The sequence below is a fragment of the Amblyomma americanum genome, chromosome 7 (genome assembly GCF_052857255.1).
Source record: "Amblyomma americanum isolate KBUSLIRL-KWMA chromosome 7, ASM5285725v1, whole genome shotgun sequence".
Classification (NCBI taxonomy): domain Eukaryota; kingdom Metazoa; phylum Arthropoda; class Arachnida; order Ixodida; family Ixodidae; genus Amblyomma; species Amblyomma americanum.
Genome location: NC_135503.1, coordinates 134,455,864 through 134,722,611, shown reverse-complemented (window position 1 = coordinate 134,722,611; position 266,748 = coordinate 134,455,864). Strand labels below are relative to the sequence as shown.

Below are 266,748 nucleotides of genomic sequence, written 5' to 3'. Positions count from 1 at the left end.
AGATAGAGTCGCTACTAGCGCAGCACCCTCTTGTGATGGAGGCAGCTGTAGTGGGCATTGAGCATCCAGACTTCGGAGAAGCGCCCACTGCTTTCGTGGTGACAGCACCCTCCGTCCAAGGATGCGTCACAGAGGAGGAACTCAAGCGTCTCGTGGCGGGTAAGAGGCAACGCCTAATTTGGAGCGTCGTAAGGCATAGCCCACTGGCTTTTCGCTTCTCTATGGGGAGTCACAGGCGATGTGAAATATTTTAGCGATCCACTGGCTTAAAACTTTACCCGGGATTGCCGCGAATCCTTGTTTAAAGAACCAGAGTACCCGCCGTGGTGGCTCAGTGGTTAGGGCGCTCGGCTACTGATCCGGAGTTTCCGGGTTCGAACCCGACCGCGGCTGCTGCGTTTTTATGGAGGAAAACCGCTAAGGCGCCCGTGGGCTGTGCGATGTCAGCGCACGTTAAAGATCTCCAGGTGGTCGAAATTATTCCGGAGCCCTCTATTACGGCACCTCTTTCTTCCATTCTTCTTTCACTCCTTCCCTTATCCCTTCCCTTTCGGCGCGGTTCAAGTGTCCAACGATATATAAGACAGATACTGCACCATTTCCTTTCCCCAAAAAACCAATTATTATTATTAAGAACCAGTGTCTCTTCAAACTCAATGACGCAGAACTTGTATTGTTATAAGCAGATGCCATTTATTTGTAAAAATGGTGCTCGTTGAGATTGCTTCGAGCTGCACGAGGAAGACATTTTTGACTCACAATGTGCTGCAGCATGCCTTCTTTGGTTACCTTGAACCAAACGCTGCTGTCTCTGGTGCGTGAGAAATAAGCTTGGTCCCTTCTGTTAACATTGTAGTCCCAACACCACGTTGGGGCTGCATGCTGTTGCTTGCGGAAGGGGCCCATTTATACCTCTAGGCAGAAAATAACTCTTTTTTAAATATTTCATATTTTAACCTTATCAGGCGCCCCGCTTTCCGAATAAATAGCAGATATTTTTAGAGTAATGGTTCTTACATTATTATTGTGGAGATATGCGCTGTAACCATATAGGTCTACATAAGCGGGTGGACCAGGTGATAGGTGGCTCTAAGCTAGGGAAGTGGAATAAATTTATATCACATAGAAAGGCAGAAACACATTAGGAGGAAAGAAAAATTTCCTAGGAAAATAGGACCTCTTCTCTCAGTGAACTTGATCAGTTTAAGACGCTGCGTTTTTATGCCGGAGAATAAATCTGGTACTCTGATGCAAAGTCTCGGAGACTGCACAGTGTTTTATCCAGATAATGGTTCTATGGAACTTTACTAGTATATTCTGTCATGTTGCACATGTATCTTACTGCATCAATTCTATGTTGCATGGGCAATATGTTGTTATTTGACTCATCCTATTCAGTGTGCCCAGAATATATTATCATGCAAGGATTCATCGTTTCAAGGCAATCAGTTTTGCTTAGGGCTTTTGGACTTCGAAAAAGATTACAAAGTACCTTGCAGATGCTAGTTTGACAAGAAAAATTACTCATGAGTGAGAACGTTCCCTACGCCGGAGCAAAGATTATATATGGACATTTAATCGCTGTCCTTCACAGACCAAAGAGAGAAAACGTGTCCATGACATAAATACTTTTTGTCATTTCTTTTTTCACAGAACAAGCCGCCAGCCACAAGCACCTACATGGAGGAGTCGTCTTCGTTGACCATATTCCAAAGACGGACACGGGAAAATATATGCGCAGAATGCTGCGAGTGCAGTACCGAAATAAGTTGGGCTAGGCTCAGAAAGCGGCCTTTAACTTTCCGCACTTCAGCGCCTTTCTCAATGGGAGCTGTGGCGAGTATCAAAACATGCAAAGCGAAGATGTTCCATCCTGTGCGCTGGTCTCGAGTAAATACTTGAAACACGCTGGGTATTTTTGGCGTCCTGACTATTCAGATAACGAAATAAGAAAAGGTGAGTAATTGTGAAGACAGATTACAGACTGAGCACAAATTTCATCTCGAAAACAGCAAAGGTACTAGCATTTAAGCTGCATAGAAAAGTAAGCGTCGCCAAAGATTTGATCTGTGCGCTCTGAATGGGGAGCCTAGCCCAGTGCAATAAGCGCTTTCTTCGAGCACTTTCCCTGGAAGATGGGAAACAAATTGGTAACAACACTTCTATACTTGTGTGCGTAAAAAATGATATTAGCATTTATATACTTTTTCGGGAAGCTCAAAAGTATGAGAAAAGTAATATGTTGATGCAGTCCGAGATGCTCGTTATTATTACTTAAAGTCACTCTAAAACGGATGTCGCTTTGATGTATTGACACATTCAAACCAAAAAATGCTAATAAATGCAATAAAAATACCGCAATCTTTGCATTCTGCCTCCAAGTGTTCTGAGAGCAGTTGATGTCATCAATCTGAATCCGCTGTTGATGCTTTAGGAATCATCATGTAAGAGGCAAGGAGTACATTTTATGGATCTATTTGGAGTACTTTGGAGGACCAACATGAAGGATTGAATTCCTAAGGAATGCAGCACAAAACTTTGTTTCTGATTAGACAGCGATGAAGGGTGTACCACTTGCAGCTGAGGACAACCTGGCCATGGCAGTGTATTAGCTTTCTGACTTTTATTTCGCTATGCGACTTATTTGTGACAATCGTTTCTCGTTAGTTTCACGCGTTGTCTTTGTATGACGCGAAGATCTTCGTTGGCTTTTCGTCCTGTGCTCCCCATGATTACTGCTGTTACTCATTTTCGGCCACTGGTCCTTTTCTAGAAGGTGTATGGTGTTTGGGTGGTCATTGTTACTGTCAGAAGTACCACTTTTGAGGCAAAAGAGAGCACAAAAAATGCTTCTTTAAACACGAACTATAAGAAAGGGACGGAGGGGCCTGCCTTATTTGGCTCAGTTAAGCTTCGAAAAAAACTACTGGGATAGCAAAAACAGGAACTACAACCAAGATTGCAGAAATAGTTGTTTTTGAAAGGAAAAGCGGTAATCCTCGGCGAAGATCATGTATGTCCTTTTTGCAAGAAAGTCGGATTGGAACGCAAGAAAAGGTGAGTTGGAGGAGGAGGTGAGACCGGAACGCGGAATGGTTGCGAACGCGGCATAACTCTTCTTCGAAAACAATTTTTTATGCATAAATGGCTGTGTTCATCAGCGGATCCAGTCCCTCCTTCCTCTTTTTGTTCATGTTCGTGCTTTATGCAACAGTTCTCACAATTCTGAAACATCAGGTGTCATTTATCCTGCTGATTCCCAACAGGCAGGTCGGCACAATGCTTGCCTGTAGAGCCGAATGAGTTTCAATATTCTTTCGCGCACAAACAAGACAAGGGGCAAATTTTAAATATTAAAATTTGACAAAGTGGAGCCCAACAAATGAGTCTCCTCAACAAAGCATTTCATGCATGTTTTTTCGAAAAGGCAGTCTTCAAGGGTGCAGGGAGAGGAAGCAATTTTTTGTCCAGATATTTCCTCCGCATTCTTCCCGGTAGGATTCCCAAAAGAAGAAAGCCGACGCATCGTTCAACGCTTCCCGGAAGTCAACAATTCGAGCCGGTTTTTATTCCTCTCGGCTTCCTGACAAGGATGGTTAATATTAAGATTGCAAAGCGGACGCAATTAAACACATACAGGCATCAAAATTTTCTTTAAACTCCATTTTTTTTTAAATTTCAGAGGCGTGGAATCGCTTCCTTGCAGTTTGCGAGACAGGACATTAAGCGTTTCAAAGAAATTGGAGAATATTGTCCGGACAAGAATAAAAGGCACAAGAGCGAATCAGTTTCGTATAAAAGATTGCCCTAGTATATAAAAATGTTATTATACCCAACCAAGTCTTTGTCAACGATCTCGCTGCAGTGCTACAGCGGCTTTGGTGTTCGGCTGCCGAAAACGAGGTAACGCGATGATATCCCGGCTGTGGTGAATTGCAAATGCACCTTTGTGAAGCACAATTCTACGGTACGTTTAAGAGCTGAATGTAGCGTAATTTAATTCAGACCCCAACACTAAGAAAACTCTCGTAGCCTAGGCGCACCTTCTGAATATTAAATTCCAACAAAGATTTCACTCCTTCATTTAATGAACTACTCTCGTGACACATTTCCAGGTGTGTTTTCTTGTTCTGGGCGGCAGTGAGTTCAAATGGTGACTTCGATTGCTACAAAGGGAACGTGAGGATGTACAGAGAAAAATTAAAAAGTGGATATGCATCTGCACTTCTATAAGAGCAATCAAAGCATTACCGCTTTATGTAGCGGTCTTAACAAATACTTAAGAAAATCTGAAGCGGCTAGTTCAAGGCTGGAAAAAAGATTAAGAAAGTTTTGGACAGTAGATTAATATTCAATCAAGCAGCGCTATTGCTCTGCCCTTTCTCATACCGGTGAACGGGATTTCAGTGCTAACTATGTAAGAAACTCTGCACTCGCGGCAAGGCGCTTCCCAAGCAATCTCTTATCGCTGTTCTGTGTTTTCACATGTTTTTATTCTGCTTAATTTGCCCAGGAAAAGAGCAACGTTATTTAAGCCAAGCAATGTGTTCTTACCGCCAAGGTGGGGCTCAGAAAAGAAAGCAGGATTCAAACCTTAGAAGAGAAAAACAGTCGAAGGAACGTGAGAAACATAGAACACGTGAAACGCGATACGGCTTTATTTGCGCAATCAGGATTTTTCTTTTTTTTTCTGCGAGGCAATTACGTGCACAGGAAAAGAAAGGCAATGTGTCTAGCGCAATTGTGGCTCGAGCAAGGCTACTTCATGTTTTTTTCCGTATACACATATTCAATTGGCGGGACAGTAATTTTGCAGACCAGCGACTTTCCCTCGTTTCGCATGCACCGGTTGAAAGGCAGGCAGTGGCCACCTGAATATAGTGTCGAACCAATAGTGTTAGCTAACGTGCTTTCAGTGGAAGTATTTAAGGTTCTTCGGGTTTCATGAGCGCATCCTCATTTCCTCTTTTCTTTGCAGTATTCAACGATTGGAATGAATAAAACAGTGATATTTCTCATTTATCGATTTCCTTAATCATTTTAGCAGCGTATAGCTCAATATAATTATTTGCGTAAGTAGGTCTTCATTTTTTCATTCACTTTGGCTCAATAGCGATGGAAAGCAAAAAAAAATCTATGTGCAGTTACATTCTTGGCTCCCTGCCAAAAAATTAACTTCATGTAGCAATAGAACGGCCATACCCAGGCGGTACATTACGAACGTTGCCTCTGTCGAGAAACATTTTTCGTTCGATGAATATATGCTTCTTAATGGCAGGCTCTCAGTGTTTCCCACAGTTGAAAGTAACAAACAGAAACGCACTAATGCCATCACGTCTGGTTTTTCGAAAGCTACACCACGCCTTTCTAGACAATGTCCTCCCAAAGCGAGCATAATGTGCCTTTCGTGTATGAAGTGGGCACCGTTGCAGTTATGCATGAGGATGCTCATATCCTCCACCGCTTTAAATTGCATCGTAGGAACTCAAGCAAGACGCGATCAAGTCTGGTCTCTGCGGTCATTATTCATTTACTATCTGGAATAGATGACTTCAGCATGAAGCGGATAATAATGCAATAAAGGTGCCGAAAAAAAACATATTGTGTTGGCCTAGTTTGTAGGGATTCAGACCAGAAAAACGGCGGCAAAAACACCATCGAATAAGAAAGTCGTGTTTTTTGTTGGACTGCTGTGCCACTATGAGTGGTTAAAAATTAGCATATCGTGTAAAAATTTCGCTTCAATGGTGGAATACGTCGGAAAAGACTGAGCTCGTTACGAAAATGTTATTCAGTTAACTGTATTTACCTCAGGTATGTCATTCAAAGATATGTCGCCTGCCCAGAGACACTAATGATCACCGTCTAGTAGGAACTATGAGTCATCTACAACAAAGTCATGGCGTCTGAAACGCGTTGCATATAAAGCATCTCGAAAAAGACACTTCGCTCGAGAACTTCATCGCAAAGTTTCTGTGCGAACCACATGGCGATAAAACTACAACACATGGGCAACCGGGTGATGGGCTACCGGCCAGAGAACTGGATGGTGATGAGAGCTCGACTGTCGTCGTCGCGAATGGAGGAAGGTCGCTTGAGTGACTTGCGGCCCATGAGAACGTCCTTGAGCATCTTCTTGAGCATGTCGTATCCGGATGTGGAACTTCCCGACGATAGGCTGGGATAGGGTGATGCAACCGCGCCGTTGATAGCCTCTTGAGCCGCACCGTCCCGGTGACCCAGAACGTTCGCCGAGGAGCCTCGAGAAGTGCCCGCCGCTGGCAGGACCGAAAGGGCTGCGCTGTTGCCTTGGACCCGAAGCCGGGGCTGGCCCCTGGACGCGTACATCTCTATTAGTTCGCCCGGCCGGAGCCGGCAGCGGGTGTATGTCTCGCTGCAGGTGCGGGTGCTGCGTGACGCGTGGCCGATGAAAGCCGCATACTGGAAGGGGAAGCTGGCGAGCCTGGACTGCGATACTTTGGGAAGTGTCGGCCGGTCCCTGCAGGGGGGAAATTCCCGGCGATGATTAGTAGAGGAAAGATGGCAAGCTGGGCGAGTTTTACACCATTCATCACAATGAGAAGCGAGAACCAGACGACCACAAATAGTGAAAAGGACGGTGACACAAGGGTAATTTGATAACTAAAATATTTTACTGAAAAACGCGCACGTTTATACCATCCCACGAAACAACAAAAAAAGGGCAACGCAAGACGAGCAAAAAAAATAACAGCTAAATCAATTTGTAACGTAACTAGTGGTTTCCAGCCTGAATACTTTATTTATTTATTTATTTATTTATTCAAATACCTCACGGGCTCCGACTGGAGTATTATGTGAGGGGGGTTACATAACTGGGGTGGGAAAAAGAAGCAAGTAGAACATGGTTATTTTAACATCGTTATACAAAGAACAAGCAACCAACCAGAAAATAGAACTAAATTGAAAAACTAAATTGAAAAACGCACTACAGAACACACTTCAGAAGAAAATGCTACTTATTTTTTCTTTGAAAATAACATGATCTGTTGTCGGCTTTTTAGCGGTTGTTGCTTTGCTATTTATCTGGTAATTCTTGGCATAGCATGAATGGCATTTGTTTCAAAAAAATAATGCAATTATGCAATAGCGCTTGCGTCCTCGTCGTCTTTGATTTTTGTAGTCGTCGCGTGGTCACTTTCTTTTTGAGATAATTAGGAGTCCTAGTCTTCTAAAGATATGTAGTTGACAAAAACTGAACCAGTGTTTGGCAACGAGTGTTAAAAATAAAGGATGCCTTCCGTGGAATACACAGCGCAACAAACGTGGACGTGAGAAGCAAGACATGAAGACGGCCCATGAACAGAAAACACGCAAAAGAACTGATTAGCCCAACAACATGATTTAATGCATAAATGTATCTCGGCTACAAGGGAGACAATTCTAGCAGCCCGACGTCATGAGATCTCTCGCTGCCTCGCAGTCATGTGCCGTCGATAGCGAATGTGTCTTAAACACCACCCTAAACAAAATCCAAACTTTAACACTCTCTTTCGACAATCAGCTCACCCCGACACATCTTGGATTAAATTGCTATCTTGATGAATGAGAAGTTGTGGTTTTTTCGGGCGTCCAGCACGATGTAAAGTAACGTAACAGCTTGGTTATAATAGCTTTACATCTTCGGGAACCTAATAGGCTTATTTTAAGAACGGTGCTCAGAGCGGCTCACTCCTTGTCATATTGCTCTTGCGTACCTTCTCCCCGTAACACACTTTATCCTTCACAGACCCGCTTAAGGAAGACTGCATTGCGTATTAAAAAGAAAATTATAATCACCCCTATAAGCATAACGAGGTGGCATACGGATATTCTTTATTCATTGATAAATTCTTTTCGAAGCTTATAGTGCCGATAGGTGCGCGGTAAACTGGCTGATACAGTGTCAGTAGCTGCTCAGACGCATATTATTTTCTGCCAGAGGGGGCAGCACGAAGCAGCCGCCTTTGTTCAGCCAACAGACTACGAAATAACCATACGGGAGGTTTCTGAAGAACTTTCGACCACGTGGTGGTCTTCAACCTCGACTGTCATTGCACAGCACAGCGGTATTTTCGCATTTCGCTGCATGAAATAGAACACCGTGGCCGGGATGTGGTCCCACGACATCAGGATGAGCACACGGTCGCAGGAGCTCCTGTGGCACTCTGGCTTTAAGTCGGTGTAACAGTATGTACCGGCGCGCTTGGTCACTAAGCTAGGAATTTCGCGTGACATTTGCGAGGAAATCGAGGGGCTAACAAGCAGTACACAAGTGCACTATAAAATTATCGGCGTGTTGGTTATATGCTGCAGCTTTAAAAATTGCTGTTAAAGCTTTACATTGTTCGCGACTTGAGAATGCTACTTAGAGGATTGCCATTAATGAATGTTTTCGCACTCTTTTCCCAACAAAAATGCAACAAATTTATTAGGCTGCAAGGTGAAAGTTGGCAACTGCTTCCAAGTCACGCAGTGGTTCTTAGCGTATGCGAAAAAATAATGCAGGCGGCTTTAATATATCTTTTGAGACCACTGATCACCTCGTGGATATCCCAGCGTGGAATAAGTGAAGGCGCATTCATAACTGCACTTGGACAGAGCATAGGTATTCAGCTACATAATAGAAAGTTGGATGGAGAAGTCTGACAGCAATATACACTCGAAAGCACGACCACGAAAGCACGGCGCATCGTTGTGGCTTACCCGAAGAGTCCCACAAAAAACTGCTCGAGGTCGCTAAGGTCCCGCTGGTGCTTTGCCGCCTCCAGCTGGCAGATGGCGCGCTTGAAGCAGTCGCTCGGGTCGTTCGCCTCGAGGACTTCGAAGAGCTGCTCGATGTGCGCGTCTGCCTGGTCATGTCGCAGTGTCACCGTCCGGGCCTTGGCGGCCGGGGTCGAGAGGTCGCGCTTTCTTCGGAACAGGCTCGTCAGGAACGCCAGCTGCGTGATGATCAGAAACAAGCCCCTCTGGTAACACACTAAGCCATGCCCATGCTCCACGCGCCATGCTCAGCAGTCTCACGTTTGCTACGGTCATGAAACTTCTATTCCTGGTTAAATACTCCTCTAATAGAAAAGTGAGAGCACCTTCCTGGAAACATTGTCTACAATAACACCATCACTGACCTTACAGCGCACAGATTACATTCTTACCAAAATTAAGATGCAGTTACGACTTATGTTCTCAAAGACACGCGTATCTTTTTCACATCGCATCAGTTTTGGTTAGACTGTTTGGCCTTCTTTGCCGATTTTGTTTCTTCGGTGATGCTTGCATGGTTTCATTTCTGATACGGTACAGCTTCCCATAAAAACGACGATTATTAATGTGTTATTTAGAAAAAAATCTTCTTGGGTATAAATAACAGCGCATGTTTACTCTGAATGGATAAATGTATTTGGTTTATGCTGCATTGCCACCACAACTTGTAACCGCTTCATACTATTTTAATTCCTCATATTCGTGTTGAGTGCTGTTCTTAACGTCGCAGACACACACATTCTCAATACCTTAATATTACATGGGGGCATTTAACCAATTATAAACCGGCATATATGTTAAAAAACACCTGAAGGAACTTTTGCATGGCGCACAGGTCTTGGTATTGTACTTCCAGAAGCAGTGTGTCTAAATTTTTAGCGAAGCCCAGCTGTCCGAAAACGTCGACATTAGATTGTGTGCTTATTACGTCATGCAGCGATACTATAAGTAGTACCTTAAAATTCTCTCAGTACCGTTCTCTGAAGTGCTCTGACTTTAGCAGATTACCGTTTTCTGGTCCATTAGCATCTAAACGTAGTGCTGAATAAAGTGAGTTTTTTTAAGTACCTCCATACAGGGCCGGATTAACAAAAAGGGGGCCCTGAGCTAACGCGCATGCAGGCCCCATTTCCCTATACTGACCCCCCCCCCCCCCCCCCCCCAACCTGTTGCCTGCTACGCTACTGGAAATATGCCTTCTTTCATTTTAATCCCACCAAATTAAAAGGAACGAAGTACGTTTAACGGGATTATTATTATTATTATTAGATGGGAAACAATAAAACTTTTGAAACGCATGCTGTTGTAAACATCAACACATATGTTAACTTTGTGATTAATCTGCGTTCTGTTTTCAGCAAAAGCTAGGCTTTAAGGAAAAGTTTAATGGACTCAAGACGAACAAGAACGTAGAAAAGACAACACAACTCAGATGTCGATCCTTCCCAAGCTACGATTTGTTTGCATCACTAAGTTCAGTCCCGTGAGGAGACGCATGGTTGTATCCACAACATTCTTTATTAAAACTGAAGCATCAAACTGCAGTAATCGTTATACACGTTACTCTGTTAATATGCCACAGATATATACAATCAAAGTTGTTGCTGGGCGAGTTGGTGACACATACTTGAAAAAAGATGTAGGCCAAAAGAGACGAGCACGAGAGGGAGACACGACAAGGACTAACGCTACTAACAACTGGCTTTATTTTCCGTAACAGATGGCAATATATACGTGTACACATCGCATGCGCACATGACACTAGGGCGGCTCTGGGCTTCTTAACAGAAAAAAAGGAAAACAAAAAATAAAAAGGGGGAAAATTGATTACATATCTACAATCGAAGAAAGAAGGAGTACCAAAATGTATCATCTGCGAAAAAAGGGAAGGGAGAAGGGGGAGGGGGGCAAACAGGCAATGAAGATGAACCTACAGAAAAGAAACGAAAGAGAAAAACAGGCACGCTCGATAGAGGCAGTGTGATTCTTACAGAAACCTTTCCAGAAAAGCGCGCTCGGAGAAGAACAAACTTATTGACGCGTCGCTGATGCAATCACTCGATTTTTTGTTAATGTAGAAAGCCTCCAGAAAACCTCTGGCTTTTGTGCTTGCGCTTCTGCCCAGAATCTTTGCTTCTTTAAAGCGGGGCTCACAGCTGCACGTCAGAACATGAGAAACTAAATTCACGAGCTTATATTGTAGGATTAAGTTTGGAGCATGCTCTATTAAACGGTCATTGAGACAGCGCACCGTCTGCCTTATATAGCATTTTCCACAGGACAGGGGAATGATGTAGACCACTCCCAAGGCCCATTTGACGAAGGCTTCTTGATGTTACTTCTTGCAACCGCGCTCAACTTCCGCGCAGATACGGGGGCATAGTTTGGCCAGCTTATTTGGCGCCGAGAAAATAAGAGGCACATTGTGCCTACTGGCCACTTTCTTGAGGTTATGAGAAACCTTATGAATGTAAGGCATCACCTCGGGATTGGCCCTCGCGCGTTTAGTTCCAGCGATCGTTCATCGGGGCCCGAGCTTCTTTAGGAGGATTTCAGTGACTGCCGTTAGGACCGAACAAGGGAAGCCTGCAGCCAATAGCCTGCGAATCCGATTATGGAAGCTACCGTGCATTTCGTGCGAACACGACTTACGAAGCGCAGATTCTAAGCAGTGCGAAGCAATTGCTCTTTTATAGTCTTAGAATGGGGAGAATCGTAGTGCCGGAGTGCTTTCTTGGCACGTGGAAATACGTCCAGCAGGTGTATCCCTTCGTTAACCTAAGCTTCATGTCTAAAAAGCGTATCTCGCCATTCTCCGGGAGTTCATGGGTAAAAGACAGTCCTTTGCCATAGTCATTTAACAACAGTAAGATTTGCCGAAATGAAGATTCGCAAGCAGAGTCAATAAAACCTTTTAAAAGAATTAAAAATCATCAACGTATCTAAAAACCTTTAAAACCGGGCCTTCACTAAAAGATTGGTACAAAAGGCGATCAATATAAGCTAGAAATATCACATAAAATAGGCGCCACACAGGACCTTATACAAACGCCGTTGCGTAGCAGAAAAGGCTGCTTGTCAAATTGGATAAAAGTGACACTCAAATAAAATTCTAAAAGCTTTAAAAAATTGTCGAGGGAAACGCCTGCTGAGGACTGAAAGGAGAGCTCCACCCGATTTTTCAATGGCCTCCTTACAACAAGTAAATTCACAAACAAGATTCCTCCCATTCTTAGACTATAAAAAGAGCAATTGCTTCGCACTGCCTAGAATCTGCGCTTCGTAAGTCGTGTTCGCACGAAATGCACGGTAGCTTCCATAATCGGATTCGCAGGCTATTGGCTGCAGGCTTCCCTTGTTCGGTCCTAACGGCAGTCACTGAAATCCTCCTAAAGAAGCTCGGGCCCCGATGAACGATCGCTGGAACTAAACGCGCGAGGGCCAATCCCGAGGTGATGCCTTACATTCATAAGGTTTCTCATAACCTCAAGAAAGTGGCCAGTAGGCACAATGTGCCTCTTATTTTCTCGGCGCCAAATAAGCTGGCCAAACTATGCCCCCGTATCTGCGCGGAAGTTGAGCGCGGTTGCAAGAAGTAACATCAAGAAGCCTTCGTCAAATGGGCCTTGGGAGTGGTCTACATCATTCCCCTGTCCTGTGGAAAATGCTATATAAGGCAGACGGTGCGCTGTCTCAATGACCGTTTAATAGAGCATGCTCCAAACTTAATCCTACAATATAAGCTCGTGAATTTAGTTTCTCATGTTCTGACGTGCAGCTGTGAGCCCCGCTTTAAAGAAGCAAAGATTCTGGGCAGAAGCGCAAGCACAAAAGCCAGAGGTTTTCTGGAGGCTTTCTACATTAACAAAAAATCGAGTGATTGCATCAGCGACGCGTCAATAAGTTTGTTCTCCTCAGAGTGCGCTTTTCTGGAAAGGTTTCTGTAAGAATCACACCGCCTCTTTCGAGCGTGCCTGTTTTTCTCTTTCGTTTCCTTTCTGTAGGTTCATCTTCATTGCCTGTTTCCCGCCCTCCCCCTTCTCCCTTTCCTTTTTTCGCAGATGACACATTTTGGTACTCCTTCTTTCTTCGATTGTAGATATGTAATCAATTTTCCCCCTTTTTATTTTTTGTTTTCCTTTTTTTCTGTTAAGAAGCCCAGAGCCGCCCTAGTCTCAGGTGCGCATGCAATGTGTAGACGTATATATTGACTTCTGTTACGAAAAATAAAGCCAGCTGTTAGTAGCGTTCGTCCTTGTCGTGTCTCACTCCCGTGCTCGTCTCTTTTGCGCTACATCTTTTTTCAAATATATACAATACTTAAGGCAATACAAACACCATAAAAATGCACTAGAATGCAGATGAAACTTACCAACTCTAATTACAATACATTATTTGAAAATATTCTCGTTAATGGTAAGACAAGCAAGAACGACACCAAATAAACGTACCACTATCGAAAAGAACAAAAATACAGTTCTTTATAAGCACGCTAAATTTAACAAGAAGAGCAAACAAGAGACGAACAGCAAATATTTGCATATCTTGAATTGCACTGCTCAGCGTTTCATTGGCATTGTGGAGGCTGGGAGGCGACAAAACGAACTCATTGGAACTGTTCATGTATAGCGCATACAGTCCTTTTTTAAAATGGCATCTTTCGCACCTTCGCTTTGGCGAAATCAGATATAGTCTGTTCAAAGGATAATTCGCGGAGGTCACTTTCAATGGACATGATAGCAAGCGAGTTCACCTTGTCTCTCAAGGAGACTCGAACGAAGGCGATTTTTTATCAGCGACAACTTGGAAAACGATCGTTCGGTCTCGCAGTTTGCCACGGGTGTCCTTAACTACATTTGCAATGCAACAGAAAGGTTCAGAAAAGCATCAATAAACTTTCATCCGTGCAGCAACTTCATTCTTCTTAGGGGACTCGTGTCCTGGCACACACACTTGTGCAGGAAGTTCGCAAGCGTAACGATTCCAGCGGAAAATGCTGGCTCCAAATCTTTTTTGTAAGTTTTCACCAACTTCTCAGCCTGCTGTGCCAGAGAGGCCTCGCTCCCAACTTCTGTCAGCAATTTTAAGAATGCGAACCTTTCGCAGAGTTCAGTGTAGGCAGCATTAAGAACTCGCAAAGCAGAGCCTGGACTGTCAAGTACAACACTGCAGATCTTACGATAAACTTTTTTCTACCCTGTAGCGCACTATCGCTTTTTCCGTCCGGGTGCTTACTCAAAAAAAGATGCGTTTGCCCTCATCCTGATAACATTGATTGGACTTTGCGTGCGTGCTCTCTTTTCGAAGGTATCAGATAGAGGTCGCAAAGAATTAACAAAACTTTCTAGAGAGCTCAGCAGGTCTACAGCACTTGAAATGCCTAGGCATGGTTTCTGAAGTGCTACACTCGTTTTGTGAAAGCGCTCCAAGATTTCACTCCAGAAAATCGCCCTGAATGCAGTCTCTAGGTTTGTCATTTTCTTGAACAAAAGGCGCGCTTCGTTCCTAGTGTCACCGTTTTCTTGTTTGAATAGCTTCAAGGCAACACAAGACTGCATTGAAATTTTTCAGTACGGCCTTACATGATTCAGCGTGTCTTGTCCACCTGGCCTCAGAGAGGCTTTTCAAAACAAGCTGCTGGCCGTTCCGCCCATGCTGTCCAAAGGATACCTCCCTCGCTTAGGTGAGGCAGCAAAAACAAACACAGTCTCTGAATTACAGTGAAAAATTTGACTGCCTCAAGGCAACTGTCAACGCTACACGCGCCAAATAAATTCCTTGAATGACCAGCACACTGGACGTAGACTGCCAATTCGTTCAGGCGTTTGATTTGAGCTTGCAGTCATTTGTATTTTCCTGACATATTACTCGAATTATCATAAGCTTGGCCCCAACAATCTTCTATTGAGATGCCATTGGTCGTCAAGAGGGACATCCCGGTATCGAAAAGATACAAGCCGGTATGCGATTCGATTGGAAAAATTCAAGAAAGCGTTCGTACACGTTCTCATTTTTTATAGTATCGTAAAACAACTGACAGCTGATCAACGTGATTAAGGTCTGGAGTCGAATCAACAATTAAAGAGAAGTATATTGCGCGTTTCACGTCGTCTACGAGACGTTCCTTGACAGCCATTGGCTTATGCTCGATAAATTCATCACAAATGGTCTTCAACAAAAACGATGAGTGACCTTTTCCTTTGTTCCCGTAGCGTTTGCTGTGCACCTCTAGAAAGGGATCAAACTTGGCAATGACATCAAGCACTCCTATATAATTGCCATTTCTCGGTGAACTAAAAATCTCCTCACTGCCCCTAAACGCTAGGTTGCGTCAGCTAGAAGCTTAACTACAACGACTATGCGCTTCAACTCCTCTGTCCAGTAAGCGGTCCCAGTGACAAAATGCTTAACCTGCTCCTTCTCAACTGTGCTGCTCTAGTTAGTGCGGGCGAACCATGTTGCCACGCAGTTCCGGTGCTCGACGCTATTTTCATGTGCGCAAACCTTTTCTTCTGCTCTTTTCTAATAAGAAAAGCCGTGTGTGGTGAAAGGACTGGGATTGCTTGAAATCGAAAATAGTTTGCACATGAAACAGTAAACGGAACCTTTGGACTTTAATACATCAACCAGTTTCGCTCGTACGCTTATCCATTTACAGCCTTTCGCACGAAAAGATGAGGTAACATATAGCGTTTCTGAGTTTTTTATTGCCTTTAGGAAGACAGAAAATTTTCTGCTTGATTTTGAAAATACAATGGCCCTTTCTCAAGGCATACACTCCGAAAACTGTCACATAATAACGTCCGGCTACTTAGCAGGGTCACTTCGGAGAGTCTCGCAACGTACATCTTGCAGCGGGGGCGCCTATACTTCTGTGTTGCCCCAACGAGAAGCCGTCTCATTCGTCCTCTTGAGGCACACTTTAAGTGTGGGAATATGGTTATTTGAAGCCAAACTAACAGGAAACAAGTGAGTCGGTTCTTGGAGTGTTCTTTCCTGGCGCGCCTCAATAGAAGGAGCCTTATCGTTGAGGTTTGGCACCTGTTGACCAGCAGTAGTAGAAATCGGGCGTGGCGGACCGGACACCTGAAGCTCTGTGGCAGGGGCCCGACCAAGTAGCATAGACGTTCATGACTCAGGAACAGGACAGGGCTCGGTTGGCGTCGGTTGCTCAGAAATATGGACGACCGAGGTTGGCACCGTTTTAACAGGATCCAGACAACCAAAATGCGTCAAACCTTGCTTCTTGTCACGAAACCGTGATGATGGAGTTGGCAAATCCTCCACAGAAGCACAATCGGTACTATTGGGATTTGGACATGGACTCTGGGTAGAGCTATCCTACTGTTTCGCGGAAGTGCATTCAGTAGGTACTTTTGCATCTTTGGTAGCTTCTTTTCACGCTCTTCTCTTCCTAACTTCGCCTTTCGTTTAGACGCACCACTTTGATACTTCTGACCGAGCATCTTCGCATGAATAGATGCTAATTGTTCACCGCACCGGGCACTTCGTCAGTCCGACGCGACCGCAGGTGTGCAACGGTGGCCGTCCCGATGACTGGCGCAAGCTGCCTGGATCGTCCGTGCCTGGCCGAGATTGGTGCGTCCCCCGGGAGCTCCTCAGCGGGCGGGCTTATGCAAGCTTAACCGGCGGCTCGGAGCTGAATCGCAGCCCGCGGTCAACTTCCTGTCATAGACACGCGCCGCATCTGTCTGTTACTAGCGCCAAAGCAGGCGTTCACATACGCATAGAGTTCCTTGTAGAAATTCCCTCCTTCTCCGTACAAACTCACTCCTTCTCCCGTTCCGGTCTCGTCTTCCTATTGGCTAGGAGCAATCGTCTGTTCTGGGAGGTTCTCGATTTTTTGTTCGCCCCGTCGACGCCGAGCGCGAGAACGAAGGGGAGAGGGCGATTCCTAGCGCGGGCGAAGTTACGCGCCATCCGTTGCCTCTGAATCATCTTCTCTACTTTGTTCTTGAAAGTTCGGCGGCCAGTCTGACCTACTTTTTCCGTCGAGCGCGCGCGAGGGTACGCAGCCACTAGGCAGGAATGGGCCCTAGAGACAGACAGGCCTTTGTGTCCAGCTCTCCAACTTCCCCCTTCCCTATTCCACAACCCTAGCCCGAACAGTGAACATTCCATGCCCACGGCACGCGGACAAAAGCACTTGTGTCGTCTTCTTTCCTTTCCTCACTAGACTCTGCCATCAGACTCATCATCATCTGCTATCGGGCTCATCCTCCCCCGCCCAAATTACCATCGCGCTAAAGAAAAGTCGAATGGGAGGCACTGTTGGGCACTGAAGCACATCCTTTCTATGAGAAGGACAATGGCGGAACTATTTGAGAGGTGGAGGGTATAAGGTGGTGACGAGGGGCAAGGGAGATTAGGTCCTCATCCCACATTAGATGTTTTAGGTGTTTTCCCTTGCCCCTCCTCCCCAGACAGCACTGGACACACGGACTGACAGGAAACCATGAAAACTCTTCCAAGCAAACGCACCTCGCTTCGTAAGATAAAGGGCCCCGTCGGGGTGGCGGGGATTTCTGTTTTTTGCAGCTCGACAAGCTCTCCCCAAGTGATCAGGCTAAATGCATGCCGTTACATTAGTCGGGGGGCCCCGTCTGCTCGTTCTGGTTTTCTCGCATCATACAGGTCCCTCGAAGTTCCTTTGCCCATGGTTCTATATAATAATCTGGTTAGAATAAATGGGCCCCCTTCTCCTACTGTTCGAGGTGAGGCCATGGCCTGCACCCCCCTGAGCCCCCTCTCCCCCCCCCCCCCTAATCCAGCGCTACGCGCCTCGACTACAGCGAAATTTTTGCTACACACTAGAAGCAGCCAATAAGTTTCGATAAGAAGTCGATTCCTTACAGGGCAATGGTGTCTAATTATTGCGTAATATAGGATGCAGTTTTTAGTTGGCACAAAATTTAGCAACCGCTATACGACATTTGTGCATCCCACATTTGTGCAATTTTCTCAATATACATCGTCGCTTAGTCACAAAGCATCTCGAAATCGCCACTAAGGTGTCAACAAAAAGCTACATTGCTCGTCTGGGACGCGAAGTTCTTGTTCAGCTCATTTTAATGATTTTTTTCAGCCTGTTCTTATTTAGGTAGTTTTCGCAATCAAGCGGATTGCAGTGTATGTGATGGAGTGAGAGGAATGACTGACTTGACACAATTCACCATGTTTATTGCGGCCTGTGAATAACGCTATGTACAATCTTTGCCCAATTTGGTGCGAAGGCCTTTTCAAACAATATGCTGGGATGTCTTCTGATAAAAGCCAGAGCATTTGGCATCAATCATGTGTCGCGGAGGCTAAAAGACGCAAAGTTCTAATTCTCTCAAAGTATGGCGCCACGTTCTCTGTCACAAATCAGTCACAAATTGAATGACGTTACAGAGAAGGACAGGCTTATCCTTCTGAATTTGCTTTTCACTGATAAGTGTGAGATCATGTTTGCACGACAATGCTCTTCACTTGCCTTGGCGTACTTGACAGCCTTGAACGTGAAGAGTGCGGTGAGTGGAATTCCCAGGCGGAAAGGCTTGATGATCTTGGGCACGATGATCTTGATGGTGATAGGAAGGATAACGGCGTCCACGGCCAGCAGGCACACCAGAAGCAATAGCGCCAGTCGCATGGCTCACTCCCTTCGACGGCCGCTTGAGGGCCACCTCCTCGAGTTCGCGTCTGCTGAGCGACCCTGTAAGGAATATGATTAACACAGGAGGATAAGGTCTCCTTTGCTTTTAGTCGCAAGTCAGACAAAATAATGATGCCATAATATGGAATACAGTGGAGAGATGCAAAATCACTACGGTAGGGTGACAAATGATAGGGTGGCAAATGCGCGCCCTCTTGAGCGAGGTGCAAGAAAAACCAAACAGATGGTTGCATGTAATGTTCAGGCGCAGAAGCCAGGAAAAGAACACACTAACAAAGGACTGGTGCCACAAGGGCTTGAGCTCTTCGGCGCTTTATTGTGCTTTTAATCCATTTAATTTCCTTGAATGTGCCAGCTACACCAAAGCAAAATGAATTAATGAGATGTACAGACAATGCTAATGCCATAAAACAAGAATGGTAAATAAGGCAAGAAGTCGGCCCGCTACCGTGCCCTCATATTTTGACTAGACTGAAGTTTATTCAGGCTGCCATGTACAGAAAGAACATTACACCGGCAGGGGACACTTGGAAAAAAGTTGAATTAGTCAGCTTGACTCGCCCTCAGTCCCCTACGCTGTAAGAATGAATGACAAGATTAGGCAGTGCAGTAGCACGTATCCTGGAAAAAAATAAGAGCGAGGAATATAACAGTAGTAAAGAGTACTCATGATGGGCGAGAGACATGCAATAGAAATACAAAAGTACTAGTGTATTGCGAGGTGCGACTGTTGGAGTCAGGTATTAGTTTTCAAGTTCTCAAAATTGTAAGTGCTTGAGTAGCAGACGTGGAGGAGTAGACAAGGGAGCAATGTGCGCAATTTGTAACTTGTTTAGCAACGTTACTAGCGTGTGACTACCGACTGGGCAGTACCCCCTGGGCTCCGAAAATGGTGGGTTCGATACACCTTGTTCCAGTCAAGGCTTTCGTATGTCGCACATTTTTCAGTACCGACGTTTCGTGCTCGGCCGCCTTCAACAGTTCTTCTAATATGCTCGAAAAGAAATGCCTACAAGTCCGCGCTATGAATCTTCTAAATAATTCTGCCTTTCAACCAGACTACGCTCAAATCTGGTACTCTTACGATGCCTACTGAATAGCAGTCGTTGGCAAGTGATGTGCCAAGAACCTGTTTCTCAGAGATCAGCAAATATTCCAGAAATTTTGAACCTCGGTTAAAAAAGAAACGAGGAATGAAAGAAGTTTTTTTTTTCGGAAATACTGGGAACATTGCAAAATTCAAGTAACATGAATGTCCCAAAGACTGCCAGTTACAAGCTCGTACGAACGTTTGGAGGAACGTTTCTCTACACTGACACAATTTTGAAGTAAGGAACGCGCATGCGTGGATACACTTCAAGGTGCGAGAAGAGCCGACCGGGCTTAACGTCAGCTGCTGAGTCTGCACAAATTCGACGAGTTGGTCGTGTTACAGTTGCTCTAGGAGCTGATTGAATGAAGTTCTGACGCATGGTCGTCTGCTATCGACTGCTAGTAGCGCCAAGAACAGTTAAGAGGATCCTGGAATGCCGATCAGTATGCTTATATATAAAAGTATATTGAATGAATTTCACCAGTGTACCAGGATGTGTTATTTGAGGTGCTGCCACAAAAGAAATACAGCAGTGGAGCAGCATTGCTGACTGAAGCTGATATAAGCTGGAACCATTCAAGCTTCCAAGACCAGCATTCATGCTCAAAATCAAAGGCAGTATCTAGCCGGGTGACCTCTGCAGGTTTGATATGACCGCGTGTAGAGACAAACAGAAATAAAGCGTTCGCTTTAATTATGTTTTGCTTACTGATCCCCTGAGAATACGATGAGGTTAATCTTCACAGCAAATTGGTGCTTTGTGCCAGTTGGTAGTCCATGATTTGCAGGTAAGCTTAGTGCGAGACAAACGAGGACTTGAGAGGGACTCAGGACGAGCGCTAACTTGCTGCTGAAAGAAACGGAAGCAGAATTACGAGCTCGGGGAACTGAATGCGCACACCCAGCTATTCACTGATTAAGACGAGGGATAAAGACAATCTGAACCAAGATAATGTGGGGCTAAACGAAGAGATAAAATGGCACGGAAAGGGGAAAGATACCGGAAGCGCCTCTTTCACCTTCAAGCAGCAAAACCCAAAAAATTACGCGGAAGTGGGTGACGTTTGCAGCTGAAACAATGCTAATAACCTCATGACCATAACAATCTAATAACCTGAATTGTTCGAGCTGCAAATGTCACCCACTTTTTGGAAAAACAAAAGTTCTTGGTCGTACTAAAAGACAACTAGCCCGGGAACTTCTTGGGGCGTCATTCATTCATAGGATAGGAAGCGATAAGTGCGTCAGGGACGTGTCTATTGTTCTGTTCCGAAAGGAATCTATGTTTATAAATGCTGCGAATTTGGTTGAATTTTGCTGCTTGAAGGTGGAAGTTTCTCCAGTTTCTTTCCGTGCCATTTTTTCTCGTCGTGTAGCACCGGATTAACTTGGCTCAGATAGCCTTTATCCAGCCCCCTCATCTTAATACGTGATAGTTCGGAATGCGCATTCAGTTCCTCGAGCTCTTAATTCTGCTTTCGTTTCTTTCAATTGCAAGTTAGCGCTCGTCCTGAGTCCCTCTCTTGTCCTCGTTTGCCTCGCACTACGCCTACCTGCAAATCTTAATCATCACAACACTGATAACTGATGATCGCAGGCAAAAGAGGGTTGCGCACATCTTTAAAGATTTTACAGGTTATTGGAAGGTTTGGCAGTGAGAACAAGTTCGCTACGTAGGTTACAGACAATGTGAACAATTAGAAAACTGCATATGGGCGACCATACGACAGCATTATCCCACACGTAAAAATGTGTTAGCTGCACCCACGCACCGAATTTACTTCCGTCCAAAGTAATTCAGCTAATGACGTTGCAAGAAATTAAGAAGTTGAAATATGTGATATGGTACATAAAGAACTCTAACTTAATGTAAGTTCAATTGACAGTGCAGGGAACAGTAGAGTCACGGAATTGCTTTTTTTTTCTCTACCTCACTGCTCTTGAAATTGGCGGCTATGGATTCTTCGAGGGCAGCAGCTCAGTACTTACAAAGGCATTCGTTCAAGGCTTTTTTATCTTTTTATCAACTGACAAGTAAGCACCAAGTTATGGGTAAACTGTGAATTTGGCAACCGAAGCATAAGGCTAAATATTGCGCACATTGACATTTTTTCACAGAGCTCCTTAGCAATCACCGGAAGTCGGCCGGAATATTCGCTTAATATGTTTTTTCGGGCCACTGGACTGTGCACTGTTTTTTCAAGCTTGCATGTATTGGAAAGAAACAAAAAAAAATTTTTCTTTGTGTCAAATCTTGTTCTTCGCAACCCTCACTTTACTGCTTCAGCTTATCCTGATAATAATTTCTTTAATTCCATGTAGCCCGTCGCGTTGAGTGCGAACCCGTGACCTTGGGATTCTCAGCCAAACGACACAGCGACCGAGACATCACTTCGGGTGGAAAAATAAAAACACTAGCTTTCTAACGAAGATGTTCTTCCAATACACTATAATACGCTGGCGCTTTGGGATTCCTCAAAGCTATGATCATGTGTACAAGCTAAAGCATACAGATTTCAGCGACCAGGTTTGTGTCCGGTGTTGTAAATTGCGAAGTAGAACACATTTAATAAACAAGAACTTGAGGAAACAATAGCACGCAGACGATTCTACGTAAACTTACAATCTTTTATTGAATTTACTCTTATTAGCCCGGAATTAACAAGATTTGTACATTCTTCTCCTAATTTAATCCTTAGAAAGAGGTAAGCATCAATTCAAAGTTTGTGACGTACGTTGTCTATGATATTTTCTACAATTCAGGCGCCGCGGTGGCTCAGTGTTTGTGTATGGTACTCGGCTGCTGACCTAAAAGACGCGGGTCGATCCCGGCCGCGGCGGTAGCCTTTCGATGGAAGCGAAATCCTAGTGGGCCGTAAGTTGTGCGATGAGAGTGCATGTTAAAGAATTGTAAGTGGCTGAATTATCCAGGTTCCATAACAACGACGTCTCTCTCTCATAGCCTGAAACGCTTTGGTGTTAAATACAAGAACAACCATCACCTGGAATTAATTTTTCCCGCACACTTCCGCTCGCTAGAAAACAGTTTCGAAGAGCATTCTCCACTGGAAAAGGTGTTCTGATTTGCAGTCCTTATTCTCAAATTGTTCGCAGGAGCGCATCATCCAGCCTTTCACTACGACGCCTGTGCCTGGGTTGATGCGGCAATGCCGCTGCGATAATGCTGCGCTGTTTTTGTTTTTTTAGTGCGAAAGTAAAACTACATGATTACTAGCCGGCTTAATCCGTTTATGTAAACCTCGACCTTGAGGGTGACCTTGGTTCATGCAGAAATAAAATAAATATTGCCGTGACTGTGTGCCGAACCCACGGCGGCCCGAACAAATCAGTTTCGAGCGCTGGCCACTGCACGAGAGCAGTATGCTATTGTGCAGTTTTTTTTGTTTACTTCATGGAAATAGTGCCGAAAAGAAAAGTCTAAGCATGCTTACACGACAAAACACCGGGCCATCATACCCCTACATGACCCCTCCTTCCAAAACATCAAAAGTCTGGCAGGCACACACATGCATCCAGATAGGAGAGCCAGCAATGCAGGTGATGCAGAGAATATTTGCTACATTCGTATGGCGTTCCCTATGCTATCGCCGCAGCCGATCACGCCACGTGTTATGCTGCTACAGACTTTCGCGCTCTGGATTGTACATCGTCGTCTTCGTCAACTTCCATCTGCCATGGGAACAGAGCAGATCAGCTTAACCTCGACCACAGCTTATCCTCAATCTAATATCGTCGCCAGACGTGTCACAGTCCGGCAAAGCAAAACCATCAGCTAACCACGTCCACTCTGTTTAGCTCCGTTAAAACCCCGCCACTTTTTTCCCCGTTTCTTTGCACTGCTGTAGATTTTGTGATGCCTGCTCATTTGGTACATATGTTTTCCTGAAATATCGCCCCAAGCATCGGGTGTTGCAGCTACCGGTATAAATTCAATAATAAATATTGCCAGGATTGCAATGCAAATGGTACCATAGCTCAAACTGAAAAAGCCCTTGGCTTAATGGAGAACACGTGTAGGAGGTGCAATAAAAGGAGGCGCCTGCCTCACTTTATCCAATATGGCGGCGCTACAAACGCCTACACCTGTGCACAGCCTATGCAGGGTGGCCAGAACTTAGCCTAGGCGGAATGCCACTTGTTTAAAGCTACACAATAAACTGGGGCTTTTTTTGCCGATGGTGGCGACCTGGTATGAATCGGTCTTTCACTGCACGGTATAAAAGTAGTAAATGAGGTGCAAAAAATAAATCGCGGTCTGCTGTCCGAAAACGGCTAGTGTAGTGTGCACGCGGAACGTTGGGCGGTGGGCGCGCATTTTGCAAAGATTTTCAAATAATAACCCTGACCACGGAAATGTTATTGACCACTTGCTACTGAAAAGAAGAATATATATATTTCATATCGCCAACAGGAATAAAGCGAGGACAATATAAGATAACCATCCTCGCACACTATTTTCTGGCATCAACAGCGCCTGCCGCTGGTGGTTTGTACGGAAGCAAACGATGGCAGACACGTAAAGAATATAACACCAAGTATGATACAAACTTTTCGTCTGATTCTATTCGGTTCTTACCACCCCCGCCCGTCTGAGAGCATATTTCCAGTCACAGGGAAGGCAAGGTGCTATAACGATATTCAAAAGGAATTGTAACGATGTAGTGTTCGCCTTAATCATTACATCTACCTTTCCGCCCCCCGCCCCTTCCTCTCCTGGGATAACAAATGACCACTCAACAACGTCGTAATAAGACGTTATATAACAGGCTGATTTATGCACAAAACCCCTTGCGATTGCTTTCAGTTGTGTGCGCTCAGCAATGATTGCTAATAATAGCGCCTCGCATTTGCGTAGGTCCACGTAAAAATCTCTTCAAGATATAGAGGCTTGGTGCATGATTGGAACTAAGTTGCCATAGTCCATGGCCATGGCCATAGTCCATACTTGTGCAACTATAATTGGCAAGCCCCATGAGGCTTTCACTCCCTTGTTCGCTTTGTGAATAAAACTGTACCAGGCAGAGTTACACGTAACGTGTTAAAACTAACTTATTATTTGTCTAAATTAGATTTGCTGGTGCTCCTTTAGCTGGTTTATGATGTTCAGTACACGGGGTTAACCGTCCCAAAGCGTCAGAGGCTATGAGGGACGCCGTAGCTGAGGGTTCCATCTCGCCTCCATAGAACTGGGACTTGCGCAGCCGAAATAGAACCCGCCTCTTTCACGTCAGTAGCAGGGCACCATAACCACTCTGCCATCGCGGCGGCTGGGAATTTTTAACTAATCGATTACTTTTTTTAAAACAGCAACGCTCCGGATGACGCAATCACTTTTTTTTCCGCAATCGATTACTGGTAGTAAGTTATTATTTTCATAAAACATGCAACGAACGGCCCATATTCGAGAACATGAGCTTGACTACAAAGAGTGTTACACTCTAAACAGAAAGGAATAAAAAAAGTTGTCATTTAGCGGACTTCATTTTATAAAAGAGAGTGTGCTAGATGACAGACTACTTCCTTTTTTCTCCCATATAAGCGTGTTCATGTTAAGAGTGTGCCAGCGAGGAGGTGTCCTTGAAAGACTACAACCGACCGGATGCGGAGAAGCGTCGCGCGCTACAGTGTCCTGAATACAATCGGGTTGTCAGGGCCATCTAAGGCTGTTGTCGGCCTCAGAAATGTCACCTTACCGCAATGTATGCACGCCCCATCCTATTACGCCCAATTTGGTGAATTCCACACAGAACGGAGGTTTGGGCATAGCTCAAGAGTGTTTTGTAGCATAAGAAGTGAAGAATGTGGATGACGTCGGTTACCATCGCAAAATAACAATGACGTAAAGACGAGAAATAAAATACGCACAAGACACAGATGCACCTGTCTCTTTGATCTTTCTTGTAGTTTTTTTCAATGCGATAGCATTAAGTGTCTTAGAAAATCCGCTGCCGTTGTCTGCTTATTTCGCATTGAGTGAAGAATGTATTTAAAAATCCCCAGAGAACAAAACCTAGGAGGCAGGTGGGCCACTTTGGTCACGTGAAGTTGTGGCGTCATCACAACCTGCCCGCCGGATTTCGAGCAAACTGCCCACTGTATCATGTAGCAGTTAAATTGATAAATGATCGCCAGAGGTTGTTGGAGAAGAAAAGCCTGGGTCTCACAGGCCCCATCGGTGGCAGCAGCTGCCATCTCATGGCAGCGGCGCAACGCTTAACCGCTGCACCACGGCACCAAAATTGTTATGAAGACTCCCAGGGTTCTGTGAAAGTTTAGTAGAGATTTACCAATTCCACATAATTGGGCAACGCGATCGCATCATACCCTTAAGGTGGAACGTAAGTATGACCTTCAATCTTTTTTCCAGAACGTGCAACTAACTAGATCCCAGTTCTACTCTGAAAACCTTTAAGGTTATATTTTAGAAGCGCCTAGCAATGAAGCCAAGAAATTAGGAGCACGGGAAGCGCATTCCGCCAAACAAACATGTCAACCGACAAAGTGAACTTTCCCTGGGCTATCAAGAGGCAAGGAACAAAAATTTAATCTGCTTCCGCGGCGCACCTACTTTTCTTCTCGATAGTTTCCATAGATGTGAAGAAAGAAGGTCAAATCTTGTAATTCCAGAATCGCACTTAAAACCAGTGGAGACTTAATGTCGTGCCTGCTATCCATCGAGTGAGGTAATATACATTTTGCCGCTGAGTGTGGGTTAGCCTTACATCCTTTTCCCAAGCATTTCACCGCAGAAGGGCCGAGCACTGTGCCGGGGAAACTTTGAAACGATTAGAAAGAAAGTAGGTACATGGCGGCACAGAAGATCGAACCCTACACGTACCGAATGCGAGGCGGATGCTCTGACCACTAGGCGACCGCATCGGTACTCTTCAAACTGTGCAAGTCGTGGCCCGGCCTTGTTCTCGGCTTACCTGGGTGCACGGCATGGGACAGGAGCCTGGGCCTTCAAATCCCACCACTTTGTGCGATTCTCACGAGAGCCTCGTTGCTCATGGATGGTTTTGTTTTTGGCTGTTCGTTCAATAAAATATCCTATTAAGCCGCTGGTTGAGCACGATAGGCCAAAGAAACTCATGTAAAAAAATGTTCGGATTAGCGTAAGGGTGTTAGCTTTGTAGAACATACTTCAACAGCGGTAATGGCGGCTATTTTAAGAGTATAGTAATCTCCTTCGCAAGTGCGAAACACCTTGGCCGCTGCCCACGGCTTTAAAACACGTGCCACGTCCGCAACCTACAACACTCAACAAAAACCAGTTAAACGCAGGTGAAAACGGACGTTGAGAAGGCAGCAGCAGCATAACATCGCCGTGGGGTATACCATGCGGCGTCAGTGGCAGTTAAGAGAAGTAAAAAATTAAAAAATGTTAATCCCGCAGCCTAGCCCAGCAATTCATGAGCAGGCCGCTCTCTTGTTGTGATACGACATCCCGGGCATGCAAAGCGCCAGGCGCAGGCATGCGTGCGCAACTAGGAGCTGGTGAGCAAGGTGCTCATACGTTAAAATACCGGCCATCCCTCCAGCGCATGTATTGAGAGAAGGTTCTTTACAGCTGCTGACCTGACTACGAGGAAAAGTGGGAAAATTAGCGACGACGACTTCGAAAGGCAACTCGTCTTGAAAATGCTTAACATTGAAAAAAATATCGAGCAAGCGGCGGTAGTTCATTGCAGTCTGAGTAAATGTGTGTTATGCAAATAAAATTTTGAAGAAAACTAACGCTATAGTAATCGGTTATTCTGGTGTGATTGTTTACTTACTTTGCGGGGTTGTAATTGACCACTGTAATCAATTACATTTCATGCCGAGTAATTTTAATCGGTTGGTTTTCTTCCTGTAACGTGTGCAGACTGATATTTTCGCTCCCTAAATGAACTAATAGTATTCCAAAATGGCCAATTGAGCGCGATATTGCGAATTTATAATCATGATCAGACTCACCACGCCTGCTCGACATCTCTCCAATAGGATTCCGACTCGCCCGATCCTGAGCCAGATGCGGCTAACCTTATCCCCGCAAGCTTCCAAATCTCATCCGCCCACCTAACTTTCTGCCGTCCCCAGCTACGCTTCCCTTCGCTTGGAATCCAGTCGTTTACGCTTAACGACTATCGGCTATCTTGCCTTCGCATTACATGTCCTGCCCAAGCCCATTTCTTTCTCTTGATTTCGACTAGGATGACATTAACTCGCGTTTCTTCGCTGAACCACTCTGCTCTATTCCTTTCTCTTAATGCGGAACCTACCATTTTCTTTTCCTTAGCTCACAGCTTTTTCCGCAGCAAGATTTACCCTTTTCTTTGGCCTCCACGTTTTTTCCCCATATGTGAGTACCAATACAATACAGCTTTTATATACTTTTATATTGAGCGGCATTGTTAAACTGTCATTCTTAACCTGAGACTGCCTGTAAAATCAACTGTATCCGATTATTATTCTTCTAGTTATTTCACTCTCATGGTTCCGAGCTGCGGTCACTACCCATCTCATTACCACTTCCGGCTCCTCGCAACGTACTGTAAATTGGCGTTCCTTTCAGGGACTGTTGAACAATACTTCTAGTTATCTGTATATTGTTTTATAGACCAACCGCTCTGCTTTGCCTCGCTAGGTCATTAATATTTCATGCTTTCCAACTCGTCCCATGAGTTTCTTAGCACGGCAGCGTATCCAGCGAATCGCTGATTACTAATTATGAGGCATTCTTCATTAACTCGTATTCCCAGCTGTTCTCAATCCACGTCTCTGAGTACTACCGCAAAGAAGCGGTGAATAGCCCTGGATAGATCGTGTATCCTTGCGTGACACACGTTCCTTATTAGGATTTATTGCTTCCTTGTATTGTCGCTGTAATAGATATCTTCCAATATTTTTACATGGGACTCTTCTACACCCTAGTTCTCAAAGTCTGCACCACTGCTGAGGTTCAGACTCCGTGAAGTGGTTTTTCATAATCTATGAGGAGTACATATAGGGTTTGGTTTTACTTTGCATGATCCTTTATCACCTGACTGATAATGTGAATATAGTCTCTTCTCGAGCAGCCTTTACAAAAGTGTAGTTAGTTATTCTATTGGCGACGGTGATTTCCTTAGTGAACACTTAGCAGGCAACGGACAGCAAGCCGACCGGCCTGTAATATTCGAAACGTTCAACGTCTTATTTCTTGAGGTTTAGTGAATTTTAGCGTTATTTCAAGATTATGGCACCCATGCGTTTAAAAGACATTGCGTACACAGGGTGGGCAGTTTTTCTAGCATAATCTCGCCCCCGTCCCCCAACAGATCTGCCGTTACTATATCCCCACCAGTTCGTTTCCCCTTTGCATCGCTTCTAAAAATTTCTTTATCGCTTTCGTAATCCGCGGAATGTTAATTTTTTTTCTGCACTGTACTGCTTTTGTCATTATCTTCGTGATTACTTCCGTTTTTGCATAGATCTGTGTGGAAGTCAAAAGGCTGCAATTAATATCTTATCGATATAAGTAATAACTTCGCCCGGCTTGTCGCTTAGCGCTTAGATCTGAGGTTTTCCTATGCCTAGTTTCCCTTTGACTGCTTTAAGGCTACGTCCATTTATAAGAGCATACTCGATTCTCCCCATATTGCACTTCCTTTTGTCCGTTATCTTGCGCTTATTGTCCAACTTTATAGCTCTGCGAATTCCATTGTATTTGTTGTAATAAAGACTGATGCTTTCTAGTTTCTTATAAGATTTTTCGTCTTCCGAGAATGTTCCGCGGTATCCTGTATAACTAACCTACCGCCTTGTGCTATTGCGCAATTTGTAAGGATATCTCTGAGATTATCGCTCATTGCTTGAAGACTATGATCGTCGCATTTAGTTAGAGCCAAATATCTGTTCTGCAGTAATAACCTCTTAGCGCTAACATGTTGATAGGCTCGTTTATTTGTTCTTCCGTTAAGTATTTTAGTCAAGGCTTTTTCTAGATGTCTCCAAACTATTATAACTTTACCGTACCTTTGCTGAGTACCTCCACATCCTGTGCGATACTAGGTTGAGCGCATACTGTAAGTCATATTTGATTTTACTGTCCCCCTTCGGGCTCTTGCACGTCCAGTCTCGATACTTCTTTTGTGGGAGACGCTATTCAAGACCTATAAATTATCACGTTCTACGAAATCTGTTTATTATTCGCCCTTTCTATTCCTTGAAGATATGCAAGCCGCCATGGTGGCTCAGTGGTTATGACAGTAGGCAGCTGACCCGAAAGACCGGGGTTCGATGGCAGCGAAATACTAGAAGCCCGTGTACTGTGCGATGTCAGTGTACGTTGAAGAACCCCACGTGGTCGAAATTTCTGGAGCCCTCGACTACCGTGTCCCTCATAGCATGAGGGCGTTGGGGCGTTAATCCACCATAAACTCAAACCCTAGAACACATGCCACAGTCCCCCACTGCCTGGTCTCCAGCCTAATTCCAGGCAACCTTGGCACTGAAATCGCCAATCAGTGCAGCATACTCTGTTTTTACTTAGCTCATTGCCGATTCCACATCTTCGTAAAATCTTTTGACTTTCTGGTCCTCATGGCTGGATGTCGCCGCGTAGGTCGTCACAACCTTCAATTTGTACCTCTCATGAAACCTAATTACGATTACTGCCACTCTCTTGTTAACGCAAGAGAATTCCAGTCTATGTTGCCAGCTATATCGTTATTAACCAGGAAACCGACACCTACTTATCGTTTGTCCACTAAACCGCAATAGTATAGTACGTGCCAGAGCTTTAGCGCTGTATATGTTTCATGTGTCCTCCCAGCAGCAGTAATAACTATGGTACCCCTTTTAGTACCCGCTATTTCTTCGAAGAAATCTGTTGGAGGCACTGAAACCTTTTGTAAAGAAGACAAAAATTGCGAAAGGCGCGATTTGCCGCGTGCCGCCAGCAGCCGTCGCCACTAATCTCGAAGGTAGTATACCAATACGAAGCTCTTCTTTGGGCAACGCACTAGCCGCGAAACAGACATATCTGTGCAGGAAAGCTGTTTGCCAGACTTTTTTCACGTCGCACAGCAGCTCTTGGATTCATAGTTTATGGTTTGTTCAATAACATTTGTCTAGTGATTTATATAATATATAGAAAGCCTGAAACCCCTAGAACACATGAATAATGACAACGCTAGCACTATTTCATCTCATTTATGCTCGTTATTAAAAATTTTCTGCATGTTGAACACAGCCCCCAGCATGCCTTCTCAGTAAAACACATTTATGCGCCCTGAAAAAAAAAAGAACTCTTTATTCCGATCCCAACGGCGTAAACCTGAACTCAGTGTGTGGAGTACGCAGCATAGTGCTCTGAAGCAGTTTAGATGAGATAGGGTTCTTTAACACCCACTGAAATCGCTGTACTAGAGTGTTTCTGAAGAAAATGCACATCGCTCTGTTCATTTCAGAACGTTGATTGTAGCGGTTCGTAGTAGGTAGAAATTTTTCAGCTGTGCGAAATCTTCTAATGTAACAGTAACAACAAATATTCAACAGATCATGTAATTTTTTTTATTGCGTTTACCACTCCACAGTTACTGAGGCTATGAGGGCCACTGTTCTGCGCAGCGGCTGCAGTAAATTTCGATGACACGGGGTTTTTTAACGTCTACTGACATCGCACAGTTAATGGGCCTTTAGAACTTCGCGGTCATTGAAATGTTACCGCCATGGCTTTGATCGAATGGGATCAAACCCGCGCCTTTCGGGTCAGCAACCAGGCACCATAACCGCTCCGCCACCGCGGCGGATAAAAGATGCAATATTAATACATTGTAAGAAGCAAAGAGGACTGCAGATTGTACTACAAATAGCGAATAAGGAAAGCTGCAAATATGCAATTAAATGTTGTACATACAGACGGAGTAGGTGTATCTGAGCAAAGAGAAAATATATGACTCAGCACCCGAGCGATAATTCTGATTATGCCTTAATTTAGAGGAACGCCTATGCATGCAGACCATGCAGGGTAGGGTTCAGTATGAGTAACCGTGAAGAGACTACTCTTTATTGGGAAGACATTTCTGAAGCCGCCAACGAAGTACTTCACTTCGCAGTAAATAGAAGCAAGCGCACGCAGCGGGCGACGAAGCGCAAGCCTGGAAACATTTGTTCGCACTTTCGTTGCAGCAACGAGTCACACTGAAGGTGCGAAGTGACCAGGACTCAGTACTTAGCGCTAGTGGTTCCAGTGAGTCTATTTGCAATCGACTTTCAGAGGTGGCAAATGTGATCAAACTGTCATTTCGTCAATATTTTTTTAGTCCCGGCTGACATTCGAGCAGTCCTTTGCGTGATCCCGTCACCGTTTTCATTTTGTCTGCGCCCCTAAATATTAATATAGAATTAGTAATACCTGCGCAGTTGATGATTACATTAGTCTGGTTCACTAAAATGGATCAATCATCTTATAGTCTAGGCGTTTTGTCACTCCATGAATTTCATTTTTAAAGCTGACATATTTTCGGTCCTTTCAAAGAAAGGTAAAATTATAGACGTTTTAAGACACGCAGCAAGGCTCCATTTCCCGCGGTCGCCTCATATCCATACTACTGTTCTTTTGCAAGATAGTAGTAAACTTTCTAGAACCATGCCTAACAAACTTCATATCTTTGTTATGACCTCATTAATTTTAATTACGATTAAGGTTTCCTCTTAATATTTACTCTGCTGTTTAATTGACAAAACTGCGAGCGCTACTGATAATGAATGTTTTTCTGGTACGCTATTTTTTGACTGAGCACAGATATATGACCGAGTTATTTATTTCTTTTTATTAGGTAAACTTGAAGGAATGTGCCGCGTAGGTCCGGCACTAAGTATTATTAAAAGCTACTTATCGGACAAACAACAAGCTGTTCTTATGTTAAGCGTGGTTTTAAGGCATCCGCCAGGGGGTCTACAGGGTGTTTCACTTATGACTTTACGCGATTTTTGAAAGTAGACTTTTTGAGCTAGAAGCGCCGTTTTCTCGGCATAGCATTGCATCAGTGTATTACATAAGGATACTGAAAGAAGCGCTAACTAGCACGTTTTCTAACTAATATTGAATAGTTAGCTTTTTATTATTACCGTTTGGCTCCTTTTTTATTATTGACAAGCGTGCAGCCGAGCGCGAGCAGTATCCATATCAGTGTTTAGAGTTTCGAAAATGCGCTTTCGGCGGGTTGCGTGCACCGGAGAGATTGCTGTGCCTGCAAGCTTCTCGAAAACGCATGTATTTTAGAGCGAATTGGCCAAAACTTGTTGGGCCACAGCGCCGAGGTTAACCATGTTTTCGGAGTGATATAAACTGATTTGGATTATTGATTATGGTGGGCTACACGCCTGTTAATAATTAGGAGCGTAGCAGTTATAGTTGAAACGTCAACTGTTCAACATAAGTTAACCAGCCTGCTAGTTGGCACGTCCTGGCTGTGTTTTCATGCACTACACCACTCACAATGCGCTGCCGAAACATGTGCGCTACTAACTCAAAAAACCTAATTTTAAAAATTGTGCACGCTCTTAGTTGAAACACCCTGTATACTTAGACCACTTTCTTTCCTAGCTTATAGTAACAACTTGCCAGACTGCCTCACTTACTCAAAAGGCGTTCCACAATACCACATTGCTAACCACTTATAGGTAGCTGAATTTTCCATCCACGAAACAGCACCGATACTAATAACGTTCTTCTCTGACGCTGGCGTACATTCACACAAATAAATACCTCCAAAATATTCGCACATTGCCTTCTCTTCAAGTAATAGGACTCTGCTATACATTAGCGTAATTAGAAATTCAAGTTCTTCTCACCCTTTCCAATTAGTTAGCAATGTACATTTCTTGTGTTGCCCTCATTTATAATCTGACGTACGCAATACATACAGCGCGCTTAGAACGAAAATTAGCTGATGGGATCCGTAAGTACTCAAAGCGCGAAATTATTTCCCTCTAGAACAGTACTTTTCCTCTACTTGCTTTCATTCGTAGCCTTACAACGTCCTACATTCCTTTAAATAGGAACAATAATGTAACTTATTTAGCTTCATTACAGAAGATACTCCTATCATAAATTACAATTCACACCGTAGCAATGCATTTCTAGTTCTTGATCCTCGCATACTGCCAATTCGCTCCTTAGTTAAATGCAAACTTTTGCTTGCTCATTTAAAGCCTTTGAGAACCTTTCGGAAATGAATTTGCGGGATACTTGGAGTTCATTATAATAATGCATAATAATTTCACGCTAATAAAAATTATTTGCTCTCTACAACACGTACTGAATATGGCAAAAGGACCATCTATTTTCTGCATTGTCAATTTCATATCAAGTTCCTATTCACAGTACCCGTCGTCATATATGAGTATTTTAACTTGAGTTATTATCATGTTTTATGGTCTCAATATTGCTTTAATATTGATTCTATACAACGCATATTGTTTAGGTGTTGCTTTCTTTAACTATGTTCACATATTTTTCTCTGTCCTTCCAATCTGATCTATTATTGTGTTTATTTGCACTTAACATTATAACTAGATTTATGAGGTTCCGATGCTATCGTCGCGCTTCGGAACTCCTTCCATACGTACATCGATGGACAAAATTTATGATAGAATAAATATTTTTCTTCAAATGACCGACTGTCTAATTTTCATTTCTTCACATCGCGTTCCGCTCATCCGTCGGCCGTAATAACTCATGCGTGTTTGTGAAATAGGTCTTTTATTTTTGGGAACTCGTCACCTGAGACACCAGTCACAGTATCAAACCCCTTTGTTTAATTGAAGTCGCTGTATCACGCAATTAAAATTTTATTCATATATGTCTGTGCTATGAAAGGTTCTCGAGAGAACCATGCATAACAAACATGGTTATTGCCTTCTCCTATGCTTATCTTTGTTATCCTTCCTCCTTACGGCATTTGACAAAATATCATCCGCACCATATTAGCACCATCGATCCTTATTGCTGTGCACCTGTCCTTTTTCAACCGTACGACGAAAGACTCGAATGATCTTTCTAGAGGAGCAATTGTTCACTGCAGCCTGCAACATCAGAAGAGAATAATCGGAAAAAAGATAATCATTTGGTGCATTATCGCAATCCGTCTAGAAATATCAGTTATCTATCCTCTCAAAATAAATAAAATAATAAAAATTTGCCTCACCGAACAAACTGCTTTAATTTCACTCCTTGTTGCAGAAATTCTTAAACCGCAGTTTTCAAAAAAATTAATTTCCTCGTCTATTTTCATGTTAATTTGTTTTCACGTCGAGCAGCAGCCGCCAAAGACGCCGAAGTGAAAAGCCAACAAGCAAAACAGTGTGCTCTTTGTTATGACGTCATTCCACACGCCGGTGCCCACAACACTGACGTTTTGCTCAGCTCTTTTATTTTTGGACACCGTATAAATTCACGCAACCTTCTGCCCACACGCAATACCGCCATCAGAAGCAACCGTGGCACATCTCATTCGTCTGTGCTACGGACGGGAAGGCACCAGACAGCGGCTTCACGGGATAGTGGCCATATTTCCAGCAGAAAAATATCTCGCCGTGGGCCCGATTCCTAGACGCAGAGGTGCAAGTGCAGAGGCCTGGGCATGAATAGGATGAGCACAACATGCTGCGAACGGGCGACTCACCTAAATCCGGAACACTTGTTCAGGTCAGCGATCGCATTTGCTGAGTCTGGCGCAGTCCGGCATACTCCACGAGACGCGGTTGCCGCCGGCCCTGGACGAAATGGAAAGGAAGCTTCAGTTCCGCTTGGAGGCGTTTCAGCCTAACAAAGGTGTTTGGTCGGCGTGCTGAGCGAATGCGGGATTTCAGACTGCGACGCGGTAAATGTGTAAAACCTTAGAGTCCAAAAATTTAAAGGAATACATTCTTGCATTAAAGATCGCTTTTGTACTATATGTGCCTTACCAAGTGAAGTGAGCTAAACGATACCGGCATTTGCACTAGCGCTGTGACAGTAATCTACCACCAACATTGCGATTAGATACAAATTATATGTATTATTTGAAATGTACTGCTCAAACCAACAGGCCAAGTCGAACCTAGAAATTCTTTTGCAAACTAATGAACTAACGCAACGCTAACTCACGCATCTAGACCACATTTAGCTATTTCAATCCATCAAAATCTCTCTTTATGCGGCTTTGAGCATTTCTCACGTTATCTGGTGTTTTGTACGACTGCTTTATATTCGGTGCCCTTCGAATCACTGAGAAGCGTCGTGCGTTCGCAAGGTTGACAGTGTATGCTCTATTTCGACCCGAATATCTGACTTCAACGACCGTGTATATTCGCGTAGGTGATTATTATTTCAGAGCACCGTTAGGCCTACGCGAACCTTCCTGAGCAAAACAGAATGGTGTACTCCACACCGCTGTTCAACGGAGCATACTTAAAACCTCCAGTATCTTCCACTCTTTATATTGTCGCGAATCTTTGTAGTGTTTGGTCATTATTCAAAGCTGCCTGCACGCCGCTTCAGCGCTCTGTTTGCGATGCAAGACGCGACCAGATTTATCTCCATTGATCGCATCCAGGCGGAGCCTTTTCTAGCTGTAGAGAAAGCTGTATAGCTTTCCTTTGTAGCCGTATGGCTGCGCTCGGGTGGATGCCACTGAGCAATTAATTACTCCCTTATTACGTCACGATATTGTTGCTGTTGGGCACTGTACACACAAAATTGACAATAACCGCAAATAACAGTCAGCAACAGCAGCAGTGGTCCGAAAGAGGATCGAGACATGAGAAAATAGGCCTTACTGTTATCTGTTTAACCTTTCATCGCAAGTCCGGCGCTTAACCTTTGCACCTGGCTTCCGATGACGCGGACAGCTTGCGCATTGTCAAATGGAGAATGAAAGTGCCAGCACATATTTCACTGTAATATGCTTTTATCCAAAACTTTCATCATATACTCTGGTCTATAATTTGTTCCTGACTTATCTTAAAGAGGCAGCTAGGCCTGTGTGCTACAGTGGCCACATTGTTCAACGAGACGAGGAGACTAGGGTTCGCCTCTGTGGTGTGCCGCTAATTCTATCAGAAACGCAGATCCCGCCGCCGGATGGTGCGTGGCACGTAGACAGAATTGAGCGAAGTTCATCTCTCTTGGTAACCGAAGCAAACAACACATTCTTAGAAAAAAGAATATTATTGAACGCAGCAGCCACACTTCGGCAAAAATTAGAGCAGCTGCTCGCTAAATGCGCCTAATTTTTCTGTCGAGCCCAGATTGAGCTAACAGTGAGTGGAGAAGTTTATGAGTAATTCACTGGCTGCCCCTCGCGTTGCATACGGATTTATCGCCAGATGTAGTGGGTCACTGGCTTCGGCGTTCGGCTCCTGATCCCAATGCGGCTGGTTAAATCCCGGCCGCGGTGGTCGCATTTCGGTGGATGTGAATTACAAATATACGCTAGTGCAGTACATTTTCAACGCACGCTTAAAAGCACTAGGGGGCCTAAAGTAATTGGGAGGCATCCACTGCGACATCCCTCATAGGGCATGTGTCTCTTCGGCGTGTTAAACTCCAAAAATTATGATTTAAGTCCAGGGAGCCATCAACAAATACTTGATGTGCGGATGTGTGTCGGGAGCTGCTGTGAGCGCCATGGCAACAGACCAACACTTTTTCAATAAAACTGTGCGCTTGAGAAAAATAAAGCCCGCGATGCACAGGAGTGGTAGGTAAACCAATGTACTTGCGGCAGCACTCGCATTCAAAACGGCACAAACGCGTGCACTTTTCAGAAGTGCGTGTTTGTTTTGCAGCCACATGATTACATTTGGCCAAGAAAGGAGCCAGCAGCACTTGGGAAGAAAATAAAAACCTCGGGCTCCCGTAGGCAGGCTATAAAGTAAAGAAAAAGAAACGCAGGTCATCGCTCTTATGTTAACTCTTGAAGAGGGCATCCATGCAGCCTGAGGCGATTTGAAAGAAGCCAGTTTATGCTTATCCTACTCCGATTAAACTGCTCTAACGTAATTTGCTTCCCCATCAGCGCTAAACTATATACACGGGAACAGCTGGCCGCTTGGTTACGCTATTGTGCTTCGTTACTTATGTTCCTGACGAAGCATCAGTCACAATTCGTCGGTCGTGTTCTGTCGAAGCAAGCGCACTACACACCTCTGCGCCGCTTGTTTATTCACCATCGAATGACCATCGAATAAAATCCGCCAGTATTCAGTACAATGTTGTTCATAAACGTCTTCCTTCTGCAGTGCTCATTTTCGCTTGAATTGTGGCAGTCGACTGGTTCGGATGCTGCTTCCCGCAATATGATGTTTTTTTTTCTTTTGTCCCTACAGATACGATGGCAAGCGCAATTTGCTAGCTTTTGAGTTTAAAGGAATGCCGTCACCAAGCGAGACTTAAAACCGAAACGCACAGCTAAGAGATTGCAAGAGCCATTACCGATAAGGAAGTCTGCACTTAAAAGGAAAGCGAAGCGCGTTTCCAAAATAAGAACTTACGCGTGCCGTAAACTGCCGGGCCTACAACGTCATGCGCCTGATAATCCGCCATCGTAGAAAGGCGAAGTAAAGAAGGAATCCAGAATACGGTTGCGACTGGGCTGAAGGCACAGTCTTGGAAACATAAATGAACGGTGCGGCATAAATCCAGGCGCCACGCTAGGCTTATCTTGCTGTTTTGGCGGCGCACTCATTAAAGTACACCGAGAGGCGCGGTCGAAACCGACGAGGGGGATGCCCTGGCTGACAGCACCCAGGGGCGAACCACCCTCCGCGTCCCGAGGAGATGTTACGAAGCGTCCCTCCCGCCCCACCTGAGTGGTTTTTGAGGGGGAGGGGGGGGGGGGGGGGGCGGGGGGCGACGGAAGCGCTGCCATTCAAGGTCGCGAGTCGCGCCATCGAAAGTGGCTGGCCTATATCCTCGGGGGCGTTCTCTCCTCCCATGGAGTATGCCGTTTCAACGTCTGCGGCTGCCGCTGATGTCTCCTTCATTCGGTGTTTAGTCCTCAGTCGAGGGCATCGCCCGTGGGACGCGTGGATGGCGAAGCGTGTCGACCTGTCCGCCCGAAGAAGAAGCGCGCTGATGTATTTTATGAAGCTTTATTTTTCCTTCGAGGTGCTTGGCTTTCGCTCCTTTTCTTTCTTTTTCGCAATCCGCTCCCTATGACTTATGAGGTTATGCAGTGTTTGAGAGCGCTGACAGGCGTCGAGACAGAATATAGCTGTGCCACTTTCGACCATTTTCCCCAGTATTTGCAGCTAAACTCGTCTTGTTGGTACGGCATATCCATGTTACCATTTCATTTAAAGGGCATGGGGATTAGTTTCTCTTCGTTCGAACTCAATAAATTCCTCAAAACGGTTTAATAGAAAACCAAAGAAAACCTATGGTCCAACGCAAAACCTTTATTGAAGCTCACGGTGCTGGTTCGCTCAGCGTATACCGGAGTTTAGATCACAAAAATGACAAAAAATGTTGAAACCTAATACAATTTCTTAAAATGAATATACGGAACAATTGTCTTAGGGAGAGCAGAATAAAGATACCGCCAGTCATGGGCCCTGTGCAGACTAAGGTAAATAATAAACCATCGGTACTTTCACTTCCTGTATCTTTCACAAGTTCGTCTTGAACCGGAATTTCTCTGAAATTTTGTGATTTCCGCTCCCGCACTTCGACTTGATCATACAATGACGCGCTAGTGGCTTCATAGTATTCATAGCGAACAGCATGCAACTGATCGGCTGGGCAAGCCCAGTTTAAAAGCCTGAAGAAATTTAAATTACCACCCCACTGGCACACAGAAATTCGTAAGAAATAATAAATAGTAAAGAAAAAAGAAATATGTCGCATCAACTTGTGTATGTTACTTCTCGATAACCTGAGGAATTTTTTTTTCTAATTCCTCATTGCTTCTATCAGTCGGTTTATTCAGCTGTACTGTTATTTTGTTTACTTAGAGCAGTTGACTTACTTCACTAATGCACTTTTTTGTTTTTTTCCGTCATAATTAGGGTGTTATTTTGTGATTTCTGCTAGTAGCACGTAATATTATGTATGTGTATTGCACCTTTGTGCTTACCTTCTGTACCGATGCTCCCCTATGTTTTGACTAGAGGGCCTAAAGGGCTATGTTGAATAAACAAATAAATCATTAAATAAACTACGTCAACACTGCGTATAGAAAAAAATTGCGTGATTAAAATTTTCACTATACAAGAAACAGCACAAGAGAATGAATAAAAATTGCCTTCGTTGAAATGCTTTTTTTTCTGTGCCAATTTGAGAGACGTTGTCGTGTTTGTCATTATTTTTTTTACTCCTGGTGCACAGAGGATATCGGGACTGATCACGCCGTACCGCCAATAAACAACTAATACCAAGCGGCTAACAAACTAGTCTCAATTTCCCGGTTTTAACGCAGCTAACCAGGTCACGACGCCCATCCACCGAACCATCGAGCGGTGAGCCTTGTCTCCCAACAAAAAGCGCGTTCACATGCGGAGGGGACTGGAACAGAAGCCCAACATAGAAGTGAAGACAAACACGCTGCCCAACCTCCCGCTAGGCTCGTCTTTAAGCGCAGATGAGAAGAACTCGAGCATCTGTCAATCTCCACACAACACAATGGAAGGCGCGATGTTTAAACAAGAGCGAAAGAGCGATGCGCTTTCCTACGTGCGGCTAGCACGCTTGAACGATCGCATCTGACTGTTTATGTGCCTAAACACTGTGAATGTCTGAATGTGCACCACTGCTGAAGCCCGTTCCACCGTTTCTAGCATTTTAAAGCACCCAACGAAAAGAGGTTTAGCAGAACAACAAGCTTTCTGGTTATCCTATTGAAACCAGACGACGGATCACTGCATGATCCGCAACGTTAGAGACACTAGTTCTCCTTACTTTACGAAGTAAACTTCTCTCACTAATTAGCAGGAGCGCCCACGGCTTTAGCATTCCGATTCGCTTCGAGCACTAAATAAAGCGGACACAGCGCGCTCTCTATAAGCGTGGAAATACTGAGTATGAGTGCATGGTCGCGTCACTGAGCGCGATAATTTATTTTAGATCAACTGAACATATACAAACCGATTATTGTCATACCTTATTTATATCGTTTACGATTTGTGAAAGATATTCGTGAAAACCTATTACAGATATATTCGATAAAATATAATGCCCTAAAAAATTAAAGCGCTTTTGCCGAACATTTTTAGAAAGGGATTCAACTAACGAAGTTTACTTCACTCTCGACTGTCATTAGAGGTGACGAACCGCAAAATGTTTTACAATTCTCTAAGAATTCAACATATGTCATGAGACATGCATGTCTTTGACAATCGTCTAATAACATTACGATTGATCACGTTAGCGACTTTAAGAAAAAGCAAACTAAAAAGGCACTTTTGCGTGCGATGACAGTAAAATTAGAAAAGCATGAGCATTACCAAAGTGATCCGCATTTTAAAAATTTGTAAGCTCTTTCCAAATTAATGAAAAATGTTCTCTTCAGTAGGACTATTGAACGGCGAAAGTGGATGAATATTAGGCTGAACGTGCTGCATCAGTGTTGAATACGCGAAGACACTTGTGTCCTTTGCATGACACAAGAAGACGCGTTTTCGTCTCATCCAGCCGACACGTCCGCGGGAACGTTATGTAAAGTTCTGATCTATGGCCAAGAAGCCCAAATTCTTTTACGTATTCCTCTGCCAAATAGCAGCGTACGGCAGCCAGATGGCTCGAACACGCTGATACGAGACAAATATATGTTTTGTATGGAGACCACATGGATATGAGCCTAGAAGTTTCCACCAACGTTTCCAACCCCACCAACGGGATTTGTAATCAGTTAGGAAGCTAAAAGAAATCAGTAAATTGCAAACGAGTTACAATTACAATTGGAAACAAGCTACAATTACAATTAGAAACAGTGGGGACTAATCATTCCCATTGAGCACTTGCATACTCCGAATAGCTACGAGAATAGGTTCGTGCTCAACGCTGGCCTACCACTTCCGTGCTCCACTCCATGGCGCGTGACCACGAGTCTGAATGCTCGACAGATGCTTTGCTCGGTTCAGTCACGGCTACATGAAGAGCAAACGGCGGCTACTCCTCGATGTTTGTTCGAGGTAGACTGCACCTGCATGCTTGAAATTTGATGCGATAGTAGTGTGCAAGACTGACCTCCACGTGGTGGTAGTAAAAGTAGTTTCACTTTTGTTTCACAGTGGCATATGTATGATCTCAAGGCAAATCTTCATGCTTGCAGGGAACAGCAGGTATGCTCTCAAATTCCCCAACAATGTTTGAGCCCAAACGCAGAAAAAAAAACACTTTGCAAGACTGGAGGACCGATATTGCATTTTAGTCTGTTCCCTTTGCTTACTGCAACGGTACGGAGCAGCTTCACGTCGCATCTGCGGAGGTGTATCACTGCGGCGTTCTGAAGGAAGTGTTTCCGTCCACGCGGTTTCATTTTCGCAAAATGAGCGTGTTATGGGTGAGCTGAGGCCTATGCCCTCGAATCTTGATTATGGCTTGGCCATGCGTATGTACAGGTGTGGACAAAAGTAAACGAAGCATGCTGTTGCCTTCCAACATTTTTCGCGCGCTGCGTAATTTAAACTGGCAGATGTGATATGCGCAGGCTGTTAGTGCACACTAGTGCGCTCTCTCATGAAAAAATAACGGTTCTTCTTTGCCAGTTGGGGAGGCGTGGTGACACTTAAAGCGGAATAGCGTGCTCCGTTTACTTATGCCCGCACTTGTACGTAAATGCATGGTTCTCAGCACAAATATTTCCAATATCTTGCAATCCGGTTAAGTGCCATGGAAAGTTTAAAGCTATCGAGCGTACGAGAACGTACGGACTGCACGAATTGCCGGTGCGAATTTTTTGTACCTCGTTAGGCTATTTGCAGCGTATGTAGCTTGAGGGTTCGTTAGAAGCCACTCTCAACACGCTGAGTTTTTATAAAGAAGTTTTTAACGCCAAAATTCTTGCCTTACTCCCCACCTTGTAAACGCCACATATTAAATCGCATGAATTAACAGGCTCACTTAATTAGGTATGTTTTTTTCTTCTTAGACTGAAGGCACCTACTCGGTTTTTGAGAAGTAACGACGGCGAAACACTTTAATATTTTTCGAGAAATCAGCGAGAATTCTAAATGAAGAGATTTTTTTTTAGTTTCGGAGACGTCCAACATGCTCACCTGAGAATGGATAAGTTGCTAGAAGAGTAGCCGGGTACTCCCAAGAATCCTTGTCTCTCCGCGCTTGCCGCCTGTCGAGCGGTTTCTGTGCGCGCGCGCCAATGGCCCCCACTTTGCGGCACCTTCGGCGGTGAGGGTTCCTCTTTTTGAGGCACACCGCGAGGTGGCGGTCGCGAGGCTGGCCCGTTTTTTCGTGGCCGCCGAACACGCCCATCGGCCCACTCGCGGACTCTCCCCAAGCGTGTCCTCCGCGCGGGCCCGGCGCTCCCGCTCCGAGCGCTCTCCGCTCTGGAGCGGCGTCCCGCGGCTGACGGACAGCGGGGCCGTCGGAACCGCTCTTGCGCCGTCTCCGCTCCGTTGGAGCGGGCGGAAGGGATGCGCTTCGCTGCGCGGACCAGATGACATCAGTCGGCCGAGCGGGCGCACCACGGTTCCCCGCCTAAACGCGGCTGCTTGAATGCTAATTTCTCCTCACGGACAACTCTCTCTGCTACGTGCGCGCGCTTGCCCTCGCTCGGGGTTGACGTCCGCCGAGGCCGAAAGCGCTCGGCCGCAGTCCGCGAGTGGTCCCATGGAAGATGGATTGTAGCATTTGTGCGTTAAAGGTTATGGTTATGCTTTATGATTGCCGTTAACAAGAAACCACTAAGCACAGCGGTCACGCGGCGGGTTTTGAGCTAATAGCAGCGGTAGTGCAGTCTGCAGTTCAGCTTTTGTCACTAGGACGCTGTGCAATTATAGGACGTGGCATCCAGGTTTGGCTGGTTGTCATCGTGGACAACAGGAACCGCCACAAATGCAAATCATCATCGACTCCGCAATATGCGGCTGCGAATAAAATATAGCTACGAGGACATCATTTCTGTCTTATACGAATCATTTTGGCGAAACCCGACCCCCCGCTAGCTGTTTGGTGGCTCCGTGCAGAGCAGTGTAGTGCATTGCACGTACTGATGGCTCCATGGGAGAACTGTGTTCTGCGTGGAATGGCCACATTTTATGTTCTGATAAAAGTATCAGCACGAGGATTTACGTACACATCATGTCATCGTTTCAGTAAGTGTCCTAAGATGTGACGCACGGACCGGATTTTCAGTTATAACGACAACCTGCTGGCGGTTAGGAGTGTGTGGGAAGTGTCTGTCCGCGGAAAGCGACTGCGCCCCGCGCTTTCTGAGCAGATCAGGCCAGTATATTGAACAGGTTTTGGTTGCGTGGACGTAGCTATATCCACTTCAAGTGTTGCTGTCAGATCTATAACACAGTTTAATTTTACTCATTAACATAATGTATTATTACAGTGGTGCGGGCGAGGTTCTTCTATATCCTCAACTTACTATCTGTAACATTATACTGTTCAGACAGTGTAAGTGTTCAATAAATTTTCTTAACTTGCGCACCATTTTAATTAGCGGTTCATGTATGGCCAAATTATTTGAAAATGGTATACTTATTCAGCATTATACTATTCGTTTGTTAATAAAGATAGCAAATAAAGATATGTGAATATACGGGACAACAGCGCATTTCTTTCAGTTTTAAATGTTGGCAGATTATCCCATCGGTTAAAACACGTGGCAAAAAAATGTGATGTCACTGTAGCTCCTTCCGCCCCCCTAAGAATAAGAGTATTATGCACCATTGTACAAAGAAAGACAGAAGAAGTTGCTCGCTAGTCCCGGCCCTCCAAGATTAAACACTGTGTGAAGTTCGTGTGATGTGAATCTGCTGTCGTGTACAAGTTTCTCTTCCTGTGCGGAGTTGTGCAGAAAGGCCAGACCAGGCGTTGTCTGAACAACCTCCTTCGAAAACATAAAAACGGTATCTCATATGTAGTGGCTGAGCGAGACCGTGAATGCAGGAGTTGTGGCCCTATCTTTGAGGAAACCCAAGTCCTGTTTCGCCACCCGCAACAACATACCAGATCGGTGATGGAAGCATTTCACATCACCTCGCGTTGTTATTGCATCAGCGCGCCATCACTCTCGCGGTCAAAAAAAAAAGCGATAGAAAATCTCCAGAGATATTGATTTTGTTTTTCTTTTTGAAATTGAATTGACTACCGATACTTTTTTGTTTGTGAGGCGTCGTTGTTTGTATTTAAGCAACGGCGTCATTTCCAACAAAGCAGTTCTCAGAACGGCGCGTTTCCTGTGTTCTCGTTTTTTCTGGGTTTGAACAGTTTACGCCTACACATTTCATCATGAAAAGCCTCCAGAGAGCCCACATATCCATCCTGTTGTACCCACAGTGAATTCAAAATCTCTGTATCAACTTCCGAAGTAGCAGTACGCCAAAAAAACTTTCTTGATTTTTCTGTGGAAGATTACGCGTTCACAGGGAGCAGTCTTCCAACATTTCTCCGCGCTCTATGGCATGCAGCCTGCTTTTCTTTCAGGAAAATGTTGGGCTGTACGCTGTGTGCATTACAGTCATTATTTGCGGCTCATTTTCTGGCTCTGAAGAATGCTACTGACATTTGAGGAGTCCATGTTGTATGCGACACCAAGTGCTTTATTTATTTATTACAGATACCTCAAGGGCCCTCGGGCGAAGGCTTTACATGGGTCAACTGGCAGGTTTATAATAAAGAATATTTGTGCTCAAACCGCGCCTCCTTTTTTGCTGCGGCTGCACCGTTGAAATGTGGGATGTCATGCACAAAATTTCACAGACGATCATTCTTGTGAGGTCGCAGTTTACATTGATAGCTTCATCTCAGTTCGCGAGTGCATAGCTTGAGGTGCTTACACGTTTGCCTCAAACACACAAACAGTGACAAGCTCCACTATGTTACATGCGCTAACGGCGGCCAGATAGCGCGATCTTCACACACGTTTGCCAATGACAACTGACGCTGCAAATCAGCAGTGCTGTTGTAAATCAGCAGTGTTGCTGTTGTTGTTGTGTCTCAAAGCCCTTCTTCACTTTATCGTTTTTGTGAAGGTAACGTGTGATGCCATACAGTGGACGTGGCACATGCAGCGCTCGTTTCTCTTTGCTTTGCATGACCAGCGGGAGCACTGCTGATCACACACAAATAAAGCAGAAATGAAAGTATTTTGGCTGCAAAATATCTTGCGCAAGCACCTTTATTAATCATCAATAAGGTAACGACAGGTGAGTTTTTTTCTAAAAATTACAGATTTTGCTGTCACGTGACAAAGAATTTATTTGTCTTTAAGAAAATATACTACACTCGGGTATTTACGATTACAGCAATAATTTTCAGACCCTTTTTCATCTGACGTCGACCGGAACAGTGGGTGTTTTTGGAGTCTTTTTGCGTGTTTTTCTTAAAACAACTATTTTGGAAGTTTGCGTATCTTTTTCTCGGAAACTACACGACATAAGCAATGAAAATTTTTCACATATTTTAACCAATGCCATATATATGACTGGTATAACGAATAGCCTAAGTTTATTTTTATTTTTCTGAGTAAAAACCAACATCCGCGGTTGGCAACTTCATTGTATTGGCTGAGAAAAAAAACAACATTCAATTGAGGTTTTCTTCGAAGCGCATAATTTTGGTAGCAGTTCTGTAAAGCATTGGTTGATACTCTGGTCTGAAATATCAGCAATCTGCATAGCGGAGATTTTAAGAAAAAAATTGCAGTGGTTTAGTTCTGGTTAAACCTGGAGGCACGCGATAGCTACAGCTGGCCGAGTGGAACTTGGTCACGTGACGAACCACGTGACGAACCACGCCGTCGGCAGCTGCTCCGCACCACGTGACGAACCACGTGAGAGCGTGGCGCGCAACCACAGGGTAGCGCGTCGCCACTCTGAAGGCTCGAAATGCTACTGTAATGTAGCTATCGCTACAAAAGGTACATAAGTGGAAAGCGATAAAAACAAAAATAAAAATGCTTGGCGGAATTTAAATCTACTTTTGAGCTCTAATGCAACTGGTTTTGGAAAATGGTTTTGAAAACCATATTCAAAGTCTCACCCGAACCTTTAAACACTGCCGCGTTTACATGGCGTTTACAAAGTGAGATTTCAGAGCGCTGTGAAGACCGAGAGAGTGAAGAACAGTGTTGATTCTACCGCATCACTCAGCTCCCGAAGATTATTTCCTGGGCTTTGGACATCGGGGCAAACTGAATATGCTGCCGGTAGGGGGAAAGACTACCGCTCCAAAAAGAGGATGTCCCAGGAGAAAGGGGCGGGGGGGGGGGGGGGGGGGAGATTGATAGGTGCGGTTGACGAAACGCAACGCTCAAGGGTAAGCTGTAATTCGGACCTGCGACTCGAGTACATCTAACAGCGCCTATCAGTGAACTAACCTATAACGCGATAGCGTATACAGCTGGCTCGGTCGAAAAGCCGTTGGCGGAGTAATAGTCGAGACCGCGTGTCGGAAATAATCGAGGGCTGCGTAAAAAGGCATCGTGTCACGGTAATTTGTGGTTCTAGTGATTGATTATTGATTGGTGAGGGATAGGGAATTACGAGTTACTTAAATCATTGTAATTATCAGCTTAATTAAAGAAATGAAAAAAAATCAAAAAGTGGGTTCAAAGGTGTCAAAATCCTAAAAATGAAAAGCCAATGTTTAATGACGCAACTACGAAAATTTGGAATGTGTAAATGATCAATTGATTAATTGAAACAGTTGAAAATAAATGAAGAATGAATTCAAAGGTGTCAAACTGCTCAGAATGAAAGGCATAACCCACTACGCTATCGTGTCATACCCTTAATGTGGCGCTTAAGTGTCCTCTCCAATTTTGTGTGTTGCGCAGGCACGCAGCCTCGTTGAATGGAGAGGGTCAAATAGCGCCGAAATATTCTTCGGCCACGCTGGGGCTGCAGAGGTTACAAATACTGGTGTACGATATGTTGGACGACAAAATGCAAGAGTGACAGTCCTACATTTGGGCTGGTGGGCTCTTAATTTAAGCACTTCAGAACAAGAAGGTTACCAAGCATAAGATTAAGGCATCTTGAAATTACAGCCCTGGTGTCACTTCTATGCCAAGCGCCCACGGCTAAACATTAGAACCTTTGTAGCCGGAAAGCACGTAGCAGGGGCTGTTTTTCGGACCCAAGCGTACCACCAGAACAGGGAAGGCTATTTCCGGCCGATTAACTGCTCTCTCGTGCGCGAAGTTCACCGAGTCGCTTGAAAATAGGACCTCTCTCTCATGTTACTGGAAGGTGTAAACCCATTGAATGATTTTAAGCCTTTTCGTTCCAAGGTGTTGACTATTTATTGTTCCTTATGCCCCGGTCCACTCTGCACTGCGCTTTTGTCGACTGAAACACCCTGCTATCCACATCATCATATTCCTATTTATGTTCCATGTTCTTCGCTTTAGAGCAAGAGTAGACGGGGTGCTATTATTTATGGATAACCTAGTGGAGTTAAGCAGCGCCCGCTATGTCATTTATATCAAATTTATTCTTCCTACCTGCTTCTGCCTGTGTTTTAGAGACCGAACCTAGCACCGAAGAGAATGCGAGGTCATATTGACCTTACGAGAGATGCTCTTCTTCAAGTATTCATATTCCGACTCTTCTACAGGCTGGCTCAAGATTTGGAGTTGCTTAAAACGACAAATGAACGAATTCACTTCTGCCTTCAGGTGCCTTACATAAATTCAGCTGATATTTTTCGCCATAAACACCACTCGGTTCTTGAAACCAGAAGCGTAACAAGATGACATAAATGTTGTATTTATACCAGGTGTTTTTAAAATATACCAGGAAAATTTTCAAAAAAAAAAAGGATTTTGGGGGTAAAGGTATGGCTTTTGCGGCATAGTATTACCAGTGTTGGCGGACATGGGAAAGCCGGTGAAATGTATTAAGTAGTAAGCTGGTTAACTTGTTTCTCATAATTAACTTTTTAACTAGTAGAGTTAGGTGCGTAAATGCAATTAGAGATTTGTAGCCGGTCGTTAGTAACAGCCGTATATATATTTTTTTATTTATAAAACGCGAATGCCCTCGCTGCTGTGGCTCAACAAAATTTGGCTGCACCGTGATAAAATACACGCGCTTTCGAAAGCGTGCAGGAAAAGCAACGCCTCCAGTGCATGTAACTAGTCGAAAAAGCCAAATTTTTTCGAGCCACAGCGCCGAGGAAGATTGCGTTATCGAAATTCTAAAAACTGATATGGCTATTACTAGAGACCGGCTACAAACCTCTATTTGTAACTAGGCGCCTAACTCTACCAGTTAAAAAGTTAATTATTAAAAATTAGTTGACCAACTTAAAACTTAAGCTGATTCCCCGGTTTCTGGTGTCCGCCCACACTTATAATACTATGCCGCAAAAGCCATATTTTACCCCAGAAACCTTATTATTGAAAATATTTTAAAGTGCTGGCTCAAACACTCGGTATACTTGTACCACATCATCAAAATTGGCGCCTTGATTGAACAAAACACATTATATTCAGTTAAACTAGTATCTTTATAGCGCACGAAGCTATTAATGCCTCCCATGAAGTTTAAAGTGGAAAATAAATTCGGCGTGACAGACAATTTGTGACGATTCGACACTTTTCATGTTAGCCGGAAGTTGGAGCCAAATCGCCGTATAATTTCCAGCCACTGTTAAACAGCTAAATTCTAATTGTACTCTTGTGATCTTGTACGATGTGACGTCAGATAGCTTGAACACATTTAGACCCAGGAGCATGCTTCTCCTGGAGGAGCGCCGGTACTAAAGAAAGCGATTAACTTTACTAATTTACTAGCGCTTTTAGGCGTAACAGGTGGTGCGGGAGTATGCCACAGTATAGATATTTCCTTTTTTTTTTACAAGTAACCGGACGTTCGTCTCTTCTGAAGAACATAATCAGGTATGAGAGATCAGAGTTCTGTTCTTTGGGATTTAATATGCAGCATAAAAAAATGTCTCTAGTAACAATTTGCAAAGTAAATACAATACAAAAATTTGCCCGAAAACGATGAATGTACCATGCAGCGCATATAAAACGCTTCCTGAGTATAGATTTAGGAAAAAGCTCTGCGATATTTCAACTTGTATCATAAATAAGAAATAATAGTGAACCACATAATAATTATCGAACACAGGGAAGTAAGTAAATGCTTCACCGATAATGCTTGCTAGACTTAAACGAAAAAGTTATATGAATCCACAGTTGTCATCCATGAAATAAAGTTTCAGCTAACTAGAGAAAAATAAACATTGCTGCCAATTAATACATTGCGGACAGGAAGAATTAAAGCCTGAAAGTATGTTCCAATTTCATGAAACAAATAAAAAATAACGTTGGCAGAGCGCGCCCAGCCACTCTCTGGGCCGGGAGCTTAATTCTCTTTTAAAGCCTGCATTTATTGCCGGTAAACTGGCTATCAGCCTGAGTTCATTCTTGACCAGAAAATGAACAGCATCGTGAGAAGAGGCCGCACTCGGAGTGTTCGGCTTAACGGCTTCGGAAGTAAAAAGAATGTTGTCTCCATGGGCCTGTTTCATTGTCTTGCAGCAATACTTCAAAAACATTGTTTCAATTTTTGCAAAAAAAAAAACATATCCGAAATTTTTGTAGGGAGGTCGTCTGCTCAGAGACGGTGAAGTGCCGTCGGTCGCAATAGCTCATATATCGTGTCCCGCAAGAATTGTTAACCTATCCGCTTTGTTACAGTGCGTACGGTGCAAAATTCGAAGGCATTTTTGTGCTTGGTTCTCTAGAATTACCGTATTTCTGTGCTATTTTCTTTTATAACCATCTTTGGTAGTGAAGGAAAATCATGGCTTTGATCGCAATGGCGATAAAAAATTTAAGATGTTAACGAGGTAGAGCTTGGCGGCTTTTGCACGGTCGTGTACTTCCTTTCGCAGTTTGGAAAATTTGTTGTGCTGTGTAACATCAGCTACTGATTATTTGGCATGGAACGATAGCTCGCGAATCTTTTTGAGTGCGTAGTACTCACATTCGAAACCTCAAAGCGCAGTCGTCTACATGGAAAAGTACGCTAATGGTAACGTAAAGAATAGTCTAAACAGCGCCAGTCGTGTGCCTCTTGCTCTTCCCTCTTCCCATAACTAACATCGATGATATCGTAAAACTTGGCATCAGGATATAGAAAAGCCAATCCATTCTATTCTTGAAATAGCATTTCAAATTGTTTGTAAAACATTTGAAATGGTTTCAATAAATTAGGCTTCCTATTCAACACTGTGTGAACACGAACTACTCCAATTCTGATGCAGCAGGTGCTTAGCCTAGAAAATTGTTTCGCAGTTTTAATTACCTTCCCGACACCGTGCCTAGTGAAACAGCTACAGATTTCTAACAGTAAGACTTTTCTTTATGCTGTGATTTTGCGCGAATATACTGCTTTTGTTATTCTGCAGCTTTTGTGCGGGTAATATATGCGTCGGTTCGCAGTACTAAATAGCAACTCTCATATGGTGTAGCTGTGACACCTGTTTTCAAATACTCTTCTTCCCCATAATAGATCTACGTAGCTCCATTTGAGGTACTTTGGAGTGCGCTCTGTTTGGCAGAGAGAGCATTTCTGTGGCAAATCAGTTCACGACCAGTAACTTTAGAAAGATCAAAGCATTAGCATTTGCAGCTACTGTGTGTGATGTCATGGTTGACAGGCATGGTAACAATGCTCTTCGTTGGCTCTAGTAATAAAGACACTTGTCTTCTCAGCAATAGCGCAAGGAGACGTCCCTTGTCTTGTCGCTCTATTGTTCAGAAGTATGAAACAACAAGCCCAAATTTCAACAATAATAAAGGTATGTTGTTACGCAGGGAAGACTAAACGGATCAACTGAAAGATGACCCCTACATAAGTAATGTCCATGGGTCGGCAGTCGTTAGCAAAAATTTGACATTCCCTAGCAATTGCCTAGGATTCGTATTGAACTGGTAACAGGTTTTTTTCTCAAAATACATTTTTACTGAATTGCATGTAATATAATTGAAATCATATCTAGTAAAAAATAAAAATTATGAATTGCGAAATTAACTACAATATCACAATAGCTTTCAGTATTTGAACCCCCTCTGTGTTTTCTGAGAGTAACATAAAATATCCAGGATGCCTATGACACTGCTCTAGCATTTGACTTCGGTGACTTTCACTGCAAGTGTGAAATTTTCAGTAACGTTTCTTCCGAGTAATAATGTAGCTGGCACCAATTCAATACCAGCCAATCGAAAAGAAAAAAAAACGCAACTTACCTGTTTCAGAAATGCATGTGAGGAACTGCTGATAACTGCATCATGTTTTTTTTTTCCGTTGTACCTATTGCAATAGAATAAATTGCTGGGCTAGTCGGTTCATAATGCGCAATGGTGGAACCAGCGAAACAGACGCAGGAAAAATACAAGGCGGCACACAAACAACACCGCTGTACTTACAAATAATTAATTGCGAGGAATTCAGCCACATTTATACATACTTCCTGCACAAGCGCACACTTTGGACAATGCGAGGAAAACTATACGATGAGAAGAATTGAAACAGAATTCAATCTGAAAAGGAGTTTCAATTCTTATCATCGTAAAGTTTTCCTCGCATTGTCAAAATTTTGCGCTTGTGCAGGAAGTATGCATAAATGTTGCAGAATTCCTAGCAATAAATTAGTTGTAAGCCCAGCGGTGTTGTGTGTGTGTGTGCCTACTTGTTCTGGTCCTGCGTCTGTTTCGCTGCTTCCACCATTGCTACTCTTCCGCTACGTGCAGTTGGTGTTGTAATGCCATACCATGCGAACCTGTATATAACTATCTAATTAAATTTTTGATTACGATATAAAGTGAAATAATCACGTGCCCAATAAAGGAAAACAAAACTTTTCATGCTGCGATGTACAACATGAGAGGAAAAGCTACGAAGTGCATAGATTATCGCAGAGAAGGCATTTGTGGAATTTATTTTCATAATCCTTATAGATTAAATAAAAGCTCTTTTGGGTTGAAAATCAATGCCATAAATTGGTATTTAAAGAAGAGGACACCTTGTCGCTTGCAGTACTGTGCTGCAGGATGTTAACAAAAAGGAGAACTACCGTAAGCTATGTATACTATAAAAACGCGAAATCACCTGTTATCATCCACTCACATGTTACTACTTGGGAAAGACTTTGAAGACCCTGTCGTTAAAATGTTACCCTAGAGAATAGATAAAGGAACGTGAATGCGTCGCATTTCGGCACATTATGACAAAAAGGGGCGGTGATGTTATGGAGCACGTATGCTTAATGGGCTGAGTGCCGAGCTTAGCAAGCAAGACTTTAGTTTGAGCTAGTTGGTGAATAGACATCGTAAATGGAATACAACCGCGCAAGAAAATGAGGACAGGAACACTCAGAAGACAGGATAGGCATCAACTACCAACTGATTTTATTGTCTCTAAAGAACCGCTTATAACCGCAAGAGAGGCAGAAAAATATACAAAACACAAAAGGAGTGGGAAAGTTTAGCGACCACGAAATGAGGTAAAACGGCAAAAGCGCACACAACATTGTAGATATCTTAGCAGGTACATCACCGATTGCTTATTGCTTGTTCAGTCATGAGAAATTTATCTTTACTGTTCTTGGATGAGGTCTTTGCTGACGTTGGTACCTTAAGCATTTTTTTTTGGGGGGGGGGGGGTTATTTCGAGACGTAACTCTGCCTTTAAATTCTATGCATTCAAATTTTACTTTTGAGTGCTACGTACGTCCTGCCTTCGCCTACCTACCTTATCTATTGAAATTTTTGGGTTTAAAAATGATTTCATTTCCTCCGTAACGGTCAACTACATCCGAAATCTGTTCCTTTCGTGTATTGTTTTTGCGTGTCTGTGGAGTCTACTATGTGAAATGTTTTGTTGTTTATTCCTTCACAGATGTTTATTTCTTACAATTAGTTTTCAAAAGTCGTTCATTTTTGAATGGCCCTCTAGTGTGTGCATTGTAAGGATCCGAGTATGTACTATAACACTGAGTTTTTAAATGGACTGTTGCCTTGGTACCCCAGACCCTACACCCGACAGAGAGCTTTGGGTTTTGTGTTTTTTGCTTGCTCTTTTTATAGGTCCATGGTGCTTTATGCTGTGGTTTTATTTTGAGAATGCCTTTTGACGTTTTTTCTTTGTCACCGTAGTAACGTCGGGCCATATTATAACTCAAAAGAAGCTGTGCTTTATTGCTCAAGCGTGTGGCGTAGCAGCAATATGTGAATGCCTGACAAATGCGCGTTTGCACGTTTCATGCCAAAAACTGGATAAATTATGTTCACCACTATTTTCAGCGCGAAAGCACGAAGGACTGAGTGTTGTCCTTGGGTGGCATTTGTGTTTTCTTCCATCCCGATAATTCCGCTAATTTGCTCGTGTGCACTGATATCAGCCGTAACGCACTGTACTGCACAATAAACGCCGCAGATAAGGGCAGCGTAGAGATTATCAGCAGTGGTTCATGCACGAAGTAAGGTGCCAGTGGGTTTTAACACTTGTGCCTTTACCCTCATTTGATCCACTAGCGTACCCAGTGGGGTATGCTTCGGGATTTATTATGCACTCTTCAAATCTCATATTAATTACTGTAGCTTGCTTGATATGGGCAACAACTACGAAAACAAATATCGCGAAGATTCTGCGCCTTCAAAAGAAAACCCTTCGTCACATCGCAAACGTACACTACTTATCCCAAACAAACGTTTTGTTTCCATTGTATAACATTATCAGCAGTGATCACACGTATGATTTCCCGATGCTACGTTTGTTTCCATTTTATAATAGTTCTTGCGAGTCCTTTGTAACTGAAACAGCGTCCCAAAAATTAAACAAACTTCTGCTAATACCCGCAGCACGGATGCTTGGTTTATTCCTCATTTTAGAACTAATTTTAAACTCCAAACATTGCAACACAATCTTCCGCATGTACTCAACAAATATAAACTTACCACAAATTTCAGATTCAAAAAATGGCGACGGCATTTTGTCGAGTTCTGAGGTATTTTTAGATTCATTACTTCTGATTCTCTAGGTTCACTGTGATGTGCAGCGGCAATTTTGTGCGTTTCTCTAAAATTTTGATTTCTTCATACAGCTTGATGTGTATATTCTGCCTTTCATGTACGTACATATGTTCAAAATGTGTATTAGTGAACATTAAGTACATGTTTGTGATGCTATTACATGTGTATTTCTTAATTACGTATTATTTTGCCGTAGATGCGCCTAGAAGTTATAGTTTTAACCAGACGATTGTATGTATTAAGTGTATTCATTGTTTGTATTTGATAGCGTGCATATTTGCTCTCCTTTGTTGTATCTTTCCTATGTTCATTTCCATCGCATGATATTTACGAGTCACTGCTTTCCGAAGGTTTTCCGGGCCCACTCAAGCTGCGAAAGCAGTGTTTAGTCTGGAAATCCTTCCGGTTGTTCTGGAGAAAATAAATTCAGTTCACTTCAGTTCCCTTAAACCTGGCTCAGTTTGAACCACGTTGCCAGCGATGATCGCATGCGGAACACTCCCGGCCGAAACGGCGGCGCCAATCACCGAATATCTGAAGCGACAGCTCTCCTGTTTATTGGCCAGGTAAAGAGGAAGTCTTTGGATTGCAGCCGGGCAGTGGATGCTGTCCAGAATGTGCTTTGCTAGAACATTTGCTACTGGGACGCTCAAAAGAAACGGGGACTGAGGAGCTTAAAAGTAAAGCGGTGACAAGCGGTAAGCTATTGTATTATTTACGCACATGAAACAAAATTGTACTCATTGTCCGTATAGCCGAGAGAATGCACGGAAAGTTGTTCCTCTTTCATTGGCAAACTGGCGAGTTTGTCAACCATAAAGTTAGCAAAGAAAATAACAAAAACGAAAGGGAAGCTCGTTCCAACTGCTCAACTATGAGAATTAGCTTTCAAAAATTGCCTTCAGACAACGAATAAGTTTGAATGTATATTTAAAAAGTCGAAAAAAGGGAGTCCGCACAAACCATCAAACATGATTTTATAGACGAAGATATCCTACGCTGCCTATTGGGCAAGGGACGGAGACCCAGTTGTGCTTTTGGTCTGTTTTCTGTTCTCTTCCTTTAGCTTAGTTTCAAGTCGCGATGTTTTGCAACTCGCCAGCATTGAAAAAGGCAAAGAATGACCCTTTGCCGTACCAGCGTTGTTCTGCTGATATTGCGTAAATGGTCACGAATATATCAGTTTCAGTGACCGTAGTGAGCGTTCTTCTCCTTGTTTTCGGGTGTTTTGCATCTGTGTGTGTGTGTGTGTGTGTGTGTGTGTGTGTGTGTGTGTGTGTGTGTGTGTGTGTGTGTGTGTGTGTGTGTGTGTGTGTGTGTGTGTGTGTGTGTGTGTGTGTGTGTGTGTGTGTGTGTGTGTGTGTGTGTGTGTGTGTGTGTGTGTGTGTGTGTGTTGTGTGTGTGTGTGTGTGTGTGTGTGTGTGTGTGTGTGTGTGTGTGTGTGTGTGTGTGTGTGTGTGTGTGTGTGTGTGTGTGTGTGTGTGTGTGTGTGTGTGTGTGTGTGTGTGTGTGTGTGTGTGTGTGTGTGTGTGTGTGTTTGTGTGTGTGTGTGTGTGTGTGTGTGTGTGTGTGTGTGTGTGTGTGTGTGTGTGTGTGTGTGTGTGTGTGTGTGTGTGTGTGTGTGTGTGTGTGTGTGTGTGTGTGTGTGTGTGTGTGTGTGTGTGTGTGTGTGTGTGTGTGTGTGTGTGTGTGTGTGTGTGTGTGTGTGTGTGTGTGTGTGTGTGTGTGTGCACAAGCTTATATTTCCACCTGAATCTCAAGGAGAAGTGTGCCGCAAAGTGCGCCACTAAAAGCGGTTTCGTCTGTCTGCTACCCAAACGCTGTGGAAGAGCACCAACGTGCGTACGAAGCTTCTTTGAGAAGCGTACTTGAGAGCATACGTTGCCTAGCAGCTGTACCGCCTCTCCGCAGCCGGCTCAAAATTCTGAATACTGCTAGTTGCTCTCCCCGTTCTGACGTGCGCAGGGCGCTACGTCCAGAGTAGGGTTTCTGAATTTATTGGTTGCAACCATGGAGGAAGACTATAAGGAGTGGAAACTCCGCCGTCTGCGGCGACCAGAAAAGGTCACAAGCCCGCGGCGCCACTATACTGCTGGCGGCGCCTGGCGGCCTGGAAAGAAACTACTGAAATACAACGTCGCTGCGTGCCCGCGGAAGCAAACACCACTTTCGTCTGCTTGTCGTCTGCTTTGAGCGCTCGCCGCCGGAGAGCGCGCCGGAGCCGCCTACCTGGGCGCTGCTTATTTTTTTTCCTGCTGCTTCTACGAGGCGCCCCCGTCGGCGCATACGTATAATTCTGACTATCTGGTCGCCTGCGCTCGCTCGCGCAGACGAGAGTTTCACCTCCTGTATAGTCTTGCTCCGTGGTTGCAACTATCTGAAAATATTTCGCACCTCTCTCTTTCACCTGTTGCTCAGTGAGAAAGTTTTAGGGCGTCCAGGGGAATGGGCTCCGTCCATTACTTGTTCTTCGCAGTTATGTGGTCAAATGTGCCCTTTCTCCAACAAGAGCTTACCGCAGTTACCGTGTGCAAATAATGATGAATCCAGGTACTTCATAATGAGAGGTCTTGCACAAAAATTTAGTGCAAACAAACGAAGACCACGAGAACGACGACACACACACGCACGAGCGCTTTTGTCTGTCTGTAGTCTTTTTCGTGGTCTGTGTCTGTGCGCGCTTATGCTTTTACAAGGTCAATATGCACCAACACGCCTAAAAAGAAGTTTTATTCAAGTTAAGAAGAACAGACTGGTGGGCGAGATGGTTTATGATTATTTGAAAAGAGCGCACAAGACGGACACAGGACGATGAAAGGAACGTACACGGGTGCGGCGCTACTGCAGCTGAGGTTTTATTCTATGATCTTGACCAGTATACTCAATGTTCAAAGAACAAGGCGTAATTGAGCCGAAAAAAAAACATTCATGGCCTGGTAATAATATGTTGTTATTTCCATAGTGCGCGCTCGTTCAGGCTTGCAATTTATTTTTCTTAATGATGCCCAGGGGTTACTAACGTAAATTTCTCCCAATCTTTTTATTGCAAAATCTTCACGTATTTCCCTGGTCACTCTACTCCTGACTTACGCCTTGTTCTTCTTCTGTACCTCACAGGTTTAATTGGATAGACATAGGGGAACCCTTGCCCTGCAGTAGGCGTGGTCAGGCTGATGATCTCTATAATAAATGGCGATGATGATGATGACGATGATGATGATGATGAAGATGTTAGTCTAGATCACGCTAGAAAACCTCAGTCACAGTATTGCTGTGTTCGTGTAGTACGTTTCATTCTTCGTCTTGTGTCCGTCTTGCTTTCAACAGGCCTCCAGCTAGGCTGAGGAGTAGGCGTGTTCAAGGACTGTCCCATGTGGCTGTTTGATCCATGTGTACGTTGCTGATGAGAACCCTGGTATGGTGTAAAAACAAACGCTTTGACCTGTTCGTCAATGAGTACTTTATTCAAGTGGGCGAAGATGAAGCGGTACTGAAAATGCATCATCCGTAGTGTGCGATACTTGTGGCTATGAGGGAGTGGTCTCAGGTGGAGGCTTGGTGCTGATGTGTTTACTTGTTCACAGTGCTCAGTGGAAGAATGTATCAGCAATATTTATCTCGAAAAATTTCTTGCCAATGTTCCCAGTTCTTTCCGCGAATAAAGTTGGTAAAAACATGCGACACGCACACAATATCATGCAGGTGTTTCGGAATTTTGCAAGTTTTTTTTAATGCAGAAACAGTGGCACACGTGGTAACTGAGAACTTATTTTGCTACTCCTACAGATTGGTATCACAGACATTGAGATGCTAGAGTGTAAGCGTTGTAAAATGTTTTAGACGTTACCTTTTGCTCACGGATATAAAAATAACAGCATTCTAATAAGTTTTCTTTCTGCAATCGCATACTCTGCATCTCCGCACCTCATTTTATTTGATATTGTTTGCCGGCACAGAAGGAGCTAGCTGAATCCGGTTTCTTACAGCTTCAATTTTTTTGTCAAAAATGCGCTCCCTGGATCGCAGGTATAGTGAAGTCGACAGCACCGGTAACGCACAGTCTCTGCGTGCGCCTTGTGTAGAAGCATTCATGCCTTTGTCACTCGTAGCTAACAAGAATATCGAAAAATACCTGGTGATTTTGGTATTCTGTTCCCCTTCAGTAACGTATTCAGATGAATTCAAAAAATGTCGCTCGCTGCTTGTTGCGCACTGAGCCGGCAATGCGCTGGCGACTTTCACTGTAGTTGGGCTGTGGCCACGACGGGCCAAAAGCAGCCAGCTTTTCCTCGGGAATGGCTCTCAGATCTTGGTCGAGATAGCCCAGTTATTTCGCGTTCGTTAGTACAACGTCTCTCGGCCGGTCGCCAGATCTGTCACGGTGCAATGCGTGCGACCACGTGCCTCGGTTTTTGCACAAATGCGCGGGAAAAGCGCGCCGGGTTCCGCAAATATATGCGAGGGGCCCAGCGCGAAGCACCATTGAACGACCAGCTTTCCCCTGCAGCCGCTGATAATCTCGCTCGCTGTGTTTTCCTCGAGGCCAATTTTTTCTGGTCCCTTTCTCTTCGAGATCACTTTTAGGTGAGTTTACTTTTTCGTCCCGTAACAGTCTGACAGCGATTTGATGGAGAGCAGCGATGGCATAGATGTAGAGCGTCCTTCACGCGTGCAAAAGGACCGAGGTTCGAGTCCCGGCACAGCGCAATTCTTCACCGGGTTTAACAAAAAAAAAAAAACTTCCCGTGCCGATGGAATTCCATAAGCTGGCCTGGGGTGCGGCCTGATCTCGGTGACCAGAACCAACAACGCACGCCCTCACCAGAACAGGATTTGGTCACCCTGGTGTACTACTTGGCCGTCCTTCTATGAACAAGCTACCTAACCCTCGTCCCACAGTCCCCAGCCGCTACGGAGCAACTGACCAAGGCGGCGGTCAGACCTGTGGCGCAGTGCAGGGTGCTAAGAATTTCTGGCTCCGGACAGGCCGCTATTGGAAACTGAACCTGGCAAAGTTTACGCTAGAATACATCACGTGAGGCTAGCCTATCGGTGCTGTTCGAGGAACTAGCGGGAATTAAATGGGACTTCATAGGGCTTGGGACGGACACATACTGTGCTATCGCGGATTAGGGATAGACGAGAACTAGGTGTGGGATTCCTCATTAATCAGGATATAGCTGGCAACGTAGAGGATTTCTATAGTATTAACGAAAGGGAGACAGCTATCCTAATTAGGCTTTATAAGAGGTGCAAGCTTAACGCGCTGCACGCCTACGCGCCCACATCCTGTCATAATGACCAGACTGTTGAAAGCTGCAATGAAGACCTGGAATAGGCACTGAGCAAAGTAAAAACAGTACACTATACTGATGGGCGATTCAATGCGAGAGTGGGCAAGAAGTAGGCTGGCGACCAGGCGGTAGGCTACTATGGGATAGGTTATCGGAATAGCAGGGGAGAGCTATTAGTTGAGTTCGCAGAAAGAAAATAATTTACGGATAATGAACACCTTCTTCTGCAAACGAGAGAACATGAAGTGGACCTCGAAGAGCCCCAATGGTCAGAGTAAAAATGAAATCGACTTCATACTATGCGCTCAACCAGGCATCGTTCAGGATGTGGACGTCTCAGAAAGGTGCGTTGTAGCGACTACAGCATGGTAAGATCTCGAATTCGCTTATACTTAAAGAGGGAACGGAAGAAGCTAGTGAAGAGGAAGAGCTTTAATGGGCTAGTGGTAAGAGGGAAAATAGGAGAATTCCGGATATCGCTGCAGAACAGATATTCAGCTCTAACTGAGAAAAGCGATCTTAATGTTCATACAATGAACGATAATCTGACCGCTATGATTACGGAGTGCGCAGTAGAAGTAGTAGTAGGTGGTAGGACGGTTCGACAGGATACCGGCAAGCTATCTCACGAGACGAAAGATCTGTTTAAGAAACGTCAAAGCATGAGGGCGTCTAACCCTACTGACAGAATAGAACTGACAGGGCTATCGAAGTTAATAAATAAGCGCAAGGGGAGTAGCCGACATAGGGAAGATTAATATGGATAGAATCGAGCACACTCTTAAGAAAACAGGAAGCCTAGAAGCGGTGAAGAGGAAACTAGGCAAAGGTTAAAACCAGATGTATGCGCTTAGAGACAAGGAGGGCAATGTCATTAGCAATATGGATGAGATAGTTAAACTAGCCGAAGACGTCTGCACAAATCTATACAGTAACGAGTGTTATCAGAACATTAATGATAGAGCCAGTAGAGCACAGCAATGCGTCATCCCGCCAGTAACGAAAGAGAAAGTAAAGAAATCATTAGGAGCAATGCAAAGGGGAAAATCAGCTGGTGAGGATTAGGCAACAGCAGATCTGTTGAACGACGGAAGGGAGATTGTGCTAGAAAATCTATCCGCCCTGTATGTGCAATGCCTTAAAACCTTAACCGTACCAGAAGCTTACAAGAACGCAAACATAGTCTTAATTCATAAGAAAGGAGACGCCAAGGACTTCAAACATTACTGACCGACCAGCTTACAGTCCGTTGCCTACAAGATATTTACTATGGTAATCGGTAATAGAGTCAGGGCAACCCAAGACTTTCATCAACCAAATTACCAGGTAGGCTTTCGTAAAGAATATTCCAGAATAGATCATATTCCATCTATCAATCGGGTGGTCGAAAAATGCGCAAAATATAACCAACCCCTATACATAGTCTTCATTGATTACGAGAAAGCATTCGACTCAGTGGAAACCTTAGCAGCAATACAGGCATTGCGTAACCATGGGGTAGAAGAGCCTTATGTCAAAATACTGGAAGATATACATAGCAACTGCACACTTACCGTAGTCTTTCATAAAGTCAGCAATAAAATTCCAATAGAAAAGGGCGTCAGGCAAGGAGAAACGATCTCTCCAATGCTATTCCCCGCCTGTGTACAAGAGGTATTCCGAGGCTTGAATTGGGAACAGTTGGGGATAAGGGCTAACGAGGAATACCTAAATAATCTGCGATTCGCTGATGATATTGCCTTGCTGAGTCACTCCGGAGATGAACTACAAAACATGATAAATGAGTTAGACGGACATATCAGTACGGTGGGACTTAAAATTAGCATGCAGAAATCCAAAGTAATGTGCAACTGTCTAGCAAGAGAGCAGCAGTTCGAAATTGGCAGCGCGGTGCTGGAAGTGGTAAAGGAATACGCCTACTTACGGCAGGTAGTGACAGCTGATCCGGATCACGAGAGAGAAATAACTAGAAGGATAAGAATGGGGTGGAGCGCATATGGCATGTTCTCTCAGATCATGAATAGCAGGTTACCAGTATCCCTCAAGAGGAAAGGTACAACAGCTGTATCTTACCGATACCAACCTAGGGGGAGAAATGTGCAGGCTAACGAAAAGGGTTCAGCTGAAGCTATGGACAACGTAGCAAGGTATGGAAATGAAAATGATAGGTGTAACGTTAAGGAACCGGAAGCGGGCAGAGCGGGTGAGGGAACAAACGCGCGTTGACATCCTAGTCAAAATAGAGAGGAAGAAATGGGCTTGGGCAGGGCATGTAATGCGAAGGCAAGATAACCGCTGGTCCTTAAGGGTAACAGAGTGGATTCCAAGAGAAGGCAAGCGTGGCAGGGGGCGGAAGAATGTTAGGTGAGAGGGTGAGATTAGGAAGTTTGCAGGCATAGTGTGGGCACAATTGGCAAAGGAGAGGGTTAACTGGAGATACATGGGTGAGGCCTGTGCTTTGCAGTGGGTGTAGTCAGTCTAATGATGATGATGAACAGCTTGACGGCTGGCTATGAAGCGTTGCTTCTTGAGAACTTTTGAAGCTGCGCCTTAGGCCAGACACTTAATTTCCAGACGAGATACAGGAAAATGAAGCTCATAATTGTCACAGAATCTATCCTGGCAGTTCAGACTAAATATTACAACTGTTTTTGCGGTGCAAGCAGGCTTAAAGTATCTGTAAAGATATAAATTACGATACAAAGAGCTCAAAAACGAACTTACATTGCATTCCGTTCTGCTTGCGAGTTTTCCTGACCACATCGGCATTGTTAGCGGCAAAAGGTTGGTGGGCCATGTCCAAAGAATATGGAAAGTTGTCAGGATTTGCATTTTCTCGTGGAATATTCTGTTGCCTCCGTTTCGCAGTGACTGCAGAACGCGAGATGTATCTAGGTGCTTGAGGCAAATATATAGCGTTGCGTAACCAAGAGTGCGATTCTTAAAGGGGCCTATTTTCTTACTGCCTTCGTACAGCATGCATATATAAGGCTGCTTGCATGCCCAGCAATTGAGCAGGCAGAGGATCTGTACCTCTAAAGGTGTGTCCGCATGTATAGCGGGTGGTTTTTATTAACGTTTACAGACTAACTCTTTTTAATATCTCTCGGAGATGTGTCGGTGCCATCTGCGCAGACTATTTGTTCATAAATACGGACGTTATATACGTGATAAAGGTGAGCACTCATTCGTGCAATTAGCTAATATAAGTACAAAACTTGTTGTTTTTTATTTTTAGAGGCAGGATTATGTCGCCAGATGGAAGTTTGTCCACCTCGACGATAATCCCAGTTTTTAACTTTTCTTTATCGGCAACGTAGTTCGCAATATTGAACGTAAAAAATAAGCATTTTAAAACTCGTTGAGTTGGCTTCCCAGCATTTCCCATTTATAAAACGATGTAGCTCGCAGTTAAAAACCATTGAATACAAACGCAATCTATGACGTAGTAGCAGTTAACGTGATTTCGTCTCTATGATACGACTAGCAGCGACATTTTTAATTAAGCAACGCGGGGAAGCCAACTCAACCAGTTCTGAAATACGCATTGGGACGTTCCATATTCTGGACCACATTGCTGATAAGGAAGATTTAAAAACTGGGCACATCGTCTATGTCGGCGGCCATCACCTTTGCCTCATATTTTTCCCCTCTGAAATAAAAAAAAATGTTGAATAATTATTTTAGTTAATTATTTGGGTAGTTGTTAAGCTTGCTGTGCAATCCCTCTGCGGAGACCGCACCTAAGTATGTCCCGCAATTTATAAAATAAACACCCTAAAAGCGTTACAACAATCACCCTGTAGACAAAATGCGGTCTTCTGTGCATGCAGACACAGTATGACACGGCACTAAAGCCACGAGCTTAAGGAAAGCCGGGAATTTCCGGGAACCACATTGAAAGCGCATTTGGGGCGGTTGCGTCTCACCATCAGCTGATTTAATTTAGCTTTGTAATAAGGTTTTCAATTATATGCGCTTACATAAAATGCCAAGCGTAACAATTTACGAGAGGTGTAACAAGGCGGTACAACATCGTTCCGCTTTGTGGCCTTGCTTGTCCTTCGTTCTGAAGCCAGCTGATCCCGACAATTTCGAAACGGCATCCATGTCTTTGAATTTTATTTTCGTGCTGCATGGCCAGCTGTTGAGGAGTTAGAAAGAAGCCGAAAATTTCGGCTATATTGTTGTTCATACGAAAAGAAGCCTCATGTTGCACGTATCCTGGAACGATTTCTTCATGGGAAGAATTTATTTCCGATGCCTGGTGTGAAGCGTGATGCTCAGCAGCGAAGAAAAAAATTACTGCGGCTATCTGCTGCACTCTGGCGGCGACTACGGCGTCACCAGCTCTAGCCTCCCTTTACAGCGGTCCGGCTCGAAGCAATTCATTTTTTGAGCATTGTTCTTAGCCGACAATATTCGCAGTAAAGCATGAATTAAGAATTTCCCATTGAGGGCCTCTTCTGCTGCCGTCCACGATTTCAGGGGCGAACGTAATACGAATCTCGCCTAATTAGTCACATCTGAAGAGAGTACCTAATTATATTTGCATCAGTGGATGTACTCATTAGAAAAACCTGGAGTATACGCGATAAGTTTGTACTTCAGCCGCACTTAGTACTGTTGTTTATTTGTACGAACGGAAATGTGTCTTTGCTGTCCAGAACCAGCAAAGTCCGCCTCAGCGATTTGAGCGTACGTGTAATTAAGTGCAATGCGTAGCACTCACACTTTTATGCGAGAGAATCCACAAGTCTCGATGGCTGCTACAATTCGAATTTCAGAGATTTCGTGTCATTCGCGACATACATTGTTAATATTGCGCGGATAGTTCACATTCGCTGTAACTGCCGGATCTGTTGATAAATTTAATAACATCGAAACGGGAAGAGGGACCGACAACAACATTTATCTGCTCATTATATGTACCAGTCCAGCCTGCCTCACATCTGCGCCCCATCGATCAGACCTCTGGTTTTTCGGCTGTTTTCGACCCGAAAATCATGCCCTGAATTGAGAAAATAAAATCCCGATAGAAAGTCCTGCAAGCACGCCATTGTGAGTTTACAAGCAAGATTTGTGTTAAAAGTTAGATTCCATCGCGACACTCAACTAGCAGAGCTTTTCGCTATTTTGAAAACTGAGCACGCACAAGCCCGACGCCTGTACGAGAGCGCCATATAAAAAGCCAAAATGCGTAGGTGCAGCAAAGGTGCAGCTCTGCGATTAGCCTTGCTCCTACTTCTTTTTCTCTAACCAAAGGGCTTCACAGAAATCGCCCTGATTTTCATGTTCAAGAATCGAAGCTGAACAGTCGTGCTAAACAATCGTTACCTCCGAGTGCAGCCGCCAGAAATATTGACGCTGAAGTCTGACGTTTATTGACTTTCTCAATACATGATTGTTTATCGGGTCAAGCAAAAAAGACTGAACCAAGTCGAAATTCTGCACGGTGCGGACATGCAAAGAGTAAACTAGTCTCCCGACACCAGCAACTATGGCTGTTTTTAATGAAATGGACAAGGAAAAATGATTACGTTAACGGCTTCCTTCATGCCATTTCTGTCGCCGTCTGGGACCAGCGATTTCCATCGACGTCTGCCTGAACGCGACCGCAGCAATCACTGAAGCGGGAATTCCTGACTGCTCCGCTTAGTGAGATGGCGGACACGGTCAGGTCACCACTGGCGTTTTCTTTCCCTTTCCCTTGTTTCCGTATCCCAGCTCTCTCTTCGATGTCACAAGGACGCGCACCATTGAACTAACGGCGGCACGCAATTCGCTTTCTGGTTCCTTTCGCTTGTTTCCTTTCCTCGTGCGAAACAGCAGCTTTTTTTTCCTTCGGCCGCCATGCGCGTCTTGGGTAATGCGCGCCAGCGGAGACGCCAGTTACGCGACCATGTTTGTTTATTCTCAGTCCGTTCTGCTTCGTTCGGCGCCTTCCCTGCTTTGTATACTTGCGGCTCAGTTGATTTTTCCTCTCTCTCTTCAGTTGGGCAGTGCCGCGTCGCTGGCATTATGAGCGTGTTTTTTTTTTCTCTAGTTGGCGTTGCGACAAACGTAACAATAACCTAAAATACCCTCCAACACTAAGTAAAATATTTTTACTCGAATGCTTGTCGTTTATCTGCAGCACACTTTTATTTTGAAGACTTTTCATTGCCCCGCGTGTGAATTTTTGTCACATGCACAGTCAGATGTGTGCATGAATTTAATAAGGCTCCTTTGGCTATTGGAAGAATAAAAATATTAAGAAATTATTCGAGAAAGAAAAAAGTGACCATGAAACAAAGAGAGAACAAACCTAAATATGCACATAATCTTACAGAGTCTCGGTTAAGCAAATCCGTGGGGACCGATGAACACAACAACAGTCTTTCTCTGAAGCCAGCCTCGCTCACAAACCACCAGGAGAATTAAGCAGCGGCTTTGCCCTACCGTCAGGAGTAAAGGTGCCGGGCTTGACGTTGGAAAGATTTTAAAAGGAGCCAGAACTCAAACTAAATGAAGCTTAGCGCCCAATTTGTGTGCGAATAGAAGAGAACAGATATTACGAATGCAGTCTTTATTCATGAGCAATAAAGTGGTAACTTGCCTAATCAACGCAAGAAACGGAATATATAGAGCAACAATTTGGCCCTTTTGCTTATTTTTGAAGCAACAGGTACGTTGCAAACAAATAAATAAAAGTTCAATGCGTGTGCACAAAGCTTATCTCCGATAGATAGTGGTCTTGGTACAATGTTCAGGGGAATTCGCTAAGGTGGAGTAGATTTGGAATAGGTTAGTAATTAATCATTACCGTCCACATAAGCGCTTTCAAAGGAGTTAGAAACGAAGAGATTTCAAAAGAATTTCCTAAGTGAAGAAAAATTCGTTCTGGTCCACGGTTCGAACCCGGACACCGGTTGTCCGGGCCAGTCGCTCTGCCGACAGCGCTAGCCAAGATGGCTACACAGCTAATTGATCGTCAGCTTGAAGGGACAACGGTGGTGGTCCAGTGTTTATGAGAATCACCCAATGTGGAGTAAATTTGCAATAAGGGGGTAATTACTCATTAGCGTCTACCTAAGAACAGCTAGCGGCTATATTAGAATCCACTCAATTTCCTTCTTTCGTCATTCCTCTCGGAGCGTCCGCTTTGCACTTGCGTTCCTTCCCTTAGCAGGCGGCGGCCTCTGCTCACTGAAGGCATAAAACAGAAGCTTGGTCACGTTGGGCCACTGAAGTGTTTTCTCGCCAGTATTATGTCCCTCGCGTTATAGCGCTACACAGCGTTATATCGTCCGCATGGCTGCATCCAAGGCTGCTCTTGCGCGCATCGCTTCAGATGCCTCGAAGAGCACCATTCCCTCTCCCCTTCTCCCGCGCGCATCGGCCACCACGACAGAAAACCTCGGAAATAATGGGACGTCTTTATTCTTGCTTTCTACTGTATATACAATTACTTAAAAATGGCCCATTTACTGGCTCAGGTAGACGGTAAACCTGGTATGTCTTTTCTCTCCGTCTCCTGTGTCGAATCATAACCAATGCTGCTGAATACGCATTTACTTTTCGCGGCTTAAGCATGCCGCTTGGCCAGCATATTGTTAAGGCAGAGCCTATGCGCAATGCTTGAAAACTTGGCATTAAGTACAAATGACAAATATGCTTCACGTGCCGTAGCCACGTACGGCTCATGCTCAGCGTTAGAACAAAACTCATCCGAACTATCCTACAAACTTCAAGATTCCGCGAAGGTTATGATTTATGTTAGCGTAAGAGTGCAGTGCAACCACAGAAGTTCAATGTTATGCATGACAGAGTAGCATGCATTCCTAAGAAATTTCATAAATAATGTACGCAAATTATTATTCTGCACGAAAGAGCAAATTTTTGAACCCTTAATATATCATTATCCACCAAGGAAAGGGGCACGCAGGCCAAAGTAACTCAATCCTTGTTTTCATACGAAATAATACATTACTTTTCTCCTTTCAATAGGTGCCATCTCATCGGTCACGTTGGTTAGTTGATGCTTGAGTCCTTCATCGTGACTCGCGTATTTCTGCTAGCAGCTATCGTGAGAAAACACACCTGCAAATATTTGCTCGGTTTTTTTCACATTTCTTCGCTTTCCATGAAAACGTCACAAAATTTCGACGAATAAATGTACAGGCTTCTCGAAAAGTAGCACAACATTAGGGCGATTAATGGCTTATATTGATGGCGAAAAGGGATGTTATTTCAACCTGAATGTTGTTCATGAAACTAATGTCTTTCAATAAGTCTTACTAGTGTGCCCAATGGTAGAACATACTGAAATATTCTACATATGGCTCAACTACTTTCAATGCTGGCGGAAAAATTCGATGCCACACAGTTCTGTCTGTACCGTTTATTTACATGTGCATGATATAATAATAAGCCATAAGAGAAAGATATAAGCAAGAACAGAGGGCGCTCTTCCATGTGTACTTAAGCATTCGCTATAAACACTTTGCCGCATTCACCTTTTCTTTGCTATTTAACAATGGGACAATTTTTATTAATTTATTTTCTTTCACAACTTTTGCCTGTGGGGATTCCCCAAGGCTGGCATCGCCGTGACATGCTCCAGCGCCTCCGCTTCGGTACAAGCCTTAGCCGTGCCCGCCGACGCTGCCCGCCCCGCCTTCTCCGCTGATTGAGGGCACCCCTGCCGAAGGGCTGCGACGCGTGACAGGTGGGCTTACTAACTGCACGTGTGGCCGGTTTGGCTCACACCGCCTGCAGTCTGTTGCACCACTTGCGGCAAGACAAACCGTCGAGATCTCAACTTATAATCGCTGGAATGGAATCCGGTGCAATAAAGTGAAACTTAACGTTGTTCGTGGGTGAGTAAGTACATAGCCAGTCCTCATGCCCAACACCAACCGTATTGATTTAATTCAGACATGGAACCATACCGCCCATAGGCAAACGACCAGGCAATGTGGGCTGACTAAGAAACATACATTTGCAACAACGCAATGAAACAGATCAAGAAATACTGTGCAAAATAAAAACCACAGCGAAACAGAAAATCTAGAACACCACAGGACCAAGGGGCTAAAAATGAAATACGGCCTAGCCAATAAAATAGAAACGAGCACAGAAGTAAGGTGCACTACCAAAGTGCAACGATTAATATAACAGGGAAAACGTACAGGATGAATCCTTGCAAAGGAAAATCGAAAATGACAGTTATTTAGGAAGAAAAAAGCCTGATAAACTGAATGCAATAAGAATACAATATTCACGCTAAAATTGCTTGAACAATTCCAGGACACGAATAAGGATTAGAATAAGCAATTATTTTATTATTCATTAATTTAGTTTTCTTTCCCTGCAAACAATCATACAAAGGTGATGGACATAACACAACTGATAGACCGAAAACAATGATGCATTCTCAGAGGAGAACGACGTTAAGAACATGCAATAATAACAGAAGCCCTAACGGCGACAAATAAAAACGCGCTCAATATACACGATGTAATTAGCGACGTGACAGGCGGTGGACGAAGACGTGTAAATTGCTTAGTCACCTTTGCTTTAATGCAACCGGGGCCAAGAATAATATTACTGGGTGCCTCTGGAGGATGATTCTAGTTCGTACATATTTTGAAAAAGTATGAGTGAATAAAAAAAATTGAAGGACTCTTAAGCTTTGCCTTTAAGAGTGGAACACGACAACATGTTGCAGTACTGCCAGAGAGTGCACGGAACGCCATCGCCCGTTCGGAGCGACGCCTTGCCAATTTCGAGCACAATCAGAAGAGAGAGGGGGGGGAGAGGGATATAGCCTGTAGTGCCTTAGAGGCCTTTGCACATATACCGGTTATCAGAGAGCAAGACAAGATGAGTAGAGAGACGAATTCTTAAGTATCTAAAACGTGAAATCTGTGAAACTATCTTCCTCTCTGTGCTGATGAAAATCAGAGTTATGTAGTGTGCGATAAAAAATCACCACTTTGAATTTCCTAGGATCTCGTTACATTTGCCAGACATTGCAATATTTCGAAAGTGCATCAAAGCGACTGCATAATGGGATGAGCGGTACTAGTATTTGTTGTGCGGTAAAAAATGCAATCACCTGCAAAGTCATATGAATGACAACATGGCCATGATGTTTTGCATAAATAAATTTCTTGCACACAGTCATCACGACAAGCGAACAGTCATTACAGTCAAGCACGCCCCGCTTGACTCTGTTTGAAATTGCACTGAACGAGAAAGAACAATTTGCATGCGTTCTACTACACGTAAGTTTTAGAAATGGCTGAAAGCATCTCTGTGTTAGGAAGCCCGGCTATGGTGAACTTGGCAGAATGGCTTACGCTGTGTAAGCAACGAACAATTATTGCTCAGGTTACGAGCTCCCTCTGCATTGCCTCCTTGCCGCTGCTTTTCGTAATAAAACCGGCTGAATACATGTAGTAGACACGGGGTGTATACCAGCGAAGAGAATGTTTCGCGTTGCCCGACAAGATTCAGTTTGTTTTTTTTCTGTCGATGACCTTGATACCTGAGCTGTACCGCACCCCTCCTTTTTGAATTGATGATGGGTATGAATTTTTACTGCGCCGCGGCAGTTTTGGCTAAAGATCGCAAATGCGAGGCGCGTTTATCGTCTAGTGAAGTTGGGGTCAGTGCCTCATTTCTCAAGCTTTAACAGCCGAAAGTCCGAGCACCAGGCATGGGGAATGCTTGAAGCCATCCGGCTGCACTGGGGATCGAACCCCGCACCTGCCGCATGCGAGGCTGATGCTCAATTTAGCAGGCCACAAGTGGGGCACCACCTGAAAGTTTGAATAACTTCAAATACACCTCTTCCATGCCCCATAACGCAACGTATTCATCGCTGCTCGCGAAATGCCTTCCAGGTTATCGGGAAATTCTATACAAGATGAATATTCGAAAAGCGCCAGTAACGTTTTTAATTGTTTCTTAACTGAAGGCTTTTTTCGTTATAGCACTGTCATCTGCGCCAAACGTGAGGGAACTACTAAGGTATAATTAACACGCTTGTTTTCTACTTAATTACATTCGACTTTTGAACTGATGCAGGGCAGCGCCCTCCTTGTCAAAAGGTTGATCAGTTTTTAGATTTTCGAAAATTTGATTCCCGCCGGCATTTCAGTGCAACAACCTTCATCTGGGGACACTCACGGACCGAAACCAAGGACCGAGGAGCGTATTGAAAACTGCCAGTCATCTAGCGGGGTGAGAGCCACGTGGTCTCCGCACTCTGCTCCAACCCGGCCACCGGCGCTAGAACAGAGAGCGTAAATGAATAAATTATGTAACATAGTTAGCACACACAGACAAAAAAATTGCACGCGAACACGTCGCTATACCATGCGTCAACTGAAGGCTGCAAGCATTGAAGCCTGGGTTCAATATAGAAACTTTATCGTGACAACCACGACAGATTATTCACTCTCATCGACCTTTTTGAGTTCGGACTGGGTCAGCTAAAGCAAAAATTTCTTGGTTATGATTTTCATGCGCGGCAGAGACAAGCTGGTACGTTCTTAATTTATGGTCGAGACCCCAGCAGTCATGAAGGCATGGCGTAATCAGGGTGTAGAAGAGAGTTGCGTAAGAATAATGGAAGATGTCTGTAACGGACGCACAGGTACCATACTCCTGCATAAACTCGGCAATAAAATCTCAATAGAAAAGGGGTGTCAGGCAGTTAGACACAAACGCGCTAATTCTATTCACCGCCTGTTTACAGGAGGTGTTAAGAGACCTGGAATGAGAGCGACTGGGGATAAGAGATAATGGAGAATGCATTAGTAATCTGCGATTCGCTGATGACACTGCCTTGTTGAGCAGAGCATGATCAATCAGACAGGCATAGCAGAACGGTGGGTCTAAAAATTAACATGCAGAAAGCCAAAGTAATGTTCGACAGGCTCGCAAAGGAATAGCAGGCTATAATTGGTAGCGAAATGCCGGAAGTCGTAAGGGAATATGTATACTCCGTGCAGGTAGTGATCGCCGGTACGTAACACGAGAGCGAAATAACTAGAACAATAAAAAGGGGCTGGAGCGCATATGGCAGGTTCCCTCAGATCATGAATAGCAGGTTACCAATATCGCTCAAGAGAAAAGTGTACAACACATGTATCTGACCGGTACTTACCGACGGAGCAGAAACGTTGCGGCTAACGAAAAGGGTACAGCTTCAGTTAAGGACAACGCAGTGAGCCACGGAAAGAAAAAATGATGGGTGTAACTTTAAGGAACCCGAAGCGGACAAAGTGGGCGAGGGAACAAATGCCGGTTAATGACATCCTAGTCGAAATCAAAAGGAAGAAATGGGCTTGGGCAGGGCATGTAATGCGAAGGAAAGATAACCGCTGGTCCTTGAGGGCAACATAGTGGTTTCCTTAAGAAGGCAAGCGTAGCAGGGGGCGGCAGAAGGTTAGGCGGGCGGATGAGATGACGAAGTTGGCAGGCTTAGGCTGGACGGAACTGGCAAAGGACAGGGTTAATTGTAGAGACATGGGAAAGGCCTTTGGCCTGTAGCGGGTTTAGTCTTACTCATGATCATGATGACTATAGAACACGAACTCTTACATTATGGTCCTCTCACACTTCATTACTTCAGAGATAAGGGATGCGGGGATAGGGTGACCGCAGCTGGCGGAGGACAAGCTTAATTGGAAAAATAGGGCAGACCTTTGCCCTGCAGTAGGCGTAGTCAGGGTGATGATGATGAACACCGCGATTTATTTTCCAAGCGACTTTTTATCCTTTATTCATGTTTTGGGAAAAACCAGAGCCATTAGGTCCTTCGTGCATTTGTTTGCACTTATTAAAAGGGTCGTGCTCCTCGTTCCCTGACCTCCAAACCACGCTCGTGAACACATACCTGATGTAGGAGGTTTATAGTATATACTCATTTGTTCCATTATAATCCAACAGTTCCCGCAGCCAATTAAGCCAGTTGGGTAAAGTTATACTCCACTTACCCTCAATGGTTTTGGGAAATGTTAGCTTCTATCTAATGAACTTCCCATTTGCCGTCTTCCTGGGTGGTTATATTCCTGGAAGTGATGCACACACTGCATATTGCGCTGAACGCGGAAGTCAAATGACGTAATGGTTAATGATATTGTGTTCTGTGGAAAACTTGAAAACCACGTATTTTATTTTGAGCTCTGTTATAGCACTTTTGTTGTGCACCGAGATGTCCTCGGGTAAAATGTACAGAAAGATAGTTACACAAGCAGTTTTTTTCATCTAACTCTGCTTGCAAGAAAGATGTTTTGAGAACGAATGAAAATTTAGAGCAATTTTACTGGCAAAAGCAATGAAGTGCTGACCCAGGCCGCTTGTTGCATCACGCGAAGATAGAAACTAGAGTTAGTGTATAATGGGGCGTTCTCAATTCGGCATTAGGAGGCGAGACCGAGCGGAATCTGTTCTGCTCCGCCGAGTGAAAAGACGAGTGATTACCGTTGCGCCAACATGGGAAGCCGAAACAAGAAGCCTTTATTCATGCCCGCAGGCAGAATATATACACACTGAGAGGCACCGCTACCCACGCTCCTAGCGCGATCGCGTGACAACACAAACAAGCACAAGGCGGCGACCATTACATCTTCCCTCCTGAGATTATTACAAGTTCAACCTGCGCGGTGGCCTCACTGCACGACCGTATAGCGTTCGAACCTTTTCTTGAGGTTGAGGCGACCTCTCTTCCACAGGCGACCCCTGGATCTCAGGCGAAGCTGGTACGCGCAAAGGTCCCACCTGCAACGAGCAGAAACAACTTTGTTGCGACCTTTCAGGTTTTGATGGCGAGGCTGCTGCCGGTTCTGGGATGTCCTGGCCAGTTGAGAAACGCACCAGGAGACGATTTCTCTGCAGAATGCTGCTAGGAGTCTCACCCACGTACGACCGATGTTGCTGAGCAGGACTGTGGACCTGACCGCTGCAACCAATGTCCTTGACCCATACGTCGTCCCCTGGTGTCAGAGGACTCAAAGGGCTTGCACTGTTCTGTCGATTGTAGTTCTTTCCCTGGTGCACCTTGGTTGCAGAATCCTGTGCCCTGAACGTCTCGTGACTTGGCAATGATCGCAGAAGCCGTTCGGACAGTCGCGGAAGCCGTGTTTGCAGTTTTCTATCATCAGTAATTGTGCTGGAGATACCGCCGAAACACCAGGTGTGTCTCGGTTAGTGAGAAGGGCGAGGTACGGATCGGAGCTTTCCTCAAGCAGGTACTTTACTACCCGCACCATACGCTCGGCCTTTCCGTTACTCTGGTGGTATCGAGGGCTGCTTGTCTCATGACGGAATCCGCAAGATCGGGCGAACTCGGCGAAATCGTTGGATGCGAACTGAGGTGCGTTGTCGGTCCGCACGACGTCGGGAATCCCGAAGCGAGCAAAGCAACTCTTCACAGCAGCAATAACCGCAGTAGCAGTTGTGGTACCCAGTGTCACCACTTCAGGAAATCTAGAGCAGTAATCGACAATTAGAACATAGTCACGTTCTTTAAACTGGAACAGGTCGATACCGAGGAGTTGCCATGGCCTCTCCGGTGTGGGAGTTGGCATCAGTGGCTCTGAACGCATGACTCTAGTCTCGACACACTTGGGATAGTGGGCCACAAGGTGTTCAATATGCAGGTTGCGATTTGGCCACCAAACGCACTCTCGGGCGCATTCTTGACAGCAGCATACCCCTTGATGCTCTTCGTGCAGCAGTGCGAGAATTCCCTGGCGTTGAGCAGACGGAATGACGATACGGGGATCCAACAGAAGCAGACACTCGTACCCACCCAGTCTATCTCTCCCCTTCCAGTGCGGTGCTATGTGGGTTAGTACTCCGTTCTTGGAAGGCCAGCCTTTCTCACAGTAAGTAATGACTGAGGAACACTCCCCATCCTCAGCTTGTTGTCGGCGAACATCATCTAGCCGACTTGCCACCCGAGGAGTTAGCTCCTTCAGGAACTCACCGATGAAGATTTCCAGGCTGTTAACGGCTTTCGAGGCTGGCGAGTCACAGGGTGCTCATGATAGAGTGTCGGCCGTAGCTGTGAGTTTCCCCGGTACATACTTGACAGTGTACTAATACCGCATCAGCTTGATCCACATTCGCTGTACTCGAGGTGGCAAGATTTCAAGATCCTTGCTCGCAGTGAGGTATACGAGAGGAAGATGATCCGTCTCGACCTCAAAGCTTAGACCGCGAAGATCCTGGGCAAACCTAGCCACGGCCCACGTGACTGCCAGAGACTCCTTTTCCGTCTGACGTAAGAGTGAGGGATCTAGAAGCGTAGACCACAGAACGTCGAAGTCCTGAAGGCTGATCTTGGAACAAGACGGCGCCCAGACCGTGAGAGCTTGCATCAGCTGATACTACAGTCTGATAAAGCGGGTGGTACTTTGCCATACACGTTTCCGAGCTGAGCAACGACTTGATGCGACTCCAAATCCAGATGCTGTTTTTGTTCAAGAGAGAATGAATGGGTGTCGGGACATCAGACAGGTTTGGAATGAAACAGGCAACATAGTTGACCATTCCAAACAACCGGCAAACTCCACTGACATCGACTGGCGCCCGGAGATCCTTGATAGCGTTGACCTTATCTGGGTCCGGCGAAATTCCTTGCGCATCTACGACGACTCCAAGGAACTTGACAGAAGACACACGGAACTGACACTTCTTTTCATTGAGGGTTTCCGCAGCTTAATTTAGGCGAGCCAAAACGTCCGCTAGGCGTCGGTCGTGCTCACGCTGGTCCCTACCGAAGACTAATATCTCGTCGATCATATTGACGACTCCGGAAGTGCATTCTAACAGTCTTGACATGAAGCACTGGAAGTATTAAGGCGCTGTCGCGAGGCCGAGGGGAAGACTACTGTAACAGTAGCGGCCAAATGGAGTGATAAACGTTTTCAGTTCTTCACTCTCACGACTTGATTTGATTTGGTGGAAGCTTGACCTTTGCATCGAGCTTGGAAAAGACTTGTGCCCTACCAAGTTGGCCTAAGATGTCTTCCACTGTTTGAGTACGTAGCGCTCCCGCTGGATGACCTTGTTAAGCTTCGCCAGGTTGACAAGGAGCCTGTACCCCCAGGCGGCTTGGGCACAATGACAAGGCCCGAACACCGTGCGGTTGGCTTGTCCACTTTCCGGATGACCCCTTGGGTTTTCATGTTGTCTAGTTCCTTCTTAACGCTCTCGAGCAGAGGGAGGGTTATTCGCCTTGGGACGCTCAGTGAACAGGGACGAGCATAAGGACTGAGGCGGATGTGGTATTCCTCTTGCACGTCCCCCTGTCCACGAAAGATATTGACCTGGGTTGACGGAACGCTCTCGATTGAGTCCAAAAACATAACTATGCCCAAGTCTTCGATTTCTGGTAATCCAAGAAGGTGGGTAGTCTAATTCCTGATGACGTACAATGTCTGGACAGTCACTCTGTTGCGCCACTCCAGGGTAGAAGGGAAAGTTTCAAGCACGCGAAACCCATGATTTCCGGGACCAGATAGCTCGGCTTCTGCTTCATCCAACACGCGAGGCAATCGCGGGAGAGAAATCGAAACTACCGTTACCTCTGCTCCCGAGTCTATTTTGGCCATTCACGCGCAGGCCGGTGTACCTTGCCCGATGCGTACTGAGGACGTGAAGTTCGATAGAACCCAACAGCTCTTTTCGGTGTTTTGCCTCGCAAACGTCTGCAAAGTGTCCCTGCTTTTTGCAGAAATGGCACGTAGCCTTGCGTGCGGGGCATTCGTTTCGCGGGTGGATACTACAGCCGCAATAACCGCAAGCTGACCCATTTAGCAGCGCTGGCTTGCCACTGCGTGACGATGCGCATACCATCGTTATCTTTTTCAGCGTCCTCATGCAGCCGTGCTTGACACAATGCTTCTTCCACCGTGGGTTCCGTGCAGCGGCACAACTGGTCGGATAGCTTTTCATCCCGCCATCCCACGACAAACTTGTCCCGAACAAGGCGGTCTTCCACTTCGGGGTTTTTGTATCTGCAACCTTTCACGAGATTGCGAAACGCCGCGAAGAAGTCGTCGACTGACTCACCCTGCTGTTGTGTTCGGCGATGGAACCGGCGGCTTTCGTAAATCTCGTTGACGGGGTGCACAAAATGTGAGGCTAGCTTATCCTTGACAACCGAAAACGAGAGGGTTTCCGGAGTCGAAGCTGCCAAAGACAAGACGCTGCGGGCTTGAGGCAATACAATACAGAAAGAAGCGTGCGCACCTGCACCTCGTCGGTGGCTGTATTCAGGCCGGTGGCGAAGGCGTAGTCTTCGTACGTCGCTACCCAAGTTGGCCACTCTCTTTGGCTTGTGAAGGTGAACCGTGCATGGGGTTGAAGTCCGAGCGTACCGAAACGCACGACGTTGACGTTGGAGTGCTCGGCGTCCGTACCGACTGCCGCGTCCATAACCGCCGAGTTAGTCGTATCCCATTTCTGACACATACCAAACATAAGAAATCATCCTAACACATAAAACACGTCAAATGTTGAGATGCAAAGCAAGAAACAAGCACAATTTTTTTGTCTCTTGTTTTTATGTTTGCACAGACGATAATCATAAGTCTTCGTCACAGGCTCCACGTTATATGTGAGAAAACAGGGCTCCGGGGGATAGAACATGGGGACGCTAGCAACAGCACGTAGAAACTTTTCTGCAGAACATGAGTTTTGTGTATATTGTTTTGTGTCGTAGAGGCCGAATTTGAATGGCAATCATTAAATCTTGATCGAAACATGTAGGTCATTATACGGTTTACAAATTTTAAAAACCTGGTTACCAAGAGTTCTAAATACGTTGCATAAGAAAAACATACAATCCAAGAATATCACTTTAAATAAACTTCGTCATATTTTACGAACTGAAAAAAAAATCGAAACAACAAAATAGTCTCAGAGCATTCTATCTCAAACCATCACTTTCATTTGCTATGTTGTCTTTACATGTCTCTGGTGACGAGATTTGTTGGAATCGTGTGCCCTGTTGTTACAGTAATGTTTTTGTGAAAATTTCTTTTCCAATGCAAGAACTTTTGTTTGCCGATTGTTAGTTTCACACTTTGTCTTATATATTTATTTGTGATTGCTGAGTGCTGCGTGTAGTTGCCACTGTGGGGGACTGCGGCCTTGTGAAGGTGCCTTAATGACAGCCTTTTCTAAAGGCCTCTGGAATCATGCGCCTGTCATGCAAAAAAAGTTATTATTAAAACGAATAGGTATATGTTCACTAGAGGTGCCGCGAACACCAGTCGACCAATTTGTTACGACAATGCCAGGACTAGTGAATGTGAGATCGAGAACAGATTGAGTCTATGCGCGAAATGGCCGATCGTGAATTTGAAACATAACGCTTTGATCTGAAACCCAGTCCCAAAGGCGCTTGCCGCATATATTTTTCGTAAGGCCTCACAACACAAGGTGGGAATTGAAATCGCCAGCCATGAGAACTGGATTTTTATAGTTAGCGAGTAAGAGGTCCAGAGGCTAGTATCCTGTATTTCATAGGAGAAATAAACATTTACTAAGGAAAATGAAAAGCAGACCGGAAGAACCAAGTTTAATGCCAGTGTCAATCAATAAATCAGTCAATCAATGAAACAAACGATCAATCAATCAATCAAACCAATCAATCAATATGTTATTATCTTCATGAGCAAAAACAATTTACAAAACAGCGCTTGGACCCATAGCCACAAGCTAGTTCTGGGTCCAAAGATAAAAGTGCATAGGATTAGGCAGTCTTCACAATTTTAAATATATGTGGCAGCGAATTTAAACAATATCATTTAGGTGAAAACAAATAAGAAAAATTTCAAACATGGAACCAGGTAGCGACACACAATTTCCGAAGGGCGGGATGTTATACATGCTATACATGAAACAAGATAACGCTGCGGCAGGAAAGTGCAAAATACGAGTTGGATGTTTTCGACAGAATAATACTCAGTGCATTGGCGTAACAGAAATTTCCGCGTTTTGCATAAGATATTAAGTTTTCAACTTTTTGTGAAACCCTGTTCCAACCTTAAATCAATTGGTATTTTGTTCTAAACACTTGCTGCAACGTGCTGAATGAGCCGCTCACCAAATACATTTTTTTTGTACGGGGAATATTGAAATTGCCATACGTGAGGTTTCTTGTGGGTCGTAGAGGGCTGTAGAGTAAGGACACGAGAAAAGGATAGTTGTATCGAGTTATGCTGTGTACACAGCGGGCTGTTTGTACTTCACGCAAATGATCAAATGGCAGCAACTTCATTTGACAAAGAAGTGGTTTTCTAGGCTCGTTATATTTCGCGAAGTACATTATTCTGATTGGTCGCTTTTGTAAGCGTCTAGTGGAATCGATATATGAGGAGAAAGTGCAGCCACAGGATTCAATACAGTATGACAAAAAGTATGGTGGGGCAGCCAGAAAAAGAATGTAAACCAATATGCCCCTGCCTGTGCCACTAATACAGTATGACAGGTGACTATTAATAAATGCAAAGTATAGGATTCGCAACGTGCTTGTGTCAAAGCAATCACGATCTTGTAGAAGAATATAGCAACCGCAAGCTAGCTTTGAACACACTGCATTAATATGATTTTCCAGTTTAGATTCTTGTCAAATACAACATCTAAGTATTTAAAAGAGCTTGTTTGCGTGAGTTAATTATAATTAATAGCCGGTTTAATTACAGAGCTGCTTAGACATTTCGTTAGTGCATGAAATAGTATGTATTTAGTTTTTTCAGTATTAATAGATAATTTGTTTGCCGAAAACCAGCCTGAAATCCCTGCTAATTCTATGTTCAATTTATCTTCAAGTTCAACCTCATTATCAGCAGTGATTATGATTGTCGCGTCGTAAGCATGGATGAGCATTTCAGAATGCAATAGCAAAGCCTGTGGAAAAATTTTGAAGAAACTAAAGTTAGCACTCTCCCTCTTCTTGACTGGCGATCTAGACGAAATGAGCGAAAATTTTTTTAAATAAACATTTTTGTTGGTTAAAAGTCATATCTTTTTGTAGATATAAAAAATTCGCATTACTCGGGGAAGAAATATATATATATATATATATATATATATATATATATATATATATATATATATATATATATATATATATTGTATAGAAAGATAAACGTATTTGGTTGCTAGAGGCAAAAATTCAAAGTTGAAAACGCTTCATTCAGCCATAGATTTATTTTGAGTCGACGTTTCGGACAGAGCCTGTCCTTTCTCAAGACTGAAGTTACAGGGGTCTTCTTCCTCTTCTTAAGGAGTTGGCACTGGCACACATGTACGACACATGAACAAAAGAAACAAACGGTGGCAAAGAATACTAGAAAAGATACAGATAGAAAGGGAAAAAAGGGGGAACAAATAAAAAATAAAAAAGAAAAACGTGTTGTACCCCGCCGCCCACCCCGAAGCCGCGGGGAGCCGACCCCGGACGAGGGAAACAAAAAAAAGGAAAACACGGAGCGGGAGAGGATAATGGCTACCCATCAAGGCAACAGAGCGGCGGCGTGTAAGGTGGACAGGAGCAGACCGTGGCGGGATCGCCCTACACACAAAAGTTAAAGACGCGTGCACTCGCGTGCCCCGTACACAAAGAGTAAACAAATAAACAGAATAAAATGCAGACAGGGTCGGAGCTTCCGTCATCTTGAACCACTTCGGCAGCCAGAGCCAAGGCCGAATCAGCGGCGCCGTGAGCTTAACTAAACATACGTGCACTGTGCATGAAAACACCCAGACACACAGCAGTAAAACATCCGAGCTCATGCCAGTGTCGTGTGGCGGCTAAATGACAATGGCGGGAGCATTTAAGCGAGTAAGGTGTACAGAAACAGACGGTGGCGGAATTGTCCAACATATATAAATTGGAGATGCTTGCACTCGCGTGACCTGGCCAGAAAAAGTAAACAAATAAACAAAATAAAATGCAGACAGGACAGGAGACTTCCGTCATCTGGAACCATTTCCGCAGCCCGAGTCAAGGTAGAATCAGGGCGCCGTGAGCTTAACTACACACACGTGCACTGTGCCTGAAAACACCCACAAAAGAAAAAAAGTGGAAAAACATCCGAGTTCGGCCAAGTGTGGTGTGGGAGGTAAATGTGAATGGCGCGAGCAATTAGGCAAGGGTTCTTCAATTGCACCCCGTCGTCAAGGTAATCGAACTGGGAAGATGGGGGCAGGATGGGGTAGGGAATGAAGAAATTTGTGTGAGCTTGAAAAAGATGTCGCTGGCAAGAAACGACCGAGGTATGTCAAGCTGGCTCTCGTAATGTCAGCAACGGCCCTGCAAGGGGCGGATGGAGGACAATACACCTGGACTTTCATTAATGCCGTGAGGAATTGTTTCAAATTTGTAAATGAAGTACGACTCGCGTTGTTCTCTTTCCCGGGTGTTGTGGAACCCACCCTGTAGGACTGTTAACTTAATTGCATCAAATGGGTGGTTTCGCTCATTAATGTGTTTTGACAAGGGAAGGTTGGGTAGGGATAAGATATGCGCGCGGTGGTTATTAAAGCGAATTCGTAGAGGGTTGACGGTCTGTCCAATGTACTGCATACTGCACACACTGCATTCTAGGAGGTATATTACGTTGCAGGAATCACAATCAAAGTTGCCATTAATTTCCCATTTGAAGCCTGAAGCTGTGCTTACTGCACAGCTTGATGTTTGTATGTGTTTGCAGACCTGGCATCTACTTTTTCCACAGGGCCGGCACCCCAAAACCGGCTGGTTATTTGTTTTTGAGTGTACAAGAATATTTTTAATGTTTTTTGGTCGTCTGTAGATCACGTGAGGGGGAGCAGTGAAAATTTTGGTGAGGCGCTCGCTTTGTTCGAGGATGTTGAAATGTTTTCTGAGGATTTTGTTTACGTTAGGCGGGTTACTGGTGAAGGTAAGTACGAGATTGGCCCGGTGGTCTGAGGCGTAAAACTGAATAAAAAAAAGAAGCCTTTTCCGCGCCCCTAAAGAATCGCGAATATAATCCTAACAGAAGTATAAAAGATGTGGCCCTTGGTCAATTGTGATTTGCCACCCGAAGGTGGAAACAACTCAATATGGGAATAACTACTAAAGAGACCCACAGCCGGTGGAGCGGGCTCGGGGAGACTCCCCTGATCTCCCCTAGGAAGTAGCAGGCGGGATATGGGAGTGAGATACGGGAAATATAGGTGGGGTTACGGCAATTAGGAGAGATTGGGGACAGCAGAGTTTTTCCTCATTTCTCATCCCTTTGAGCTCCTTCCCAGGCCTCCGTAGAGAGCGAGCGCTCAAATTTCAACCGATAGCGCGGCTCTCGGCCACCAAGCGTACTTCAGTACCCCAGGGAACGTTTGCCAGTGGTTCCGACTGTCCTAGACAATACAAGGGTAACCTAACAGGGGGAGAGCGTAAGATGGTGCAACTAGTGGATGGCTTCCACACTGGCCAGCCTGAGGGAGGTTGACTTGCAAAGAGGAGTATATGGCGAAACCGCTGCAAGGCGCATTCGAGGGTGGTTATCATGGGAACAGTCCGGAAGGTGATAACCGTGAAAAGATGAGAGTGTGGTGCAGAGCGGAACAATCCCCAGTCATATTATTGTTTGGAAGGAGAACGATATACCAAGAGCGGAAGAACTTGCAACCGGTGTGTGACTGCCACTAGAACCACCAGGAACGCAGCTATCTTGGGAGGAGCAGGGTATGGAGAAAGCTCTGGAAGGACTAACCGGAGGACGGTAAACAATAGAACCTTCTGGAAGGTGACTACGAAACATGGAAGAGTTCGCGGCGAGAGCATTGGAAATCCTAACCGGCAGGGTTGCCTTGGAAGCAGGGAGGCCTACCGAGAGCATAAGGCGCAAGCAAGGAGTGTACCGGGAGTGTGCTCAGAGGCTAGCTACCGTGTATGAAGGAAAAGCTTTATAGTGCAAGAGGAAGGCTATCGTGAGAGCGTAGGAATGTGTAACTGTAGTGTAATTAGCACAGGGACCATCCGGAGTGTGGTTACCGTGGAAGGGGGAGGAAAGTATGTGTGGAAAACTAAAAAGAGTGCTCTCGAATTACGTAGACATGAAGATGCTCTCACACTGTATACGTGAGTATATCATAAAAATATGAATACCCTAAAAGCTGTCGCTCAATTTCACGTTACAAACTGGTAACTGTCCTGCATAATAGGCGTGCAAAGATTGGAGCGATCATAGCTTGTTTGTGAATAACTTAAGCGGACACTGAAGCTCCGCCTTAATGGTATAACTCATTAGAATAAATGGATCCCTTCAGGGACCTAGTGTTTGCTCTCCACATCACTTCGCAAATACTAATACTGTTATTTGTGTCACCATCACATTACGCTTAACCCACACTTACGAGTACAGTGCGTTAGAATTAGAGATCCTTTCCACGCGAAAGCTGCTGGGTCACGAAGGATATGCTGACACGCGCATATATGAGGAATTTGTCATTCCCTACATTACATACATATACAACGGCGAGTCATCATACTACTCCTGACGCACTGGTGCAAAGGTTAAGCGATGCGCCACTGCCCTGGAACATTCTGTTACAAACACAGTCACCGGCACGGCCACCTGTGGTGCTTGTGACACTGAGGTTGGTGCTCACGAGCAACCTCTCAAGACCAATCAGTAATTTAACTGCCGCTTGTCAACCTGGACAGTTTCCTCACAATTTGATGGGCAGTTTCTACTTGCCGCGGTAGGCAGGGTGTGATGACGCCGCATGTTCACGTGACCAAGCTAGCAGCCGGGCCAACGGCTTTACTAGACACGCTGATGACGCCGGGGTAGCGCTCAACGGGACGTTTAACGCTGTCACGTTAAAGATTATTAACGTTTAAGTTTCGACATCATGTATAGGGGTAACCTCCTGTCCTTGGCTTACAAGAGGATACAATGCCACCGAATAAATTGTTAGAATTGTTGGAAATGGAAATTTAAAGCTGCTCATTTGAACCCTTTATAAGAAATTACCGGAAGGTTTCGTATAAGTTCTCAAAAAGGATGAGTGCCTCGTTTCGGTAAGAACGAATAATGGGAGTCAAAAACTCTAAACTAGGCTACGGCTTATACTAGTTTAGAGTTTTTCACTCCCATTATTCGTTCTTACCGAAACGAGGCACTCATCCGTTTTGAGAACTTATAGGAAACCTTCCGGTAATTTCTTATACAGGGTTCAAATAAGCAGCTTTAAATTTCCATTTCCAACAATTCAAACAAAAAAAAAACTCTAAACTAGGCTACGGCTTATATGACCCGCAGCGGTGGCTCAGTGGTTAGGGCGCTCGACTACTGATCCGGAGTTCCCGGGTTCGAACCCGACCGCGGCGGCTGCGTTTTTATGGAGGAAAAAACGCTAAGGCGCCCGTGTGCTGTGCGATGTCAGTGCACGTTAAAGATCCCCAGGTGGTCGAAATTATTCCGGAGCCCTCCACTACGGCACCTATTCTTCCTTTCTTCTTTCACTCCCTCCTTTATCCCTTCCCTTTACGGCGCGGTTCAGGTGTCCAAACATATATGAGACAGATACTGCGCCATTTCCTTTCCCCAAAAAACCAATTATTATTATTATTACGGCTTATACGAGAGATTCGGCGGTGGCAGCCGCATCCCTTTTCTTCTTCTTTCATTATTTCTCCCCGTTCTTTCTTTTCTTTCTTTTTCTTCTTTAACTTTCTCTTCTTCTTCCCTCTACTTTAGTTTAACGTAGCGCCTACCAACCTGGGCGACATGGCAAGGAATGCCCTGAACTGCAACGGGCTTCAGTTGTACGATTAATGAAAAAAAACAGCGATGCCAGCGGCTCTCAACGTAAAAGAAAAGACGAGAGAGAGAGACAGAAAAAGTTTAGTGCCCAGAATATTTGGGCGGGCCCTCATTCTCGGAGCCCATTGGCTTTTGCCGCCAATCTTGCCACGTTCACCACCAGCGAAAGGTGATCCTCCGAAAAGACGAACACTGAATCCTTTCCGCAAAGAAGACAAGACGAAGACATAAGTAATATGAGAACGCATGTGGACGGAAAAATATAAGCCACTGGACGCCGATTACTCCACCAAGAAAAACTGTCACAAGTGGTTTCTGTAAGCTGTCAGCAGATTTGCGACAGCCCAGCTTTTGAAGGTGCACTAAAGAGCTCTCTTGAAAGCTGCGTTCTAGTTTTTGTCTTATTTTTAGGTTTTCTCATTAATAAACGGTTTCAGTCGCAGACAAAATAGCCGCAAATTAAACCCACGGAAATAAAAATATCCGAGGACTCTCAGCATTCGCGAGACTGCTGCATCAGGGTGATGAGCCCCACCGCATGCTCCTGCGGAAGCGCACGGTTCACTTTTTTCCTTGTGGGGCGTCGGCCATCATGGTTCTACTTTCTCGAAGATTCCCTGGCTATGCCAGTTCTGATCTGTTGTTTCACCAGTTAAGGCATGCAAGCTTGAGCGAGCAAGCGGTCACCGTTCAGAGACAAGGTAGGATTTACAATGCAAGTGCAGCCCACGATTTCGCCTACTTGAGGAAATATCAGAGAAATGTTCGGCAGTCTCCAAGTTTCTCACTGCCAAAATGCTGCGTGGCACAAATAAGAAACAAAACAGCAATAACAATTTAGTTTATCGAAATTATATCCAGCACAGGCGCTAAGTTCGAATGCAAGGATGATTCGAAACACTGTAATGAAATGCACACATAAAGGAATGATGAGAAATGAAGCAGACGGAATGTTAGTGGTGCAAGCAGCCGGCGCATGACATTTAGTGGGATTGCGCCTGAACCCTTCACTTCAATTGTTTCTCACATAGCATGCAAAACAGCAACAATCAGCGGTAGCTTTACGCAGCAGCACAGTGACATCAGTCTATAATTATCCTTGTGGGCTTTTCTCACGTTTGAAGAATACATATAGCACAGCGAAGACCACGTGCAACACGACCAAGCCGATTAGGACGTAGATTAGAATTCCCCACCAGCCACCCATAGATGACGTGGCTGGAGCAGGAGTTGTTGCAGACGTCGGCGCTGGCACAGTTATGTAGACGCTGGCCGGGTTGGAAACCTTCGACCTGTGGGCGAGTAGAAAAGGCGATTGCATTCAAAGCTTCGCGAATGCTTCTCACTATTAATCTAGTATTTGCCTTTGTCAGTGATCTCTCGTATACTTTAAGTACGCCGCGGTTTTCAAAGAAGGCATTCAAAATTGATTGCCCTGTTTTGCTCAAGGACAAGAAGTTAAAATATTATATATTTATGCACGCGGGATAAGCGGTTTATGATGTGAATAGCCCGTCACATATTAGGAGAAGATTTAACGTGATTAAACGATAATATTAAGGAAAATTCAAAGCAACACACATTCCTCATTACTTAAAAAATGAGCTACATCTTGCTTGTTTATGGCTTCACGTGGGTGACCTTCAACCAGCAAATCTTATCTCTACCGGAAACCTTTTCGACACATATCTCCATCGTTCGTTTCCACTATCAGCATGTCCCCAGTGTGGTGATGACAGGAACTTCTCCGTGGTCTGGCAATAGGCCAGGCTAGGGTTACCCCATACAGGATAGGGCTAATTGAAAAGGCATGGGAGAGGCCTTTGTCCTGCAGTGCACGCAGTCAGGCTGACGATGATGAACCCACACGTAAAACCCGTAGTAATTCCAACCTGTGTCCCCTTAGAGGTACAGCATGAACTTGTTGGCGAGTTGGTCAGACATGGTTCGTATAAAAGAGCACCGTTTTTTGTCCTTTCTTAGATTGGCTTCCCGCCGTTGCGCTGTGTTACACGAACCCTTGGAGCTGCCGCTGACTGACAGCAATTCCGCTGGTCAGTATAGACTGATGTGACACGCCGATACTTTGACGCCCACCTGTAGTGCCCTGGAAAAGAAGCACTGTTCTAAAAGACACCTTAGACGAAAAGTTTCTTAGAAGACGTGCAAGAATCAGTTGCATTATTTAGGATATTCCAAACTGCTATGCGTCGTAAAATTAGTTAGTGACAATTTGAACTATTTCGACTTTTTCTGCCTATTTGTTTTCTGCCTGCGAAGAAAAGTACGGTTCAACAGAAAATTAGTTTATCTGTCATTTGCACGAAGAAACCTGTACTCATCTAACTGCTGCGGACGGCGCTGAAGCGAGATGCAGAGGCGGTCATACTTCATAATACGCATCGGCGCTGTTTGAATAACGGTGGCATCAAATTTCGAGTTGCTGTGCACCTTCTACGAAACAGGCAGACAGATTCATGCACGTGGTTCAACTTACCGGAGTCCTTGTTTGTTGACAACTACGATGGCGATGTGCACTAGATGCGCACTCCCTACGGCTTTCCCGCCGGACAGGCCGGGAGGCACAGCGACCACAACCTCCTGCTCAGTGTAGGGTGCCTGAGGCGTTAGGGAACCGCTGATGACGTCCTGCGGTGACTTAACTAGAACACCGCTGTTGAAGGACTGCTGGAAGTTTCCGCGGTCCGTGGACATTCGCAGCTCGTACGACTCAGCTACAATAGAAAGCATATAAAAATTAAACACAGATTCATAAAATTGGTGCAGTTAATTTCCTAGTAGATTTGCTAGAAGCAGCGAGGCATTCAGACCTGATAGTGAGACCAGACGTGCACTACGAGAAAGAAATCACACAATAAAGATTAGTTGCAGCGTGTATAGGGATCCCAAGCTCGGCCAGGCGGCGCCGTGAAAGCAGACAATCAGCGCCCCCTGCGGCGGAATTTCCATAACCGGGTACGAAGGCAGCTGGTGCTCTTCGCTTCGCGGTGTATCGATGGCGGTGCGGATTTAAAAGGATAAGTGATCTTGATGGACATTTTCTCCGCTCGAATCTCATGAAAGGAGAGCGTTTGGTACCTAATGTGTACAGTGTTGAGCAGATCATTGAGGACAGCGATGTTTGTGTTCAAGCGAAGTGCGTGTCGCAAGTAAGCGATCACGTCACCTACGAGGTGCATCTCGAGGTAAGTGCACACTCCTTCCGCTTTTCGGAGAGTAAAGACATTTTTACTGCTAGTGAGTAACTGTTCGCGTTCTGCATACTGTGTCGCGTTGATTTTTGCATGCTCGGCGCACTCGCCTGAACTCGCCGCTTGTCACGCATGTGGTTTCGGATTGCATTACAGGCTCATGGCTCAAGTGCTGTTTGCTTTTACACTTGACTCGTGAGTGAGCATACAAACGCGGTTCAGCACGCCGCGGCATTCTAGTTCGCACGTTCACGTGTGTACGCACGCACTTCAACAGCAGAGCTGATATGTGCCATTTGATGCTTGGATGATGACTGCGCGCGAGCACTCCGCTGTTTATGACTCCGCTCTTACTTTTGGCCGCGCGTGTACAACTGCGCGCTTGTCGAGGCACGCACTCTGAGACACTTATTTCTAAACTGTGAAACTGTTGTGGCGGGCTTAATTTTGACCACCTGGGATTCTTTAACGTACACTGACATCACTCAGTAAGCGGGCGCCTGGAGTTTCGTCTCCATCGGAGCGCGGCTGCCGCAGCCGGAGTCGAACCCGCGCCCTCGGGGTCAGCAGCCGAGGGCACTAATCACCGAGTCGTCGCGTAGGGTAGGCAGCTCAAAACATTGCATTAATTCGCGAGATCATTTTCTGCGGTCGAGTCACAGTGTGACTGAAGGCTGCTTTCGACTTGCGAACAGTGATCCAGTCACAGTGTTGACTGCGTGAATTTAAGCGGCACTTTCTTTTTTTTCGCCACAACTAACTTGGTCAATTCATGCAAAGCAGGAGCTTCACATAAAGGACGGCCGCTGCACTAGTAAAGCTGGCATTGCAGCGCAGTGCAAGCATGCCGCTGCGGTGTTCTTTTACATCAACCGCTACGAGGAAACTTCCTGCACCAGCAAGCCTCAACAGTGGAACAAACCGAGCATGAAACCCCAGAGGCCACGGAACCAAGACTTGATGGCATTCTTTCCCAGTGAGTCTCAGCACTATTGCATTTTGTCTAAGGTTATTTCCTACACTTTCAGTTGTGTGCGCATGCTTCTCTTCTCATATGAAGCAAACAAACTTTAAAGCCTTGCAATTATTTAGCATCTTGCTGCACTGAATGTCTAAACAGCTTGTATTTATACTAAAATTAAGTTGCACTTCTCTGTTCAGTACGTGTGTAAGCTTATGGATGTTTGTCTATGTCCCTTTTGCATACCAGGTCAAGAGAGCAATTCGGCCAACACAAAGGCTGCATCTCCGTCCATTCTACTGAACTACCCGGACATAATGAGTTCGATGAAGGAAATTTTGGAAATGGGACAAATGAATGCGGAAAAATTGGTGTGCCAGGACGATCTTAACCAAATTGTAGATCAAGCTTCGAAGGTGGCAGATGAAGAAATTTTGGAAGGCCTGCTGAAATCAACAGCATGGCGGCCTGTGTACCACTGCCTGAAGGTTGTCGACAACAGCGCAACAAAAAAAAAACAATCATGCGCAGGGACCTTGCAATGGAGATGAATAGCTTAGAGGCTGCTAAGTACCAAACCGACGTGGTCCTCTCTTGCAGTCCCTGTAAACTGTCTGTCCTAACACAAGGCCAAGCAAAGTGTCCACAGTAAGTTATAATGGTAGTGAAGGCAATCTTTCAGCTGATTTCAAACCATTCGTTTAAAACGTGCAGGTGGCTTCAGGAACGCAGGTATCGGATTAGCAGCACCAAAGCACATTGTGTGCGCACCAAAAGTGATGAAGATGGCTACAGGAAAGCTGCTGAGCAACTGAGGACTGCACGCTCATTCAAGAACGCTGCTATGTGTTACGGTAAGATCTAACTTCTATCTTGCACATTATGATGCAAAGCTGATGACAATGGCATGCTCTCAAGTTATATATGAGATGCATCGAAGGCAAAGTTGAAGCACAAATCAGGTTCATTGAAATCAAGCGATTGACATGTGGATGGATTAAATGGAAATCTTGAATATTCGACAGGTATTAACACAGAAGCCAGAGCACGAGAGGAGCTGGGGCGGCGGCTTAAGGCACACATATTTCAGGTCCGATTTTGTTTGCTTTTCTAATGCGCATATGTGCTTCTGCCTTGCGAAGAACCTATTATTTCACAAAATTATTTTCAATTCCTTCCCTCTCCAGACACAGTTGGTAGTGCTGCCTGAGCAGCCTTGGCTGTGTTGTAGCCCTGATGGACTTGTGAAGCTTGAGAATGAGACAGTCCTCGTGGAGATAAAGTGCCCATTCAAATATAAAGATACGCCGTTCATCAATTATGATAAAAGGTCTATAAAATTGCCCTACCTGGAATTCCGAAACGACCAAATTGAGCTTAGGTCTAGCCACCAATACTACACCCAAATCCAAGTACAACTGTATGTTTTGAATTTAAATAAGGCACTACTCTATGTTTTCACTCCTCAGCAATCTGTGATTGTAGCAGTAAAGAGGGATGAAGCATTTTTGACTGAGCTCATCCCGAAGATGGAATACTTTTATTTCAAATATCTCTTCCCAAACCTTGTCTAGACTTTAGTATAATTTATTTTGTTTCCACTCACAAGCAAAGAGGGTTCTTGTAAGTCGGCACTCAGTACGCCAACAAATCAAGCTTTCTGTTTTAAGTGCAATATTTTCACTCCAACTTCTAGTCCTTAAACATTGTTACTGCATTCTTACACAGCACAAGTAATCATGGCAGTTTTACATCTTAATATTTTTGGGAGTATTTATGTGTGCATAGTGAAATGCTGAACAGGGACAATAACTTATTTGAGTGACTTGGTTTTGTAACCAGTGATACTAATTGTACTCATGTTTTCAGAAATAAAAGTTGTGGGGACCTGCCCTGCAGCCCCCTGAGTTTGCTTTCCCGCGAGGAACCGTGCAGCGGCAGTCTCACCTCGAGGCTGAGCGCATTCCCTTGTCAGTTACATTAACTGGCAAGAGAGGGCGCCAGCATCGCTGCGCGGAGACTGCCAAAGCCCGCGCGCGGGAGAGGGGGCTCCGGCTGGGATCTTCAGCCCGAGCGGACGTGTCGCTCGGGGCTCCGCTCTTCGCCGGCGGGGCGAGGAAGCGAGGGGGAGAGAGGCTCCCGTACTCGTCCCGTCCGGCCTTCGGAGTATGGACCTCCATCACCCCGCGACGTCACGAAGATGCGGTGGCGCTGATGTTAGCAGCGAGTTTCGCATGGTAGGCAAAACAGGTTCCGTCTGCCCGTGCCTACCGCAGCTGCCGCAGCTACCGGCGGCTGCTTCAAGCCTGTGCACTGCAGAAGCAGCGTGTATTGACCAGCTGCGTCACTGCTGGATCCGCGTAGTAGCATAAGAAATATTAAATTAGCCTCGATAGCTTTCTCGCGCAGAAATTCCGCATTCGGAAACTGGCTAACAGGCATTGGGCCACGGCAGTAAAGCGCTAAGTCTGGGAGTCGATAGGCACTGACACTCAATGCACTTAATAGCATGCAAGTTAGTGCGTTCATTCACCTGAACTTCAGGATAGTAGGCTGATAATTGCTCAAGGAAAAAAAAGACATATGCAGCTGCACACGTACTTATCACCTTGAGCCGGAGTGCACGGGGCGCCGACAGGTTCACTCGCCCCCAAGGAATGCGTTTTTTTGTTAATAGCACACCATTTTTTAATGGTGCGTTTTATGACATTTAATATTTACTTGAAACTGTTTCTTGATATGACGACGTAATTATTTCATTAGAGTAGAAAGAAATTTGGTAAGTTGTGTCAATCTTGCGCGGTCGCGTTGGTGTCCTTAGAATAGCGTACCTTAAGTGTGCTAAACGCCATATGCTTTTTCATTGCATCATGCATGTGATATGTTTCATGAGGTAGTACATGATCGCGAAGCTTGTTTGGAAAGAAGCAGCCGCAGGGTGCTACTAACACACGTGGCGAGATTGAGAGGGGACGCGGCAATGAAAAGTGTTTTCGTTATTCATGCATACGATATGTAACTAAACTTGGTGCAAATATGAAATTCCTACGCTAGTTTCAGTAATTCCTTTTGTTTATAGCTATACCTGGTGCAGTTCTGGGTAATTTTAATTAACACCGTCGTCAAGTCCCCCCAAGGTCTCAAATAATTGAGTAGAGAGTGCGCAGTTTTTTTATGCCAGCATGTACATAAAGCCCTGTTCTGTACGATGACGCGATTAGTTCTTTTTTTATATGATCAGTACTTATGCATGCATAGTTACATGAAAACGTTTCTTACAAGAAATAACTAACACAGTACTGCACGTGTAGGGAAAAAAATCGAGAGATTTATTACGCTCCTCAACGTCTCAGGAATAGTTTTCGACAAATGGAATCATTTGATTTTGATGCGAACTACGAAGGTGAGTGATCCAGTCGCAGAAAATGTAGAGGTCACAAAACAAACCTTAAAGTTTATTTCCTCGTTTATGGCATCTTCGCTTTCGCTTTGGTCAAAGAAATGCGGCACTGAAATCAAAGAAATTACCTCACAATTTTTGACGACCACACTTCTAAAAAGTGTAATTTATAAATTTGTACTCAATATTTTGCTATAATTTTTCGTCACGAAACTGGACTTCAGGGCTAGGAAAAAAAATAATTCTAGAAATGAAAAATTTTCACCAAATCGACCAGCTTAACAACAGGACAAATCGGCCTGGCTGGTGCGTGGTCATGCGGCTAAAAACAGCGCTAAGCGAGACAGGAGATCAGGGACACGACGCTGTCCCCACTTTTCGCACAGCGCGACACGTACGTATGTCAGCAGACGATGAGTGCATGTCTGCTCCGACGAAACAAGGCCAGCACTTCCCCTCACTATTGTGCCGAAGTAAAATCATTCCGGCTAGTGCAGAGTGTCAAAACTTGTTTTATTCAATGCCTAGCGCATAAATAAACGGCAGGAACGCTTTCTACATGTTTACTACTAACCATATATACAATACAGTGGCAAACTATTTCTCTTTATAGGCCGCACGTGGCCAACGCGAGCTCGTGTACTTCAACAAATTACTAAGTTGGAAGCATCGACCATTGCTATGATTCGCAGAAACTGGAAACGCGCCTACAAGCCTTGAAAACCGGCGCTCAACACCTATCCGCGACGCCACTCCCCGACCTTTTGCCTACCACGAGCACGCTAGCGACTGCAGCGCCACCTCGTTTGTTTACAAACATGCAGGAGGTCTATATATCCCTTGCCCTAGCGCGGGCGAACATTCGCTCGGAACCTTGCTGGTGAGTCGGACGACCTCGATTCATTAGCGTACCTTGTTGCTAGCTGGCGTTATTGTTTCTGTAGTAATAAATGCCTGTTTGTGTCAGCCAATGTGTCGTTTCTTTGTTCCCTCAGAGCAAGGCCCGTCGTGGTCGGCGAGCGCTCGGTAGCGTACGCGATCACGGGGTGGGGTCCGGGCGGCTTTGAACCGTGTCAGCCGCGATTGAGTTTGGAGAACGTACTTATCTCCCGAATTCAACCCCCACAAAGTTTACTTTTTGCAGCTGTATTGGGTACACTATATCATTTCACCATACTTAAGACCAAACATAAAGCCTTTCTTCCAGATTTATAAATGCGTTATGTCATAGAAACAATGCTCCTTACACAAAATGAGTAAAATAGACATAAGGAATGTATTTAATGCAGTTATCTGCAAAAATTAAAAACTGCAGGCAACAAATACCTCAACCCAAAATGTGAACATAAAATATCACATAAGGGTAGTAGTGCCACTGCAAAAGCATCCCATCAGGTATCATTGCAAAAAAATCTATCATTGGCATGGCACAAGTGAAAGAGAACAGCACTCAGAAAAAAAACATTCAAGCACTACTGAGCTTAGCATTGCCACAGTAACACAGTGCATTTGTTCATTTTCTTTGCACGCAGTTGACAGTGCACTTACTGGTTGTGCCAAAGGTACAAAGAAGAGGTGCCAGTGCATGACACAAATGCGTGAAATCCATCAATTAGTAATACACATAAGGAATCAAAGAAATACAATTATTTGGAAATAATAAAAAACAGCAATAGAGCAACAAAAACAACAACCAATATGTTGACATAAAATACCACACAATGGTAGTGCCAATATGCACAAGCTGTGTATAAATCTGCAAAAACATGCCATCAGGTAACATTGCAAAAAATCTGTCATTGGCATGGCACACGTGAAAGAGAACAGCAGTCAGAAAAATAATTTGCTAGCACTGCAGAGCTTAGCATTGCAATAGTGGCACAGAGCATTCGTTCATTATTGTTGCACACACGACAATGCACTTGTTGGTTGTGCCAAAGGTACAAAGAAGAGGTGCCAGTGCATGGTACAAATACGTGAAATGCATAAATGAGTAATACACATAAGGAATGTAAGTAATACAATTATATGCAAATAATTAAAAATAGCAGTAGAATAACAAATACAACAACTAATATGTGAACACAAGAAAATCTTTTTCACTATCCACTGGCCTTTTCAAAGTGGTTTAGGCTAGTACACAAGTCATTTGAATTCTTGTATTTAAGCACAGTGCATAAGCATTCGAAAAAGATTGCCAGGTTCGAAGTCGATACGACAGTGAAGGTCCGCTCATTTGTTATTGATTCAAGGCTGAGCCACCGACTTTAAAACAATGAAGAACTGCTTAAGATCATCGACACTAAGGTGAGAAAGGCAAAAGCCTGGAGCCTTTTGAAGGAGGCTGGATTTATTAAAGCACTGATCCAGAAAATACCATAAAATATAATGCAAGCGCAAAGCATTCAAATATCGTGCCAGTAGACAAAGCAAAGGGAACAACTTATCAGCATGAAACCAGTGATTCCCTTCCCAACTCTACCAGGTAAGCGGACATGCATTTAGCGATATAGTAATGATGTCTGCAACACATATCAAAACTTACAGAGAAGTAAAACTGAATTCAGGTCTTGAGTGTGAACTAAGTGTGCCCATCATGTCGCTTGGGCAGCGTGAGAGTGGGGAGGATTAAGGAGCAAACACAAGTTACTAACACCCCACTTGAGATGAAGAGAAAATGGGCATGGGCAGCAAAGCATTGATTAGTAAAGGGTCTAGCTTATGGTATCTAAGGGTAACGGCTGGATTCCAAGAGAACGTAAACATAGCAGGTGCAACACATCCGGGTTGGGATATGATACCAGGAAGCTTGTGGGGTTAAGGCAGCCGCAGCTGGCATAAGTGGAGGGATACGGGAGAGGCCTTCATCCTGCAGTTGGCATATTGGACTGATGATGATAGTTGCGGTGAACACACCAGCCTTATTTCTTGATGATTGGTGGCTCCATATTAACAAGAGCAGCACACACAAAAACTACTTCGTTCATGTGTGGCATCAACCTGAGAGGAATTTTGTTGCTCAGAATGCGGTAGATTTTTAGTCTCTGAATAACCCTCTCCACATGAATGCGAACGGATGCGGTTTCATAAGTTTTTTCCATGGCTTCTTGAGACAGTTGGCCACCTCCTACATTAAAAGGAGGAATAAGACCGCACCTTTCCCCTCAACAGTAGTTCTTATGCTAGGAAACCCTTTGTCACTAAGGACTAAATCACCTGGCTTCAGGAGTTCCAAGAACCCAGAATCTTGAGTTATAAAAGAATCCGTCTGACGACCACCATACACATTAGACACAAATGCGATCATTCCATTTGGTATGATCCCAACAAGAAATTTTATATTGTAGCCGCTCTTGTAGTTTGAATACATCACACACTGACATTCAGGATTAGATGTTTCAGTCGTGACTTCCGTGCAGTCAATTATGAATGTACAATTAGGGTAGTGTTCCTTGAATGGCGGTGGCAAAGACAGGCTAATCAACTCTCGTGGAGGTACAACAATCCACTTTTGCAAGGCAACACTAAGAATGCCTAAAGTCTTCACAAACACATTTGATGCTGTCGTTGCTGTTACATTAAACATGACTGCCAGCACGGCATAGGCAATCCCGAGCCGAAGCTTTGTAAGACCCAAGCACAGTTTGTCCTCAGCTGCCATATCACTTCTGTACCTAGAACGGCGCATCAAGTTTAGTAGGAGGCAGAAAACCGGCAGTGTGTCTCCACACAGGTCTCGCAGTGCTTCTTCCTTGCCTTTAAGAGAAGAAAATCCAGAAAACCCACAGCTTCTCTTCCACGATCCGTCGGTCAGGGTCACTTTCAAGGATGAAAATGAGTATTTAACAACCAAGCCTTAAAGACACCTACTTAAATAGAACATTTTAAAGGTAAGTAATTAATAAAAATGACTTATGCACTGCATTAGAACACAGGTCTCTAGAACTGAACTACAAATAAAGATTAGCCAAACCTGGTCTGTCAGTTCTGCGTGAGACACCTGGGTGGATGCTTCACTCCCATTGGTCACACATAGAAGCAGGGTCAGCCTTCCTTAAGAAGAGGGTGCTGTTTGGCAGTCCTAAAAGAATAAATTTATAGGTGTATAATCTTCAAGCACAATTATATCGATGGTTACCTGTACGATTCTAACCCCAGACAAAGTGCCACATCGCAAGGGCTTTTTAATCTACGGTGAACATCTCACAGACTGCAGTAGTTACAATTTCTTTATGAACACAAAAACTTACAAATTAGGTAAATATAAATTTCCACGAATCGCAGCTTTCCCCTTCCCCTAAGGCACACATTTTCCTTACAAGCAGTTGCAACACATTGGATTGCATTGTATTTGGACAAGGGTAGCTGCATGTGCTTTAAAACAGTTTTGAAATTAATTCATTTCAAAGCAGCACGGCTGCCATGGTTCATGTGAATACCTGGTAAAGAGTCGCAAGGCTTATTCCTGTTATGGTAGCATATTACCTGCACTACCTTTATTTCGTTTATTCCTAAAAACCAAACACAACATATCATTTATGTATGCAAACAAACATTTTGAGCCACACTTCGGCCGAGTGAGCAGCAGAGGCTGCTGCCCCAGCCCCATTCATCACACAAGTAGAAAGAATTTCCCACGTTCAGCAGGTTTTGTCTAGCAACTCAAGAACAAAACCTGCTTGAATGTCATTATCTTTGTTATAGCTTCTAGAACTGAAGGTGATGGTGAAAATGCCCTACAATGTTGCAAAGGTGCTCTCTGATACACTGAAGTGTCTGCAATTAAAGATTTACTTACAACATCAGCATGTGTTGGGAGGGGAGCTTCAGCTGGAGTGCTGTTCATACACGCAAGCTGCAGGTCATCCATGGAGTTCGCCGAATCAGCAGCATATGTACGAGTGGAGTCATTGACCGCCACTTTCTGCTGCTGCCGTGATACATCATCTTCCTCAGGTGATGATGCTGCTTGTTTAAAACGCTTCAGCAACCTGTGTTGTATAAACAAAAAAACTATGACTGCCATCCTCTGAAAGCTGAATGAATACATGCTTTGCGCAATATCTTGATAGGATACCTATGCATCTTACCACTTATTCAACTATGTGAAAGCCTTTATGACTAACTGAACCGCTACCATTGGAATAGGAGGCATCAGGACTGACACCTTCAACACCCCAGAAAAAGGAACACCACAAGGCTCTGTGCTATCACCTATGCTTTTTAATATTGCAATGATTGGTTTAGCAAGGGCGCTCGAAGAAATTGAAGGAATCAATCATGCCATCTACGCAGATGATATCACAATCTGGGTGACAAGGGGATCCTTAGGCGAAAAACAAGAGCTTCTTCAGCGAGCGGCAGACACGGTCAACGCATACGCCCGACACTGTGGACTTGCATGCTCCCCTGAAAAATCCGAGGTGCTCAGAGTCTACAGACAAGGGTATGATCTGCAAAACTCCATAGATATCTACATAGGGGAAACGAAGGTTCCAGAAGTATCGAAAGTTAGGATCCTCAGCATGTGGGTCCAAAGCAACCGTCGTATTGATCACACGATCAGACAGCTAGCAAATACCACAGCACAGATCACCAGGATGATTGCAAGAATTTCCAACAGAAGAAGAGGTATGAAGGAGGAAGACACATGTAGGCTAGTACAGGCCCTCGTGGTCAGTAGGATCTTATACGGCGTCCCCTACCAAACACCGCACGAGCAAGAAAAGGAGCAGTTGGAGGCAATTCTTAGAAAAGCATACAAATGCGCTCTCGGACTGCCAGTCAGCACTTCGACGGAGAAATTCCTTAAACTGGGCATAAACCACACAGTACAAGAACATATCGAGGCCCACCTTATCGCGCAGAAAACAAGACTGATGCTGTCCGCAACAGGCAGAAACACGCTGCGGTTGCTGGGCATGAGGGACGCTTTGAAAGAAATCAATAGCACAGCGAGCGTTCCAAATGAAATCAGGAGGATAATTGAGATCAGTCCGATTCCAAAAACATGCATCCAGATATACATAAGGCAAGAAGAAAGGCAAGATCTGAATTCCATGAAAGAAGCTTCGCCGGGGCAAAAGACTTATTATATGTTGACGCAACAACATACAGACACCGATATGGCTCGGTAGCCAGCGTGGTGGATCACCAGCTCCGGGAAATCAACTGCGCTTCGATAAAAACCAACAACATACTCGAGGCTTAGGAAGCAGCAATTGCACTCGCCATCACCCAGCAGAGTGACGAGCCCCATGCACACATCATTACAGACTCGCAAGAGGCGTGCAGGAGATACAGCAGTGGACGCAAATCCACTGCAGCCATTCACATACTCAAGGCGAGGACAATCACTTTTACGAGATGCTTCATCACGTGGACACCAGGCCATGAGGCTGTCAAAGGGAACCAATGTGCGGACGCCAATGCCCGAGCATACGCCAACCGGGAGGCGCGCACCGAAGGGGAACTGGACGCAGTCACTAGACGGTATGGAGCCATCTTAGAACACCAACGAGCCCTCCGGAGGACCTACCCGCCTCCCCACAAAGACCTTAGTAAACAGCAGTCGGTTGCCTGGAGACAACTACAGACTAATACATACCCCAATCTGAGTTTACTCAGCAAAATCTATCCATCCACTTATGAAAACCAATGCCCGCTATGCGGTGAACACGCAACGCTTTACCACGTTACATGGGCCTGTCAGAAAATGCAGGCAGCGCCGATAAACAACACACCTACACCGGAGCAGTGGGAGGCTGCGCTGTCCAGCTCGAAGCCTGAAGAGCAGCTCAAGCTGATCGACAGGGCTCGCAAGACTGCAAAGGCCGCTGGGGCCCTGGACTGAGGGCTCCACCTACGCTCGAGAAATAACCCTTATACAATAAAGTTTTTCATTCATTCATTCATTCTTTATGAATTGTCTGTGCCATTCGCACATTCAGGTATACATAGTTCTAAGGCATTTTTACATACCTTTTTGCCCTCTCTTGGTTAGGCATTTTTTTCCTGTAGACTGAAGGGAAGATGCTGGGCACATACGAAGGAGGGTGATTGATATCACTCTTAGAGTTGCCCACGAAGTGGTCGCTGCAAATTCTTGATGAAGCATTTGGTTTCCATGTGGTGCCGTCGGGACAGCATAAAGAACAGTACGTAGTGTAATGAGACACCAGGCATAAGCCAAGAAAATCATAAAGAAATTGGTTAAAGCTGTATTCTGTGCTTTACTGCATTTTCTAATGTAACAGCAGAATGTAGTAATATTTATTACTGAAAAAAAATCACAGTACGAAAAAACTATTCAATCCCAAAACAAAGACGCTGAACCTCCGCATAAAATGTCATTGATCAAAGTGCCTGTCAGGAGCTGTAGCCTATAAGTGAGCATAATATTAATATATAGCACAAAATTAGCATGCCATGGTAACACTAAACAAAAAGTAGCCTTGGCATAAGCTGTTCAGGAGATTAATAACGGATAGTTGTTCTACCTATCCTTAAAAAGCGGCCGCCCTACCACGGCCCTCCCTCATAAATAAGTTGTGACGTTCCTTGTGTGTGCTACGAGGTTCCGCGTTCGACGGCGCGGCGTAGACGGAGACCCAGATGACAGCGCCATCATCAATTACCCAGCCATGCTCGTTGAGAGTGACGACCAGAACGAAGGGGTTTAAGCCCAACCGGACCCAACCGGACCCGCCGCCGCCGCCGCGGGGAAACGGGCTTTATCCTCCCCAATTGCCGTGGCGGTTCCAGGGGAGGCCTCCCGAGCACATCCCAGGACAAGGGACCACTTTCCCGGCCGGTGACCCGCGGGAACTGTCAGCGGGCCAGAGCGCGCCTTACCTTGAGGAGCGAGTGTCAGTTGATGGATAGAGAGCGGAGGCCGGTGACCCGCGGGAACTGTCAGCGGGCCAGAGCGCGCCTTACCACAGCCGACGCTATGCGCCGCTACCTCGAAGACAACCTTCTTTCCCTCGGACTCAACACGTGAGGGGGGCGAGACCATAAGTGTGGTGGTATGTTTGTGCGCCCAAGTGAAAGCCCTAGCCCCCCTCCTTCCCCTCCGGCGTGGGCGTCCTCACCCTAGGGAGTGTGGAGAAGAGGATATAAAAATCGACAAGCAGTACGGAAGAGGAACGCTCAGGACGACATCGTTCGCCAAGAGGGCCTTCAGCGCCGAAGCCCGACGGCGTGCAGCGTCTGCCGGCAACCGCTCGAGCCCAACTCCGGAGCCACTCCATCGCCCCCATGAAGTCGTCGGCACGTAAGCTCGGACGCCCCAGCCTCTGAACCTTAATCATGTATAATTATTGAATATATCTGTTTGTTTAAACTGAGCCATACGGTGTCTCTTTGCCTCTCCGTCCCGTGTGGACCTGCGCATTATGGGGGTCATCACACTGGTGTCAGAAGTGGGGTCTCAAAAGCAAATGTCCTCTGAATGCTGTGACATTCATGACTTCAAAATTGTAATCAAAAGGGAATCACGGGACTGATTGTGGGACTTTTACCCCCATTTGAGAGGCTTGAGGCACTGGAGGGCTTGAGAAAAAAAAAATGTCTGTATCTGAGGGAGCTCCCACTCCACAGCCGTCGCTCGGAGCAAGCATGCTGGCATTAGGAAGCGTCATTCCGACGTTTACGGGAGATAAGACAGGGGTTCCAATCTGCGATTTCTTTTCCATGCTAGAAGAGATTGGGAAAATGGGGGGATGGTCCGATGCTCAAATGCTGGGAATGGCGAGGTGTAAGATGACAGGAGCTGCTCATGATTTTGCATGGCGAGACGAAAAAGTAAAATCCACAAAATCATTTGCGGAATTTAAGAAGCTCGCGTTTGAGCATTTCGACACTGAACCACGTCACGTGCGGGTACAGAGGTTCCGTGACGCCGGACAGATGGTAGGGGAGGACGTGCGAACGTTTGCGTCGCGGCTTCAGCGCTTAGCGCGCGATACGTTAAGCAGGGAGGAGGAAGGAGACCAGCTAAAGAAGAAATACGCGGAGGATATACTTAAAGAGGAAATGACCGCTTTGTTCGAGGCTGGTCTCCAAGACCCCGTGCGCCGGATCGTGCTCTCGCGCAAGCCGAGCAATTTCGACCAAGCCGTGGAGGCCGCATTGGATGAGGAACGAAATGAGGCGTTAACGACAGCCGCAGCGAGAGTACGCGTCATAGAGAGAGCGGTGCTCAACCCAGAGGTTGCTTTCTTGACAGAGCGGTTAGATCGCTTAGAACAGCTGCTATCTCAGCAGGTAGAACGCCAGGTTGAAGCGCGCGCTCAACAGCGCCCATTCGCTGGAAACCGGAGACCGCCACAAAGCTACAGGCGCGGTATGCGAGATTTTGAAGAAATCGTATGCTTCGCTTGCCAGGGTCGCGGACACATCGCCAGGTTCTGCCAAAACGTGCGCCGTGGGGAGCCACAAAGAGAAGCAGGCGAGAAACGCCCTAAGCAAGCCTACAGCGGGGCTCCAGATACCGAGACAAAAAACTAGTTAGTCCTCCCCAGCCTGAGGAGCGTGGGGAGGGAGCAGTGGATGATGAGGTGGTGGTAGTTTGTGTGGCCGACGAGGCATGCCCTGTTGTGCGTTGCAAGTTAAATGGTTGTTGCATGGAATTGTTGATAGATACGGGGTCAAAGGTGACATTGCTTAAGGAGAGCAGTTTTAACACGCTTCGAAGGAAGGGGGACCGCGAGGTGTTGGAAGCGTCTGGTGGTATGGCAACCAAATTTGTAGGCATAACGGGGGATCCTCTTGGCATAAGTGGACTCTACCGGTTACACTTCTCTCTCGGCGGAATTGCATTGGAGCACCCCTGCTACGTATGCCCGGACACGGTGTCTCTGCCAAACAAAGTGTCAGGTATATTAGGGCAGGATTTTTTGAGAAAAGGGAAGGTAGTAGTCTCATTCTCTGAGGAAGAGGTTAATGCGGGCGGCTCAAAAGTTCCGTTTTTGAACAGGAGAGGGGCTAAGATTCGCATTACCGATATTGACACCCGTCAAACAGTGGGATCATTGGAGAAGGTATATTCGCGGGTTGCCGTCAGGCTGGTCGATGAGGCGGTCGTCCTTCCTTGGTCGGAGCACATTTTGTACGCGTTTGTGCCTTCAGATGGAGAGAGCGGCGCCGTGGGAGTGCTTGAGCCGGTCGACTCTCTCAGCAATGGCCTGAAGGCAGCCGCGTGCCTCGTGACAGTTAATGACGCCCACAGAGTGCCCCTACGGGTGGTTAACTGTAGCCAGCAGCCACTGAGCCTTCCCAAGAACAAAACATTGGCTTTCTTCACCTCTGCGATAGAGAAACGTGAGCCCACCGATACGGTACTCGCAACTGTAGAGCATGCTAGTCCTTCAGCGGCTCCAAAGGTGTCGTTCGATCTTTCTCACGTAAAATCCATGGAGAGGGAGGCTCTGGCTGGTTTGCTGAACGACTACTCGGAGGTATTCGCCGCGTCCAACCTGGATTTGGGCTGCTGTGGCGTTATAAAGCACAGGATAGAAACCGGCACTTCATCGCCCGTTTACCAGCGTGCGTACAGGATTCCTTACTCCCAACGTGAGGAGATGGAGCGGCAGGTGCAGGACCTGATTGATCGCGGCATTGTCGAACACTCAAAGTCACCCTGGGGAGCACCAGCACTATTGGTGGAAAAGCCAGATGGCTCGTATCGATTGGTAGTGGACTACCGCAAACTAAATGCCGTAACTCGCATCGATCCATACCCCATCCCCAATATACAGGAGACGCTTTCTCAGCTGGGCTCTGCCAGGTACATCATGGTAGTGGACATGGCGGCGGGATTCTGGCAGATAGCAATGGATCCGGCAGATGCCGAGAAAACGGCATTCAACACGCCCTCAGGGCACTATGAATGGAAAAGAATGCCGATGGGTCTGGCCAACAGCCCTGCTGTCTGGCAGAGAACCGCTGATGTTATCCTGGCAGGTCTTCTGGGGAGGCTGTGCTTCGTGTATATGGATGACATAATCATATACAGTGACAGTTTTGAGAACCATTTGCGCGATATTGAGCAGGTTTTGGTGCGACTAAGAGGAGCGGGTCTCAAGCTGAAGCCCTCTAAGTGCCAATTCCTCAAAAACGAGGTGAAATACCTCGGGCACGTTGTTTCAGCTGACGGCGTGCGACCGGACCCTGAGACACTAAGGTGTGTCTCGGATTTTCCATCCCCGACTAGCGTCCGCCAGGTCCGGCAGTTTCTCGGCCTGATCGGTTACTACCGAAGGCACATAGAGGAGTTCGCCAAGCTCGCTAAGCCGCTCACCGCCTTAACAGCCAAAAATATCGCCTTTCGCTGGGACGAAAACGCGGAGGATGCTTTTGGGGCCCTGAAAAGGAAGCTAATGAGTGCACCGCTGTTGCGCCACCCGAATTTTAATTTGCCCTTCGTTATGGCCACAGATGCGTTAAAGTTCGCAGTTGGTGCCGTGCTATCTCAGGTTATCGAGGGCAAAGAACATCCCGTTGCTTTTGCTAGCCGACAGCTGAGCCCCACAGAGCAAAAGTACGGAGCTACGGAAAGGGAGTGCCTCGCCGTTGTCTGGGCAGTAAAGCACTTCAGATGCTACCTTTACGGCCGCAAATTCAAGCTAGTCACAGACTGCCATCCTCTGAAATGGGTGATGAGTGTCAGGGACCCTAGCTCGCGACTCGCTAGATGGACTCTACACCTGCAGGAATACTGCTTTGAAGTTGAGCACAAATCAGGAAAGACACATCTGAATGCTGATGCACTCAGCCGCACAGCTGCCGTGGCAGCTATAGATGAGTTTGTCCCCGTAGTCGACCCCGCCGAATTACGCACAGAGCAGTGCAAAGATCCTGACCTGAAGCGAATAATCGAAAGCTTAGAGGGCGCACCGTCTCACCCCGAACAGCTAGGTTATTTCATTGGCAAAGACGGCACCCTGTGTTGGCGCACGAGGCCAACCAGGAAAGGGAGACCAGAGAAAACCGCTTGGGAGAGAGTCGTCATACATCGGTCGTGGACAGAAAGGGTTCTTCGCGCGTTTCACGATGCGCCATGCGCCGGTCATTTTGGCGTAGCGAAGACACGCAGGCGTGTGGAGCGTTTGTACTTTTGGAGTGGCATGCGACAGGATGTTAGAGACTACTGTGCGAAGTGTCCTTCCTGTCTCGAAAGAAAAACACCCAAGGAACGAAGACCAGCTCCAATTCAGCAGTTCCCTGAGGTTTCGGCTCCCTTCGAGCGGACAGGTATGGACATAATGGGCCCATTGCCCACGACCACTTCCGGAAACAAGTACATTTTAGTATTTGTCGATCACCTTTCAAAATACGCGGAAGCGGTAGCACTCCCAGATCAGAAGGCAGACACGGTTGCAAGAGCATTTGTCGAACAGATCGTGCTCCGACATGGACCCCCGAGGCAACTCTTGACAGATAGGGGAACGAACTTCGTGTCGCAGCTAATGAGGAGAGTTTGCGAGCTGCTTAAGATCGCTAAGAAGCAGAGAACACCGTACCATCCGGCTTGCAACGGCGTGGTGGAGCGACTGAACCAAACCGTGGCCGGGTTCCTGTCGCATTTTGTTTCGCGCGACCAACGGGACTGGGACTTGTGGCTCCCGTATGCAATGTTTGCCTACAATTCCGCAGCACACGAGAGCACGGGCGAATCGCCATTCTTTCTTCTCTACGGCCGAGACCCGGACCAGCCTAGTGAAGTGCCAGAGGTCCCCCGTCGTGTCCCATACGCTTCACTGGACGACTATAAGGTTGAGCTAGAATCGCGCTTGCAAGTGGCGAGGGACATCGCAAAGGAGGCTTTAAAGAAAGCGGCGAAGCGCAAGAAGGAGGTGCACGATCGCAGTGCTAGAGACGCGCCGTTTAATGTGGGGTACAGCGTGTACATTGAAAACTGCAAAAGGCAGATTGGGCTAGCTCGTAAGTTCCAGACGAAGTGGAGAGGAGCGTGCGAGGTTGTCCAGAAGCTTTCTCCGGTAAACTTCAGAGTCCGAGACGTGAACCGGCGCTTGATAAGGATACACGCAAATCGCCTCAAGTCGGCACCGGTTCAGTATTCACGAAATGAGGAAACGGAAAGCGTGGATTTTGATGGGGACAGAAGTGAAGCGGAGCGCGCAGATAGTTCGCAAGAAACGCCCTCTCCTGCATTTGTTCGGCAGGCGCCAGAGGTGACGGCCGGAATGCCACCGGATTTACTTCATGCATTGCTAGAAGAAGAAGCGCGCGAGGTTGCTGCGCAGATAACGCCAGGAGAGGCTCCTGCCACGAGCCCTCGCGAGTCCCAAAGCAGACGAAGGGTCACAGACTTACTTAGTATGACTCATGAAGGCCGATATCCGCTGCGAAATCGGAAAGCTAAGTCGGACTAATGGCGTAAACAGAGCGGAGTTGTGAACTGGTTAGAATTGTGTAATGCCTCAGCTCATAACATAGCTATGTGCTTATGTGTTAAGTTATCGGAGTTGGTAGTTAAACCTTTCTGTCATTAAGTAACACCTTCACAGGAGAGCAAGCGGAGCGCATGCAGAACCTGCCCTACTTCCTATCGTTATCTATATTTTTGTCTGTGTCGTGATCGTGCTAGAAGTGGGAGCTCCTTTGTAACTGTGGTAAATTTATTTCGTCCAGTTTGGACTAGAAAGGAGAGGCTTGGGTGCTGAGTTTCATGTTTATCTGTAAAAGAAAATCAGTGCTGCCCCTAGAGACGCCGGTTATGACAGCGGAGGCATATGGTGTTGTGCAGTGGTGTTGAGTGCAGCGAAAAGTGTTTTGTCGGACGCACTGTGCGAGGCGATTCAGAAAGACAAGGGGAGCTGCATGGACTCAAATGTTCGGAGAACATTCTTCTTGAGGGTGAGCGAGTGTGACGTTCCTTGTGTGTGCTACGAGGTTCCGCGTTCGACGGCGCGGCGTAGACGCAGACCCAGATGACAGCGGCATCATCAATTACCCAGCCATGCTCGTTGAGAGTGACGACCAGAACGAAGGGGTTTAAGCCCAACCGGACCCAACCGGACCCGCCGCCGCCGCCGCGGGGAAACGGGCTTTATCCTCCCCAATTGCCGTGGCGGTTCCAGGGGAAGCCTCCCGAGCACATCCCAGGACAAGGGACCACTTTCCCGGCCGGTGACCCGCGGGAACTGTCAGCGGGCCAGAGCGCGCCTTACCACAGCCGACGCTATGCGCTACCTCGAAGACAACCTTCTTTCCCTCGGACTCAACACGTGAGGGGGGCGAGACCATAAGTGCGGTGGTATGTTCGTGCGCCCAAGTGAAAGCCCTTGCCCCCCTCCTTCCCCTCCGGCGTGGGCGTCCTCACCCTAGGGAGTGTGGAGAAGAGGATATAAAAATCGACAAGCAGTACGGAACAGGAACGCTCAGGACGACATCGTTCGCCAAGAGGGCCTTCAGCGCCGAAGCCCGACGGCGTGCAGCTTCTGCCAGCAACCGCTCGAGCCCAACTCCGGAGCCACTCCATCGCCCCCATGATGTCGTCGGCACGTAAGCTTGGACGCCCCAGCCTCTGAATCTTAATCATGTATCTGTTTGTTAATCTCAGCCATACGGTGTCTCTTTGCCTCTCCGTCCCGTGTGGACCTGCGCATTATGGGGGTCATCACACAGCTGACGACGATGAGTTCGCTTATCACGACACACTTACCGGGCGAAGCCAACAATCCGGTGTCTTCATGACCTGTCACTAACTACAGCCGAAACGAAAACTGTCAAATATCTTAGTGCCATTTCGAAAAGCACCGCGAAAAACACGAGAAGCTATACAAGCGTTTCTTTTCGATCGGTGTTTCGCCCTGTAGCGCTGCTAATCTAGATTGGATCAAAAACCCACTAAAGTTCCTAGCCTGCAAATTATGCGGAACTGTCATACTTATTACAATCTACCTGCTAAAAACGCGCGCTGCCTTTAAGTGCGCGATAAACATAAGAGCCCATCCAAACATTCAACTGCCGTGCGCATCGGTATCGGGTTAAGCCAGTCTTCGCGCTAGTTAGCCTCACAGGTATGACTGGGATCGCTAGTATTGCTGTGCGATACGAATTTAGCTCATACTACCGCAAAGGAAACACTTACTTGATTCTGCAGACTGCTGATATCCACGCTTGGCACTTCTCTTTCTCGTACCACTTACCAGGGAAGCGGTAAAATCTCACCGGCGGTTCCCGGTTCTTCGTGTTGTGCAGACTGTTATGGCACTCCACAACACAACAGTAATGGCTTCGAGGTTTCCGTGAACACGAAGAAGCTGATGCCATTGCAAAAACTGCAATAATATCACTCGAGATGAGCGTTTGGCACTATTAAACGCGCCGCTGCGCTTGGTTTTCCTAGACGTGACATTCCCTACAACTTCGCCTCGCGCCGAAGCGGCGCTGCTGTCGCGCCGTCAAACTTGAGCTTGGGAGCCCTATAGAAAACATGCTCAGTTAGAAAACACAGCCAAATGATATTCTTGGAAGCATTAATGGGTTTCTTCAGCCACCTCGAGATCTCTTAGCATATCACTTCACAGAGGCCGACACTCTTCTTACTTCCTTTTTTATATATAAATTTCTTTTTTCTTTTTTTAAAATTAACCCCAGGTCACACTGTAGCACGTGCGGCTCACTACACAAGACCATTTTTCTGTTCAGCGAAATTTCTTTTCATTCCTCAAACGTACCACGTAATGGCGGTGTAATAACGCCACAGCCCTGTAGACAAATGCGAAGTTGTGCAGTGACGACGAGACTGTTGCGCTGTGTGGTCTTTGTCAGCTGTCTGAATTGCCCGCGCAAGGTATTATAGCTCTGACGTCACAAAGCTCTCGACGAATCAGGATTTTCTCCACACGACACTGTGAACTACAACGTTTTTTTCCGCAAACCAGGACTCTTAAAGCTCAGGCGTCAAAAAACTGCATAACCAATGCCTTTACAACAAGTAGTCTTTTTGGCCCAGCAAGTTCTGGGCGAGTATTTGTGGCCTTGACTTGCAGGCTTGAGAAAATGCATGGAGATGTATTAAGGACACGTCCACATGTCTGAGTATCAGGGTGTAACGGCAAGAGACAAAAACAACGCAGAACAAATTAACGGGTGCATCCAGAAAAAAAATTTCTGAAATCAAAAGCTGTAAATGGATAACACTACCTCTTGCTGGGCTAGTTGGTGTAGCACTGTGTAACAAAATTAAAAACAGCGTTAATTTTTACACAAACCACACAGAAAGACCATAAAGGACGGGCGCTGACTCCAACTATGTTTATTAAAAGCCACATGTTGCATATGTACAGCCCGAAGATGGTGAACGCATGTGCATATCTTACATGGTAAAAAAGAAAAAAAATAGAGAAAGAAGAGAGAAAAACAATAAAAAACACTCACACTCCGACAAAAATTACTCATTATCGCGCATTCTTTAGCAATCTATGCTCACTTTCTCGTAGGGAGATAAAAGTGGTGCTGATGCACATGCCACATCTCTCTTTGATAAAAAAGGCTTCTGCCAGTTCCCGAGCTAATAATCTATCTTTGCTTCTAGCTAGAATTGTAATCTTGCCAAGTCGTGGTTCACAGTTTTTTTTTGCTTTTATCAATGAAGAAGCGGCAATGGGCGCATAGGTTTCCGGACGAATTTGATGCGTTCCCTAACGACCTTTTATCTTCCCCTGCACGCTGGTTTATGCAGCGTCCCGTCTGGCCGATGTGCACCTTGCCACATGCAAGGGGGATCTCGTAGACCACTCCCGTGGCACACCTTACGTAGGGCTTCGGGTGCTTCTTTCCACACCCAGATGTAGCCTTGGCACCACTGATAACCTTGGGGCACATCTTGGCCAATTTGCATGGGGCGGAGAAGACCATGGGGACTCCGTACTTGTTGCCTACTCGTTTTAAATTGCGGGACACCTTGTGAATGTACGCTTTCACCGAAGTCTTCGCCGAAGTCATCTTCCCGGCGTTGCCCCTTTGGCTTACCCTTAAGTTTTTGAAGCAGTGCCTAGGTCACGGCAACGAAGACGTGGATAGGAAACCCTGCTTTACGGAGTCTAAGCGGCCCAGACTACGAAGGCATTATAGAGGTGCGTACCGAATAAGACCCTACACACCGGTGTAAAGGTTCCTAGGAAGGAAAAGATCAAGAGCGGACATGTGGTTCTAGGCGACGTGAATGCGCGAAAAGACATCGCGGACATCCTGGCAAAAGGACCAAAATACTGCTTTGTGCCTTCCGTACCGGCACACTAGCTGTTGGCTTTTAATCAGCGCATAGCAAGAAAAGCACGAAAGGAAATCAAGAAAGGTACGTTCTCGACGGCATAGACAGTTTGAAAAAGACAACACACCAGAAGAAACCCGCTCCGAGAGGGAAAGCCTTGACTGACAAGGTGATCGCATATTGCAAGGATAACAGCCTGTAACTGCTGCAGTCGGACAAAGAAGGGAACTTTGTTCTCTAGCATTCAGGTCTTCACAACGAGAAAGCTTTGCAAGCAATTGCTAAGAACTTTGTGCAAATCAAACCATCCGCCACCAGGATAAAAGGCAAGGCTGTTGCCTTGTGCAAATCCCTGGAGCTGCAGAGCCTGGCAACAGCTGTTTTGATCTCTTCTTAGAATAACCTACCAATCTTCTTTGCATTTAAGACCTGTAAACCAGAGGCACCGTTTAGAGCCATAGTTAGTGAAAAAGGTACTTAGCAGCAGCACATCAGCCGCTTTTTGCTTAAGCACCTAAAGGATTTGCACATTTCGCACCCTTTTTCCACGAAAAATTCCTTCGATGTAGCCGGCGTGTTGGAGAGGGAAGAGAAGATTGGTTACGCGTTCTCTATAGATGTTGTAGATCTTTTTTACCCTGTACCCCATAGCGACCTGTTCATTGCTGTTCGACAATGTCTAGAAACAAGCCGTACTAATGCATTTTAAAACAAGGCAGGTGTAAACGTTGAAGATTGTATGTCTCTTTTAGATTTTTATATTAAGTCCACCTTCATCCAGTTTGACAACCGGCGGTTCATACAACGCCAGGGCATTTGCATCGGTTTATGTGTCGCGCTACTTTTTTGTAACATTTTTCTCCCATCTTTAAACAACATTTTGGCATCACTAACTGGCGATGGAACTGGATGATAGAACATATCTAAAGATTTTTAGATATGTTGATGATTTTTTAGTGATTTTAAAGAGACATGACACAGGCCGCTATGAGGAGACTGCCATGAAAATTTTAGAAATGTTAGCACAACGTGGGAAGAGGCTCTCTTTCAAATTTGAGCATCCTGAACAGGACTGCCTCCAGTTTTTGGACCTTAACCTTTAGCTGGGGGACGGAAGCGTTTGCTGGCGCTACCATCCTATAGGACCAAGAAAAAGTTTTTACCGTTCGATTCGGCTCAATCAAAAACTGTTAAAAGGGCTATTGCCACCTTTTCTATGGAATCAGCACTGCTCAAGCCGTGCTCTCACATGATGCTGGCGAGCTTTCAGGGTGAGGTGAATAGACTGCGTAAAGCAGGGTTCCCTAACCACGTCTTGCCTGTCGGGACTGAGGCACTGCTGCAAAAACTTAAGAGTAATCCAAAGGGGCGACGCCGGAAAGAAGACTTCGGCGAAGCCAAACCAGGGGTGATACCGTACGTTCACAATGTGTTCCACAATTTAAAACGAGTTGACACCAAGTACGGAGTCCCCATGGTCTTCTCCGTCCCCTGAAAATTGGCAAAAATGTGCCCCAAGGTGAGCAGTGGTGCCAAGGCTACATCTGGGTGTGGAAAGAAGCACTCGTAGCCCTATGTAATGTGTGCCTTGGGAGTGGTCTACGGGATCCCCCTTGCATGTGGCAAGGTGTACGTCGGCCAGACTGGACGCTGCGTAAACGAACGTGCAGGGGAACATAAAAGGTCGTTAGGGAACGCATCAAATTCGTCCGCAATCCTACCCGCCCATTGCCGCCCCTGCACTGATAAAAACAAAAAAGCTGTGAACCAAGACTTGGCCAGATTCAAATTCTAGCTAGAAGCAAAAGATAGATGAGCTCGGGAACTGGCAGACGCCTTTTTTATCACAGAGTGAGGTGGCATGTGCGTCAGCGCCACTTCTATCCTTCTCCGAGAATGAGCATAGATTGCTACATAATACGCGATAATGAGTAGTTTTTGCCTGAGTGTGATTGTTTTTTGTTGTTGTTTTTTCTCTCTCTTTTTTCCTTTTTTTCTTTTTACGATGTAAGAAATGCGCATGCGTTCACCTTCTTCGGGCTCTCTCTCTCTCTCTACATATATATATATATATATATATATATATATATATATATATATATATATATAGCAGACAAGGTAAAGTAAATGAGGGGCCCGTTAGACAAACTTATGAAGGGAGCCAACAACAGTCCCCGAAACCAAGGTGCATAGGGGAAGGTTATTTAACGTTCCCCTATGCACCTTGGTTTCGGTGACTGTTGGCTCCCTTCATAAGTGTATATATATATATATATATATATATATATATATATATATATATATATATATATATATATATATATATATATATATATATATATATATATATATATATATATATATATATATATATATATACAACATGTGGCTTTCAATAAACATAGTTGGAGTCAGCGCCCGTCCTGTCGGGTCTTTCTGTGTGGTTCGTGTAAAAATAATTACCGCTTTTTTTTTACTTTTGTTACCCGCTGTAAATGGACTTGGGCGCATGCAACGCAAGGAACACACATCCAGTAATATCTTCGGGCCAAGTAGCGAATACATGTGAACGAAATCCTAGTCACTGGCGGCAAATAGCAAGTGTTGGAGAGAAGTTAAAAATTTCGGGGATGAACGTGCTTGTGTACAGCTAATCATGCTAATATGATATCAGTAGTCGGGACCCGAAGTGGATTATACGGTTGGTGATAATCACCACAAGCATACGCTCGGCGCTCAACAAAACCGGATGATAGCGTCGATCCTCAAGCTTTGAGCAATGCGTGCTGTTTTAACGTTCCGGTCGACATTTTGTTTCGGTACATGCCGCCGTTAGAAAATTTATCCTTTCAGTCCATTGGTTGCCAACGGTTTTTATATATGGGTTATTTCATAACATGCTTATCTTACAGCATTTATATTTTGAGATTACATAGCTTTAATCAACACCCAGATGTCCGCTGCTGCCATGAACTGGTACTTACTGAGCACTGATGCCTCGTTTTTAAGGTAACGATGCTCAAGAGTGGAAAATTATTTTACAAGACTTCCTGTAGCGCTCGTTCAAGCAGCAGGTGTTTTCTTTTTACGCCAACAGCACTCATCATCATCAGCAGCAGCCTAACTACACCCACTGCAGGGCAAAGGCCTCTCCCATGTCTCTCCAATTAACCCTGTCCTTTGCCAGCTGCGGCAACGCTATCCCCGCAATCTTTTAAATCTCCTCCACCCACATAAATTTCTGCCGCTTCCTGCTACGCTTGTCTCTCTTTGAATCCACTCCGCTAACCTCAAAGACCTGCAATTATCTTGCCTTCGCATTACATGCCCTGCCCAAACCCATTTCTTCCTCTTGATTTCTACAAGGATGTCATTAACCCGCGTTTGTTCCCTCACCTGCTCTGCCCGCTTCTGGTCTCTTAAAGTTGCACCTACCATTTTTGCCATAGCTCACTGCGTTCTCCTATACTTAAATTTACTCATTTTCGTTAGCATCCACGTTTCTGCCCCATAGGTGAGTACCGGGAAGATACAAGTGTTGTATACTCTTCTCTTGAGTGATATTGGTAAACTGCCACTCATCATCTGAGAGAACCTGCCATATGCGCTCCACCCCATTCTTATTCTTCTAGTTATTTCCATCTCAAGATCCGGATCAGCGGTCCCTACATGCCTTAAGTAGGCCTTTACCACTTCTAGCTCCTCGCTGCCAATTGTGAACGGCTCCTCTCCCTTTAGACGGTTGACGATTACTTTGGCTTTGGGCATATTATTATTTAGACCCACCCTTCTCTTTTGCCTGTCTAACTCTTTGATCGTGATTTGCCGTTCATCTCCTCTGTGACAACATTCGGTTGAGAAGAAAACTCTACTGCCAAACCTTGCGGCCATCTATGACGATGGCGCCGCAGCGGCGCGTTAGCTCGACTTCCCCTCTCAGCGTTTTCGCTCTCTTCGTTTGCTTGAATTTATTGAACTAAATTTCCCAAATAAGATTCGGCTTCATACAGAATGGTAATGCTTGTGAAAATCAAGTCTAGGCAGCTTTCCTTTTCGGGTCCAAATTTGGTTCACGTGTCACACTATTTCATTGCTCGATCCTTGCGATTCAAAGGTCACGTAATTTCCTGCCATCTAGTCGCCAGAGTTTTGCAGCCGCAATATCCCGGCTGCGCATTGCTTTACAAGAATAAGCAAGCTGCTCTCATATCTATACTTCATCGCGATATTTGTTGAAAACGCTGCGAGAGCTACCAGAGCAAGGCGGCGGTACATACAGGTGTCAAGTTTTTCTACGCGTAAGAACCGCGTAGCAACGTAAACTAGCGCCTCGTGTTAGCTTCTATTTCGCAGCGACCATGATGTCACGCGCAGCAGTGTTGTCATTCGGTTGCTTTGTTTCACTGTAAGTTACCTTTTCTGCTTTGGGCAGTGTCAGCTCGCGCAAGGTAGCAGTAGTGAATGTGTTGTAAATTCGCCTCTCGCGAGTTAACGCGATGGCACGATACTGTAATAAAATGGCGCTTTAGCACAGTGTGACGCGCGGGTGGCGAATGTAGTGCGCTCCATCCTGGCTACTCCTGTCGGCCGCAACACAGGCGGTACGCATAATAAATAGTTTTCATGCGAAATAGCAGCTCACTATAGATGTAGGGTGAAGGAAAATTTGGCCTGCTGAGAGAAGTGGCACCGCCAAATCGAACAAAGAGAACTCCAACAGCAGCGTCGAAGTCAGTTGATTCTGATGCTGACGCTGCTGCTGAGAAGTTTTTCTCGGCAGCTCGTTTTTTAATAATTCTTATGTTTAGCTTGATGTCCGATTACCATTTCCGTCGGTACCATGTGCTCCGGTGCAAGTCCAGCGGACCTTCACAGCCGGTCGAGCATCGCCAGATGTAGCCTTCTCAGCTTTCAAGTTCTTTATCTCGTCCGGCGGCACCTGGACATGGCGCGAGAAACGCTATATTGAAAGAACCTCAGTACTCAGGGGGTGGTTGTTGCGAATGCAAGCATTGCTGAAAAAGTAATTCAATTCAATAAAGGCAGTTTTTAGAACACTTTTGAGACATGAAGGAGTAATAACCTGATAGCGTGGTAATAGCTTGAAAACGACATCACGACAGGAAGAACTGGACACACAGAGCGCTCGCCATCAATAGTTACTTTATTCAAGGAAAGGTTTTTGACCATTATGTTGACCATAATGGTTAACATAATGGATAACATAATAATATTATAATGGTTACCCTGAGTTGATAGCGTATTGTGTACCCTGCTTGCCTTTCGTGATGTTTACGCGCTGTTACCACGTTACCGTGAACCAAGTCGGCCCGGCCTACGTCCCTCTCCTAGGACCCTGAGGCTGAAATTTTTTTTTCTCAGAACTAATCCGTTCGTCTTAGTATGGCTGGACAAAATATGTATTTCTAGAACTAGCACATGACCTTTAACTAGGCGTTGTAATCATCTAAAGTTTTTTTTTTAATTCGGAAAAAGGCCAACTTTGACGGAGATTTCAAAACAAACGTCACTGGTTTTCTTTAAAATTTTCCTAGAACACCTTCAGTGCCTGGTTATTCTGGTAATAAAAGCTTAAATAGAACCAGTGGCTTCGTAGGCGCAATCACAGGAAAGGTAAATGATATTAAAATTCAGGACGTGCGGCATAGCTAGCTTGATGATGATGGATTTTTATGGCGCAAAGGTATATATATATAGGGCCAAAGAGCGCCGTGGCACAAGGTAGGTTTCAATTGCACAAGGTGGTGTCAGATACCTATTTCCCAAACATATCACCCTAAATAAGCCGAGCGCCAGACCAACGGAAAGCTTGTACCCATTGTATCATCTTTGGGTACCCGGCAGCACCGCGGATCGAACCCCGCAGCTCCAGCATGCGAGGCGGATGCTCAAACGACTAGGCCACCGCTGCGGTGCGTAGTTAGCTTACCGACTTCTAGGACAGGCTAGAAGAAAGTATAGGAAGCCCATGATAAAAACATATATCAAATGCAAGCTTATTGAACCTGATTTAGGCAGTGATTAGGTGCCCTACACACCCCTTTTTCGGAGTAGAATCAGTTCGGTACTAGTCTAGCGTCTTGTGCGGGGCCACTCCAGTGTGGACAGCTGCACGAACGGTTCCTGTTTATATCGGAGTACAGTTTACGCAAATGAAGTCATGCTCCTGAAGAAGCTTTTTTGTTTGGAGAAGTTCGCGCTTCATCTAAGGTATAGAAACAGCAACGGTTCAGTGCAGGATACGTTTTGTCAACAGATTTTGACATGCAAGAGCACCATACGCTATATGCGCAAGAGACAATAGCGTTATTGGTCTAATGTGCGCTGTCAGTGTCCGTTCTGCGTAAAGAAAGTCCGTGGAGTAAATTGAACCTGCTTCCATGTGTACCTCAGCCAAAATTAACCGGCCAATTAAGAGATCGTTTTCGAATGAATGCGCTCAAATATATACTTGAAAAAGTTGCCCGTCTCCAAACGCGGTAATAATAATTTATCTGGGTAATCGGCGGTCGTATAAACTTAATTCAAACGCAATAAATAAATAATATGACCAAGTGCGAATATTTGCGACCGCTGAGGAACAAAATAACAACAAAATTAGGACTGTCCGATTATTTGTCTCCGATGAAAAGAGCGAGACCTGCAGAGGATACGATAAATACAGGGCTTATATTAACGTTGAACGTCATTAAAACTTGGCTGAGAAGCAAAAACATGCTTCCAAGGTGTTTTCTGCACTCTCCCATCGCGCTAAGAAGCAGCCACATGTGCTCAGATTTTCCTTTAATTGCGAAAATATGCCCTTCGGCACAAGAGGGACATAGGTATGTGCATGCGCAGTGCGGTGTCGGCTATAAGTGCGAACAAGGGCCGTTATTAGAGCCCGGAGGTGTCTGATGGTCGGCTGGGGTGGTAACCCTAAATGCCGATATGTCGCTTGCGTGGCTCCTGAAGAAGTCCGGGGCAAGTGAGGTAACGTTGCCTCTGTAGCAGGAGCGGGGCCTGTGATGTCCAGGAGGACCTGACCGCCGGCGTCACCGCAGCACCCACCCAGATTCTCCTCAAAGCCACCTCCTCACGGCGAGTTAAATCGACGGGAAGGTTGTGTCCACGCGCTGGAATAAAAGCACGCATGGAGCGGCGGAGAAGTTCCTTTTTAGGTAGCACGGCGTCTCTCGTGTTCAGTTCGAAAAGGAATTTTTCACCGCTGCCCGTTTTAACCAACAAAATCCAGTAATATTAACTATACGACTATGATCTACGTTAGGCATTTATTATGAAAGCATAAACAATATAATGCGACGCTTCATAATTGATGTAGAATTACTAAGTGCTGAAGATGTTATAGTGAAATTTTAAAGGAAATCGGAGAGGTTTTTTGTTTTTAAATATCCGTCAAAGTTAGCTTTTTTTCGAAGTTTTTGAATTGCAGATGTTTTCAACGCGCAATTAAGAATCATGTGCCTGTTCTATAAGTATATATTTTGCCTGGCGATTGTAAACACAATGAACTATTACTGTAAAAAATTTCAGCCTCAGGCTGTTGCTAACTATTGCCCCCAATATTTCCTAAAAACTTCCCTTAGTGGATTGCCTGAATTTTCAGCGAACTTCGCGATTTTTTCTTGCACAATTATAGCATGCAAAAAATATTTTTGCTTTGATTCCAACAGAAAAGTTTCCATACAGTGATATAAAAATAATCAGGTTCCACAAAGTTCTATTTTACTTTCTGCAGGGATCACCACTAGCGATTTTGCGCAATCGCAAAATCGACATTTTCCACCTAGCATGATGGATTTTTTTTAGAAAAAAAACTATAGCGTTTCGTGCAAATCTAAGTACGATTATCTTGTGTGAAAAAAGTTTCCCATCATATATAAAAATTTCATTGGAGGTAAAGAATGATGAAGGGGCCTCGATTACCCTGCATATCTAAGCACACCCATAGGCATCTGCTGAGAAAGAATGTAGAAGTAAAAAACAATTGGCAGGATTTTGCTCGGTCCTTATTCACTGGGCAGCGAGTTATAGTATAAAAATATTTGTACAAAGTTTCAATGAAAAAACTTGTTAATGAATAAAATTATAATTTCTTGGGTAACTTGGAATGGCAAAAATGAAAGTTTCTAGAGTAACGGCGAAGAAATTAGACATAACTACAAATATTAAAACGCAAGGTTAGGGACGTGTAAAATCAACCGTAGTTCTATCTCGGTACCTTCTTTGTCCCATGGTTTATGTTGCTGTGTGGCCCTGTATTGTTTTTCTTGCGTTTATTGCGGCATCAGTAGACCGAAAGGAAGATTTCCAGACACGCTGTTGGTCTCCTGTTGGTTTCTATGTATCCGTAAGAGGTCTGAGCACAATGTGTTTCAGGACGCCTACCGTACCTCTTAGATTATCGCTGAAGTGATACTCGCCATGATACCAACCAACTTTCAGTGTCGGTATCCTTTCAAATCCATCCAATGTGATCCAAATATCTAGCATGGCTTTTGTGAGCATACAAATATTAAATAAAAACGAATAGTCACGGGTGGTAAAAAACGCTTATTACCAGTCTAAACTAGAAAATGAAGTGAAAATACCTAATATAAAAAATCTGGTGTTCATTTGGCTCGAATACGATTAAGTTGGGTTTCGCGAGATGCGCAGGGTGTACATATGTGGCTGTATCTTTTGAACGGTGCTAACTAGGCACAATTTTTGCGGAAATTTATTCAGATGAGAATCACTATATTGGTGAAACAAAATTTGAAGAATAAATTTTGTCAAATATATTGCTCTTTTTGAGGCCTGTTTTAACGAGTTGCCTTACACCTCAATTTGAATGCATTGTCAGTGGTGTGCTCTCACCGACTACTTCTGATTACCACACCCCACCCCGGGAAGAATTCGGCAGATACCGGTGAGATTGTGCATAAACCAGCCACACTTCAACATATGCTCTTTCCACAGATAATATATTGGGAATACGGTGGAATGAGTGCAGAGATAACCGTTATGTGAGCATGGCCACATTCTCTTAAAAACAGCAACAAGGAACTGCCACTCCGAATTTAATTAAAGTCTGTGTGGCAGGAGACGCTACAAATTGCTGGGTGCAGAACAATTTAATTAAGCATTGCATTTCTGAACAGATAGCAGGGATGTGTCGAGGAAATACTTCTCCAGCTACAGCGTAGGGAACATTTCTGCACAATTGCTTTTATCGAATTAATACGCATGCTACGTGGAATGCTTTCCAACTGAAAGCCATGGCGCCATCCCTTTGCTTCACGCGCCCATACAGCCGCACCGCGCGACTGTTTCGGTAGTGGTTCGGCTATGTGGCTGTTGATTTTGGTGCCTGCTGCTCGCTACTGGTGCTGTTTCTTTAACAGATAGATTGTGAACTCGATAAGCCAACTTTTGCTTTGAGATAACAACCCACTGCTTAACATTTACCCCATGAGCCTGAAATTTCCTCAAAAGAGTGCGCCGATGAGGGCCACTGCGCTCGCACTCTTGTTTACATCGCTGCTTACAAATAGCTGGAGCTCGTTTGCATGCCATAAAACGCAACATGAGCATTACCACAATTATATCATCTATTCCCTTTCGTGCTCGTTGTACCGGTGCTTGTTTACGCGGTGCGACAATCTGTAGGAAGCGCCGATGCGATCGCCCGCCTGGGAAACGCTCCAGAGCCGGGTTGTTGACATCACTTATGATCGGCTCTTCTCGCTAATTATCCTTGCTTTCTCCGACGTGCCCACAAGATGATGTTCAATCACTTTGTCCAAAAGTATATACGGTGACCATTTCCATTAATTAAAGCGACATAATTTTTTGTTATCAAAACAACACTCGATTGCCATTTCAATTCCATAAAACTTGTGAATTCGTTTTCGACAGCCATCGAAATTGCGTACCGAACCCTGCTGAATCGCTAGGCATAGTCGTCGCGAAAGGCAGCGTCATCGATTCAATATTAAAAATGAGACTAGCGCTTATCGTTGATGAGTGTTGAAGTATGATCATGCAAATTGTAGCCGCTCGTATCGCTCATTTCCGATAGGAATAAGGTAAACACAGGCGAGCATCTATTCACACCGTCACCTCGTCAGCGAGCTTTCTCTCACCCGCCGATCTGCCGAACACATGAAGGGTGACCGTCCGCCGATCACATTTGCTGGTGTCACTGCCATGAAAAACACGGTACACTGCTATCATGTCCTGCTGTACTTCGTGCTGGTGTTGGACTGTATTGGGACCGCGGTGACCACCCATGCGGTCGTTGCACATTGAAAACGAGCTGAAGCTTGCGAATGTGTTTGGAAATTGTAGTGTAGCACCGCAGGAGCCCGCCCAGTACAAATTCCATTCCAAGTCTCGAATCCCATTCGACTCAGATGCCATCCGGACGTACCCGTGTAGCGTAGATATAAATCCACCGGCGCGGTGGCTCGGTACGTGGTTATGGCGCTCGGCAGCTGACCCGGAAAACACGAGTTAATCTCGGCAGCGGGGGTCGAACTTCGATGAAAGCGAAATATTAGAGGCCTGTCTACTGTGCGATGTCAGTGCACGTTAGAAAAGGTCAACATTTTTGAAGCCCTTCAATACGGCATCCCTCATAGTCTGAATCGCTTTGTGACGTAATACCTCCATAAACCAAACTAAACGTATAAATCCCCTTCAGAATAAAGGCTGCTCACTAGTATATCAAATTAACCCGGCTCGTCACCATGCATGGTCAAACTATAACAGCCGAGTTTATATTTCCCTCTCCGATTTCAATGAGTGTCCCCCCTGATTCCCTTCCCACATCATAAAATGATGAGCCATCATGAAATGATGAGGTAAGCGAAGCGATGCCCTATATTCTCCGCGTTATACCTCCTGCTTATCTTCTTTAATCTCTTTATTCCAGCTTAAATAGCATTAACCTAGCCGTTTGCTCTTCCCTTCTCTCAACGCTGCCGCTATCATTTTCCTCCCACAGCTCGTCCTGTCATCAGAAATATTATTTAAAACTTTTCGTTGGCTTTTATCGTTGCGCTCCGTAGGTGAGTATTCGCACAGCAAAACCAGTATAGTTTACATTTAAGAGACTCTGGCAGGGTGCTACTCGTCATCGTAGAGTGCCAGTGAAATGCACTCCGCCCCATTCTACACCAGATATTAAAGTCTCGTGATATGGATCTGCGTTGACTTCCTGCCCAATGAAGCTTTATTCCCGTAGTACTTACACTTTTTCCCTGCCTATAGTTAACTCTTGTCACATTCAAATGGGATTAACGCGATATCACTAGAGCTCCTTGTCACGAGAAAAGCCGGTGTCCATCCTTCATTGCCACGAAAAAGCAGGTGGAAAACTTGCACACTGCACCTGCCCACCATGGCGTGTGGCAAAGAATTTATTCAAATAAATTCAATAGTATCGCCACCGGCCCTACGTGGCACTGGGCAACAACTAATAGTTTGAGAAGTTGACAGCCTCCCGAATAGCTATCTGTGCAAAAATCATCCCTGCGGGTGATCGGGCAGAACAACCCGAGGGTCGCAAGCCCCACTGGTGGCTGGGTTTAAACAGCCACATGCCAGGATAGTGGCGAATCGCTGAACCGCTGCGCCAGTAGTGGTATGATGATTCCGTGTGATGTACGAATGAAAGAAAAGGAGCGCTTGCGCTGTAGGAATTTCTAATGATATCACATTGCACTCAGTGTCAAAGTGCATGAACATTAGATGAGTTATCCTCGTATCGATTTTTGTTCCGCCTTGACAATTGGTAAGTCACTGGCTGTACGCCACCCAGGAGCCTAAATTGACAATGTCAAAATGAGAACGTGACAACAAATTACTGAGAAATTGCGTACACGAAAAATAATAACGTCAAATACCAGTTTGAATAGGAAACAATGAAGTTTTAGTTTATGTTTTTTCCACGCAGCCAGGTACTAGACAGGCCCGGTGGGAGGCTTGGCATTTTTGCGCAGCTCAGGAATCGTTTACAGGAGAGTGCCAATGGGTGCATATTGCTGTCATGAATTGTGTCATACAGTCTGTTTTACTTCAGAATTTCGGTGCAGAAAACTAAACCCCCAAAAAAAACCACCGGCTCCTAGCGATAAAAACTGCTTCGTATACTTATTTTCTTTCAAGGGGAACCCATTCCGCGAGATAAACTATAAAGAGAGATTAATGGTGACTTCCAAACGCAGAGTTGGAGCACTTCGGAAGCAACGTTTTCTGCTCTTTTCGGAGCAATTGTATTCCAAACGTAGATCTCAGCCACGGATCGCGCCTTCCAATCGTAGACAGGGAGCGGTTGCCGAGCTGAGATTGCTCCGTGGAGCAGTCCGGACTGCTCCGCCGAAATCGGCGGAGTCAACCGGAAGTTTGCGTGACGTTCTTTTTCAGCGGCGCTAGCGGCGCCCTCCATTTCCGGTGGCTAGTCGCGTCAGCCGCGCCGGCTCCTGTCCGCGCTCCGTAGCAGACGATCAGCGTCTGCTGCCGGTATGGACTCAAAAGTGAATCGCGCACTGGAGCTCGCTCTGCTTGATGACATCGAGTCGGAAAGCAGTAGCAGTAGCATGTCATGAACTTCAGGCGTCAACTCCATCTTAAAAGGCAGCGGGAGTAATCTTCTTCTCTTGGAGCTACGCTCGAAAAGGAGGCGACGCGCGCGCGAAAACCGCGGGCAAGGGCAAGGAATGACGGGTACTTCCTCCAGCAGTTCGCGAGCGCCACCTACATGCTCTGGCCAGAGCAAGTGTACTTCAATCGCAATTTCAGGTCGCGCGCTCTCCGCCGGATTCAGGGGCTCTGTCATAGAGTGTGCAAACCGCTCCAGAACTGCGATTGGAATTCACCATAAGATGAGAAACGGACCTTATCTTCCGTGAGATCAACTGTTACGGTGAAAGTGATGCTGTGGTTGCGCACAAAGACGCCAGTGAGATCGTTCCCAAAATTCTGCTCGTTCCAAGCGGCGAGGCGTCGACGCGCTCCACTTCCATCCGCTCCATTGGCTGGCAGGAGTACGGCAGGCGACGCCTCCTCTGCCTGTAATTCTGGAGCGCATGCAGGCCAGTCAGGGGAGTAACAGACGCGGAAGAAGGAAGCATTACCAAAAGGCGTTTATCAATTGCGAGAAAAGGGTTCAACGCATGCCTATGACGTATTGTGGTCACCTGCGGCCCGGAAGCTTCGCGGACCAGGAGTCATTCAGCCACCTCCTTCATCGTGGCGGCCAGCACCTCACCACCTTTTCCTTCCTGTCCCACGATCCCCTCAAGCCCATAACTATTTCGCGCGTCTCTTTGTCACCGATCGGGACGACCGCTCGGTGGCCCCGGGTAGTGTGACGAACAAGAAGCAGCTGGCAGTGGCGTGGAACAAAGCGCTCGCGTTAGGCCAGCGGCCATTAAATCATCTCATTAGCGTCAGTAAACACGTCCCATTTTTCAGCTGGCCGTCACGTAACAATAATAGCCATTTCAGAGGCTAATTTAGAAGTAATAAAAATGTTAGCTCCACTTTAAAAGCTGATATGAAATACTTTTCCCTGCCGTTAAGATCTGGGCACTTTGTTAGTAGAAAACTGGATAAGCGAACATGTCCCAGTTCAGTGAAACAGTCACTTGACGGCTTCAAACCAGCGCCAAATCCCAGGTATAGTCAGCAATTTTGAATCAAATAAATGATTTAGAATTTTCCTTGAATGAAATGCCTAAAAATAAGAGCTCATTGGTTGTCGAAGGCTGGTTAGAAGGTAATTAGATTGGCAAAACTTCCTCGAAAGCGTCGGCAATATTCTGCATTAGAAAGTGCTGTCTAATCAAAAGGTGCTGACATCAAAATTGGTATGTAATTTCAACGTATTGATTTGCACACGCAGTGGGAACGATCTCTCAACATTATGAGACACTGGGCTTTGAAAGTTTAATTTCCTTACCAAATGGCTAATAATTCAGCGGCTCGTTACGACAATCACTGAAAGTTCCAAATACAGTTACAGACACTAAGATATCTATGAGAAATGTTTACATTTTTTAAACATATTTGGTGGCGTTTATTACTGGGTAATTAGTAGTGCAACCATTGTTTACCTGAAAGATTATTGATTTTAAACCAAAAAAAGAAACAACCACAGGCCGCCGTTGGGATCATAACCCGCGACCTCCGCATTTCGCACGTTGTTTACATACGATGGGATAATAATAATAATAATAATAATAATAATTGGTTTTGGGGGAAAGGAAATGGTGCAGTATCTGTCTCATATATCGTTGGACACCTGAACCGCGCCGTAAGGGAAGGGTAAGGGAGGGAGTGAAAGAAGAAAGGAAGAGAGAGCCGGAAAAACGACCTCCGCATGCAGCGGACACGACATTCGGAGGTCGTGGTTAGGGTTACACCAGCTGCATGCAGTTGTCTTTTTGTCCTTCTTTCTAATTAGTGAATTTTTGAGGTAAAATAGGCTACACTACAAATTTGCAATTGGTCGAAGCAACAAATAATATAAAAATCCTGTTTTCCTCGGTTTCTTTGATTCTTGAATGTCGTCATATACTAAACTGTCCCTGAATTATGTATCCCTTAGGGAGAGACCATCTATTTTTCACCGACTAAGCGAAACGCACAGGAAATGACCGCAACCAAGTGCGCACACGAGTGAGACTTCGCCTGCACCGCATAACCAGGCTCAGCTACGTGTAATAGTGCTCTCTGAAAACAGATTACGTGGTGGGCTGCTGCGCAACTTGCGGCCTCTGCAGACTTGAGTTCAGTTTCGCGGCGTATGGCGGAAGGATGGTTTCGGGTTTTCATTCCGTTTTTTTAAACAAGGTATGTAGGATGAACTTTCGTTGATACAAGTCGGAGAGGGTGGGCGTAATGCTCCGCGGCGCTATAGGTGACATCCCTAGTCCGGGACATCATTGGTCGAAGCTGCCAGTCGCAGTCGGTGGAGCAAGGCTTCTTGGATCCCCAGTCAAGAGCAGTTGATGAGGATCGCCGGCCAGTCGTCTCGGGTGGGTTTGACGGTAAGAGGAAGGAAGGGGTTCTTTTGAAATGCCCACACCATAGGAGAGCTGTCAGCAACTTCCCCAGAGTGTCCGCATCTCCCGCCCAATATCGGATAGAAGTATTTTGGAATTGCTAGGCATAACAACGTATTAGTCTGTAGACGCCGTGCAGTTCAGTCACCAGACTTTCCCAGACAAGAGCCGGAGGTATCATTACCTCGGAGTCCCTGATTGCCAGGAGTCCAATTTATGCGTTTTGGGGTGGGATCCAAGTCTCGGATATATAGTCTTAATGTAAGACTCACAGGCCCGGCGAGTATCTGAGGATAAATTTTAAGTTAGGGTCATCAGCTATGTCAAGGGCAATGGCTGCCTTCTCTGCCTATGTCGCATTACGAGCTCGAAAGGAAAGCCCGTCAACCTTGTTTTCCTGGTGTATGACTGCCGCCGTGTAGAGCCCTCTTGGCCGGGCGTCTTCCTTCGTTTGTGTCGTTAACCGTGTTTCGCGGGAACGGATAATCCCCGAGTTTGGTGCGCCAGAGCTCCAGGATCCTCGATGTCACCGCGGGTGGGTATAGATGTTTTATGTGCATGCGGATCAGCAGGTGGTGCCCGGGGGCAGTCTGCGCGAGCAGCGCCTATTTATTAAACTAGGTGGGCCTCTTCGAGCCCCTGAAAGGAATTCGTTACCCCCAAGCGCGCCCACCTTACGTAAGATACAGTGATCGGGAGGGACAAGGGCTGCTTTAGAGTTTTGTTTTGTAGTTTAAACGAAACTTAAGGGTAAACTCCCCGTTCGATATCTATTTTTTTTCTCGCATGAAGACCAAATTGCTAATGTCTCTGAGGCGTTATCCTGCTTGAATTTAAGAAAAGCTCACAGCCGCCTCTTGCAATTATTATTTCCCCGTTTTTGTCGCCTTGCCGCGTTTTTATTGGTAGGTGCATCCCTTGATATCTGCACTCTGGCGAGCAACTGCACTGCATGGCGGCTTCCGGTTTTAGGAAAATGTTCAGCAATGTTAAACAGGCATAAAAACGGGTCAAAGAACGATGATATAAAAATGCATAGGTGGTCGTGGGATGTTGTACGGTAAATGAGCGTTGTCAGTATTTGTTTTCCTATCCGCTTTTGTATCGATCACCTTCCCATTTCACCTTTGAATTTCATTTCATTGCCGATTTTTCGTTCATGTGCTATGTGAGCTGGTGATGGGTGGCGGCTTCTGTAGGGTAGAGGTTCGTGATTGTGCTCAGTGGGGTGTGTAGATGGGAAACTAAATTTTACTGGCGTATACCCTTAGCTGCATCCCACTTAGGGTGTCTCTATTGGAGGGTAGTGACTTCATACACACATACAGAAAGCAGAATTTTTTCTACAGAGCACTATACGGCTAACACAGTAAAATGAAGCCTACGAAAGTGAATTAAAGCCGGATAATACTGGTGTAGCTCTCGTTGTTGTCAGATTGCGGCAAAGCCCCTGCTTACACTTGAAATGATCAGAAAATATCAGGAGCGCATTTACAGCATCTGTCTTGTACTACTTTTGTCTCCTCCACATCAGATAATTAAACTTTTATTAGGTGCATAAACCAGCGTGAACGACTTAGAGCACGAAAAGTCTATTCACCCGTTTCATCACTTATACATCAAGACGTTACGTTCACATCACGTTACCTTCACATCTCATATACTCTCCGAAATCCTGAATTTTGGTGGATCCGCTTTTCACGCACTACATATGGTGATCAAATGCTGCGCCATAACGTTCCAGTACTGCTAAATAAGCTTATCTTGAACAACGTCTGTATTGACACCTGCAATTAGAAAGACATCCGGGACATATGTTTACGATAGTAGTGTTATTTATGTTGTTTGTGCCTGAGACAGCAGATTAATCACTTGACGCACTTCTGTTTGTGGTATATTTTGAGATCTAGTGACCGCCCTGCTTGACATGTTTCTTGAGTTACCACAATGTATATCTTAAGAGCCAAATGTTTTGCGCTTTATTTCGCACGCAAATATTATTCGTGTTCTTTTTTTTTGTCTTGTTCTGTACACGTGTCCCCCACGCTGCAAGCCATGTATACGGGGGGCTCAGGCTGTTTCAAGTGGAAGTTGTTTCCACTTTTTGCCTGAAACAACCCTCATCATTTTGTGATGAAAATAAAACGATTGATTGATTGATTGATTGATTGATTGATTGATTGATTGATTGATTGATTGAAGGATGAGGGCGAGGGATTGTGGGTGACTCATATGAGGTTCCATGGAGCAAATTTTAACACGAGACTCAATAGCCAAAACACCTGCTGTTTTGCGCATGTTCAAACGACTTTCGCTCAGAGCTATCGTCCTATTCATGCAGCGTTAACTTTTCAGGCCGTCAGCTCTTACTCACCCCGTTTCGAGGTTTCGTGAGGTCTGCTACCAGATGGATGGATAATGCTGAACACTAAATCGGGCGGTGGCTCAAGCCACCTAGCCATGACTTATGAAATATTACTCTTGTCTTGATTTTAGCCAACAATCGGATAACCTTTGCTTGGTTACTTCTACCCGCTTAAAATCTACTTTCCCTTCAATGTCGTTAAACTCCAATGCCTTGGATAAATCAACCCCACTGCTTTCAATTGTAGGGTGAAGCCCTTTACAGAAAAGTATCAAGTGTTCAGTCATTTCCTCCTCCTCTCCAGACGCGACGCACAACGTGTCTATCTCGTGGTACCTGACTCTATATGTCTTAGTCCGCAAAACCCCCGTCCTGGCCTCAAGCAACAAAGAGCTTCCCCTACATTTATCACAGATATTTTCTTTGGCAATTTGCTGCTTAAAGATCCTGTATGTTCCCAGTGCCAATTTCGTCAGCGTCCTTGTTTTTCACCCGGAGATCACAGCGCCCTCTGTGGCAGCAGCTAGAAAACATTATATCTCGCATGGAGACTTGCAGCGCCATCTACATTAGCATTGTAGAAACAACCTGCCGCGTGCCAATGATGACGTCTCGGTGCAGTATGGTGGATAGGGGTGGGACTATGTGGGAATGACATCAAGGGACGAAATGGCGGCATAGTTTCGGTTGCTCGAATCCAAGATGGCGGCCATTTAAATTGGTTGTGCCCTCCCCCCTTCCCCCCCCCCCAAAAAAATGCCTAGAACAAGAGGAAAACTGTCCCGCTACGCGACCGCTATTTGTGTATGCATTCGTTCCGCTATATGTACTCCGACAACAAGGGGCACCCATCCGGGGAAAGCTGTATACCGAATTTGGTAGGCAAATAAAACCCTATGAGTTGTGGTATAAAAATAAAACCCCCATAATAATAGGTAAACATTGTATACATGCAATTATTAATTGAAGCGTTACCATATCGCGCCGCAAGCCAAATTATAGGCCCACCTTGAACCCCCAAACGAAATTCCATTTGGGACGTACCTTGAGTGGACAACGGGCGCGTTCTTATTCGCTTTCTTCGTCTAGTAAACCAAAAAGCTAACACTCGTTACTTAAACGTCTTCGAAACGGTGGCGGCCTTTTTTTCCCAATGAACCACCTAGCCCGCAAGAATGTTCTACTAGACGTACCGACTGGATCGGCGGCAACTTGCTTCAGCTCGGTTGACCGAATGTAGAAGACGCTCTTGTCAGTATTGGAGGCAATGACGGTCACATCGTACTGTCCCATGCCGACCAGTTTTGAGAAGGTAACTGAGTAGACACCGTCATTTGCAGACTGATCCCCTCCTGGTGGAGAAAAAAAACAGTGATTATGCGCGTTTGGGAGGAGAGGAAGACATGAAAGTCTTTTCCGACTCTCTCCAATTCACATATTTTAATCGGCGATTCGAGATCATCTTGTAAACGTGCAGTAATAACTTTTCACGAAAGCAAACAGTCACTGTCCACCTAAATAACATTACAAGTGACACCAGAGTTCATCGCTCGTGCGCCTGTCGTGATTGCAAACTTTAGAGCAGCTTCCTTCGCATCATCAGATTTTTTTCCTTATTGTAGCGCTTTCCTGCTAAACCAATCGAAATGTTGCCCAAGAAAAATGAAGTAAACTGCGAACATAATCCTTGTAAATATGCATAAAGCAGAATGTTCCAAAACACTCGATGCCAAACTCTGAAAGGCACCTGGACCAATTCCGTCCAGTGCCAAGCAAAGATCATTTCCTTGTTTCTGTATTCTGCTATTTTGTCTTCGCATGCCGCCATATGCATTCAAGTGTCATTATAGATTTGCAACAATCATTATAGATTTGAAACACCTGAATACTCCTTTTATGAATACACAATGCACATTTTCAAAACAATCATTACTATGGATATCAGAAGTTTGGAAGTGCCGTAGTTTGAACCAATCGCTAGCATGCGTAATGTGTGCACATTTCACTCTTTTTTCCGTGCTCTCCTCCGGCTACAACAGTTATATTCGCAAGCAGTGTTATGTAGACTTGTTTATGTCGTAAAGTCTTACCGACACCATTGTCGTAGAGCTGGACGTCGACCTTTGTCCCAGTCCCAGGCTGCTTTACTGTGGCTTTAACGGACGCGCCCACAATTATGCATGGAGCCTTCCGCACAAGGCCGGCTATCTGCACTCCCGTGAACGTGCTGACCGGCGACTGAGCGCTGGCCACAACTTCCAACTGCCCGAGGCACGAGTACGTCTTTTGCTGGAGCCTGCCAGCGTCGACCACGTTGCGGTCGGCGGCGTGTCCTTGCTGCAGAATGCCTTCGTCGGCCCCGGGCGGGCGAGAGCCACTGATAGCCGCCGAGTCCTGCGTGAATATATTTCCGGCTTGCCTTTTCAAGATTTGTATATCGTCTATCATCAGCATCAGGCAGGCCGACTAGGCGCAGGCGACTGACATCTCGTGGTGGAGTGGCACAGAACCTCGGAAAGAATTCACGACCATACTCTGGATATTCCGGAAATCATTATCAAGTTATCGGTTTGATCAGGTATTATTTTCCCAGTTATCGCTATGTTAACTTCCAATCGCAGATCCCGACCTGTATGCCCGCTCTGTAGTCGGAGCTCTGAATTCGCTGGAGAGCGCTGGCATTCAATGTGCGCTTGAAACCCTGGTGCTCTAGACGTTGGAAGCCGTGGGCGCTCGCACACCGCTGATAAAGTTCGGAGATATCAGAAAAAGGCGGTGCTGCGGTTAGCAGCAGTGTGAGGTGTTGGCAAAAAATAGTAATGCCTACAATGCTTTTCCCACATATTAGAAAGACTGACTTATAAAGCGGAGCGCTGCGTATGATCCTGGTTAGCGACTATTAACAGCGGGGTTACGGCAGGCGCTCACGTTGAATAATAAATTGAAGCCGGAAAAAGCGCGACGTGCAGAAAGAAAATAATCGTCTACAGATCTCAACTTCCGAGCCAATGCAGCATACGCGAGTGCTGTGAATGCAAAGAAGGCAATGTTATTGACGACGCGAAGCAGTTTTTTCACCTAACGAACCTTTGGATGTGCTTATTTTTTTCGAGCGATTTACCTCTGGAGAAGGTCTAAAATTTCTGGACATTCGTTTCAAACAGTTACTTAGAATAAGGCAAATCGGACCTGTCTATTCTTTGAAACTTTGTCGACGGCACTGCCAACTTTGTTTATCTCGCTTGATGCAACAGGTATTTCTGAAAGGAGTCCAGGTCTCGGTCCACCGATAATGATTACATGAACGTCCGCAAAAAAAAAAGAACGCTTTTTGCTCTCTCGGTTTTGGGTTAGCCGTGCAAGCGCTTACCTATATGAGTTTTTCGTGCTTCAGGGAAGAATTACAATCACAGGGCAGTAATTCTGCTCCTTGTTTTAGAAATCGCATTCAAAGCATTTTCGTGCTCAGTTTCATCAGAGTGGCTTTTGGTGTGGTATTTTGTTCGGTCGTCATGTTCTAAGCGACCTGCAATTACAGAATTCTGATAATCTAGTAGATAACGCTGCCTGAGTTTTGCAGAGATCCTAACGATGTTTAATCGCTCTTTAGGAGCCGTGATACAAGAAGCACTCGATGAACCTCGACAAAAGGAAAATAGGAAAAAAAATGGTTCGGGCGCTTAAGCTCTGCCTCAAGGGTATGCCGCGATAATGTAATGGGTTAATTCCCATATATACAGAACTGGTTATTGTCTACATTACATTAATATATCGCTTGGAGGTCTCACGCGTATTCCTTCTGGCGCTGTGATGCAGCGGTTAGGCGATGCGCCACTGCCCTGCGATGGCAGGTGCTCCCAGCGGTGGGCCTTGTGCGACCCAGGTTGCTGTTCCCGAGCGACTAATCATTAATTTAACTGCCCCTTACCACAGTGGCCAGTATGCCCTGATGAGGGCATAAGGTCACGAGCTCAAGGTGGGCCACCACCTTCCAGGTTGCTCTCTCGGGACCTGTCTTTTGTGCCACTCTTTTTTGCGCAAAGAGATGTTCGGCTTGTGGTGCGGGTGGACGGGATCTGACAACGACCTAACTGCGTTCAATTTAAATAAAACGCACAAACAGAATAGCACGTCCTAATTCACGTTCTGAACGCGGCAAAACGCGAACGAGCTGCTGGCGATGGTTCTAGCACTGTTCACAGCGCGACCGAAGAGCGAGGAGCGGATTAAAACTCGTAAACGAACTGATCAGGTTTCCATGCAGAATTGAAATGATAGCGGACAATTTGTCCCGTTCTCTGAGGCCTGCGCATGGGTTTCGCCCCTATCTAACTGCAAGGAAGTAGCGAAAACTGCTGCCGCTTCTTTTCTAGCGCCTTGCGCAGCAACAAACCCCATCACAACTTACCGGCACGACGCGAATTATATTCAGAAAGACGCATGCATTGCACACCTACTGCGAACGCTCTTCGCATTTGCGTGCATAACGAAAGGAACTGATGACGCCAGCGCCGCTACAACTCGGTGACAACGTTTTTCTATGACGCGTGCATTTCTGCTACGGAACAGGAGAACATTCAAGGTTGGGAGGAACAGCACTGCTAAAAAGTAAATTTTCAACGGATCATCATGAACATCATCATCATGCCGCCTAGGCCCACTGCAGAAGGCAAAGGCCTCTCCAATATCCCTGCAATTAACTCTGTCTTGTGACAGCAGCGGCCACCCTATCCCAGCAAATTTCTTAATTTTATCCGCCCACCTAACTTTCGGCTGCACCCTGCTACGCTTGCCTTCGCTTGGAATCCAATTCGTTGCTCTTAAGAGCCATCGACTTTCTTGCCTTCGCCTTACACGCCCTGCCCAAACCCATTTATTCGTCTTGATTTCGACTAGGATATGTCATTAACCGGTGTCATCCGTGATATTAACGCATGCTTCCGGTCGAATCCACTGATTTCGGAGCAGCATTACGGACTGTTCCAAGGAGCGGCGACTGCTCTCAATCTTCCATTGGAACATGCGATCCGTGATCCCGATAGGCTTTTGCAGTAGCCTTGCTGCAAAAAAAATCTGAAATATTTTATCCGGAAATGCTCCCAAACTACGCCTGCTTGGTTCTCGGAGAAATAACGGTTCTCTGCAGACTGGTATTAACAGCGCAGTAGCATCAGGAATGTATATTTTCACGAGATTTGTTACGATCATCGCTTTTGCGACACGTGAAGAAATTGTGACAAATGAATCATTTGAAATGTCTGCGCGGCTACACACCTGAGTGCCTCTTTTGGAGAGGAATGAGGGCTGGTGTTGCTATTGTGACTTATGCGCTGTCTCCCGAAGAAAGCGAGACTAGTTGCCTTTTACTGTTCAGTTCCTTTGATTTCTAGTCGACACCATCAACAAATCTTTTGTGTTGAACAGGTAGGTGGCCTGCTACGACTAGCTGTGGCACATTTCCTCTTCTTTTTCTTTAGAAATTATTAATAAGGTTTTAGACTCAAGGCCTTCCTTCTGAGCATCTGTTAGAATTGCATCATCAACAGCATCGGCGGTTTATTCACAGTCTTTATACAGCCTATGCCTGCATCACTTCTTATGTTCTATTTGAACTATCTGGTACGAAATTCGAAACTTGCGAAACTCAGGACAGCAACAGAAGAGTTGACTGATCGTCCAGTAGGTAAAGCGTAGCAGAAGCTGAAAGCGGAGGACGAAGGTCGACAGGATTGTACTTGGCAATCGGTATCAAACTTGTAAAGAAACTTCATGCCAAATATCAAAATCAGAATTTTGAAAGCACGCGTCCAGTGGTCTCTTCAATACGACAGAAGTACATCATATAGGAGAACACCTCTAATGAACAGCCTAAAGTAATTAAACCAGTAAAGAAGAAACGAGAGAAACACGGACGGAAAGAAAGATGGGAAGCGAGCAAGACAGAAAAGTAGAAAGAGATAGGAAAAGCAAGAAGTAGAGAACAAAACCAGAAATACAGATGCATAGACCGAAGGAAAGAGAGGATGACAGGAATGAGGGGAGAAAAAAAGAGACAGAATTAAAGAGAAAAGGAAATAAAAAATAAGGAAAGGAAGTACGGAATAAAGAATGGAAGAAAGAGGTAATGAAAGAAAGGTTAAAGAGCGGAAGACCGAGCGAATGAAAGAAATAATGAAGCAAAGAAACAAGAATCAAAGAATAGTGCGAAACAAACTCAAATGTAAAAAGAAAGGAAGAATGAACAAAAAAGGCAGACAGAAGGAAATAAAGAGGGAACGTAAATAAGACCTTGAGAAAGAAGGCAAAAGAAGAAAAACAAAACAACAAAGATCCCAAGAGAGTAATTAAGAAAGGGAGACATACCCAAAGAAGGCAAGGGAAAAAAAACATGGACAAGGCAGAAAGAGAAAAAGAAACAAATAAACTAGGAAAAAAGAAAGAGAAAAGGGAAGAAATAAAGGGAGAAAGCAAGAAAGAATGAACGAAAGAAAGAAAAAATGAAGGAAGGAAAGAAAGGAAGGAAGGAAGGAAGGAAGGAAGGAAGGAAGGAAGGAAGGAAGGAAAGAAGGAAGGAAGGAAGGAAGGAAGGAAGGAAGGAAGGAAGGAAGGAAGGAAGGAAGGAAGGAAGGAAGGAAGGAAGGAAGGAAGGAAGGAAGGAAGGAAGGAAGGAAGGAAACGAGAGACGGAAGAAAGGGCTGAAACCAAACCAAAAAGTAAGATCAAAAGGAAGAGAGAAAGAAAGGAGCGAGGAAAAGAAAAACAATTACTAACTACATTACCATGTACTTCCCTGCATTTCTGTTTTGGCGACTTAGGTCTTATTTTCGCTTTTGCAAGTCAGCCAGATTTTGTTCATATAGAGTGCCATATCATGTGAAGGCTTTCCTTGCGGGGATCACACTAGCACCTATTCTGCCAGAACATCTGTACAGGCAATCATAAATACCGAAAGACGTCTCACCTTAGTGATGGTAAAAGAGTCGCTCTTGCCCTCATGGGCGACAGCATCAGAAAGGACACGGATTATCTTTGAGCTGCTCTCGCCGGTGCTCCCCAGAGGGTGCAGTTCCGTGACGAAGGCTCTGCCACCCGTACCCGCGGCGAGCTGCTGCAGATATGGCGACGCTTTGTGCCCTAAGGTGACAGTGTTGACGGTAACGAGCTCACTGCGCAGAAGCGGGAGGAGGTCCGGAGCCTGCCACGAACGGCGGCCATCGCTGTCGTCGCTGATGAGGATGATCACCTTCCGCCTGGCTGGGTCCGGCTTGTACGCCAGAGCCTGCAAGCAGTTGGGTTAATTGGTAGCCCCAAAACTTGGAGTCCGAGGATAGGTGCACAAGAGGGAAATCAAGATACATGTGGCTTGTGCTTTTTTTTTATACATTCTGTGTTTAGAGCACACAAGGACAGTATTGACGCGATATCGTTAAGCATTCCGTTGAACAGCGACCCACGCGTCGATGGCGATCGCGTGTCGACAAAAGAAGTTGGCCCCCCTAAACCGCCTGGAGGGGCAGGGACGTAAAGGTTAAGCGATGCGCCACTGCACCAGGAGTGGCATAAGGGCTCACCGTGATGTATGAATGCAAAGTAAAAAATGAAGAATTCAGAACATGTGCGCGTGTAGGCCGAACACGGACGAGAGAGAAGGAGCGCTTCCGCGAGAGGGACATTTAATGCTACCGTAGTGTACTTTAAAGGGTAGGTTAAGCGTTATGCGATGCTGTCAGAAAAAAACAGCGTACGGGTCGACGAGCTAGCTGCTTGTTAACACCAGATGAAGTTACAAAACTGCATCGGACATATCGTGCTAAAAATTGCATATCATTTTTTCACCTTCACGCTCGATCCGCTCGCAATAAGGAGGACGACCTGTATGCTATGCTTTCTTCCTTTGGTTTTTCTTTTCATGTTATCATGCTTTCTGAAACTTGGCGCCAATATGAAAATTAAGTTTTTAAATTGTCAGAGTATGACCGCCATTACCTTAACCGTCCTTCTAGTAGAGGAGGCGGTGTACTGCTCGTCTCAAAAAAGGCCTTATTAAATAAAATAATTGAAAAATAAACACAAACAGCTCCAGATTTCGAAATTTTGAGAGTTATTTCTTCTAAAAACATCTTTACTGTTCTGTACCGCCCACTGTCTGGCAATATACCAAACTTTCTTTCATTTTTAGATAATTTTTTGGAATGGGTTAACCACAACAATTACAATCTTCAATTAGGAGGCGATATTAATATTAATATGCATCATGCCTCAAAATCTCGATCAGACCTCATTACAATACTCGATGCCAACACCTGTATTAACACCATTAACAGGCCCACCCGATTTCATGACTGTACTGAAACGTTATTAGATATATTTTTAACAAATATACACAATGGGAAACATCACTCTGGACCCATTGGCGCCCACATCAGCTATCACTTGCCAATATTTATCATTACCTACCACAAATTAACACAATCCTCATTCCAGGCAACGCGCGACATAACTTATCAGGATATCAACCCATTTACTCTGGAGCAGTTTCGCAACGAAATCTCTAAAATCAGATGGGAAGAAGTCTACTACGAATCGCACCCGTAAAATGCTTACGACCCTTTTCTGTCATTAAGTTACCTTATAACTAAATTTTTTCCTGCAAGGCGACAAACAATAAAATACTCGTAAAGCACGGAGAATTAACCACTCCTTAGAACTAATTAAACAAAAAGACGCTCTTTTCAAACGTTTTATTGAAACAAAGAATCCTGAAGACCTGCGCGCTTCTAAGGCTTTCAGAAACAAATTGACAAAACTTTTAAGACAAAGCAAAAAAATTTATCTTCAAAACCTTTTTAACGCTGAAGTTTGAAACGTAGTGACGTTGCATGGCGATGATTTAATATGGTTCTTGGTCCCGACTGCCGAAATTCACAGAACTTAGAAGGCTTGGTGTTAAATGGGACACCAACATCAGGATCATCAGTGGCTAACGCATTCAATAAATTCTTCGCCACCATGGTGACTGATTCCCATGATTCACGGAGCTTAGAAAACATTAGGTATTCCTCCCGTGACAGCGCATTTTTAAAACCAACTAACTCTGAAGAAATTTGCTACACGTTTCTCACAATCAACAACAGCAAATCGTTCGACTCGGATGACTTACAGATGGGCCTCGTAAAACACGTCATTGACATTATCAGTCCCATCCTTGAGCATGCGTATGGCCTCTGCTTTGCACATGGCATATTCCCCAAAGGTATGGAGATAGCAAAATAAAGCGTTCTTCTCAAAGGCGGCGATAAACATAGGCTAACCATTTACAGACCGATTTCAATTCCAGTTTTCGCAAAGGGATTAGAAAAGTTAATTAACAACAGGCTGACTGAATTTTTTGAAAAGCATAACCTAGTAGCTAAATCTGAGTTCAGATTAAGAAAGGGAATTTCAACTTAATTAACAGTTCTAACTCAAAGAGAACTCATTTTGCGTGGAATTGAAAACAAATTCGCAACTCTAGGCGTATTTATTGGTTTCTCGAAGACCATCGACCGCATAAATCATACTACATTAGTAGAGAAACTTGCAATCTACGGATTTCGAGGGGTATTCCTAAGTTTAGTGAAAAGTTATCTCTAGTATCGCCAACAATGAGTGCAAATTAATACTCACATATCTGAAATTAGGCAAATTAACAGCGGGGTGCCTCAAGGGAGTATCCTCGGCCCATTGCTGTTTAATATTTATTTAACGACATAACAACTATTGCTGATTAAGTTACATTTGTTATTTACGCCGGTGATACTGCCATATTTTGTACTTCACCTACACCGGTGGGCTTATTCGACCGGGCAAACCTTACATTGTCGAAATTCCACAAATGGAGCTCTGTAAACTCATTAACAATCAACACTACTAAAACTACAGCCATTCTCTTCAGGGCAAAAAATCAGGACGTGTCCGTTACTGACAGTCCAATGATCGGAACATCCGTCATTGACATCATACATTCCTACAAAAGTCCTAGGGTCATATTCGAGGAACATTTGTCTTGCGATTCACATGCCGACATGGTGGCTAACAAAATTGCCAAAGTAGTTTGAGCAATAACCTAATTACGTTCGTTTTTACCGACCAGAATGAAATTATTTATAACTCACTCATTTTTTCGCACATTAGCTATTTTCTTCTGATTTGGGGGACTACCAGTGCCTCCAACGTGAACAAGCTGTTGTTACTGTAGAAAAAAGCAGTTCGCGTCATTTCCGACTCCTCATATGATGCTCATACAGAACCCCTTTTTTTTAAATCTGAAAATCCGTCCAGTCCACTTTCTGTATGATGACACATTACTCAAGTGATACTTTAAAACAAGAAGCCAAGGAAATAATATTATTGCAACATTATCGAACGTGATGAGAAATGATAATGTTTATGAAACACGTCACCATGAAATCACTCAGTCATTACGCGTGAGATTACCGTCCCTACTAAATATTCGTCATCTATGAAAACAAAAAAATCTTTAGGCTAAAAGAAAACGCAGAAGAAAGACTGCGTCTTTTCCTACAGTTTTTACAACTTTCATCAACATGTCACTTTCTATTGTTTTTCCTAACGTTCCGATTGTTGGCTTTGTTATATTGTATCCACCTGTGCTTCCTTGCTGTCGTCCTTTGTTTTACTCAGCCATTATCCTTGCATCTACCTTGCATCATTCATTACCCAGAGTGTTTTTTACTAGTATATTGTGAATTGTTTGTCCACAGATACTAATATAAGAGACTTGTTCATTTAATCTTCAGTCATGACTCTTTATGTTCTGAATAGTAAATTTGCAACTGACGTTGACGACTATAATTTATACATGACCGTACGAACATGAATTGTTAAGGGGCACAGACCCCGCCAAGCTGTCTTCTTCAGCTTTTTGTCTGCGCTCCAGACCTCTGTAAATATGTCGAATAAGGATGAATGAATGAATTAATGAATTAAATGATACGCAAAAACAACGTCAGCACCTTAAAAGGACTTATTAACGCTATCGCGTCACAACCTTATGGCCGAGCTTAAGTATCTGCTCAAGATTTCTTTTTCCGCTCATCACATTATCGAAGAAACCGGAGTCGTTCTGCGCCCGTCGAGCAGGCTTGCCTTTGCGCTTGGGTAGTTCTCTGGAAGAGAAGCAGTGTAGCGAACAGGTCACCATAATCTATTATTTTCATTTTGTTTTCCAAACAGAAACGGCACTCTTGTAAGGACGAATTTGAAATTGAATCGGAATTGTTTTATTGATTCCTCGTAAAAGAGAAAGGAGGCATAGAGTAAAAGCTATGTGAAACTATGACAGTGGTTCTAGACGGCTTTGGCACCGTGTAATCTCAAAATGTGAACTTGTATCAGGAACAGTTTGTAATTACAAACACCTTTAGGATAAAAACAAAAAAAAACGGCGACTAAGATATGCGGTTACAATCACTTATGCCATACACTAATTAAAGAAGAATAATTTAACTGATATAATCACACATTTTCACACAAAACAAACTCATTGTCTCTAACGATTTGAAGAAAACTGACGGAATACACAGAAGCAATAGCTACAAATTATTAAAACAACGTACAGATTTGGCTAGACAAATCAGAGACAACAAATATTAAAAACAGTAGGATATGCTTATTATGTACTTAAGCAAGCACTGAAAGCCGTGTTTTGAATTGCGTAAAAACGCACATACTGTGGACGTCAGAAATAAAACACACTAGCAAAACACAGGTATTTATTCGGTTCGAAGATACAAGTTTTGCCGCATTAACATCTGCTTTTCCAGTTTTTACTTAGAGCAGCTAAAAGCTACTAATTCCTCCACTTTATTCTGTGTTTAGATTGCTTCGGAATGAAATATTTGTTTTCATTCATTTGTTCGTATCTTGGGCGTACTTCTTGCTTTCGGCCTGAAGCAGTGGCTCTGAGTGCAGTGGCTCTGAGTGCAGTGTCTTTTCTTAACCTACATCCTATTTTCTGTTACGGGACCCAGCATTTTCAAATACTATACTTGGTGAGCTTTTATCATGAATCGAGAAACACTAAATATGCACAAATACGGTACCTTTCGAGGAGAGTTGTGTGCTGCGACAGAGATTAGAATAGCGGGTTTCGTCGCATTACTTGCACAGTCAGCTTTGGGACACGTCTGCACTAAGAGACCACCAAAGAAAAAAAAAGTCATCGCTGAGAACCGATTTTCACGCGGGAAATGTCAACAAATCAGCACAGATGTAAAAACGGGGCGCGTGGAGGTGGCGGCAAACTATGCGCGCATCGATTTGGAAAATTTTCAAAATCTGCGAAATAGCTTAACGTTTCAATGTAAGCGGTTAGAAAATAAGAACCCACGCTTGAACTCGCCGCTTTCAATGTTTTTTTGTCCTGTTGCCTGTGTTGCCAGTCAGATGGATAGAAACTCTCGGTAAACGGTGCTGCTGCACTACACCTGCCGGATGTTTGTCACAACCTCCTGAATATCGAATATGATGTGTTTAAGCCTACTATGGCATAGAATCAAACACGTAGAGTGAAATTTCGAGATTCCAAGATTCGATGTCCTAGTTATCACTTGATTGCTCAAAAGTAATATGGTTGGAAATTAATTGACAATTCATTGCAGACTCGTCAAATATAGATAAAGTGATTATTGCATTCTTTCTTTCCTTTGTTTCTTTATTGAAAACAATTGCGTACATTGGCCTAAGCAGGCACATCAAACGGCCCGAAAAGAGCCTGACGTAGACATGCCACCCTGACACTATTGAGAGCAAAACTCAAAATTTAGCTTATTTCCCATCATTGAGACAATAAATACATGAAGATAAAGCCAGCTACCGGAATCAATGCTTATTTACAGTGTATTTTTCGGGAGGCGAGACAAGAACACAACGGTAGGTTACACCAGTAAAGAAAATAGCAATTACACAAGCATCACAATTTGTATTGTCAAAGATGCGTCTTTTACTGAAATTAAGTTTAATGACATGCACAGTGTACCAGACTGACATCAGAGTTTATGCTCAGGCAATAATTTCTAAGCCTGAACTTAGCAAGAAATATTGCCTTGACTTGACGCCTCAATTTCTGTAAGGCCATTCTATTATTGTTTAAGGCCTGATAGTTTAGGACAATAAAACTGCACGCTAATAGAGGAACGAATACAGTAAATCCACAGCAAGAATTAAAACGCTTCTGGATATCCTGCAGCTACCAATTCACCTTTTTTAAAGTCTGTTTTGGAAGAGACCGCTTTATCAGGTATGTTCACAATTCAGGCTGTTCAGACAGGTGAAATGAAAATTATACAGTTAATATACCCGTGCGACACGGCCGTTCCAAAGGCCATGGAACTGAATATCCGTCAACTCAACTGCAGGTCTTCTGCTACAACATGAAGTTTTTCAGCTGGGCTCTTTTGAGCTACTGTCGTTAGGATCGATGGTGCACCGTGCGGACATTCGTGAGTTTAAAATGACATAGAAACACGAAGTGCGCAGTGTCTGCACTCTATCCTTTGGAAAAGAAAAAAATTACAAACTTATTTGAACCATAACTTGAGAAACGCAATTTTCTTTCATATTCAGTCCTGTACACATGTTCACGACGGCATCGCTAGCCGTCTTTCATCGTATCGGCTTCGGTTTTTGCCTTGTGTGTTCAGCCTTAAACGAACAATGCTTAAAAATGGCAGTGGCTTAGCTCTACTATGCAAGGATATATGTAGCAAAAGCAAGTGTGAAATTCCCCGGTTGGTCTTGTTCACATATTCCAGAACGCATGAAGCACAGGCAAAAACGTCCAGTATGACCTGGAGGTCCATGTTTGATTTCAGCAACGAGGCTATCCAAAGATTGAAGGGGTCGCGTCACTCTTACGCCTATTCTCTAGGCTGACGGCACGTTGTTCTTCGGTTTCCTGAGCCCGCCACGGAAGTATCTTGGTCGCATTCCATCGTTCATCACGGGTCGTCTTCAGTGAAGCAGGACTCAGGTCTCTCCTCCGGCTGCTGTCGCTGCTGCTAGCGGTCGAGACACCGGACGTTAAACGTGCCTGTCTCGCGGCGGCGTATTCACGGCGGCATTTAGCCAGTCGTTCGGAGCGCTGTTCATCTGTTTCCTGGGCGATTCGTTTCCTCCTCATCTCGTTCCGCCGTCGATTCCAGGCCTCCTCCAGCTCATCAGAATTGTCGCCGTCCATACTGTCCCCTCAACTGTGGTTGCGGCGGCGCACGCCAGCTCTCCTTTTCAATCCTGTGGGCATATTATGACGCATGCGACGCAGCTGTCGAAGCGAGCGGAGGCGAGCACAACGGCGATGAACGCGGTGTCACGTCCTGCCAAATGGCGGCGGCGGCGAGAGGCGCTGTGTGACGTCATGCCAGATGGCGCGGCGAGTGCGCGAAGCACAGTAACCTTCCGCGGCGAGGCGCGCGTTGTGACGCCATGTGCCTCGATGGACTTCCGCCACGGCGAAATCGCGAGCTTGCGGCCGATAAAGCTTTCCCTTTAAAACGATACTAACCTTCCAACACTTGCTTAAATATTGGTCCAAGCTGCACAGTAGCTTACATGCTACTTTTAATAGTGCTTGTACTTGTGCGCCCAAGGTTTAAAGCGATAGCTGTTACAGGAACTCTCAAAGGGGCTCTCAATAATGTGGCGGTATGTCTTGGATGTCAAAGGGCCCCGCTTCACAAAAATCCTTCAAGAATTTTTTTATGCGTTTTTTGGAAGCTGAGTTATCTGTAGCTAAGATTTGATTTTGCGTGTTTTCGCACCTTTCCCTCTCATCTCGTCTCTTTTGCACACTCAAATGTCGGCGCTCCCCGCCGGCCCCACCCACTGGCCCTTCCTCCGGCTGCCGAACGCGCGAGGGAGCCCCCGCGAGAGGGGGGGGGGGGGCGGAGCTTAAACAATGGGTAGTAGCGCTCGTGTATGTCTTATGTGTCCTCACCTCTGTCCCTCGTCTGTTTTTTTTAGCTTACTTCTTCACAACATGCAACACTAACTAGCCCGGCAGCTTGCTCTCCAGAGCGGAGCTTTCGGCTGCGGCCATGGTAGCTGCGTGACGTCAGAAATAGTTGGCATGGCGAACCAATCATAGCCCTCCACTGCTGACGTGCGCTGCATGAAGCGTTGCGCGCGGATTCGGGCGAAAGCCCGTCACCGATAGCCGCCGCTAGGCGTGGAAGCGCGAATTAAAAAAAAATAGAATGTAAATTATCGGCTCGCTTTTGATTCTCTTGTACGCGCCATGAACGGTCGGAGGCTTACACTATACATAATGCAAGCTTATTGTAGCCAACCCGAACACTTTTTCCGGGACCCTTTAAGCACCCGTTCCTGGTTTTCGCTTCGTACTAGAAGTATGTCGTAGTGGTCGGCGTAACCAATGGGTGCGTTTGCCATGGGAACCACTCAGAGGGTGGTTACCATGCCAGGAGGAATGTAATAACGTGAGAGAGAAATGTGCAACTGGTGGGTGGTTACTACAGGACCCATTCGGAGGGTGGTTACCGTGCAAGCAGGAGAGCATCGGGAGTGCGGAGGAAACCCCAACCGGAAGGTGTTACTCTGGAAGGAGGGGGGGCACGGCGAGGGCGTAAGAAGGCGCAACCGGTCGGTGTTTGCTACGGCAACCACCCAGAGGGTAGTTAGCCTGAAAGGACGAAGAGGGTTACCATGGAAGAAGGCTTCAGGATGGAAGCATAGGAGGGTTCAAGCAGAGGATGGCTACAACGGTAGCCGTCAGGAAGGTGATTACCGTGGACGGAGGAAGCTGTGGCAAGAGCGGACAAATCCACAACCCGAGGTTGATTAGCGTGGAAGGAAGAAGGTATGGTGAGACCGTGATAAGGCGCAACAGGTACCTTACAAGGAGCAGGAGGATTGCCGATAAAGGAGGAGGGTAGCAGGAGAACAGAGGAATGTAGCATGGTCCATCTTGCGGATGCTGCGAAAAGCGCCACCCAAGGAGAGTATCACTGACGGCGGTGCACTTCTACAGCGGCGGACTGGAAAGAGACCTAGATGAAGAATGACTGTGCGGGGAAAACAAAAAGTCTCTAGAATTATATAGATGGGAGGTCACTCGCATATTCTATGCTACAACATATTGTAAAGTATGAATACTTTAACAGCTGTGGCTGAACTTTTGTTAATCAGAGGCAACCATACTGCAATTTTTTTCGTTTTCAGGAACGCGGTTGCTGCCTATTTTACTCCAGCGTACCATACGCATGCGGAGCTTCTCACTAGCAGGTAGTACGAAATATCTAAAGAAAAGAAGCTGAAGGAATAACCTGCTAATGCAGCCAAATCAGACCGCTTTTGCAGATTACATCGCGATTAGTTTTGAAAAATGTAGTTAACAAAATATTTTTAATGACTTCATTGCCATCGGGGAGATGGGAGTAAAAAATGATCTTTCAAGTTCTTAAGCGCGACGTGCGCTTTGGAAATGGCAAGCGGCATCGTGAGCCAGGCCTATAAAAAAGTATGTTTCATGGCCGTGATTAACAAAGACCTGCGGTGAGAGTGCAGCGTTTTTTCTGATCACCCCCACGCTTGTTCCCTTCCCAACAGCTAGAACCTTTAGAAGGAGCCCAACCAACTTCCATCACTTTGCGTGAGAGCAGCCCGCAGGCGGCTACAGTCAACGATGCCAAAGCCCGTGTAGATTTTGAACACGCAGGAAGGCGAAGCAATGCGCGAAGGTAAACACAGCTGCAGTACTCACCTCGAGAGCGGCTATGAGGGAGCATCCCGTGCACGTGCTCAGGAAGAGCGCCATCTTGTTCAGCTGCCGGGAGAGGGCAAGCCGCGTGGCGTTGTCCAGCGTCGAGAGTGGAGAGCGAAGCGACCGGTCGCCCGAGAACATGATGAGAGCCACCTTCGCGTTACTGGGTATTCCCCACCAGAGCAGCGCTTCGAAGGCTCTACTCAGGGACTGCAACCGTCGGTCTCGCTGCATCAGTTGGTGACCGCCGCCTCTATAGGACCGGGTACACGAGGTGTACCCGCTCTAAGCCGGCAATAGAAAGACACCTAAGTTGACCATTGAATATGCGGAGCCTTCTAAATGCGCCCAAGGACAGACACATTTGCATTATATCAAAGAGCACAGAAGCACCTTTCTATATATCACAACGTCCTCTGTCATCTAGATCAAAAAGGTTTTGGGTGGCTTTCAATGTAAAGGAATGTAAATAAGTCTGGTGGCAGCAAAATACTGATACCTTCCACTTCGCGGTTCGGATTAAGTGCACAAGGTGAGAGTGCGTTAAAAATGCACTTCAACCCATTTTTAATCTCCTGGAAATTTCTTTATCAAGTTATCGATCGGCAGTCACTGCTTCCCTTCACAGACGTAATGCCTTTACATATTCCGATGTTATACTATTCTTCGTGAACAGCCCTTCCTTTACGAGCACTTAATTATTACATTTGTATTCGTTTGATTCATTTTCCAGAATGCCTTTGTTTCTGCTGTTGAGTATATTTTTGCCTCAAAGCCTGTATTAAATGGATATTCCTGAGGGCTACTCATTCACGCATTCGTATTCGCCTTAATTATGTAGAAGGAAAACTTGATCAACAAATCTAATAATATGAGCGTACCAGTCACTTCCTATTACTGTGTTACCAGGTGCTCCGAGATCTGGATTGGGAACAATTGGAGATAAGAGTTAATGAAGAATACCAAAGTAATTTGCGAATCGCTGATGGCATTGCCTTGTTAAGACACTCAGGAGATTAGCTGCAAGGCATGATCAATGAATTAGACAGGTAAAGCAGAACGGTAGGTCTTAAAATCAATGCGCAGAACACCAAAGTAAAGTTGAACAGCTTCGCAAGGAAACAGTAGTTCACAACTGGTAGCGAGTTTTTGGAAGTGGTAAGGGAATACGTCTACTTAGTGCAGGCAGTGGCCGCTGGTCCGGATCATGAGAGGGAACAAACTAGAAGAATAAAAATGTGCGGATCTTGCAGATCTTGAATGACACTTTACGAACATCCCTCATGAGAAAAATAAACAACAGCTGTATCTTACCGGTATTTACCTACGGGGCAGAAACGTGGAGACTAGCGAAAAAGGTTCAGGTTAAGTTAAGGATAACGCAGCGAGCTAAGCAAATAAAAAATGTTAGGTGTAACGTTAAGAGACCGGAAGCGTGCAGAGTGGGTGAGGGAACAATCCTAATCGAAATCAAGAGGAAGAAATGGGCTTGGGCAGGCCATGTAATGCGGAGACAAGATATCTACTTCTCCTTAAGGGTAACGGAGTGGATTCCAAGGGAAGGCAAAAGTAGCAGGGGGCGGCAGAAAGTTAGGTGGGCGGTTGAGTTTAAGAAGCTTGCGTGGATACGGTGGCCGAAGCTAGCAAGGGACATGTATAATTGAAGGGACATGGGAGAGGCCTCTGCCCTGCAGTGGGCGTAGACAAGCTGATGATAATGTTGATGATGGTTATTCTGTTTGACTTAGTAACGACTGTAAACTAGCAGCAGTGGTGGCTCAGTGCTTATGGCGCGCTGTTGCTGACTCAAAAGACGCAGACTCGATCCCTGCAAAAGATGCAGGTTCGATCCTAGCATTTCGATGGAAGTGAAATGCTAGGGGTCCGTGTACTGTGCGATGTCAGTGCAGGTTAAAAACTTCAGGCGGTCAAAATTATTCATAGCCCTTCACTACGGCGTCCCTCATAACCTTAGTCACTTGGGGAGTAAACCCCTCACCACAAAAAACAAACCAAACTATTGTCTGTAAACTATCTACCTGGTGATCCCAAACGAAGCCCTTCAGATACTCGTAATTATGCACTAATCAAAGGCAAAAATATTGTGTCTCCAAGACGGCATTCTTAAACTTCTCGCTCTCTTGCTGTTAATGGCTAAGCTTTAAGTAGAATTCCTCTAGCAAGTTCCCTCCCCCCACCCCTCTAAATACATTGCTATCTCAGGTTAATGCATCGTAAATTGGTTGCTAATTTCTCCAATGCCGGAGCTGACCATGCTGGACGCAGAACGTTGCCCCAGTTAGGTGACAACACCCTACGCAAAAAAAAAAAATGGTTTGCACCGTTCATGGCCCTACATGTGAATGCCGATATAAACGCGCAGCACGCATACTCTATAGATAGAACAGTTTTAAAGTTTATTGCTCCAAAAGACGGCCGGTAAAAGAATAAGAATTCACTGTGCATAAACGCTACCGACCTTTGTCATGTCGCCAATATCGAAGATGAAAACGATGCTAGTCGCTGTGGGGCGCTGCGTCAGTATGAAGGTGGTACTCAGTGACTTGGTTGAGTGGGGGGACGTCAGCCTGAAAGAGAAAATTGTCGCCGTATAAGAGTAATCAGTACTTAAATAGAGCGAAATATATCGCACCAGGTGAAGACTTAACATTCAAACAGAGAGTTTTCAAGTTCGTTGCTGAGCCTGCAAATATATTTTTGTATCATTTCGATCACAGGAACCATAAGCGGGGATGGAGTACTTCCTCTAAGCCTCTCATGGACACTGAAAGAAGGCAAGGGCATTGTGAGCGAGACCGTCCCTGACAGCGTTTTGACGGCGAGGCCATGAATAGAAGTATCAAATAATAACGCTTTGCTTTCCCTCTCTCTTTTCCTTCAAAATGTTTAGCAAATTCTAAATGCCAAGGAAAATCGCCGAAGCTAGAGTGCATTTGTCATCATCAGCATGATCTGCCTAACTGCACCCATTGAAGGAAAAAGTCTCTCCCGTATCTCTCCAATTCCTGTGCCAGCTGCAGCCATCATATCGCCGCAAACTGTCTTGTCTCATTTGAACATCTGAAATGCTGCCGCCCAGTATTATGCCTTCTTTCGCTGGGTATCCAATCTGTTACCCTTAACGACAATCGGTTGCTTAGCCTTACTTATTCCATTTATTTCCATCAGCGACGGGGGAGGCGAGGCAAAAAGCTGCGGCAGCATATTGACAAGTCCTCGTCGCCTACAAGACAGCAGCAGTACACGTCGCACAACCCGACGCTCGTTAGATAAAAAAAATAGTATGTAGAAAAAATAAATTAGAATTTACAGCTTGTACAATACAAAATTATGCACAGAGGAGCGCAGAAAAAATAAAATGTAAAAAAAGGAAAATGGAATGTATAGCTTGCACAAAAAAAACTACACACAAGAATTTATTATAAGTAAAGGGAAAGAGAAAAACTTGCGAAAGAGAAAAACTAAATACCAGTGTCCAAGGCGAAGGTAAATTGGTTATGGAAATTGGTTATGGATACAAAGGAGCACTCAAGACTGTAAATGCACTACAATGAGCGAAATGCAAGTAAAAAAGAGCACACAAAGGTAATATATAGTGAACGGAGGCAACATTGGTACATAGTGCAGCTTTAACACAGCATTCACACAGATATTTATACTTGAAAAGTGACATCGGCTCATTCATTTACTATCCGTCAAAATATTGGGAACACAAAAAACTAGGAAAAACAGTACACTAGCGGAACATAATTTTCTGTTCATTTGCGTGAAGAACCAAGGATATCAGTAAGATATCGATATTTTATGTCACGAATCTATGATTAGTCCGGAAGGAATGCACTTTCCAAAACACTGGATTGCGTGCGGCGATACGTGATGCATCTTTCGTGCTTCATGCGGAAAACGCTGTTAAAATATTGCATGTAACTTTCTTTTCTCTGATCAGCCCAAGGCAAAGATGATTACTGTAAAAGTTTTCAATGCGTATCATTCCAAGGTTTCACATTACTGAGTTGACATTAGAGCCGTATTGAGAATGTGAAATAATTCCAGTAATCCTTCGTTGTAATATAATCAGTTTGTTGAAATTAGGTAGGGTAGTTGTACCACAGACCTTACTGCAGGATGATAAATGAGAGGCAGAGAATTATACATGAGTAACAAGATATTCTTGGGCGGGAAATTTTTTTATGTATGTAAAATATCAGTGACCGAAGCGAGCTTACCTGAGATATAATCAATGTGTTTGTCCCATAAGATATTTTCCTTGAAGAAGATTCCTAACGTTTTAAATTCACTCACAAATTCTATCTTCATACTTGTCAAATTCTGCGTTTAATTGGGGGAACCTGTCGCGTCTTAGCGCTGAAAATAATTGCGTTAGCTTTAGAAATACTCACTACTGAACCATTTCCCTGTGCCCCACAACTACCTTACTGTGTAACGAGTTGGCCATCGTAAGAAATTCAATGCTGTCGTCGTATTAAAAGAATACGCTGGTATTGTCACCGTAAGTTACGGACTTCGCGCGATCAAGACTGGCAATATTATTTAATTGTAAATTAAACAGAAGAGGGCCGAGAGCACTTTCTTCAGGAACACCAGATTGTGTTTATATTAAATATGAAGAGCGGCCTGAGAACAGTGAGTGTGAGTTACATTATTTGATTAATTCCAGTAGATTGCCATGTATTCCATAATGTTCTAGCTTTCCGTGGAGCAAGCATCTGTTTAGGTAATCAATGGCTGTGGTGAAATCAATGAACACACCTAAAACAAATTTTTTGCAACTATAATATGTAAAATATACTCCTTTTGATCCAGAAAAGCTAATTGGGTAGAACAAAGTTGCCGGATCCTGTACTGAGCGCCCGACAATGCGTCTGATTTATCAAAACGAATACAATGCGAACCAAAAGAAGTTTCTCTAATCCTTTAGAGAAAGCTGGCAGAATTGGTATCGGTTGGTAATCGTTGACGTTATCGTGATCTCTTTTTATAAATAACTTTAACTGTGGCTAATTGCTGCTGTTTAGGGAAGGTGCCTGTAGAGACGCTAAAGTTATATTTTAGTACCCTGATTTGCAAGCCTTGTGTGTCACAGCAGCGTGAATTCTTTAGATAGAAGGAAGCTGAGCAAACTTATTCAACTGAAATAGGCTTAAGAAGTAAATTGTTTGGGGATGAAAACCAGATAGCTGAGGGGTAGAAAGACTGGCGAAATGATGAATAAATGCGTCGGCTAGCAAATATCTATTAGGGATTGGTCCATTTATTAAGTGTTGTTCTACCAGGCTAGTTGCGTGTCAGTGGCACAGAACTTCATTGAGTTTCTTTCACGTGGATTTACTATTCTTATTAGATGCGGTGATTTTTAAAGATAGATTTGGTTGAGCCTTCTTAGTATATTTTATTTAGCTCATTTCCATACTTATGGAATTCTATGAGTAAGATGATATCTTCGGTCTGAATGAACCTATGGGACATATGGTTCTTATATTTTATTCTTGCCAGTAGATGGGCATTAATCCGTGGCTTCGTTATCTTTCTTGACAAGTTAATAGTCACAAAAGAAAAGTATGATTTGTAAAGGTCAAGCTGTGAAGGCAGAATCATTTGGAATGGCTTGATACGCAAAGCGCTGTCCCCTTCTACTCGCCGTCAGTTGATTTTATCATTTACGTGCCATACGAACTTGTAGTTGCTGTCTTTGTGGCCACCTGTAGTTCCCTGGGCAGATGGCCAAGTTGTCATGGCAAAATCTGTTGGGACGTAATTTGTACTAATTTTTCTTTCTCTAGGTTTAACACAAAGAAGAAGGGGCAGATGATCACTAATGTTGTAACCTAACACGCCGGCTATAAGCTTATTTGTTGGTAATTAGAAAAATATGAATTAGTGTAGATGAATGTAATATAAATCTTGTTGGCAAATTGATCTTGTTTCTAATATAGTACATTTAAAGCGTTAGCTTAAAATGTTTAGCACGACTAGATGAGTCGACTAAGTTTATGTTGAAATCTCTACCGAAAATGAGACTGATGCTGCTATTATTTGTGTACGAGAAAAGGGACTCAAGGAAGCTTATAAACATGCCAAGGTTCCCAACAGGCGTACGCTACACCTTAACAAAAAAGCTTTCGGTTCAAGAGAACTGGCAAAACTTCAATTGACGAACGTGTAAATGGAGGAAATATTTGATATTTCCCAACTTAATATTTATTTGGCTCAAAAAGGTCTCTAGTGAAGGGCTCTTTATTCTGGAAGTCGAAGTGAATGCCTGCCACTTTCGGCCGCATTTGACTAAAATTCGACGACGAGCTTTCGAGATACACCGAGCGAAATAACCACGGCAGCTTAGGGAGCGCAGAATCCGCTCTGCCGGAGTGCGATCAATCGAGAACAGTCTGGTTATAACCTAGATCCCAAACCTAGCTATAATGTTGCCTGCCGGCAGCTTTGATAAACATAAAAAAAGCCTTGCGTCAATATTACAAAGGTATTTTATGTTAACATTTATTCCCAACTGTTCTCAAACTATTTCTCTGAATAGATTGTATAAACGCGTGGTGAACACTATCGAAGAGAACGTGGCTTATTGGAAGGAAGGAAGGAAGGAAGGAAGGAAGGAAGGAAGGAAGGAAGGAAGGAAGGAAGGAAGGAAGGAAGGAAGGAAGGGAGGAAGGAAGGAAGGAAGGAAGGAAGGAAGGAAGGAAGGAAGGAAGGAAGGAAGGAAGGAAGGAAGGAAGGAAGGAAGGAAGGAAGGAAGGAAGGAAGGAAGGAAGGAAGGAAGGAAGGAAGGAAGGAAGGAAGGCCTCAGACGTTGCTGGCACATACCCACTACGGGGGAGTGGCCAAGACACAGGCGGTTAATTACTGGAAACAGGAAATTTTTGGCGGGAAAAGCAGTGGAAATAGTATGTAGTCTGATAGATTGGAAGAGGGAAGGAAAGGGGTCCAGTTAACTTGGAGATCGAAGACGGGACAATTGCTTAATGTCCATAATAGTACACAATGCCTGTAATGTTGCAATGTCTTACTGACTGAGATCGCGAAAAAGAAATTAGAATGGGAGTCGCTGCGTTTCTTGAAGAAAATTTTGCACAGCAGAGCGCACACTCCTGTCGCTTCGTCCAAGCGAAGAAGCGCCAATGGAAAGAACAAAGGCGGAAGACACAGGCAAGCCCCAGTTGATGAAATGGAATTTGCAAAAGACGCTTCCTCAAATGAGAAAAGCGGCGGCAGAACAGCAGGAAGTGATCTATTGTCTCAGGTTCGGCACAAAAAGGGCACAGTGGGGAAGCTGCCAGGCCAGATCTGTGAAGGTAGAAATTTAGAAGGGGAACCCGGCAACGCAAGCGCGTGAAAGAGACCTCCAGTCTGCGTGAGCGCCAGTCTTTGCTACTCCAAGGATGCAGAAGATGCTGATATTCGGGAGATGATGTAAGAGCCGAGGCAGCAAATTCCTGAAATATTGTGTAGCTGCGAAACCTCACCGCAGCTGTATATGCACACGATGGTAGGACAGCAACAATTGGGCCGCTGAGAGAGGCTCTTGCTAAGGAATCTGCAACCTCATTTAAGTGAAAGCCCATGTGATCTGGTACCCAAACCAACCTTATCGAATTTAGATGCAGCGGAATCAGGAACTTAAAGAGGCGTAATGGCCGAGAGTCAGTGGGTGAGGATAAGGAAGAGCAAATGGACAGAGAGTCTGTCATAACCACGACCTGGGAAACGGTAGATTCTAATTTTCGTAAGGCTAAGATTATTGCTAATAATTCAGCCAGAAAAATTGGAGTGAAGTCAGGAAGACGGAGAGAAAAAGACCAATCCAGTGAAGGTGAAAAAATTCCCACACCTGCCTTTTCGCGATCCTGCGAGGCATCGGTAGCAATAAGAACATGAGAGGGAAAGGACCTTAGGTGGTCCTGCAATAGACCCTGAAGAAGCGGGAAGGGCTGCAGCTTTGCATTCGATGGGAAAATGTCATCGAATTCAATCTGGACAGATGAGGAGTTGTTATATATTTGGCGGACATCAGTAAAATGAATATATATGCGATCAAGGAGGGACTGCACGTAACTTATCTCCGGGCCATGAAATTGAGACCAGGCAGCACTAAAAAAAGCGGAAGGTTGACTAAGAAATATTATACTAGAAGCGTGAAGAGGTGAGTCGCATAATTTTAAAAATGTTTTAACTGTTAAAAGGCGAAACCTAGCTGATAACGAAGGCATTCGCGCCTCAAGGTGCAGAACAGCATTGGCGACATATTTTGGAAGCCCCAGACAAAGGCGCAACGCCTCACGCTCCAAAAGCACAAGAGGGCGAAGTTTATAGGCAGGAGCTCCTGAGAATAAAACACACCCGAACTCCAAAATTGGGCGGACGTACATTTTATAAATCATCAGAAGCATATGCCTTCTCATGCCTGACCTAGCACTACAAAGCCTGCGCAGGATGCCAATGGCCCGAACTCCTTTTGCAGAAACTTGCTCAATGTGTGGCCGCCAGGAGAGAGTAGAGTCGTATATTACACCGAGATACTTCACCGTCTGAACTTGAGGTATTATGTTATTTCTATAGACCAGGCAGATGTTTACAGGAACAGAAACTGGAAATACTAACAATGCGCATTTCTTCAGATTAAGGGACATATGAATTCTTCCTAGCCAGTTGTCAAGAACATTGAGGTAATTTTGCAGGGTTCGATAAAGAGTGTGAATGTCAACTGCTGATGCAAAAAATGCAATATCGTCGGCGTACACATAAGTTTTCACATTTTGAATGCATGGAATTGAGCTTAGAAAAATGTTAAAAAGAACAGGTGAGAGAACTGATCCTTGCTGAACACCTCTTGTCTGTGGAAATCTCCTTGAGGAAACACCATTTTGGCAGCAGTAAAATTCTCTATTTTCTAAAAAACAGAAATCCAGGCTACAAAATAGCTTGGGAAGTTGAGTTCCTGTAATCTTAGTAATAGAGTCGAGTACTGTACGCTGTCGTATGCTTTACTGACATCCAAGGTGACAAGCGCAGCAAACTGTTTTCTATTGCGAGTTAATTTAATACGACTCTCAAGGTCAGTATGAGCACACCAAATTGAACAACCTGGCCTGTAACCAGTTTGACATGGATTCAATACAGCATTTTCTGAAATTAATGACATGACACGGCTGAGAAGGACCCTTTCCACCAATTTCACTAGGTTCGATGTTAACGAAATAGGGCGTATATTGTCTAAAGTTAAGCCCTCCCTTTGCTTTTTAAGCAATGGAACTATTTCATCAAGACGCCACACATGCGGTATCCAAGGACCTTTAATATAATGGTTAATTAGAGCCAACAGGTCTGCAGGAGATTCATTGAACAAAATTTTGATCATAGATGAAGTGACCTTATCGGGGCCAGGAGCCGCTGGGGATAAGCGCAGAACAATTTGCGACAGCTCAGGCATAGAGACCTCAGTGAAATCACTTGAGGTGCATGTGAATATAGTAGGAGAAGGTAAAGCAGATATAAAGCGAAGCTTTAGGCCACACGCAATATCTTCTAAGGCCTTTGCGATGTCAGCAGGGGACTGAACGAGGGATTCAATGTTGGCAGTCGGAGGAATCACCTTGTTGCGCCTCATGAAATTAAACAAAGCTCGTTTACTTCCTGATTGGGAAAGGAAATCATAATGATTTGTATTATACTCCTCCTTAGCACGGGCGACAGTGCGCTTAAATGTTGCAGCGACATACTTATAATCCAGCCAATTTTTTGGGCATTGATTGATGATAAGTTTCTTCCAAGCTGCTTTCCGTCGTCTATATGCACGCGTGCACTCAGCCTTCCACCAATTGTTCGCGATTGCACCCTTTGGTTTCTTAACCAAAAATTCAGACTTTTGCCTTGCATGGTCCAGTACTGAACATAGATGTGCAGCCTTGCATTCGGCACTTATCTGAGCGCGAGTGTCTGAAGTGATTTGGAGGGCTGATTTTAGAGTGTCTTTAAAGCAATTGTAATTTATAACCGTGCGCTGATGTCGCTCAGGAAGAGTTAATTTACACGCAAACTTGAAACTAATCGGTAGATGATCACTGTTTGTTGCACAGTCAACAGGCGCCCAAGACATAACGGAGACTCCTGGGGAGGAAAAAGTTAAATCCAAGGCAAAGCGGCATTGACTGCGAACAAACGTAGGCAATCCGGAATTGTTGCAGATCAAGTTGTTCTCAGAAGCCCAATCAAAAAGCCTAGAACCAAAGCTGTCTGTTTTAAACCCCTAAGTCACATGGTGCGAATTGAAGTCGCCAAGTAATAGAACCTGAGATCGGCTACTAGACATGAGTGAGTCAAGGGGCCGAGTGTCACGCACACCAGACGGGAAATATGCATTAGCTACCGTAAAGGGCTGTTGACCTGGGACACTGAGGTCAACCGCAAGGATTTCACATTCATTGTCCGCATATTGAAAAGAAATGCATGCCCTGTGGCAAAACTTTGTAGATATGAGCACTAACAACAACACTCCCCCTCGTGATGACCGGTCAAGCCGGAACGGATGGTAATCCTTGAGATGATAATTGAAATTTGGAGTTAGCCATGTTTCCTGTAAAGCAACTAAATCTGGTAGAAGCTGATTGCATTGGCAATTTAAATCTATTGAAGCTGAGAATATTGATCGACAATTCCACCGGAGTACACTTAAGAACCCTATCTTGGCGGAAGTGCCGCCGCCGCGACTGCCTTTTCTAGAATACTGGTCTTAGCGTTTTGACTTGCGTTACTTTTCTTTGTCTTTGATTGGGGGCAAGATGGACCTGCAATATTGAGAGGAGACCCACTTCGTTTCTGGGCGCGGAGATCAGACTCCATATCAAAACAATCCATAAAGGATGCGTCCATAACGCTATTCGAAGGAGAGGGCTGAGAGGTCTTTTGTTGCTCATTGTTTTTGGCCCTGTGAAGCGGAATCGATTACTACAGAAGGAGGGTAGCTTCCGAAGCCAAAGAAGACAAGAGCGGTGTGGTGGACGCCTGCAGAAGATTGGTCATCTGAGCAGCTATGACCTGCGAAATGCACGTGGACACGGTTTCCATAATGCGATCCATTGCATTTGCCACAGCTTTCTCAACTGCCGCTGTAATAACCTGGGACAAACTAGAATCCATTATGGGTGGGCATTTGGCGGCCACACTAGAGTAGGCTGAGGCTCTCTCCTTGACTGCGGCAAAAACCTCTCTCCGCGTGCATCTGCGCTTGTCTATAAGCTCGAGCACATGAACTTCTTGTGCTCGTGCAGGACAGTCAGGCGAATCAGCAGGATGAGCACCGCTACACAAACAACACTTCTCTTGTTGTTCAGGACATTCCTCTCTGCAATGACGTTCCCCACAGGCACAGCAGCGTAAGGCCTATTTGCAGGCTTTGGCGCTGTGGCCAAATCGCCAGCAGTTTTGACACTGAAGGGGCCGAGAGTTAAAGGCCTATACTCGAAAAACCAATGGCCACACCTTAATCTCTGATGGGCAAAATAATCCTGCAAATGTGGCAATGATGGACTCCGTAGGAATTTTTACTCCGTCAACCAGCCTGCTGCATCGATGGACAGCAACCACTCCCGCAGGCGAGAGGTTCTCAAGCGTTTCCGCAGGGCTCAATCGAGAGTCGAACCCTCGGACCAAGCCCTTGGAACATGCTAGATGAGGCGGAATGAATGCGCTCACCGGGTGGCTGGCGAAGGTCGCGCACTTTAGAAGATCTTCAATACAGTCTTTATCCGACGACCGGCACAAAACACCACCCCTGCCGAACTGCCGGACATCGGTAATGTGCATAAAGTGCTTCGATGATGACTGAAGGGCCGCCTGCACTGCCTCCGGGTTGTTCAGTCGGATAGCGCCTCCATCGGAAGGCACTAATGCGACTGGAAGGCTTGAAACACCGCTGCGGAAAAAGAGATCAAGTGGGAGCTGGTCTTTAGGAAGAGATCCCGACCAAGGGGAAAACCCCTGGCCAGGAGAAGAAGTCGACATTAAGCTACATTTTACATTAAAGTAAAATAACAGACCGGATTATGGTGAAAAAAGAAGGCCTGGAAGAAATTTAAAACAATTAGCAAATCAACCTACTAGTTGCAATCACATAATCATGGAGAATCCCACAAATTGTATCCAATGCAAATCCTTTGGCGCTTGCAACGAACTATAATAACACTGGTAGATATAACGGGAGCCCTAACCTGAGGAAAGGAACTTCCAGGTGAATCTTCCTCTTAAGTGCGATTAGTGCGAACTGTGGACAGTAGAGGAGAAAATGGTCCACAGTTTCAACTTCCCCGCATGCGTCACATAGGTTTGTCAGTGTCAACCCACACCTGCATAGATACAAATTCAAACTGAGAATCCTGCACCGCAACCGCGTCATTGATACCTCACGCAGCCTGGTTATACACGAACGGACGTTCCAATTATATGCTAAGTGCTGATGATCAGTGGTATTTATTAAGGGATCACGTAACCTGGCTGATATGTGTTGTAACCGCTGAAACCTGGAAATTGCCAGGAGGCTGAAATTCGGGACAGGATGTGCCACTGACCCGCTAAGAGCCGACCTTGCTAAGTAATCAGCCATCTCATTTGAATGAATACCTGCATGGCTAGGGACCCCGAAAAAAACGGACCTCCTTCAAATTGCATGATACAAAAAATTGCAGGAAACGGCTCAGATGATCTTTTTGTGATGTTTCAAGGGAGTCTAAAACGGACAAAGAATAAGCGAGAATAATAACGTGAGACACGTGACAAGAAATTTTGTGCGGGGCCAAACCAAGAGCCAAAAATTCTGCAAAGAAAATAGGAATATAACCAGGGATGCGGACAGAATAGCTCCAGGCCAAATCCTACGAAAAGATGCCGACTGCTGCTTTTTGGCAGCTGACGGAGGCACCGGTGGAAAGTACCGTATGATAAGGGTATTCCTCTATGTGATCAGAGAGAAGGCTATTTAAAATGTTTGCCGGCGTGTGTTTCGCATGAGATAGGAATATGCGGTCAAAATGGAATTCCACTGCTGCCGGCGTGTCGACAACCCACTGCAAAGAACTGAGATCAACACCAATTCGTGCTAAAAAGTTATGCGTTAAAATAATTTGTGACATTTGATACCGTGGCCAATGATGAGAAAAGAATAAGGCCGGCTGAGACACAAAACTAGGAGTGCTGACATCAGTCAACGGGTCCAAAGACCTGAGGATAGCTCGCACAGTGAGTATTTGAAAGCGGGAACTTAAATCAAGGATACGGCCGTCCAGATAAAGCAGGGCGTTTGAAACTGATTATGGGAGACCAAGCAGAGACGTAGAGCGCGCCTTTCAAGTAAGATTAAGGGTTGAATTATGTACTTTACCCTACCTGAGAACAGAATGCAACTAAATTCCAGTATAGGTCTTACAAAGGCTTTGTATAGTAACAATAATGTGTAGCGGGGCATCGCAAACTTTTTATTGGCGATTCTTGTTAGCCGGCTTAGATCGCGTCCTCCTTTAGATACATTGTTCTTTATATTGCTACGCTACTAACTACTTTAGTGGCGCCATACAGCGGCTACACTGCATTTCCTGGCAGTTGGCAAGCCTTGAGCCATCTCGGGGCTAGTTGCTTCGTCTTCTTCATCTCTCGTGCTGCCTGCTGCCTTGCGCGTTCCAACGTCTTGCGCGTCTAATTAAAGCAAGTAAACCAGCCCTGCTTACGCCAACCGTTTCTCAGTGACATATTTGGTAGAGGTGCTGTGTTACGGCCCATGTACGCTGACCTCGAGGACACCTTTGACGTCAGCTCTCAACGCGTGGCTACAACACCACTCCACAAGGCGAGCCGCCGCCTGCGAGGCCTACAACCCGAGTTCGGCCAACTGACAGCGCCGGTAAGGGCCATGACATCCACCGCGGCTAGCCAGACAAGTCAGCACTCCGGGAATGCCCGCCATTTGTCCTTCACGCACTTTGATCGCCGCCACCGTTCCACGGGGACAGGTTCAAGGACGTCGAAGGCTGGTTGGCCAGCGTTGACCAAGTGGCGGGTTTCAATGAGTGGGACGGCGAGCGCAAGCTGCGCAACGTTTACTTTGCGCTGCAGGACTCGGCAAAAACGTGGTTTGAGAACCACGAAGCTTCCTTTACCACCTGGGAAGCTTTTCGTCGAGAGCTGCTCGCGACATTTACCAGCAGCGAAAGAAAAGAGAAAGCTGAAATCGCCCTGCGCTCGAGATCACAGGAGCCGAACGAGGGCGTCGCGATGTTCATCGAGGACATGACCCGACTGTTCAATCGGGCCGACCCTGCTATGCCCGAAGCCCAGAAGGTACGCCACTTAATGCGTGGCGTAAAATAGCAGCTGTATGCCGGACTTGTCCGTGACCCGCCACGAACAGTGCCCGACTTCACCAAGGAGGCAATGAGTATCGAGCGCTCTTTACAGGAACGGGGCGTCCACTACGGACGTCAGGCTACTGGAGCAGCCGCTTCCCAGTCCCAGTACACGCCTACGGCGCTGCCCGCCGAGGACCTTCGGGAGCTTGTAATAAGTCTAGTGCGCGAGGAACTGGCGAAACTTCGCTTTGAAGCTCCACAGGTTAGCGTCGCTGCCGTTACGGACGTGGTCCGCGAAGAAATCCAACGAGTTGTGCAGCCACCCCCCGCTCCACACCCGGCGCCTTCCGTTATGACGTACAGCGAGGCGCTACGAAGTCCCGGGCCAGCGATGCGAGCCTTTTCCCCCATCGCTCCTGTGCGATACCTGCAGGAGCCAATCGCAACAGCACCATCCGTGCTGCAGGAGTTCAGGCCCCCCGTGAGCAAAGCGCACGTTTGGCGTATGCCAAACATTCGGCTGCTCAGTTACCACTGCGGGGAGCCAGGCCACATCCTCCGCCACTGCCCCTATCGCAGAATGGGTTTAAGGGGGTCTTCACCTTACGCACCTCGACCACGCTATGGTGAAAGACCACGGGATATCGAACAGTACTTCTCTGAAAACGTGCAATCTTTGACCTCGCAGCGACACTAGTCCCGATCGCCATCCCAAGGCGGTTCTCTTCGCCCGGCCGCCCGTCATCCTCTGGCCAGTTCAGAGGTACGTCCCCACGTCGGGAAAACTGAGGACGGCGTCCTCCGGGGGTAGGGCTGCCGCTTCTGAACCGAGTCAAGAGCCTCCACCCGACGATTCGCCGCGACGCTCCGACCAACGACGACCTGACCCGACGATCTCGACGACGCGCTGCGACCGACTGGCCTCCGCCGAAATTCCGGTATCCGCCGACAACCACGACGTTACCGCACTCGTGGATACCGGCGCCGATTTTTCGGTAATGAGCAGACGATTAGCCACGGTCTTGAGGAAGGTTCTGACCCCTTGGTCTGGGCAGCAGATCCGGGCAGCTGGTGGCCACGTGGTAACTCCGATCGGTGTCTGCACTTCGTGAATCCAGATCCGCGGTGTTACTTTCCCTGGCTGCTTTGCTGTGTTACCCGAGCGCTCCAAAGACCTCATACTCGGTTTGGATTTCCTTGAAGAGTACGGGGCCGTTATCAACCTACAGGAGCTAATCGTGTCGTTTTCCACCCAAGATCCTGACGACGACGATACCGAGCCACGCAGGGCTAATTTATGCGTCTGTGACGACCACATTTTGATCCCATCAAGATCCAGCATGTTTGTTACTGTAGAGTGCGATAACAGCACCAAAATTCGTGGCATTGCTGAAACCAACATGTCGCTGCTCCTTGGTCGGCAAGTCTTTGTTGCTCGAGGAATAGTTGAACTGGACAAGGGCCGAACCGAACTCTTGGTGACCAATTTTGGTTGTGAACCTCAGTGTTTGCCTGGCAGAACAGCTATTGCGTATTTCAAGGAACTCAGCGAATTCAAGGGACAGCATGCTTTGTCCGGAGCCCCGGCATAAGTGGAGGAACCGACCACTCCCATTAACACTGACGTGAACCCAAACCTCCCAACTAACCAGAAACGCTGCTCGGAAAGCGTTATCCAGTCTTTCTGCGACTGCTTTGCCTCGACTTCCAAGGTTAGGCAGACACCGCTCACAAAGCACCGAATTATAGTTGACGCCAACCAACGGCCGTTATGTCAGCCGCCCTACCGCATCTCTTCGAAGGAGCGCGATGCCATTCGCCGCCAAATTCAAGAAATGCTCAAGGACGACGTGATACAGCCGTCGACGAGCCCGTGGGCGTCGCCTGCTGTTCTAGTGGCGAAGAAAGATGGAACCCTACGGTTCTGCGTTGATTACGGACGTTTAAACAGTTACTAGAAAGGATGTTTATCCTCTCCCGCGTATTGATGACTCCCTGGACCGGCTGCGCCACGCCAAGTACCTCTCATCGCTAGATTTACGAAGCGGCTATTGGCAAATCGAGTTGGACGAACGCGACCGCGAAAAGACCGCCTTTATAACGCCGGGCGGACTGTACGAATTCCGGGTGCTCCCTTTCGGCCTGTGCTCGGCTCCTGCAACCTTCCAGAGCATGATGGACACCGTTCTTGCCGATCTCAAATGGCAGTCTTGTCTCGTGTACTTGGATGACGTTGTCATCTTTTCTGATACGTTCGAAGAGCCCCTGAGACGCCTGCGCGCTGTGTTCGAAGCAATTCGGTCGGCCGGTCTTTCCCTGAAGCCCGAAAAGTGTCACTTCGCTTTCGAAGAGTTGAAGTTTCTGGGCCACATCGTGAGCGCTAAAGTGGTTAGCCCAGACCCCGATAAGACTGCTGCCGTGGCTGCTTTTCCTGTGCCCGCCGATAAGCGCAGTGCGCGCCGCTTTCTGGGTCTCTGCCTATTATGGGCGTTTTGTGCAGAACTTCTCCCAGATCGCTGAGCCCCTCACGCGACTCACGAAATATTCCGAACCATTCTTCTGCGTCCTGGAGCAACAGCAAGCCTCTGAACACCTCCGCACTCGTCTCCAAAGTACGCCGATCCTTGGAAACTTCGACGAGTCAGCCGACACTGAACTACACACAGACGCCAGCAACATCGGCCTCGGTGCGGTCCTTGTGCAGAGGCAGGATGGTCTCGAACGCGTAATCGCATACGCGAGCCGCACATTGTCACGGTCTGAGGCGAACTATTCCACCACCGAAAAATAATGCCTGGTCATTGTGTGGGCAGTAACAAAATTTCGCCCGTACCTATATGGCCGCCTTTTCAGGGTCGTCAGCGACCACCACTCGCTGTGTTGGCTGGCGAACCTGAAAGATCCCTCGGGACGGCTTGCACGCTGGAGCCTTCGACTTCAGGAATTCGATGTCACCATCGTCTATAAGTCTGGTAGGAAGCACAGTGATGCCGACTGTTTGTCTCGTGCTCCTATCGAGAACAACCGAGCTGACCCCGACGACGATTCTGTTTTTCTTGGTGCCATCTCCACGTCCATTCTCATTCAACACCAAAGGGACGACAGCGAACTACGGCCCCTCATTGAATATCTAGAAGGAAGCGCTCAGTCTCCCCCGCGAATCTTTTCGCGCGGGCTGTCGTCGTTCTGTTTACGTGACGGCGTCCTGTATAAGAAAAACTACAGTCCAACAGAAGCTGTCTATCTTCTCGTCGTGCCTACGGCCCTTCGCGACGAAGTCCTGCAGGCGAGCCATGATGACCCATCTTCTGGTCACCTAGGTTTTTGTCGAACTTTGGCACGAATACGGCAAAAATACTACTGGCCAAGGGTTGCTGCAGTTGTGAAACGTTACGTAAGAGCTTGCCGCGAGTGCCGGCGTCGCAAGACGCCGCCGACTAAGCCAGCCGGCCTACTCCAGCCTATTGATCCGCCTCAAGTTCCCTTTCACCAAGTTGGCATGGACATACTCGGCCCATTTCCGGAGTCCTCTCTGGGTAACCGCTACATTGTGGTCGCCACTGACTGCCTCAGCCGATAATGTGAGACTAAAGCTCTTCCCCGTGGTACTGCTGACGAAATTGCGAACTTTTTCATTCAAAACATTGTGCTTCGTCACGGTGCACCCAGCATCGTTTTAACTGACAGGGGAACAGCGTTCACCTCGGCCCTTACGCAGGAGGTTATGCGCCTAAGCGGCACCAGCCACCGCAAAACAACCGCTTACCACCCTCAAACGAACGGCCTCACCGAACGGCTCAACAAGACGATCGCCGACATGATTTCTATGTATGTCGACGCGGACCACCGGAACTGGGACGCCATACTCCCTTACGTCACCTTTGCTTATAATACTGCGGTCCAGGAAACGACACGCTTCAGTCCATTTCGTTTAGTACATGGTCACGAAGCCACAACCATGCTGGATGCAGTGCTACTTCCAGCTAGCACTACCCCCTCTGTTATGGGTGCTGCCCAATTTGTTCATTACGCTGAGGCCGCCCGCCAACTCGCTCGACAGCGCATCCGGCACCAGCAAGTTCACGACGCTCAGCGATACAACCTCCGCCACCGAAATGTGCGTTACCTGCCCGGCGAACAAGTCTGGGTGTGGAGCCCAATCCGCATGAGGGGAAGCTCTGAGAAGCTTCTACGCAGATACTTTGGCCCCTACGAGGTGCTCCGCCAGCTCCGTCAAGTTACCTACGAAGTTCTCCCCCAAGGAACAGTTCGCACTTCTAGAAGGCCGACCTCCGAAGTTGTCCACGTCGCTCGGATGAAGCCGTACCACGCCCGCTAGCCCATCGCGCGTGTCAACACCACACGCCAGACACGTGCGACTACCCTTGTGGTCCTGCCTGCAATTGCTACCACACCGAGTCGGTGTCTTCAAGAGGGGGGGAGCAATGCTTCGCTACTAACTACTCTAGTGGCGCCATACAGCGGCTACACTGCATTTCCTGGCAGTTGGCAAGCCTTGAGCCATCTCGGGGCTAGATGCTTCGTTGCCTGCTGCCTTGCGCATTCCAACGGCTTGCGCGTCTAGTTAAAGCAAGTAAACTAGCCCTGCTTACGCCAACCGTTTCTCAGTGACAATATGAAGGATCCAATATAATGCTGGGTGATAAGTAACACCTAGATATTTTACGGATTCCACTCGTGGAATCTGGTTAGAGCGATGGACTAATGAAATGTGCAAAGGCGTGTCTGGAGGAAATACCAAAACTCCCCATTTGTCTACATTCAGGAATAAATTAATATCCTGCAACCATACTCCAAGAGCATCCAGATATCCCTGAAGAATGTGGTAAAGGGAGTGGATATCTCTGGCCGAGGCGAAAAAAGCTATGTCATCTGCATACACAAAAACTGCTATATCAGGACGAATGGGGATGCCACAAACCTAAATATTAAAAAGCAGCGGGGATAGCACCGATCTTTGCGGCACACATCTTGATTGATAATATGTATTAGAACATAGGGTTCCCTCTGTGCAGTAAATGTATCAGTCCTTCAGAAATTAGGATATCCACGCATATATATAGCTTGGAGGATGTAACTGAGCAAGTCTGTTAAGTAATATAGTATGTTCTGCACTGTCCAAGGCATTTGCTACATGAAGAGTCACCAAAGCTGAAACTTCCCTTCTGTGCAGCGAAAGCCGAATTCTGCTCTCTAGATCCACATGCGCAGACCATCTATAAAAATTATCCGCGAAGAAAGCCAATCTGGGCTGAGCTGAGACCGTTGACGTCATGAACATGTTTTGTGAGGCGACTGTGCACTATTCTTTCTATTAATTTGACTGAATTTGAAGTTAGCGCAATTGGCCGAATATTATCTTAGACGTATCCTTTTCCTGCGTCTTTCATGAATAAAATAATTTTCGCTGTCCTCAAATGCTTGGAATGCATGCATTTTCCAACGCAGCATTGACGATATCTAAGAGGTCACTTCTAAAATCCTCGGCCAAAATTTTTTATCATACCAACAGTGACACTATCTTGTCCAGGAGGTGCAGGATGCAAAATGCCAGGATTGAGAGGAGCTCTGATGGGTCAACTTCGGTATAATCCGAAGAGGGTGAGATTGTGCACAAAGGGACGTTTCTCTGCGTCCGGAAACCTAACGCCAATTCCTGAGCAATACGCTCCAGGGTTTCCTGAGCCTTTTGTGTTGACAACACTTTTGAACTACTGAGGAGAGGGACTGCAGAACACTTGTTACGTTCGATGAATCTATGCAGGGCCTTCCGATTACGAGGATTTGAAAGATATGTGTTTAAATTTTGATTATACTCCTCCTTGGCTTTTGCAATTGTTCTTTTGAAAGATGCAGAGAAGAGTTTGTAATTTTACCAATTAGCTGAACTCTGGTTGCAAGATAGCCTCTTCCAGGTCGCTTTTCTGCGACGATAGGCCTTCTCACATTCTTCTGTCCACCAAGAAGACGGCTTTTTATTAGAGGCTGCTGCGGCCACAGTGAATATTGAGTGGTATACTGCATTTCGCAAAAATGAAACCATCTGCTGCGCTCTGTCATCCCGGCTTGCACTAAGTAGAGAGGCAATTGAGGCGGACGTCAGCTTTTTATAAATATTGTGGTTGACAAATTTATGAGTTACAGAACTAGTTTTGAGCGGAGATAGCCGGATAGTGAAAGTTATAGGAAAGTGGTCACTAGATGTACCAGAATTCTCTGTCTACCAATCAGTCACTTCTAGCCTACCTGCTGATTATCTTAAGTCAATGGCTGAGCGAGCAACCCTTCGCATAAAGGTTATTTCTTTGGAATTGCAGCAGTGTACAGCATTTGCAGACAGCCACGACCAGAGAAGCGGGCCGCAGGAATCACTACGACTTCCCCAGTCACTATGCTGAGAGTTAAAATCTTCTGCGATGACTGCACTGCTTGTGCTAGTCACCAAGCTGTCTAAAAAACCTGTCCTGCATACACCTAAAGGAAAATATACATTAGCAACGGCAATATCGGCACAATGCGGAAATCAAATTGTTATCGCTGAAAGCTTACAGTCAGGGAGAAGAATTTTCTTAGAGATAAATGCTTGATGACATAAATGTTTAGAAAGCATGGTTACCAATCCACCTCGCCTAACAACGTTGCGATCTGACCTGAAAACTTGAAAGTTTCTTATTAAAAATGGTTTATTAGTTGATAACCACGTTTCTTGTAAAACCGCAATATCAGGTTAATGTTTGTGAATAAGTATTTCTAGATCTGGAAGAGAAAACAATACGAAGCGGCAATTCCATTGCAACACTTTGGTACCTGCCATGATTACTGACCAATTAAAGAGGCAGATACCGCCTCTTTAAAGATATCAACGTGAAGAAGAAGTTTTGGTGGTCTTTTCTTAGCCTTCATAAGTGTAGAGCAAGATTTAGAGGGTGACGAGGAAGCACGGCGCTTCTGCGTAGGGCACAACATTTCGACATCTGTTGTGCAGATGTCACTGCGACATGCACTGCTATGAACAGAGATGTTAGCTGGGAGCTGGGGAGCATCAGGAGGTGATGTTGAGCGGCTAGCACTAGCTGCACAAGCTGAAACAGATGCCGACGTTGCTCCCAGAGCGGATCTTGACGGTGAGACAGATTGAACAACAACAAACTGAGCCAACACCTCAGAAAAAGTGTTTAGTATTCGCTCAACCACATTATTAAGGGTTTTTTTCTACTGTGGTTACAATTGAGGCAGTCAAGTTGGACTCAATGTCCCCTGCAGAAGCGTGCACAAGACTTGCATATGAATTTTTTTTTCCTGTTATGAACCGCGTATGCATCGGCTCTTGAGCACCGCTTCTCTTTGATAATTTCCAACAAGCTACGCTCTTCACTACGTTTTGCGCAGTCGGCATCATCAGCTGAGTGGATGTGGCTGCAGAGGTAACAATGAGGCTGCTCTGAGGTGCAGTTACGAGCAGAATGACCCTCTCCACATAAACTGCAGCGGGTCGCTGGCTTGTATGTTTTGCCGCTATGCCCGAACCGCCAGCAGTTGGTGCACTGAAGAGGACGGGGTTTCAGAGTGTCCACATGGTATACAATCGGCCAAACTTTTATTTCAGCAGAGCAGGAAGAACCAGAAGAAACTGTTATCAAAGAGTCAGTAGCAACCCGCGAGCCATTTAGCTTTCTATTACAGTGGCGGTCTCAAAGCACCCCAACTCCTGCATCCTGAAATTCTAAAATTTCTTGCCGGGATGATGCTGGGTCGATACCACGTACGATACCCTTGACACATGCAAGCTGTTCGGAAATGAATACTTTCACCGGCAGTGAGCTAAAAATTTTGCACTGAAGCAAGTCTGCAACACAAGCGATGTCTGAGGACTTGCACACAATTCCTCTATGGCCAAATGGCAAGCTGGCAAACCAAGCTGCCAACCCTCCACCTGGGGAGGTCAGCGAAATCTCTGAGTAACACGCACCCTCAGGTTCACATGAACTGCGTCTTAACCTACGCCTCGGACAAAACCCCCCAACGTAGTGTAGGCTCAACAATGATGAACAAGCTGGAACCACTGGGAGTAGCAGAGAACTGCAGGAGACAGAAATGACACGTCAGCGAACACCCACAGCTCGCACGCAGCTCCTTGACTTGCTGATTTGTTTCCTTTGTCTTTATCTTTCCCTGCGAATGACTAGGTGGCTCTGTCCCGCTAGCGGGATGTCGAATTCCTCAGAACCGATGCTTCTGCCTTTGAAGTCCAGATTATATTGGCTTCTGCAAAGGACTCTGGATAATTTCTCGGCTACTTCACCCATACCTTATCCAATGACATTGCTGATGATATGACACTGAGGGCTTAGCCTCTTCGCACGTAGATGTGATTGTTTTTTTTAAATACGAAGTTTCTGATGAAGCTGTACAGCTTTCCTTTGTAACCGCGTTTGGCTGCTCTTCGGTGGATGCCAATGAATAATTACTCCCTTGTTACAAATGTACTCCACCTTCGGGAATTCCCCTAAACATTTCAGCAGCTTTGAAAAAAGTTAGTAGTTGTAGAGAAATTCCTCCTGATACAGAGACCCCGCCGGGCACCACCATCTATACTTACAAGGCGCCACACGGGTGGATGCTAAAGAGTAATTACTCCCTTATTAGAAGTGTACTCCAGCTTGAGGGTTCCTTTGAACAGTGCACTAATACCGTTTCCACCTGAAGTTCTTGGTCAATTTGCTCCTACACCACCGTCTGCTAGCCGTCCCAGCAACCTTATTTGGTAGAACGAATGCCCTGGACAGGCGGTGGTATTGGGTTCGGTCCCCTGACGACGACCAATTTTCCGTCATCAACGAAGATTCTGCGAAAGCTGTGCAGCCTTCCTTTTTAGCTATTCGGCTGCACTTGGGTGAATGCATATATTTTAATACTTGTTCTGTCCTGAAACATGTGATTTACTCTTCATAACTTCATAGAACAGAACCACTATTCTCATGGCAAGGTTTATAAGAATGCACTGGTCAGAACACCAAATTATGAGAAGCCGAAATTCTCGCGACGCGCTGAGATGGTGCCTGCAAAATGTGGGCAAGCATAGTAAGGTGACTATGTTTTCGTGCTACAAGCCTTAATTTGTTAAAGCAAGTCATAATGTCCGTTTTCATAATTTCAAGTTAATCCATGCTTTACAACAATATGGCATAGAAGTGTAGCGGCTCGCGTCGCGAGCTTGTCCCATTGCATACGGTTGTACACATATGTTACAGGGATGTGAACAATTGTTCCGGCAAATTAAGGCCGATGAGAGAGATCGCAAGACGACCGCATCCATCTTTCCGGATGGCCTCCTCGAGTTGAAGGTGATGCCAGTTTTTCTCTCTTCTGCACCAGCGACGTTTCAGCGAGTAATGCGGTGCTGGCAGGCGTGAAGTGGCAAATTTGTCTAGTATATTTAGAGACTTCGTTGTCTTCGGCTAGAAGTTTGAAAAGCACCTAATAAGACTGGACACTTCGCCTATAAACAGCTGCTGTTTCTAGGACACAACGTTACGAAGAAGAGAGTACGCCCACACCCGCAGAAAAACACCTGCTATCGCACGTTTTCTACAATCGGTCGTTGAGAAAGTTGTGCGCGTATTCTTCGGACTGTGCGCATAGTACCGACAATTTAAGAATTTTTCGCCCATAGCCGGGTCTTTCACTCCACTGACAAAGGCAGACGTTCCATTTAAATAGAAAGTTCTAAAGCGGACGCTTTTAAGGAACTGCAGCGTCGTTTACAGTCCCCACTAATCCTCGAGCACTTGAATGAAAGCGCTGAGACTGAAATTCATACCGATGCAAGCAGCGTGGACCTGGGCGCCGTCCTAGTTCAGAAAACCCACGGCCCGAAGAAAGTTATCGCAAATGCTAGCCGTTCCCTGTCGAAGGCCGTGACTAACTGTTCGACAATTGAGAAGCAGTGCATTGCCATCATCCGGGTCTATGTCAAAATTCTGCCACCCCTACCTGTACTGACAACCGTTCAAGGTGGCCGGCGATCACGACGCAATCTGCTAGCCTGCCCGTTTTAAGGACCCCTCTGGCCGCCTCACTGGATGGAGTCTGCGCCTCCAGGCGTTTGGCGTCACCGTAGTTTTCAAGTCCGGACGCAATCACTCTGACGCCGACTGCCTGTCACGAGCCCCTGCTGGTGCACCACCACCGGACGACGTTGAGGACGCATTCCTAGGACCCATCAGCTCCAATTCTTTTGCACAGCAGCAACGCTCGGAGCCCAACCTTAAACGCCTCATCGAGTACTTAGAAGGCAAGTTTTCTTCACCTCCGGGGCTCGTTCAAGCCAGGAATATCTTCGTTCTGTGTACATAATGATGTCCTCGTTAAGAACTTCGCAGCGAACAAAATAAACAGCCTAGCTCCTTGTTGTACCTGCAAGTCTGCGCGAAGACGTTGTACAGGCTTCACACGACGAGCCGACAGCTGGACATCTCGCATTTTCTTGCATCCAAGGCAACTATTACTGCCCTGGCTGTCTACCGATGTCGCACATTATGTGAAAGCCTACGGAGATTGTCAGTGAAGAAAGACTCCTCCCACCCTACTTGCAGGAGTTCGGAACAAAGCACCAGTGCCGCCGGGTACTCACCGGTGATACAATGAGTACAAGCTTCCCCCGGCCAGGTGCTCGGCTTCTTTAGGGTGAAATTCTTGGAAAATGGGTCTTTGACCGCACCTTGTGTAATGAATACCTTGTGCCATGGCGGTGTTTGGCCAAAGCTGCCCTTGCGTCATAAAAATTCATAATCTCTCAGGATTTCTGAACACTATTTCTCCTCATCATCCTTCCAGCAGATCGGCATGGACCTCCTCGCCTTCTTCCCGAAGCCAGCGTCTGGAAATAAGTCGATCGTTATAGCGACCCGCTATGCCGTGGCAAAAGCCCTACCAAACAGAACAGCAGCAGAAGTCGACAAATTTTTCGTGGAGTGCATCCTTCTGCGACATGGCGCCCCCGATGTGCTCATCACGGACAGAGGGACAGCATTCACGGCTGAACTGACGCAAGCAATCCTTCGCTACAGCCAAAAAAGCCACCAAATTACAACTTCATATTTACCATCCACCGAGCAACGGACTGACGAGCGCCAGAACAAAACCGTTTCTGACAAACTCGCCATATATATCGACGCTGAACACCAAGACCTGGTACGACATCCTGCCTTACACCGTCTTCGCCTAGAACACCGCTGTGCCGTAGACCAAAGAGATGACGCCAATCAGGCTCGTCCATGGCAGGGAGGCCACGACCAAGCTTAACGCCATGGTGCCCATTGTTACTGTAGCAGATAACGGCTACGTTGCCACCTGCATTCAACGCAGAGAAGAAGCACGAAGGCTTGCCCGATCCGGATCAAAGAGCAGCAGAGGACCGATGCCAGACGCTACAACCTAAGAAAACGCAAACGCAGAATACAAGCCACAAAATCGAGTCTGGTATTGGACGGCCATCCGCCGCCGCGGATTGAGTAAAAAACTTTCCGACCGCTATTTCGTCCTGTACAAGGTTCTTCGTCGGCAAGGTGAACTGAACTTTGTAGTCGCCCCGGAGTAATTGACTGCATCCAACTGACGCCGCGTACAACCAGAAGTTTATGTCGTCCGTTTAAAGCCCTATTATGCAAGCTAAAGGACACTTGTTTCCTCTCTCGGCGCGTATTGTGCACAGTTCGTCTTATTTGATTTTATTAACCTTGCTTTAAAGCCTCGAGTTCATGCCTCTTTGAGAGGAGAGTATTGCAGCGAATCTTTCCAGTGTTTGTTCATTCTTCAAATCTTCCGGCACGAGGCTTTATTCCTTTGCGATGCACTAAACCAGATGTTTCTTTCTTTTCTTTCTTTCTATAGGGGTTTAACGGCCCAAAGCAACTCAGGCCATGAGGGACGCCGTAGTGAAGGGCTCCGGAAATTTCGACCACCTGGGGTTCTTTTACGTGCACTGACATCGCACAGCACACGGGCCTCTAGAATTTCGCCTCCATCGAAATTCGACCGCCGCGGCCGGGATTGAACCCGCGTCTTTCGGGCCGGCAGCCGAGCGCTATAACCACTCAGCCACCGCGGCGGCTCGAAGAACAGCGCCTGTATCTCCAGATGTATCTCCAGCCTGTATCTCCAGATGTATCTCCAGATGTATCTCCAGATGCATCTGTAACCAGATGTATCTCGATTGATCGCACCCTGGTGGAGCCGATTCTACGTTCTTCCAGACTGTTCTGTTCACATTGCACGCCGTGCCTTGAAAGTTCGCTATCAGCTTTAAATTAAGTACAGCCGGTATCGGCGGGCATTCTGCTTGACGCTCGCCGAGCACGCGCGTTGCTACGCCGCCGCCGAGTCATTGAGTTCTTTGTGGGCGCATCAGCGTAATTATCATCATCATCAGCCTGACTACGCTCAGTGCAGAGAAAAGGCCTCTCCCGTGTCTCTTCGTTTAACCCTGCCCTTTTCCAGCAGCGCCCCCCGTATCCCTGAAAACTTTCAGCAGCGCAAATGAATTGCTTTTTTTTGGAAGCCATTTGCACTGTATTTGTTTTTTTGCTCGCGGAACTGCAGTCAGTATTACGTGACAACATTCTCGTCCGCCGAAAACGAGCCACAACCGCTACAACTTACACCACCTGCGTTATGGCCAAGGGCCTCACAATTTTTAATGCCAGCGAGTATACAGGACGAAGCACTGTATTTGTATTATGCACATAGCAGCATCCACAAAAATTCTTGTATTTAAGCTCACACTACCACCGTAAAAACTCCAGGAACAGCCCAAGGTGTAACTGCACTAGCCATCCTTTAAATAGGCCGCTTTAAAATGCGCTCACCGACAGCACAGCTCGTAACCACTTATACAAGCCGACCCTTTGGATTTTTTTCCAGGCACTCATCGTTTTACACTAGCACAAATTCAATATTGTGATTCACATTGCTAGTCAGAGCTGGAAAGGAATATCAAATGGAGATTATTTACTGACAAGATGTGGGTTCGTGAGAAATTGAGGAACACACCTAAATATTACCACGTCCAAAGCAGCTCAGCACTCAAAGACACTCGGTTATAGGGCCTGGCTCTTTTCTGTAATCAACGATAAACTAGGGGTGCATTTTTATTACTGCATGCTGGTCCGCGATGCCTATTTGAAGAAATTTTCCAGAACGGATAAAAGTATTGAGTTTCTGATTGCCATATACAATAAAAAAGAGCCGATAGCTTGAAATATATAAAAGTTCGAAAACGGAAAGTGAAATGAAGAAGGAACGTATTTGGGGGGGGGGGGGGGGGGGAGAGGCAGCTAGTTTTGTTTCAATAGCGCACATAATATTATTTCAAAAGCAATAAGAAGGGATCGTAAATGAAGAACTGCGGCAAGACCAGTGTGCTTACGTCGAGACCTTTGTGGATGGCGTAATGTCGCTCGCAAAGTTCCCACAACTGAATAAGACATCTGCAGAATACAGTCGGCCACAGCGAAGCCATTTGAAAAGTTGTTTCAGCTTCGTTCGTTTTGAACCTTCAGCCTTCCTGACCCTTCATCGCGCTGTTGTCGCCTTTGGTTTTGGACACTTAGCGCAGTAAATGACATAGGTGCGATGGAACTGAAGCATTACAATGTATTCAATTTACAATATTCTTATAAATATCTCAGGGCAATACTGAGCAGAAAAGGGAAGAAAGAAGAGGAGCTCATTGTGACATAAATGGCGAAGGCCAACAGCCACCGAAACCATAAGCCTAGGGGATCGTTTTATTTTTATTTTTTTTTATTTATGCTGCTTCAAGTTTCAAGTCTATTTTATTTACATCATAGCTGTCGGTAGGTCTGGGTAGAAAGTGGTCACAGACCACTTCAGGGTCCCCCGGACCTCTTTTTACATGGCAAACAGCAGGAAATATGAGCATTATGTAACAGATTGCAAACATCGGAAGATCGGCCAACACTACAGACAAAACATTTTACAAAGACACAGATATGCATACAAAATATGTTATACATAAAAATATTATACTGAAACAACGTTTTGCTGCTTGTGTGAAGGCGGCATTAATTTCGCGCAAGTTGCTCTTTGAAAAATCAACATTCATAGACTGTAATTGGTTTAATAAGTGTGGCATATTTTAACTAACATCTGACTCCCATAGTTATGCGGCAAAAAGGAACAAACCATTTTTCTGTATTGCCCAGGTTATAAGTCGGTACAATTTGAGTGAGGCAAGTCAATTCTTGAAACCCTCGGTTATTATACTGTAGAGATTTTTTTTGTATCTGGTTGCTAAGTAATATTGGTACAAGCTATGAAATCGTATAATCTGGTAGTGGGAAAATAAGTTATCGGTAGGGGCATGGTAGCTAACATTGGCAATGTAACGGACAGCTTTCTTTTTCAGCATATATATTTTATGTATATTTGTTGCTGTTGTATTGCCCCACACCAAAAAACAGTAGTTATAATGCGACAAAAAAAATGACATTATATATCTTTAGCTTCACTGAGACAGGAAGGAAATATCGGAATTTAGCGACAATACGAACTCACCGTGACAGATGAGCAACGACAAAATCGACTTGGGCGTTCCAGATCATGTGATCGTGGAAAACTCTTCCTAGTGTTTTAAGCATGTCTTTGAATTCTATGTTGGTGGTCCCAAGCTTTATGTCGCAGTTCTGATTAATTGCTGATTGCCTTGATTGGAAAAGTACGGCTTTAGTTTTTTCAGTGTTGAAGTTCAGTAATGGGAGATTAATAGGGTACTCATTTTTTTCAAAGATAACTGAGTAAAACGAAGAATGAAAAACAACCACATGACGGAAGCTAACAATCACAGAAACGAAGAAGCGTAGGGGATGGATTTGTTATTTTTTTTTCAATTTTCACTTTTTTAATATGTGGTGTTTGTGAACGGGAGACTAATAGGGTACTCATTTTTAAAAGGATAAGTGATTAGAAAGCAGATGCCGCCGGTGAGATTCAAGCCCACGGCATCCGAATTACGCGACCGGTGCCCTACCAATTGAGCTACGACGACGAGTGTCCAATCTTCTGCTAATGGGGTTATTTATGTATTGCATTCGGCCTAACATTGAGATTGTTCATACCATTTCGTGCGCAGTGTTCATAATGCCGTCATACTGTTTCGCTGTACATTCTTCAAAGCGACAATGCCCACGGCTGTATTATGGGACTCAGCTGACAGTAGTCCAACCATGATCATGTATATATATATGCTCATGGGTATACGTGATAATGGCTTTGCCTGTGTACCGTTTGTTTCGTAAAAACTCACGCCCTGTTTTCTATGTATGAAAACTAACTGAAACAATTCTGACAATGTTTACGATAAGCTGCGAATTCAGAAACCGGATGGCAGTAGCGCCGAATGTTTCAGCAGCCACAGAGCCGGTACATTGGACTTAGATTGAACAGTTGCATGTAAACGGCAAGCTAAGCCCTTTTTTAACTCTCAAGGACATCAAGTATTCGAAACTATGAACCTTGAAGGTGCGGATTTTCAGATTTTATTTTGGCGACAGCATTTAAAATACCAAATCACTGATTAAAGCCACGGCGATATTGAGGCTTCTCTTCAGAGAAAAATGCAGATAAGCTCGACCATGCAGTCATGGACGGTGTGAACTCCAGTTTCGCGCTGCCCTCGCTCCACCTTGCCGCACGTCGTGGGAACTCTGCAAACAACGCTCTAGGGGATTTCTCGTCGAGGATGCATTCTTGTTCAGGTATTCGTTCTTGCGCTGGAAATGTACCGCTGCCGTAGGTGACATCTACATGCGACACCCTGCCAGGCGCAATGCGCTGCGGGGACGCCAGAATGCCCTCGCAGCCTTATTCGACGATTAAACAATCATTTGAAATGCTAGCACACATGTATACCGCAAGCTTTACCTGAAACTCTCTTATATTCGGTTCTTCTAAGTTCGCGGAATTTCAAGTAAAATGTAACGAAAATTGCGGCATAATCTATAGGCTAACGTACACATCTCCCTACTGCAGGAATGCGGGTGCGCTCCTTGTTAATTTAATTTTACGCACACGCAAGGAACAACACAAGAAAGCTTGTCACTAAAGAATTGGTTTTATGGTTTATGGGGAATTTAGCGTCCCAAAGCGACTCAGGCTATGAGGGACGCCGTAGTGAAGGGCTCCGGAAATTTCGACCACCTGGGGTTCTTTTACGTGCACTGACATCGCACAGCACACGGGCCTCTAGAATTTCGCCTCCATCGAAATTCGGCCGCCGCGGCCGGGATCGAACCCGCGTCTTTCGAGCCGGCAGCCGAGCGCCATAACCACTCAGCCACCGCGGCGGCTCCTAACTAAAGAATTGCGTGAAGACGCTTTGGCGAGCAAGTTGGTTAATAAACATAATGAAGAGAACAGCGCATGCAATCTGAGACTCACATTGTAGGACGAAAAATGTCATGAACAAAGCGTTATGTTAACCTCATTCTACGTCCTGCTTTGCGTGTTTCACATTGCGTTGTTCACTTCATCATATGACCAAAGAAACCTTTGTCACACCATCGTTATGTGACTTGTAGTATCCGCGCCATTTATTGAGTGTATTGTGGATTCGTAAGAAAATAAAATTTTACTCTTGTTCGTTGTCTTTTCTACATCTTTTTACTTTACTCCTTGTACGTTCGAAATGAACCCTGTTGTTCATGACGCACGAATTGCAACTAATACATGAACAAGTACCTTTTGTATAAGCTTGCACGAACTAAATGGCAGGTGGATGTATTAGTAGCGCCATCTGCTTGAATCGACACCGATTTTTACACTGGCACCCAAAAGGCGAGGATTCGAGTCCCATTAAATCCTAAATATTTCCGAGTGTTCACGTTCACGAGTTTTCGCGTAGTTTGGACGGACGAACAAAAATCTTCGGGCAAAAATCTGCGAGAAAAGAGGTGAAAATTTCGTCGTTAAATGCCTTCCTGCGTTGAAAGGGTGCCCCACCTCGAACGAAAGTTCACACTATGACATTGCCTCTAATACGCCATATCCCACGCAGCCAATACCGATGATTTGGCTCTTCAATTGAAATTCAGCTTTCACCTGCTTGCGACGTACCCTTCGAAATCTTCGCTTTGGGCGATAACTTCCCACATGGATTTCCCGCCGCAGGGCAAGTTGCGCTTGCCTGGCGCCCCTGTGTTGTCACTATGAGTGGTGTTGTCGCAGAACGGCGCCACCTGTGCATAAACGCCAGGTGTCAGCTCTAAAAACTAAACATAATAATAAAGCACCCAGGGTTATCCACGACATAAAACATCGCTGAATCGCCCTCTATGATATAGCAGTGTAACACAATTACAAGAAAAAGATTACCCTTTGACGATCAGTGAAACTCATTTTTATGCCTCAGAGTATACATAACTGGGCTTTCAGTTTCAATTCCGTTCAATTCCGAGAAAGGTAACTATTAATGACCGTGAACTTGGAGATCACGACATAGCTGAATACTTCAACCATTATTTTGTAAACGCTGCAACACCGAATAGTTCTCCCTCAGATACAGTCACCATAGCTTATAGCTGTGCTGAAAGCATATTTTTTGCTCCTACAGATGAAAATGAAATACACAGCACATTCATGAGCCTAAAAAACAGTAGATCTTTGGACACTAACGATATTCAAATTAAACCTGTTAAGTATGTATTAGAATTGCTAACGTCTGCCCTTGCTCATATTTTTAATCTTGTCCTTGAGACAGGCATATTTCCAACTTCTATGAAATGTGCGAGGGTATCTGCGTTATACAAAGGCGGTGATCACAACCTTGCGTTCAATTACCGTCCCATTTCTGTCCTCCCAGTATTTTCGAAGGGATTGGAAAAAATTATTCTTTCTCGCATTACAAACTTTTATGATAAGCACAGTATTTTGACAAACTCACAGTATGGTTTCAGAAAGGGACGGTCGACTGAAGCCGCCTTGTTAGCCCTGAAGGAAATAATTTTGGAAAATATTAATAATAATTTATTGACAGCCGGAATTTTCCTCGATTTTAGTAAAGCCTTTGACTCCATTGATCACAGTATTCTCATTAGTAAACTTTCATCATATGGAATTCGTGGTACAGCTTTGGCTTTAGTTAAATCCTACTTAGAAAATAGATGCCAGTGCGTATGTATTAACAACCAAAGGTCATCATTCTTACCAATAGTATGTGGCGTGCCACAAGGAAGTATATTGGGGCCCCTTTTATTTAATACTTTTATCAATGATATCGTAAATATTGACACCACAGTTAAATTCATAATCTATGCTGATGATAGCACCTTACTTATTTCTGGGAGTAATATTAGCGCACTAGAGTTAAAATGCAATGATATCCTTACTAAACTATCGGCATGGACTAGAGTAAATAAAATCAAAGTAAACCCAACTAAATCCAAAGCCGTTATTTTTCGTGCTCAGAATAAAACAGTTCCTCCGGTGAATTCATTCGTTTTTCAAGACCAGCATATAGAAATAGTCAGCGAGCATAAGGTTCTCGGTGTGTATTTTTCTGCCCATCTTAAATGGGACGCTCAAATTATTCATATCTCTAGAAAACTGTCTGCTGTTACTGGCGTAATCTCACGCTGCCGCACATTTCTTCCCACAAGCGCTAAACTACAAATATATTACGCTCTATTTCTTTCTCATATTAACTACTGTACACTGGTATGGGCAACAACAACTAAAAGAAATATTAACAAGCTTCTCGTTTTGCAGAGGAAAATTGTTCGTCTTATCGCAAACACCGAACCAACATCAAGTGTTAATTCCACAATAGGATCTTTCAATATGATCCGTGTAAATAATATATATGAATTTCGTTTGTTACAAATAACATACTTTTCTTCCACAGGTATGAGTAATTTCTTGACACAACTTGCTTCCCTTGAACATCGTACACCAACAGTTAACACTCGTTGTACTGACACTTGGTCCTTACCACAGTTTCGAACTGATTACAAGCTGCAATCCTTGGCTCACAATCTGCCATTTTTTCTAAATAAATATAAAGATACTGCTGGATTTAGTTCAAAACAACTGCGAACATACTTTGTGAAAATGTAATCTGTATTTATTCTTATGTCATCTGAGAAAATGTCTGTCATCACTGTACTCTTTTTTGCATTCATTCATTATTGATAAACATTCTGTTATCTTATTTCTGCTGTGTTGCTCTCATGCATACGCTGTATAATTTCTTTTCTATTTATTTATTGACGACCGCTACTGTATTGTTCATTAATTGTTATTTCGTTTTGTCTGCTGCTGCCATGTAATGGTTTCCTGGGCCTTCGTCAAGCTGTTCGTACAGCTTTTAGCCCAGGTGACCATCCAGATACTTTCTGGAGAATAAAATATGATTTGATTTGATTTGATTTGAGTATAATAATAATAATAATAATAATAATAATAATAATAATAATAATAATAATAATAATAATAATAATAATAATAATAATATGTTTATTTCCATCAGATCAAATAAAATTTAATGGAGGAGGGGAGAAAAAAAGCGGCATTCCGCTTGACAGAGTTGTCACCTGCTGTTCACGCGGCAGTGACAGCGACGAGAAAATGTTTTTAGCATGACAGTGAGCTTCAATATACAATAGTGTACAGTCAAGAAAATAAACACCATAGTGTCCGCATTCAAACAGAAATACAAGGAATTATAAGGAACAAAATAAAATAGGCGGCTAAGCATCAAACAACAAATTAGCGTAAAAGGTCCATCATACAAAACGGTTGATGTATTAGCTGTAACTGAGATAAACTAGAATATTTTGCAGAGAGGAGACAGGAATATCGGGAAAGCTAACGTTAGCTTCAATTAACTTGTTTAGTGCGAGCGGTTACTGATAATTAACCATTTGATGGCCATAGTTGGTTCTTGTAAATGGTAAAACCCACTGTTGTTTATGCTTGCGCTGACATGACGAATCAGACGGATGCAAACGGGCCAGAGAGGAGGAAATGGTGTCATACGTCGTTTTTGCTCAAATTTATATAGGCGCAACAGTCTATAGCGCATAAAGATTTAGTATTGTAATGATGCCGAGGGTAGTTATCAGGTTCTGGGTTGTGTGTCTGCAATACCGATCCGCTGTAAACTACGCTTGCAACAGCGAGAATAAATGGAGGGAGAGCGGGGGAAGCAGCCTAAATAACAGGAAAATAAATGAAAAAAAGTCCATTGATAATTTCATCAAGGAACTTTAGAGTGAAATACAATGCAGCGCCACCTAACCAGGCAGAAGAAAACGCGATGCGGGTTCGCGTTCTCTCTTCCCGCTGTCGCCGACGCATTGAACGTTTCCAAAGCAGTGATTAAACGGACGCCAACGGTGCAAGGGTGCATTATTTCATTTCATTTCATTTTATTACCTTAAAGACCCCTCGCGGGGTATTACATACAGCGCTGTATGCCGTCGTTCGCTGCGCTTCTTCAAGTAGGCCAGCTGCGTGGGACTTTCAAGTGCGGGACAAGATATATTCAGGTGGCTCACCAGCACGATGATCAAACGAGACCTAGAAGCAAATGCAAGCGACATGAACTAGCGGCAAAGGAACCGAAGTGCCAAAATAAAGTCAGTTCACAAACATTATAACGAAAAATATTATTTGAGCACATACTTGCGATTCAATGCCTAAAAATACATATTACTCCTTTTTAAAGATCTTTGAGTCAAGAACTAGCGGGGGTAAAAGTGACCCCATTGAGTCCCGAAGCGTGTCGCACTGCATGAGGATGCCAACTGACAATGCACTTCTGGTGTCGGGATCGGCGCAGTGCAGCAAGGGTGAATACTTGCAGCAGGATCAGTTGCTTTTGTCCGCGATAGTGCACTTCATTAAAAGAACAACGCTTTTCTACCATAAAATGCTTTGTTTTGTTAGCGCTCTTTTAATTAATGCAGTGGCGTCTATGCTGCGAGCTGCCGGCCCTGACTTGTCAATGTCGGTCTCACTGAGATAAGTCGGCTCGTCATCTCGTTGAGCCCCGAAGCGTGTCGCACTGCATGAGGATGCCAACTGACAATGCACTTCTGGTGTCGGGATCGGCGCAGTGCAGCAAGGGTGAATACTTGCAGCAGGATCAGTTGCTTTTGTCCGCGATAGTGCACTTCATTAAAAGAACAACGCTTTTCTACCATAAAATGCTTTGTTTTGTTAGCGCTCTTTTAATTAATGCAGTGGCGTCTATGCTGCGAGCTGCCGGCCCTGACTTGTCAATGTCGGTCTCACTGAGATAAGTCGGCTCGTCATCTCGTTGAGCCCCGAAGCGTGTCGCACTGCATGAGGATGCCAACTGACAATGCACTTCTGGTGTCGGGATCGGCGCAGTGCAGCAAGGGTGAATACTTGCAGCAGGATCAGTTGCTTTTGTCCGCGATAGTGCACTTCATTAAAAGAACAACGCTTTTCTACCATAAAATGCTTTGTTTTGTTAGCGCTCTTTTAATTAATGCAGTGGCGTCTATGCTGCGAGCTGCCGGCCCTGACTTGTCAATGTCGGTCTCACTGAGATAAGTCGGCTCGTCATCTCGTTGAGCCCCGAAGCGTGTCGCACTGCATGAGGATGCCAACTGACAATGCACTTCTGGTGTCGGGATCGGCGCAGTGCAGCAAGGGTGAATACTTGCAGCAGGATCAGTTGCTTTTGTCCGCGATAGTGCACTTCATTAAAAGAACAACGCTTTTCTACCATAAAATGCTTTGTTTTGTTAGCGCTCTTTTAATTAATGCAGTTACGTCTATGCTGCGAGCTGCCGGCCCTGACTTGTCAATGTCGGTCTCACTGAGATAAGTCGGCTCGTCATCTCGTTGAGCCCCGAAGCGTGTCGCACTGCATGAGGATGCCAACTGACAATGCACTTCTGGTGTCGGGATCGGCGCAGTGCAGCAAGGGTGAATACTTGCAGCAGGATCAGTTGCTTTTGTCCGCGATAGTGCACTTCATTAAAAGAACAACGCTTTTCTACCATAAAATGCTTTGTTTTGTTAGCGCTCTTTTAATTAATGCAGTGGCGTCTATGCTGCGAGCTGCCGGCCCTGACTTGTCAATGTCGGTCTCACTGAGATAAGTCGGCTCGTCATCTCGTTGAGCCCCGAAGCGTGTCGCACTGCATGAGGATGCCAACTGACAATGCACTTCTGGTGTCGGGATCGGCGCAGTGCAGCAAGGGTGAATACTTGCAGCAGGATCAGTTGCTTTTGTCCGCGATAGTGCACTTCATTAAAAGAACAACGCTTTTCTACCATAAAATGCTTTGTTTTGTTAGCGCTCTTTTAATTAATGCAGTGGCGTCTATGCTGCGAGCTGCCGGCCCTGACTTGTCAATGTCGGTCTCACTGAGATAAGTCGGCTCGTCATCTCGTTGAGCCCCGAAGCGTGTCGCACTGCATGAGGATGCCAACTGACAATGCACTTCTGGTGTCGGGATCGGCGCAGTGCAGCAAGGGTGAATACTTGCAGCAGGATCAGTTGCTTTTGTCCGCGATAGTGCACTTCATTAAAAGAACAACGCTTTTCTACCATAAAATGCTTTGTTTTGTTAGCGCTCTTTTAATTAATGCAGTGGCGTCTATGCTGCGAGCTGCCGGCCCTGACTTGTCAATGTCGGTCTCACTGAGATAAGTCGGCTCGTCATCTCGTTGAGCCCCGAAGCGTGTCGCACTGCATGAGGATGCCAACTGACAATGCACTTCTGGTGTCGGGATCGGCGCAGTGCAGCAAGGGTGAATACTTGCAGCAGGATCAGTTGCTTTTGTCCGCGATAGTGCACTTCATTAAAAGAACAACGCTTTTCTACCATAAAATGCTTTGTTTTGTTAGCGCTCTTTTAATTAATGCAGTGGCGTCTATGCTGCGAGCTGCCGGCCCTGACTTGTCAATGTCGGTCTCACTGAGATAAGTCGGCTCGTCATCTCGTTGAGCCCCGAAGCGTGTCGCACTGCATGAGGATGCCAACTGACAATGCACTTCTGGTGTCGGGATCGGCGCAGTGCAGCAAGGGTGAATACTTGCAGCAGGATCAGTTGCTTTTGTCCGCGATAGTGCACTTCATTAAAAGAACAACGCTTTTCTACCATAAAATGCTTTGTTTTGTTAGCGCTCTTTTAATTAATGCAGTGGCGTCTATGCTGCGAGCTGCCGGCCCTGACTTGTCAATGTCGGTCTCACTGAGATAAGTCGGCTCGTCATCTCGTTGAGCCCCGAAGCGTGTCGCACTGCATGAGGATGCCAACTGACAATGCACTTCTGGTGTCGGGATCGGCGCAGTGCAGCAAGGGTGAATACTTGCAGCAGGATCAGTTGCTTTTGTCCGCGATAGTGCACTTCATTAAAAGCACAACGCTTTTCTACCATAAAATGCTTTGTTTTGTTAGCGCTCTTTTAATTAATGCAGTGGCGTCTATGCTGCGAGCTGCCGGCCCTGACTTGTCAATGTCGGTCTCACTGAGATAAGTCGGCTCGTCATCTCGTTGAGCCCCGAAGCGTGTCGCACTGCATGAGGATGCCAACTGACAATGCACTTCTGGTGTCGGGATCGGCGCAGTGCAGCAAGGGTGAATACTTGCAGCAGGATCAGTTGCTTTTGTCCGCGATAGTGCACTTCATTAAAAGAACAACGCTTTTCTACCATAAAATGCTTTGTTTTGTTAGCGCTCTTTTAATTAATGCAGTGGCGTCTATGCTGCGAGCTGCCGGCCCTGACTTGTCAATGTCGGTCTCACTGAGATAAGTCGGCTCGTCATCTCGTTGAGCCCCGAAGCGTGTCGCACTGCATGAGGATGCCAACTGACAATGCACTTCTGGTGTCGGGATCGGCGCAGTGCAGCAAGGGTGAATACTTGCAGCAGGATCAGTTGCTTTTGTCCGCGATAGTGCACTTCATTAAAAGAACAACGCTTTTCTACCATAAAATGCTTTGTTTTGTTAGCGCTCTTTTAATTAATGCAGTGGCGTCTATGCTGCGAGCTGCCGGCCCTGACTTGTCAATGTCGGTCTCACTGAGATAAGTCGGCTCGTCATCTCGTTGAGCCCCGAGCGTGTCGCACTGCATGAGGATGCCAACTGACAATGCACTTCTGGTGTCGGGATCGGCGCAGTGCAGCAAGGGTGAATACTTGCAGCAGGATCAGTTGCTTTTGTCCGCGATAGTGCACTTCATTAAAAGCACAACGCTTTTCTTATCATAAAATGCTTTGTTTTGTTAGCGCTCTTTTAATTAATGCAGTGGCGTCTATGCTGCGAGCTGCCGGCCCTGACTTGTCAATGTCGGTCTCACTGAGATAAGTCGGCTCGTCATCTCGTTGAGCCCCGAAGCGTGTCGCACTGCATGAGGATGCCAACTGACAATGCACTTCTGGTGTCGGGATCGGCGCAGTGCAGCAAGGGTGAATACTTGCAGCAGGATCAGTTGCTTTTGTCCGCGATAGTGCACTTCATTAAAAGAACAACGCTTTTCTACCATAAAATGCTTTGTTTTGTTAGCGCTCTTTTAATTAATGCAGTGGCGTCTATGCTGCGAGCTGCCGGCCCTGACTTGTCAATGTCGGTCTCACTGAGATAAGTCGGCTCGTCATCTCGTTGAGCCCCGAGCGTGTCGCACTGCATGAGGATGCCAACTGACAATGCACTTCTGGTGTCGGGATCGGCGCAGTGCAGCAAGGGTGAATACTTGCAGCAGGATCAGTTGCTTTTGTCCGCGATAGTGCACTTCATTAAAAGCACAACGCTTTTCTTATCATAAAATGCTTTGTTTTGTTAGCGCTCTTTGAATTAATGCAGTGGCGTCTATGCCGCGAGCTGCCGGCCCTGACTTGTCAATGTCGGTCTCGCTGAGATAAGTCGGCTCGTCATCTCGTTGAGTCCCGAAGCGTGTCGCACTGCATGAGGATGCCAACTGACAATGCACTTCTGGTGTCGGCATCGGCGCAGTGCGGCAAGGGTGAATACTTGGAGGAGGATCAGTTGCTTTTGTCCGCGATAGTGCACTTCGTTAAAAGAACAACGCTTTTCTTATCATAAAATGCTTTGTTTCGTTAGCGTTCTTTTAATGCAGTGGCGTCTATGCCGCGAGTTCCCGGCCCTGACTTGTCAATGTCGGTCTCGCTGAGATAAGTCGGCTCGTCATCTCGTTGAGTCCGAAGCGCACTGCATGAGGATGCCAACTGACAATGCACTTCTGGTGTCGGCATCGGCGCAGTGCGGCAAGGGTGAATACTTGCAGCAGGATCAGTTGCTTTTGTCCGCGATACTGCACTTCGTTAAAAGAACAATGCTTTTCTTATCATAAAATGCTTTGTTTTGTTACCGCTCTTTTAATGCAGTGGCGTCTATGCCGCGAGCTGCTGGCCCTGACTTGTCAATGTCGGTCTTGCTGAGAGAAGTCGGCTCGTCATCTCGTTGAGTCGCGAAGCGTGTCGCACTGCATGAGGATGCCAACTGACAATGCACTTCTGGTGTCGGCATCGGCGCAGTGCGGCAAGGGTGAATACCTGGATGAGGATCAGTTGCTTTTGTCCGCGATAGTGCACTTCGTTAAAAGAACAACGCTTTTCTTATCATAAAATGCTTTGTTTCGTTAGCGCTCTTCTAATGCAATGGCGTCTATGCCGGGAGCTGCCGGCCCTGACTTGTGAATGTCGGTCTCGCTGAGATAAGTCGGCTCGTCATCTCGTTGAGTCCCGAATCGTGTCGCACTGCATGAGGATGCCAACTGACAATGCACTTCTGGTGTCGGCAAGGCGCAGTGCGGCAAGGGTGAATACTTGGAGGAGGATCAGTTGCTTTTGTCCGCGATAGTGCACTTCGTTAAAAGAACAACGCTTTTCTTATCATAAAATGCTTTGTTTCGTTAGCGCTCTCTTATTGCAGTGGCGTCTATGCCGCGAGCAGCCGGCCCTGACTTGTCAATGTCGGTCTCGCGCAGATAAGTCGGATCGTCATCTCGTCAATTCTTTGAGTTCGGCTCCTGAATTTTCTTCAGCGCCAATTACAAATGCATGGTTATTTTGTTCTTGTGCTACGTTCTCATCATCTCGCGTTCTTGTTTTTTTTGGAATGTCGGCTGAAATTCCAATTTTGGATGTGACACTGCTGCCCTCGTAAAGTATTCACGTTGTTAGAAACTGGTGTAGAGCAGACCAAGAAATGGTGCTTGGAAGGAAAACTTGAAAGCGAGAACTCCTTCACTGGCATCACATTGCGAAGGTACGGCATTAGAGTCACTTTGGAACTTGTATGCCGTTGTCACTGAGTGCCTATTGCTGTCATAAAGATGTTCCAAAACGCCTGTGTGAAAAAGTTGGTTCTGAATTTAATTGATCGCTTACTATGTTTTGTGACAGAACGCGTCCCATGCAGAATTGTCATCAATTTCGGGCACGTGCAATATGACTGACTGATTATGCGTTGTATTTAATTTACTCAACCAAATATTGGAGAGGAAATATTTGTGTCGTTGTGCAGAAATTGCCCCGTAAAAGTTACTTGGCAGGCCTCTAATGTTTAAGGTATGGTTACATCTCTAAGCTTTCTTTAATGAAATGGCTGTGTCAGGCGTCCAACGAAAGCTGTCGGGAGACTGAGGACTCAAAGCGAGCGAGCGCCGCTGTCTTCTTTGCCTTCAGGCCTCGAATCATACCTCATCTTTGCGGCGGTTAGAATTTTCCCCCGCGCAGGCAAATCTGCTGGGCGAATGTTGCTGGCTGTAAAAGGTCGCGCTGATTCAAATGAATGACGTTCGGCAGTTCATTCTTTGTGCGACCAGTTGCGGTGAGGCGTCCAATCTTACAAATCGCTCACTGATTCTGGCGAGAGCCCCATAAGGTCCATCGTTATGTGCAGGTAGCTTTATGCGCAAGACGCGGCGCCTGTACGGGCGGAAAACCAGGACACATCACCTGAAGCTTAGGTGACATGCTGGCGGCGATCTCTAGAAGCAGTAGACGGCAGACGGCCCATCCGGCGAGCGCTTTTTCAGATAGAGTGTGGGTCTCGGCGATGCAGGAGGTCGTCGTTATTGCCGAAGTGGGGGTCCTGTTCAACACCAACGTACTCGTTCAGATGGAAGGGAAGATTGCGGCACTGAAAAGGAGAACTGGGCACGGATTACGCAAACTCTTGTCTTCAAATTGGAGTAGTAGCAGAGAGCAACGAAGCCACACAACACCGTACTTTTCTGCCATACCTGAAAGAAACCCCGAATAAGATTTATTTGCTTTTAAAGACGAGCCAACTCCGCAGTAAGTCGGATTCATTTCCGGGCTCCAGAGCTTTCCGAATGACTGTTGCTGGCGAAAACTATATCTCAACCAGATCCATCAATCTAGAAACTGCATATAGTTTGAATGGCGCAAAGTTCCGGCACGTGGAGAGACTACCAGCACAATTTAACTGCACTATAGCACCGACATTACCTTTCCAGCCAATTGGAAAGGTCCTTCAGCGTAGCTTACCTGCCTCAGCACCTTATAAACGCGGGTCATAGTGCCAGTCTAGTACTCTACTCACCGCACAGAAAGATAAAGTGTAATCAGTTGAAGCAAAATGATTAGTCGAGAAATGTGTGGTGCACTGAGCTCTGAGCTGAATAAAATCGATTCTCACCACAATCGCTAAGCCCTTCGCAATTAAATACAATATTCATAATATTCATAATTAAATACAACATTCGACTTCATACTATGCTCTAAACCTGGCATCATTCAGGATGTGGCCGTCCTAGGAAAGGTGCGTTGTAGCGACCACAGAATGGTAAGGTCTAGAATTAGCTTAGACTTGAAGAGGGAACGGAAGAAGCTAGTGAAGACCATTAACGAGTTAGCCGTAAGAGGGAAAGCACAGGAGTTTAGAATAGCGCTGCAAAACAGATATTCGGCTTTAACTGAGAAAGACGATCTTGATGTTCATGCAATGCACGGTAATCTGACATCAATAATTACGGAGTGCGCAGTAGAAATAGGCGGTAGGACAGTTCGAAAGGATACCGGGAAGCTATCTCAGGTGACGAAAGATCTGATTAAGAAGCGCCAAAGCATAAGGGCGTCTAACCCTACCGATAGAATAGAACAAACGGAGCTATCAAAGTTAATAAATAAGCGCAAGGTAGCCGACATAAGGAAGTCTAATATGGAGAGAATCGAGCATGCTCTAAAGAACGGAGGTAGCCTAAAAGCAGTGAAGACAAAACTAGGCATAGGTAAAAACCAGATGTATGCATTAAGAGACAAGCAGGGCAATGTCATTAGCAATATGAATAAGACAGTTAATGTAGCCGAAGAGTTCTACACAGACCTGTACAGTAGCCAATGTAATCAGAGCGTTAATGAGAAAGACAGCAGGGCACAGCAATGCGTCATCCCGCCAGTAACGAAAGATGAAGTAAAGAAAGCCTTAGAAGCAATGAAAAGAGGAAAAGCAGCGGGGGAGGATCAGGTAACAGCAGATCTGTAGAAAGATGGAGCGGACATCGTGCTAGAAAAACTAGCCACCCTGTATACGCAATGCCTTATGACCTCGACTGTACCAGAAGCTTGGAAGAATGCAAACATTATCTTAATTCATAAGAAGGGAGATGCCAAGGACTTGAAAAATGGCAGGCCGATCAGCTTACTATCCATTGTCTACAAAGTATTTACTAAGGTAATCGCTAATAGAGTTAGGGCAACGTTAGACTTTAATCAACCAAATGATCAGGCAGGCTTTCGTAAAGGATATTTCACAATAGATCATATTCACACTATCAATCAGGTTATAGAGAAATGCGCAGAATATAAGCAACCTCTATATATAGCTTTCATTGATTAAGAGAAAGCATTCGACTCAGTGGAAACCTCAGCAGTCATACAGGCATTGCGTAATCAGGGGGTAAAAGAGCCTTATGCCAAAATACTGGAATATATATAGCAACTGCACAGCTACTATAGTCCTCCATAAAGTCAGCAATAAAATTCCATTATGGAAGGGCGTCAGGCAAGGAGACACGATCTCGCCAATGCTGTTCACCGCATGTTTACAGGAGATATTTCGAGGCCTGAAATGGGAACAGTTGGGAATAAGAATAAATGGAGAATACCTAAATAATCTGCGATTTGCTGATGACATTGCCCTGCTGGGTCACTCAGGAGGTGAACTGCAAACCATTATCAATGAGTTAGACAGGCAGAGCAGATCAGTGGGTCTAATAATTAACATGCAGAAAACCAAGGTAATGTTCAACAGTTCACAATTGGCAGCGAGAGCCTAGAAGTTGTGATGGAATATGTCTATTTAGGGCAGGTAGTGACAGCTGATTCGGATCATGAGAGGGAGATAACTAGAAGGATAAGAATGGGGTGGAGCGCATATGGCAAATTCTCGCAGATCATGGGTTGTAGTTTACCAATTTCCCTCAAGTGGAAAGTGTACAACAGCTTAATCTTACCGGTGCTCACCTACGGGGCAGAAACGTGGAGGCTAACGAAAAGAGTTCAGCTTAAGTTAAGGACAACGCAGCGAGCCATGGAAAAAAAAATGATAGGTGCAACATTAAGAGACCGAAAGCGGGCAGAGTGGGTGAGGGAACAAACACGGTTTAATGACATCCTAGTCGAAATCAAGAGAAAGAAATGGGCTTGGGCAGGGCATGTAATGCGAAGGCAAGATAACCGCCGTTCCTTAAGGGTAACTGAGTGGATTCCAAGAGAAAGTAAGCGTATCAGGGGGCGGCAGAAGGTTAGGTGTGCGGATGAGATTAAGAAGTTTGCAGGGAAAGGGTGGATTCAGCTGGCAAAGGATAGGGTTAATTGGAGAGACATCGGAGAGGCCTTTGCCCTGCAGTGGGTGTAGTAAGGCTGATGATGATGATGATGATGATGATGATGATGATGATGATGATGATGATGATGATGATGATGATGATGATGATTCATAAAGTGGTCTGACGGAGAGCCTCAAATGAAACGCCGTCGAGATAACCTTCAAATACGCAGTGAGGACAAATATAAGAACTGGAAGCTGCTCCTTATTAATGTGGTTATAAGAACTGGAAGCTGCTCCTTATTAATGTGGTTCACGTCAACATCAGTTCCACACCTCGATATAGGATGCCTCACACATAAAACAGTTCAAGCTCGTCAACGTCAAGCCAGTTACAGAAACAAGCTCAGGACGTTAGGACGAGACACGGTCCATTATTATTAGTCGAACAATAGCGATGACGCGAAGCTGGGTGTCACCGCTTTCCTGTAGCACGAAAAAAAAAGAGGTCGGACTCCTCGAACTGCGCGAGCTAGAGCAACCTGGGACGCCATTTCATGCCTGCAGCTGAAACAACACCGTCCAACTGCGTGCGCGCAGGGGAGAAGCCTTCCGTATTGGTTTTAAAGCCGACTACATGGGATACTTCAATTTTACGCATCCTTTCTTGCCATTATTTTCACGAAATGTTCGTTGTCTCGTGGAAAGTTTTTCTTTCTAATCCCAGCACTAGGTCGATACTCCTCAACACAGATTTAACGCCGCGTTTTTAGGTTTCGTTTACTTTTAAACACAGTTGCTATTACCACAGGCTCATGCCATTATTTTCTTGCTGTGTCACGCATGCACCTTTTCCCGCCTACATGACCTGAACTCGAATACAGACATGCGTAAGACAGTTCACATAAACATGAAGTCACCGGCTCGGAACAGAAAACCAGCTGACAGAGCTCGAACCATTCCATGTGTGCATGCTGATATTTTTAAGAGGCCGAATGCTCGCGAGTGTCCCTGTCAAAACACAATGCGCGCAAGCTGAAACCGTTTCATTGGTTGCTGCCTGTGGCTCTTCTTAGTAGCTGAAGTGATAAGTGCACGTTTGCGTAATTTATTTCGTCAAGCGTGTCGGGCTGAGTCCAAATAGGTTGAGTAAGCCCCATGTATTATTCGTTCTTCTATGCCCGGCCGCCCTATTTCATCCCTACAAAACAACTTGATGCCTCTCCTCAAATCCATGAAAAGACCCCCAACAGTTGCGAGGTGGTTGACCCCACGATATTCACCTGCTGCTCTTCACCGATGTTTAACACTTATACCGAATATGAACACATGTTATCTCAAAAATTTCCAAGTGCATTTAAGTGAAGCACGGTCGGCAGCCTCGTTGTTCTGGCTTCGCTAACTTGCCGCGACGCTTGTTAACACTATCGCCGCCGCTATCACTCCACCGGCACAAGTCTGTCAAAAAATTATTTTGTTTTGGAAGCCTGTATAAGTATATAAGTCAGTTTGGTCCTATATAAGTGGATGGATGGATGGACGGATGGATGGATGGATGGATGGATGGATGGATGGATGGATGGATGGATGGATGGATGGATGGATGGATGGATGGATGGATGGATGGACGGACGGACGGACGGACGGACGGACGGACGGACGGACGGACGGACGGATAGATGGATGGATGGATGGATGGATGGATGGATGGATGGATGGATGGATGGATGGATGGATGGATGGATGGATGGATGGATGGATGGATGGATGGATGGATGGATGGATGGATGGATGGATGGATGGATGGATGGTAGGAGCGTCCGCTTTTAAACGGGGAGATGGCAGTTGCCAACCTGTTCAGATTTTTTTTCTTTATTTTTCGTTCACTGTGTTGGAAGTTATTAAACTTCTTCAGTTTCATTAAATACGCTTTCCTACACTTTTAACTTTATGTCACCTCTCTGGTTTTGAGCCACAAATCTTCCAATCGCTTTTTGCTAACTTTCCCCGCAGATTTATTTGCATGACTATTGTTATCTCGCAACCCCAGCGCGTCAGGAAGAGTAACTGTGCCTATATCGACCTCGCGATGGATACCACCACATTTTAGTATGAGGAGTTCCGTTGTTTCTCGAGATTTACCATACACTGCACATGTGTCACCTTCGTTAAATTTCTGCTTATAGCTGCGCCTTCTAAGAGGTTCTGACCAAGCTTCAAAGAGTACAGCACTGCCACTAGAGTTATCATAAAACGCTTCCATCCTGATCTGCCTTTTCCAGCATCGATATAGTTCTACACGATGCTTCTTTTCCAACGAATCTATACAATTTTTACCTTCTGCGCTTTTAACCTCTCGTTTAATGCTCTTTATTTCCCGTCCTCGTGTCTGGCACACTTACTGGTTAGCTTCCTAGTTCTTTTCCGCCTCTGTGATTTAACGCTCTTTCTGTATATGCATTTAAATACGTTATCTGGCCACCTGTTATCGTCCAATTTCCTCAGGCGTTCTTTGTATAGTATTTTACTCTGAGCTTCTAGCAATGCCAGCCCGTATTCCCCTGTACTTTTTCGTTTGTGGTTTTCCCGTGGGCACCTTGTGCTAATCTTCCAACCGCTCTCTGATTTACTTCTTATATCGACTGAACTTCTGCCCTTAAGCACAGAACCGCATTCCCTGAAAGTAAGCCCAGGCAACATTATTCCTTTCCGAATACCACTCAGTACTTCATATTGGAGGTATCCCCCAATGCCTTATGTGTCATTATCCCAGCATCTCTTCGCCCTTTTGCTATGAGAGACTGTTCGTGCTTTTCCATGTACATCTGCCCTTTCTTTAGCCTGTCTGGACCTGCCCTGGAGTCCCCCGTGTTTGCTTGCCCGTGAGGCAGCGTGCAGCAGCAGCCTCGCCTCGAGGAACACATTTCCTTGTTAGTTACCTTAACTAACGAGAGAGGGCGCCAGCGTCGCAGTGCGAGAGACTGCTGGCACGCGGGAGAGGGCAGGTTTGGCTGGGATCGTCGGCGCGAGCGGACGTGTCGCTCGCGGCTCCGCTCTTCGCCAGCGGGGCGGGTAGCGACGGGGAGACTCATTTCATTTCATTTATTCTACCCTCAAGGCCCGAGGGCATTGAAGAGGGGAGTGGTTGTATACAGGGGTTTAGTACAAGGCGTTTGATTTCTAATTATACAATGATAGCTAAGGCGCTCTCGTATCTCGTCCCGTCCGGCCCCTGGTGTATCCCTTGCCCTAGCATGGGCGAACATTCGCTCTGAACCTTGCTGGTAAGTCGGACGACCTCGATTCATTAGCATATCTTGTTGCTAGCTGGCGTTATCGTTGCTGTAGAAATAAATGCCTGATTGTGTCAGCCACTGTGTCGCTCCTTTGTTCCTTCAGAGCAAGGCTCGCCGTGGTTGGCGTACGCGATCTTGGGTGGGGTCTGGCGGTTTTGAAGTGTGTCAACCGCGATTAAGCGGGGAGAAACTATTTACCTCCCCAATCAAACCCCACTACCCATGCCCCGAGATATTTGTATTCGGCCACTCGGGGTATTTCATGGCCTTGTATTGTAAGCTTCTGATCAGTTGTATCATTGAAAATCATCACACCTGACTTTGTTGCACAAAACTGAAACCTAGACTGTCTCCTCCGTCTCCACAGCAATTAATCGGATTTTGCAAATGTTCCTGGCTATCTGCAAACAGTACAATATCGTCCGCATACATTAAACCCGGTAGTCGTTGCTCAACCACCTTTCCGCCTAATCTGTATGACCGATTACAATCTAGATTGCTTCGTTGTAGCCTTCTTTCCATACTTATCCCATAAAGCATGAACTGTAGTGGTGATAGAGGACAACCTTCCCTTTATCATTTGTTTACCCCGACAGTTGTCGTACTCTTAATTCTTTCCCATGTTATTTCAACTTTCTTTTCTCGATATATTTCCTGTATATAATCAATTACCTCATGACCGATACCTTCATAATTTAATATGTTCTACAGGAGTTTCCTGATCACGTTGTCGTAAGAAGCGCTTATGTCCACGAAGCATAAATACTGATGTCTGTTTTCCGCCTTAGCTATTTTTACGCACTGGGAAGCACGAACAGGCTATCATCTATGCGCCGAGCACTTCTGAACCCGTTCTGAAGTTCTTTGAGTATTCTATTACTTTCTACACATGACATCATTTTTAATTTCGCCGCCTGCATCACCAGCCTGCATATAGCTGATGTTATTGTAATAGGTCGGAATGATTTGATGTTCGTCTTATCGCCTTTCCCTTTATAAATCAAATTCATTTTTTCGGTTTCCAGCTGTGCGGAATTTGCGTATTTGTTTTGAATGCCTCCAAAGCATTTATCAGCATTTCTTTTCCTCTTGGGCCAAGTCAATTAATTAAATTGATTGAAATTTCTTCTATCCCTGCGGACGTGCATTTCGGAATATTTGATTCCGCCTTTATGCAGTTAAGAATGTTCAGTTCTAAGCTGTTTCCAACATGCTATCCTGTGTTGCTTCCTAATTTGGGCAATTACCCTATCGTCTTCCCTAAATGACCCAGCTATAACTAATGCAATGTAGTCCACAGGGGCATCTTCCTCTAAACATTTTCCCTCGGCAACGTGAATCTCTTCGTACGTTCTGTGATTCGCTTTACCCAGCCAGCTTATATGATTCCAGACTTTCCTTGACCCCACCCTTTAATTGCATCGCGAACTTCAGCCAGCCAGCCAGCAATAAGACGACTGCTTTATTTTAGCCTCGACGAGGACCTGCACTTTCTGTTCCTTTTGGCGATGAGATTCGCATTTTTGGCTTCCTTCCTCTTCAGATAACTGTGCCCTCTTTGCTTCTCTGTGCTCCCGTGATGCCAACCATTGTTTGATGGCCTCCCTAATTTCCTTATTGCACCAACTTTGTGACTTCCTCTTCCCTCTCCAGTGGTTTACTTCTTTTATTTTTTTCTAATGAGCAGTCGTAACTTATTATAATCCCCCTTTTTCTTGGGATGTTTCTCTTCCTCTACGCTGGCCGCTATTAGCGCTATTTGTTCGTCATTTAATTTTTGTACTCTTTTTGACTTCCCTACATTTCAATTTCGGGCAGGGCTCCCAACTGCAGACTAACACGCTTATGGTCGCTTCCGACGCTGTACTTCTCCTCTTCGTCTATTTCCATTATTGCGAGCTTGCTATACATCACCTGCGACATTAAGCAGCTGTCAATAGTCGTTTGCCTGTTACGGGATTCCCACGTGATTTGTCCCTCACACTTAGTTTCTCTATTTACATTAACTAGGTTGTTTCCCTCAAAGAAGCCTAACATGAACTTCCCGTTAAAATCTTTGCATTCATCAAGATCCTCGATATGGCCATTCATGTCACCCAGCAGAATAATACTGGCACCTTCTCCAAACTGCTTTATATCGTCATTGAGACACTTAACTAGGTCCTTGTTTTCTAGTCTGCACTTGTCTCCTGGCACTAAATAAACTACTTCTACCCTTGTCCTTTTACCAGGAATCGCACCTGAGACCCAGACATGTTTTTTGCGAGCTGACTTTATTTTTTGCCAATTTGTCCCTTGATGTGCCGGCATGCCTATCCCTCCTCCCTTGTTCTCCATCGTTGTTCTGTTGGTCCCTTACCAGACGTAGCCACCAATAAATGGTGGGTCTTCTAGATCCCTGAGATGTGTCTCGCTTAGCGCGTATACACCTACTTCTTCGTCCTTTAACTGCTGTTTTACTTCTAACCACTTCACTCCCTTTCTACCGAGTCGCATGTTCATGTATCTGATCCTAGTGTTAAATTTCTTTTTTGTAGTTTTCTTCCTGGACCTCCTAGCGGCCATTTTATTGGAGTCAGCCGCCATTGTTACACTTTATACTTCGCTTCTGCCTATCCCTACGCCCTGAGCCACAGTGGATCCCCTAAAAAAGCTACTGCCCGGCCTGCCAGGCGCCAGCCGATCTCGGCTCCTAGCCTTCCATTAAAATGGATGCCATCTGGTGGAAATCCTCTGCGAAAGCCTGCTCAATGCACTTCCCTCTTTATGTCTGCTACTTCAAAGCCTTTCTCCTGGCTTAACTTCCTGATCTCTCGATTAACAGCCAGAACGTTCTTGGCAAGTTCTCCGTTCCATCTTTGCTCCTCTGGCACAGTGCACACCGCTATCTCGACTTGCTGTGCTATCGCCCTTAAATCGCCAACTCCCTCCACTAATCTCTCCACTACTTTTGCGGCTTCACGATTCAGGACATCATTTTGCCCCTCAGCTAACACTAACAAACTGCGCTCTGCAACATTCTCAGAAAGTTCGCTTTTTGTCTATCTCAGTACTGCGTTCATTGCCCTGCCTGGGAACGCCCCGACTACTACCCGTTTATAGCCCTTTACACGCTCCATTAAAATTCTTTTGCACCTCATCATATTTGAGTCCCCACCGATAAGCACAAGGGTATTGCCTTCCTCCCTCTTAACTTCCAGATTATGCCGCCTCTTATCTGTGGCTGCGACCTCATTCCTGGAAGTTATCTTGTTCCCCTTCTCTCCATCTCCAACAGACTTCCTAGCTGCCACGTGTGCGTAGCTGTTCCTGTCTGAACCTACCTGACCTACTTTCCTATTGCTGACCATGCCAGTGCAGGCCCCATCCACGTGGCTGGTGCTGAAATGTCCGCCAGTGTGATTTCGCGTGGCGGTGTCAGCTGTTTTTGCGTCAAACAATTCAATAAGCTGCTCTTGGAGTTTGCGCTTCTCTACCCTCTGTACCTCTTGATCTTTTTCTAGAGAATCCATACGTAACGCTATGCTGGTGTTCGCTTCGTCAGCCCTGTCCAGGCGTGCACTTAATACGCTGCATATGCTCATAAAATCCGTGCCTTCGGCCTCCTCTGCAGATTCGAACCACGTTTCCTTCAAATTCGCCAACGCCTCACACTCCTTGCATGCAACCATGTGATGAAATAAAATTTTGCCTATCGCAAAAGTCGATCGCATAGAAAAAAAATACTAACTACCTGTCTAAGCTAGTTAACTCACAAATGAGCCCTGCAAATTCATAGCTGACGGCTAGAAACGACCCGGCCGTTAGGTCACAGACCTGCTATTTCGCTTGCACTTCACCTAACTTGCTTAGAACTAAAACTAGCCTAAATCTAAACTCTCAAAATATTAAAGGAAAGAAGTCATCTATTTGTTGTAGTTACGAAGCTCTCGCAGTTGTCCGTCCGTCCGGTGCCAGTTACCACGCGTAATCCGAGGAGCACCGAAACAAGTGCCCGCACCGCACGGCTCTCAAATGTCAAAGTATTCGAGCTTGGCGGCGACATCTAGCGGCCGCTTTTAACGCTTGTATGGAGACCGCAGAGACGTAGCGCACAGTTACATGGAGGCTACCGGCAGCAAAAAAAAAAAAAAATTGGCGGTGGTCGAACTTTGGTTAAAGCTAGAGTGACGCGATAGCTACAGCTGGCCGAGTGCAACTTGGTCACGTGAACAACCACGTGATATACCACGGCGCCGCACCGCCGGCAGCTCGTCCGCATCACGTCACCAACCACGTGACAGCGTCTCGGCGCTGCCACCCTGAAGGCTCGAAATGCTACCGTTATGTAGCTATCGCCAAAAAAAAAAAAACGATCGCATGCTTACCAAGCCATCGTCGCAGTATATTGAGGAGAGATGACCGTCTCCAGGTATGGCGGTCTCATCGAAGATGCCGTAACGATAACGGGCCCATTCGTAGAGAAACTGGTGCGCTGTGGTGACAGTACCAAGACGAGTTACGCATTCGCTTGCTTAACGCAAACACTAGCGTTAAAAATGGCGCCTGGTGTTTCAGGCATGCATAAAGGGATTTCACAGTTCGTTTTCATGACGTTTCAGGAGAAAGCAGATTCCTTGACATAAAACTTGTTTTGACTATATTTCTATAATCATGGACGTAATCTAACATGACGCAGTATTGATATGAGTGCTTACACATCGTTTCTTTTGCGATGCAATATTTTTATGACCCTGTCGACAGCATGCCTGGTAGAGTTATGGTTTGTGAAAACAATGTCGCTTAAAGTTAACCTCGTTTATATCAGTGGTAAAACTGCAACAGTTATCTTGATTTACAAATTGATTTTCGTGCTTCGCAGCGAACTCAGATGCGTACTAAGCAAGAACAATTTCGCAGTCAGAAGCCAAAATTTTCTGTTGCCATTTTCGGATCCTTCTAAAAGAAGGAGCATTTTGTTTAGGCAAGAAAAAACGCATGGAGACCGTTTGCTTTAATTTATTCTTGCTTCAGCCCCCAGCGACAATGGCCGAGAGTCAAAGTACAATGAAGACGTTTCTGGAAACATGCGAAACCGCTGCCATCACATAGAAGAGGAGCGTTGAGAACACCAGCTGCAACATTCCTTCGGTACGTCCTGAATTAACAGTTCATGTTTTCGTTCGCATTCTCTAGAAAAGGTCCTGCTGAGGCGAATAAAATTTGAGCACTTCCCTGCTGACTTCTGATTTCAAAGAACCCAGAATTTTAAATGTTACTTTGGCGTTTACGATCACACAAAACAAGCCGACGTGATGTTGTGCGTGCAAAGTTCGCTGTACCCCACCACATGACGACACCTCTCACTTAAGCCGTATGGTGTTTTCTTTCAACATTTTTCGACATGTTTTAATATGGTTTAAGCGCCCTATAGTGCGCCCTTCTATGAACAGCGGTGCTCTCTTCGGAATGCCGATGCAATACTCTGATTTGGAACTAGACGGCTCTGCAGAGTTTCGAATTTTATTACTGAAGCACTAATCATTGTACGCAACTGGCAGTCAAGGAGTCCACCACTGTGCTGCGAGAGCTTTGTGTGCGGAACCTACGTGGGTGATACAGTATACTAACACTGTCCAGATGCTGACTGATAGGTGTAATGATAGCTTGCAGTTAACCACTTTTTCCGACATGCAATAGCTCTGGCAGACGCTGCTCACGGTTTTCAGCACCGAGATACTTATAAACATGCGCATTAAGTAATGGAAATATTCTCGGTCTACATCCTCAAAAGCGCCTCTAGTGAAACGTTTGCTTAATAGAGCATCTTGGGTTTTAAGTTTTGCCAGGCAAGGGCCGCTCAGACCTTCAATGAAATTCTATTCTGTGGAATCCAACCACAAGGCAGATATAATACATTTTCTGAGAACTTGCTGTAATTCCATCTCTTTTGGTCAATATAAAGAAACATTCCTGCACGAAGAAGCAGCAGAAAAACTAGCGTTTGAAATTTGTTTTCAAAATTAACTTTAATAATGATGTGAACAGCCCGAAAAGGTTTGTGACATGTGCCAATATATGGATTGGCACTGTGAAATGTTACCATGGCAAGGAAGCACGCACTTTTTTGGCGATGAAAAGACAAGCGTGCATTTATGGGTATCAATGTGCTCACAAATCACGCGAGAAGGAAAGACAAGCGCTTTTGGAGCGATAGGTCCACCTCTCGCGTACAAACCTTGAAGGTCGTGTTACGGCGCAGATATGACCTTGCAACGGCTTCAGTTAATAATAGCACAGAATAAAATCGTGGTGTAGGTGGAAATCGAACCCGGGCCTCCGACATACAATACGGGGATGCCACGACTATTTATTACTTTTTTTTATTTATTGCCAGGTTTCGCCACGACTGTTCGGCTCTTGGAAGTGAATGAAGGCGCGTCTATAGAATGCACAGATCTCTGGGCAATGTATGTTCGAGATATGTACTGAGGCGTACATGAAAAATTTAACTGTGATCATCTAAATTACAGATATCCCAATTGAGTGAGTAATAATAATAATAATTGGTTTGGGGAAACAAATGGCGAAGTATCTGTCGCATATATCGGCGGACACCTGAACCGCGCCGTAAGGGAAGAGATAAAGGAGGGAGTGAAAGAAGAAAAGAATAAAGAGGTGCCGTTGTGGAGGGCTCCGGAATAATTTCGACCACCTGGGGTTCTTTAACGTGCACTGACATCGCACGTTAAAGATCTCTAGGTGGTCGAAATTATTCCGGAGCCCTCCACTACGGCGCCTCTTTCTTTAAGCGAGCAGCGAAGCACGTTTCAGGTGAATTTCCTTCGTGCATGGCGTGCAGTCGTAGCGCCTACATGCGGCACCCACTGAACCCCAACACGCAACATACGGCGATGCTGAAAGCTGTGAACGCACAGAGGTTTTAGAAACTGATCATAGAGTTATGTACTGAGACGCTCATGAATAATTATGAACGCGTAAATTACAGATGTCCCAGTTAAGAGAGTAGCGAAGTTGTCTGGAACCCACTCAACGTTACAGACGCTAAGCCGCGTGTAGTGGCCCGATTCACCACAGGTTTCGCTCTCTAACCAGATTCAACAGTAATTTAACGAGAGCTAAATTTATTTTTTCTCGCCAGCTGCAAAATTTGAAGCACAAGGTCGAGAGACCAGTGCAGTGTCGCAACCGTTTTTTTCCCCCTTTTTATAGGGCCTCTCAGAAACTCTACAAAACAACATATTTAAAGGGACAGGGAGCCGGCACCGGACATCCTTTGCCAGGCTTAACGCCAATTAAAGATAAATGAAAAGGAGTTAGATGCTCAAAAGAAAAAAAAACAATTTAAAGGCAAAAGCAGAGCACTAAGAAAGGAAAACTTAAAACAAGAGGAAACCAAAGGCACAGCACAGTCCAACTCTCTGTCTCCCTCCCAGCGCTGGGGGCGCGCCCTCAGCAGTTCACCTGCCATGGTTCTTATGGCGTCATTGCTAGGAGTAGCGGAAACCGAATATATAGAATTAATTTAACAATACAGTCTCTGAAATAAAAATGGCTCTTGTTACATTCACTAGCATGCATGTATATATTAAAGCGACAGCTTTTAGGGTGCGACTTAACAGAAAAGGCGGCGAGGGCGTTGTGTCAAGAAACCGAGGTCATATCAATTTAAGCGCTTTGTGCGGTCGTGTTCTTCCTCGTCCCGTGTTTCTGCGCTGTTTTTCCTTCTTAAGTAAAATATAAACTTTTCTAGAAGTGGCATAAAGGGGCATAAAACCCCTGCGAAAATTCCTGCCCCTGCTGTGGCACACCGGTGCCAAAACAGAGCGCTCGAGCACCGTGATATTTTCTCAGTGCGGAAACACCGTCCGGATGCAACCCTCCTTTATGTCCATGTGATTGCATGTGTAGTGGAGTGAGCAATGAATTTTTGTGTACATAGAAGCAATACTGCATGCTTAACAACTGCAGTGAGGAAGAGTTCGATGACAGGAATATGGAAAATGTGTTTCGATAATTGTACTAAACGCCTGAATGTGAACGAAAAACAGCGAGTCTGTATGAAGATAAACCACTGAAGGGAGCCATTAGCGCTTTCGCTTCATACTTATAACAACGGCGCTTAAGTGTTCTCGTGGAATTTTTTCCCCGATTCGCGCATTTATTAAAATGTGCTTCATGGCGAAGAGAGCTAAGCGTCCTGCTTTTGTTCTGCTTGATTGTTGCTCTATCTGTAGTAGTAAGTGCTTTATTGAAAGAATAATAAAAAGGAAGGAAAATATGTGTGCTAGCCCTGGCTTCTGCCATCGATACTGAAGCACCTAAACCCGGGCAGCGAAAATAAAGTATATCAGGCAGAATGGATAAATGAAATCAAAGAGGTGAGGGGACAGGAGCTCTCTCAGCGGTAGTTTCTATATAGAGGGCGCTATGCTGTTACCGATCTCGCTAAACACATTAATCGTTCATTGTACAACCAGGCGCTCACCCGCGAGTTGCATCTCATCTTCGCCAGCGGCCGCCTTAAGAAGCCATTTAGCGGACACAAGGATGCCGCGGCCGGGACGTCCGCATCGACTAGAATGTAGAGCCCGAGGTGAGGGCGGAGCACTATCTGGCAGGGGTCTCAGCCCGCTACGTTCCTCTGCTGCTGCTCCCAACAAGCGGACGTCAACGGAAGAGCGGCGATATTCGCGGTGAGCGGTGTCTGCCTCCTGAGCCGGCTTTGACGCGTTGTCTCGGGGCCAGCTACCGGGAAGAGCCAGGACGACGCTCTTGAAGTGCACGCGTCCTCGCGATGCTTTGCTGAGCAGTACGGAGGCTCCCCGAAACAGTGCCTGTGAGGGAAGTCGTTGTCCGTCGTCAAGGCAGTGCCGCCGCTTCGAGAGACCGAAGTAAAACCCGCAAGACGCCTGACATGATAACAGTGTCCGAAACGCATTCGTCGGTTAGACAAAGTTTGAAGGGTCTAAGAATTTATATTTAGTGACAGGCGTTCCATCTCTCGTCCACTCTTTGCGAGGATGTCTGCGCCATTTTTACAAACACTGAAGATATCTGCGATTAAAAATGACATTCCTCTTTTCCCCTCTCAACTCTTTCACTCTGCACGCCGAAAAAAGAAAAAGGACTTAGAGAGCACTGCAGTCCGCTGCATGGCATAAATGCGAAAGTTTGAACGTCAGAAACTTCTTTTACAAGTCTTATTTTTAACGTGACTCATATCAGGTGACGCTTGGATGATGTTGGCATCTTTTTGAAAGTCGTTGTTGCTAAGTGTCACTTATCACGTGACCCTTACATGATGTCAGCAAATATTTTTGCAAGTCAACGTTGTCTGACATCAGTACACACCCGCAATACATATTAGCGTCGCACACACCACAACGCGCTCACTTCGTTCTTATCTCCACACTTGAACCAACGACCCTTCGTGGCATGTTCGTTGCGTTCCGGCCTGCCACGAAGAGGGCCAGGGCTCAAAATTTAATGCCGGCGAATTTCCTTCTTCGAATGAGATCCCGTGAGAGGCACCACTTCCCGTTGACATGTTTTGTGGACACATTCTGCGAATATATCTCGCGGACAACTTTCCGTGACGGTTTTTCCTTCGCCTAAGGCACGTTATGCTTTCGCGTTAATAAAGAATCCAGGTTGGGTTGATACTGCACCCGCCAGTCAGCGCGGGTAAGTGGACTGCCACGGCCGGTGGCACAGCAGAGGACAGTCCCCCTACCGGAAGTGCATGCTTGCCCTCATGCTAGCAGCGAATGGCAGCGGCGTGCTCCCTGTCGCCCACCAAGACATGGGCATAGCCATTACGTACAACGGTTGGAAAATACTTTCAAAAACCGCCACCACGTGTTCGTCAATCGGCCTGCGAATTTAAAAAAAAAAACTCATGGTTTTAAAAAATTAATAAATTGCCCGCTCCGTTCCAAGCACTCAGAATGAGTGTGAATGGTCAAAACCATCGTTTTACACAATGAACACATTTACCGGCAACTTTCAATGAATTTCAGAGTCCCTTGACGAGAAGAGTGCCCAGAAGACGGAACGGCAGCTCTCGTGAGCATTGCAGGGGTCTCCCAAGTAGAGTTATTATTTTGCAAATCTATGTGCTCGAAATTTAAAGCTTTTATCATCAGCCAGAGACGTTATACCATGAAATGCGAACGTGATATTCTGAACACCATTTCGAAGCCTATTACAAAGAAAGCGTTACAAGTAACCGTCGTACTAACACATAGGAGCAACATAGAATTACTTTGAATTACAGATTCTGTACCCTGCAGTATCGAAAACCGCCCGTGCGCTTTGTCACTGTGTTCTACATTGCGGGAAATAGACAAGGGAAATACGCTGATTGAAGGGGTTGATTAATTTAGTTGACTTCTGCATGTCTTTTTATTGTAGTGAATGAAAAACGTGGACGAACGCAAAAATTCGCACAAACTAGGAAGCGATGATACATAAGACACACCCGAAAGAGAAAGACCAAGGATGAGAACCGTGGGTCATTATTTTCTCGCTTAAACAGGTGAGAAGTATAAACACTGATGGAAATTTACTGTAGCTGTGCTTTTCAGTTGCTCTCGTAAAAATCATATCCGGCTCGTCGTCGCAACAACGGTGCTACTTAGAACAGATGTGGCAGTAGGTTGTTCACTCTGGGCATTCAGGGCTCGCTGGTTAGGAACAAAATTAAATTTGCTTAAAGAACAGCTGAAGAGACCTGATAATTACTCCCTGTTCAATGCTCTCGAGTGAATTACAACACATAGTACCACTGATATATTGCAGCTTCAATGCTTCTGTATTCAATGGCCATCGAACTCAGTTGGATGCGTAAAAGGGAAGAACTTTATTAGGCGAAAACAAAAAGATCTCCCGGGGTGGTCCCCTACCGGTGCAGGAGTCCACGGGCTTGAGCTTCACATAAAGCCCCATCCGCCAGCCATTTCTGGCCGGCGGGCCGGGCGGTCCGTAAAGCACCTTACCAGGAAGAATGAGTGGGACTGGGGATAGGTGGTGCTGCCTGTAGGGAAGGACATTCCCACAGGTAGTGAAAAAGGGCGGATTTTGGCACGCCACAGGTGCTACAACGACGGGGGAAGCTGGGGTGAAGGCATGAGAGACGGTAAGGTGAAATAAAGCAGCCCGTCATGTGGCGCTGGATAAGGGCCAAAAGGCACTGCATGCGGCTGAGTTTGTAGAATGTGGTGATTTGATGGTATGTATAAAGGACCGATGAGGCCTCTTGCCCAGGGTTGGGTGCCTGACCGTCCGGGGTCCGGGAGGAGAGTTCTCGGGCAAGCGCATGAGGCGGTCATTACCACGGATCGAGACATGCCCAGGGATTCACGACAGAGTAACCACTCGGGCGAGAGAGTTGGCTGTGGCGATAATATGATGTGCGGCCGGCGTCGCCACGCCCTCTAGGTACTAAGTTGAGATCGGCCAGTGCAATTCGGATGTATTGGTTGACAATTGATTTAGGTGTAATTAGAATTCATCCTGACTTGCGAAACACATGTCGACCAAAAAAGATAAAAATGGAAACAAAAATAACCTTCCTTGTAGACTGCTGAAAACATTAGTGGCACACAAATTTATTTCGTTTGCCCGCCAAGGTAGCTTAGTGGGTTTGGCCTTCTGCTGCTGCTCCCAGTTTCGCATAATCAAATCGATGTCGTGAGGGCGGTATTTAAATGGAGGCAAAATGCGAAAGTGCCCGCCCGCATTGTAATGTCAGCGTGCATTTAAGGGCCCCTGTGGTATAAACAGATGCGGAACCCTCCACTGTGGCGTTTCTCACCCCACGCGTCGCTTCACGACGTTATGCCCCCATACCATGATAATTTATTTTTATTTGGTTCAGAGAACGACTGCTTCAAAGAATAGCCGTGATATAGAAAAAAACACTCCCGACCGTTGCTCTTTCTCGCATAGTGTCGGTATTGGCGCAGACAGCGAGAACTGCCTCACAAGGTCTCCAACGATTGACTGATCGGTGGCTGCTTCGGTGGCGAGAATTGAATGCTGCTCAAACGAAGTGCGCAGCGGTGCCTTTCGTTGCCCTGCCATTCCTGCATGCGAAATTGCACTAGGTAATTTCATAGCTATTCTGGAATAAAAAAGTCATTTCCATTTGCGACATTTAGGTTATTTAATTTTACATACCAATTATTTTGCTCTGCGTAACTTAGCAAGTTTACTTTTACTTTTTTTGTGATTTTGCTACTCTTATATGCCTGAAGTCATTGGTCGCATTACGTGGTGGCTTCTCAATGATTATTCGCTTTCGCCGTGGGGTATCAGGGTACCTGGATGGGTCTGAACTGTTTCAATGCTGGTTATTCAGTGGGTATTGAGACTGCCTCTTTGACAGTGTCTTTAGATGGTAAGTGCATTGGTGCCACGTCATGTACAGAACGCAGGGAAGAAAGCAAAGGCGGCACAGGAAAGCCTTACCACTTTTATGACTTGTCCTCACACGTGGGTCGCTTTAACTGTGCTCTAGAAGCGAGGGGAAGCAAAGGCAACGACCAGTTCACGGCGCTATCGACAAAGGCGTAGTGAACCCTGTCGCTTGTTTCCCACTTCCTTTTCAATTTGGTAGCCAAAGAACGGATGCTATTGCCTTCGTGTGCGAGAGAAGCCGGCTGAACAAAGCAACTTGTGAGGGACTGTGCATATTTTTTTTTAAGCAGCCCTATAGAAATCGGTACGCTATAGTACAATAGGAAGTCTTATTGAACTGTGTGCGCGAACATCAGTCTCCTAGTTTCGCCATTTTGAGCTCTGCTTTCCGACGAATAGAAATTGTCTTGTGTTTTATGGTACGGTATGGCATGATATGGTGTGGTATGATATGGTATGGTATGGTATGGTACGGTATGGTATGGAATGGTATGGTATGGTACCGTACGGTATGGTATGGTATATCACTGTATGTTATGGCGTGCCATGGTATGAAACGATAGGCTATGATGTTGAGTGACGTGGTAGGGAATGTATGCGGGACTTAACACACGAGGTTTGCACCTAGCGATGGCATAGTTGATTATTCGAGATTAATTACGGCTGCGCTCGCTCTTCAATATACACTGGCATCGCAAACGCATAGGTAGTTTGGTACTTAACATAGATCGAGATGCGCCATCCACACTCCAGATTTAATGGCCTTGAGCCCGGCAGCTGAACGCCATTGCTACTGATCTTGCGCCGTAGGCAGTTGCTATCACTGAAGATAGTGTGCTACCTTGCACCAGAAATCGTGGGTCAGAAAGTGCAACACATTTTATCACTTGCCGGTGGCGGTCAAAACAGGAGCCCAATATTTACTAATGCCAGCCATTCACGGCTTGTGTCTATATTACAGCGGTGACTAAAGCTGCTTATAGACAGCGGTGACTAAAGCTGCATATAGACACCACATCATTACAGCAAGCATATATTTCATTTTCGCTCTCAGCGCAACACGAACGGGACACAAGACGAAGGACTAGCACAAACAGGCGCTGACTATCAACTGGTTTTTTATTGAAGAACGAAAAGCGTATAAATACAAACACTGAACTAATTATCAATCAAAAAAAGTTATCTGGAGGGCACGTGGGAGGTTAGATAGCTCAATTCCCTCTCGGATAACGTTATGGAAGGGCTGCTGATACATTTTGCGCCGTTGTGGTAAATATAAAAAACTTTCATAACTTCGCGTGTTAATTTATTGTTATGTCGGAACAGGATGCGTGTGTTCTTGTAATCGGGAACACATTGGCATTTTTTGCACTGGAAAGACGCCTGGGCAAGGGGGTCCCCTTTAGCTCTCCTTTCTGCATGATCCTTTTCATGCCTGCATTGGCATTGCCTCCTGTGGGAGCCTGTGTGAGACAGGGGGTCATTTTTTCTGGTGTTTTCATGCTCCATCAAGCGTTTGTTAACGCACCTGCCAGTCTGGCCAATGTACATGGCACCGCAAGAGAAGGGAACCTGGTATACCACCCCTACCTCGCAAGGTATAGATGGCGACACATGACGCTCAATACCTATATACCAGGTCCCCTTCTCTTGTGGTGCCATGTACATTGGCCGGACTGGCAGGTGCGTTAACAAACGCTTGATGGAGCATGAAAACACCAGAAAAAATGACCCCTTGTCTCACACAGGCTCCCACAGCAGGCAATGTCAATGCTGGCATGAAAAGGATCATGCAGAAAGGAGAGCTAAAGGAGACCCCCTTGCCCAGGCGTCTTTCCAGTGCAAAAAATGCCAATGTGTTCCCGATTACAAGAACACGCGCATCCTGTTCCGACATAACAATAAATTAACACGCGAAATTATGGAAGCTTTTTATATTTACCACAACGGCGCAAAATGTATCAGCAGCCCATCCATAACGTTATCCGAGAGGGAATTGAGCTATCTAACCTCCCACGTGCCTTCCAGATAACTTTTGTTGATTGATAAGTAGTTCAGTGTTTGTATTTATACGCTTTTCGTTCTTCAATAAAAAACCGTTGATAGTCAGCGCCTGTTTGTGCTAGTCCTTCGTCTTGTGTCCCGTTCGTGTTGCGCTGAGAGCGAAAATGAACACTTACCAACTAGCCCAAATTTCCGCCTTGCTGAAGCATATATTTGACGTGTACCGTGAAGCTTCAGCTGCCATTCAGCACACAACGTTGCGAGCAGCACGAGATACAATGAGACTAGAGAGCGGTTGTACCAGATGTTAGAGAAAAAGTAGTCCATTATTATTGGTCATTGAAGTATTTCATAATGTAAGGCAACTTTGACAGCGATTTAAACGCAGCATCGCTGTTAAGCAAACAAAAAAAAATAACGCTGCACACGCTGGCGTTAAGAAACCAAAATCGCTCACTTTGTTAGACAGTCAAGTATTTCACCCGAAGAAATGTTTATAACAAGGGAACTCCGGGCAGCTGCCACCATCCTTTTATACTAGGCGTATTTTTTCAGTCCTCATCTGTTATGTTTTCTTGGTGCTGTGATGCAGCGTGAAGGAGGGCAGCTAAGAGGTTTGGCACCGCAAGTAGTAGAAATCTAACATCAGTACACATCCCCAACACACTTTACCGTCATACACACCACGAAGCGTTCACTTCATGCCCCTCTGACCCGCTTGAACCAACGGCCTTTCGAGGCGTATGCATTGCCTGCCTGCCTGGCGCACAGAGGAGCTGGTTTGAACCGCGATGTCGGCGAATTGCTTTTTTCGAATGGTCTTTTTTGTGCAGACATCCTCTGATGACACGCTCTGTCGACACGGTTTGGTGACAGGTCCTGTACACGCCACTCATGAGACAAGAAATGCTTTCGCATTAAAAAGACGCCCTAAAGCTATCGCCTTCCTGAAGGTTTGTAATAAGGCAGTAATTACTCATTTACAAGGTTTCCCGCCCACGTAAAGCCATTTACCTTGATGGCCTCGACGACAGCATGGTCAGGATCGACAGAGTCGTCGATGTCGACTACCACTTCTCTGTACCCGCCATCTTGTTTGTCGATTGTCAGTGAGAGAACGGTTGCAGGTGTGACAGCTGTCTGCAGCGCATACAGCGGTAAAAGAAACCTGGAACATGCAGACAGCCGTGAACGTGAGCAAGGGTAAAGAGAATATTGAATTTAATACCTAGTAAAGTCGAGCACACTTCGTGAAGGTAAGCGTCCACCCCATTTCAAACGAAGAAAATAGAAAGATGTTACTGACGGGCGCTCCATTCGCAGTGGTTGCAGTCATGAACGCAACATACAAAACTTGAGCTTAGCGCGATGTGCTAAGCGAATGATCTTGCATCGTGTCTGCACAAGTATGATGCGCCGACCAACCACGGAGCGATCACCTATGCAGAGTTATCTAAGTCCCAGCGACAAAGGGAAGCTCATGCCTACCGATGAGCAAACGCTTTTCGCTAGCTGCGGAGGTGGATCTTAACATGCGTTTATTTAATTCTCTTAAAATTGGCGACAGGAAGCTGGAGTGATCAACTATCACTGCAACAATGCATATGCGCGTTTAGAATGTAATAAAGTTCCCGGTTTACTTTAGCGATTCTTTCATTTCTCAACACAGATTTGCTCAACTTACAACACTATCTTCTTTTTCGTTCTTTGTTGTCTTTGTCTTACCTTAAACCTTTATCCTACATTGGGAATCTCCCAGGTAACCCTAAGGAAGATAAGGCGAAGAGGCCCAACTAACTGCTTTACCGATCTACACTGGTGAAGTACCGTTAGCACAGAGAGGTTGCATACAAAAAAGCGTAGATAGCTGGCGTCGTTTCGCTCCGATCGCAAACGTCACCAGCATGCCTCCCCACGTGTACAGTCGAGCCCGCTTACAACGGCCGCAGTTGAAACGAACACAAGCTTACTACGAACGAAGGTGGTCATCATCATCAGTCTGACTAGACCACTGCTCGGCAGAGGATTTCCCATATTGCTCCAATTAACCTTTATTCCCTAACCAACTCTGCTGTTATTCTGTCTCTTAACGTTACACTTATTTTTCTTTGAATAGCTGACTACATCGTCCTTGATATAAGTTGAGCCCTTTCGTTATCCTCTATGTTACTGCCCATAGCTGAGTAACGGTAAGATATAGCTGTTATAAACTTTTCTCTTGAGGGAAACTGCTATACACGAATTCATGATCTGAGAGACCTTGCGTTATACGCTCCAGTCTATTGTTATTTTTCAAGTTATTTCTCTCTCATAATCAGGATCAGTGGCCACTACTTGCCGTAAGAAGACGTATGATTTTACCACTTCCAGCACCTAGCTACCAATTGTGATCCGGTGTTCGCTTGCGAGGCTGTTTGACATTACTTTGGTTTTCCCCATGTTGGTTTTAAAACGTACCGTACATCTGTGCCTGTCTAACTCATTGATAATGACTTGCAGCTCATCTCCTTAGTGTCTTAGCAAAAAAATGTTATCCGCGAATGGCACATTACTCAGGTACTCTCCATTAACTCATATTTCTAACTGTTCCCAATCCAGGCATCAGAACACCTCGAAACAGATTAATAACATTTTAAAGATAGTGACTGCAGCTAGCCCAGTTCAAAAATACACCAGGATATATTGGTGTGGTCTGGTATTTTCTGTTGTGAACACCAGATGGCCTGACGTGTTCTGGTGGGAACAACAGACAATTTTAGTGTGTTCTACTGTTTACACCAGACTCGTTTGGTGTGTGCTGGTGTGCACATCCTAGTGTGCTAGTGTGTTTTGATGTGCACACCAGGGTGGTTTGGTGTGCGCTGGTGTACACATCCTAGTGTGTTAATGCGTTGTGATGTGCACACCAGGGTGGGTAGGTGTGGTCTAGTGTGCACACCAGACTAAAGTGGACATCAGAGAGCTGGTGTGTGGTAGCGTGCACATCAGAGAGATGGTGTATCATGAGTATGTACACTGCCCACAGAAGCCAATTTATTCGCTCTGTTTGGATCACGAGCATCTCAGCATAATTGCACAATAAATATGTAAGAAATTACTTCACACCATTAAAGAATAATTTAAGTATATAAAAATGATTATATGTCGAATATCACGGTGAATTACACATCGTCTGTAGGAAATCTGAAGATTGAATATGACGCGTCAATGCAACACCGAGTGCCTTTGAGGGGCTGATTGTGGTCACTCGAAAACACGGAGGCGCGAATCGCCTTAGTCTAGCTGCAATTTTGTAACAGTTCGCAGTAATTATTTGCCATGACACGCGCAGCGCTAATAGCCACACGCCAGCGCCTAGCGTGCTTCCCAACGCTGTTCAAATCCAGAGCGCTGGCTGCCGGGTCACGTGGCAGGAAACGCTCATAACATTGGATATGTTGATCAAGTTATCCTTCTATATAATTAAGGCGAATATGAATGCGTGAATGAGTAGCCCTGAACAATATCCTCTTAATACAGGCTTTCAGGCAAAAATATTGTCAGGACTCGGTAGAACCCCGAGGAGAGCTGAAGCTAAAACGGTTTACTGGTTAACCAGAAAAAGTCCCTGCGCACTTCAGCTTCTTCTTCTTCTTGCCTCGCGCTCGTAGAACAAGTCTTCATCTTGGGCGCCTTCTTGCATGCGGCAATATACTCAACAGCGGAAACAAATGCATTCCTGAGAAAAAATGAAACGAATACGAATGCACTAGGCTTAATCTTCTTAACCTTAACATTCTTCTAGCTATTTCACGCTCGTGATCGGGATATGCGCTCAATACCTGCCCTAAGTAGACGTATTCGTTTACCACTTCCAGCGCCTCGCTGCCAATCGTACACCGCTGTTTCCTTGCCACACTGTAGAACCTTACTTTGGTTTTCTCAAGAATAATTTTTGGACACATCATCCTGCTCTGCCTGCCTAACTCATTGATCATGCTTTCTGGTTCATCTCCTGAGTCACTAAGTAAGGCATTGCCAAAAGGGAATCGCATATTACTAAGGTATTCTCCATCAACTCTCATCCCCCACACTTCGCAAACCTAGCCTCTGAATACCTCCTGTAAACAGGCGGTCAATTGCATTGGCTAGATGGTGTCACCCTGCCTGACACCCTTCTTTATATTAATTTTATTGCTGACCTTATGGAGGACTATGGTAGCAGTGTAGCCGTTTTATACATATTCCAATAATTTTAAATAACGCTCTTCTGTATCCTAAATCTGCAATGCCTACATGACTGCTGAAGGTTCGACTGAGTCAAATGGTTTCTCGTAATCTATGAAGAATGTATGTAGGGGTTGGTCATATTCTGCAGATTTCTGTATCACCTGATTGATAATGTGAATATGGTCTATTGTCGAGTCCCTTTTACAAAAATCTGCCTGATCATTTGGTTGATTCAATCTCGAGGTTGCCCTGGCTCTATTAACGATTACCTTAATAAATACCTTGTAGGCAACACACTTTATGCTTATTGGTCTGTAGGTTTGTGTTACCATCTAAATTTGTATTATACACTGACGTTGCGTCTCAGGTACACGCATATAGCGAACATCTGTCACTACATATCTGGGTTACAGCGAACAAAGAGCCGCTTCATACTAAGCCCCGCAATCGAAAACCACTGCTTCTTGTAGGAGCGGAGAGTGACGACCGCCTCCTGTCCTCCCTGTCCCCTCCTCACTCCCCTTCCTACGGAAATATTTTGGGGTACAAAAAAACACCAAAACAACAGAAACAAAATGAAAATACGAAACGCGGTGGGAAAGTGCAGTAAGCTTCGCATTAGCGGCTCTCTGTGCACGAGCATGACCGGCAGCGACAGGTGGTCCCCGTTTGTTATCTGGAAGAATCGGAAGGCGCAGTGCTTTTAAAGCTACGTTCTCGTACGCAGCATGCAGGACACAAGGGCTCAAATAATGCACGTCGTTTTGTTATTTGACGAGTGTGCCACTACGCATAAGTTTAGTGGTGGCATAGGAGTGACCGGCGAATTGTTCGGCGAAAACAAAATAGTACTGTCGTATTCAACCTTGTGGTGCACCACGTGCGGCCTTCCCTCACTGCAGTGACCAGTTTTTTTTTCTGCGACCGAACGCGACAAGCAAGACCAGTCACATTACATGAGCGTGAATCACATATTCAAAGTGTCCTGTCAGCCGTGCGTCACCAACACTTAGAAAAAGCAATTGACCGACCAGGTGCCGTAACACCTCATTTCGAATTTCTCTGCTCCTCGTCATGGAATCGTAAGGTCCCTTGGATGGGAAAGACTGCGGAGTGGAACTAGAACTCCCCTCGTAAGGTAGAATTTAAAGACCCAGGAAAGGCGCAGAACCCTGTCGAATACCGCGTTATCGGTCGCATGTAGAATGTGGATTTTCGTCATGTGAAATCACTGTACTATATTTATTACTAATCGGACTTTCTATAAACTAAACTCGGAGCGAAATTTTTTCATTAACCCAGTGTACATCAGAAGAAAACGTTCTCGTGCTCGATCACTATCTCAAGATGAGGGGGCCTTCTGGCGCCAAACGAAGACTAACACTTCCATCATCTTGCGCTAACGAACGCGCATTTAGCCCACACATCATCATCATCATTAACCTGACTACACCCAATGTTTAGCCCACACGCTACCGCGCAAATTGCCCTATCTGTGGCGAACATTTGACCCTTCACCATTCCATATAGGCATGCCAAATTTCCCCGTCAGTACTTCCCATAGCAAACCCCTTCCTGCCCCAGTCAGAAGCCACCCTGTCTTGCAGAACCCCGGGACGACCACCTTGACCTGATCGTCCGGTCCACCCAGGTACTTAAAGCATATCGGGTGCTGGACTCAGGGCTAGACCCTCGGATTGCCTCCCTCCTTACGTTTCCTCAAAATATAAGTTTCTCTCTCTCTCTTTCTCTCTCGCTCGCCAGCAAGTGCATGTGTTTCGTCACGTTTGAGCTGATCGGAAAATTCACTAGAATTTAGTCATTGCTTTTTGGCCGCAGACGAACAAAAACCTCCTCTGTGGCAGCAGGAACAATGAGATTGTAGGAAGCAATTTCAGCGAACATACCTGAGCGTAGTCATTCCAGCTATGGTTCCTCGTATGAGGCAGACACCGTTCGATCTTGGTTCTCGTCAAAGAAGATAACTTCGTTGTCGTTTTCTCCTCTGCGATAGCAGATGGAAACATCATGACGGGGACGTTGAACAAAAGTTGACTGATGTAACACAAGGAGTGCAAGCGAACATGACTGTTTCCTACGGCCTGCATTTGAGCTTCGGCTGTTGTTTAGTTTGAAGAACAGTGCTTTATTACTAAGAGAAATATGTCTCCAAAGAAACAGTTCATATAATTGTAAGTTTGTTGCTAACTTCCTTTATAATTGTTGCATTCGCTGTTAAAGGCCTATTATAAGTATGTCAGCCCTTAGCTAGTTGCGTCATCATCATGAACACAACTGCACAAGTGGGGCGACGTGGTACCCCGTTGAACTTCGCGGGGCCGCTTTAGACGTTACATGATGTCATGACAAAAGTAAATTTTATTCTCTACTAACCGACGCCAGGGTCTGTGCGCGTTGCTATTTGCGATTGTCCTCTTCAAATAACCACCCTTTCCACATATAGAGTCAATATACTTTTTTCTAGAGCGAATGGCGTTTCCGTACCACAGTGCAGTCAAATATGGGTGGTGGGGGAAGTGAGCACAGTGCAAGCGGAGCGGCAGAACGCGCCGAAATCTGACGACGCTGCAGCTTATTACGATTGGCACTCCCCTTGTAAAGTCACTTTATCGCCTTGACCTCCCAAAAGCATTTAGAGTCGAACTATAAACAAAGCTGGCGGCCCTGCAATTAATTCACCAAAGATGCTGTAGGCCCGCCGCGAAAACGTGGCTCCGGATTGGCTTGTTGTCTGTTCTGCAGAGAGAATTTTATGGTTGTGCAATTTCGTTTTCTTTGATGTTTTGTGCGCTTTGTGGTGGTTTAGCCATCCGGCTATGCAGGCAGTGCATTCGAGGTCTGAACCACAGCGTCTCGTGCCTGTTGGGCCAGCAGTACGTTGGACCGTAGCTTGGAGCCATTTACGCAGCAAGCTGGGTTTTGGCAGCAGAAATCTGCGCAACAGAATGTTAAACAACAAGGCTAAGATTTTTACGTATTTAAAAATCAACAGCCTCTTGCTGTGAACACTACAAATTTCTCGTGAGAGTCTCGGAGCCACTTGCCTTTTGAGAAGCGCAAAGCGCTTCAACAGGAGACATTTATATTAAGCGTACTCGTCCAGGATTGAATTTGTTCCATTCAGTGTCTGGTGGTGGCCAGACATTGCATGTAGAGGCGAGTTTCACTTCCTGAATTCATTCAGAGAAATACCAGAACGTGGCGCCCGTCGACATGAACACAGCCGCAACTAACATGCGGCAGGGAAGTCAACAACCACAAAAACCAAGGAGCATAGAGGATGTCTTTTTGTATTAATTTGTGGTTATCATCAACGGGAGATTAAAAATAACAACAGCCACGTGCCGCCGGTGGGATCCCAGCCCAGGACTTCCGAATTACGCGTCCGGTGCCCTACCAGGTGAGCAATGACGACGGCTGTCAAATCTTCTGCTTTCGGGGTATTTATGTTTACGTGTGACCTAACCTTGAGAGTATTCGCTAGCGCCACCCTTCACTCTTTGTTTTCGCAAAGCACTGTTCTCTCCATTTGCGGCACTTTTTTTCTCCCAGAGCTTATGTTAAGTGAGAAGAATATTTTCTTAACAATTTGACGCTATTTTATAACATGCGTTCGTTAGCTCCTAAAATAAAGTATGATTAGTAGCGTTTATAACAGACGGCGCCACCCATTCACATGGCTAGTATTATGTTCGAGGCTCTCCGAGGTCAGCTTCGGTGCAGCTGACGCATTGATAGTAAGCTGTGACATTCAATGCAACAGTAATTTGCATAAATAAAGCACGTTCGCCAGCCATAAACAAGTGGAATGAGCCTGAACTCGCTCTAACCACTGCACCAAGTCCACCTCCTGCATGTAAGAGTGCCGACTTTCCCTCATAAATTGGATGCTTTCTGCCTCAACACTTGGCAGACCTACGCGCAACACTACGCACTTATTCACTAACTGTATCAAGCCCTAGTGCTCCTATATATGCTTCCGCAGGGAGAAGAGTTGCGCGAAGGTCCGCCATCATGTTCTCTTTGCGGGAAAGCCACTGCTCGTGCGTACAGGGGCTGCGTTCATGGGCTCGCCGTTTAGAACGCTTGAGCTTGTTTTTTGATTTGCGTACAAATTGAGCTTGATTGCAATTTTGAAACGAAACGCCAAAAACTAATCTGTGATTTGCAGCGGGTGTGCATACAGCATGAAAAAAAAATCGCCAAAGGTTAACAGTAAACTGTAGTCATGACCAATTTACGAAAAATACTAGAAAGGGCCTGCCAGTTTTTTTCTTTTTTTCTGGAACAATTAATTTCAGATCAACAAGCAGTCCCATTCCGGATGGGACAGTGTCTGTTACCGCCCTGTCTTCCTCTGTGCGCCTCTTATGAAAAAAAAAAACAGTATTGCCATGAATTACTTTTTTCACAAATAGCACTGCCGCGTGTTCTGTGCAAGTTATGCACGGAAAACACGGAAACGCATCTCCCTATGAACACATTAAATACATCTGAAACTTGCTACAGGCAAGCAGACTAAAACAACACCAATGCGTTGAACAGGCGAGTCTGACCTAACGGAAAAATTTCAAACTGAATTGCTTGTTTAAAACATTTTACAAAATGTATCCCGTTGCTGAATTCAGTGAAATCACCAATCTTTATAGGACATTGAAAGTACTCTTTTTCGTTTATATTATTAGCTTATCTAACATTTATTAAAAAGCAATATTTTTTTATCTGTGCTATTTCGTAGCGCTTAATGCGGCCCATTCTCAAAAGCCACTTTAATCGCCGACGCACTTCAGCCGCCGAACTTCCAAATGCCAGTTTGTGAAACGCTTTGCCGTTTCCAGGGCGGTTGCTGCAGTTTGGCGCACTTCACGCAGTCGTAGCTGACAGCTGCGTGGCTCATTCCCACAGCAGAACCCCGAACCTGACGCCACAGGTGTCCACGGGAAATGTGTGAAATGTAGCCGACAGCGTGGACTCACGTGAAGCGTAGAGCGGACGAGAGGTCGCTCGGCACTGCGCCTGTGAAGTCAGCTTCCCGGCGGAAAGTTGAACACCTGACGTTACGAAAATCATGTGACCGCCTCTCGGCGAATGGCGTTCGGAGCGGCGTGGGAAAACAGACAGTTTGACTGAACAGGCCGCGCCCTTCGGCGGCCCATACAAGAAGCACGAAGGCGTTGCCGTAGACGGGCCTTTCATGGCTGCCGTGGCTTAGCGTGGGATTTCTGGGCTTTCCTCTACGCGTCTTTCGCGTCTGGAATAGGTGCGCCTGTTTCTGCAGTTGAGGGCCCGGTGGCATCATCGGAATTGTGCCATCGCTCTCCTGCCAAAGCTGCGAAGAAGAGAAGTGGGCGCAGGTACTGCTTTGTCAAAGACTGTCACAGTCGCGAAGGGGCGCCGGGCGTGAAGCTGTACAGCTTTCCGTCAAAGCCTTGGGAGAAAAACACGAAGGCAGAAATGAATTACCGCTGTGCGACGAGTCAAGTAAGTGAATTCCTATTTGTGAATGGTAATTTCTGCATGTTACAAAGTACCCAAAGACGAGGTTCATTATTGAGTTGGCTCAGTCGGGCAACAATTTTGTTTGTTAGGGTACGGGTAGTTTGAACGATGCGGCATATCTTCCTCACGAAATAAAGAGAGTGCACCATGACATTTGGCACGAGTTCGCGACGCACTGTGCTTCGTCGTTTGTGGCGCGTAATTGTTTTCTGAGAATGACGACCGAACTACTCGCAGATATGTTCACCGCAAGTAGTACGAAAGAAGCCGTCCTCCGTTTTGGTGCTCCTTAATTTTTCTTGATACTACATGCTCTTCGCGGCGATGGGTGGTTGACGTTGTCGGGCAAAAACTGCAGAGAACATTTACTACATCTGAATCAGTGCGAAAGCACGGATTTGTGCCACGTAGAAGACGACGATGAGCGGGACGGAGCGCTCGCGCTAGGACAGCTGCGAAATTTTCTTCAAGAAACGCAGCGACTCCCATTCTAATTTCTTTTTCCCGCTCTCAGTCAGTAAGACATTGCAACATTACAGGCATTGTGTACTATTATGCACATTAAGCAATTGTCCCGTCTTCGATCTCCAAGTTAACTGGACCCCTTTCCTTCCCTCTTCCAATCTATCAGACTACTTACTATTTCCACTGCTTTTCCCGTCAAAACTTTCCGCTCTCAGTCAGTAAGACATTGCAACATTACAGGCATTGTGTACTATTATGCGCATTAAGCAATTGTCCCGTCTTCGATCTCCAAGTTAACTGGACCCCTTTCCTTCCCTCTTCCAATCTATCAGACTACATACTATTACCACTCCTTTTCCCGTCAAAACTTTCCGCTCTCAGTCAGTAAGACATTGCAACATTACAGGCATTGTGTACTATTATGCACATTAAGCAATTGTCCCGTCTTCGATCTCCAAGTTAACTGGACCCCTTTCCTTCCCTCTTCCAATCTATCAGACTACTTACTATTTCCACTGCTTTTCCGGTCAAAACATTCCGCTCTCAGTCAGTAAGACATTGCAACATTACAGGCATTGTGTACTATTATGCGCATTAAGCAATTGTCCCGTCTTCGATCTCCAAGTTAACCGGACCCCTTTCCTTCCCTCTTCCAATCTATCAGACTACATACTATTTCCACTGCTTTTCCCGTCAAAAATTTCCTGTATCCAGTAATTAACCGCCTGTGTCTTGGCCACTCCCCCGTAGTGGGTATGTGCCAGCAACGTCTGAGGCCTTCCTTCCTTCCTTCCTTCCTTCCTTCCTTCCTTCCTTCCTTCCTTCCTTCCTTCCTTCCTTCCTTCCTTCCTTCCTTCCTTCCTTCCTTCCTTCCTTCCTTCCTTTCTTCCTTCCTTCCTTCCTTCCTTCCTTCCTTCCTTCCACAGCGGCGAGCAGACAACACGGACGATTGTGCTGTGGGTCGGTACCCATCGAATTAGTGCTTACGCGCTAAAAAGACGCCCAGTGCCCGGCGCTGTCAGGCGCCTTTAGTGTCCGCTTTTGCTGTTCACTCATGCGAATTATCGCTAACTGTTGCATTAGTGCGTAATCTGCTCTCCGTTCTTTAAATTGAAAAATTGTTCCCGCATTCAAGCAGGGAATAAAACTGTGTGTACACTGTGTGAGGTCTGTAATACCTTGATAAATAATTTCTATGCGTAGCGTATATTCCTGCTTTAATAATGACCTTTTCGATGGTTGACTCAGCCATATCTGTTGCAGCAGATTGATGTTAATTACTTGTGTTTTACTGGTTTCAGTTTTTGGGACTCCTCAAGCTGGCAGCCAACTAGAGATTCTAGGGTGTGCTCCAAGCACTTTGTGAATGGCGAAAAAGGCACAATTGAAAGCCACCCTAGCTACGTGCCAACGATTTTTCCAACAGTGTACAAAAAACGTTCCACTTCGCCTCCTGCCCAGCTGGCTAGATTTAAGAGGTAAGCTTGTCTCTGGTGTGCCACTTGGCTCTAGTTTGCTGCGAAAGCTTGGGATCTTGGATGCATGTCTCCTTTTATTTAGCCTCACCGTAAAGCGGTTGGTCTCTACCAGGAAATCTGAATGTATGCGTGTACCAAAACAAAAGCCATGTGTGCTTGCAAGTAAGATTTCGTGGTATTAAAGCTTCAGTTTAATGTGCAGGTGGAAACAGCGGCACTCTGTGTCGTCATCTGCCCCTCCTGCTGCCCCTGAATTGCCTGTTGCCACTGCATCATCATTTGCTGCCGCATCATCTGATGGCCTCGGATCAGCTTTTGCCAGCACAGCTGAGGCAGCAGGAGCCAATGCCACCAGCAGCTTTGCCACAGGTGTTGAAGCAACTGGTCCAGACGAGTTGCATGAGGGGAGGATATTGCAGGGCTTGGATCTACTGTCCACTGTTGCTGCTGAACTTCGGACTACAGCAAAATCCATGGTAAGCTTCTAAAAAAAATTTAAGGGAACTGAAGTTGGATTTGTACAGGAAACTAAAATTGTGCTTCTGTATTACACAATGTTGATCTACGCACCCCTCTGTAGCATAGGCAACAAGTTAGCAGTGTTGCGCTATTACTGCCCATTCCCTTCTCCTGGCCTTTCAGGGTAACACTTTAAACACAAATGTGACAGCGCTTTTCGGTTGGGGGAATATAGAGATGCTTATTTATTATCGATAACTTGCACCACATTATGAATAATGAGAATAACGTTCCCATTTTAAGCTAGCATGTATATATTCTTTCTATACCGCAGCGGTGGCGAAGTGGTTGAGCATCCGCCTCGTATGCGGGAGGTGCGGGGTTCGATCCCCAGCGCCGCCGGGTACCCACCGGTGATACAATGGGTACAAGCTTTCCCCTGGTCTGGGGCTCGGCTTATTTAGGGTGATATGCTTGGGAAATGGGTCTTTGACCCCACCTTGAGAAAAAGAAAAAATACCTTGTGACATGGCGCTCTTTGGCCATAGCTGCCCTTGCGCCATAAAAATCCATCATCATCATCATATATTCTTTCTTATTACCATTTTTCACAGCAAACCCAAACTGAAGATGCAAGCTTGTGCAGAAAAAAATTTACAATGTTGATGTGCCTCATCGATGAATCAGGTGCATCAACTCAAGTAACACACCTCGAGACATGCGACAGCAGTGTACAGCACCAGCCAGAGGTTACTAGCAGGCACTGTGGACCTGATCACAGAACTAGCTACTTCTCTGGCTATGACAGCATTGCTGAGTCAGCAAATGCGTTACAAGATCTTTGTAGTGTTAGCAAAGTAGTCTTCACATTGCTTCTAAGCATACTGCCATCTTCATCGGAAAGAAAATGTGATGTCACAGCTCAAAATAGACTTCTATTATTTCTTATGAAGTAGAAGCTTGGCATCAGCTACTCTTCACTGGCTGTTCCTTTTTCTGTGAGTGAAACATCCGCATCGCGGCATTTCAAAAGTGTTCTGAAGACGCTCTCTGTGGCAACTAAGAAATGGATTTTTCGGCCCCCATCACGAGTGATTGAGGCCACAATGCCAGACAGTTTCAGTGTGCATTATCCCGGATGCACAATGATTATTGACTGCACGGAAATACGTACTGAGCAGCCATCAACAGTGCAGCAAGAACGAGTCCTGTACTCAAATTACAAAGGGGCATACACACTTAAGTTTTTGGTGTGCATAACACCAGGAGGGATGATATGTTTTTGCTCGAAAGCTTACGGCGGTAGGGTATCTGATGCACACATAACAGTTGATTCTGGTTTTCTAGACATTATTCAAGCTGGGGATACAGTTCTTGCCGACAAGGGATTCCCAGGCATTCGAACACTTCTAGGCAATTAAAATGCTGTCCTGGTTACGCCCCCATTTCTTCATGGATCTCAGTTAACACCAGAAAAGGTTAGGGACACTTGATAATATTGCTCAAGTGAGGATTCATGTTGAAAGGATGATTCAGAGGAATAAAATATATAATTTCCTAAACAACAAGGTGAAAACTGAGCTCATCCCTTCTATGACTGATGTCTTCCATGTCTGCTGTGTGCTAGCTAACCTCCAGCTCCCAATAATTAAATGCAAAGAGGAGCCACAGTCATCTGTCATGTCTTCATCCTGAACCATCCACTACATTGGCCTCACCTTTGATAACTTGAAACAAAGGTTATGACAAGTCCGAGTCCACCAGCCATTGTTTCAACAAGAGAATTGTCTTTTTCTGCGCTGCCAGAAATTTCGACATTATCTTTTGTCAGAATATTAGCTGGTGGACCGACACATCCAATCCTTGATCAGTTTGTTCTGTGTTCTCAAGAATCCCACCTTCTTGTTGTCTCTGTACCATGGATACTAATTCTCGATTGTTAAATGTTTGGGCATGCTCCTGTTCATTAAGAGGATTTGCATTTTATTGTTTAACTGTTGGACATGAGAAACACTGCAGCGGTGGGCTCCGAATTATCATATTTATTTTATTAGGGCTCTTCAATGTGTTCCGATATCACATAGGCACTGATCAGTTTTTGTGGACTGTATAGGGGCTGTTTCAATGCATGTTGGGACTTTAATGACGTTTGGGCCCGAAACTTATATAACAGGGTGTTTATGACCTGCATGAGTTTTAGTAGGTAAGATGAGTTCAGAATTTTAAGTGGATGTGTGACGCTGTACTGTGGGTATGACCCGTTTTTGTGTGCATAAAATTATGAGACTGGCTTGAGCTATTTGCCATAGTTTGGTGTAGAGAAACAGAAACTCATCAGTGTACTGGGAGCATTTGTGAATAATTCATTGTCACCTGACTTTTACCTGTCAGTGGATCTTGTGTGCAAGTGAAGATATATTTTCCAGTTTTATGTTCTTTAATTTCTCCATAAAATTTTAGGTTTTCTGATGTCATCGCTGTTGTGCAATTATGTACTGAACTGAGCCATTTTGCTTCAGACTTTCTAACAAATGCATTGCTTGCGCGAGCAAGCAATGATCACTTTTTGTAGTGAAGTTTATGACATTTTTGTTTTCTTGTCAGTTTGTACCTGTCCATTAGTTTTGTAGATTTTTTTCGGTGGCATACTTGTATGATCTCTCTATATTGAATATCAATATTCATATTTAACTTATTTCATCTAGGGCTGCAAGTTGCCTTTTTGCCTGTTCTGAAAAGCACAATTGTCGGTCTTCTCAAATGATGCATTAAAACGCTTTTGAAATGAGCTTGTTTTTAGTTAGGCAGCTTTCAGTGTGGTGCATGCATGAAGCAACAGAGCTAGTAAACAGTGATCACAATTGTTAGATTCCTTATTTTTCTGGCATTTTCAACTTCATAACCACCCTATGTAGCGTTGGGATATTTACATTTACTTACTGTGTGCAATAAAAGATGGAAACATGAAAGGTTTTCTCCCATTTCATTTGGGGCCAAAGTCTAATAGTACATACAGATCTCTGTGAACCTGTTCTTTATTTTGCTGCAGCTGGCAGAAGAAAATCAAAATAAAACTGTTAAAGGGCTGGTATTGCCTCTTGAAGAAAACTATCATCTCTGTTTACCTCAGCAATAACATTTTCTTTGCTGCAATAAACAAAAAAAGCATTTTTTACATTCAGTAAGTACAGCAATATCTGCTCTTGGCTGTAATAACGGTGCGTCATCTTATTCTTCGGTCGCTGCCAGTCCCCTGGATGTATTCTAGGATGTTCTCTCCTGAGGCGCTGAACATATTTTCTTTACATTTGTAAGGACACTTGATCTCCAGAAGTCTGTCCGGACAGGCAGAACATGCCGTCAGGGCTGCCACATAGCCAAGGCTGATCTGGGTGTAGGATCAGACCCATCTGAAACAGTTCACAATCACCTTACTACTAGACACTGCAAATACTCAGATTACCGTAGCCTAACAAGTTTCTAGTCTGCTGAGTATCTCCCCTGCAACTTATTGAATGATATACGAATAAAAGTAAAAAAACTCGGTTCACAAACCCCAGTACCATTAGTGGCATGTGCTGCAATGCTTTATTTAAAAAAAATGTTGAAATTCCATCCTGTTGAAACAAAACATATGTTGTTTTGAAGTTCACATTGCCGAAAGGGTTAGGCAACATTCTCGTTATTTTTTAGCTTTAGAGGCCTTCGTATTTCTGAAGTGCTGATTGCATAGGCCTGTGATGACTGGATTAAGTACAAACTCACCTCCACAACTTCAACACCTAGTAGGCGTTCAAACCCCATGCGAGCCAAGGGTTCTATACGCAGTCCTGTAATTAGATAACATAAACATGCTGTACTTAAGCTTGCTACTGTACAATTGGAATAAAAGCACTAAAAACATCACTGAAAGAAGTCAAGAAGCATTTATAATTATATGAACATGGCTTCTATTCTGTCATTTCTTTTAGTGCTGTGTATAATACTAGAAAAAGCTTGTGCTTTATGCATACCATATGCAGTGGCCTGTGAAGAAAATGGCCTTGAATCCAGGATGGCCTTGGCGACCACGTCAGGGCTGCGTCGGGCATGGAGTATTGTGTGCGCAGTGGTGCTGCTAATTCTGAATTTCCTTTCTTTGTGCCACCTAAATCAGAGTTAGCATACTCAAAATCAGAAGCACGAAGTACGCATGTACATCCTTTGTCAAAAGTTTGGAGCCCAGGGGGTTGCCTTTAAGCCCCGTAGTGGGGCTCCTGTAGCATGTACATGAAACTCCTACCCCTGGTAGGGGGCAGAACCAGATATTTTCTTTCTTTCAGGAGATTTGGAATGCTGGGGATGTATTACAAGCCACACGGTGTGACCCAGAAGTGAACCCCTGGGCTCTAATCTTTTGACAAAGGCTGTATACCTCCTTAAAAGACGAACAATGCCCTCTGTCACTGTTGTATCCATACCTCAGACAACTTGACTGGCCCATGGTTGCCAAACACAAGTCAGACACTGACTCGCAGACAATATTTGTCTTGTAAAACTCCATCTGCTGTTGCGTCATGAGCTGTGTAAGGTCTTTTGCTCTTACAGTTTGTTTCTGGCAGGTGCCCGACGTTTTCAGCACATGCAATGCCTTGCAAGGTGCTGGAAGCAGCTGGCCAATTTTTTTCAGCTGTGAAACCCGCCTGGCTTCTGTTTCTGCTTCGTTGTTGGCCAAATCCGTCTCGCTCTTCGCAAGTTCTTGTAAGGTTTCAGTAAATGGTGAAACAATGCCCGGAAAATGTTCCAGCACATAAAATGGGGACAGCTCTGCTGGCTTTTTGCTTCCTACAAAGGCGCTGTTGTAGTCTGGGAGCAAGAATGACAAAACCCACTGCATATTAAGCAAAACAGTTGCAATAGCTAATCAGTGTGTTGAGCCATATACAGATGGTGGAAGCTAAAAGTGATAGCCAGAAAAAAAGATGCATTAACACAGCCAGTAGACATGAGATGGCATAACAGATGTTTCATGCAAGCAGTGCTGCACACAAAATAAGTAGCACATAGACTACATTCAGCAACAAAATCGAGTGTACCATACCTCCAAACAGTTCCTCAATGCTGGCTTTATCATTTAGCAGGGGCTTCCCTGCTGGCTTCCCCCATGCCTGTGGTGCACTTGTGCAGGATGCGTGTTCATATTCATTCAGATAGAAAGCAACCGCAGCACAGTGCTCGCAGTTGCCCAGGCTGCCATAGCGACACGTGCATTTCCCGCTTTCTATTTTTCGGGGCTCAGTCGTCAGCTGAAAATCGGGATATCATAAGAAAAATAGGTCACTCGGATATAATGTGAAACCAAATAAGGAAACGTTCAGTGCGGCAATAACAAAAACTGAACACCGACAACAGGCGGTTAATGCATTCCTCGAGCCTTGTTCTATCGCACATGCGCCTTAGCGTACTTAAGTCACATTGTTTTGCGTACTTACCTTGAGGACAACTTCGTAGGTATGCTTGCTTTGTTGGCACAGGCATTTTGCCGAGACCTCAATTCCATCAACTTCCCGGACTCCAAATACGTGCTTATTGTCCAACAAGCGGCGACCTTTCCGCAGTAGCGACGGCCGAAAATAGTCGTCGAGGCCATCGACAGGCTTGAACCCGCAATGTAGAACCCGCGACATGGCAGGTAGCTTTCGCTTTCAGGCAGCTGCTGAGTTCAAAAACAGAAACGAAAAATGTCCGGAGCAAACGCACTTGCGGTACAACGTTGAGGATGGTTGAAACGTTACAAGCACGGTCGGCACCTACAACGAAAAGAAGGGCTGCAACGGCGCCAACACATGAGGGAGCGCCTGCATGGTTGCCGACTCCTCCGGTGGTGGCGCAAATGTCGGCGAGCTGGTGGCGCTGCCCGACGATTGCAGGTTCCCTATACAGGAACACTATCAAACCCCGGCATCAGGCACCATCTTCCGCCGGGCTGCGAAAACACTACGCAGTGTCTTTGCGCATGATCAACAGGCAAGCTTTGTATCCTTTCAGAGTGCTTAAACATGTCCGTGTCATCCTCCTAGAAATAAAAATCATCTGGGCATCACGCCTTTTCGGCGCATGCGTTAAAAGCCAGCCGAAAAGAAGAAAGTGAGTTGTGGAACGCTGTGTGAGATTTGCGCGATGTGTCGAGGACTCTGCCGCTGCGAGTGTTCAGCCTGCATCGTTTCACATCAGGGGTTGAAATGCCGACCTGCGTCAAATATGGTTTGCTGCAGGGCATAGAACTAAATACATGGTAAGTACGAAAACACGAATAAGTGCTGTGTTTGAAGCAGTCTAACCGACTGCGTGGACATCTCAATACTTTTAGGTTTCAGTGACGGTGTTACGGGAACAAGCTGCCATGCTTGGAGCTTTCGGGACAGGGTGAATAAACGTCTCCTTTGTGGACTTGGAAGCCTCTTTCCTTGCTGCGAGCCGCTCTGTTGCTCTCCTCCCTGCGGAGGTTTCGTGCCTCGCAGCGGTGCCCCGAATCCCCGAATCCACTGTAGTAACCACAACACTGACTGAATAAACCCTATTCCAATGCTGCTGCTCGGCCACGAAAGAAGGAAAACTGCAAGCAGAAGCCACAGCGTTGGCTTTCTGTGTTTACACGTGTGCGGCACCCAACCTATGCGGTCACACTAAAACACCGTGGTGGCTTGCAATATGGCCGATAGAAGGCAATGGATTTAATCGAGTGGGGCGATCCACTATGAACCCCGGATTTCGTAATATCGCGCCTTCGCACGTTCGCAATTTCTGGCTAGCAACTTGTGGCAGCAAAGGGGGGTTTGAGATAGTGGCTTGACAAGAGCATATCATACCTGCTATCGGTACACGCATTCCCTCATTACAGAGCAAGGACAGGCATGCAGATGAAGAGTTTGCCGCAGTGCTAGCTGGATTATTGAACCCTGCTTCATCATTTCGCGGACTTCTAACAAAACGTGGTTTGAGAAAATCACATGCGAAGTTCTAGCACTCACTGGCAGCATTTGCCCCGGTGGTGGACAAGGGGCCTGCTAAACCTATTGCCAGTTGACATAACGGCCTCGCTGAATTTCTCAAGATAGTAAACTCGATCACTGTAACTTGCCTTCAGTCACGGCGCTGTGCACCGTTTCCATAGCATTTACGCATGGCTGCTCCCGCATGCGTCCTGTGTCGTGCCGCGTCGCGCAAGCCTTATAGTTAGGGTTCAATAGATGGCGCTACGGCGTGTTCAAAATGGCGTCAAAAATTGTAAAATGGCTGTTGGGAAAAGAAAATGGCGCAGTTTCTGTCTCATATCTCGGCGAACCTGGTGCACCTGAACCGCGCCGCAATGCAAGGGATGAAGGATGGACTGAGAGAAGAAAGGAAGAAAGAGGTGCTGCAGTGGAGGGCTCCGGAATAATTTCGACCACCCTGAGGATCTTTACGTGCACTAACATCGCACAGCACATCGGTCCTATTGAGTTTCGCCTCCACCGAAACGCGGCCGCCGCGGCCGCCGCGGCCGCCGCGGTGGGGTTCGAACCCGGGTACTCCGGATCAGTAGCCTATCGCCCTAAGCACTCCACCACCGCGGCGGGTAAAATGGCAGCACTCGAATTTCGTTATATGTCTGGGCTCTCTGTCTCTTTCTTTTATGATGTTTATATATTTTCTGAGGGGATCACTAAAAGGTTAAAAAGGCCGGGCTGACTGACAGCCCTCAATGTCCTTCATATTGACCAGAACACACACAAAAATGGTGGACTTGAGTGAGTGAGTGACAAAAAAAAGAAGACAACCTCATTCTACCCTCCGGCTCTCCCTCTCAGTCGAGAGATGAGTGCCAGGAGGGATTCGGGTGAGCAGGGTTGCCGCGTTAGATGCTGGCCTGGATTTCTTGAATCCCGGCGGCCTCTTGCGCCAGTCGTACGGAGAGGATCTGGTGCTCAGGGTGCGGGCTACGCATCAAGGTCTCTTAGGGATCTCTATAATATCTATTTTATTCGCCCTGCCTGGAGATTGTGTGCACTCCCAAATAATATGGTCGAGGGTCCCTCCCACTCCGCATTTCTTACATTTGTAATCCTTAATTTCCGGGACAATATGTTTAATTAATATTTCGTGCGGGTAGACGTCTCCACACCACTGTTTGCTCATTATAAAGCTTCACACTGGGCGGGGGAAGTTGCCTGCGGTGTTTCCTGTAGCGCTGAGATACTTTTTGATATGATAATAATCGCCCGTTCCTTCTGTGGTTCTTGAGGTGGGGCCCTTCTTGAGATGCTCGCTGGTTGAGATTTCCAGCCAGCTCATGGGCAGCCTCGTTTCCACAGACATATTCGTGCGCGGGGGCCCAGATTTTGTTCATTCACCTGTAAAATTTTCTTTGTCTTAAAAATTTGGCTGCAACAGATGAGGCGCTCCTTCTATCGGAATTTTGGATCGCAGTTTTACTGTCGCTGATAATATATCCGGCATTTGATTCAGCGCAAACTAGCGTGATGGCAACTTCCTCTGCTGTTTCTATATTTGTCGCCCTTAAGGTGGTGGCTGTGATTGGGTCGCCCCGGCCATCCACCACCACGGCTGTCGTGAATTTTTATTACTGTCTCCTGCCACGTCTAGGTAGGCGACCTTTTCTTTTAGTTTTAAAGAGAAAGCTTTACTGGAAGCGAACTTGCGATTTAGTCATGGCGGTGCTCCGAGGAGGCACATGACGTCACAAGGAGCGCCTCGCCGCGGATATTTCTCTCTCGCTCCCTGCTCACTACTGCGCATGCGCCACTAGCACTACCGAGCCACAGGTGTTCCGCCGCGGCGGAGCGCCGCGCCTTTCCCCAAAATCCAAGTTCAATTTTCAGTTTTCTCTTTCTTCTTTCCCTCCCTCCTTTAATCCTTCCTTTACGTCGCGGTTCGGGTGTCCACCGAGATCTGTGAGACGGTTACTGTGCCATTCCTTTCCTCTGAAACCAAGCAAAACAAGCGAGCCGACGGCGTTCTTAAGAGTTCATTGGCATTGACAACATTGCAAAGGCCGTTCACTTTCACGAAACGAAGGGCGCACAACCGGCTCCGTGGTCAGTGGCGACCTTAATCTCGCTTTCATGTACGTGACATTGATGTCCAACTGTAAAAGCCTGCTTTGATTGCGTTCCGCGCACTGGATAGGCAGCGGCCCTCCCTGCCACCCTGGAAGTTGGCATGCAGTTAATGGTTGATCGCGAAAGATTGAACACCAAATGAACGCTGCGGCCTAGCTATTGCTACAGAGCCGCATGTCAGCCACAACGCTGTCGACGCTGATGCATCCAGGCCACATTTCTCTCTCACCACCGCCACATGTATCAAAGCACGAATGAGGCGTCCGCATATCCAAGGAGCCAGTTATGCGCCATTCCTTTCCTCAAAGCCGTTGCCGTCTAAAACGTTGTCAACGCCAACGCCAATGAACACAGTGATCGCCGACATCTTTCGCTTTTTATATCCTGGATTATCTGAGCTAATCAACAGGAATTTTCGCCGTATATGCATTCCAGCGCTTCGGCTCTCTTATGTCTCCTTTCTTTGTCTATACTCCGTCGCATACATAGCAGGTAGCGCTGCCGAAGCTAGTGCGGCTGTTTCCGCAGGCTAAGTCCGCTCCAAAAAAGTAGTTCGCCGTAGAATCAAGGTGGATACATACTCGTTGCGACGGATTTTAAGTTCGTGAATGGCAATGTCCTGGACTTCATTTTACCTCTTCCCACATTTGCGTCCTCCAACTCATTGAGGCTTCAAGAACGAATGCCGTTGGCGGTCGGCGGTCTGATTCGCGGCTGGTAAGGCGAATCGCCCTTATTCCATCCGCGTCTAAAATGTATGTCACACACAGTGCAAATAATGGCCAGAGGTTCCGAGTACTGAGCACCTCAAAGCTTTGAACGTAATTTACAGCGCTTCCACTTCGTTTTATGCAGCTCTTTATTGTCGTCCAGAAACTCGAGAGGAACGAATCATACGTCGCGGAGTAATATGGTTTCACGGACGCACTACTTCCGCAGTCTCCGCAGCGTTGGGGGAACTTGAGCTGCCAAGGTGGCACTGCAATTGTTTCATTTGGTGACTCAAAACTGCTTTTGTCAGCCTTTGTCAGCCGCTTGGGCGGCTGCAAACGCGAGAACGCATTCTGCGCGATTAGATACCAGCGTTTGACTGCCAGCGTTCATTGCCTAGGTTCTCTCGCGTAGCCCAGATAGCTGACGCACGGCACGTGCGCCTTCGACAGAGCGCGGAGGCTCACGCCAATAAGCGCCTGAAGGTGGGGCGGAAAAGTACTAATAGTACTACCCAAAACTGCTTGCTTTTCTCGCTAGGCAGTGTGTTATGGCGCTGCAATTGGCACCGCAAACTTCAGCGCAAGTTCTCTTATGAAACGCTTTATAGTTCTGAGTGCATGTTTTTGGGGGAAAGGAGAGATCCAAGTGCGGCTACTGTTCTCCTTGTTAATTTCCTCCCTCTCTACTGTGGCACTGTCTGCTTTGATGGTTTGGTTGTTTAATTCGTTTAACGTCCCTAAGCGACTAAGACTATGAGGGACGCTGTAGTGAAGGGCTCCGGAAATTTTGGCCACCGGAGGTTCATTAACATGCACTGACATCGCACTCAACACGGACCTCTAGAATTTCGCGCCCATCGAAATTGGACCGACGCGGTCGGGATCGAACCCGCGTCTTTGGTGTCAGAAACCGAGCGCCATAACCACTGAGCCACCGCAGCGGCGTTTGTCTGCTTTGAGTTCAATTTTGGCTAGAGTGGCTCTGCCCGCATGTGTTATTCTTAGCTTCTCTTGTTGTGCAATCTTAACCGCCTCTCCTTGCCTTTTTAACCTTTTATTTTTCCTCACAGAAAAATATAAAAACAACATAAAAGAAAGGGAGAGGGAGCCCAGACAAGCAAAGCTTTTCCAATCTGAAAGCAAATTCAATATAAATGAAAAAAACCTAAAAGCTGGTGGTGATGGTAGTGGTTCTTTTTATTAAAGTAAAAGTAAAAAGGAAGGAAAAGATTTTTGCTAGCCCCGTCATCTGCCATCGATACTGAAGCGCCTGAGCTGGGGCAGCGGAAATAAAGGATAGCAGGCAGAATGGAGAAATGAAATGAAAGAGGTGAGGGGACATGTAGGAAGAGAGGATATGGGGAGAAGTAATATATACAAACTATTTACACAATGAGAAATGTGTCCAGGTTGTGCGCGTGATTAGTTCATGTTGGAGGAATTAAAACACACTCGCACAGCACTGTGTTAGCTACAACTGGAGTGGGGCGTCCAGTTATTAGTCGTTCAAGGTAGAACTCGTGGAGCGTTTGGTCACTGCGTTTAACTACCTGACGGAGAACAGACGGGACGTCAAGCCCGTGTGTTTGAGAAATGCACATAGGGTCACCAAGGTTCGTTCACGAGTGTGCGCACTGCCCGGCGGCCACAATAGCGTCTTGAGGGAGTGTAATAGTATACCCAGCGCTCTATAGGCCGCAAGCATATCGCGACGAGCATCGGCGAACGCGGCACAGTGAATGACCAGGTGTTCTAGTGTTTCCACTGCACCGCATCCGTCACAGACATCACTCTGCGATTCCGTGACGCTCCCGTGGTTCTCCGGGCCACACGCAGCCAAAGTGCGCGGAGGATCATTACACGTTGCGACCGTGTAAGTGCGCGACAGCCCGGTGATACTGTCGATGCGCTCACCTCCTGCGATGCGTGGGTCGCGGTGCTGCTTTCAGAGATGGTCGTGGATGGCCGCACGCACGTCCTCCAGCGCAAGGGGCAAGGGGCAGATTGCTGGCAGGTAGTTGATGTGCAGCGGTCGCGAGGTCGTCCGCTTCTTCGTTGTCGGCGATGCCGCAGTGACCGGGCTCCTGTGCACTGTGCACGCACGGCACATCCTCTCTGCGCGAGGCGCTCGATACGCGAGCGAATTTCCCGTACTAGTGGGGTACCGCGGCCGTTAGATTGCAGGCGGCTGAGGGCGGCGCGGGAGTCGCACAGCAGAGCACTCCTGGGCGGCGGAGGGCCGAGGGTGGGCAACAGGTCCAGCCCGAGCCGGATCCCCATGCATTAACTCCACCGTGGTGGAGGAGCCAAGGGAGGTTGCGTGTTGCTGGCTGTGCAGTCGCAGGGCTGGGATGGTAGCCGCCGCGGCAAGGCCGCAGCTGCCGCGGGTCACTGAGCCGTCAGTGTACACGAGGAGATGGCCCTGGAGGTCGTCGTGTATGACGGCTCTGGCCAGCTGCTGCACAGCACAGAGGGGTGGGCTCCGCTTTCCCGTGATGCCGACGATCTCTCGCTGTACCCCCGAGGCAGCAGGCCGGGGCGCGCAGGAGCCGTTGGTGAGTGGGCCTCGAGTCAATTGCTCATACTCGAGCAGCGCCGCGCCCATTCGTGAGCGCGGGTGCGAGCGCATACGCTGCAGCAGCGAGCCGCCGTCCGGTGCTTGGTGAAACCGGTCGATGTGATATATTGAGTGCGCTGCGCGCTTCTTGGAGCTCAAGTGGCCACGCTCCTGCCTCGGCCAACGTTGCGGCGCACTGTGAGTTTTTGGGCAGGCCTAGACACACGCGCAGGGACTTGTGGTGCTGGAGCTCGAGTTTCTTCGAGCACGGCTTGCGCACCGTGACGAGCGGTAGCGCATAGAGCACCGCCCCCAAAGCTGCGGCATTGTTTAGCCGCAGCGCGGCTTGCTGGAAGATGCCCTGGCCTCGAGCGGTTCAAAAGAAAAATTTGAAGAAAAAAGAAAGCAGCAAAAAATAAAACCAAAAAATTCTAAGAGCACTTAAGTCTGCTTACGTGGAGGAAGGCGAAAGCGTGTGTTTTGAGGAAAAGAAAGGACGCAGTAGATCTCAGATCTCGACATATACGTGGACAGCTCAACCGCGCCATAAAGCGTGCATGTGAAGGTGCATACGCCATCGGTCTGAACCCCTATTGCAAGTCGCAGTACTCAGAAAGCATGCAATTGAAGGTGCATATGTCAGTGGCTCGAACCCCTGTCGCAAGCTAGCCTCCAACTTAACTAAAATATGCAAGCCAAGCTATATGCAAACAGAAATGCTATGGCACCAACTAGGATGCCGTACGACGGTCGCACAAAATTCAAAGGTCAACTGGTGGGACACCTGGTGGACCACGTATGGTGAGGCCTATAGACACACTTGACTTCTGGCTCAATTGACGGTCAACTGGCAACACACGGCGAAATCGGCTTTACCTAGCGTAGTGAGGCGCTCGCTTTAAAACAAAAACAAGGTAGGTAGGTAAAAACTTTTTTGATCAGTCTTATGGATGAGTCACTGCCTAGGGTTGGTCTGGCTCTTGATTCCGGGTGGTGGCCAACAGTCCATGACGTGCGGCGACCTCTCCAGCCCACTCTACCAGCCGCCTTTGGGAGGCATGGTAGACCATTTACCTCGACGTGTATGGAGGGGTTTTCCTTCCTGTTGCGGCTCGAGGTCGGATGGAGTAGCAAGAGTTCAGACTTAGCACAGGAGCATGCGAGGCCTAAAGAGGCTGCGCGCTCCACTTCCGCGTCCGCACCTGCTTGAAGGGTTTCTTCCATGGTCCCAACATTGCCCATGATAGTCCATAAGGAAATGTCAGCATAGAAGGAGTGTGAGAGGTTTGGGATGCGCGCTATCTTGCGAGCCATGGGAATGAGAGTGATGTTGTAAAGTAGGTAAGATAAGACTGAACCCTGGGGTGTCCCACTGCTTCCCAGAGGAAAGGAGGGGGACTCTATAGGGCCTAGTTTTATTTCCGCTGTGCGTTCTCGTAGGAAAGCTGCTATGTAGGTATGTGTTCGAGTCCCGACTTTTAGATTGGATAAGGCGTCCAGTATGGCTGTGTGTTGGACATTGTCAAACGCCTTATTGAGGACTAAGGCTAGCAGTGCTCGTGTACGTTTGCAAGGTCTGGGATGTAGGATTTCTTCTGTGATTTGAAGAATTGTCTTGTGTTGATAGATGGCTTCGGAATCCTAGTATTGTGTGGGGAAAGAGCTCTTTTGTTTGCATGTAAATATGCAGTCTGTTTAGGATTACGTGCTCAAATAGCTTTCCCAAGCATAAGGTGAGAGAGATTGGCCGAGGTTTAACAGGTCCAGTGGTTTTCCGGGCTTGGCGACCAATGTAACCCTCGCGTGGGTCCACTCGGAGGGAAGAGTAGCTTCCTTCCAGTGCTTGTTGAAAAGTTCTTTTAGGGCTTGGATGGGGTTCTCGTCCAAATTTCGTATCGTTTTGTTTGTGATCCTGTCTGCTCCTGGTGCAGACGTGGTGCGAAGATTGAACATTGCTGCTCTAACCTCCCACGTTGTTATGTGCTCGGGGTTTTCTACGCACATGTAGGAAGGGAGAGATAATTTGGGAGCTGTTGTGAGGTACCTGTCTTTGAGATTCTGAGCCAGGACATCATCATCCATACCTATTCTGTTTATGAGGCGCGTTACATTATGCTGTTGCGTGCTCTTCGTGTTGTAGGGTTCTAAAAGGCAGCGCAGAAATTTCCATGTGCCTCTTAGGCCCAGGTTGCCCTCCATGAGGTTGCAGAGGTGACCCCATTGCTGACGGGTTAGTTGTGCCGCGTGTGCCTTCATTTGCTTGATCAAGGCTGATGTCCTTAACTTGAGTGATCTGTTGTGTTTGTTACGAAGCCATCGTTTCTGCAGGCCGGAGTGAGCCTCCCACATGGGAAGGAGTCTGCTGTCGGCCGCGTCCGATTCGCTATTGCTCGGGATCTCAGATGTCGGTGTAGCGACGTCCTTTGTGAGTTCAGCCACCCACCTCGCAAGGTGTTCGATTTGGGTGGGGGCGTCGTTCCGGAGGTTCCGAAAGTTGTCCCAGTCTGTGACCTGCAGCTTCTTTTGCATGAAGGGGGCGAGTGAGTTTAGCGAGAGTGAGGTTTCAATTATATAGTGGTCGCTGCCTAGGGAGATCTGCGTGTGCGACCACTGACATTTTGTGATATTCTTTGTGAGTGTGAGATAGGGGGTGGTGTTGTGTTGCATGCTGCACCCGATGCGCGTATGTTGTTGCAGATTACTGACGAGGGTGAGTCCCTCGTTCTGAATTAGTGTCCAGAGCTATGCTCATTTTCTGCAGTTGAATTTGTACCCCCAGCTGACGTGTCTGGCATTAAAGTCACCAAGCGCTATAAGCGGGTGTTTAGCGCTGATATTGAGCGCTTTGCGCATGGCTGCGAGGAGAGGGGCTGCTTTGGCTTTCGGGCCACTGTATGTGTTGAGGATGTATAGGCTAGTGCTATTTCTAGTTTTGGGAAGGAGCTCTATTAGGTGACAATCTGTGTCTTCAACCTCTATGGGGTGATCTGTAGTGGTGTATGCTCTGTGAACTAGGGTTGCTACCCTTTGAATGGGTTTTTTCATTGGCGTGTGGGGAGTGTAGTTGACTAGCCTGACAGGAGCTTGAGTTTCCTGCAGTGCGATCCCTGTGGGGACTTCTGTGCCGGAGAGAGATTGAATGTGGAGTTGCAGATTGCTTCGCTTGGAGCGACGGCAGCAAACCACAAGGAACTTGGAGTGTGGCAGTGGAATTGCAGAGGATATCTCTCCAAGCTAAAAACAAGAAACCAAAGGCATAGCAGAGTCAAAGTCGCAGGCAGACAGTCAAAGCATAGAGTGTAGGCGCGACAAAACAAATTTTCAGGGCACTTAATACCCCTGTCCCACGGGCATCCTAAAGACGTTTGAACAAAAAGACACCTTCCCAAAAGGAGTTGCATTCGCAGACACACCAAAGAGTTTAATCGCCTTTCCAGAAGCGGTCTTTCCCGAAACCGCATATCACCAATCTCAATTACGGCTGGAAAGGCGTAGACTCCAACACAGTGGACGCTAGTATTTATCATATAATAAAAAAACGAAGCAAATGTACAGTCTTGTGTCACGTTTACACATTATAAAAAAGAGTTTTATGTTGCGCAGAAGCTCAAGTAGGCCCAATAATGCACTTTCTCCACAGCACTCTTGTATGCAGACGATCCTTCCCATGGCGATGGCGATATGGCCGCGCGCCGCTCACTCGGCAAGGTCGCTAGAGAAACTTGCAAACTTCCCTACTTCTGTGAAAGGTCTTGAAGCTACCTCAATAAATATCCTTTAATTTAACGCTTCTCATTATAACGCCGCTAAATTTACTAAAACACGGGTAGTGCGATACGTTTCTGATTCATATTTTGACGTATACATCGGTTTATTCTGACTGGTTTTGTTTCAAGATCTAGCGCCACGCTTTCGATAGCGTGTTCGCGCTTTCGATAGCGTGTTCGGAAGGAAACGCTAAAAAATTGTCTGTGGTTTAGCTCTGGTTAACCTTAGTTGAATTGCGAAAGCTTCGTTTCCTCAGCACGTCGTCTACGCAGCGTCTCATTCCGACGCTCTCGAGAACTCACACCGGTCTCTTCCGCAGTTGAAGAGTCACTCCGGGACGTAGCACGACTTCTTCTAGCCGCATCTTTGTTACGGCGCTTCTCGAGTCGTGAGGCGCGTTCTTCTGGTGTCTCTTGAGCGCGTTGTCTCTTCCTCGCTTCGTTCTGTCGTTGTTTGCTTCTTTTTCGTGCTCTCTATGACGACTACAATGCACTGAGGCGAAGCGCATATATATATATATATATATATATATATATATATATATATATATATATATATATATATATATATATATATATATATATATATATATATATATATATATATATATATATATATATATATATATATATCATCATCATCATCATCAGCCTTACTACACCCACTGCAGGGCAAAGGCCTCTCCCATGTCTCTCCAATTAACCCTATCCTTTGCCAGCTGCATCCACCCTTTGCCTGCAAACTTCTTAATCTCATCCGCCCACCTAACCTTCTGCCGCCCCCTGCTACGCTTACTTTCTCTTGGAACCCACTCCGTTACCCTTAAAGACCAGCGGTTATCCTGCCTTCGCATTACATGCCCTGCCCAAGCCCATTTCTTTCTCTTGATTTCGACTAGGATGTCATTAACCCGTGTTTGTTCCCTCACCCACTCTGCCCGCTTCTGATCTCTTAACGTTACACCTATCATTTTTCTTTCCATGGCTCGCTGCGTTGTCCTTAACTTAAGCTGAACTCTTTTCGTTAGCCTCCACGTTTCTGCCCCGTAGGTGAGTACCGGTAAGATCATGCTGTTGTACACTTTCCTCTTGAGGGAAATTGGTAAATTGCCACTCATGATCTGCGAGAATTTGCCATATGCGCTCCACCCCATTCTTATCCTTCTAGTTATCTCCCTCTCATGATCAGGATCAGCTATCACTACCTGCCCTAAGTAAACGTATTCCGGCACAATTTCTAGGCTCTCGCTACCAATTGTGAACTGTTGTTCCCTTGCTAGGCTGTTGAACATTATCTTGGTTTTCTGCATGTTAATTTTTAGACCCATCGATCTGCTCTGCCTGTCTAACTCGTTCATCATGATTTGCAGTTCACCTCCTGAGTGACTCAGCAAGGCAATGTCATCAGCAAATCGCAGATTATTTAGGTATTCTCCATTTATTCTTATTCCCAACTGTTCCCAATTCAGGCCTCGAAATACCTCCTGCAAACATGCGGTGAACAGCATTGGCGAGATCGTGTCTCCTTGCCTGACGCCCTTTCTTATTGGAATTTTATTGCTGACTTTATGGAGGACTATAGTAGCTGTGCAGTTGCTATATATATCTTCCAGTATTTTGACATAAGGCTCTTCTACCCCCTGATTACGCAATGCCTGTATGACTGCTGAGGTTTCCACTGAGTCGAATGCTTTCTCGTAATCAATGAAAGCTATATATAGAGGTTGGTTATATTCTGCGCATTTCTCTATCACCTGATTGATAGCGTGAATATGATCTATTGTGGAATATCCTTTACGAAAGCCTGCCTGATCATTTGGTTGATTAAAGTCTAACGTTGCCCTGACTCTGTTAGCGATTACCTTAGTAAGTACTTTGTAGGCAACGGATAGTAAGCTGATCGGCCTGTAATTTTTCAAGTCCTTGGCGTCTCCCTTCTTATGAATTAAGATAATGTTTGCATTCTTCCAAGCTTCTGGTGCAGTCGAGGTCATAAGGCATTGCGTATACAGGGTGGCTAGTTTTTCTAGCACGATGTCCCCTCCATCCTTCAACAGATCTGCTGTTACCTGATCCTCCCCAGCTGCTTTTCCCCTTTTCATTGCTTCTAAGGCTTTCTTTACTTCATCTTTCGTTACTGGCGGGATGACGCATTGCTGTGCACTGCTGTCTTTCTCATTAGCGCTCTGATTACATTGGCTACTGTACAGATCTGTATAGAACTCTTCGGCTACGTTAACTATCTTATCCATATTGCTAATGACATTGCCCTGCTTGCCTCTTAATGCATACATCTGGTTTTTACCTATGCCTAGTTTCCTCTTCACTGTTTTTAGGCTACCTCCGTTCTTTATAGCATGCTCGATTCTCTCCATATTAAACTTCCTTATGTCGGCTACCTTGCGCTTATTTATTACCTTTGATAGCTCCGTTAGTTCTATTCTATCGGTAGTGTTAGATGCCTTCATGTTTTGGCGCTTCTTAATCAGATCTTTCGTCACCTGAGATAGCTTCCCGGTATCTTTTCGAACTGTCCTGCCGCCTACTTCTACTGCGCACTCCGTAATTATTGATGTCAGATTATCGTGCATTGAATTAACATCAAGATCATCTTCATCAGTTAAAGCCGAGTATCTGTTTTGCAGCGCTATCCTGAACTCCTGTGCTTTCCCTCTTACGGCTAACTCCTTAATGGTCTTCTTCTTCGCTAGCTTCTTCCGTTCCCTCTTCAAGTCTAAGCTAATTCTAGACCTTACCATTCTATGGTCGCTGCAACGCACCCTTCCGAGGACGGCCACATCCTGAATGATGCCAGGTTTAGCGCATAGTATGAAGTCGATTTCATTTTTAATCTCACCATTGGGGCTCTTCCAGGTCCATTTCCTGTTTTCTCGTTTGCGGAAGAAGGTATTCATGATCCGTAAATTATTTCTATCCGCGAATTCGACTAATAGCTCTCCCCTGCTATTTCTAGAGCCTATCCCATAGTCACCTACCGCGTGGTCGTCAGCCTGCTTCTTGCCCACCTTCGCATTGAAGTCGCCCATCAGTACAGTGTACTGCGATTTTACTTTATTCATTGCTGATTCTACGTCCTCATAGAAGCTTTCAACGGTCTGGTCATCATGGTTGGATGTGGGTGCGTAGGCCTGCACCACTTTCAGCTTGTACCTCCTATTCAGCCTAATTACTATAGCTGCTGCCCTCTCGTTAATACTGTAGAGCTCCTCTACGTTGCCAGCTATATCCTTATTAATGAGGAAACCCACACCTAGTTCTCGTCTATCATCTAACCCGCGATAGCACAGTATGTGTCCGTCCTTTAGTACTGTATACGCCTCACCTGTCCTCCTAACTTCGCTAAGCCCTATCACATCCCATTTAATTCCCGCTAGTTCCTCAAACAGCACTGCTAGGCTAGCCTCACTAGCTAAAGTTCTAGCGTTAAACGTTGCCAGGTTCAGATTCCAATGGCGGCCTGTCCGGAGCCAGAGATTCTTAGCACCCTCCGCTGCGTCACATGTCTGACCGCCGCCGTGGTCAGTTGCTCTGCAGCCGCTGGGGACTGAGGGCCGAGGGTTAATTGGTTTGATCATAGAAGGTTGTGGCCAAGTACTACACCAGGGTGGCCAAATCCTGCTCTGGTGAGGGAGTGCGTTGTCGGTTTTGGTCACCGAGATCAGGCCGCACTCCAGGCCTGGTTATGCAATTCCATCGACACGCGGATTTTTTTTTTTTTTTACCCGGTGGAGAATTGCGCGGCACCAGGATTTGAACCCCGGTCCTCTTGCACGCGAGGCGGATGTTCTACCTCTACGCCATCGCTGCATCGCTATATATATATATATATATATATATATATATATATATATATATATATATATATATATATATATATATATATATATATATATATATATATACCTGTGAAGGGAGCCAACAGTCACCGAAACCAAGGTGCACAGGGGAATGTTTAATTTTTTAATCGTAGTGCTAATCACTGGGTTAATAATACTTAGAATAATCTACCGCTTAAAGAAAATTATAAAGCAGCAGAAAAAACAACCATGCCGCCGGTGGGATCCGAACCCACGACCTCCGAATTCGCGTCCGGTGCTCTTACCAACTGAGCTACGGCGACGGCTGTTCAATCTGCTGCTCTCGTGGGCATTTATGTTTAATGGGTGTAATCGAACCTTGAGGGTGTTCACCAGCGCCACCCTCATCCATAGCGGCGGACGTAGCACGTCCTGTGTTACCGCGAGTGTGACGTGGAACGTCATCTAACGACGAGGACGGAAACTGTGCGAAAGCCCTCTTATGCTACCTATGGCATCAAGACTGCCAGAACCGAGACCCTCGTTAAGGAATTAGCAGACAAGGTAAAGGAGATGAGGGACTCGTTTGTGACAAAGTTATGAAGGAAGCCAACAGTCACCGAAACCGAGATGCACAGGGGAATGTTTAATCCTTTTTTAATGCGTAGTGCTAATCACTGGGTTAATAATACTTTGATTAATCTAACGCTTAAAGAAAATTACTTATAAAGCAGCAGAAAAAACCACCATGCCGCCGGTGGATCCGAACACACGACCTCCGAATTCGGAGGTCATGGGTTCGGATCCCATCGGCGGCATGGTTCGGATCCCACCGGAGGCATGGCGGCTACTATATTTATGGGAAGAAGGGCGCCAGGATGTCTGGTAGAAAAGCCCGACAGAAGAGCCTACCGAAGAAAAGAAGCAAAGATACGCATACCGCACGGTTGCAGGTCGCCGTTGCGGCGCGCTACAAGTGTCTCTCGTGCGCGTCCCCAGCAAGCGTCTGAGGATACGTGATACGGGTCTCCCGCGCGGTCCCGACGGCGTCTTGCGGGAGTGTCGTAGAGAGGCGGGAGGGGGGGAGGGGGGCTTTCAAGCTGCCGTTGGTTACGGGGCGCACGTCGGCATCGCTCAACCGATGGTAAGAAAATGCGTGTGGCAGGTGTTGGAGGCAATCTGCAAAGTTTGCGCGCAGAAGGGGCGGGTTCCCGCGGTCCCGTCTCTGCCACAGATATATAAATAAAACACGCTTATGCTGGCAAATAACTTTCTTTTTCCCAGCAAATCGCACTTCATGGTCGTCTTCCGTTTCCCAACGAAAAAGAAACAGATCACCACACATCACATACTGCAACACGTCACCGTTTGGCATGTTTGTCATCGATCGAAAGAGCCGAAAAACACAGACTTCAACAAGTTGTCTTCGTCGACATTGTATCAATTGCTTCTTGCAAGTTCGCTCGCGGCAGGCACGTAGCCTTCATTGCATTCTTTCAAGTTTTTCTCCCACTTAGGTAAACCGCATGAAGCTTGATTTCAGAGGCCGTGTAAAAAACAATAGCACGGCGTGGAATCAGCAGCTCTCGTGCAAAGCGCAACCCCGTGGCAGCAGAAGTTACCCACCAGCCAATTTAAAAGTAAATCTTCTAATGCTTTTTGTTTTCCTTAATATTTTCGAGGTTTAAACACAATGTTTTGGCAAAATAAAATATTAGTTCTTTTTATCGCTGCGTATTCCTTAAGTCTTTTTACAAAAGTTTACCACAGGGCCCCTCGCCGTGCAAATAAATGCTCTCGGGACGCCGCACTGCTATAATTGGCTGATTCCTAGTTGCGTCAAGCGGTGACGTCTCGTTTCGTCATTTTCACGTCACTGTCAATAAATTGACAGAATTTGTGAGAGTTACGTAATACGGCCTCTGGTGAAGCGAGCGGCGACGGCAGCGGCGTCGACGGCAGCGCCATCTGTTAGAGCGTGGTTGCGGCGTTGCTAGGCAACGGCGACTCAAGGTCGTTCGTCGGCAACGGGATACGGCTGAAGTGCGACCACGCGACGAGCCGTGCTGGTTGGCTGGCAGGCGTAGTATTGCTTTCGCAACAAAAGAGGTCAACAGCGCCTGTGTGTCTGCTGCTCAGCCCTTTTCATTTAGAAGTCTTTACACTCGGTAAAGGACCTCTTGGCGCAGTGCCAGCTGCTACCCCCCTTAACGGCGCGCATCCTCATCGCACCCTCAGCAGCTGGCGGCGCATGCGCATGTGCGTATAGCAACAGTGACGTCAGTCGCGCCGCTCGCCCCAGTGGCAGCAGTGGCTTATGGCGCACACACAGTTGCGTATAGCAACAGTGACATTCGGGCTAACAGGTGCATTGAGAACAGTTCAAGTAGCAGAGTCACAAAGTAACAGGCAGTCGAGGTGACACAACCAGGAAGGCTTTCTCATGCACACTTTAGGCGCGCGAACTTTACCCATAGCTTTTTGCTTGCTCGTGTGATAGAGGTATAATACCCCTGTCAAACGGGACTTCTTCTCGGCCTTTGCCGTAAAGTTGTCTTATTGCACTAAAGGAGGAAAACCGAAAAGGAGCAGCGATGCTGCTACACGGCAAATCCAAAGGAGCTAGAACGCGGCCTCCATGAATGCCAAAAGTCACCGCTGTGTGTGAAGCGGCGCTAGTAACATTATGAAATTAAAGCAGACGGTAGCACTTCAGCTAAGAGTGCATTCGTTTATGTTAGAAAAAGTAGCTATCACGATAATAAACGAGCGTTCTGACGGTGAGAAACGGATATTTTGAAACAAAGTTTCTTTTTTTTTCATCGTTCTCGGTCCGACCACGGTAGGCGCACATTTCCGTTCGGCTCCTCGTTGTGTGCGAGAAGCGTGCTTTGTTGCTTGTGTCTTTGTGCACACAAGCAAACTCAAAACACGCACACACCAAAGAGCAAACGAAGAAAAAACAGCAAAGCGAGATGGGCAAGCACGTGTGTGTCGATGCGGCTGCTGAAAAGCGTTCAAGTCCTTTCTTAGCAGTGTGGATGTCTTTAGTCATGGCCTCCTCTACGGTTAAGTGCACTGTAACGCAAAATTAACCATTGAATAAGATAAATTAGATATTTTTTACGGTTTCAATACTAAAAATTGCGTTATTTTTTATTCTTTGAGCTCGCTAGCTGGCGCTGCCGTCTGGGTTGCTCCTTTAAGCAACTTTAAGGCCGCTGACGGCCGCCTTTATTGCTACGGAACTTTATCGCAAAGGTCTCGACGCTTTGCCGTGTAGATGCGCGTCACGCGCCTTTGGTGCAAAGGACCTTAATTTCTAAGGCCTTACAAGTGCCCGTGTGACAGGGGTATAAGTCTCCTTACGTGGAGGAATGCGAAGGCATGGAACTTTCTAGACTGAGGGGTTTTTCCACGACACCATTACGGGATCTATTTACCTTTTATTTTTATTCCTTAATTTGTATTTTGATTTCTTTAATTTTTAACTTTTATTCTTTATTGATTTTTAATTTCTAGTTTAATTTTTTTCTATATTTTTAATTTCCTTTTTTATTATTATGTTGTATTTCACTTATTTTACTTTTCACGTCCAGGTGCTATGTCGACGTCCGTGGCTGTTTTGACATTCAGGTCCTATGTCGACGTCTCTTGCCATTGTGTCGTCGAAGTGTAATCAATTGACTAATTACAATTCATCAACCACACGTTTCCCACAGAAAGATCTCATCACGCACTTACACAATAAAACGTTTGCACAGTCATCTTCACAGCACGAGGTGACTGTGCGGAGAAATTTCTGCTGACATGTAATACGGGACATATACGCGGGCCTACTGTGACGTCAAAGTGTAATTTTTTCTTTAATTAATTAACTAATTACAATTAACCAATGAAACTTTTCCCGCAGCAAGATCTCATCACGCACTGTGTAACACAATCAAATTTTGCACATAAATGTTTATAGAACGACATAATCGAGCGCAGAAGATATGTCTACATCTACGGCTATTGTGTCATCTAAGTGTAATTTCATGCTTAAAACTAATTGGCCACATCTACAAAGTTTGACAAAGCGAGATGCCATCACACACTATCTAATACAACAAAAATTTTGCACCTTTATCAGAACGACGTAATCGTGCGGAGAATGTTTTAATGACGCGAAACTTGGGACTTCCCCATCTGATGTTCTCTTATTAGGAAGAAAAAAAAACATGAGAAAATCAAAGTCGCAATAAATTCAGTCTCAGTAACAACCACAGACAGTCAAAACGCACAGTGCAGGCCACGACTGAAATCATGAAAGTAAAAACAAAATCATAACAAAATAACACAAAACCAAAGTCACAACACAGTGAACGGAGCAGTCACAGTTAAAGCACAGTATGCAGATACTGTATGTAGGCCACAGTTTGCAAGCCACGGCTAGAGGCGCCCATGCCCAGCAAAGGAGCTCTGTGGAGAGTTTGTGGAAGAGAAATGAGAGGAAAGAAATCAGCGTGGATAATTAGGAATTGTGTTATGAGCTGAACCATTTCAAGTAGAAGACTACAAGCAGGAGGGTCTCTCAGAAGAGGGGGTAAGTCAGCCCGTGCGCCGTTTAAACTTCGGAGGAGCGCGTCCGCACGACTCCTGTGTCAACACCACTCGGCCAGCTACGGACCAGTGAGGCTGCGTTTGCCAGCCTTCGGGAATGCTCCGTCGTGGTCCTCCGGTCATCAGACTGTCACATTGCCCGGTGAACAAATTGTGTTTCGTTTTGTTTTCCTCTCTCGTGTGTTAGTGCACTTTAGGTGCAAGATATCTCTTGTAATATACTCTCTCTTCGGTTACTTTGTATGGGTTGCAGTCTTTTGTGGAATCACTTTTTGTGTACTATCACGAGTACTAGAATTTCCTCCATACCGTCTCTTTGCTCTATAAACTTGTTTTGTGGACTTTTGGCTCCGAGCCATTCTCTGGCTTGCGACCGGCGAGAGCTGGGCACCAAACAACCACCCTCCGTGTCACTTGGTAGCTTTTTCTGGCTGCGCTTGCAACGAAGAGTCGAGGGCTTCCCTTCTGAGACCGACACAGCTGCCCCCACACATTCTAAGGGTGTCAGGGAGTGCACGCCACAAGCGCGCGAAGGTGACAAATCAGTTTTCTGGGCAGCCGTACGAGGGCTCAGAAGGTGTACGAAGGGGCGATGAAGAGCGACGGAGCTGTGACGAGGAGCGCCTAATACAGTGGTGTTCTACACGTGCGTCCCATGATATGGTGTTGGACGGTGCTGTCCAGCGTTCCTGGGTGCCCAAAAGCTGCCTTACGGAACCAATTCGCGATGGCGCTCCTCAGTCAGTTCATCCACGCGACAATGTTATTCAATGGCGGAGAGTATAGAAACTTTAACTGAGGCGTCGCGGAATCTGGTCGGCAAATTGCTATCAATGTGTGCTGGTGACGCGCAGCTGACAGGACACCTTGAGCACGTGATTTAAGCCTATTTTAAGTGGATGGTCCTGCTCGTCGCGTTGGGTGGCAAAAGAGCGTGGTAACCGCAACGACAGAAGCCAGCACGTCCTTCGCCGCACGCTTGTCGAGCTCGAGAACTATTTTTCATTCTCTTTGTCCATGTCCTGGTCGAACTCAAGAAGGCACTCGACGAAAAATTCGCCTGTCATCCCCATGCCCACTCTAACCATATGCTTAATGGCGCATTCATCATCACCATCAGCCTTACTACACCCACTGCAGGGCAAAGGCCTCTCCCATGTCTTTCCAATTAACCCCGTCTTTCGCCGGCTGCATCCACCCTGTGCCTGCAAACTTCTTTGTCTCATCCACCCACCTATCCTTCTGCCGCCCCCTGCTACGCTTACTTTCTCTTGGAATCCACTCCGTTACCCTTAAGGACCAGCGGTTATCTTGCCTTCACATTACATGCCCCACCGAAGCCCATTTCTTCCTCTTGATTTCGACTAGGATGTCATTGACCCGCGTTTGTTCCCTCACCCACTCTGCCCGCTTCCGGTTTCTTAACGTTACACCTATCATTTTTCTTTCCATGGCTCGCTGCGTTGTTCTTAACTTAAGCGGAACTCTTTTCGTTAGCCCCCACGTTTCTGCCCCGTAGTGAGTACCGGTAAGATACAGCTGTTGTACAGTTTGCCCTTGAGGGAAAATGGTAAAGCAGCTGAATGGGCTAGTTGGTTTTGCATCTTAGTGAAAAACAGCGCACAAGCAGACAGAGACAGAAAGAAGCGGACAAGCGCTGACCAGCGCGGATCAGCGCTTGTCCCCTTGTTTCTGTCTGTGTCTGCTTGTGCGCTGTTTTTCACTAAGATGGAAAATGGTAAACTGCTATTTATGATCGGAAAGAACCTGCCATATGCTCTCCACCCCATTGTTATCCTTCTAGTTATTTCCCTCTCATGATCCAGATCAGCTGTCACTACCTGCTTCTAGGCCCTCGCTGCCAATTGTGAACTGGTGTTGCCTTGTTATTGTTGAAGATTCCCTTGGTTTTCTGGATGTTAATTTTTAGACCCAGCGTTCTGCTTTGCCTCTCTAAGTTATTGATCATGATTTGCGGTTAACCTCCTCAGTGACTCAGCAAGGCAGTGTCCTCAGCGAATCGCAGATTATTTAGGTATTGTACATTTTCTCTTATTCCCAACTGTTCCAAATTCATGCCTCGGAATACCTCCTGTAAACAGGCGGTGAATATATAGCATTGGCGAGATCGCCTCTCCTTGCCTAACACCCTTCCTTATTGGAATTTTATTGCTGACTTTATGGAGGACTATAGTAGCTGTGCAGTTCTTCTACACCCTCATTACGCAATGCCTGTATGCCTGCTGAGGTTTCCAGAGTCGAATGCTTTCTCGTAGTACATGAAGGCTATATATAGAGGTTGGTTATATTCTGCGCATTTCTCTATCACCTGATTGATGGTGTGAATATGATCTAGTCTGGAATATCCTTTACGAAAGCCTGCCTGATGATTTGGTTGATTAAATTATAAGGTTGGCCTGACTCTATTAGCGATTACCTTAGTAAAAACCTTGTAGGCAACGGATAGTAGGCTGATCGATCTGTAATTTATCTAGTCCTTGGCGTCACCCTCCTTATGAATTAAGGTAAAATTTGCATTCTTCCAAGCTTCTGGTATGGTCCAGGAAATAAGGCATTGCGTATACAGGGTGGCTAGTTTTTCTAGCATGATCTCCCCTCCACCCCTCGACAGATCTGCTGTTACCTATTACTCCCCAGCTGATTTCCCCTTTCCATTGCTCCTAATTCTTTCTTTAGTTCCTCTTTCGTTACTGGCGGAATGACGCATTGGTGTGCACTACTGTATTTCTCATTATCGCTGATTACATTGGCTACTGTTCAGATTTGTGTAGATCTCTTCGGCTACGTTAACTATCTTACACATATTGCTAATGACACTGCCCTCCTTGTCTCTTAACGCATAAATCAGGTTTTTACTTATGCCTAGTTTCCTCTTCAGCGATTTTAGGCTACCTCCGTTCTTTAGAGCATGTTCGATTCTCTCCATATTGAACTTCATTACGTCGGCTACTTTGCGCTTATTTATTAACTTCGATAGCTCTGTCAGTTCTATTCTGTCGGTAGGGTTAGACGCCCTCATGCTTTGGCATTTTTTAATCAAATCTTTCGTCACCTCAGATAGCTTTCCGGTATCCTGTTGAAATGTCCTACCGCCTACTTCTACTGCGCCCTCCGTAATGATAGCTGTCAGATTATTGTTCATTGTATGAAAATCAAGATCGTCTTCCTCAGTTAAATCCGAATATCTTTTATGCAGCGCTGTTATGAATTCCTGTACTTGCCCTCTTAAGGCTAACTCTTTATTGGACTTCCTCTTCACTAGCTTCTTCCGTTCCCTCTTCAAGTCTAAGCTAATTCAAAGCCTTACCATTCTGTGGTCGCTACAGCGCACCTTTCCGAGGACGGCCACATCCTGAACGATGCCAGGTTTCACTCTTAGTCTAATCATTGGGGCTCTTCCAGGTCCAGTTCCTGTTTTCTCGTTTGCAGAAGGTATTCATGATCCGTAAAATATTTCTATCCGCGAATTCGACTAATAACTCTCCCCTGCTATTTCTAGAACCTATCCCATAGTCGCCTAACGCGTGGCAGCCAGCCTGCTTATTGCCCACCTTCTCATTGAAGTCGCCCATCAGTACAGTGTACTGTGGTTTAACTTAATTGATTGCCGATTCCACGTCCTCATAGAAACTTTCAACGGTCTGGTCATCATGGCTGGATGCAGGCGCGTAGGCCTGCACCACTTTCAGCTTGTACCTCCTAATCAGCCTAATTACAATAGCTGCTAACCTCTTGTAAATACTATACAACTCCTTTATGTTGCCAGCTATACCCTGAATAATGAAGAATCCCACACCTAGTTCTCGTTTATCCTCTAATCTGCGATAGTTCAGTATGTCTCCGTCCTTTAGTACTGTATACGCCTCACCTATCCTCCTAACTTCGCGAAGCCCTACAATAATAATAATTGGTTATTGGGGAAAGGAAATGGCGCAGTATCTGTCTCGTATATCGTTGGACACCTGAACCACGCCGTGATGGAAGGGATAAAGAAGGGAGTGAAAGAAGAAAGGAAGAAAGCGGTGCCGTAGAGGAGGGCTCCGAAATAAGTTCGAGCACCTGGGGATCTTTAGCGTGCACTGACATCGCACAGCACACGGACGCCTTAGCGTTTTGCTCCATAAAAACGCAGCAGCCGCGGTCGGGTATGAGCCCGGTAAATCGGGATCAGTAGCCGAGCGCTCTAACCACTGAGCCACCGAGACGAGTAAAACCTAAGCCCTGTCACATTCCATTTTATTCCCGGAAATTAACTAGCGGGAATTAAATGCGGTCGCTAAGCCCTATCACATGCCATTATATTCCCGCTAGTTCCTCGAACAGTACTGGTAGGCTGGCCTCACTAGATGAAGTTCTAGCGTTAAACGTTCCCAGGTTCAGATACCAATGGCGGCCTGTCCGGAGCCAGAAATTCTCAGCACCCTCAGCTGCGTCACAGGTCTGACCGTCGCTGTGGTCAGTTGCGCCGCACCCGCTGGGGACTGAGGGACGAGGGTTAATTGCTTTTTCATATAAGGTTGTGGCCTAACACTACACCAGAGTGGCCAAGCCCTGCTCTGGTGAGGGAGTGCGTTGTCGGCTCTAGTCACCGAGATCAGGCCTCGTAATGGCGCATTCTTCGAATAAGAAAATGTCGCTCCTGAAATTATTCCGGAGCCCTCCACGACAGCGCCTCTTCCTTTCTAATTTTTCTCCCTCCCTTATTCCTTCCCTTCGTGCGCGGATAAGGTGTCCGCCGAGATTATAGAGACATACTGCGCCATTCCCTTTCCTCAAAACCCAACAAGCCAATCAATCATACAGGACCTTCAGCCATGAAAAAAAAAAAAAACGTAGTGCACGAGGACGCTGCTTGCTAAACACTGCGCCTTGACAGCCTTCCCGATGACAAACGGCGACCACCAGCTGTTCCCATTCATCCCCGTCCACAGAAAGCCGCTAACGCGGCGCTGACGGCACTTCCCATCAGGCCTATGCGTCTCCTTTCAAGACGTGTGTTCATGACGGCTACATCAGGAAAAAAGCTTTGTCGGCGTTCTATCTGTCTCATATTTCGTATTTATTAAAGCGAAAGCTTTACTACGCCAGCCAGCGAGCCATTTCGGCTCGTCGCGCTGTTTGCTGTATGCCGTGGCCGACTTGATCCGCCGTTGCCTAGCAACGCCGCAGCCGCGCTCCAACAGATGGCGCCGCCGTCGATGCCGTCGCCGCTTGCTCCACCAGGACTGCTCCGCTGGGGTAGAGGGAGAGGATGTGTCGCCTCGCGAGGGGTATATATTGTCACCGATAAACGGCCGAAGCACACAAACCAGGAATAATTAGACGTACTGGGCGTGCAAGACACCAAGGAGCGCAAGCAAGGAAGGTGACAAAAACCTCTAGCCCCTCGAGTGCGCAAGGCATGTCAAGTCCAATCTAAAACAGTAAGGCCGCGATATGGAAGACCGCCTTCTGGATGCGATCGGGACAGGCGTCGCTGCGAGGTCGAAGATTGCACGTCCTCAGCCCAGTACTGTTCGATATCCTGTGGTCTTTCACCGTAGCGTGGTCGAGGTGCGTAAGGTGAAGACCCCTTTAAACCCATTCTGCGATAGGAACAGTGGCGGAGGATGTGGCCGGGCTCCCCGCAGTGGTAACAGAGCAGCCGATTGTTTGGCGTACGCCAAACGTGCGCTTTGCTCACGGGGGGCCTGAGCCCCTGCGGCACGGAGGGTCCTGTTGCGATTGGCTCCTGCAGGTATTGCACAGCAGCGATGGGGGAAAGGCTCGCATCGCTGGCCCGGGACTTCGTAGCGCCTCGCTGTAGGTCATAACGGAGGGCGCCGGGTGTGGAGCGGGGGGTGGCTGCACAACTCGTCGGATTTCTTCGGGGACCACGTCCTTACGGCAGCGACGCTGACCTGTGGAGCTTCAAAGCGAATCTTCGACAGTTCCTCGCGCACAAGGCTTCTTACAAGCTCCCGAAGCTCTTCGACGGGCAGCGACGTAGGCGTGTGCTGGGAAGCGGCTGCTGCAGCAGCCTGACGTCCGTAGTGCGCGCCCCGTTCCTGCAGAAAGCGCTCGATACCCGTTGCCTCCTTGGTGAAGTCGGACACTGTGCTTGGCGGGTCACGGACCTGTCCGGCAAACAGCTGCTCTTTTACGCCACGCATTAAGTGGCGTACCTCCTTGGCTTCGGGCATAGCAGGGTCGCCCCGACTGAACATTCGCGTGATGTCTTCTATGAACATCGCGACGCTCTCGTTCGGCTGCTGTGATCTCGTGCGCAGGGCGATTTCAGCTTTCTCTTTTCTTTCACTGCTGGTAAATGTCGCTAGCAACTCTCGACGAAAAGCTTCCCAGGTGGTAAAGGAAGCTTCGTGGTTCTCAAACCACGTTTTGGCCGAGTCCTGCAGCGCAAAGTAGACGTTGCGCAGCTTGCGCTCGCCGTCCCACTCATTGAAACCCGCCACTCGGTCAAAGCTGGTCAACGTACCAGTCTTCGACGTCCTCGAACCTGTCCCAATGGAACGGTGGTGGCGACCGAGGTGCGTGAAGGACGAAAGGCGGGGCATTCCCGGAATGCTGAGTTGTCTGGCTGGCAGCGGTGGATGTCATGGCCCTTACCAGCGCTGTCAATTGGCCGAACTCCGGTTGTAGGCCTCGCAGACGGCGGCTCGCCTTGTGAACGGCTGTTGAGTCCATGCGTGGAGAACAGGCGTCTAGAGTGCCCGCATAGTCAGAGTACATGGTTCGCCACCCAGCACCTCCACGAAATATGTCACCGATAAACGGCCGAAACAAACAAACCTGGTTTAATTATACGTGCTGGGCTTGCAAGACAGCAGGGAGCTCGAGAGAGGAGGATGACAAAAACCTCTAGCTCCTCGAGTGTGCAAGACATGGCAAGTCCCATCTAAAACAGTTCGGCCGTTTTATGGCGCCACTGGATTGATTGGTACTGTATCAATATACATATATGCGCTTCGCCTCAGTGTACTGTACTCCCGGGTGGTGTCCACCACCATTTTATCTCATACCTGATGTAATACCTGCAGCGGGCCCTTGGATACAAGATATTAAACTTATTTTTGGCATATGGTGGAATGCTTAGCTTGAAGCACCCAGGCACGGGTCGGCCCGGTATTGCGCTGCCTCCGGGATCGGCCCTGTGCATATTAGCGCGCGTCTTTTCTTTCTATCTTTCCTCTCCTATCCTTTAAATCTCCTACTTTCAGCATGCAGCAGCAATTGTGGCTCGGTGTGAGCCAGTAGGATGGCCCTTGCACTTTCCTTATCTTTCTTCCTATCACCAGCAGGAAGGAAGTCTATTGTAGTCGTTATGGAGAGCGCGAAAGAGACGCAACAACGACAGAGCGAAACGAGAAAGATACAACGCGCTCAAGAGACACCAGAAGAACGCGCCGCACGACTCGAGAAGCGTCGTAACAAAGATGCGGCTTGAAGCAGTCGTGCCACGTCCCGGAGTGACTCTTCAACTGCGGGAGAGGCCGGTTTGAGTTCTCGAGAACGTCGGAATGAGACGCTGCGTAGACGATGTGCCGAGGAAACGAAGTTTTCGCAATTCAACTAAGCTTAATCATCATCAGCCATACTACACCCACTGCAGGGCAAAGGCCTCTCCCAGGTCTCTCCAATTAACCCTATCCTTTGCCAGCTGCATCCACCCTTTGCCTGCAAACTTCTTAATCTCATCCGCCCATCTAACCTTCTGCCGCCCCCTGCTACGCTTACTTTCTCTTGGAACCCACTCCGTTATCCTTAAAGACCAGCGGTTATCTTGCCTTCGCATTACATGCCCTGCCCAAGCCCATTTCTTTCTGCTTAATTGGAGCTAACTAAGCTTAACCGCGGTTATGCTTAACTAAGCTTAACCGGAGCTAACCACAGCCAATTTTCAAGCGACAGCTTTACTGACTGCCAACTTGTGATTTCGCCGTGGCGGTGCTCCGAGGAGGCACATGACGTCACAACGCGCGCCTCGCCTCGGATATCTCTTTCTCTCTCTCACTTCCAAGTCACTACTGCGCGTGCGTACTAGCAGCACCGAGCCACAGGCGTTTCGCCGCAGCGCCGCGCCTTTCCACAAAATCCAACGTTCAATTTTCAGTTCTCTCTTCCTTCCCTCCCTCCTTTATCCCTTCCATTACGGCGCAGTTCGGCTGTCTACCGGAATATGTGATACGGTTGCTTCGATATTTCCTTTCCTCAAAAACCAAACAAAACAAGTGAGCCGACGGCGTTCATAGAGTTCATTGGCGCTGACAACTTTGCAAAGGCCGTTCATTTTTACGAAAGGAAAGGCAAACAACCGGCTCCATGGGTCAGTGGAGACCTCAATCTCGCTTTTATGTAGGTGGCGTTGGTGTCCAACTGCAAAAGCCTGCTTTTATTGCGTCCCGCACACTGGATAGGCAGCGCGCCCTCCCTGCCACACTGGGAGGTGGCATGCAGTTTATAGTTGATCGCGAGAGATTGATCACCAAGTGAACGCTGCGGCCTAGCTATTGCCGCTGTGCCGCATGTCAGCCACAACGCTGTCAGCGCTAATGCATTCAGGCCACATCTCTTTCTCACCACCGCCACATGTATCAAAGGAATAATGAGGCGTCCGCATATCCAGAGAGCTAGTTATGCGCCCTTCCTTTGCTCAAAGCCATCGTCCGCTAGGGCATTGACAACGCCAACGCCAATTAACACAGTGAACGCCGACATCGTTCGCTTTGTATATCCTGGAGTAGCAAAGCTAATCCACATTACTTTTTTGTTGTTTTGCTTTTTTGCCTTCCCCATCGTATAAGTATTAACCACGACCTACTGTGCAGTAGGTCTTTACAGTAGGTCATGTTAGTAACAGGGCAGGGGATGACAGGGAGGTTTGCTTGGCTTGAAGCACTCTCGCATGGGTCGGCCCGGTATTGCAATGCCTTCAGGATCGGCCCGGGGCATATTAGGGCGGCGACTCTTTTCCTTCACTCTTTGCTCTCCTCCCTTACAAAAAATTTCTGTAGACAGTCCATAGACTGTCTATGGACTTTAGACTATGAATTCTATAGAGTTTCTATAGGCCAATCCTATAGACCAATCTATAGATAATCTATACACAGTCTATAGACAATGGCCATATACCTTTAGTAGACTTTTGTCTATAGACAGTCCATAGGCAATTGTCTACTGAAAGTAGATAGGTCTAAAGAATGTCTATGGAGACAGGTCCATAGACAGTCTCTAGACTGTTTATATATTTATGGTCATTCGCTTCCTATAGATTTCTGTCTATAGACCGTATATAGACAGATGTCTACCGATAACAGACACAGGTATATAGGCAGTCTATAGATGATCTATAGACTTATGACCATACACTTCCTGTATATTTCTGTCTATAGACACTCTATAGACAGAAGTTCACTCGTCCAGTAGATATAGGTGTATAGATTGTCTGTAGACATTCCACAGTTATGTGGCTAGCTGGTAATGTTGTAGCCCTTTTTCTATAGACAGTCTATAGACCTCTGTCTACAAAACATTTAGTAGACCATTGTCTATAGACTGTCTATGGACAGTTAACTGTTGAAGAAGGTCGCGACACGGTCTTCACAAATGGCATGACGATCAATATACTTACAACTGAGTTTATTTCCAACATATCCAGGCAAGGCATATGCAATACATGCGCCATAAGAATGCACCACATAAAAATAAATGTTGAAAGTAATGGTCCGACCGTAGCTTCCTCGGAAGCATTTTTGCGACCTGTTGCCTGCAGTCAGTCATCCGGGCATGTTGACCAGTACAGTGGAAGGGAAAAAATAAGAGGGACTGAAAAAAAGTCCCACTCCATCTGTACACGTGCTTTACAACAGAGGGCATATAGATCCTGGCTATCCCTTTCAATAAAGCTAGTCGATGTTTTGGTTTGGTTTTATGGGGTCCAAAATCCCAAGGTGACTCAGGCTATGAGAGGCGCCGTAGTGAACTGCTGCGGAGTAATTTCGGCCACCTGCTGTTTTTTACAGTGCATTGACGTTGCATAGAACACAGGCCTCTAGCATTTTGCCTGTATCAAAATGCAACCGGCTAGACCAGGGTCGATCCTGCATCATTAAGGTAGTAGCAGTAGTTGTAGTAGTAGTAGTAGGGTTTATTTGGGACAAAAATATACAAACTTTTTCCTGGGTGAAGGCTAAAGGCATTTTCGCCGGAGGAGGCCACCTCATGGCACCTTGACAGCAATAGCAACCACTATAGGCATATCCGAACACATTTGCTGCACAGTACATCGTACAACAACCAATCTGTATGCAAGCAGCACACAAAGCAAAACGAATGGACAACCCTGAGGACGGTGGGCATGCTTCTGTATATGGAAAAAAATGTTTACGGATTCCCGATACGATTCACATGTACAACACACCGAAATATAATCCATGACAAAGAGAAATTGTTTCACTTATTACTCCAACAGGTACATATGTCTTAGTGTTTTCTTTATCTTAGGTATTGATGGGTAGGTTGGTAATAATTCAAGGATGGCGGGATATTGATTCAATACATTTGTTATTTGCGTACATAATCTCTGATCACCACAGTTGGTGCGAGATTGGGGCACCTGTATTTTATCTTCCCTAAGGAGATGTGGAGCGTGTTTCTTTTTGTATTTAACCTCAAAATTTTAACAGTCTATCATATACTGATGCACGATTTCAAGAAATAACTTATATTTGAATAGCTTACTGATCTCTAGTATGCCATAGATCTTAAAGTATGGCAAGCAATTTTCTATTTTTGGAACTTTTCCAAAACCACGTATTGAGCGCTTTTTCAGAGTGTGTACATAATCAAGGTTTCTTTGTGTTTTGTTTGACGATACCAGGGAGCAGTATGTTAAGCGTGAATAAAAGAGAGCATAGTAAGTTTGTTGCTTTACTGAAATTGAAAGATAGCATCTCAACCTATTTAAAATGCCAACAGCACGTGAAAGTTCAATTCTGAGAGCATCTGTGTGCGAATTCCAGAGAAAGTTTTCGTGAAAGATAGCTCCTAGAAAGCGAATCGTCGTAGACTGGTTAATAATGTTATTCTGGAGCTTCAGTTTGAACTGACTATCTTTTTTGCTACCTTTAGGCTTGAAAATCAGGATTTCGTCTTTTTTATGTTTAGGTCTAGTTTAATAAAAGTTAACCAAGACTCTAAATAGTGAAGCCATTCATTTGCTTCCCTGTAAACAAAGCCTTCATCGCAACCTGAAAAAAAATACATTAGTGTCATCGGCATAGAATACCATTTCAGAGCATCCTGGGGTGTTTACAATATCATTAATATATACCAAGAATAATAAGGGGCCTAGAGTGGATCCCTGTGGGACTCCGTATTTAATACTGCCTCGATCAGGTTTAGTGCTCTTTATTCTGGTGTATCGCGCCCTGCAAATAAACAGCTTTCTATGAGGGCATGTGCTCAAACTTCGATTCCATAGAACGGTAGCTTTCTTAATAATATGTCATGATGGACAGAATCAGAGGCTTTCCTGAAATCAAGAAATAAACCCAAGGTAAGGTTTCCTTTCTCAATGTTGTCAAGAATTTTCACTTTAATGTAAAGTAAAGCAGTTTCAGTTATCTTATTCTTTCTGAATCCGAACTGCTCTTTTACTACCAAGTTATGCAGAGAAGAAATCGGCAATTATTTTGTTCATTTTGTGTTAAGCAATTTTTGAAAAGACCGAAAGCACTGAAATTGTTCTATAGCTGTTCAAGTCTACAAAAGCACCACATTTATGAATGGCTGGAACACGCGCAAGCTTCATTTCGTCTGGAAATATCCCTATTTGAAGTATGTAGTTGCTTATATGTATAAAGAATGGAGTTATCAGTGCGGCTACAGTTTAAAGGGAGAAACCTTCACATCATTCCAGGCTGATACACAGTTGTCATTCAGCATCATGATTATGTTGAGGACTTCTTCGGCCCAAGTTGGAGTGAGAAATGTAGCTTGAGGGCATTGAACATTCATGTATTGTTCACACGGTAATGTACTATGAACAACATTTCAGGCTCCAGCTTCTACAAAGTGCATGTTGAAAAGTTTTGCAACATTTTTGTCAGTTCACCCTGTGTATGTAATGGACAGCGGTAATGTCGTCTTGTGTAATAGCCTTAACTTGTAGTTTTTATGCAATCTCATTTACTTTGCTTAGCAAGTCCTTATCCTCGGTTTCAGTTAATCTAGGAAGCTCTAGGGTTAGACAGCGACTACGCCACTCCGAATCATCTAGGCCCTGCTTCAGTTGAGCTATATCGCTACCTGCATTGTTAGATTCCAGCCCTTCAACTCGCTTCGTTAGTTTTGTAGTTTTTTCTTGAACAGTCAGGCGGTTCTGAAAGTCGTCAAACTTATCAGAGAGCAACTGCATTTGCGACTCAGATGAATCACTCTCTTTGACGAAGGCAAAAGAGCGTCAAGCTTCGTTTCAGTCTGCAGTAATCTTAGTATCACGTCGGAACCATGCTGCGGATTTTCTGTGATGCTTCTGCCCTAGCGGTTGCCTCGACAACAGTCACATTTCCGTGCTTTTTTTATGGCTTCGCGCTTAGCATTGAAAGATTCTTCTGTTATTCCCGCACATTCACCAAAATGAAAATTATATTGGCACTCCGAGCATGTGGCAAATATGCTATCAGAGAGTGGAAGACGGCAAGCACAACAACGAGCTATAGTATGCTCAGATCTTTTACAAAAAACTCATCCACTTAGCACCAGCGAGAACATAAAAGGAAAACAAAATCACATAGAGTGAGGCATCATTATGCAAAAACCTGCACAAAGAGAGAGATGGTTACATGATGCTCGCAGTTGAGTTGAGTTGAGTGGTTGTAAACTACCGGTGGGATTAGCCTTGCATTCGCTGCCGGCAATTGCTCCACCGTAGCGACACTTAAATAGAAATCACAGAAACACTGTCCGCAAAAACCCAAATAGAAACTCCTCAGGTCACCATGTGGAGGCCAAATCCGTGTCCTGCAGGTAAAGTAGAAGAAGGCGAGAAGCATCCCTTCTACTCGACTGGCTCCCGCGCGGGAAAACAATGTCCTGAAGAGAACTGTGAGGAACTCCTGCCTTCTTGAGGGATCCGAATATCACAGCCCGTTCCGCGTTGTACAAAGTACAGCACAAGAGGTAATGTTCTATGTCACCACACACACCACACGTTGAACACAATGGTGACAACGCTAGGCCAGTCTTATACATCCACGCCGGCGTACGAGCAGAATCCGTGCGAACGCGGTGCAGCAAAGTGGCTTGGTACCTTTTGAGACCCTTGGTCACACATGGCTGATGAGGAGAGCTCCACAAAGAACTGAAGTGGCACAACACCACATCTCTGAACATTTGCTTGACTTCATGAGGGACTCCATGTACTGGAATCCCGGAGAGAGCTGTATGGGCGAGGTTGTCTGCTATCTCGTTGCATAAGACACCTATGTGCTAGGGCACCCTTTGAAAACGTATAGAGAAGCCTTTGCTATGTAGATTCTGCACCAAACGTAGGGATCTAAGACTCAAGGCATCAGTGGGGAACCCGTACTCTAAAGCAGAAATTTGGGCAAGTTGGTACGTATCCATTTTGAAACAGCGCAACAAAGACGGGACGTGGAAACTGAGGTGTAAAGACAAACATGCGCTGACTAACAACTGGGTTTATTGAAAAAAACACACAAAATATATACAGAGTTAGGAAAGATTAATCGCCACCATAGTCAACTCATGCCACATGTGACGCCAGATATCCAATCTCCCCTTCGGAAAGGGCGACCGATGGGCAACTAATGCACGTTGCGCCTTTCTCACGTATAAGAAAAGCTTCAAAAACTTCTCGCGTCATCTTATCACAATGGCGAAACACGATATTGGTGTTCTTATAGTCGGGGGTACATTTGCATTTCTTGCAACGGAATGCACCTTTAGTGAGAGGGTCTCCTTCTGTTTTTCTTTTTTCGTACTCTTTTTCGTGTTTGCATTTGCACCTTCTGCAGTGGACCGCCACGTGTGACAGGGGGTCTTTTTTTCTGGTGTTCTCATGTTCCATGAGTCGCTTGTTGATGCATCTTCCTGTTTGGCCAATATATGTGGCGCCACACGAGAAGGGAATTTGGTATACTACCCCTACCTCGCAAGGTACATAAGGGGAAACATGGCGCACCTGACAAGCCCTTTTGTTTCCCTCCTGCCTCTGCCTTACCTGTCTACACATCCTGCCTAATTTCTTCGGGGCAGAAAATACGACGTCAACGCCATATCTGCCTGCCACTTTTTTGAGCCCATGGGACATGCTGTGCGCATATGGAACCACTGCCGGCCTTTTATTTTTATTTTTATTTTCATTTCTTGCACTCGGCCTAGCCCCATACTTCACGTGCCTAAGCAATTTTTCCGCTGCCCTGGAAATGAGGTGAGCCGGATAGCCATTCGCGCATAATCTGTTGATTGGGCTGCAATGCTCTCCCCAATCATTTCATGGCAGGACTTCTTGAGTGAAGATTGGAGGCACGACAAGATAATGCCTTCTTTTATAAGCTTGGAATGACCTGACCTGAAGTTTAACAAGGGCTTAGCCGATCTTGGCCGATAACACCAGCACACGTGCTTGTCTCGGGAAAACAAGACCAAATCTAGAAACTGCAGTTCCTTGTTCGTGGGTACCTCTGTTGTAAACTTTAGCCCATGCCCGTACTATTTGGTATTTACCCCGCCAGACAGCCTGCCTAGAATGTTAGTCGATGTTCTTAAGGTGTTTAATGAGTACGGGCGTGGGCTAAAGTTTACAACAGAGGTACCCACGGACAAGGAACTGCAGTTTCTAGATTTGGTTTTGTTTTCCCGAGACAAGCACGTGTGCTGGTGTTATCGGCCAAGATCGGCTAAGCCCTTGTTAAACTTCAGGTCAGGTCATTCCAAGCTTATAAAAGAAGGCATTATCTTGTCGTGCCTCCAATCTTCACTCAAGAAGTCCTGCCATGAAATGATTGGGGAGAGCATTGCAGCCCAATCAAACAGATTATGCGCGAATGGCTATCCGGCTCACCTCATTTCCAGGCAGCGGAAAAATTGCTTAGGCACGTGAAGTATGGGGCTAGGCCGAGTGCAAGAAATGAAAATAAAAATAAAAATAAAAGGCCGGCAGTGGTTCCATATGCGCACAGCATGTCCCATGGGCTCAAAAAAGTGGCAGGCAGATATGGCGTTGACGTCGTATTTTCTGCCCCGAAGAAATTAGGCAGAATGTGTAGACAGGTAAGGCAGAGGCAGGAGGGAAACAAAAGGGCTTGTCAGGTGCGCCATGTTTCCCCTTATGTACCTTGCGAGGTAGGGGTAGTATACCAAATTCCCTTCTCGTGTGGCGCCACATATATTGGCCAAACAGGAAGATGCATCAACAAGCGACTCATGGAACATGAGAACACCAGAAAAAAAGACCCCCTGTCACACGTGGCGGTCCACTGCAGAAGGTGCAAATGCAAACACGAAAAAGAGTACGAAAAAAGAAAAACAGAAGGAGACCCTCTCAGTAAAGGTGCATTCCGTTGCAAGAAATGCAAATGTACCCCCGACTATAAGAACACCAATATCGTGTTTCGCCATTGTGATAAGATGACGCGAGAAGTTTTTGAAGCTTTTCTTATACGTGAGAAAGGCGCAACGTGCATTAGTTGCCCATCGGTCGCCCTTTCCGAAGGGGAGATTGGATATCTGGCGTCACATGTGGCATGAGTTGACTATGGTGGCGATTAATCTTTCCTAACTCTGTATATATTTTGTGTGTTTTTTTCAATAAACCCAGTTGTTAGTCAGCGCATGTTTGTCTTTACACTTCAGTTTCCACGTCCCGTCTTTGTTGCGCTGTTTCAAAATGGACCCGTACTCTAACCTTTGAAGGGCAGATTTTGAATCCGTAATTATGACAGTAGGTTGAGGCGTACAACACCGTAGCTTCTTTAGAGCTGCCTCAATGGCAACGCTTTAGGCCATTGTGGAGGACACGACTTTATTAAAACGAACAGACCAATCATACTTCAAAGACGGAATATAAAAAGCAGCTGCACTAGATCCTCTGACCTTGTCCACAGAGCCGTCTGTAAAAATTTGAAGATGACTGGCATATTCGGTCTCAAGATGTTCCAGTACGAGCGAACGCATTGCCGCTAGAGGAGAATTCCGCTTAGCGCGAACGTGGGGAATTGTCAAAGAACAATCGAGGCTCGGAAAGGACCAAGGTGGCTTCAAGGTCTAAGGTCGATCTCGAAGGTCGAGATCCAGAGAACGAAGAATATTTAAAGCCAAGTACGCCCGGGACTCAGATCTCTTTCAAAGGCGCTGTAGAAGCGCTCTCCCGGCAACAGTCTCTCTGAGGCGGCCAATTTGCAGCAAAAGTCTTTGTGTGAAGCGGCTAGCCGAAGAGGTTTCGATTGAGACTCATACAGTACTGCATTGTTTGGAGCAGCCTGCGGAACGCCGAGAGCCCTCCTTAGTCCCATTCTGTGCAAAACCTCAAGGCGTTCCAGCTGCGATACCGAGGGGGAAATTAAAGGGAGCTGGTACATTATGCGACTTGTCACTAGGGCATCGTGAAGCCTGATCATTGAAGCAGGATGGTGTCCCCATTGCTCACTAGCAACTCTACGAAGCACATTGAGACGCGAAGATAGTGAAGCCACAATCGAGTCCACAGCTCGTCGCCACTGTAGACGTGAGTCAATAGTGACGCCCAAAAAACGTATGCGGTTAACCTGACGAAGGCAAGACTGATCAAGGTCTATGCTCAGCCGCGCATACCGTCGTCCCCTACCTGGAAACAGGACGAAGCCAGATTTTTCCACCGAGAGAGTCAACCCAACACCTTGAACGTAACTTTTAACTGAAAGGATGGCCTGTCGCGCTAATAGAGCTAAGCGTTTGTATTGATATCCGGTTAACCAAAGACAAATGTCGTCTGCATATATCGACATATGGACATGCCTACAATGTTTTTGCACTTTTGCGGGAAGACCAGCCATGACAACATTAAAGAGCGTTGGGGACAGGACACTACCCTGAGGTACCCCTCGCGATACCGCCCTTTCGGAGCTCATTGTACTGTCTAACCGCACTCGAAATTTACGATCACTGAGAAATGAGTGAATGAATCGCAGAACATAGCCCTGTACGCCTATGACCTGCAGACTATTCAGTATTGAGCTCTGGAGGACGCTATCATAAGCCTTTGATACGTCTAGGAAAATAGCTAGTGTTGAAAGTCCAAAAGCACTCTGATGTTCAATGTGGCTTATCAAGTCCAGGACGCTATCTTGCGCGCTTAAACCTCTGCGGAATCTAGTCATGAATGTTGGTAATGCCCTTCTATCCTCAAGCCACCAAGACAAACGCTTACTTGCCATCTTCTCCATGAGCTTAGTTAGCCACACACGACGTCAGCGATACAGGAGGATACGAGGCCGCGTCTGTCATCTCTTTGCTGGCCTTCAGCAGTGGGACTACACAAGCCACCTTCCATGAAGGGGGAACGTCACCAGAGTCCCACACTCGATTGAGATAGGTTAGGAGCATCTTCCGGTGTTTCAGAGGCAGGTTCTGTAACATTTGATTGGTAATGCCGTCAGGACCTGGTGCACAGCGACGCCGCAGGCTGCGGAGCGCTGTCTGTAGTTCTCGAAGTGTGAACGGGGCGTCCATAACAGACGGAGACGTAGCAGGCAGAGCGCAGGGATGAATGCCTGGTCTGGAATTTACAAATTCATCCGCAAATTCCTCTGCCAAGCACACGAGATGTTTCTGCTTGCGCAATGCAAGCGCCTCGAAAGGTTTACTCGGACGAGAGCCACCAGCAAGACAGCCAACGACACGCCAAATTCTCGTGATCGGGGAGAAAACAGTCAAACTAGCGCAAAAGGATGCCCACTGGGACCTACAGAGCTTGTTCGCATGACGTCTAATGGCAGAGTTGAGCCTGTTGAAAGTTGTCTTCAAGGCTCTGTCGTCCTTCTTCCGCAACAGTTGTCGCCCCGCCCTTCTGCGCGCTGCGCAGAGGTTCCTGAGGTTTAAATCCGGAGTCGGAAAATGATCAGGTAGCTTGAGCGCCGTGGTAGCAGCCATCTTAGCATAAATCATTTTGTCTGTCACATCACCGGAAACACAGGCTATGTGTTCCCTGTATTTGTCCCAATTAACAACATGGCAAATTTTAGGACCACGCAGATGGAAGTCGGCAGTAAACACAAATATCGGGTAGTGATCACTTCCCATTCGGTCAGCTCTAGTTGACCACTGCACATGGACGTCAGGTGAATGTAAGGTTAGGTCTATGCTCGCAGTTATCGTCACCACTGCCATGTGAGGTCCCGGTGGAAGGAATCTTCTTTTATAGCCCACGGTGAACCGTTGATGCTGTGCCGGATTTCCGGGTGACACTGACGACCACGCCTTCCTGGCCCGTAGCTTTCACATCATTCCAGGCTTCACGGCACGTGCGGTGACCGGCAAGATGTACGGCTGTGCAGTGGGTAATCTGCACAAAAGCAGAGACGGTTACCTGATTGAGAAGACATGGTAGTAGCGCTAAAAAACACAGGGACGACAGGATAGAAGTAGACAACACAGGCGATAGTGTTGCCGGATATCCGGGTGACACCGACGACCATGCCTTCCTGGTCCGTAGCTCAAGTCTATCGTCCGTCTGCAGGGCACGTGCGATGACCAGCGAGATGTACGGCTGCGCAATGGGTAATCTGCACAAATGCAGAGACGATTACGTGATACTCGCAGTTATCGTCGCTAGTTCGCAGTGGCGACGGTAACTTGACGTAACTTCACATAACATAACTGACAACTTGGCATAACTTGAGCACCTGAAGAACACGATAACCACTGAGCCATCGCGCCGGATTCATCATTTCAGTAAATACGCATGACAAATGCTAAGTAGTTGTCATAAAACATTGTAACTAAAACCCATAATCCGTGGAGCACTCTACCTCTACACTAAACACCTACTGCCAATACTTATCTCTGTATGCATTCCCTTTACATTAATTGGAACAGAAGACTTAGAAGATTTATGCCATTTACTATTAAACGTGCTCCTTGTAAAATGATCCCAACAGAAGAATATTTCAGAATTTATTCTTCTACCCGTTATTGAACAAGCGCTTCAAAATACCCTGCATGAAGCCTGTTACATACCTCGATACTCAAACGGGCACAAGCCATGCAAAACCTACCAGGCAGACTGCAAGCCAGTTCACTACGGTTTTGCGCCCATAACTTGAAACACAAAGACGAAACAGCATACTCATGCACCAGCGTGACTCTTTGGAACAAGCGGGTTACAGCGCTTCTATGCCGTGCTCGTTATCCAGAAAAACTCAAACAGCATGGCTGCCGCTACGTCATTTCAGAACCAGACTTTAGCTTCAGACAACAAACGCGTTATTGTATGGATGAAATACCATCTCAAATTCACTTAGTTTGTCCTTCATGTGCAGCCCGAGCAGTGCCGTAAAAAGGTGATTCTTCAATGCACGTACCCTAACCTAACGCAGATAGAAAAATCACTGAAAGATACGAACACGCTCAAAGTATGAACGATTTCATTTAAACAATTAACGTCATCATCAAAAGGTGCAGCCATAATAAAACAGCGCGAGCTGAATTGCATTCGTGGCGCAAATAAGCGCAAAGTTACATTGGCGTTTTTGTAATGTAGCAGTCGGAGATCAGAAACGCATACTCTGCCTCTCGCACAAGTGGTATTGGAGGAATTTGTGCTCGCGTAAGCGGGGTTCATGAACGAGCCCCTCGGAACGAAATGTAAGCCATCTCTTGTTGAGCCGACCTTTACACAGCTTTAAAAATGAAGTTCGCGCAGGCCAGCGGCGGCGGCCAACGGCTCGGATAACAGGGATGGACGAATCCATACATGTACAACGAAAGGGGAGACAGGATGCAGCTCGTAGGCTCTTCGCGGTGTTGGTACACTCTCGCCATTTGCGCCGGCAACCACTTTTTTTTCAATCATCACGCTATTAGCATTCCTCCAGCGCCGCTTCACTACAACTTTGACAAACGCCTCGAGCTCCAGTCAATAGCGTTACAAAACATATTTGGTGAAACGTCGCTGCCTACGACGCGTACCGAGTGAGCAGCTACAACTAACAAGCAATTAATGCACACCTACGAATGAAAAGCACTCCACGGTGCCGACAGGCGATAACACAAAGAATAAAAAATAAATGTAATGCATTTCAGAACTTGAGTGCGCGTTTCCGGAGATGTTAAGTAAATCGTGCTCACACGGCTCTAACTAACGCATAGTTCCATTTCGGCCTTCATTCACGGGCTAAACGATATTTCTGGCTGTGCACTTACCTTTAAACACGAAAAAGCCAGTAGACAGCTCATGAGGAAGACTTACCGCCAAGCGTTTCGCACCGACTGCCTTCCGCGCGCTAGGAAAGACATAGCGGCACACACATAAGCAGCATTAATCGAGAACATGGTGGCTGCCGCTACTTATGACGCCACTTACAAACGTGGATAGGAAGTTTGTCGCTGCGCACTTAATCTGCTCTGCACACAAAGCACTGCTTAAAGTGGTTAAGGAGACCAAATTAATAAAACATGATCGTGTAGACTTACCGTAAGTGGACGATTAAGTTGAACTTCAATCAAAAAGTAATCCAACAGAAAAAAAAAACCGCCGACACCAACACATCGGCGAACCCAGTTGTTCGCTGCCCGAATGATTTTTCGCCGCTTCGCGGCAAAATGGGTAAAAAGTGACACAGAAACCAATTTAACGGTAGTGTCTATATCGGTTGCACTCTCGCCACGTGTAGCTTGATCTAGTAATCAAGACCACAAACGGCATTTGGTTTAAAGCTTAAATTCTCCGCTCGTGCTTTAAAACCCTTATTGTTTTCGCGAAGACCAAAATCGGAACCTTACTACTTTGACTATGCGCGCCGCATCTCCCATCGAATAGTATGTGGGTCCCTTTTCAAATAATTATAATGTTGCATAGCATAACGTCTTTTTTGCGTTTGCTCGTGTTTGGAAAACCGGTATGCACGACAACAGCGTGTTATCGCCTCCGAAGCAGCAGGTGTATGGCAAAGAATGAGGAACTACTGGGTTTCTGATTGTTGAGTCGCGGCACTTTTTCACGTGATTGCAAACTGCAAAGGTGTAAATGGCATCTTTTAATTGCGCAGAGAAGCATGATCTTTGAGACTCTTCTTATGATGTTTCTAAGAGATGGGCATCAGAATGACGGCCTGAGGGGCTAGTTGGTGCATAATGAAATGAACGGCGGCGAAAACAAGGACACTAGCAAGAAATAGACACCACAAGCGCACACTACCACTATCCCGTGTAATAAACAGTTGGTACAGTGTGCGCATGTGATGTCTCTTTCTTGTTAGTGTCGTTGTTTGCGCCGCAGTTCATTTCAGAAATTGACACATCCTTGAACTCTCACCCCTGATATTCCCCCTTAACTTACAGGACGTTTTAAAGAGAAATAAATGTGCAGTCACTGTTGAAATGCTTCTTAATTAAGCGCGTTTGACGGTAACGATAGAACGATGTAATGGTATATTCTCGAGTGATTCCTTTAAGGGAGAGCGTGTTCGTTTTATGTTCTACACTTTGCAGCGCACTTACTTCAGAAATGGCTGCCTTTCCTCTCTCTACCTGTCAGCGCTAAAGATTATTGAATTGAATTCTCAATATACGTCGCAGTTTAAGGAAAAGGAGCTTTTCAAAACTTCTAAAGACAATATACAGGAGAATATTGTATTGTCGTCGGACAACATTTTTTTTTATTCGTGAAATAGCGAAAGAGGCGGACGACACTGGCAATAGTAGCGGTCACTCGATGCAGTTTGGTTCGTGGATGTTTAACGTCCCAAGCCAACTCAGGCAATCAGGTACGCCGAGTGAAGGGCTCCGGAAATTTCGACGCCTGGGGTTCTTTAACGGGCACTGACATCGCACAGCACACGGGCGCCTTAGCGTTTTGCCTCCATAAAGGCGCAGCCGTCGCGGTCGGGTTCGAACCCGAGAACACAGGATCAGTAGCCGAGCGCGCTAACATCTGAGCCACCGCGGCGGGTAGCCTCCTTTTAACAATAGCTGATACAAAGAGAATAAAATGTTACCAACGTCCTCTCAACAAATCTCTCCAAATCAACACGCGTTTCAGAATTTGCCAGAAATGACCCTTCATCAAATTTTCCTTTTTCCTTCACACTAAAATGCGTAAGAAAATGAGGATTGCTCTGAGACCATTCAAATTAAGCTGCTATAAAAACCGATTTATTGTGTTTGGCTAGGAGAAGATTGCTTTAGCTGATTTGATGCGTTCAACTACAGCACTTGCTTCTTTTAGGAATTTATTCTAATGGCCACGCATATTTTCTCGTTTTCTAGTACATTTTTACTTACACCAGTACATATAAATCAGTACAAAAATGATTAATTTGGTATTTGTTGATAAATTCTGACAGAATCGTTTTTGTTTTAAAACGTTTCTCTATATCCTAATTTTAATCAATACGCAAATGTAGATATATGTGGGTAGTTTGTCGATTTAGTGCAATTGTTAGCTTGCTACAACAAACTTCTCCATCCACCCAGGTAAGGTCATCCCGGTTATGCGAACAAGGTAGTTTAATCACATTATACAGGATACAATTTAGTCTATTATTATTATTATTATTGTTTCCCTTGATGTGTAATACTCTTTCTAAATTTTATAGCAACATTTAATTTGGAAGTATATACAATGAAGCATCATTCTATGAACATAATATTACGAAAGGTGAATAGAATTTAAAGGTTATTTTCTGGTAACTTTCTACTGACAGGTATACACACTAAGAAGCAACTTCCAGGCAACTTTGTATTACCACATATAGAGTCTAAAAGTTAATACATCTTACTTAAGACTCAATCCAGGGTTCATACAAATTTCAAAGAAAGCTAATCATTTCTGTAAGAGAAGGAGCCTGCTATAGGCTGTATTTTACTATTTTGAGACTGGTATATATAAAGCCTTTGAGAAAGTTTTAAGCGTTTTAGATCTAGGCGAATATTTTTATCCCGTACAGAGGGGACAGGTTTAAAGGACAACAACAAATAAAGAAAAAGTTACTGTGGATTATCTCAGATAATCAAGGATATAAAAAGCGAAAGATGTCGGCGTTCGCTGTGTTCATAGGCGCTGGCGTTGACAATGTTCTGGGCGGCGATGGCTTTGAGGAAAGGAAAGGCGAATAACTGGCTCCCTCGATATGCCGACACCTCATTCGTGCTTCGATACATGTGGCGGTGGTGAGAGAGGAATGTGGCCTGAATGCATTAGCGCTGACAGCGTTGTGGCTGACATGCGGCACTGCAGCGATAGCAAGGCTGCAGTGTTCATTTGGTGATCAATCTCTCGCGATCAACCATTAACTGCATGCCACCTTCCAGGGTGGCAGGGAGGGCGCGCTGCCTATGCAGTGTGCATAACGCATTCAAAGCAGGCTTTTGCCGTTGGACACCAACGCCACGTACGTGAAAGAGAGATTAAGGTCTCCACTTTCCTTTCCTTTCGTGAAAATGAACGGCCTTTGCAAAGTTGTCAGCGCCAATGAACTCTATGAATGCCGTCGGCTGACTTGTTTTGTTTGGTTTTTGAGGAAAGGAAATGGCACAGTAACCGTCTCATATATCTCGGTGGACACCCGAACCTTGCCGTAAAGAAAGGGATAACGGAGGGAGGGAAAGAAGAAAGAGAAAACTGAAAATTTAAAGTTTGATTTTGAGGAAAGGCGTGGCGCTGCGCAGCGGCGGAACACTTGTGGCTCGATGCAACTAGTGGCGCATGCGCAGTAGGGACCAGGAAGCGAGAGAAATATCCGCGGCGAGGCGTGCGTTTTGACGTCATGTGCCTTCTCGGATCATCGTTATTTCGATATCGCAAGTTCGCGGCCAGTAAAGCTTTCGGTTTAAAGTATTCATTTCATTAAAGTAAGGAATGTCATGAAGGGTTAACTATTCCTTTCACAAGCTAATGTCATAACAGGAAGAAAGAATTTTTAGTGAAGTCGACGGTAAGACTCCTTTTATTTAGCATGTGCACGGCCG

General features: G+C 45.8%; 4 protein-coding genes and 1 pseudogene across 4 annotated transcripts in view; 1 reads left to right on the top strand and 4 right to left on the bottom strand.

Annotated features, from left to right (window-relative positions):
- Positions 1 to 1,778, top strand: part of LOC144098086 (uncharacterized) — a 168,995-nt gene extending 167,217 nt beyond the window's left edge. The window contains exons 10-11 of the mRNA XM_077630638.1: positions 1 to 159; positions 1,654 to 1,778. The exon at positions 1 to 159 is cut by the window's left edge and continues 96 nt beyond it. Of these exons, the coding sequence (XP_077486764.1) occupies positions 1 to 159; positions 1,654 to 1,778 (284 nt within the window). The remainder of the gene's footprint in view (positions 160 to 1,653) is intronic.
- A 4,175-nt stretch (positions 1,779 to 5,953) lies between these two features.
- LOC144098085 (uncharacterized) lies at positions 5,954 to 18,436 on the bottom strand. The gene is made up of 3 exons (XM_077630637.1): positions 18,278 to 18,436; positions 8,725 to 8,960; positions 5,954 to 6,499 (listed from the first exon to the last, which is right to left on the bottom strand). Exons 1-3 carry the CDS (start codon positions 18,434 to 18,436, stop codon positions 6,028 to 6,030), a joined length of 867 nt encoding a protein of 288 aa, XP_077486763.1. The 3' UTR covers positions 5,954 to 6,027.
- A 55,265-nt stretch (positions 18,437 to 73,701) lies between these two features.
- LOC144098084 (uncharacterized) lies at positions 73,702 to 74,663 on the bottom strand (annotated as a pseudogene).
- An 11,302-nt stretch (positions 74,664 to 85,965) lies between these two features.
- LOC144098083 (calcium-activated chloride channel regulator 2-like) lies at positions 85,966 to 144,050 on the bottom strand. The gene is made up of 7 exons (XM_077630636.1): positions 143,910 to 144,050; positions 134,091 to 134,408; positions 129,220 to 129,523; positions 128,323 to 128,481; positions 122,575 to 122,775; positions 87,370 to 87,607; positions 85,966 to 86,164 (listed from the first exon to the last, which is right to left on the bottom strand). Exons 1-7 carry the CDS (start codon positions 144,048 to 144,050, stop codon positions 85,966 to 85,968), a joined length of 1,560 nt encoding a protein of 519 aa, XP_077486762.1.
- Positions 144,051 to 146,355: 2,305 nt separating this feature from the next.
- On the bottom strand, positions 146,356 to 212,042 carry LOC144097472 (calcium-activated chloride channel regulator 1-like). Its single transcript, XM_077630192.1, has 6 exons — positions 211,969 to 212,042; positions 206,867 to 207,020; positions 199,914 to 200,262; positions 195,793 to 195,899; positions 175,448 to 175,569; positions 146,356 to 146,497 (listed from the first exon to the last, which is right to left on the bottom strand). The coding sequence occupies exons 1-6, from the start codon at positions 211,980 to 211,982 to the stop codon at positions 146,365 to 146,367; spliced, it is 879 nt and encodes a 292-aa protein (XP_077486318.1). The 5' UTR covers positions 211,983 to 212,042; the 3' UTR covers positions 146,356 to 146,364.
- Positions 212,043 to 266,748: the final 54,706 nt, after the last annotated feature.

Coding starts and splice junctions, on each gene's coding strand:
- LOC144098085 (XM_077630637.1), bottom strand. CDS start 18,436: ATGCGACTGGCGCTATTGCTTCTGGTGTGCCTGCTGGCCGTGGACGCC. Junction 8,961..18,277: donor AGGCTGTCAAGTACGCCAAG/GCAAGTGAAGAG, acceptor ATCATCACGCAG/CTGGCGTTCCTGACGAGCCT. Junction 6,500..8,724: donor TTTTTTGTGGGACTCTTCGG/GTAAGCCACAAC, acceptor TCCCCCCTGCAG/GGACCGGCCGACACTTCCCA.
- LOC144097472 (XM_077630192.1), bottom strand. Junction 200,263..206,866: donor CTGTCGTCGAGGCCATCAAG/GTAAATGGCTTT, acceptor CTTCCCTCACAG/GCACTGTTTCGGGGAGCCTC. Junction 195,900..199,913: donor AGATGAGATGCAACTCGCGG/GTGAGCGCCTGG, acceptor CTGTCACCACAG/CGCACCAGTTTCTCTACGAA.
- LOC144098083 (XM_077630636.1), bottom strand. CDS start 144,050: ATGTTCTCGGGCGACCGGTCGCTTCGCTCTCCACTCTCGACGCTGGAC. Junction 128,482..129,219: donor GCTCTACGACAATGGTGTCG/GTAAGACTTTAC, acceptor TTTCTCCACCAG/GAGGGGATCAGTCTGCAAAT. Junction 122,776..128,322: donor AGTTGCCGCCGATCCAGTCG/GTACGTCTAGTA, acceptor CATGCGCTCCAG/AATTACAGGCAGAGGAGGCG.